We start from the raw sequence: 288,358 nt of genomic DNA, 5'->3' as shown, positions 1-288,358 counted from the left end.
CTGAAATCACCCACAAAGTACCATTGATACTAAATTTACCCACAAAGTACAAGGGATACTGAATTTACCCGCAAGGTACCATAGATACTGAATTTACCCACAAGGTATCATGGATACTGAATTTACCCACAAGGTTCCATGGATACTGAATTTGCCCACAAGTTACCACGGAAACTAAATTTAACTACAGGGTATCATGGATACTGAATTTACCCACAACCTGCCAAGAATACTGAATTTACCCACAAGGTACCATGAATACTGAATTTACCCACAAGGTACCATGGAAACTAAATTTAGCCACATGGCATCATAGATACTGAATTTAGCCACAAGCTACCATGGATACTGAATTTTCCCTCAAGGTACCATGGAAACTAAATTTAGCCACAGGGTATCATGGATACTAAATTTACCCACAAAGTACCATGGATACTGAATTTACCCACAAGGTATCAGGGATACTGAATTTGTCCACAAGGTACCATGAAAAATTATTTTAGCCACAGTGTATCATGGACACTGGATTTAGCCACAAGGTTCCATGCATACTGAATTTACCCACAAGGTACAATAGATACTGAAATCACCCACAAAGTACCATTGATACTAAATTTACCCACAAAGTACCAGGGATACTGAATTTACCCGCAAGGTACCATAGATACTGAATTTACCCACAAGGTATCATGGATACTGAAATTACCCACAAGGTTCCATACATACTGAATTTAGGCACAAGGTGCAACGGATACTGAATTTAGCCACAAGGTACCATGCATACTGAATTTACCCACAAGGTACCATGGAAACTAAATTTAGCCACATGGCATCATAGATACTGAATTTAGCCACAAGCTACCATGGATACTGAAATCACCCACAAAGTACCAAGAATACTGAATTTACCCACAAGGTACCATGGATACTGAATTTACCCACAAGGTATCATGTATACTGAATTTACCCACAAGGTACCATGGATACTGAATTTGCCCACAATGTACCATGGAAACTAAATTTAGCCACAGGGTAAAATAGATACTGAATTTACCCACAAGCTACCATGGATACTGAAATCACCCACAAAGTACCAAGAATAATGAATTTACCCACAAGGTACCATGGATACTGAATTTACCCACAAGGTACCATGGATACTGAATTTACCCACAAGGTATCATGTATACTGAATTTACCCACAAGGTACCATGGATACTAAATTTACCCACAAGGTATCATGCATACTGAATTTACCCACAAGTTACCATAGATACTGAATTTACCCACAAGGTACCATGGATACTAAAATCACCCACAAAGTACCATGGATACTAAATGTACCCACAAAGTATCATGGATACTGAATTTACCCGCAAGGTATCATGGATACTGAATTGAGCCACAAGGTACCATGGATACTGACTTTGCCCACAAGGTACCATGGAAACTAAATTTAGCCACAGGGTATCATGGATACTGAATTGTCTCACAAGTTACCACGGAAACTAAATTTAGCCACAGGGTATCATGGATACTGAATTTTCTCATGAGTTACCATGAATACTGAATTTACCACTAGGTACCATGGATACTGAATTTGCCCACAACGTACCATGGAAACTAAATTTAGCCACAGTGTATCATGCATACTGAATTTAGCCACAAGGTTCCATGCATACTGAATTTAGCCACAAGGTACCATGGATACTGAAGGTAGCCACAAGGTATCATGCATACTGAATTTACCCACAAGTTACCATGGATACAGAATTTACCCACAAGGTACAATGGATACTGAAATCACCCACAAAGTACCATGGACACTAAATTTACCCACAAAGTACCATGGATACTGAATTTACCCACAAGGTATCATGTATACTGAATTTACCCACAAGGTACCATGGATACTGAATTTGCCCACAAGATACCATGGAAACTAAATTTAGCCACAGGGTATCATAGAAAATGAATTTACCCACAAGCTACCATGGATACTGAAATCACCCACAAAGTACCAAGAATACTGAATTTACCCACAAGGTATCATGTATACTGAATTTACCCACAAGGTACCATGGATACTGAATTTGCGCACAAGGTACCATGGATACTAAAATCACCCACAAAGTACCATGGATACTACATTTACCCACAAAGTATCATGGATATTGAATTTGCCCACAAGGTACCATGGAAACTAAATTTAACTACAGGGTATCATGGATACTGAATTTACCCACAACCTGCCAAGAATACTGAATTTACCCACAAGGTACCATGGATACTGAATTTACCCACAAGGTATCATGCATACTGAAATTACCCACAAGTTACCATAGATACTGAATTTACCCTCAAGGTACCATGGATACTAAAATCACCCACAAAGTACCATGGATACTACATTTACCCACAAAGTATCATGGATACTGAATTTACCCACAAGGTATCATGGATACTGAATTTAGCCACAAGGTACCTTGGATACTGAATTTGCCCACAAGGTACCATGGAAACTAAATTTAGCCACAGGTTATCATGGATACTGAATTGTCGGACAAGTTACCATGGATACTGAACTTGCCCACAATGTACCATGGAAACTAAATTTAGCCAAAGTGTATCATGGATAGTGAATTTACCCACAAGGTTCCATGCATACTGATTTTAGCGAAAAGGAACCATGGATACTGAATTTGCCCACAAGGTACCATGGAAACTAAATTTAGCCACAGGGTGTCATGGATACTGAATTTTCTCATGAGTTACCATGAATACTGAATTTACCACAAGGTACCATGGATACTGAATTTGCCCACAACGTACCATGGAAACTAAATTTAGCCACAGTGTATCATGGATACTGAATTTAGCCACAAGGTTCCATGCATACTGAATTTAGCCACAAGGTACCATGGATACTGAATGTAGCCACAAGGTATCATGCATACTGAATTTACCCACAAGTTACCATGGATACTGAATTTACCCACAATGTACAATGGATACTAAATTTACCCACAAAGTACCATGGATACTGAATTTACCCACAAGGTACCATAGATACTGAATTTACCCACAAGGTATCATGGATACTGAAATTACCCACAAGCTACCATGGATACTGAATTTACCCACAATGTATCATGGATACTGAATTTACCCACAAGGTTCCATGCACACTGAATTTAGGCACAAGGTACAAAGGATACTGAATTTAGCCACAAGGTACCATGGATACTGAATTTACCCACAAGGTATCATGGATACTGAATTTACCCACAAGGTTCCATGCACACTGAATTTAGGCACAAGGTACAACGGATACTGAATTTAGCCACAAGGTACCATGAATACTGAATTTACCCAGAAGGTACCATGGATACTGAAATCACCCACAAAGTACCAAGAATACTGCAATTACCCGCAAGGTACCATGGATAATGAATTTACCCACAAGGTATCATGTATACTGAATTTACCCACAAGGTACAATGGATACTGAATTTGCCCACAAGTTACCATAGAAACTAAATTTAACTACAGGGTATCATGGATACTGAATTTACCCACAAGCTGCCAAGAATACTGAATTTACCCACAAGGTACCATGGATACTGAATTTACCCACAAGGTATCATGGATACTGAATTTACCCACAGGTTATCATGGATACTGAATTGTCGGACAAGTTACCATGGATACTGAATTTGCCCACAAGGTACCATGGAAACTAAATTTAGCCAAAGGGTATCATGGATACTGAATTTACCCACAAGGTTCCATGCATACTGATTTTAGCCAAAAGGTACCATGGATACTGAATTTGCCCACAAGGTACCATGGAAACTAAATTTAGCCACAGGGTGTCATGGATACTGAATTTTCTCATGAGTTACCATGAATACTGAATTTACCACAAGGTACCATGGATACTGAATTTGCCCACAACGTTCCATTGAAACTAAATTTAGCCACAGTGTATCATGGATACTGAATTTAGCCACAAGGTTCCATGCATACTGAATTTAGCCACAAGGTACCATGGATACTGAATGTAGCCACAAGGTATCATGCATACTGAATTTACCCACAAGTTCCCATGGATACTGAATTTACCCACAAGGTACAATGGATACTGAAATCACCCACAAATTACCATGGATACTAAATTTACCCACAAAGTACCATGGATACTGAATTTACCCACAAGGTACCATAGATACTGAATTTACCCACAAGGTATCATGGAAACTGAAATTACCCACAAGCTACCATGGATACTGAATTTACCCACAAAGTACCATGGATACTGAATTTACCCACAAGGTACCATGGATACTGAATTTGCCGACAAGGTACCTTGGAAACTAAATTTAGCCACAGGGTATCATGGATACTGAATTTACCCACAAGCTGCAAAGAATACTGAATTTACCCACAAGGTACTATAGATACTGAATTTACCCACAAGGAATCATGCATACTGAATTTACCCACAAGGTACCATGGATACTAGATTTGCCGACAAGGTACCATGGAAACTAAATTTAGCCACAGGGTATCATGGATACTGAATTGTCTCACAAGTTACCACGGAAACTAAATTTAGCCACAGGGTATCATGGATACTGAATTTTCTCATGAGTTACCATGAATACTGAATTTACCACAAGGTACCATGGATATTGAATTTGCCCACAAGGTACCATGGAAACTAAATTTAACTACAGGGTATCATGGATACTGAATTTACCCACAACCTGCCAAGAATACTGAATTTACCCACAAGGTACCATGGATACTGAATTTACCCACAAGGTATCATGCATACTGAATTTACCCACAAGTTACCATAGATACTGAATTTACCCTCAAGGTACCATGGATACTAAAATCACCCACAAAGTACCATGGATACTACATTTACCCACAAAGTATCATGGATACTGAATTTACCCACAAGGTATCATGGATACTGAATTTAGCCACAAGGTACCTTGGATACTGAATTTGCCCACAAAGTACCATGGAAACTAAATTTAGCCACAGGTTATCATGGATACTGAATTGTCGGACAAGTTACCATGGATACTGAACTTGCCCACAATGTACCATGGAAACTAAATTTAGCCAAAGTGTATCATGGATAGTGAATTTACCCACAAGGTTCCATGCATACTGATTTTAGCCAAAAGGAACCATGGATACTGAATTTGCCCACAAGGTACCATGGAAACTAAATTTAGCCACAGGGTGTCATGGATACTGAATTTTCTCATGAGTTACCATGAATACTGAATTTACCACAAGGTACCATGGATACTGAATTTGCCCACAACGTACCATGGAAACTAAATTTAGCCACAGTGTATCATGGATACTGAATTTAGCCACAAGGTTCCATGCATACTGAATTTAGCCACAAGGTACCATGGATACTGAATGTAGCCACAAGGTATCATGCATACTGAATTTACCCACAAGTTACCATGGATACTGAATTTACCCACAATGTACAATGGATACTAAATTTACCCACAAAGTTCCATGGATACTGAATTTACCCACAAGGTACCATAGATACTGAATTTACCCACAAGGTATCATGGATACTGAAATTACCCACAAGCTACCATGGATACTGAATTTACCCACAAGGTATCATGGAAACTGAATTTACCCACAAGGTTCCATGCACACTGAATTTAGGCACAAGGTACAAAGGATACTGAATTTAGCCACAAGGTACCATGGATACTGAATTTACCCACAAGGTATCATGGATACTGAATTTACCCACAAGGTTCCATGCACACTGAATTTAGGCACAAGGTACAACGGATACTGAATTTAGCCACAAGGTACCATGAATACTGAATTTACCCACAAGGTACCATGGATACTGAAATCACCCACAAAGTACCAAGAATACTGCATTTACGCGCAAGGTACCATGGATAATGAATTTACCCACAAGGTATCATGTATACTGAATTTACCCACAAGGTACCATGGATACTGAATTTGCCCTCAAGTTACCATAGAAACTAAATTTAACTACAGGGTATCATGGATACTGAATTTACCCACAAGCTGCCAAGAATACTGAATTTACCCACAAGGTACCATGGATACTGAATTTACCCACAAGGTATCATGGATACTGAATTTACCCACAAGGTTCCAGGCACACTGAATTTAGGCACAAGGTACAACGGATACTGAATTTAGCCACAAGGTACCATGAATACTGAATTTACCCACAAGTTACCATGGATACTGAAATCACCCACAAAGTACCAAGAATACTGCATTTACGCGCAAGGTACCATGGATAATGAATTTACCCACAAGGTATCATGTATACTGAATTTACCCACAAGGTACCATGGATACTGAATTTGCCCACAAGTTACCACGGAAACTAAATTTAACTACAGGGTATCATGGATACTGAATTTACCCACAACCTGCCAAGAATACTGAATTTACCCACAAGGTACCATGGATACTGAATTTACCCACAAGGTATCATGCATACTGAAGTTACCCACAAGTTACCATAGATACTGAATTTACCCACAAGGTACCATGGATACTAAAATCACCCACAAAGTACCATGGATACTACATTTACCCACAAAGTATCATGGATACTGAATTTACCCACAAGGTATCATGGATACTGAATTTAGCCACAAGGTACCTTGGATACTGAATTTGCCCACAAGGTACCATGGAAACTAAATTTAGCCACAGGTTATTATGGATACTGAATTGTCGGACAAGTTACCATGGATACTGAACTTGCCCACAATGTACCATGGAAACTAAATTTAGCCAAAGTGTATCATGGATAGTGAATTTACCCACAAGGTTCCATGCATACTGATTTTAGCCAAAAGGAACCATGGATACTGAATTTGCCCACAAGGTACCATGGAAACTAAATTTAGCCACAGGGTGTCATGGATACTGAATTTTCTCATGAGTTACCATGAATACTGAATTTACCACAAGGTACCATGGATACTGAATTTGCCCACAACGTACCATGGAAACTAAATTTAGCCACAGTGTATCATGGATACTGAATTTAGCCACAAGGTTCCATGCATACTGAATTTAGCCACAAGGTACCATGGATACTGAATGTAGCCACAAGGTATCATGCATACTGAATTTACCCACAAGTTACCATGGATACTGAATTTACCCACAATATACCATGGATACTAAATTTACCCACAAAGTACCATGGATACTGAATTTACCCACAAGGTACCATAGATACTGAATTTACCCACAAGGTATCATGGATACTGAAATTACCCACAAGCTACCATGGATACTGAATTTACCCACAAGGTATCATGGATACTGAATTTACCCACAAGGTTCCATGCACACTGAATTTAGGCACAAGGTACAAAGGATACTGAATTTAGCCACAAGGTACCATGGATACTGAATTTACCCACAAGGTATCATGGATACTGAATTTACCCACAAGGTTCCATGCACACTGAATTTAGGCACAAGGTACAACGGATACTGAATTTAGCCACAAGGTACCATGAATACTGAATTTACCCACAAGGTATCATGTATACTGAATTTACCCACAAGGTACCATGGATACTGAATTTGCCCACAAGTTACCATAGAAACTAAATTTAACTACAGGGTATCATGGATACTGAATTTACCCACAAGCTGCCAAGAATACTGAATTTACCCACAAGGTACCATGGATACTGAATTTACCCACAAGGTATCATGGATACTGAATTTACCCACAAGGTTCCAGGCACACTGAATTTAGGCACAAGGTACAACGGATACTGAATTTAGCCACAAGGTACCAAGAATACTGAATTTACCCACAAGGTACCATGGATACTGAAATCACCCACAAAGTACCAAGAATACTGCATTTACCCGCAAGGTACCATGGATAATGAATTTACCCACAAGGTATCATGTATACTGAATTTACCCACAAGGTACCATGGATACTGAATTTGCCCACAAGTTACCACGGAAACCAAATTTAACTACAGGGTATCATGGATACTGAATTTACCCACAAGCTGCCAAGAATACTGAATTTAGACACAAGGTACCATGGATACTGAATTTACCCACAAGGTATCATGCATACTGAATTTATCCACAAGTTACCATAGATACTGAATTTACCCACAAGGTACCATGGATACTAAAATCACCCACAAAGTACTATGGATACTACATTTACCCACAAGGTACCATGGAAACTAAATTTAGCCACAGGTTATCATGGATACTGAATTGTCGGACAAGTTACCATGGATACTGAATTTGCCCACAAGGTACCATGGAAACTAAATTTAGCCAAAGGGTATCATGGATACTGAATTTACCCACAAGGTTCCGTGCATACTGATTTTAGCCAAAAGGTACCATGGATACTGAATTTGCCCACAAGGTACCATGGAAACTAAATTTAGCCACAGGGTGTCATGGATACTGAATTTTCTCATGAGTTACCATGAATACTGAATTTACCACAAGGTGCCATGAATACTGAATTTACCCACAACGTACCATGGAAACTAAATTTAGCCACAGTGTATCATGGATACTGAATTTAGCCACAAGGTTCCATGCATACTGAATTTAGCCACAAGGTACCATGGATACTGAATGTAGCCACAAGGTATCATGCATACTGAATTTACCCACAAGTTACCATGGATACTGAATTTACCCACAAGGTACAATGGATACTGAAATCACCCACAACGTACCATGGATACTAAATTTACCCACAAAGTACCATGGATACTGAATTTACCAAACAACGTACCATAGATACTGAATTTACCCACAAGGTATCATGGATACTGAAATTACCCACAAGCTACCATGGATACTGAATTTACCCACAAAGTACCATGGATACTGAATTTACCCACAAGGTACCATGGATACTGAATTTGCCGACAAGGTACCATGGAAACTAAATTTAGCCACAGGGTATCATGGATACTGAATTTACCCACAAGCTGCAAAGAATACTGAATTTACCCACAAGGTACCATAGATACTGAATTTACCCACACGGAATCATGCATACTGAATTTACCCACAAGTTACCATAGATACTGAATTTACCCACAAGGTACCATGGATACTAAAATCACCCACAAAGTACCATAGATACTAAATTTACCCACAAGGTACCATGGATACTAAAATCACCCACAAAGTACCATAGATACTAAATTTACCCACAAAGTATCATGGATACTGAATTTACCCACAAGGTATCATGGATACTGAATTTAGCCACAAGGTACCATGGATACTGAATTTGCCCACAAGGTACCATGGAAACTAAATTTAGCCACAGGGTGTCATGGATACTGAATTGTCTCACAAGTTACCACGGAAACTAAATTTAGCCCCAGGGTATCATGGATACTGAATTTTCTCATGAGTTACCATGAATACTGAATTTACCACAAGGTACCATGGATACTGAATTTGCCCACAACGTACCATGGAAACTAAATTTAGCCACAGTGTATCATGGATACTGAATTTAGCCACAAGGTTCCATGCATACTGAATTTAGCCACAAGGTACCATGGATACTGAATGTAGCCACAAGGTATCATGCATACTGAATTTACCCACAAGTTACCATGGATACTGAATTTACCCACAAGGTACAATGGATACTGAAATCACCCACAAAGTACCATGGATACTAAATTTACCCACAAAGTACCATGGATACTGAATTTACCCACAAGGTATCATGTATACTGAATTTACCCACAAGGTGCCATGGATACTGAATTTGCCCACAACGTACCATGGAAACTAAATTTAGCCACAGGGTATCATAGATACTGAATTTACCCACAAGCTAGCATGGATACTGATATCACCCACAAAGTACCAAGAATACTGAATTTACCCACAAGGTATCATGTATACTGAATTTACCCACAAGGTTCCATGGATATTGAATTTGCCCACAAGGTACCATGGAAACTAAATTTAACTACAGGTTATCATGGATACTGAATTTACCCACAAGCTGCCAAGAATACTGAATTTACCCACAAGGTACCATGGATACTGAATTTACCCACAAGGTATCATGCATACTGAATTTACCCACAAGTTACCATAGATACTGAATTTACCCACAAGGTACCATGGATACTAAAATCACCCACAAAGAACCATGGATACTACATTTACCCACAAAGTATCACGGATACTGAATTTACCCACAAGGTATCATGCATACTGAATTTAGCCACAAGGTACCATGGATACTGAATTTGCCCACAAGGTACCATGGAAACTAAATTTAGCCACAGGTTATCATGGATACTGAATTGTCGGACAAGTTACCATGGATACTGAACTTGCCCACAAGGTACCATGGAAACTAAATTTAGCCAATGTGTATCATGGATACTGAATTTACCCACAAGGTTCCATGCATACTGATTTTAGCCAAAAGGAACCATGGATACTGAATTTGCCCACAAGGTACCATGGAAACTAAATTTAGCCACAGGGTGTCATGGATACTGAATTTTCTCATGAGTTACCATGAATACTGAATTTACCACAAGGTACCATGAATACTGAATTTACCCACAACGTACCATGGAAACTAAATTTAGCCACAGTGTATCATGGATACTGAATTTAGCCACAAGGTTCCATGCATACTGAATTTAGCCACAAGGTACCATGGATACTGAATGTAGCCACAAGGTATCATGCATACTGAATTTACCCACAAGTTACCATGGATACTGAATTTACCCACAAGGTACAATGGATACTGAAATCACCCACAAAGTACCATGGATACTAAATTTACCCACAAAGTACCATGGATACTGAATTTACCAAACAACGTACCATAGATACTGAAATTACCCACAAGGTATCATGGATACTGAAATTACCCACAAGCTACCATGGATACTGAATTTACCCACAAAGTACCATGGATACTGAATTTACCCACAAGGTACCATGGATACTGAATTTGCCGACAAGGTACCATGGAAACTAAATTTAGCCACAGGGTATCATGGATACTGAATTTACCCACAAGCTGCAAAGAATACTGAATTTACCCACAAGGTACCATAGATACTGAATTTACCCACAAGGAATCATGCATACTGAATTTACCCACAAGTTACCATAGATACTGAATTTACCCACAAGGTACCATGGATACTAAAATCACCCACAAAGTACCATAGATACTAAATTTACCCACAAGGTACCATGGATACTAAAATCACCCACAAAGTACCATAGATACTAAATTTACCCACAAAGTATCATGGATACTGAATTTACCCACAAGGTATCATGGATACTGAATTTAGCCACAAGGTACCATGGATACTGAATTTGCCCACAAGGTACCATGGAAACTAAATTTAGCCACAGGGTATCATGGATACTGAATTTAGCCACAGGGTGTCATGGATACTGAATTGTCTCACAAGTTACCACGGAAACTAAATTTAGCCCCAGGGTATCATGGATACTGAATTTTCTCATGAGTTACCATGAATACTGAATTTACCACAAGGTACCATGGATACTGAATTTGCCCACAACGTACCATGGAAACTAAATTTAGCCACAGTGTATCATGGATACTGAATTTAGCCACAAGGTTCCATGCATACTGAATTTAGCCACAAGGTACCATGGATACTGAATGTAGCCACAAGGTATCATGCATACTGAATTTACCCACAAGTTACCATGGATACTGAATTTACCCACAAGGTACAATGGATACTGAAATCACCCACAAAGTACCATGGATACTAAATTTACCCACAAAGTACCATGGATACTGAATTTACCCACAAGGTATCATGTATACTGAATTTACCCACAAGGTGCCATGGATACTGAATTTGCCCACAACGTACCATGGAAACTAAATTTAGCCACAGGGTATCATAGATACTGAATTTACCCACAAGCTACCATGGATACTGATATCACCCACAAAGTACCAAGAATACTGAATTTACCCACAAGGTATCATGTATACTGAATTTACCCACAAGGTTCCATGGATATTGAATTTGCCCACAAGGTACCATGGAAACTAAATTTAACTACAGGTTATCATGGATACTGAATTTACCCACAAGCTGCCAAGAATACTGAATTTACCCACAAGGTACCATGGATACTGAATTTACCCACAAGGTATCATGCATACTGAATTTACCCACAAGTTACCATAGATACTGAATTTACCCACAAGGTACCATGGATACTAAAATCACCCACAAAGAACCATGGATACTACATTTACCCACAAAGTATCATGGATACTGAATTTACCCACAAGGTATCATGCATACTGAATTTAGCCACAAGGTACCATGGATACTGAATTTGCCCACAAGGTACCATGGAAACTAAATTTAGCCACAGGTTATCATGGATACTGAATTGTCGGACAAGTTACCATGGATACTGAACTTGCCCACAAGGTACCATGGAAACTAAATTTAGCCAATGTGTATCATGGATACTGAATTTACCCACAAGGTTCCATGCATACTGATTTTAGCCAAAAGGAACCATGGATACTGAATTTGCCCACAAGGTACCATGGAAACTAAATTTAGCCACAGGGTGTCATGGATACTGAATTTTCTCATGAGTTACCATGAATACTGAATTTACCACAAGGTACCATGAATACTGAATTTACCCACAACGTACCATGGAAACTAAATTTAGCCACAGTGTATCATGGATACTGAATTTAGCCACAAGGTTCCATGCATACTGAATTTAGCCACAAGGTACCATGGATACTGAATGTAGCCACAAGGTATCATGCATACTGAATTTACCCACAAGTTACCATGGATACTGAATTTACCCACAAGGTACAATGGATACTGAAATCACCCACAAAGTACCATGGATACTAAATTTACCCACAAAGTACCATGGATACTGAATTTACCAAACAACGTACCATAGATACTGAAATTACCCACAAGGTATCATGGATACTGAAATTACCCACAAGCTACCATGGATACTGAATTTACCCACAAAGTACCATGGATACTGAATTTACCCACAAGGTACCATGGATACTGAATTTGCCGACAAGGTACCATGGAAACTAAATTTAGCCACAGGGTATCATGGATACTGAATTTACCCACAAGCTGCAAAGAATACTGAATTTACCCACAAGGTACCATAGATACTGAATTTACCCACAAGGAATCATGCATACTGAATTTACCCACAAGTTACCATAGATACTGAATTTACCCACAAGGTACCATGGATACTAAAATCACCCACAAAGTACCATAGATACTAAATTTACCCACAAGGTACCATGGATACTAAAATCACCCACAAAGTACCATAGATACTAAATTTACCCACAAAGTATCATGGATACTGAATTTACCCACAAGGTATCATGGATACTGAATTTAGCCACAAGGTACCATGGATACTGAATTTGCCCACAAGGTACCATGGAAACTAAATTTAGCCACAGGGTATCATGGATACTGAATTGTCTCACAAGTTACCACGGAAACTAAATTTAGCCACAGGGTATCATGGATACTGAATTTTCTCATGAGTTACCATGAATACTGAATTTACCACAAGGTACCATGGATACTGAATTTGCCCACAACGTACCATGGAAACTAAATTTAGCCACAGTGTATCATGGATACTGAATTTAGCCACAAGGTTCCATGCATACTGAATTTAGCCACAAGGTACCATGGATACTGAATGTAGCCACAAGGTATCATGCATACTGAATTTACCCACAAGTTACCATGGATACTGAATTTACCCACAAGGTACAATGGATACTGAAATCACCCACAAAGTACCATGGATACTAAATTTACCCACAAAGTACCATGGATACTGAATTTACCCACAAGGTATCATGTATACTGAATTTACCCACAAGGTGCCATGGATACTGAATTTGCCCACAACGTACCATGGAAACTAAATTTAGCCACAGGGTATCATAGATACTGAATTTACCCACAAGCTACCATGGATACTGATATCACCCACAAAGTACCAAGAATACTGAATTTACCCACAAGGTATCATGTATACTGAATTTACCCACAAGGTACCATGGATATTGAATTTGCCCACAAGGTACCATGGAAACTAAATTTAACTACAGGTTATCATGGATACTGAATTTACCCACAAGCTGCCAAGAATACTGAATTTACCCACAAGGTACCATGGATACTGAATTTACCCACAAGGTATCATGCATACTGAATTTACCCACAAGTTACCATAGATACTGAATTTACCCACAAGGTACCATGGATACTAAAATCACCCACAAAGAACCATGGATATTACATTTACCCACAAAGTATCATGGATACTGAATTTACCCACAAGGTATCATGCATACTGAATTTAGCCACAAGGTACCATGGATACTGAATTTGCCCACAAGGTACCATGGAAACTAAATTTAGCCAAAGTGTATCATGGATACTGAATTTACCCACAAGGTTCCATGCATACTGATTTTAGCCAAAAGGAACCATGGATACTGAATTTGCCCACAAGGTACCATGGAAACTAAATTTAGCCACAGGGTGTCATGGATACTGAATTTTCTCATGAGTTACCATGAATACTGAATTTACCACAAGGTACCATGGATACTGAATTTGCCCACAACGTACCATGGAAACTAAATTTAGCCACAGTGTATCATGGATACTGAATTTAGCCACAAGGTTCCATGCATACTGAATTTAGCCACAAGGTACCATGGATACTGAATTTACCCACAAGGTACAATGGATACTGAAATCACCCACAAAGTACCATGGATACTAAATTTACCCACAAAGTACCATGGATACTGAATTTACCCACAAGGTACCATAGATACTGAATTTACCCACAAGGTATCATGGATACTGAAATTACCCACAAGCTACCATGGATACTGAATTTACCCACAAAGTACCATGGATACTGAATTTACCCACAAGGTACCATGGATACTGAATTTGCCGACAAGGTACCATGGAAACTAAATTTAGCCACAGGGTATCATGGATACTGAATTTACCCACAAGCTGCAAAGAATACTGAATTTACCCACAAGGTACCATATATACTGAATTTACCCACAAGGAATCATGCATACTGAATTTACCCACAATTTACCATAGATACTGATTTTACCCACAAGGTACCATGGATACTAAATCACCCACAAAGTACCATGGATACTAAATTTACCCACAAAGTATCATGGATACTGAATTTACCCACAAGGTATCATGGATACTGAATTTAGCCACAAGGTACCATGGATACTGAATATTCCCACAAGGTACCATGGAAACTAAATTTAGCCACAGGTTATCATGGATACTGAATTGTCGGACAAGTTACCATGGATACTGAATTTGCCCACAAGGTACCATGGAAACTAAATTTAGCCAAAGGGTATCATGGATACTGAATTTACCCACAAGGTTCCGTGCACACTGATTTTAGCCAAAAGGTACCATGGATACTGAATTTGCCCACAAGGTACCATGGAAACTAAATTTTGCCACAGGGTGTCATGGATACTGAATTTTCTCATGAGTTACCATGAATACTGAATTTACCACAAGGTACCATGAATACTGAATTTACCCACAACGTACCATGGAAACTAAATTTAGCCACAGTGTATCATGGATACTGAATTTAGCCACAAGGTTCCATGCATACTGAATTTAGCCACAAGGTACCATGGATACTGAATGTAGCCACAAGGTATCATGCATACTGAATTTACCCACAAGCTGCAAAGAATACTGAATTTACCCACAAGGTACCATAGATACTGAATTTACCCACAAGGAATCATGCATACTGAATTTACCCACAATTTACCATAGATACTGAATTTACCACAAGGTACCATGGATACTGAATTTGCCCACAACGTACCATGGAAACTAAATTTAGCCACAGTGTATCATGGATACTGAATTTAGCCACAAGGTTCCATGCATACTGAATTTAGCCACAAGGTACCATGGATACTGAATGTAGCCACAAGGTATCATGCATACTGAATTTACCCACAAGTTACCATGGATACTGAATTTACCCACAAGGTACAATGGATACTGAAATCACCCACAAAGTACCATGGATACTAAATTTACCCACAAAGTACCATGGATACTGAATTTACCCACAAGGTATCATGTATACTGAATTTACCCACAAGGTGCCATGGATACTGAATTTGCCCACAACGTACCATGGAAACTAAATTTAGCCACAGGGTATCATAGATACTGAATTTACCCACAAGCTACCATGGATACTGAAATCACCCACAAAGTACCAAGAATACTGAATTTACCCACAAGGTATCATGTATACTGAATTTACCCACAAGGTACCATGGATATTGAATTTGCCCACAAGATACCATGGAAACTAAATTTAACTACAGGTTATCATGGATACTGAATTTACCCACAAGCTGCCAAGAATACTGAATTTACCCGCAAGGTACCATGGATACTGAATTTACCCACAAGGTATCATGCATACTGAATTTACCCACAAGGTACCATGGATACTAAAATCACCCACAAAGTACCATGGATACTACATTTACCCACAAAGTATCATGGATACTGAATTTACCCACAAGGTATCATGCATACTGAATTTAGCCACAAGGTACCATGGATACTGAATTTGCCCACAAGGTACCATGGAAACTAAATTTAGCCACAGGTTATCATGGATACTGAATTGTCGGATAAGTTACCATGGATACTGAACTTGCCCACAAGGTACCATGGAAACTAAATTTAGCCAAAGTGTATTATGGATACTGAATTTACCCACAAGGTTCCATGCATACTGATTTTAGCCAAAAGGAACCATGGATACTGAATTTGCCCACAAGGTACCATGGAAACTAAATTTAGCCACAGGGTGTCATGGATACTGAATTTTCTCATGAGTTACCATGAATACTGAATTTACCACAAGGTACCATGGATACTGAATTTGCCCACAACGTACCATGGAAACTAAATTTAGCCACAGTGTATCATGGATACTGAATTTAGCCACAAGGTTCCATGCATACTGAATTTAGCCACAAGGTACCATGGATACTGAATGTAGCCACAAGGTATCATGCATACTGAATTTACCCACAACTTACCATGGATACTGAATTTACCCACAAGGTACAATGGATACTGAAATCACCCACAAAGTACCATGGATACTAAATTTACCCACAAAGTACCATGGATACTGAATTTACCCACAAGGTACCATAGATACTGAATTTACCCACAAGGTATCATGGATACTGAAATTACCCACAAGCTACCATGGATTCTGAATTTACCCACAAAGTACCATGGATACTGAATTTACCCACAAGGTACCATGGATACTGAATTTGCCGACAAGGTACCATGAAAACTAAATTTAGCCACAGGGTATCATGGATACTGAATTTACCCACAAGCTGCAAAGAATACTGAATTTACCCACAAGGTACCATAGATACTGAATTTACCCACAAGGAATCTGCATACTGAATTTACCCACAATTTACCATAGATACTGAATTTACCCACAAGGTACCTTGGATACTAAATCACCCACAAAGTACCATGGATACTAAATTTACCCACAAAGTATCATGGATACTGAATTTACCCACAAGGTATCATGGATACTGAATTTAGCCACAAGGTACCATGGATACTGAATTTTCCCACAAGGTACCATGGAAACTAAATTTAGCCACAGGTTATCATGGATACTGAATTGTCGGACAAGTTACCATGGATACTGAATTTGCCCACAAGGTACCATGGAAACTAAATTTAGCCAAAGGGTATCATGGATACTGAATTTACCCACAAGGTTCCGTGCATACTGATTTTAGCCAAAAGGTACCATGGATACTGAATTTGCCCACAAGGTACCATGGAAACTAAATTTAGCCACAGGGTGTCATGGATACTGAATTTTCTCATGAGTTACCATGAATACTGAATTTACCACAAGGTACCATGAATACTGAATTTACCCACAACGTACCATGGAAACTAAATTTAGCCACAGTGTATCATGGATACTGAATTTAGCCACAAGGTTCCATGCATACTGAATTTAGCCACAAGGTACCATGGATACTGAATGTAGCCACAAGGTATCATGCATACTGAATTTACCCACAAGTTACCATGGATACTGAATTTACCCACAAGGTACAATGGATACTGAAATCACCCACAAAGTACCATGGATACTAAATTTACCCACAAAGTACCATGGATACTGAATTTGCCGACAAGGTACCATGGAAACTAAATTTAGCCACAGGGTATCATGGATACTGAATTTACCCACAAGCTGCAAAGAATACTGAATTTACCCACAAGGTACCATAGATACTGAATTTACCCACAAGGAATCATGCATACTGAATTTACCCACAATTTACCATAGATACTGAATGTACCACAAGGTACCATGGATACTGAATTTGCCCACAACGTACCATGGAAACTAAATTTAGCCACAGTGTATCATGGATACTGAATTTAGCCACAAGGTTCCATGCATACTGAATTTAGCCACAAGGTACCATGGATACTGAATGTAGCCACAAGGTATCATGCATACTGAATTTACCCACAAGTTACCATGGATACTGAATTTACCCACAAGGTACAATGGATACTGAAATCACCCACAATGTACCATGGATACTAAATTTACCCACAAAGTACCATGGATACTGAATTTACCCACAAGGTATCATGTATACTGAATTTACCCACAAGGTGCCATGGATACTGAATTTGCCCACAACGTACCATGGAAACTAAATTTAGCCACAGGGTATCATAGATACTAAATTTACCCACAAGCTACCATGGATACTGAAATCACCCACAAAGTACCAAGAATACTGAATTTACCCACAAGGTATCATGTATACTGAATTTACCCACAAGGTACCATGGATATTGAATTTGCCCACAAGATACCATGGAAACTAAATTTAACTACAGGTTATCATGGATACTGAATTTACCCACAAGCTGCCAAGAATACTGAATTTACCCACAAGGTACCATGGATACTGAATTTACCCACAAGGTATCATGCATACTGAATTTACCCACAAGGTACCATGGATACTAAAATCACCCACAAAGTACCATGGATACTACATTTACCCACAAAGTATCATGGATACTGAATTTACTCACAAGGTATCATGCATACTGAATTTAGCCACAAGGTACCATGGATACTGAATTTGCCCACAAGGTACCATGGAAACTAAATTTAGCCACAGGTTATCATGGATACTGAAATGTCGGACAAGTTACCATGGATACTGAACTTGCCCACAAGGTACCATGGAAACTAAATTTAGCCAAAGTGTATCATGGATACTGAATTTACCCACAAGGTTCCATGCATACTGATTTTAGCCAAAAGGAACCATGGATACTGAATTTGCCCACAAGGTACCATGGAAACTAAATTTAGCCACAGGGTATCATGGATACTGAATTTTCTCATGAGTTACCATGAATACTGAATTTACCACAAGGTACCATGGATACTGAATTTGCCCACAACCTACCATGGAAACTAAATTTAGCCACAGTGTATCATGGATACTGAATTTAGCCACAAGGTTCCATGCATACTGAATTTAGCCACAAGGTACCATGGATACTGAATGTAGCCACAAGGTATCATGCATACTGAATTTACCCACAAGTTACCATGGATACTGAATTTACCCACAAGGTACAATGGATACTGAAATCACCCACAAAGTACCATGGATACTAAATTTACCCACAAAATACCATGGATACTGAATTTACCCACAAGGTACCATAGATACTGAATTTACCCACAAGGTATCATGGATACTGAAATTACCCACAAGCTACCATGGATACTGAATTTACCCACAAAGTACCATGGATACTGAATTTACCCACAAGGTACCATGGATACTGAATTTGCCGACAAGGTACCATGGAAACTAAATTTAGCCACAGGGTATCATGGATACTGAATTTACCCACAAGCTGCAAAGAATACTGAATTTACCCACAAGGTACCATCGATACTGAATTTACCCACAAGGAATCATGCATACTGAATTTACCCACAATTTACCATAGATACTGAATTTACCCACAAGGTACCATGGATACTAAATCACCCACAAAGTACCATGGATACTAAATTTACCCACAAAGTATCATGGATACTGAATTTACCCACAAGGTATCATGTAAACTGAATTTACCCACAAGGTACCATGGATATTGAATTTGCCCACAAGGTACCATGGAAACTAAATTTAACTACAGGTTATCATGGATACTGAATTTACCCACAAGCTGCCAAGAATACTGAATTTACCCACAAGGTACCATGGATACTGAATTTACCCACAAGGTATCATGCATACTGAATTTACCCACAAGTTTCCATAGATACTGAATTTACCCACAAGGTACCATGGATACTAAAATCACCCACAAAGAACCATGGATACTACATTTACCCACAAAGTATCATGGATACTGAATTTACCCACAAGGTATCATGCATACTGAATTTAGCCACAAGGTACCATGGATACTGAATTTGCCCACAAGGTACCATGGAAACTAAATTTAGCCACAGGTTATCATGGATACTGAATTGTCGGATAAGTTACCATGGATACTGAACTTGCCCACAAGGTACCATGGAAACTAAATTTAGCCAAAGTGTATCATGGATACTGAATTTACCCACAAGGTTCCATGCATACTGATTTTAGCCAAAAGGAACCATGGATACTGAATTTGCCCACAAGGTACCATGGAAACTAAATTTAGCCACAGTGTATCATGGATACTGAATTTAGCCACAAGGTTCCATGCATACTGAATTTAGCCACAAGGTACCATGGATACTGAATGTAGCCACAAGGTATCATGCATACTGAATTTACCCACAAGTTACCATGGATACTGAATTTACCCACAAGGTACAATGGATACTGAAATCACCCACAAAGTACCATGGATACTAAATTTACCCACAAAGTACCATGGATACTGAATTTACCCACAAGGTACCATAGATACTGAATTTACCCACAAGGTATCATGGATACTGAAATTACCCACAAGCTACCATGGATACTGAATTTACCCACAAAGTACCATGGATACTGAATTTACCCACAAGGTACCATGGATACTGAATTTGCCGACAAGGTACCATGGAAACTAAATTTAGCCACAGGGTATCATGGATACTGAATTTACCCACAAGCTGCAAAGAATACTGAATTTACCCACAAGGTACCATAGATACTGAATTTACCCACAAGGTACCATGGATACTAAATCACCCACAAAGTACCATGGATACTAAATTTACCCACAAAGTATCATGGATACTGAAATTACCCACAAGGTATCATGGATACTGAATTTAGCCACAAGGTACCATGGATACTGAATTTTCCCACAAGGTACCATGGAAACTAAATTTAGCCACAGGTTATCATGGATACTGAATTGTCGGACAAGTTACCATGGATACTGAATTTGCCCACAAGGTACCATGGAAACTAAATTTAGCCAAAGGGTATCATGGATAATGAATTTGCCCACAAGGTACCATGGAAACTAAATTTAGCCACAGGGTGTCATGGATACTGAATTTTCTCATGAGTTACCATGAATACTGAATTTACCACAAGGTACCATGAATACTGAATTTTCTCATGAGTTACCATGAATACTGAATTTACCACAAGGTACCATGAATACTGAATTTACCCACAACGTACCATGGAAACTAAATTTAGCCACAGTGTATCATGGATACTGAATTTAGCCACAAGGTTCCATGCATACTGAATTTAGCCACAAGGTCCCATGGATACTGAATGTAGCCACAAGGTATCATGCATACTGAATTTACCCACAAGTTACCATGGATACTGAATTTACCCACAAGGTACAATGGATACTGAAATCACCCACAAAGTACCATGGATACTAAATTTACCCACAAAGTACCATGGATACTGAATTTGCCGACAAGGTACCATGGAAACTAAATTTAGCCACAGGGTATCATGGATACTGAATTTACCCACAAGCTGCAAAGAATACTGAATTTACCCACAAGGTACCATAGATACTGAATTTACCCACAAGGAATCATGCATACTGAATTTACCCACAATTTACCATAGATACTGAATTTACCACAAGGTACCATGGATACTGAATTTGCCCACAACGTACCATGGAAACTAAATTTAGCCACAGTGTATCATGGATACTGAATTTAGCCACAAGGTTCCATGCATACTGAATTTAGCCACAAGGTACCATGGATACTGAATGTAGCCACAAGGTATCATGCATACTGAATTTACCCACAAGTTACCATGGATACTGAATTTACCCACAAGGTACAATGGATACTGAAATCACCCACAAAGTACCATGGATACTAAATTTACCCACAAAGTACCATGGATACTGAATTTACCCACAAGGTATCATGTATACTGAATTTACCCACAAGGTGCCATGGATACTGAATTTGCCCACAACGTACCATGGAAACTAAATTTAGCCACAGGGTATCATAGATACTGAATTTACCCACAAGCTACCATGGATACTGAAATCACCCACAAAGTACCAAGAATACTGAATTTACCCACAAGGTATCATGTATACTGAATTTACCCACAAGGTACCATGGATATTGAATTTGCCCACAAGATACCATGGAAACTAAATTTAACTACAGGTTATCATGGATACTGAATTTACCCACAAGCTGCCAAGAATACTGAATTTACCCACAAGGTACCATGGATACTGTATTTACCCACAAGGTATCATGCATACTGAATTTACCCACAAGGTACCATGGATACTAAAATCACCCACAAAGTACCATGGATACTACATTTACCCACAAAGTATCATGGATACTGAATTTACCCACAAGGTATCATGCATACTGAATTTAGCCACAAGGTACCATGGATACTGAATTTGCCCACAAGGTACCATGGAAACTAAATTTAGCCACAGGTTATCATGGATACTGAATTGTCGGACAAGTTACCATGGATACTGAACTTGCCCACAAGGTACCATGGAAACTAAATTTAGCCAAAGTGTTTCATGGATACTGAATTTACCCACAAGGTTCCATGCATACTGATTTTAGCCAAAAGGAACCATGGATACTGAATTTGCCCACAAGGTACCATGGAAACTAAATTTAGCCACAGGGTATCATGGATACTGAATTTTCTCATGAGTTACCATGAATACTGAATTTACCACAAGGTACCATGGATACTGAATTTGCCCACAACCTACCATGGAAACTAAATTTAGCCACAGTGTATCATGGATACTGAATTTAGCCACAAGGTTCCATGCATAGTGAATTTAGCCACAAGGTACCATGGATACTGAATGTAGCCACAAGGAATCATGCATACTGAATTTACCCACAAGTTACCATCGATACTGAATTTACCCACAAGGTACCATGGATACTGAAATCACCCACAAAGTACCATGGATACTAAATTTACCCACAAAGTATCATGGATACTGAATTTACCCACAAGGTATCATGGATACTGAATTTAGCCACAAGGTACCATGGATACTGAATTTCCCCACAAGGTACCATGGAAACTAAATTTAGCCACAGGGTATCATGGATACTGAATTGTCTCACAAGTTACCACGGAAACTAAATTTAGCCACAGGGTATCATGGATACTGAATTTTCTCATGAGTTACCATGAATACTGAATTTACCACAAGGTACCATGGATACTGAATTTGCCCACAACGTACCATGGAAACTAAATTTTACCACAGTGTATCATGGATACTGAATTTAGCCACAAGGTTCCATGCATACTGAATTTAGCCACAAGGTACCATGGATACTGAATGTAGCCACAAGGTATCATGCATACTGAATTTACCCACAAGTTACCATGGATACTGAATTTACCCACAAGGTACAATGGATACTGAAATCACCCACAAAGTACCATGGATACTAAATTTACCCACAAAGTACCATGGATACTGAATTTACCCACAAGGTATCATGTATACTGAATTTACCCACAAGGTACCATGGATACTGAATTTGCCCACAAGGTACCATGGAAACTAAATTTAGCCACAGGGTATCATAGATACTGAATTTACCCACAAGCTACCATGGATACTGAAATCACCCACAAAGTACCAAGAATACTGAATTTACCCACATGGTATCATGTATACTGAATTTACCCACAAGGTACCATGGATATTGAATTTGCACACAAGGTACCATGGAAACTAAATTTAACTACAGGGTATCATGGATACTGAATTTACCCACAAGCTGCCATGAATACTGAATTTACCCACAAGGTACCATGGATACTGAATTTACCCACAAGGTATCATGCATACTGAATTTACCCACAAGTTACCCTAGATACTGAATTTACCCACAAGGTACCATGGATACTAAAATCACCCACAAAGTACCATGGATACTACATTTACCCACAAAGTATCATGGATACTGAATTTACCCACAAGGTATCATGGATACTGAATTTGCCCACAAGGTACCATGGAAACTAAATTTAGCCACAGGTTATCATGGATACTGAATTGTCGGACAAGTTACCATGGATACTGAACTTGCCCACAAGGTACCATGGAAACTAAATTTAACCACATTGTATCATTGATACTGAATTTAGCCACAAGGTTCCATGCATACTGAATCTAGCCACAAGGTACCATGGATACTGAATGTAGCCACAAGGTATCATGCATACTGAAATTACCCACAAGCTACCATGGATACTGAATTTACCCACAAGGTTCCATGCATGCTGATTTTAACCAAAAGGTACCATGGATACTGAAATTGCCCACAAGGTACCACGGAAACTAAATTTAGCCACAGGGTGTCATGGATACTGAATTTACCCACAAGCTGCCATGAATACTGAATTTACCACAAGGTACCATTGATACTGAATTTGCCCACAAGGTACCATGGAAACTAAATTTAGCCACAGGGTATCATAGATACTGAATTTACCCACAAGCTACCATGGATACTGAAATCACCCACAAAGTAACAAGAATACTGAATTTACCCACAAGGTATCATGTATACTGAATTTACCCACAAGGTACCATGGATATTGAATTTGCCCACAAGATACCATGGAAACTAAATTTAACTACAGGTTATCATGGATACTGAATTTACCCACAAGCTGCCAAGAATACTGAATTTACCCACAAGGTACCATGGATACTGAATTTACCCACAAGGTATCATGCATACTGAATTTACCCACAAGGTACCATGGATACTAAAATCACCCACAAAGTACCATGGATACTACATTTACCCACAAAGTATCATGGATACTGAATTTACCCACAAGGTATCATGCATACTGAATTTAGCCACAAGGTACCATGGATACTGAATTTGCCCACAAGGTACCATGGAAACTAAATTTAGCCACAGGTTATCATGGATACTGAATTGTCGGACAAGTTACCATGGATACTGAACTTGCCCACAAGGTACCATGGAAACTAAATTTAGCCACAGGGTATCATGGATACTGAATTTTCTCATGAGTTACCATGAATACTGAATTTACCACAAGGTACCATGGATACTGAATTTGCCCACAACCTACCATGGAAACTAAATTTACCCACAGTGTATCATGGATACTGAATTTAGCCACAAGGTTCCATGCATACTGAATTTAGCCACAAGGTACCATGGATACTGAATGTAGCCACAAGGTATCATGCATACTGAATTTACCCACAAGTTACCATGGATACTGAATTTACCCACAAGGTACAATGGATACTGAAATCACCCACAAAGTACCATGGATACTAAATTTACCCACAAGGTACCATAGATACTGAATTTACCCACAAGGTATCATGGATACTGAAATTACCCACAAGGTACCATGGATACTGAATTTACCCACAAAGTACCATGGATACTGAATTTACCCACAAGGTACCATGGATACTGAATTTGCCGACAAGGTACCATGGAAACTAAATTTAGCCACAGGGTATCATGGATACTGAATTTACCCACAAGCTGCAAAGAATACTGAATTTACCCACAAGGTACCATCGATACTGAATTTACCCACAAGGAATCATGCATACTGAATTTACCCACAATTTACCATAGATACTGAATTTACCCACAAGGTACCATGGATACTAAATCACCCACAAAGTACCATGGATACTAAATTTACCCACAAAGTATCATGGATACTGAATTTACCCACAAGGTATCATGGATACTGAATTTAGCCACAAGGTACCATGGATACTGAATTTTCCCACAAGGTACCATGGAAACTAAATTTAGCCACAGCATATCATGGATACTGAATTGTCGGACAAGTTACCATGGATACTGAATTTGCCCACAAGGTACCATGGAAACTAAATTTAGCCAAAGGGTATCATGGATACTGAATTTACCCACAAGGTTGCATGCATACTGATTTTAGCCAAAAGGTACCATGGATACTGAATTTGCCCACAAGGTACCATGGAAACTAAATTTAGCCACAGGGTGTCATGGATACTGAATTTTCTCATGAGTTACCATGAATACTGAATTTACCACAAGGTACCATGGATACTGAATTTGCCCACAACGTACCATGGAAACTAAATTTAGCCACAGTGTATCATGGATACTGAATTTAGCCACAAGGTTCCATGCATACTGAATTTAGCCACAAGGTACCATGGATACTGAATGTAGCCACAAGGTATCATGCATACTGAATTTACCCACTAGTTACCATGGATACTGAATTTACCCACAAGTTACAATGGATACTGAAATCACCAACAAAGTACCATGGATACTAAATTTACCCACAAAGTACCATGGATACTGAATTTACCCACAAGGTACCATAGAGACTGAATTTACCCACAAGGTATCATGGATACTGAAATTACCCACAAGCTACCATGGATACTGAATTTACCCACAAAGTACCATGGATACTGAATTTACCCACAAGGTACCATGGATACTGAATTTGCCGACAAGGTACCATGGAAACTAAATTTAGCCACAGGGTATCATGGATACTGAATTTACCCACAAGCTGCAAAGAATACTGAATTTACCCACAAGGTACCATAGATAATGAATTTACCCACAAGGAATCATGCATACTGAATTTACCCACAAGTTACCATCGATACTGAATTTACCCACAAGGTACCATGGATACTGAAATCACCCACAAAGTACCATGGATACTAAATTTACCCACAAAGTATCATGGATACTGAATTTACCCACAAGGTATCATGGATACTGAATTTAGCCACAAGGTACCATGGATACTGAATTTGCCCACAAGGTACCATGGAAACTAAATTTAGCCACAGGGTATCATGGATACTGAATTGTCTCACAAGTTACCACGGAAACTAAATTTAGCCACAGGGTATCATGGATACTGAATTTTCTCATGAGTTACCATGAATACTGAATTTACCACAAGGTACCATGGATACTGAATTTGCCCACAACGTACCATGGAAACTAAATTTTACCACAGTGTATCATGGATACTGAATTTAGCCACAAGGTTCCATGCATACTGAATTTAGCCACAAGGTACCATGGATACTGAATGTAGCCACAAGGTATCATGCATACTGAATTTACCCACAAGTTACCATGGATACTGAATTTACCCACAAGGTACAATGGATACTGAAATCACCCACAAAGTACCATGGATACTAAATTTACCCACAAAGTACCATGGATACTGAATTTACCCACAAGGTACCATGTATACTGAATTTACCCACAAGGTACCATGGATACTGAATTTGCGCACAAGGTACCATGGAAACTAAATTTAGCCACAGGGTATCATAGATACTGAATTTACCCACAAGCTACCATGGATACTGAAATCACCCACAAAGTACCAAGAATACTGAATTTACCCACAAGGTATCATGTATAATGAATTTACCCACAAGGTACCATGGATATTGAATTTGCACACAAGGTACCATGGAAACTAAATTTAACTACAGGGTATCATGGATACTGAATTTACCCACAAGCTGCCATGAATACTGAATTTACCAACAAGGTACCAAGGATACTGAATTTACCCACAAGGTATCATGCATACTGAATTTACCCACAAGTTACCATAGATACTGAATTTACCCACAAGGTACCATGGATACTAAAATCACCCACAAAGTACCATGGATACTACATTTACCCACAAAGTATCATGGATACTGAATTTACCCACAAGGTATCATGGATACTGAATTTAGCCACAAGGTACCATGGATACTGAATTTGCCCACAAGGTACCATGGAAACTAAATTTAGCCACAGGTTATCATGGATACTGAATTGTCGGACAAGTTACCATGGATACTGAACTTGCCCACAAGGTACCATGGAAACTAAATTTAGCCACAAGGTACCATGGAAACTAAATTTAACCACATTGTATCATTGATACTGAATTTAGCCACAAGGTTCCATGCATACTGAATCTAGCCACAAGGTACCATGGATACTGAATGTAGCCACAAGGTATCATGCATACTGAAATTACCCACAAGCTACCATGGATACTGAATTTACCCACAAGGTTCCATGCATACTGATTTTAACCAAAAGGTACCATGGATACTGAAATTGCCCACAAGGTACCACGGAAACTAAATTTAGCCACAGGGTGTCATGGATACAGAATTTACCCACAAGCTGCCATGAATACTGAATTTACCACAAGGTACCATTGATACTGAATTTGCCCACAAGGTACCATGGAAACTAAATTTAACCACATTGTATCATTGATACTGAATTTAGCCACAAGGTTCCATGCATACTGAATCTAGCCACAAGGTACCATAGATAATGAATGTAGCCACAAGGTATTATGCATACTGAATTTACCCACAAGTTACCATGGATACTGAATTTACGCACAAGGTACAATGGATACTGAAATCACCCACAAAGTACCATTGATACTAAATTTACCCACAAAGTACCATGGATACTGAATTTACCCACAAGGTATCATGTATACTGAATTTATCCACAAGGTACCATGGATACTGAATTTGCCCACAAGGTACCATGGAAACTAAATTTAGCCACAGGGTATCATAGATACTGAATTTACCCACAAGGTACCATGGATACTGAATTTACCCACAAGGTATCATGGATACTGAATTTACCCACAAGGTTCCATGCACACTGAATTTAGGCACAAGGTACAACGGATACTGAATTTAGCCACAAGGTACCATGAATACTGAATTTACCCACAAGGTACCATGGATACTGAAATCACCCACAAAGTACCAAGAATACTGCATTTACCCACAAGGTATCATGTTTACTGAATTTACCCACAAGGTACCATGGATACTGAATTTGCACACAAGTTACTATGGAAACTAAATTTAGCCACAGGGTATCATGGATACTGAATGTTCTCACAAGCTACTATGGATACTGAATTCACCCACAAGGTACCATGAATACTGAATTTGCCCACAAGGTACCATGGAAACTAAATTTAGCCACAGGGTATCATAGATACTGAATTTACCCACAAGCTACCATGGATACTGAAATCACCCACGAAGTACCAAGAATACTGAATTTACCCACAAGGTACCATGGATACTGAATTTACCCACAAGGTATCATGCATACTGAATTTACCCACAAGTTACCATGGATACTGAATTTTCCCACAAGGTACAATGGATACTGAAATCACCCACAAAGCAACATGGATACTAAATTTACCCACAAAGTACCATGGAAACAGAATTTACCCACAAGGTATCAGGGATTCTGAAATCACCCACAAAGTACCATGGATACTGAATTCACCCGCAAGGTACCATAGATACTGAATTTACCCACAAGGTATCATGGATACTGAATTTACCCACAAGGTATCATGCATACTGAATTTACCCACAAGGTATCATGGATAATGAATTTACCCACAAGCTACCATGGATACTGAATTTACCCACAAAGTACCATGGATACTAAATTTACCCACAAAGTACCATGGATACTGAATTTACCCACAAGGTATCATGGATACTGAATTTACCCACAAGCTGCCAAGAATACTGAATTTACCCACAAGGTACCATGGATACTGAATTTACCCACAAGATACCATGGATACTGAATTTGCCCACAAGGTACCATGGAAACTAAATTTAGCCACAGGGTATCATAGATACTGAATTTACCCACAAGCTACCATGGATACTGAAATCACCCACAAAGTACCAAGAATACTGAATTTACCCACAAGGTATCATGTATACTGAATTTACCCACAAGGTACCATGGATATTGAATTTGCACACAAGGTACCATGGAAACTAAATTTAACTACAGGGTATCATGGATACTGAATTTACCCACAAGCTGCCATGAATACTGAATTTACCCACAAGGTACCATGGATACTGAATTTACCCACAAGGTATCATGCATACTGAATTTACCCACAAGGTATCATGCATACTGAATTTACCCACAAGGTATCATGGATAATGAATTTACCCACAAGCTACCATGGATACTGAATTTACCCACAAAGTACCATGAATACTAAATTTACCCACAAAGTACCATGGATACTGAATTTACCCACAAGGTATCATGGATACTGAATTTACCCACAAGCTGCCAAGAATACTGAATTTACCCACAAGGTACCATGGATACTGAATTTGCCGACAAGGTACCATGGAAACTAAATTTAGCCACAGGGTATCATGGATACTGAATTTACCCACAAGCTGCAAAGAATACTGAATTTACCTACAAGGTACCATAGATACTGAATTTACCCACAAGGAATCATGCATACTGAATTTACCCACAAGTTACCATAGATACTGAATTTGCCCTCAAGGTACCATTGATACCAAATCACCCACAAAGTACCATGGATACTAAATTTACCCACAAAGTATCATGGATACTGAATTTAGCCACAAGGTATCATGTATACTGAATTTGTCCACAAGGTACCATGGAAACTAAATTTAACCACATTGTATCATTGATACTGAATTTAGCCACAAGGTTCCATGCATACTGAATCTAGCCACAAGGTACCATAGATACTGAATGTAGCCACAAGGTATTATGCATACTGAATTTACCCACAAGTTACCATGGATACTGAATTTACGCACAAGGTACAATGGATACTGAAATCACCCACAAAGTACCATTGATACTTAATTTACCCACAAAGTACCATGGATACTGAATTTACCCACAAGGTATCATGTATACTGAATTTATCCACAAGGTACCATGGATACTGAATTTGCCCACAAGGTACCATGGAATCTAAATTTAGCCACAGGGTATCATAGATACTGAATTTACCCACAAGGTACCATGGATACTGAATTTACCCACAAGGTATCAAGGATACTGAATTTACCCACAAGGTTCCATGCACACTGAATTTAGGCACAAGGTACAACGGATACTGAATTTAGCCACAAGGTACCATGAATACTGAATTTACCCACAAGGTACCATGGATACTGAAATCACCCACAAAGTACCAAGAATACTGCATTTACCCACAAGGTATCATGTATACTGAATTTACCCACAAGGTACCATGGATACTGAATTTGCACACAAGTTACTATGGAAACTAAATTTAGCCACAGGGTATCATGGATACTGAATGTTCTCACAAGCTACTATGGATACTGAATTCACCCACAAGGTACCATGAATACTGAATTTGCCCACAAGGTACCATGGAAACTAAATTTAGCCACAGGGTATCATAGATACTGAATTTACCCACAAGCTACCATGGATACTGAAATCACCCACGAAGTACCAAGAATACTGAATTTACCCACAAGGTACCATGGATACTGAATTTACCCACAAGGTATCATGCATACTGAATTTACCCACAAGTTACCATGGATACTGAATTTTCCCACAAGGTACAATGGATACTGAATTCACCCACAAAGTAACATGGATACTAAATTTACCCACAAAGTACCATGGAAACAGAATTTACCCACAAGGTATCAGGGATACTAAAATCACCCACAAAGTACCATGGATACTGAATTCACCCGCAAGGTACCATAGATACTGAATTTACCCACAAGGTATCATGGATACTGAATTTACCCACAAGGTATCATGCATACTGAATTTACCCACAAGGTATCATGGATAATGAATTTACCCACAAGCTACCATGGATACTGAATTTACCCACAAAGTACCATGGATACTAACTTTAACCACAAAGTACCATGGATACTGAGTTTACCCACAAGGTATCATGGATACTGAATTTACCCACAAGCTGCCAAGAATACTGAATTTACCCACAAGGTACCATGGATACTGAATTTACCCACAAGCTATCATGCATACGGAATTTACCCACAAGTTACCATGGATACTGAAATCACCCACACAGTACCAAGAATACTGAATTTACCACACAAAGTACCATGGATAGTGAATTTACCCACAAGGTATCATGTATACTGAATTTGTCCACAAGGTACCATGGAAACTAAATTTAGCCACAGTGTATTATGGACACTGAATTTAGCCACAAGGTTCCATGCATGCTGAATTTACCCACAAGGTACAATGGATACTGAAATCACCCACAACGTACCATTGATACTAAATTTACCCACAAAGTACAAGGGATACTGAATTTACCCGCAAGGTACCATAGATACTGAATTTACCCACAAGGTATCATGGATACTGAATTTACCCACAAGGTTCCATACATACTGAATATAGGCACAAGTTACAACGGATACTGAATTTAGCCACAAGGTACCATGAATACTGAATTTACCCACAAGGTACCATGGAAACTAAATTTAGCCACATGGCATCATAGATACTGAATTTAGCCACAAGATACCATGGATACTGAATTTTCCCTCAAGGTACTATGGAAACTAAATTTAGCCACAGGGTATCATGGATACTAAATTTACCCACAAAGTACCATGGATACTGAATTTACCCACAAGGTATCAGGGATACTGAAATCACCCACAAAGTACCATGGATACTGAATTCACCCGCAAGGTACCATAGATACTGAATTTACCCACAAGGTATCATGGATACTGAATTTACCCACAAGGTATCATGTATACTGAATTTACCCACAAGGTACCATGGATACTGAATTTGCCCTCAAGGTACCATGGAAACTAAATTTAGCCACAGGGTATCATGGATACTAAATTTACCCACAAAGTACCATGGATACTGAATTTACCCACAAGGTATCAGGGATACTGAAATCACCCACAAAGTACCATGGATACTGAATTCACCCGCAAGGTACCATAGATACTGAATTTACCCACAAGGTATCATGGATACTGAATTTACCCACAAGGTATCATGCATACTGAATTTACCCACAAGGTATCATAGATAATGAATTTACCCACAAGCTACCCTGGATACTGAATTTACCCACAAAGTACCATGGATACTAAATTTACCCAGAAAGTACCATGGATACTGAATTTACCCACAAGGTATCATGGATACTGAATTTACCCACAAGCTGCCAAGAATACTGAATTTACCCACAAGGTACCATGGATACTGAATGTACCCACACGGTATCATGCATACTGAATTTACCAACAAGTTACCATGGATACTGAAATCACCCACACAGTACCAAGATTACTGAATTTACCCACAAAGTACCATGGATAGTGAATTTACCCACAAGGTATCATGTATACTGAATTTAGCCACAAGGTTCCATGCATACTGAATTTGCACACAAGGTATCATGGATACTGAATTTACCCACAAGGTATCATGCATACTGAATTTACCCACAAGTTACCATGGATACTGAAATCACCCACACAGTACCAAGAGTACTGAATTTACTCACAAAGTACCATGGATACTGAATTTACCCACAAGGTACCATGGATACTGAATTTGCCGACAAGGTACCATGGAAACTAAATTTAGCCACAGGGTATCATGGATACTGAATTTACCCACAAGCTGCAAAGAATACTGAATTTACCTACAAGGTACCATAGATACTGAATTTACCCACAAGGAATCATGCATACTGAATTTACCCACAAGTTACCATAGATACTGAATTTACCCACAAGGTACCATGGATACTAAATCACCCACAAAGTACCATGGATACTAAATTTACCCACAAAGTATCATGGATACTGAATTTACCCACAAGGTATCATGGATACTGAATTTAGCCACAAGGTACCATGGATACTGAATTTTCCCACAAGGTACCATGGAAACTAAATTTAGCCACAGGATATCATGGATACTGAATAGCCTCACAAGTTACCATGAATACTGAATTTGCCCACAAGGTACCATGGAAACTAAATTTAGCCACAGGGTATCATGGATACTGAATTTACCCACAAGGTTCCATGCATACTGATTTTAACCAAAAGGTACCATGGATACTGAAATTGCCCACAAGGTACCACGGAAACTAAATTTAGCCACAGGGTATCATAGATACTGAATTTACCCACAAGGTACCATGGATACTGAATTTACCCACAAGGTATCAAGGATACTGAATTTACCCACAAGGTTCCATGCACACTGAATTTAGGCACAAGGTACAACGGATACTGAATTTAGCCACAAGGTACCATGAATACTGAATTTACCCACAAGGTACCATGGATACTGAAATCACCCACAAAGTACCAAGAATACTGCATTTACCCACAAGGTATCATGTATACTGAATTTACCCACAAGGTACCATGGATACTGAATTTGCACACAAGTTACTATGGAAACTAAATTTAGCCACAGGGTATCATGGATACTGAATGTTCTCACAAGCTACTATGGATACTGAATTCACCCACAAGGTACCATGAATACTGAATTTGCCCACAAGGTACCATGGAAACTAAATTTAGCCACAGGGTATCATAGATACTGAATTTACCCACAAGCTACCATGGATACTGAAATCACCCACGAAGTACCAAGAATACTGAATTTACCCACAAGGTACCATGGATACTGAATTTACCCACAAGGTATCATGCATACTGAATTTACCCACAAGTTACCATGGATACTGAATTTTCCCACAAGGTACAATGGATACTGAATTCACCCACAAAGTAACATGGATACTAAATTTACCCACAAAGTACCATGGAAACAGAATTTACCCACAAGGTATCAGGGATACTAAAATCACCCACAAAGTACCATGGATACTGAATTCACCCGCAAGGTACCATAGATACTGAATTTACCCACAAGGTATCATGGATACTGAATTTACCCACAAGGTATCATGCATACTGAATTTACCCACAAGGTATCATGGATAATGAATTTACCCACAAGCTACCATGGATACTGAATTTACCCACAAAGTACCATGGATACTAACTTTAACCACAAAGTACCATGGATACTGAGTTTACCCACAAGGTATCATGGATACTGAATTTACCCACAAGCTGCCAATAATACTGAATTTACCCACAAGGTACCATGGATACTGAATTTACCCACAAGCTATCATGCATACGGAATTTACCCACAAGTTACCATGGATACTGAAATCACCCACACAGTACCAAGAATACTGAATTTACCACACAAAGTACCATGGATAGTGAATTTACCCACAAGGTATCATGTATACTGAATTTGTCCACAAGGTACCATGGAAACTAAATTTAGCCACAGTGTATTATGGACACTGAATTTAGCCACAAGGTTCCATGCATGCTGAATTTACCCACAAGGTACAATGGATACTGAAATCACCCACAACGTACCATTGATACTAAATTTACCCACAAAGTACAAGGGATACTGAATTTACCCGCAAGGTACCATAGATACTGAATTTACCCACAAGGTATCATGGATACTGAATTTACCCACAAGGTTCCATACATACTGAATATAGGCACAAGTTACAACGGATACTGAATTTAGCCACAAGGTACCATGAATACTGAATTTACCCACAAGGTACCATGGAAACTAAATTTAGCCACATGGCATCATAGATACTGAATTTAGCCACAAGATACCATGGATACTGAATTTTCCCTCAAGGTACTATGGAAACTAAATTTAGCCACAGGGTATCATGGATACTAAATTTACCCACAAAGTACCATGGATACTGAATTTACCCACAAGGTATCAGGGATACTGAAATCACCCACAAAGTACCATGGATACTGAATTCACCCGCAAGGTACCATAGATACTGAATTTACCCACAAGGTATCATGGATACTGAATTTACCCACAAGGTATCATGTATACTGAATTTACCCACAAGGTACCATGGATACTGAATTTGCCCTCAAGGTACCATGGAAACTAAATTTAGCCACAGGGTATCATGGATACTAAATTTACCCACAAAGTACCATGGATACTGAATTTACCCACAAGGTATCAGGGATACTGAAATCACCCACAAAGTACCATGGATACTGAATTCACCCGCAAGGTACCATAGATACTGAATTTACCCACAAGGTATCATGGATACTGAATTTACCCACAAGGTATCATGCATACTGAATTTACCCACAAGGTATCATGGATAATGAATTTACCCACAAGCTACCCTGGATACTGAATTTACCCACAAAGTACCATGGATACTAAATTTACCCAGAAAGTACCATGGATACTGAATTTACCCACAAGGTATCATGGATACTGAATTTACCCACAAGCTGCCAAGAATACTGAATTTACCCACAAGGTACCATGGATACTGAATGTACCCACACGGTATCATGCATACTGAATTTACCAACAAGTTACCATGGATACTGAAATCACCCACACAGTACCAAGATTACTGAATTTACCCACAAAGTACCATGGATAGTGAATTTACCCACAAGGTATCATGTATACTGAATTTAGCCACAAGGTTCCATGCATACTGAATTTGCACACAAGGTATCATGGATACTGAATTTACCCACAAGGTATCATGCATACTGAATTTACCCACAAGTTACCATGGATACTGAAATCACCCACACAGTACCAAGAGTACTGAATTTACTCACAAAGTACCATGGATACTGAATTTACCCACAAGGTACCATGGATACTGAATTTGCCGACAAGGTACCATGGAAACTAAATTTAGCCACAGGGTATCATGGATACTGAATTTACCCACAAGCTGCAAAGAATACTGAATTTACCTACAAGGTACCATAGATACTGAATTTACCCACAAGGAATCATGCATACTGAATTTACCCACAAGTTACCATAGATACTGAATTTACCCACAAGGTACCATGGATACTAAATCACCCACAAAGTACCATGGATACTAAATTTACCCACAAAGTATCATGGATACTGAATTTACCCACAAGGTATCATGGATACTGAATTTAGCCACAAGGTACCATGGATACTGAATTTTCCCACAAGGTACCATGGAAACTAAATTTAGCCACAGGATATCATGGATACTGAATAGCCTCACAAGTTACCATGAATACTGAATTTGCCCACAAGGTACCATGGAAACTAAATTTAGCCACAGGGTATCATGGATACTGAATTTACCCACAAGGTTCCATGCATACTGATTTTAACCAAAAGGTACCATGGATACTGAAATTGCCCACAAGGTACCACGGAAACTAAATTTAGCCACAGGGTGTCATGGATACTGAATTTTCTCATGAGTTACCATGAATACAGAATTTACCACAAGGTACCATGGATACTGAATTTGCCCACAAGGTACCATGGAAACTAAATTTAACCACATTGTATCATTGATACTGAATTTAGCCACAAGGTTCCATGCATACTGAATCTAGCCACAACGTACCATAGATACTGAATGTAGCCACAATGTATTATGCATACTGAATTTACCCACAAGGTATCATGGATAATGAATTTACCCACAAGCTACCATGGATACTGAATTTACCCACAAAGTACCATGGATACTAACTTTACCCACAAAGTACCATGGATACTGAGTTTACCCACAAGGTATCATGGATACTGAATTTACCCACAAGCTGCCAAGAATACTGAATTTACCCACAAGGTACCATGGATACTGAATTTACCCACAAGCTATCATGCATACTGAATTTACCCACAAGTTACCATGAATACTGAAATCACCCACACAGTACCAAGAATACTGAATTTACCACACAAAGTACCATGGATAGTGAATTTACCCACAAGGTATCATGTATACTGAATTTATCCACAAGGTACCATGGATACTGAATTTGTCCACAAGGTACCATGGAAACTAAATTTAGCCACAGTGTATTATGGACATTGAATTTAGCCACAAGGTTCCATGCATACTGAATTTACCCACAAGGTACAATGGATACTGAAATCACCCACAAAGTACCATTGATACTAAATTTACCCACAAAGTACAAGGGATACTGAATTTACCCGCAAGGTACCATAGATACTGAATTTACCCACAAGGTATCATGGATACTGAATTTACCCACAAGGTTCCATACATACTGAATTTAGGCACAAGTTACCATGAATACTGAATTTACCCACAAAGTACCATGGAAACTAAATTTAGCCACATGGCATCATAGATACTGAATTTAGCCACAAGATACCATGGATACTGAATTTTCCCTCAAGGTACCATGGAAACTAAATTTAGCCACAGGGTATCATGGATACTAAATTTACCCACAAAGTACCATGGATACTGAATTTACCCACAAGGTATCAGGGATACTGAAATCACCCACAAAGTACCATGGATACTGAATTCACCCGCAAGGTACCATAGATACTGAATTTACCCACAAGGTATCATGGATACTGAATTTACCCACAAGGTATCATGTATACTGAATTTACCCACAAGGTACCATGGATACTGAATTTGCCCTCAAGGTACCATGGAAACTAAATTTAGCCACAGGGTATCATGGATACTAAATTTACCCACAAAGTACCATGGATACTGAATTTACCCACAAGGTATCAGGGATACTGAAATCACCCACAAAGTACCATGGATACTGAATTCACCCGCAAGGTACCATAGATACTGAATTTACCCACAAGGTATCATGGATACTGAATTTACCCACAAGGTATCATGCATACTGAATTTACCCACAAGGTATCATGGATAATGAATTTACCCACAAGCTACCCTGGATACTGAATTTACCCACAAAGTACCATGGATACTAAATTTACCCAGAAAGTACCATGGATACTGAATTTACCCACAAGGTACCATGGATACTGAATGTACCCACACGGTATCATGCATACTGAATTTACCAACAAGTTACCATGGATACTGAAATCACTCACACAGTACCAAGATTACTGAATTTACCCACAAAGTACCATGGATAGTGAATTTACCCACAAGGTATCATGTATACTGAATTTAGCCACAAGGTTCCATGCATACTGAATTTGCACACAAGTTACCATGGAAACTAAATTTAGCCACAGGGTATCATGGATACTGAATGTTCTCACAAGCTACTATGGATACTGAATTCACCCACAAGGTACCATGAATACTGAATTTGCCCACAAGGTACCATGGAAACTAAATTTAGCCACAGGGTATCATAGATACTGAATTTACCCACATTCTACCTTGGATACTGAAATCATCCACGAAGTACCAAGAATACTGAATTTACCCACAAGGTACCATGGATACTGAATTTACCCACAAGGTATCATGCATACTGAATTTACCCACAAGTTACCATGGATACTGAATTTTCCCACAAGGTACAATGGATACTGAATTCACCCACAAAGTAACATGGATACTAAATTTACCCACAAAGTACCATGGAAACAGAATTTACCCACAAGGTATCAGGGATAATAAAATCACTCACAAAGTACCGTGGATACTGAATTCACCCACAAGGTACCATAGATACTGTATTTACCCACAAGGTATCATGGATACTGAATTACCCACAAGCTATCATGCATACTGAATTTACCCACAAGTTACCATGGATACTGAAATCACCCACACAGTACCAAGAATACTGAATTTACCACACAAAGTACCATGGATAGTGAATTTACCCACAAGGTATCATGTATACTGAATTTATCCACAAGGTACCATGGATACTGAATTTGTCCACAAGGTACCATGGAATCTTTAGCCACAGTGTATTATGGACACTGAATTTAGCCACAAGGTTCCATGCATACTGAATTTACCCACAAGGTACAATGGATACTGAAATCACCCACAAAGTACCATTGATACTAAATTTACCCACAAAGTACAAGGGATACTGAATTTACCCGCAATGTACCATAGATACTGAATTTAACCACAAGGTATCATGGATACTGAATTTACCCACAAGGTTCCATACATACTGAATTTAGGCACAAGTTACAACGGATACTGAATTTAGCTACAAGGTACCATGAATATTGAATTTACCCACTAGGTACCATGAAAACTAAATTTAGCCACATGGCATCATAGATACTGAATTTAGCCACAAGATACCATGGATACTGAATTTTCCCTCAAGGTACCATGGAAACTAAATTTAGCCACAGGGTATCATGGATACTAAATTTACACACAAAGTACCATGGATACTGAATTTACCCACAAGGTATCAGGGATACTGAAATCACCCACAAAGTACCATGGATACTGAACTCACCCGCAAGGTACCATAGATACTGAATTTACCCACAAGGTATCATGGATACTGAATTTACCCACAAGGTATCATGCATACTGAATTTACCCACAAGGTATCATGGATAATGAATTTACCCACAAGCTACCCTGGATACTGAATTTACCCACAAAGTACCATGGATACTAAATTTACCCAGAAAGTATCATGGATACTGAATTTACACACAAGGTATCATGGATACTGAATTTACCCACAAGCTGCCAAGAATACTGAATTTACCCACAAGGTACCATGGATACTGAATGTACCCACACGGTATCATGCATACTGAATTTACCAACAAGTTACCATGGATACTGAAATCACCCACACAGTACCAAGATTACTGAATTTACCCACAAAGTACCATGGATAGTGAATTTACCCACAAGGTATCATGTATACTGAATTTAGCCACAAGGTTCCATGCATACTGAATTTACCCACAAGGTACAATGGATACTGAAATCACCCACAAAGTACCATTGATACTAAATTCACCCACAAAGTACCAGGGATACTGAATTTACCCGCAAGGTACCATAGATACTGAATTTACCCACAAGGTATCATGGATGCTGAATTTACCCACAAGGTTCCATACATACTGAATTTAGGCACAAGGTACAACGGATACTGAATTTAGCCACAAGGTACCATGAATACTGAATTTACACACAAGGTACCATGGAAACTAAATTTAGCCACATGGCATCATAGATACTGAATTTAGCCACAAGCTACCATGGATACTGAAATCACCCACAAAGTACCAAGAATACTGAATTTACCCACAAGGTACCATGGATACTGAATTTACCCACAAGGTATCATGTATACTGAATTTACCCACAAGGTACCATGGATACTGAATTTGCCCACAATGTACCATGGAAACTAAATTTAGCCACAGGGTATCATTGATACTGAATTTACCCACAAGCTACCATGGATACTGAAATCACCCACAAAGTACCAAGAATAATGAATTTACCCACAAGGTACCATGGATACTGAATTTACCCACAAGGTACCATGGATACTGAATTTACCCACAAGGTATCATGTATACTGAATTTACCCACAAGGTACCATGGATACTGAATTTGCTGGCAAGGTACCATGGAAACTAAATTTAGCCACAGGGTATCATGGATACTGAATTTACCCACAAGCTGCAAAGAATACTGAATTTACCCACAACGTACCATGGATACTGAATTTACCCACAAGGTATCATGCATACTGGATTTACCCACAAGTTACCATAGATACTGAATTTACCCACAAGGTACCATGGATACTAAAATCACCCACAAAGTACCATGGATACTAAATTTACCCACAAAGTATCATGGATACTGAATTTACCCACAAGGTATCATGGATACTGAATTTAGCCACAAGGTACCATGGATACTGAATTTGCCCACAAGGTACCATGGAAACTAAATTTAGCCACAGGGTATCATGGATACTGAATTGTCTCACAAGTTACCACGGAAACTAAATTTAGCCACAGGGTATCATGGATACTGAATTTTCTAATGAGTTACCATGAATACTGAATTTACCACAAGGTACCATGGATACTGAATTTGCCCACAACGTACCATGGAAACTAAATTTAGCCACAGGGTATAATAGATACTGAATTTACCCACAAGCTACCATGGATACTGAAATCACCCACAAAGTACCAAGAATACTGAATTTGCCCACAAGGTACCATGGAAACTAAATTTAACTACAGGGTATCATGGATACTGAATTTACCCACAAGCTGCCAAGAATACTGAATTTACCCACAAGGTACCATGGATACTAAAATCACCCACAAAGTACCATGGATACTACATTTACCCACAAAGAATCATGGATACTGAATTTACCCACAAGGTATCATGGATACTGAATTTAACCACAAGGTACCATGGATACTGAATTTGCCCACAAGGTACCATGGAAACTAAATTTAGCCACAGGTTATCATGGATACTGAATTGTCGGACAAGTTACCATGGATACTGAATTTGCCCACAAGGTACCATGGAAACTAAATTTAGCCAAAGGGTATCATGGATACTGAATTTACCCACAAGGTTCCATGCATACTGATTTTAGCCAAAAGGTACCATGGATACTGAATTTGCCCACAAGGTACCATGGAAACTAAATTTAGCCACAGGGTGTCATGGATACTGATTTTTCTCATGAGTTACCATGAATACTGAATTTACCACAAGGTACCATGGATACTGAATTTGCCCACAACGTACCATGGAAACTAAATTTAGCCACATGGCATCATAGATACTGAATTTAGCCACAAGCTACCATGGATACTGAAATCACCCACAAAGTACCAAGAATACTGAATTTACCCACAAGGTACCATGGATACTGAATTTACCCACAAGGTATCATGTATACTGAATTTACCCACAAGGTACCATGGATACTGAATTTGCCCACAATGTACCATGGAAACTAAATTTAGCCACAGGGTATCATTGATACTGAATTTACCCACAAGCTACCATGGATACTGAAATCACCCAAAAAGTACCAAGAATAATGAATTTACCCACAAGGTACCATGGATACTGAATTTACCCACAAGGTATCATGGATACTGAATTTACCCACAAGGTATCATGTATACTGAATTTACCCACAAGGTACCATGGATACTGAATTTGCTGGCAAGGTACCATGGAAACTAAATTTAGCCACAGGGTATCATGGATACTGAATTTACCCACAAGCTGCAAAGAATACTGAATTTACCCACAACGTACCATTGATACTGAATTTACCCACAAGGTATCATGCATACTGGATTTACCCACAAGTTACCATAGATAGTGAATTTACCCACAAGGTACCATGGATACTAAAATCACCCACAAAGTACCATGGATACTAAATTTACCCACAAAGTATCATGGATACTGAATTTACCCACAAGGTATCATGGATACTGAATTTAGCCACAAGGTACCATGGATACTGAATTTGCCCACAAGGTACCATGGAAACTAAATTTAGCCACAGGGTATCATGGATACTGAATTGTCTCACAAGTTACCACGGAAACTAAATTTAGCCACAGGGTATCATGGATACTGAATTTTCTAATGAGTTACCATGAATACTGAATTTACCACAAGGTACCATGGATACTGAATTTGCCCACAACGTACCATGGAAACTAAATTTAGCCACAGGGTATAATAGATACTGAATTTACCCACAAGCTACCATAGATACTGAAATCACCCACAAAATACCAAGAATACTGAATTTACCCACAAGGTATCATGTATACTGAATTTACCCACAAGGTACTATGGATACTGAATTTGCCCACAAGGTACCATGGAAACTAAATTTAACTACAGGGCATCATGGATACTGAATTTACCCACAAGCTGCCAAGAATACTGAATTTACCCACAAGGTACCATGGATACTGAATTTACCCACAAGGTATCATGCATACTGAATTTACCCACAAGTTACCATAGATACTGAATTTACCCACAAGGTACCATGGATACTAAAATCACCCACAAAGTACCATGGATACTACATTTACCCACAAAGTATCATGGATACTGAATTTACCCACAAGGTATCATGGATACTGAATTTAGCCACAAGGTACCATGGATACTGAATTTGCCCACAAGGTACCATGGAAACTAAATTTAGCCACAGGTTATCATGGATACTGAATTGTCGGACAAGTTACCATGGATACTGAATTTGCCCACAAGGTACCATGGAAACTAAATTTAGCCAAAGGGTATCATGGATACTGAATTTACCCACAAGGTTCCATGCATACTGATTTTAGCCAAAAGGTACCATGGATACTGAATTTGCCCACAAGGTACCATGGAAACTAAATTTAGCCACAGGGTGTCATGGATACTGAATTTTCTCATGAGTTACCATGAATACTGAATTTACCACAAGGTACCATGGATACTGAATTTGCCCACAACGTACCATGGAAACTAAATTTAGCCACAGTGTATCATGGATACTGAATTTAGCCACAAGGTTCCATGCATACTGAATTTAGCCACAAGGTACCATGGATACTGAATGTAGCCACAAGGTATCATGTATACTGAATTTACCCACAAGTTACCATGGATACTGAATTTACCCAAAAGGTACAATGGATACTGAAATCACCCACAAAGTACCATGGATACTAAATTTACCCACAAAGTACCATGGATACTGAATTTACCAACAAGGTACCGTAGATACTGAATTTACCCACAAGGTATCATGGATACTGAAATTACCCACAAGCTACCATGGATACTGAATTTACCCACAAAGTACCATGGATACTGAATTTACCCACAAGGTACCATGGATACTGAATTTGCCGACAAGGTACCATGGAAACTAAATTTAGCCACAGGGTATCATGGATACTGAATTTACCCACAAGCTGCAAAGAATACTGAATTTACCCACAAGGTACCATAGATACTGAATTTACCAACAAGGAATCATGCATACTGAATTTACCCACAAGTTACCATAGATACTGAATTTACCCACAAGGTACAATGGATACTAAAATCACCCACAAAGTACCATGGATACTAAATTTACCCACAAGGTATCATGTATACTGAATTTACCCACAAGGTACCATGGATACTGAATTTGCCCACAAGGTACCATGGAAACTAAATTTAACTACAGGGCATCATGGATACTGAATTTACCCACAAGCTGCCAAGAATACTGAATTTACCCACAAGGTACCATGGATACTGAATTTACCCACAAGGTATCATGCATACTGAATTTACCCACAAGTTACCATAGATACTGAATTTACCCACAAGGTACCATGGATACTAAAATCACCCACAAAGTACCATGGATACTACATTTACCCACAAAGTATCATGGATACTGAATTTACCCACAAGGTATCATGGATACTGAATTTAGCCACAAGGTACCATGGATACTGAATTTGCCCACAAGGTACCATGGAAACTAAATTTAGCCACAGGTTATCATGGATACTGAATTGTCGGACAAGTTACCATGGATACTGAATTTGCCCACAAGGTACCATGGAAACTAAATTTAGCCAAAGGGTATCATGGATACTGAATTTACCCACAAGGTTCCATGCATACTGATTTTAGCCAAAAGGTACCATGGATACTGAATTTGCCCACAAGGTACCATGGAAACTAAATTTAGCCACAGGGTGTCATGGATACTGAATTTTCTCATGAGTTACCATGAATACTGAATTTACCACAAGGTACCATGGATACTGAATTTGCCCACAACGTACCATGGAAACTAAATTTAGCCACAGTGTATCATGGATACTGAATTTAGCCACAAGGTTCCATGCATACTGAATTTAGCCACAAGGTACCATGGATACTGAATGTAGCCACAAGGTATCATGTATACTGAATTTACCCACAAGTTACCATGGATACTGAATTTACCCAAAAGGTACAATGGATACTGAAATCACCCACAAAGTACCATGGATACTAAATTTACCCACAAAGTACCATGGATACTGAATTTACCAACAAGGTACCGTAGATACTGAATTTACCCACAAGGTATCATGGATACTGAAATTACCCACAAGCTACCATGGATACTGAATTTACCCACAAAGTACCATGGATACTGAATTTCCCACAAGGTACCATGGATACTGAATTTGCCGACAAGGTACCATGGAAACTAAATTTAGCCACAGGGTATCATGGATACTGAATTTACCCACAAGCTGCAAAGAATACTGAATTTACCCACAAGGTACCATAGATACTGAATTTACCAACAAGGAATCATGCATACTGAATTTACCCACAAGTTACCATAGATACTGAATTTACCCACAAGGTACAATGGATACTAAAATCACCCACAAAGTACCATGGATACTAAATTTACCCACAAAGTATCATGGATACTGAATTTACCCACAAGGTATCATGGATACTGAATTTAGCCACAAGGTACCATGGATACTGAATTTTCCCACAAGGTACCATGGAAACTAAATTTAGCCACAGGGTATCATGGATACTGAATTGTCTCACAAGTTACCATGAATACTGAATTTGCCCACAAGGTACCATGGAAACTAAATTTAGCCACAGGGTATCATGGATACTGAATTTACCCACAAGGTTCCATGCATACTGATTTTAACCAAAAGGTACCATGGTTACTGAAATTGCCCACAAGGTACCACGGAAACTAAATTTAGCCACAGGGTGTCATGGATACTGAATTTTCTCATGAGTAACCACGAATACTGAATTTACCGCAAGGTACCATGGATACTGAATTTGCCCACAAGGTACCATGGAAACTAAATTTAACCACATTGTATCATGGATACTGAATTTAGCCACAAGGTTCCATGCATACTGAATCTAGCCACAAGGTACCATAGATACTGAATGTAGCCACAAGGTATTATGCATACTGAATTTACCCACAAGATACCATGGATACTGAATTTACGCACAAGGTACAATGGATACTGAAATCACCCACAAAGTACCATTGATACTAAATTTACCCACAAAGTACCATGGATACTGAATTTACCCACAAGGTATCATGTATACTGAATTTACCCACAAGGTACCATGGATACTGAATTTGCCCACAAGGTACCATGGAAACTAAATTTAGCCACAGGGTATCATAGATACTGAATTTACCTACAAGCTACCATGGATACTGAAATCACCCACAAAGTACCAAGAATACTGAATTTACCCACAAGGTACCATGGATACTGAATTTGCCCACAAGGTACCATGGATACTGAATTTACCCACAAGGTATCATGTATACTGAATTTACCCACAAGGTACCATGGATACTGAATTTGCCCACAAGGTACCATGGAAACTAAATTTAGCCACAGGGTATCATGGATACTGAATTTACCCACAAGCTGCCTAGAATACTGAATTTACCCACAAGGTACCATGGATACTGAATTTACCCACAAGGTATCATGCATACTGAATTTACCCACAAGTTACCATAGATACTGAAGTTACCCACAAGGTACCATGGATACTAAAATCACCCACAAAATACCATGGATACTAAATTTACCCACAAAGTACCATGGATACTGAATTTACCCACAAGGTATCATGGATACTGAATTTAGCCACAAGGTACCATGGATACTGAATTTGCCCGCAAGGTACCATGGAAACTAAATTTAGCCACAGGGTATCATGGATACTGAATTGTCTGACAAGTTACCATGGATACTGAATTTGCCCACAAGGTACCATGGAAACTAAATTTAGCCACAGGGTATCATGGATACTGAATTTACCCACAAGGTTCCATGCATACTGATTTTAGCTAAAAGGTACCATGGATACTGAATTTGCCCACAAGGTACCATGGAAACTAAATGTTGCCACAGGGTATCATGGATACTGAATTTTCTCATGAGTTACCATGAATACTGAATTTACCAAAAGGTACCATGGATACTGAATTTGCCCACAACTTACTATGGAAACTAAATTTAGGCACAGTGTATCATGGATACTGAATTTAGCCACAAGGTTCCATGCATACTGAATTTAGCCACAAGGTAGCATGGATACTGAATGTAGCCACAAGGTATCATGCATACTGAATTTACCCACAAGTTATCATGGATACTGAATTTACCCACACGGTACAATGGATACTGAAATCACCCACAAAGTACCATGGATACTAAATTTACCCACAAAGTACCATGGATACTGAAATTAGCCACAAGGTTCCATGCATACTGAATTTAGGCACAAGGTACCATGGATACTGAATGTAGCCACAAGGTATCATGCATACTGAATTTACCCGCAAGTTACCATGGATACTGAATTTACCCACAAGGTACCATATATACTGAATTTACCCACAAGGTATCATGGATACTGAAATTACCCACAAGCTACATGGATAATGAATTTACCCACAAAGTACCATGGATACTAAATTTACCCACAAAGGACCATGGATACTGAATTTACCCACAAGGTACATTGGATACTGAAATCACCCACAAGCTGCCAAGAATACTGAATTTACCTACAAGGTATCAGGGATACTGAAATCACCCACAAAGTACCATGGATACTGAATTCACCCGCAAGGTACCATATATACTGAATTTAACCACAAAGTACCATGGATACTGAATTTACCCACAAGGTATCATGGATACTGAATTTACCCACAAGCTGCCAAGAACACTGAATTTACCCACAAGGTACCATGGATACTGAATTTATCCACAAGTTACCATGGATACTGAATTTACCCACAAGGTACAATGGATACTGAAATCACCCACAAAGTACCATCGATACTAAATTTACCCACAAAGTACCAGGGATACTGAATTTACCCACAAGGTATCATAGATACTGAATTTACCCACAAGGTATCATGCATACTGAATTTACCCACAAGGTTCAATGCATACTGAATTTAGGCACAAGGTACAACGGATACTGAATTTAGCCACAAGGTACCATGAATACTGAATTTGCCCACAAGGTACCATGGAAACTAAATTTAGCCACAGGGTATCATGGATACTGAATGTTCTCACAAGCTACTATGGATACTGAATTCACCCACAAGGTACCATGAATACTGAATTTGCCCACAAGGTACATGGAAACTAAATTTAGCCACAGGGTATCATTGATACTGAATTTACCTACAAGCTACCATGGATACTGAAATCACCCACAAAGAACCAAGAATACTGAATTTACCCACAAGGTATCATGGATACTGAAATTACCCACAAGCTACCATGGATACTGAATTTACCCACAAAGTACCATGGATACTAAACTTACCCACAAAGTACCATGGATACTGAATTTACCCACAAGCTGCCAAGAATACTGAATTTACCAACAAGGTACCATGGATACTGAATTTACCCACAAGGTATCATGGATACTAAATGTACCCACAAAGTACCATGGATACTGAATTTACCCACAAGCTGCCAAGAATACTGAATTTACCAACAAGGTACCATGGATACTGAATTTACCCACAAGGTATCATGCATACTGAATTTACCCACAAGTTACCATGGATACTGAATTTACCCACAAGGTACAATGGATACTGAAATCACCCACAAAGTACCATCGATACTAAATTTACCCACAACGTATCAGGGATACTGAATTTACCCGCAAGGTACCATAGATACTGAATTTACCCGCAAGGTATAATGGATACTGAAATTACCCACAAGCTACCATGGATAATGAATTTACCCACAAAGTACCATGGATACTAAATTTACCCACAAAGTACCATGGACACTGAATTTACCCACAAGGTACATTGGATACTGAAATCACCCACAAGCTGCCAAGAATACTGAATTTACCCACAAGGTATCAGATATACTGAAATCACCCACAAAGTACCATGGATACTTAATTTACCCACAAGGTACCATGGAAACTAAATGTTGCCACAGGGTATCATGGATACTGAATTTTCTCATGAGTTACCATGAATACTGAATTTACCACAAGGTACCATGGATACTGAATTTGCCCACAACTTACTATGGAAACCAAATTTAGGCACAGTGAATCATGGATACTGAATTTAGCCACAAGGTTCCATGCATACTGAATTTAGCCACAAGGTAGCATGGATACTGAATGTAGCCACAAGGTATCATGCATACTGAATTTACCCACAAGTTACCATGGATACTGAATTTACCCACACGGTACAATGGATACTGAAATCACCCACAAAGTACCATGGATACTAAATTTACCCACAAAGTACCATGGATACTGAATTTAGCCACAAGGTTCCATGCATACTGAATTTAGCCACAAGGTACCATGGATACTGAATGTAGCCACAAGGTATCATGCATACTGAATTTACCCGTAAGTTACCATGGATACTGAATTTACCCACAAGGTACCATATATACTGAATTTACCCACAGGTATCATGGATACTGAAATTACCCACAAGCTACCATGGATAATGAATTTACCCACAAAGTACCATGGATACTAAATTTACCCACAAAGGACCATGGACACTGAATTTACCCACAATGTACATTGGATACTGAAATCACCCACAAGCTGCCAAGAATACTGAATTTACCTACAAGGTATCAGGGATACTGAAATCACCCACAAAGTACCATGGATACTGAATTCACCCGCAAGGTACCATATATACTGAATTTACCCACAAAGTACCATGGATACTGAATTTACCCACAAGGTATCAAGGATACTGAATTTACCCACAAGCTGCCAAGAACACTGAATTTACCCACAAGGTACCATGGATACTGAATTTACCCACAAGTTACCACGGATACTGAATTTACCCACAAGGTACAATGGATACTGAAATCACCCACAAAGTACCATCGATACTAAATTTACCCACAAAGTACCAGGGATACTGAATTTACCCACAAGGTACCATAGATACTGAATTTACCCACAAGGTATCATGCATACTGAATTTACCCACCAGGTTCCATGCATACTGAATTTAGGCACAAGGTACAACGGATACTGAATTTAGCCACAAGCTACCATGAATACTGAATTTACCCACAAGGTACCATGGAAACTAAATTTAGCCACATGGCATCATAGATACTGAATTTAGCCACAAGCTACCATGGATACTGAAATCACCCACAAAGTACCAAGAATACTGAATTTACCCATAAGATACTATGGATGCTGAATTTACCCACAAGGTATCATGTATACTGAATTTACCCACAAGGTACCATGGATACTGAATTTGCCCACAAGGTACCATGGAAACTAAATTTAGCCACAGGGTATCATGGATACTGAATGTTCTCACAAGCTACTATGGATACTGAATTCACCCACAAGGTACCATGAATACTGAATTTGCCCACAAGGTACATGGAAACTAAATTTAGCCACAGGGTATCATTGATACTGAATTTACCCACAAGGTACAATGGATACTAAAATCACCCACAAAGTACCATGGATACTAAATTTACCCACAAAGTATCATGGATACTGAATTTACCCACAAGGTATCATGGATACTGAATTTAGCCACAAGGTACCATGGATACTGAATTTTCCCACAAGGTACCATGGAAACTAAATTTAGCCACAGGGTATCATGGATACTGAATTGTCTCACAAGTTACCATGAATACTGAATTTGCCCACAAGGTACCATGGAAACTAAATTTAGCCACAGGGTATCATGGATACTGAATTTACCCACAAGGTTCCATGCATACTGATTTTAACCAAAAGGTACCATGGATACTGAATTTGCCCACAAGGTACCATGGAAACTAAATATAACCACATTGTATCATGGATACTGAATTTAGCCACAAGGTTCCATGCATACTGAATCTAGCCACAAGGTACCATAGATACTGAATGTAGCCACAAGGTATTATGCATACTGAATTTACCCACAAGATACCATGGATACTGAATTTACGCACAAGGAACAATGGATACTGAAATCACCCACAAAGTACCATTGATACTAAATTTACCCACAAAGTACCATGGATACTGAATTTACCCACAAGGTATCATGTATACTGAATTTACCCACAAGGTACCATGGATACTGAATTTGCCCACAAGGTACCATGGAAACTAAATTTAGCCACAGGGTATCATAGATACTGAATTTACCTACAAGCTACCATGGATACTGAAATCACCCACAAAGTACCAAGAATACTGAATTTACCCACAAGGTACCATGGATACTGAATTTACCCACAAGGTACCATGGATACTGAATTTACCCACAAGGTATCATGTATACTGAATTTACCCACAAGGTACCATGGATACTGAATTTGCCCACAAGGTACCATGGAAACTAAATTTAGCCACAGGGTATCATGGATACTGAATTTACCCACAAGCTGCCAAGAATACTGAATTAACCCACAAGGTACCATGGATACTGAATTTACCCACAAGGTATCATGCATACTGAATTTACCCACAAGTTACCATAGATACTGAAGTTACCCACAAGGTACCATGGATACTAAAATCACCCACAAAATACCATGGATACTAAATTTACCCACAAAGTACCATGGATACTGAATTTACCCACAAGGTATCATGGATACTGAATTTAGCCACAAGGTACCATGGATACTGAATTTGCCCACAAGGTACCATGGAAACTAAATTTAGCCACAGGGTATCATCGATACTGAATTGTCTGACAAGTTACCATGGATACTGAATTTGCCCACAAGGTACCATGGAAACTAAATTTAGCCACAGGGTATCATGGATACTGAATTTACCCACAAGGTTCCATGCATACTGATTTTAGCTAAAAGATACCATGGATACTGAATTTGCCCACAAGGTACCATGGAAACTAAATGTTGCCACAGGGTATCATGGATACTGAATTTTCTCATGAGTTACCATGAATACTGAATTTACCACAAGGTACCATGGATACTGAATTTGCCCACAACTTACTATGGAAACTAAATTTAGGCACAGTGTATCATGGATACTGAATTTAGCCACAAAGTTCCATGCATACTGAATTTAGCCACAAGGTAGCATGGATACTGAATGTAGCCACAAGGTATCATGCATACTGAATTTACCCACAAGTTACCATGGATACTGAATTTACCCACACGGTACAATGGATACTGAAATCACCCACAAGCTGCCAAGAATACTGAATTTACCTACAAGGTATCAGGGATACTGAAATCACCCACAAAGTACCATGGATACTGAATTCACCCGCAAGGTACCATATATACTGAATTTAACCACAAAGTACCATGGATACTGAATTTAACCACAAGGTATCATGGATACTGAATTTACCCACAAGCTGCCAAGAACACTGAATTTACCCACAAGGTACCATGGATACTGAATTTAACCACAAGTTACCATGGATACTGAATTTACCCACAAGGTACAATGGATACTGAAATCACCCACAAAGTACCATTGATACTAAATTTACCCACAAAGTACCAGGGATACTGAATTTACCCACAAGGTACCATAGATACTGAATTTACCCACAAGGTATCATGCATACTGAATTTACCCACAAGGTTCCATGCATACTGAATTTAGGCACAAGGTACAACGGATACTGAATTTAGCCACAAGCTACCATGAATACTGAATTTACCCACAAGGTACCATGGAAACTAAATTTAGCCACATGGCATCATAGATACTGAATTTAGCCACAAGCTACCATGGATACTGAAATCACCCACAAAGTACCAAGAATACTGAATTTACCCATAAGATACTATGGATGCTGAATTTACCCACAAGGTATCATGTATACTGAATTTACCCACAAGGTACCATGGATACTGAATTTGCCCACAAGGTACCATGGAAACTAAATTTAGCCACAGGGTATCATGGATACAGAATGTTCTCACAAGCTACTATGGATACTGAATTCACCCACAAGGTACCATGAATACTGAATTTGCCCACAAGGTACATGGAAACTAAATTTAGCCACAGGGTATCATTGATACTGAATTTACCTACAAGCTACCATGGATACTGAATTTACCCACAAAGTACCATGGATACTAAATTTACCCACAAAGTACCATGGATACTGAATTCACCCACAAGGTACCATGAATACTAAATTTGCCCACAAGGTACATGGAAACTAAATTTAGCCACAGGGTATCATTGATACTGAATTTACACACAAGCTACCATGGATACTGAAATCACCCACAAAGAACCAAGAATACTGAATTTACCCACAAGGTATCATGGATACTGAAATTACCCACAAGCTACCATGGATACTGAATTTACCCACAAAGTACCATGGATACTAAATTTACCCACAAAGTACCATGGATACTGAATTTACCCACAAGCTGCCAAGAATACTGAATTTACCAACAAGGTACCATGGATACTGAATTTACCCACAAGGTATCATGCATACTGAATTTACCCACAAGTTACCATGGATACTGAATTTACCCACAAGGTACAATGGATACTGAAATCACCCACAAAGTACCATCGATACTAAATTTACCCACAACGTATCAGGGATACTGAATTTACCCGCAAGGTACCATAGATACTGAATTTACCCACAAGGTATCATGGATACTGAAATTACCCACAAGCTACCATGGATAATGAATTTACCCACAAAGTACCATGGATACTAAATTTACCCACAAAGTACCATGGATACTGAATTTACCCACAAGGTACATTGGATACTGAAATCACCCACAAGCTGCCAAGAATACTGAATTTACCCACAAGGTATCAGGTATACTGAAATCACCCACAAAGTACCATGGATACTTAATTTACCCACAAGGTATCATGGATTCTGAATTTACCCACAAGCTGCCATGGATACTGAATTTACCCACAAGGTATCATGCATACTGAATTTACCCACAAGTTACCATGGATACTGAATTTACCCACAAGGTACAATGGATACTGAAATCACCCACAAAGTACCATCGATACTAAATTTACCCACAAAGTATCAGGGATACTGAATTTACCCGAAAGGTACCATAGATACTGAATTTACCCTCAAGGTATCGTGGATACTGAATTTACCCACAAGGTTCCATGCATACTGAATTTACCCACAAGGTACCATGGAAACTAAATTTAGCCACATGGCATCATAGATACTGAATTTAGCCACAAGCTACCATGGATACTGAAATCAGCCACAAAGTACCAAGAATACTGAATTTACCCACAAGGTACTATGGATACTGAATTTACCCACAAGGTATCATGTATACTGAATTTACCCACAAGGTACCATGGATACTGAATTTGCCCACAAGGTACCATGGAAACTAAATTTAGCCACAGGGTATCATGGATACTGAATGTTCTCACAAGCTACTATGGACACTGAATTCACCCACAAGGTACCATGAATACTGAATTTGCCCACAAGGTACATGGAAACTAAATTTAGCCACAGGGTATCATTGATACTGAATTTACCCACAAGCTACCATGGATACTGAAATCACCCACAAAGAACCAAGAATACTGAATTTACCCACAAGGTACCATGGATACTGAATTTACCCACAAGGTACCATGGATACTGAATTTACCCACAAGGTATCATGTATACTGAATTTACCCACAAGGTTACATGGATACTGAATTTGCCCAAAAGGTACCATGGATACTGAATTTACCCACAAGGTATAATGCATACTGAATTTACCCACAAGTTACCATGGATACTGAATTTAACCACAAGGTACAATGGATACTGAAATCACCCACAAAGTACCATCGATACTAAATTTACCCACAAAGTACCATGGATACTGAATTTACCCACAAGGTACCATAGATACTGAATTTACCCACATGGTATCATGGATACTAAAATTACCCACAAGCTACCATGGATACTGAATTTACCCACAAAGTACCATGGATACTAAATTTACCCACTAAGTACCATGGATACTGAATTTACCCACAAGGTATCATGGATACTGAATTTACCCACAAGCTGCCAAGAATACTGAATTTACCCACAAGGTACCATGGATACTGAATTTACCCACAAAGTATCATGCATACTGAATTTACCCACAAGTTACCATAGATACTGAATTTACCCGCAAGGTACCATGGAAACTAAATTTAGCCACAGGGTATCTTGGATACTGAATTTACCCACAAGGTTCCATGCATACTGATTTTAACCAAAATGTACCATGGATACTGAATTTGCCCACAAGGTACCATGGAAACTAAATTTAGCCACAGGGTGTCATGGATATTGAATTTTCTCATGAGTTACCATGAATACTGAATTTACCACAAGGTACCATAGATACTGAATTTGCCCACAACGTACCATGGAAACTAAATTTAGCCACAGTGTATCATGGATACTGAATTTAGCCACAAGGTACCATGGATACTGAATGTAGCCACAAGGTACAATGGATACTGAATTTACGCACAAGATACCATGGAAACTAAATTTAGCCACATATTATCATAGATACTGAATTTACCCACAAGCTACCATGGATACTGAAATCACCCACAAAGTACCAAGAATACTGAATTTACCCACAAGGTACCATGGATACTGAATTTACCCACAAGGTATCATGGATACTGAATTTACCCAAAAGGTTCCATGCATACTGAATTTAGGCACAAGGTACAATGGATACTGAATTTAGCCACAAGGTACCATGGATACTGAATTTACCTTCAACCTATCATGTATACTGAATTTACCCACAAGGTACCATGGACACTGAATTTTCCCTCAAGGTACCATAGAAACAAAATTTTGCCACAGTGTATCATGGATACTGAATGTTCTGACAAGCTACTATGGATACTGAATTCACACACAAGGTACCATGAATACTGAATTTGCCCACAAGGTACCACGGAAAATAAATTTAGCCACAGGTTATCATAGATACTGAATTTACCCACAAGCTACCATGGATACTGAAATCACCCACAAGATATCATGCATACTGAATTTACCCACAAGTTACCATGGACACTGAAATTACACACAAGCTAACATGGATACTGAATTTACCCACAAAGTACCATGGATACTAAATTTACCCACAAAGTACCATGGATACTGAATTTACCCACAAGGTATCATGGATACTGAATTTACCCACAAGCTGCCAAGAATACTGAATTTACCCACAAGGTACCATGGATACTGAATTTACCCACAAGGTATCATGCATACTGAATTTACCCACAAGTTACCATGGATACTGAATTTACCCACAAGGTACAATGGATACTGAAATCACCCTCAAAGTACCATCGATACTAAATTTACCCACAAAGTATCAGAGATACTGAATTTACCCGCAAGGTACCATAGATACTGAATTTACCCACAAGGTATCGTGGATACTGAATTTACCCACAAGGTTCCATGCATACTGAATTTAGGCACAAGGTACAACGGATACTGAATTTAGCCTCAAGCTACCATGAATACTGAATTTACCCACAAGGTACCATGGAAACTAAATTTAGCCACATGGCATCATAGATACTGAATTTAGCCACAAGCTATCATGGATACTGAAATCAGCCACAAAGTACCAAGAATACTGAATTTACCCACAAGGTACCATGGATACTGAATTTAGCCACAGGGTATCATAGATACTGAATTTACCCACAAGGTATCATGCATACTGAATTTACCCACAAGGTATCATGCATACTGAATTTACCCACAAGTTACCATGGATACTGAATTTACCCACAAGGTACAATGGATACTGAAATCACCCACAATGTACCATCGATACTAAATTTACCCACAAAGTACCATGGATACTGAATTTACCCGCAAGGTACCATAGATGCTGAATTTACCCACAAGGTATCATGGATACTGAATTTACTCCCAAGGTTCAATGGATACTGAAATCACCCACAAAGTACCATGGATACTAAATTTACCCACAAAGTACCATGGATACTGAATTTACCCACAAGGTATCAGGGATACTGAAATCATCCACAAAGTACCATGGATTCTGAATTCACCCGCAAGGTACCATAGATACTGAATTTACCCACAAAGTACCATGGATACTGAATTTACCCACAAGGTATCATGCATACTGAATTTACCCACAAGTTACCATGGATACTGAATTTACCCACAAGGTACAATGGATACTGAAATCTCCCACAATGTACCATCGATACTAAATTTACCCACAAAGTACCATGGATACTGAATTTACCCGCAAGGTACCATAGATGCTGAATTTACCCACAAGGTATCATGGATACTGAATTTACCCACAAAGTATCAGGGATACTGAAATCACTAACAAAGTACCATGGATACTGAATTCACCCGCAAGGTACCCTAGATACTGAATTTACCCACAAGGTATCATGGATACTGAATTTACCCACAAGCTACCATGGATACTGAATTTACCCACAAAGTACCATGGATACTAAATTTACCTACAAAGTACCATGGATACTGAATTTACCCACAAGGTATCATGGATACTGAATTTACCCACAAGCTGCCAAGAATACTGAATTTACCCACAAGGTTCCATGCATACTGAATTTAGGCACAAGGTACAACGGATACTGAATTTAGCCACAAGCTACCATGAATACTGAATTTACCCACAAGGTACCATGGAAACTAAATTTAGCCACATGGCATCATAGATACTGAATTTAGCCACAAGCTACCATGGATACTGAAATCACCCACAAAGTACCAAGAATACTGAATATACCCACAAGGTACTATGGATACTGAATTTACCCACAAAGTATAATGTATACTGAATTTACCCACAAGGTACCATGGATACTGAATTTGCCCACAAGGTACCATGGAAACTAAATTTAGCCACAGGGTATCATGGATACTGAATGTTCTCACAAGCTACTATGGATACTGAATTCACCCACAAGGTACCATGAATACTGAATTTGCCCACAAGGTACATGGAAACTAAATTTAGCCACAGGGTATCATTGATACTGAATTTACCCACAAGCTACCATGATACTGAAATCACCCGCAAAGTACCAAGAATACTTAATTTACCCAAAAGGTACCATGGATACTGAATTTACCCACAAGGTACCATGGATACTGAATTTACCCACAAGGTATCATGTATACTGAATTTACCCACAAGGTAACATGGATACTGAATTTGCCCACAAGGTACCATGGAAACTAAATTTAGCCACAGGGTATCATGGATACCGAATGTTCTCACAAGCTACTATGGACACTGAATTCACCCACAAGGTACCATGAATACTGAATTTGCCCACAAGGTACATGGAAACTAAATTTAGCCACAGGGTATCATAGATACTGAATTTACACACAAGCTACCATGGATGCTGAAATCACCCACAAAGTACCAAGAATACTGAATTTACCCACAAGGTACCATGGATACTGAATTTACCCACAAGGTTTAATGCATACTGAATTTACCCACAAGTTACCATGGATACTGAATTTAACCACAAAGTACAATGGATACTGAAATCACCCACAAAGTACCATCGATACTAAATTTACCCACAAAGTACCATGGATACTGAATTTACCCGCTAGGTACCATGGACACTGAATTTACCCACATGGTATCATGGATACTGAATTTACCCACAAGCTACCATGGATACTGAATTTACCCACAAAGTACCATGGATACTAAATTTACCCACAAAGTACCATGGATACTGAATTTACCCACAAAGTATCATGCATACTCAATTTACCCACAAGTTACCATAGATACTGAATTTACCCACAAGGTACCATGGAAACTAAATTTAGCCACAGGGTATCATGGATACTGAATTTACCCACAAGGTTCCATGCATACTGATTTTAACCAAAATGTACCATGGATACTGAATTTGCCCACAAGGTACCATGGAAACTAAATTTAGCCACAGGGTGTCATGGATATTGAATTTTCTCATGAGTTACCATGAATACTGAATTTACCACAAGGTACCATGGATACTGAATTTGCCCACAACGTACCACGGAAACTAAATTTAGCCACAGTGTATCATGGATACTGAATTTAGCCACAAGGTACCATGGATACTGAATTTACGCACAAGATACCATGGAAACTAAATTTAGCCACATATTATCATAGATACTGAATTTACCCACAAGCTACCATGGATACTGAAATCACCCACAAAGTACCAAGAATACTGAATTTACCCACAAGGTACCATGGATACTGAATTTACCTTCAACTTATCATGTATACTGAATTTACCCACAAGGTACCATGGATACTGAATTTTCCCACAAGGTACCATAGAAACTAAATTTAGCCACAGTGTATCATGGATACTGAATGTTCTGACAAGCTACTATGAATACTGAATTCACACACAAGGTACCATGAATACTGAATTTGCCCACAAGGTTCCATGGATACTGAATTTACCCACAAGATATCATGCATACTGAATTTAATCACAAGTTACCATGGATACTGAATTTACTCCCAATGTACAATGGATACTGAAATCACCCACAAAGTACCATGGATATTAAATTTACCCACAAAGTACCATGATACTGAATTTACCACAAGGCATCAGGGATACTGAAATCACCCACAAAGTACCATGGATACTGAATTCACCCGCAAGGTACCATAGATACTGAATGTACCCACAAAGTACCACGGATACTGAATTTACCCACAAGCTGCCAAGAATACAGAATTTACCCACAAGCTGCCAAGAATACTGAATTTACCCACAAGGTACCATGGATACTGAATTTACCCACAAGGTATCATGCATACTGAATTTACCCACAAGTTACCATGGATACTGAATTTACCCACAAGGTACAATGGATACTGAAATCACCCACAAAGTACCATCGATACTAAATTTACCCACAAAGTACCATGGATACTGAATTTACCCGCAAGGTACCATAGATACTGAATTTACTCACAAGGTATCATGGATACTGAATTTACCCACAAAGTATCAGGGATACTGAAATCACCAACAAAGTACCATGGACACTGAATTCACCCGCAAGGTACCATAGATACTGAATTTACCCACAAGGTAACATGGATACTGAATTTTCCCACAAGCTACCATGGATACTGAATTTACCCACAAAGTACCATGGATACTAAATTTACCTACAAAGTACCATGGATACTGAAATCACCCAAAAAGTACCAAGAATACTGAATTTACCCACAAGGTACCATGGATACTGAATTTACCTTCAACTTATCATGAATACTGAATTTACCCACAAGGTACCATGGATACTGAATTTTCCCACAAGGTACCATAGAAACTAAATTTAGCCACAGTGTATCATGGATACTGAATGTTCTGACAAGCTACTATGGATACTGAATTCACACACAAGGTACCATGAATACTGAATTTGCCCACAAGGTACCATGGAAACTAAATTTAGCCACAGAGTATCATAGATACTTAATTTACCCACAAGCTACCATGGATACTGAAATCACCCACAAAGTACCAAGAACACTGAATTTACCCACAAGGTACCATGGATACTGAATTTACCCACAAGATATCATGCATACTGAATTTACCCACAAGTTACCATGGATACTGAATTTACTCCCAAGGTACAATGGATACTGAAATCACCCACAAAATACCATGGATATTAAATTTACCCACAAAGTACCATGGATACTGAATTTACCACAAGGTATCAGGGACACTGAAATCACCCACAAGCTGCCAAGAATACTGAATTTACCCACAAGCTGACATGAATACTGAATTTGCCCACAAGGTACCATGGAAACTAAATTTAGCCACAGAGTATCATAGATACTTAATTTACCCACAAGCTACCATGGATACTGAAATCACCCACAAAGTACCAAGAATACTGAATTTACCCACAAGGTACCATGGATACTGAATTTACCCACAAGATATCATGCATACTGAATTTACCCACAAGTTACCATGGATACTGAATTTACTCCCAAGGTACAATGGATACTGAAATCACCCACAAAATACCATGGATATTAAATTTACCCACAAAGTACCATGGATACTGAATTTACCACAAGGTATCAGGGACACTGAAATCACCCACAAGCTGCCAAGAATACTGAATTTACCCACAAGCTGCCAAGAATACTGAATTTACCCACAAGGTACCATGGATACTGAATTTACCCACATGGTATCATGCATACTGAAATCACCCACAAAGTACCATCGATACTAAATTTACCCACAAAGTACCATGGATACTGAATTTACCCGCAAGGTACCATAGATACTGAATTTTCCCACAAGGTATCATGGATACTGAATTTACCCACAAAGTATCAGGGATACTGAAATCACCAACAAAGTACCATGGATACTCAATTCACCCGCAAGGTACCATAGATACTGAATTTACCCACAAGGTATCATGGATACTGAATTTACCCACAAGCTACCATGGATACTGAATTTACCCAAAAAGTACCATGGATACTAAATTTACCTGCAAAGTACCATGGATACTGAATTTACCCACAAGGTATCAGGGACACTGAAATCACCCACAAGCTGCCAAGAATACTGAATTTACCCACAAGGTTCCATGCATACTGAATTTAGGCACAAGGTACAACGGATACTGAATTTAGCCACAAGCTACCATGAATACTGAATTTACCCACAAGCTACCATGGAAACTAAATTTAGCCACATAGCATCATAGATACTAAATTTAGCCACAAGCTACCATGGATACTGAAATCACCCACAAAGTACCAAGAATACTGAATTTACCCACAAGGTACTATGGATACTGAATTTACCCACAAGGTATCATGTATACTGAATTTACCCACAAGGTACCATGGATACTGAATTTGCCCACAAGGTACCATGGAAACTAAATTTAGCCACAGGGTATCATGGATACTGAATGTTCTCACAAGCTACTATGGATACTGAATTCACCCACAAGGTACCAAGAATACTGAATTTGCCCACAAGGTACATGGAAACTAAATTTAGCCACAGGGTATCATTGATACTGAATTTGCCCACAAGCTACCATGGATACTGAAATCACCCACAAAGTACCAAGAATACTTAATTTACCCACAAGATACCATGGATACTGAATTTACCCACAAGGTACCATGGATACTGAATTTACCCACAAGGTATCATGTATACTGAATTTACCCACAAGGTAACATGGATACTGAATTTGCCCACAAGGTACCATGGAAACTAAATTTAGCCACAGGGTATCATGGATACCGAATGCTCTCACAAGCTACTATGGACACTGAATTCACCCACAAGGTACCATGAATACTGAATTTGCCCACAAGGTACATGGAAACTAAATTTAGCCACAGGGTATCATAGATACTGAATTTACACACAAGCTAAAATGGATGCTGAAATCACCCACAAAGTACCAAGAACACTGAATTTACCCACAAGGTACCATGGATACTGAATTTACCCACAAGGTATAATGCATACTGAATTTACCCACAAGTTACCATGGATACTGAATTTAACCACAAGGTACAATGGATACAGAAATCACCCACAAAGTACCATCGATACTAAATGTACCCACAAAGTACCATGGATACTGAATTTACCCGCAAGGTACCATAGATACTGAATTTACCCACATGGTATCATGGATACTGAATTTACCCACAAGCTACCATGGATACTGAATTTACCCACAAAGAACCATGGATACTAAATTTACCCACAAAGTACCATGGATACTGAATTTACCCACAAGGTATCATGGATACTGAATTTACCCACAAGCTGCCAAGAATACTGAATTTACCCACAAGGTACCATGGATACTGAATTTACCCACAAAGTATCATGCATACTGAATTTACCCACAAGTTACCATAGATACTGAATTTACCAACAAGGTACCATGGAAACTAAATTTAGCCACAGGGTATCATGGATACTGAATTTACCCACAAGGTTCCATGCATACTGATTTTAACCAAAATGTACCATGGATACTGAATGTGCCCACAAGGTACCATGGAAACTAAATTTTGCCACAGGGTGTCATTGATATTGAATTTTCTCATGAGTTACCATGAATACTGAATTCACCACAAGGTACCATGGATACTGAATTTGCCCACAACGTACCATGGAAACTAAATTTAGCCACAGTGTATCATGGATACTGAATTTAGCCACAAGGTACCATGGATACTGAATGTAGCCACAAGGTACCATGGATATTGAATTTACGCACAAGATACCATGGAAACTAAATTTAGCCACATATTATCATATATACTGAATTTACCCACAAGGTACCATGGATACTGAATTTACCCACAAGGTATCATGGATACTGAATTTACCCACAAGGTTCCATGCATACTGAATTTAGGCACAAGGTACAACGGATACTGAATTTAGCCACAAGGTACCATGAATACTGAATTTACCTACAAGATACCATGGAAACTAAATTTAGCCATATGGCATCATAGATACTGAATTTAGCCACAAGCTACCATGGATACTGAAATCACCCACAAAGTACCAAGAATACTGAATTTACCCACAAGGTACCATGGATACTGAATTTGCCTTCAGCTTATCATGTATACTGAATTTACCCACAAGGTACCATGGATACTGAATTTTCCCACAAGGTACCATAGAAACTAAATTTAGCCACAGTGTATCATGGATACTGAATGTTCTGACAAGCTACTATGGATACTGAATTCACCCACAAGGTACCATGAATACTGAATTTGCCCACAAGGTACCATGGAAACTAAATTTAGCCACAGTGTATCATAGATACTGGATTTACCCACAAGCTACCATGGATACTGAAATCACCCACAAAGTATCAAGAATACTGAATTTACCCACAAGTTACCATGGATACTGAATTTATTCCCAAGGTAAATGGATACTGAAATCACCCACAAAGTACCATGGATACTAAATTTACCCACAAAGTACCATGGATACTGAATTTACCCACAAGGTATCAGGGATACTGAAATCACCCACAAAGTACCATGGATACTGAATTCACCCGCAAGGTACCATAGATACTGAATTTACCCACAAAGTACCATGGATACTGAATTTACCCACAAGCTGCCAAGAATACAGAATTTACCCACAAGCTGCCAAGAATACTGAATTTACCCACAAGGTACCATGGATACTGAATTTACCCACAAGGTATCATGCATACTGAATTTACCCACAAGTTACCATGGATACTGAATTTACCCACAAGGTACAATGGATACTGAAATCACCCACAAAGTACCATCGATACTAAATTTACCCACAAAGTACCATGGATACTGAATTTACCCGCAAGGTACCATAGATACTGAATTTACCCACAAGGTATCATGGATACTGAATTTACCCACAAAGTATCAGGGATACTGAAATCACCAACAAAGTACCATGGATACTGAATTCACCCGCAAGGTACCATAGATACTGAATATACCCACAAGCTACCATGGATACTGAATTTACCCACAAAGTACCATGGATACTAAATTTACCTACAAAGTACCATGGATACTGAATTTACCCACAAGGAATCATGGATACTGAATTTACCCACAAGCTGCCAAGAATACTGAATTTACCCACAAGATACCATGGATACTGAATTTACCCACAAGGTATCATGCATACTGAATTTACCCACAAGTTACCATGGATACTGAATTTACCCGCAAGGTACCATAGATACTGAATTTACCCACATGGTATCAAGGATACTGAATTTACCCACAAGCTACCATGGATACTGAATTTACCCACAAAGTACCATGGATACTAAATTTACCCACAAAGTACCATGGATACTGAATTTACCGACAAGGTATCATGGATACTGAATTTACCCACAAGCTGCCAAGAATACTGAATTTACCCACAAGGTACCATGGATACTGAATTTACCCACAAGGTATCATGCATACTGAATTTACCCACAAGTTACCATAGATACTGAATTTACCCACAAGGTACCATGGATACTGAATTTACCCATAAGGTACCATGGATACTGAATTTACCCTCAAGGTATCATGGTTACTGAATTTACCAACAAGGTTCCATGGATATTGAATTTACCCACAAGGTACCATGGATACTGAATTTGCTCACAAGGTACAATGGATACTGAATTTACCCACAAGGTATCATAGATACTGAATTTACCTACAAGGTAGCATGAAAACTAAATTTACCCACAAGGTAGCATGAATACTAAATTTACCCACAAGGTACCTTGGATGCTGAATTTACCCACAAGGTACTATGGATACTGAATTTACCCACAAAGTATCATGGTTACTGAATTTACCAACAAGGTTCCATGTATATTGAATTTACCCACAAGATACCATGGATACTGAATGTGCCCACAAGGTACCATGGAAACTAAATTTTGCCACAGGGTGTCATTGATATTGAATTTTCTCATGAGTTACCATGAATACTGAATTCACCACAAGGTACCATGGATACTGAATTTGCCCACAACGTACCATGGAAACTAAATTTAGCCACAGTGTATCATGGATACTGAATTTAGCCACAAGGTACCATGGATACTGAATGTAGCCACAAGGTACCATGGATATTGAATTTACGCACAAGATACCATGGAAACTAAATTTAGCCACATATTATCATATATACTGAATTTACCCACAAGGTACCATGGATACTGAATTTACCCACAAGGTATCATGGATACTGAATTTACCCACAAGGTTCCATGCATACTGAATTTAGGCACAAGGTACAACGGATACTGAATTTAGCCACAAGGTACCATGAATACTGAATTTACCTACAAGATACCATGGAAACTAAATTTAGCCATATGGCATCATAGATACTGAATTTAGCCACAAGCTACCATGGATACTGAAATCACCCACAAAGTACCAAGAATACTGAATTTACCCACAAGGTACCATGGATACTGAATTTGCCTTCAGCTTATCATGTATACTGAATTTACCCACAAGGTACCATGGATACTGAATTTTCCCACAAGGTACCATAGAAACTAAATTTAGCCACAGTGTATCATGGATACTGAATGTTCTGACAAGCTACTATGGATACTGAATTCACCCACAAGGTACCATGAATACTGAATTTGCCCACAAGGTACCATGGAAACTAAATTTAGCCACAGTGTATCATAGATACTGGATTTACCCACAAGCTACCATGGATACTGAAATCACCCACAAAGTATCAAGAATACTGAATTTACCCACAAGGTACCATGGATACTGAATTTACCCACAAGATATCATGCATACTGAATTTACCCACAAGTTACCATGGATACTGAATTTATTCCCAAGGTAAATGGATACTGAAATCACCCACAAAGTACCATGGATACTAAATTTACCCACAAAGTACCATGGATACTGAATTTACCCACAAGGTATCAGGGATACTGAAATCACCCACAAAGTACCATGGATACTGAATTCACCCGCAAGGTACCATAGATACTGAATTTACCCACAAAGTACCATGGATACTGAATTTACCCACAAGCTGCCAAGAATACAGAATTTACCCACAAGCTGCCAAGAATACTGAATTTACCCACAAGGTACCATGGATACTGAATTTACCCACAAGGTATCATGCATACTGAATTTACCCACAAGTTACCATGGATACTGAATTTACCCACAAGGTACAATGGATACTGAAATCACCCACAAAGTACCATCGATACTAAATTTACCCACAAAGTACCATGGATACTGAATTTACCCGCAAGGTACCATAGATACTGAATTTACCCACAAGGTATCATGGATACTGAATTTACCCACAAAGTATCAGGGATACTGAAATCACCAACAAAGTACCATGGATACTGAATTCACCCGCAAGGTACCATAGATACTGAATATACCCACAAGCTACCATGGATACTGAATTTACCCACAAAGTACCATGGATACTAAATTTACCTACAAAGTACCATGGATACTGAATTTACCCACAAGGAATCATGGATACTGAATTTACCCACAAGCTGCCAAGAATACTGAATTTACCCACAAGATACCATGGATACTGAATTTACCCACAAGGTATCATGCATACTGAATTTACCCACAAGTTACCATGGATACTGAATTTACCCGCAAGGTACCATAGATACTGAATTTACCCACATGGTATCAAGGATACTGAATTTACCCACAAGCTACCATGGATACTGAATTTACCCACAAAGTACCATGGATACTAAATTTACCCACAAAGTACCATGGATACTGAATTTACCGACAAGGTATCATGGATACTGAATTTACCCACAAGCTGCCAAGAATACTGAATTTACCCACAAGGTACCATGGATACTGAATTTACCCACAAGGTATCATGCATACTGAATTTACCCACAAGTTACCATAGATACTGAATTTACCCACAAGGTACCATGGATACTGAATTTACCCATAAGGTACCATGGATACTGAATTTACCCTCAAGGTATCATGGTTACTGAATTTACCAACAAGGTTCCATGGATATTGAATTTACCCACAAGGTACCATGGATACTGAATTTGCTCACAAGGTACAATGGATACTGAATTTACCCACAAGGTATCATAGATACTGAATTTACCCACAAGGTAGCATGAAAACTAAATTTACCCACAAGGTAGCATGAATACTAAATTTACCCACAAGGTACCTTGGATGCTGAATTTACCCACAAGGTACTATGGATACTGAATTTACCCACAAAGTATCATGGTTACTGAATTTACCAACAAGGTTCCATGTATATTGAATTTACCCACAAGATACCATGGATACTGAATTTGCTCACAAGGTACAATGGATACTGAATTTACCCACAAGGTATCATAGATACTGAATTTACCCACAAGGTAGCATGAAAACTAAATTTACCCACAAGGTAGCATGAATACTAAATTTACCCACAAGGTACCTTGGATGCTGAATTTAACCACAAGGTACTATGGATACTGAATTTACCCACAAAGTATCATGGATACTGAATTTACCCACAAGGTACCATGGATACTGGATTTACCCACAAGGTACCATGTATACTGAAAATAGTCACAGGCTACGTTGGATACCGAATTCAGTGACAAGGTATCTTGTATACTAAATTTACCCATAAAGTACCATGGATAATGAACTTGCCAACTGTAATGTATCCACACAAGAAACACAGGATCAAGGCAGTAACAGGTTTATTTTGGTTACGGAGCTTACAAACATGGCGGGCATCTCAAGGCGCAGACGACACTCGTTAAGGGGGCGTCTCAAATGACTAACTATGATAAGGTCAAGGGTCATCTCACAAGTACAATGAAAAGTGAATATACTACACTTCCCCTTCCTTAAGCTTTTGAATACATACAAATGCTAGTTGTGTGCATAAGAGTTCTGCAATTTGCCTTCAATAAAACTTCAAAAGTTACAACAATATAAATAACAATTAACCTAACTAGAGGGGAGAGGTTTTCCAGCACAAATCACCTTTGCTCGTGAATCTTCAGCATTCACCTTCCCTGCTCTGAAATACAAAATTAAGGTTGCTCAAACATTTTTTTTTTTTTTTTTTTGTAACTTCAAAGTAAGAACACATTACTAACTGTAATAAACAATTTACAAATCTAAACGTTCTGGTGCTCTTTTAATTCGAGTTGAACGTCGTAACTCAACAGGTTTTGGTGTACTAGGTAAATTTCCTAAATCTGATGATTTCGGAATTATGCTATCAGGGATTTTGGGTACACCAATCTGTGTAGTAGTTGGAATAAACGGAATATCACTACTGACTATTTCACTATCACTATCTGAATCTAACTTGGTATCAGCACTAAGATCTAACACTGACTTTCTGAGATGATCTGCATGGCGTCTTATTGTGTATCCATCAAGTAATTTAATTATAAAAGAAGAACCTTCATTTCCAATGACTATGCCATTTAACCAACGTACACCAGATCTAAAATTATAAGCAAATACGGTATCTCCAATAGAGAATTCTCTCCCTTTCGAGTGTGTATCATGCCATAATTTCTGAGTTGTCTGTGCACGTCGCACTTTCGCTGCTTCATCAGGTTGAAGTAGGTCAAGGTGAGTTTTCAACTTTCTTCTACACAGTAATATGTCTGGCGACTTTCCTGTCGTGGAATGTGGTGTAGTCCGGTATTTGAGTAAAAATCGTGATACTCTGGATGAAATACTCCCCTTATTCAACTTCTTCATCCCTTCCTTGAATGTTTGTACAGATCGCTCTGCCAAACCATTGGATCCAGGATGGTATGGTGCGGAAGTTATGTGTTTAACTCCATTCGCTCGCATGAATGTCTTAAACTCATGGCTGACAAACTGTGGACCATTATCGGATATGGCTGTAGATGGTAATCCATGCTGTGCAAACACAATACGTAGTTTCTCTATTTATTGTAGCTTCAGCTGTCGTGGATTTCATCGGAAATACTTCCATCCATTTTGAATATGCACAGGTGATGATTAGAAACATTTGATGAAGAAACGGTCCTGCGTAATCAATATGTATGCGATCCCATGGTCCTTTTGGGTATTCCCATGGATGCATTGGTATAGGTGCGGGCAATTTCGCATTAACTTGGCAAGTACTGCATTTGCGAACAGTAGTCTCTATTTCATCATTTAGATATGGCCACCATACATAATTTCGAGCGAATGCTTTCATGTGAACTATCCCTGGGTGCGATTCGTGCAACATTTCTAGTATACGCGATCGTCCTTGTGGCGGCACAATGACTTTACTGCCCCATAGAACTATGTCATCTTGAACACTCAATTCGGATTTACGATCGAAGTATGGTTTGAGTTCTGGCTCAACGGATTTCTCGTACACTGTATTTGGCCAACCGTTAGTAATGAATCTACGAACTCGTGATAATACTGGATCACGATCTGTCCATCGTTTGATATCCTCTGACGTTACAGGTGATGTGTCTAGGAATTCCATCAGTAACACGGTATCAGTAGGTATAGGAATGTTGCACGGTTGATCTTGCAGTGGTAATCGACTCATCGCGTCGGCATGACCCATTCTTTTGCCTGGCTTATACGTAAACTTATTGTCATAAGCGGATAATGTGAGATTCCATCGTTGGACTCGCGATGATGCCATTGTTGGGACACCTTTTGCTTCATTAAACAAGGTTTGTAACGGTTTGTGATCATTGAAAATTTCAAAATGTCTGCCGAACAAGTAAGAATGAAACTTCTTCACTCCAAATATTACCGCTAGTCCCTCTTTCTCTAGCTGAGAATAATTCTTCTCGGCGGGTGCTAATGTGCGTGATGCGAAGCTAATCGGTTTCTCAGAACCATCTGGCATTACGTGAGAGAGAACAGCACTGACTCCGTAGGGTGACGCATCACATGCAAGTATCAATTCTTTCGTTGGGTCGTAGTGAACAAGTACTTTCGAAGAATTTAACAATCTCTTAGATTCGTTAAATGATTTATCTTGCTTCACTCCCCAGTGCCATTTAGTATTCTTGTTCAGAAGTATATGCAGTGGTGCTAACACGGTTGATTGGTTGGATACGAAACGACCGTAGTAGTTAAGAAGTCCCAGGTACGATTTTAATTCAGTTATGTTACGCGGAACAGGAGCATCCATCAACGCACAAACTTTAGTTTCCAGTAGATGTAGGCCCACTGCATCGATACGGTATCCGAGATACTCTACTTCTTTCGCTTGGAAAACACATTTCTCTTTTCGAGCACGAATTCCAGCTTCAGACAATTTATTCAATACTGACTCTAAATTGTGTAAGTATTCAGCTTCTGTCTCTCCTGTGATCAGAATGTCATCAATAAATACACATACATGCGGAATTCCTTGTAGGAGACTATCCATACACTTTTGCCAAATCGCTGGAGCTGATGATACTCCGAACGGTAGGCGATTATATCTGAAAAGTCCACGGTGTGTATTTATTGTTGTGAACTCCTTAGATTTATCATCTAGTGGCAGTTGTAAGTAGGCATTACTTAAATCAAGCTTAGTGAAAGTCTGTCCACCACTCAGGGTTGCATAAAGGTCTTCGATTCGTGGAATCGGATAGGAGTCGAGTTTCGCAACTTGATTTATGGATAGTTTGTAATCTCCACAAATACGTATTTGACCGTTACCTTTCAATACAGGTACAATGGGTGCAGCCCAATCAGAAAACTCAACAGGTTCGATTACACCTTCCTGTTGAAGTCGCATCAATTCAGATTCTATCTTATCCTTCATCGCATATGGTACAGGACGTGGTTTAAAGAACTTCGGCTGGGCATTAAGGTCAACATAGATTTTCCCTGTCACTTTCTTGACAGTACCTAACCCATCCTGAAATACATTTGAATACTGTTTTATCAGTGATTCATGAGCCATAGCTACTTTAACATGACAAATTTCTGCCCATCTTAACCTAAAGACTTTTAACCAATCACGACCTACTAAATCAGGACCACTACCTTCTACAATTACAATAGGTACATTTGCTATCTGATTATCATATTTAACATCTACATTAAGAGTTCCTACAACTTTTATCTGTTCACCAGTATATGTACGTAATACTGCGTGTGCATTCTGAACAATTGGAATATTAGCCAATATAGTGTCATAAGTCCCTTTACTCATCAATGAAACAGATGCACCAGTGTCTATTTGCATTTTGACACACTGATTATTAATTATAAAATCTGCCTCTATGGGGCGTACTTTCTCATGTCCTGAACTAACATTAAACATTGTATAGGAAGTGTCATTAATTTCTGAGTCTTCTTCCACTATGTTAGTGACATGTTGATCATTTCGTTTCACTGTTGGTCTACCTATTTGCTTCTTACTTCTACATGCTTTGGAGATGTGCCCTATTTTCCTACATTCATAGCACTCAGCATCTTTGTAGCGGCAAACATCAGGCGAATGATTCTTCCCTAAACATCTGAAACACAGCTGTGAATTTCCAGCTTGACTACCTCTACGAGTTTGACTATTGTTGCCATGGTTACCACTTCCACCAGATTTTCTATACTGCCTTCTATTTCTCTGTGGGTGGGTTTCTTGTACTTTATGGACTTTCTCTTCCCTCCCATCCTCGTCGCCAATTGTAATGTATCCACACAAGAAACACAGGATCAAGGCAGTAACAGGTTTATTTTGGTTACGGAGCTTACAAACATGGCGGGCATCTCAAGGCGCAGACGACACTCGTTAAGGGGGCGTCTCAAATGACTAACTATGATAAGGTCAAGGGTCATCTCACAAGTACAATGAAAAGTGAATATACTACACCAACAACGTATTATGGATACTGAATTTACCCACAAGGTACCATGGATACGGAATTTACCCACAAGGTACCATGGATACGGAATTTAGCCACAAGGTACCGTGGCTACCGAATTGAGCCACAAGGTAACTTGGATACCGAATTCAGCCACATGTCTACCCTGGATACTGAATTCAGCCACATGTTACCCTGGATATATACTGAATTCAGCCACATGTTACCCTGGATATATACTGAATTCAGTCACATGTTACCCTGGATACTAAATTCAGCCACACGTTACCCTGGATACTGAATTGTGATAACTTCGTATCTATATTTAGTACGCTAGATGTTCTTTTGCTGGTGGTCACATGACAACCTTTGAGTTTGTAATGGCGGCAAAGCTTGCCAAGTTGTAGTCTGCAGTTCCACAGAATAAAACTGAGTTAACATGTTAATTGCCGTTTTTCCTGTGTGGATCTTTGCGGTGGTGGATAGGCAAACACTCGGTTACTACATAAATGGCGACGAGGATAACAGGAATGACCTTAAGGTGAAAAATCGAAATTTGTTTTCCACGGACGGTTGTTGTACTGCAGACTGTGTGTCAAAAAGGCCAAGCTGTGTGCTTCGTAAATTTGATGGTTACTGCATTTTCTGTGTGAAATACTACAACAGGAGGTATCGGACTTCGTGACCTTATAACTACAACTCTGTGTGAGTTAAAATAGTAAGTGAGTATCTAAGAATTATTCACGTGAACTTCCGTTGCTAAAACGATATACCTAATTACGTATTCATAATGGCGCTAATCGGAAACGTTAGCGAATTCGACCCAGAACTTGAGTCATGGAAGGAATACAGTGAAAGATTGGAACATTATTTCGTAGCTAACAAAATAGTAGAGCCAGATGTGAAGAGATCTGTGTTAATTGCCATAATAGGTCCTAAGGCGTACAAACTTTTGCGAAATTTGTGCAAACCAAAAGAACCAGGCAAGTTATCGTTCACTGAGTTGTGCGAGCTGTTAACCAAGCATCACGACCCGAAACCGTCAGAAACTGTTGCACGACTGAAATTTCACAAACGCAACCGACAAAATGGTGAAAGTATAGCTGATTATGTGGCTTCCTTGAAATCGTTAACAGAACACTGTAATTTTAACTCTCTGTCTGAAGAACCACAGGATCATATGCTACGTGATCAATTAATAGTTGGTATTAATGATGAGCGCATACAATCTAAACTGCTGTCCATTGAGCCAAAAACAGGAGAAATTTTGTCATTCAAAAGAGTTTATGAATTGGCAATAGCTGCAGAATGCGCAAAGAAAGATGTATCCGATATGAAGGACTCCCCTACCATACATAAAACCTATACAACGATAGCAAAACCATGTTGGAGGTGCGATGGTAATCACCAACCATACAACTGTACCTATAAGGACAAGACTTGCTACAATTGTCAACAGAAAGGACATATTTCGCGTAAGTGCAGGAATGAAAAGCGTCCAAATCAACAAGCAGACACTACAAAAACATTTCGTGGGAGAGGTCGTGGACGAAGCTATACTTGCAGCAGGAAACAAGTCAAGTCAACAACTAAAAGTGGTAGTACTCACCAAGTTGAAAACATTGACAATGAGGTTTTGGAGGGAAATGATTTTGATGAAGATGACTATTATAGTTTTAATGAGATCAATTTTTGTGAAGGAAATCTCAATAGAGCTAATCTGGGTAGAGTTGATCCTTTTATGTGTAAAATGAATATTGAAGGTCAATCAGTTGATTTAGAAATTGATACAGGTGCAAGCTTTACTTTGTTAAATGCACAGGAATTTAAAAAATTATGTAGATTTAACCCAGAATTAAGGCAGGGGTTGCAGAAAGTTGATGTAATTTTGAAGACTTACACTGGTGAAACACTGGATGTCGATGGTGTCGTTAAGGTGGAGGTTGATTATAATGGTCAACATTTCACATTACCGGTGATTGTTGTATCAGGTACAGGGCAGAATTTGCTAGGTAGAAATTTTGCTTGAAATTATTCAGTTAGACTGGAAAAAATTGGTACACCAAGTCAAGGTAGAGTCTAGTGATCATGATAGTTACTTGCATAGAGTAAAACAGAAGTATAATGATGTTTTTACACCAGGTTTGGGTAGTTATAATGGAGATAGTGCCAAGATTTATGTAAAGAGTGATGTGAAACCTAAATTTTTTAAGGCACGTCCCTTAGCTTTTGCGCTGAGAGAAGCCACTGATTCAGAGTTAGACAGGCTTGTAGAGAATGGTACTCTCACACCAGTACAGAATTCTGAGTGGGCAACACCTATTGTGGTAGTGTCAAAACCATATGGGGGTGTTTGCATTTGTGGGGATTATAAAGTTACTATTAATCCTGTAGCTGAATCTGACACATTCCCAATACCCAAGATTGATAGCTTACTTGCAAATTTGGCTGGTGGTAAAACCTTTACAAAATTGGATTTGAGTAATGCATATCAGCAAATGCTGCTGGAAGATGACTCCAAGAAATATTGTGTCATCAACACTCATCGTGGTTTGTTCATGTATAATAGAGTTCCTTATGGAGTGAAAATGGCTCCAACGACATATGTATAATTTGTTAAGAGATATACCACATGTTACTGTATATATAGATGATATACTCATTACAGGTGTCTCTGATCAAGAGCACAAAGAAAACCTTGAGAAAGTTTTGAAAAGATTGCATGATAAGGGTCTTAAGATTAAGTTTGATAAATGTTATTTTTTTAAACCAAGTGTAACCTATTTGGGTCATGAGATAGACTCAACGGGTATCCATCCTTCTAAGGATAAGGTTAGGGCTTTTGTGGATGCACCAAGACCAACCGACGTCCACACATTGAAGTCTTTCTTAGGTGGAATCAATTTTTATGGGAAATTCCTCAAGAATTTGTCCTCAGTGTTGGCGCCCTTATATAAATTACTACGTAAGGGTGTGTCATGGCATTGGTCGCAGCCACAAGAGCAATCATTTAAAAACGCTAAGAAATTACTGATTTCAAGTGGTGTTCTTGTACACTATGACCCATATAAACATATTGTATTGTCATGTGATGCTTCGCCTTATGGCATTGGTGCGGTTTTAGCACATAGAAATGATGATGGTTCTGAGCATCCTATTGCTTTTGCCTCTAGAACCTTGAATGATGCTGAGAAAAACTATGCTGAGATTGATAGAGAGAGTTTAGCTATCATGTTTGGAGTTAAACATTTTCATAATTATGTTTTTGGATTACATTTTACATTGGTCACTGACCATAAGCCTTTAGTTTCATTGTTTCATGAACACAAAGCCTTGCCTAGTATGGCCAGTGCTAGAGTGCAGCATTGGGCAATTGCTCTTGCAGCGTACGATTATGATTTGGAATTCCGTAGAGGTCTAGATAATGGTAATGCTGATGCATTGAGTAGGTTACCATTGCCTAATAAACCAAAATCTGTACCAGTACCTACAGATACAATTTTATTGCTAGAGCACTTGTCAGGCCAACCCATTAGCGCTGATCATATTAGAAAATGGACAGCTAGTGATCCACTTCATTCCAGAGTGCTGTCATTTGTTAAAAGGGGTTGGTCAAATGAATTTAAATCACAAGAGTTGAAACCATTTTATGTACGTAGACATGAGCTCGGTGTACAGGAAGGTTGCATATTGTGGGGTAATAGAGTGATTATTCCACCTGCTGGACAGCAGGGAATTTTAACTGAATTGCATGAGGCACATGCAGGCATCTCTGTAATGAAAGCTATAGCTAGATCATACGTTTGGTGGCCTCACATGGATCGTGATATTGAGAAAGCAGTTGAGAATTGTGAAATTTGTCAAATTCATAGAAGTAAACCTAGTAAGGCTCCATTGCATTCCTGGCCTTATGCAGAAAAACCTTGGGAAAGGGTGCACATCGACTATGCAGGACCATTTTTAGGCAAAATGTTTTTGATTGTAATTGATGCATACTCAAAATGGTTGGAAGTGAAAGTCATGAATATTTCTACATCTACAGCAACTATTGCTGAATTGAAAGAGATATTTTGCACTCACGGCCTACCAGATATATTAGTTAGCGATAATGGTAGCCAATTCACAAGTGATGAATTCCAAAAATTCATGCTGTATAATGGTATTAAGCATGTGACCTGTGCACCATTTCATCCAAGTTCTAACGGTTTAGCCGAACGAGCAGTTCAGACTTTCAAAAATGGAGTGAAAAAAATGAAACAGGGAGACATTAAAACTAGAGTATTAAGATTTGTATTTAGATATCGTAGTTCTCCACATTGTGTAACTGGTGCTACACCAGCTAAGTTGTCTATGAATAGGGAACTGCGCATCCATTTGTCACTTGTTCACCCTGATTTTAGATCAAAGGTAATATCAAAACAGGCAACACAGAAATTGTATCATGACAAACATGTAAAATCACGAGTTTTTGATATTCATGATAATGTGCTAGCACTAAACTATAGTGGTAGAGGGAATAGATGGTTGCCAGGTGTTATTGTCGAAATTACTGGTCCTGTATCATACAAAATTCAATTGGGCAATGATAGAATTGTTAGAAGACATGTAGACCAGATTAGAATTAGGAAATTTGATAGTACTGTTAGTGAGACTAGGGTAAATGAGGAGTTACCAGAGATTCCAATTGTTAGTAAACAAGTTACTCCTTCATTAAGTATTCCAGTTTCTAACGAGGACTTAAATCCCAGTGTTGTTCTTGATACAAGTCCTAGTAACATTACTGATTGTAATCCTTGCCCAGATCACTCAATTATTCAGAATCCTCCAGATACCACTCCTAAAGATACAGTTAAACCAAAGATTTCTAGCCCAGGTGTTATTACTACTAGGTCTGGATGCATTGCCCACAAACCAGATAAGTTGAACTTGTAATTCTGAGTTTATTAGTGTTTTGACTTTCCTCATTGTAAGCCATTTTAGGGGGAAGGGATGTGATAACTTCGTATCTATATTTAGTACGCTAGATGTTCTTTTGTTAGTGGTCACATGACCACATTTGAGTTTGTAATGGCGGAAAAGCTTGCCAAGTTGTAGTCTGCAGTTCCACAGAATAAAACTGCGTTAACGTGTTAATTGCCGTTTTTCCTGTGTGAATCTTTGCGGTGATGGATAGGCAAACACTCGGTTACTACATGAATTCAGTCACATGTTACCCTGGATTCTGTATTCAGCCACATGTTACCCTTGATACTAAATTCAGTCACATGTTACCCTGGATACTGAATTCAGTCACATGTTACCCTGGATACTGAATTCAGTCACAAGTTACCCTGGATACTGAATTCAGTCACATGTTACCCTTGATACTAAATTCAGCCACATGTTACCTTGGATACTGAATTCAGTCACATGTTACCCTGGATTCTGAATTCAGCCACATGTTACCCTGGATACTCAATTCAGTCACAGGTCACCTTGAATACTGAATTGCTTCGTAGGATTTTGTATTAATAATAATGATGTGATGCGGTCTTTGATAAGCCAAAACAAACAACGTCAGTCACATAAATGATTATTGATTAAACGATGAACGGTTTCAAATATGTTTTCTGGTCATAAATGTATCCATGGTAACAAATAACATAAGTTAGAGCGATATAAGAATTATTAGTTGTCTGTAAATCGTACATCTACTTGTAAGGGCGCCCTCAACTGTTTAGAGATGGATAAACACACATAAATGGCCATGTAGCAATGTGAGTGAACTAGTTTAAATGTTTAACCATTGCACTTGAGAACATTTTCAGCATACATGACAACCCGCACTGCATTAAGGATACTTATGGCTGGGGTTGTTTATATACTCGTTTTTGATTCAAAATATACATTACACACAACACGTAAAAAAAACATGTGATGTAATCACCTTAATATTAACAGTATTTGGTAATTGACATGACATCAGCAGAGTCTTAATCACAATCCTATGTACTTATCTATGGCTTTTCTATGTTGAACATAATATATAGATGACAACATTTCAGTTATAAACAACACGTGTTCATATTTTTTGTTAAATTTATGTGGTTTATACTTTATATATAGTTTATTCAATATCATTGAATGAAATCATTGGAACTGGTAAGCAAAATTTTCCCCTTGAACCGATAAATCCTTTACACTTCGAAAACAATTCGGAGTGGCCTGAAAAGTCAGCAAGTATGAATAATGTTTATATTAAACATTCACCGAGTACATTAAAACGTGGTGTTATAAGGCTATATTGAAAAAATGACAGTGTAAACATTTGTAGATACACGTGTACATAACAAGACTCTCCACGATTTCAAACGGTCAATTGATATGTTTCAAGACAAAATGTTTCTCACCAATAGGAATTCTTTTTATTTGATGAGCATAATACACGTAACATACACATACACTGGAATTGATGTATACCAAAATGCTCACCTAAATCAGAACTATTGTCAATCAAGCGAGGTCAGAGGTCACATTACACTACTACGCGCGATGGATTATGGGTACATTAACATAAACACAGTAATGTATAAACGATAAAATTGTCTGATATGTCACAACGAACCATACAAAAAGGTACCCACAACTATAGTGTTTATTTTTCAGTAAGCGGAAGAAACAGAGTGAAATCAGGCTATTTGGCTTGCGAAATTGTTTTCATTTCATGCTTGGATTATTCTGAATGCAGCGGAGACCACTTTGTATGAATGGTTGTATGAATGATAACTCTGTTCTGTTTAACTCTGTTCAAAAGGATCTTTTGAAAAAATACCATTAGTTATTGGTACACTTACTGAGACGGACAAAGAGCAACATATAACGAAGGTGAACTCGGATAATATATAGATTTGGGGTCAGACTCGGAGTCATGACATTCCATGTAAATCACATTCAACGAACAATGAATTACCCACAAGCTTGCAATATCGTAATAGTTTGAAAAAATCCGTCTAAATAGAGCAGTGTTCAGCCATATCCTTAACATACATACTCACTGGAATAGGGGTATTTCAGGTATAGCCTTGTCTGTAACATATACACCCACTGAATTGGATGTATTCTATTCCTTAGCCACGTCCTTAACATAACCACTCACTAGAATTGGGGTATCCCAGTGGTCAGCTTTGCCCATGGCATATGCACCCACTGAATTGGATGTATTCTATTCCTTAGCCACGTCCTTAACATAACCACTCACTAGAATTGGGGTATCCCAGTGGTCAGCTTTGCCCATGGCATATGCACCCACTGAATTGGATGTATTATATTCCTTAGCCACGTCCTTAACATAACCACTCACTAGAATTGGGGTATCCCAGTGGTCAGCTTTGCCCATGGCATATACACCCACTGAATTGGATGTATTCTATTCCTTAGCCACGTCCTTAACATAACCACTCACTAGAATTGGGGTATCCCAGTGGTCAGCTTTGCCCATGGCATATACATCCAATGAGATTGAATCTAAGTGGACTTATCTCGTGCAAATTGAACCGATTTACTACTTCGTTGGTAAAGTTCACGTATAAGTGCCATTTATACGTCAAATTTGAACTTAACATAAATTCATATGTATATCACGTTTTAATTATAATATAGCCGTCATTTATTATTTTCTGAAACTGTTTTTACACCGGTTTATCTAACCGGATGAGAAACCGGATGAAGTATTCAAGAATATTGTTTTTCAAAATATATAATCAATGACACAAAATATCTGTCCATCGAACTGGAATTGGCATTATTCACAGTAATTCGGACAAATAAAATACAAATCACAAAAAAATATTTGTATTAAAATCGATATTGAAATACGAAGTGTTTAATCTACACTTATTTTTTTGAACGAGCCGGATATACCACCTAGAGCATCAACTCCCTGGGTAGACCCACCAAGTATGTCGTTGGCTTCAGGGATGCCAAACTGATTCCGATATTCAAATTCAGCGTCACACTTCATCAGATTCTTGAACCATTCCATCCAGTCAAAATCCATGAACTGTCCACCGAACTCTGGAGGAAGAATAGACGATGGCACATGCTCATGCAGGGTGCCGTACTCCTGACCATGAAAGTGATGCTGAAGGACGATAAATACAACGCAAGTCAAGAAACACCGTATGCACAGTAGGAGTGAACACAAATATCGTCTTATATTATCAGTGCAAATCTATCTATATATAGTGTGCAGTGCCAATATAACTGAATATATGATATATAAAAAATAATATTTTGGAAGACATTTATTTCGCCTTGTTTGAGTTTGTCAACAATCGATACATGTTGTGAAAGATAATATTGATAAATAATCATACATTCGGCTCCCATAATATGGATGATTTCCATAGTAGATACATCATTCATAGAGGGATGGTTGATCACCCATAAAAAGATGTCATTCGTAGTTCCATGGTAAGGACAGCATAAACAACATAAATGGCACCCATAGCAGGAACGGCTACCGGCAGCTGAAATGACTTCCATAGCAGGTACCGTACCAATGGCAGAAACGGCTCTCTTAGCAAGAACAGCGCCCATTGCATATATGACAACAGATAGCAGGACAACACCCATAGCAGGAGTATCACTCATAGAAGATACTACTGTCATGGCAGTGAAGGCTCCCAAAGCAGGAATATCACTCATAGAAGATACTGCTGTCATGACAGTGAAGGCTCCCAAAGCAGGAATATCACTCATAGAAGATACTGCTGTCATGACAGTGAAGGCTCCCATAGCAGGAATATCACTCATAGAAGATACAGCTGTCATGACAGTGAAGGCTCCCAAAGCAGGAATATCACTCATAGAAGATACTGCTGTCATGACAGTGAAGGCTCCCAAAGCAGGAATATCACTCATAGAAGATACTGCTGTCATGACAGTGAAGGCTCCCATAGCAGGAATATCACTCATAGAAGATACTGCTGTCATGACAGTGAAGGCTCCCAAAGCAGGAATATCACTCATAAAAGATACAGCTGTCATGACAGTGAAAGCTCCCATAGCAGGAATATCACTCATAGAAGATACTGCTGTCATGACAGTGAAGGCTCCCAAAGCAGGAACATCACTCATAGAAGATACTGCTGTCATAACAGTGAAGGCTCCCAAAGCAGGAGTATCACTCATAGAAGATACAGCTGTCATGACAGTGAAGGCTCCCATAGCAGGAATATCACTCATAGAAGATACTGCTGTCATGACAGTGAAGGCTCCCATAGCAGGAATATCACTCATAGAAGATACTGCTGTCATGACAGTGAAGGCTCCCAAAGCAGGAATATCACTCATAGAAGATACTGCTGTCATGACAGCGAAGGCTCCCAAAGCAGGAATATCACTCATAGAAGATACTGCTGTCATGACAGTGAAGGCTCCCAAAGCAGGAATATCACTCATAGAAGATACTGCTGTCACGACAGTGAAGGCTCCTAAAGCAGGAATATCACTCATAGAAGATACTGCTGTCATGACAGTGAAGGCTCCCAAAGCAGGAATATCACTCATAGAAGATACTGATGTCATGACAGTGAAGGCTCCCAAAGCAGGAATATCACTCATAAAAGATACTGCTGTCATGACAGTGAAGGCTCCCATAGCAGGATCGGTTATCACATATAGCGGGAATGTTTGCCCTAGCAAAGTTGCTGGTCTGGGTAAGACAGCTCCCATTGCAACCAAAGACAAACAGTATCACTTACCCTTTCAATCAACTTTGCTGACATGAATGGCTTAAATATTAAAAACAAGGTGTCCATTATCTCGGGCTGCCTTATAATGTGATTTGCTTTGAATCTCATGGGATTGGAGTTCTGAATTGAGGAAACAAACAAACAATATATTTAATTATTCATATGAAATGTACCATTGTCTTCATCCATCCATACAAACAAATAACATAAACCCACCACAATTCTTAAATATTTAATATCACGTGACTAACCATCATGCAATCCATCTGTTTTTTGGCCTGTGTTGGTCCCATTTTTAAAATATGTCTCATTGTCAACCCTTCGTAGTCACCTACAAACACAACACCGTTCACTTGGACTTCTTCGTCCTCGATTATTTTTTCCATCGCAATCGAAAATGCAGCCGTAATCAAGTCTGGATCATATCTGTCAGGGTCCCATTTACCTGATGAAATAAAATGGGCATGTTACTGTGAAGTTAGCAACTATTGTTATTGTGATCATAAGGAATCATACTTTAATATTTGAAGTAAATAGGAAAGATATGAATATTTCAGGCAAATAAAAAGGCACGTGACAATCCTGTCGTAACTGTACAGAGAAATAGCGTATTCCCGAAGTTTACCTCGAACACTATCTTTTATTGCAATGATCAAACGACGCAAAACACACACATCAACAAATAAATGTATTATTGACTGAGATAGATTTACTTCATTGAACGCATACATCACTGGGACGAGTCACCTTTGAATGTGTGTCACCAGTAATCAGTCAAGTAGAAACAGTCAAATTTTTATCAGATTATGACTACTACTTTCTCAATTATTGCAAGATATTTTCACCCCGGGGGATCACTATATATATGCCGTTACTACCCCATGAGCATTCCAAATTTAGCAGGGAAAGGGGGTGTTTTTCACCTTCTAAAGCCGGCCCGCGCGGGAGGCAAATAGACTCCCTTTACAATTCTAATGTCTGCAATAGGCCCCCAGAAATAAACTCACAGGGTTGCTGCACCCGCTGTAGGCCCTCTCTTGCAACAACCACTTCCATACACCGCTCTACTGTATCCATAGCTTGTTTTAGTTGATCACACAGGACATATGTCGTTCGCACTAAGGAAAGATTTCATACTGATGAATTAGGTGACTAGGTTTGATGAAGTTTGGAATAGAATTAGTAAAGTTATTGTGCACACATTAACAATTATCAACAACAACGACAAACATTTTTCCCTTAATATACCTTTTTTCTTTCATCTTGGATGATACGGCTAGGATAATAATAATGTTTTCGTAGCACTTATTAGTTCATTGAAACAAAGAAAAACTCGAATGTACACAGACTGCTTGACTTGGTATGTGGGAAATTTAGACTACAATTAGACAAGTAAGTATTTGCAATTTCACATAGTATTTATGTGTTGGAGACGATACGCCCAATTCAGCTGCTGTATCGTGACCTTTAATAAAGGAATTGTAAGTGCATTGCCATCATTATGATAGTGTGATAGGTATTTTTGATGGTTAAAAACCATTCACTTAGGTAACCGGGATTCGGTCGTTTCCACGCTAGGCTAACAAAAGACACACACAAGCTTCGTTCATGTTCCCAAAACGATTCTCTGCCAAGTCCCTGGTTTTCACCCGAGACAGCATTAAATCCATCTTTTTTTCTTGTCACCCCTTAACCAATTACAATCAGTATAAGAGACTCCAAGGCCTTGCCTTCCAACAAACAACCAATCACATGAAAGTTTTACACATCATAATCAATTAATTACTCGTCAAGCTGTCTAGAGAAAACATTGTCAACACTAACTAATATTGATGGGGTAATAATCTCGCACTAACATTCCACAAAGATACTACCTTAGTTAAAATCGCAAACAACATTGGTTTAGAATTACAGCTACTGTCTTGTATCTTAAAAACTGCAGAGTCATAAGATGTTTTTGGTTGATTTCGACCAGCTCGCCATCTGGTCTTGTCATTAACCTTTATCAGTATATGTCATGGCAACCACTGTCAAACTGACTGAAATATAAATCATGATAATAGCACTTCATGTGCCAATGTCATGTGATCATTTGACTCATACTCACTTATTGAAAAAACAATCACTGCTCTTCCACTTTTATCTTTAGCTGGTAACATAGCCTCTATTTCTTGTTCATATATTTGCCTGTACGCCGATGGTCGATAGTTGCTGTACAACTCCGGGTATTTTCGGCGAACTTCGTAATAATGCACGAGCATCTTAAAGGCGCGATCGACATCAAATTTCTTACATCGGAGGAAACGTACAAGGAAGGCGTCTTCGGGGGGTAGCTTGATTTCGGGTCGTTCCTTTTTAAATCTGGCTCTCAATTCGTCAATTTTCGCGTTCCTAGTACTGGGGTCTTCATTCAGCTCTCGTTTTGCCTTTTCCTGCATTGTGGCACTGAGTTTACACACGTAGGGTTGTCGCGGTAAATCCGTCATTATTGCTCTACAAGTACAGAGACGACGATGTGATCAACAGGTAGGAATAGGTATCGATATCTTCCTTATTGAAAGTTTTGCAAAACGCGTTGGCGGTAAGTCTTAAAGGGCATGCGCACACATTACGTAGTACAAGTAAAGCCTATACTATTATCGTATTTTGCCACACGTGTCTTTGTCTCACAATGACACAAGTGGCGTTCTAGACTCTGTCCCAGCTTCTTGTCGTTGCGCTATTGTGACTCTGCTACGGGAGTTCGTTGAGGGCAATATAACAGACAGCAGCGAAAGCTATTCACGCGCGAGACGGTACGACTTGGAATCAAGTACCATGCAAACAAACAAACAAACAAACACACTCACTGGAGTGAGTGTATGATAAACACTAATAACATTGAAACCAGATTGAAAAATCTAGCAATACGGTAATATTAAGAAAAAAACAAATCTTCGAAATTAAATGTACATATACATCCATCATGGTTGAAAGTTAAACATTACTCTGGCTGGCCTCGTCACCAATAATATATCAATATAGATTATTACCACCATAAATCCAAATGAAATAGTCGATGTCTTTAAACAACAAATGGATTTTTCCGCCTGCAAATTCAATACAGGAACCACAAAGTTATACCTATTATCATCACAGCACGATACAAGACTGTAACAACATTTATCACAGTGTAAGACCAAACCAATAAAGAAAAAGACAGCTACTACTAAGGTCTACAACGCTTTGTAAACTCTATTTACAAATACTGTAAAGAGTATAGACTAGACATAAATATCTCGAAATCGAAAAACAATTATCAATAAATATGGTAAAATCCTAAACAAACTTAAATTTAATATTAATGAAAAATAATTGAAAAGGGTATCCTCCTATACTTACCTTGGAATTAACATACATAAAACTTGAAAGTTAACTAAATCATATACCCATAGAAACCGATCTTAAAATCTTTAACTGTTTAGTCAATCCAGTCATAGCCTATTCCAGTGCATTCTGGGCAGAGACATTATAATGCATGACTACTTTTTTCAAAAACTTTACGTAACCCATGGCAAAACTACATATTGAATTCTGTAAATATTTAGTGAAAGTAGATACGCCAATGAAAGTATAAAGTGATACCAAAATGATGGAATATCGTTATAACATCAAGGACACATATCCGTATAAGTCAAATATCAAAAATTTGGTCTCAAGTGTCAAACACCTAATTAAATTATATCTTAACATTGACGACAACTAGAAACAGCAATGTTACAAGACAAAATTAATACACTCAACTGAATAACATTACAGGGAAAAAGGATTTTCGAAAATACAAATAAACAATCGATGCATAATGATAATCAAATCAAAAATCATAAAAACAAGTTAACACGCACAAGAAGATGTAAGGTGACCGCTTAATTGGAGCTTATCTGACGATAATTACAAATCCCGATCAACACGCTGCTCTGACAAAATTGACAATACGTGCCAACATCCTAAACATTGAAGTAGGTCGCTATTCAAATATTGATAGTGACAAATAATGCCATGTTTGCCATAGAAATAAACTAGAGAATAAAATATGTTTTCCTTTAAACTGTAAATTATACAAAAATGAAATAGAAACTTCCATAACAGACTGTGGCCTAGAAGCTAATATCAGATTAATTTGTGACATCGTTTTTTAAAACTATGATAGAACTAGCAAGTTTAATCTATAAATGTTTCGAAACAAAAAAGACAAAAGTTACCAGCTTCCTGAAAATACAAAATAATCAATATTTTGATAATGCACAGTTTTTTGTATAGTTTAATTGTCGAATATTTCTGATTCAATTGATTTTCTATGTAACTTTATTACGATTTCAATAAAGATGTTCATTCATAAATACTTTATTGGAAAAGTACACTTCTATGCGTGATACACTTAAATTCTGCATTTGCCAGTGTAATTGTTTACGTCCTAACATGTTATGACAATTTTGAACTGTGTAGTGATTGTTCCATAGTTAATAGACCCGATTCTGACCACTTACCAATAACATTTACACTGAAAACTCTAACCCAAAATGAGAACGAATCCTCAGTTGAGGGCAGTATTTTTACTAGATATAATTGGAATGTATCAAAAAAGGATCAATTCCACACATTTTGGAAAGGAGAAACTGCAAAGCTCTTGGTAGAAAGATTTCACACTTTAGCAAATATGGGAAATACTATTGAAGCTGCTAATATTTTATCTGATTTGTTATTTAACGCGGATGATGGCATGAAACGTAAATGTAAATTGCCACAGACTATAAGAAAGTTTGATAAGAAAAGTAATTGGTTCGACGATTACTGCAAATATATGAAGCAACAGACCAGAAAAGCCCTAAATCAGTTTCGAAATTGTAGATCTGTTGTTAATCTTGAAAACTATATTACTCACAGAAATAATTATCGTATATTGCTAAGGGACAAAAAGATATTATTTAACAATCTCAAAAAACGTGAAGTTTACATCTCTGAAAACAATCAGAATACAAAGGAATTTTGGAATTTATTAAATAGTAAGAAAAGTGGCTCATCTACAAAAATCCAACCAAGCGCATGGCATGTTTATTTTTCTCAACTCTTTGCGAGTACAGATTTGAATTATGGGAATGAAAGTAACATGTTTTTAGAAGAAGTTCAAGACTATCTTAATAATTTATTAATTTTGCCAGAGTCAAATGCAGTTATTGACTACTATCAGATTTTAGATCAAGCCATTACAATTGTGGAATTGGAACATGCCCTTAGTCGGTTAAATGCAAATAAGACAGCTGGTATTGATGGTTTATTGCCGGAAATATTTAAGCATATTCCTATGATATTTAAACAATTACTTGTTAAACTTTTCAATACAATACTTAATACTGGTATATTCCCTCCACAATGGGTGCATGGTTTAATTATTCCTGTCTATGAGAAGGGTGAAAGAGATTCAGTTAATAACTATAGAGGTATTACATTATTGCCTTCGATTACAACAGTTTTCAGTGATATTATATATAATCGTCTGCTTAATTGGGTGAACTTGCACTATCCTACAGTGGAAGAACAGGCTGGTTTCCGTAAAAATTATTCATCAGTTGACAATCTATTCGTTTTATCGACCATTATTGATCGTTATTTGTAATTAGGAAGTAAATTATACTGGGCATTTATAGGTTTTGAAAAGACATTTGATAGGATTAACAACACCTTACTCTTTTATAAACTAACAAAATCGGGAATGGGTGGCAAACTATTTAAAGTATTGAAGTCCATGTACCAAGATATCAGGGCATGTGTTCGCTCCCCAGTAGGTATTTCTGAATTGTTCAAATGTGAAGTAGGAGTCCAACAAGGCAGTGATTTATCGCCACTCCTTTTCTCTCTCTTTGTAAATGATCTTGGCGAATCAATACAACATAGCCACGCCGGGGTTTATATAACGCCTATAAAATTATTGTATTTGTTATTTGCAGACGATTTGACAGTTTTTAGCTCTTCCATTATGGGTTTACAACGTCTTCTGAATAATTTGGATCTATATGCAAATAAATGGAGACTAAAAGTTAATATTGATAAATCTAAAGTGATGGTATTTAGGCGTGGGGGCAGATTGAAATCAACTGAGCAATGGTGGATTTCAGGACATAAACTAGAAGCCGTTTCTTATTATAATTATTTGGGTATAGTATTGTCGAGTTCTGGGCTTTGGAACTATGCCCAGTCTAGTTTGGCCAAAAAAGCGTCAGGATCGTTGTTTGCGATTAAGAAAAGTATTTCGCAATTTGACGGTATTGATGTAAATATTGCATTTAAAATCTTTGATGTTAAAATCCTACCAATTTTAATGTACGCTAGTGAAGTCTGGGGCTTTCACAATGGCAATCAAGTTGAAATTATACAAAACAAATTCTGTCGATTTATATTGAAAGTCTATCATAATGCACCAAATTTGGCTATAAGGGGGAGTTAGGTAGGTTTACTATTAAAACGTTTAGACTTATTAGGATTATTAAGTACTGGCTTCGCATTTTATCATTACCCCGACACAGACTGGTATATTTATGTTACATGTTTCAGTACCATGAAGCAGAAAGGGGTAAAAAGTGTTGGGCCCTGAATTTAAAAATGTTACTTCTTTCTTATGGCCTGGGTGAGGCATGGTACAACCAAGGGGTGGGGAACTCTGAATACTTTGTTAAGCTTTTCAAACCGGATGTGAGACCTCGCACAAACAAATATCTATTGTTCTACAAAATATATAACCATTGACACCAAACATCGATCTATCAAACTGGAATTGGCATTATTCACAATAAATCAAGTCACAAAAGCAATGTGAAATACGATGTGTTTAATCTACACTTATTTTTTTGAATGAGCCGGCTATACCGCCTACGGCATCCACTCCCTGGGTGGCTCCACCAAGTATATCGTTGGCTTCGGGGATGCCAAACTGATTCCGATATTCAAATTCAGCGTCACATTTCATCAGATCATTGTGCCATTCCATCCAGTCAAAATCCATAAACTGTCCACCAAAATCGGGGGGAAGAATAGACGATGGCACATGCTCGTGCAGGGTACCATACTCCTCACCATGAAAGTGATACTAAATAAAAAAAACAGCAATATGACTTGAGACAGCGGATTGAAAGTAGAAATGGACACATATATAATGTTTATATTATTAGTCCACATTTATTTATATATAGTGTTCGGTACAAAGATCTTCTTTGTATATATGATATATAAAACAACATTTTTGTGATATTTTTCATTGTTATTAGATCATTCGAGCTTGTCATTACACCAGTACTTGCTGCGAAAGATGAGATAAAAGAAGAGTATGGCAAAAATCTATATATTCTATGATTTTCAAATTCGTTCACTTCCGGGCTACGAGTTCAGTGATGAGGGAGTCATCTTCTGGAAATGAAATGTTTCCCATAGCAGGGACGGTAACCATAGCAGGGACGGTACCCATAGCAGGGACGACACCCATAGCAGGGACGGTAACCATAGCAGGGAAGACACTCATAGCAGGGACGGTACCCATAGCAGGGAAGATACCCATAGCAGGGACGGTACCCATAGCAGGGAAGATACCCATAGCAGGCACAGTACCCATAGCAGGAATGGTACCCATAGCAGGAACGGTACCCATAGCATGGACGGTACCCATAGCAGGGAAGATACCCATAGCATGGACAGTACCCATAGCAGGAACGGTACCCATAGCATGGACAACACCCATAGCAGGGACGGTAACCATAGCAGGGACGGTACCAATAGCATGGACGGTACCCATAGCAGGGAAGATACCCATAGCAGAGACGGTACCCATACCAGGGACGACACCCATAGCAGGGATGGTACCAATAGCAGGGACGACACCCATAACAGGGAAGATACCCATAGCAGGGACGGTACCCATAGCAGGGAAGATACCCATAGCAGGGACAGTACCTATAGCAGGGAAGATACCCATAGCAGGGACGGTACCCATAGCAGGGACGGTACCCATAGCAGGAACGGTACCAATAGCAGGGACGACACCCATAGCAGGGAAGATACCAATAGCAGGGACGGTACCCATAGCAGGGAAGATACCCATAGCAGGGACGGTACCCATAGCAGGGAAGATACCCATAGCAGGGACGGTACCCATAGCAGGGAAGATACCCATAGCAGGGACGGCACCCATAGCAGGGACGGTACCCATAGCAGGAACGGTACCCATAGCATGGACGGTAACCATAGAAGATACGGTACCCATAGCAGCGACGGTACCCATAGCAGGGATGGTACCCATAGCAGATACGGCATCTAGTGCAGGGCACCAATCATAGGAACGGCACCCTTAGCGAGAATGGCGCCCATAGTAAGGTCGACACCAATACAGAAACTGCACCCATAACAGGGGCGGCATTTTTTTCTGGGACGGCAACAATAATAGGAACGACACACTTTATTTACTTGTATTTACAAATTATGTACTGATTATGTTTTTTAGGACATTAACCATGGTTATTTGCATTTGAATATTAATGTAATTGTTGCTTTAATTATTTATGATCAAATATTGTGATTTACATTACGAATATTACTTAAGATTATTCTGTATTAAATATAGTGCGTTCATGTTTGTTACCGGTGTGCGTGTTATATCCCAATGTTCTACCCTGACATTACTGTGTATGATCATATATCAATATCAATATATCTATACATTATTTATATTGTGTATTTTGGGGTAAAGAACCCAACCAAAAGGTCGGTGACGGTACTTTATTTTGGCCATTGTATTACGTTTGGCGATTCTACCACACCATAGTACTTCACCATATAATTTACCTTGTCACAGGTACCATCTAGTTAAAATGGATAAATACCAGTTATATACTGCCGAGGTTGTCTTCAACATAATGATACGTGAACACGGCATAATAGGCCCACTCAACTTAGGATCTCCTTGGTGAATAATCAAAACACGAGTCTAACTACAGAGGGCGTGCTGCATAGACTGTGATAGCAATGAAATGTGCCGTTAACATCTCCCTTAGGACCAAATATACGATTAGAATCTGTAATACAGGGACAACTATTATCCTCAGAGACTTGGAAAACTACTAGGGAAAATGTAGAACTACTAGTAATCTCCTCGTTGTTCAGTAAGATATGTGTACATTATGTTTCAATCCTATTACGCAAGTGCTAGTACGATCTCCATTACAATGGGAACCCCTACAATTAATATAATCCAGACTCGAAAATGGCATAGCAGAGAAGGTTCCCATATTAGAAACAGCGTCCGTAGCAGGAACAACATCCATAGCAGGGATGGCTCCTATAGTGGAGATGGCACCCATAGGAGGGCGGCTACCATAGCCGGGCGGTACCCTTAGATGTCTCTCATAGCAGCGATGGCACTCAAAGCAGGAACGACTCCCATAGTGGGGACTGTACCCACAGCAGGGATGGTTTCCATAGAAGGGGCGGCACTCTTGACAGGGATGGGACCGATAAAATAGATGTCTTCCTTAGCAGTGACGTTCAGGGACTGCACCAAAAACAGGGGTGGCACTCCACGAAGCAGGAATGGCTCCCACATTAGGGACAGCACCCTCGACAGGGATGGCGTTCATAGTAGGAACATCGCCCATAGCCGAAATGGCTCTTATATTAGGAACAACACCCATACCAGAAATAACTCCCATAGCAGGGACAGTGCCATTAATAGGGTTTGGCTGGGCGGCCGCCACTGACAGCAGGGGCGTCCCCCATAAGTAATGTCCCCAATAGCAGGGACAGCTCCCTTAACATAGATTGTACGTATAGTGAAGGATATAGGTCCTATGGCAGTGGAAGTCCCTGTAAATACAATTTACACACAATATCACTTACCCTTTTAAGTAACTTTGCCGACATGAGTGGTTTAAACATCGATAACAATATGTCCAGTATCTGAGGCTGCCTTATAATGTGAATTGCTTTGAATCTCATGGGGTTGCAGTACTGAATTGAGACCAAAAAAATAATATTCTCTATGAAATATATATAAATTGTGTTGTCCATGCAGATATCATGTATGCGTCACGAATAACAATTTTGCAATATCACGTGACTCACCATCATGCAATCCATCTGTTTTTTGGCCTGGGCTGGTCCCATTTTTAAAATATGTCTCATTGTCAAACCCTCGTAGTCACCTACAAACACAACACCGTTCACTTGGACTTCTTCGTCCTCGATTATTTTTTCCATCACAATTAAAATTGCAGCCGTAATCAAGTCTGGATCATATCTGTCAGGGTCCCATTTACCTGATGACATAAAATGAACATGTTATGAAATTAGTAATTATTGCTATGACCATAAGTAATGTCAGTTATTGTGAGTATCAAAATAAATGTCACGTGACAACTCTATCGTAACTGTTCAAATAGAGAAATAGCAATGCACTGCCAGATTAACTTAGACTTGCATACAATCCTTTGTTCATTTTTTCAATAAATATTACATTGGGATAGTGTATAAATGTCAAAATCCGAATTACCAAGAAAGAAACTCGGCTTTCGCCACTTTTACACTCCCATAACATAATATTTTGTTGAAAAAAAAATGATTAGCTTAATACGTTCACTGGCTATTTGCGCATGTCCACTGACTGGCGTGGTACGTTCACTGGCTATCTGCGCATGTCCACTGACTGGCGTGGTACGTTCACTGGCTATCTGCGCATGTCCACTGACTGGCTTGGTACGTTCACTGGCTATTTGTGCATGTCCACTGATAGGCTTAATACGTTCACTGGCTATCTGCGCATGTCCACTGACTGACTTGGTACGTTCATTGGCTATCTGCGCATGTCCACTGACTGGCGTGGTACGTTCATTGGCTATCTGCGCATGTCCACTGACTGGCTTGGTACGTTCACTGGCTATTTGAGCATGTCCACTGATAGGCCTAATACGTTCACTGGCTATCTGCGCATGTCCACTGACTGACTTGGCACGTTCATTGGCTATCTGCGCATGTCCACTGACTGGCGTGGTACGTTCATTGGCTATCTGCGCATGTCCACTGACTGGCGTGGTACGTTCATTGGCTATCTGCGCATGTCCACTGACTGGCGTGGTACGTTCATTGGCTATCTGCGCATGTCCACTGACTGGCGTGGTACGTTCATTGGCTATCTGCGCATGTCCACTGACTGGCGTGGTACGTTCATTGGCTATCTGCGCATGTCCACTGACTGGCATGGTACGTTCACTGGCTATTTGAGCATGTCCACTGATAGGCCTAATACGTTCACTGGCTAGCTGCGCATGTCCACTGATTGGCGTGGTACGTTCATTGGCTATCTGCGCATGTCCACTGACTGACTTGGCACGTTCATTGGCTATCTGCGCATGTCCACTGACTGGCGTGGTACGTTCATTGGCTATCTGCGCATGTCCACTGACTGGCATGGTACGTTCACTGGCTATTTGAGCATGTCCACTGATTGGCCTAATACGTTCACTGGCTATCTGCGCATGTCCACTGACAGGCGTGGTACGTTCACTGGCTATCTGTGCATGTCCACTGACTGGCTTGGTACGTTCACTGGCTATCTGCGCATGTCCACTGATAGGCATAATACGTTCACTGGCTATCTGCGCATGTCCACTGACTGACTTGGTACGTTCATTGGCTATCTGCGCATGTCCACTGACTGGCTTGGTACGTTCACTGGCTATTTGCGCATGTCCACTGACTGGCGTGGTACGTTCATTGGCTATCTGCGCATGTCCACTGACTGGCGTGGAACGTTCATTGGCTTATCTGCGCATGTCCACTGACTGGCTTGGTACGTTCACTGGCTATTTGCGCATGTCCACTGACTGGCGTGGTACGTTCATTGGCTATCTGCGCATGTCCACTGACTGGCGTGGTACGTTCACTGGCTATCTGCGCATGTCCACTGACTGGCGTGGTACGTTCACTGGCTATCTGTGCATGTCCACTGACTGGCTTGGTACATTCATTGGCTATCTGCGCATGTCCACTGACTGGCGTGGTACGTTCATTGGCTATCTGCGCATGTCCACTGACTGGCGTGGAATGTTCATTGGCTATCTGCGCATGTCCACTGACTGACATGGTACGTTCACTGGCTATTTGAGCATGTCCACTGATAGGCCTACTACGTTCACTGGCTATCTGCGCATGTCCACTGACTGGCGTGGTACGTTCACTAGCTATCTGCGCATGTCCACTAATTGGCTTGGTACGTTCACTGGCTATCTGCACATGTCCACTGATTGGCTTGGTACGTTCATTGGCTATCTGCAAATGTCCACTGACTGGCGTGGTACGTTCACTGGCTATTGCGCATGTCCACTGACTGGCATGGTACATTCATTGTCTATCTGCGCATGTCAACTGATTGGCGTGGTACGTTCATTGGCTATTTGCGCATGTCCACTGACTGGCGTGGTACGTTCACTGGCTATCTGCGCATGTCCACTGACTGACTTGGTACGTTCATTGGCTATCTGCGCATGTCCACTGACTGGCGTGGTACGTTCATTGGCTATCTGCGCATGTCCACTGACTGGCTTGGTACGTTCACTGGCTATTTGCGCATGTCCACTGACTGGCGTGGTACGTTCATTGGCTATCTGCGCATGTCCACTGACTGGCGTGGAACGTTCATTGGCTTATCTGCGCATGTCCACTGACTGGCTTGGTACGTTCACTGGCTATTTGCGCATGTCCACTGACTGGCGTGGTACGTTCATTGGCTATCTGCGCATGTCCACTAACTGGCGTGGTACGTTCACTGGCTATCTGCGCATGTCCACTGACTGGCGTGGTACGTTCACTGGCTATCTGTGCATGTCCACTGACTGGCTTGGTACGTTCATTGGCTATCTGCGCATGTCCACTGACTGGCGTGGTACGTTCATTGGGTATCTGCGCATGTCCACTGACTGGCGTGGAATGTTCATTGGCTATCTGCGCATGTCCACTGACTGACATGGTACGTTCACTGGCTATTTGAGCATGTCCACTGATAGGCCTACTACGTTCACTGGCTATCTGCGCATGTCCACTGACTGGCGTGGTACGTTCACTAGCTATCTGCGCATGTCCACTAATTGGCTTGGTACGTTCACTGGCTATCTGCACATGTCCACTGATTGGCTTGGTACGTTCATTGGCTATCTGCAAATGTCCACTGACTGGCGTGGTACGTTCACTGGCTATTGCGCATGTCCACTGACTGGCATGGTACATTCATTGTCTATCTGCGCATGTCAACTGATTGGCGTGGTACGTTCATTGGCTATTTGCGCATGTCCACTGACTGGCGTGGTACGTTCACTGGCTATCTGCGCATGTCCACTGACTGACTTGGTACGTTCATTGGCTATCTGCGCATGTCCACTGACTGGCGTGGTACGTTCATTGGCTATCTGCGAATGTCCACTGATTGGCTTGGTACGTTCATTGGCTATCTGCAAATGTCCACTGACTGGCGTGGTACGTTCACTGGCTATTGCGCATGTCCACTGACTGGCGTGGTACATTCATTGTCTATCTGCGCATGTCAACTGATTGGCGTGGTACGTTCATTGGCTATTTGCGCATGTCCACTGACTGGCGTGGTACGTTCACTGGCTATCTGCGCATGTCCACTGACTGACTTGGTACGTTCATTGGCTATCTGCGCATGTCCACTGACTGGCGTGGTACGTTCATTGGCTATCTGTGAATGTCCACTGACTGGCGTGGTACGTTCACTGGCTATTGCGCATGTCCACTGACTGGCGTGGTACGTTCCCTGGCTATCTGCGCATGTCCACTGACTGACTTGATACGTTCATTGGCTATCTGCGCATGTCCACTGACTGGCGTGGTACGTTCATTGGCTATCTGCGCATCTCTACTGACTGGCATGGTACGTTCACTGGCTATTGCGCATGTCCACTGACTGGTGTGGTACAGTCACTGTTTATCCGCGCATGTCCACTGACTGGTGTGGTACATTCACTAGCTATCTGCGCATGTTCACTGACTGGCGTGGTACGTTCACTAGCTATCTGCGCATGTCCACTGACTGGCTTGGTACGTTCACTGGCTATCTACGCATGTCCACTGACTGGCTTGGTACGTTCACTGGCTATCTGCGTATGTGCACTGACTGGCTTGGTACGTTCACTGGCTATTTGCACATGTCCACTGATAGACTTAATACGTTCACTGGCTATCTGCGCATGTCCACTGACTGGCGTGGTACATTCCTTGGCTATTTGCGCATGTCACTAATTGGCTTGGTTAGTTCACTGGCAATCTGTGCATGTCCACTGGTTGGCTTGGTACGTTCATTGGCTATCTGCGCATGTCCACTGACTGTCGTGGTACGTTCACTGGCTATTGCGCATGTCCACTGACTGGCATGGTACGTTCACTGGCTATCTAAGCATGTCCACTGACTGGCGTGGTACGTCCACTTGCTATCTACGTATGTCCACTAACTGGCGTGGTACGTCCACTGGATATCTGCGCATGTCCACTGATTAGCTTGGTACGTTCATTGGCTATCTGCGCATGTCCACTGACTGGCGTGGTACGTTCATTGGCTATCTGCGCATGTCCACTGACTGGCGTGGAATGTTCATTGGCTATCTGCGCATGTCCACTGACTGACATGGTACGTTCAATGGCTATTTGAGCATGTCCACTGATAGGCCTACTACGTTCACTGGCTATCTGCGCATGTCCACTGACTGGCGTGGTATGTTCACTAGCTATCTGCGCATGTCCACTAATTGGCTTGGTACGTTCACTGGCTATCTGCACATGTCCACTGATTGGCTTGGTATGTTCATTGGCTATCTGCAAATGTCCACTGACTGGCGTGGTACGTTCACTGGCTATTGCGCATGTCCACTGACTGGCATGGTACATTCATTGTCTATCTGCGCATGTCAACTGATTGGCGTGGTACGTTCATTGGCTATTTGCGCATGTCCACTGACTGGCGTGGTACGTTCACTGGCTATCTGCGCATGTCCACTGACTGACTTGGTACGTTCATTGGCTATCTGCGCATGTCCACTGACTGGCGTGGTACGTTCATTGGCTATCTGCGAATGTCCACTGATTGGCTTGGTACGTTCATTGGCTATCTGCAAATGTCCACTGACTGGCGTGGTACGTTCACTGGCTATTGCGCATGTCCACTGACTGGCGTGGTACATTCATTGTCTATCTGCGCATGTCAACTGATTGGCGTGGTACGTTCATTGGCTATTTGCGCATGTCCACTGACTGGCGTGGTACGTTCACTGGCTATCTGCGCATGTCCACTGACTGACTTGGTACGTTCATTGGCTATCTGCGCATGTCCACTGACTGGCGTGGTACGTTCATTGGCTATCTGTGAATGTCCACTGACTGGCGTGGTACGTTCACTGGCTATTGCGCATGTCCACTGACTGGCGTGGTACGTTCACTGGCTATCTGCGCATGTCCACTGACTGACTTGATACGTTCATTGGCTATCTGCGCATGTCCACTGACTGGCGTGGTACGTTCATTGGCTATCTGCGCATCTCTACTGACTGGCATGGTACGTTCACTGGCTATTGCGCATGTCCACTGACTGGTGTGGTACAGTCACTGTTTATCCGCGCATGTCCACTGACTGGTGTGGTACGTTCACTAGCTATCTGCGCATGTTCACTGACTGGCGTGGTACGTTCACTAGCTATCTGCGCATGTCCACTGACTGGCTTGGTACGTTCACTGGCTATCTACGCATGTCCACTGACTGGCTTGGTACGTTCACTGGCTATCTGCGTATGTGCACTGACTGGCTTGGTACGTTCACTGGCTATTTGCACATGTCCACTGATAGACTTAATACGTTCACTGGCTATCTGCGCATGTCCACTGACTGGCGTGGTACATTCCTTGGCTATTTGCGCATGTCACTAATTGGCTTGGTTAGTTCACTGGCAATCTGCGCATGTCCACTGGTTGGCTTGGTACGTTCATTGGCTATCTGCGCATGTCCACTGACTGTCGTGGTACGTTCACTGGCTATTGCGCATGTCCACTGACTGGCGTGGTACGTTCACTGGCTATCTAAGCATGTCCACTGACTGGCGTGATACGTTCACTTGCTATATGCGCATGTGCACTAATTGGCTTAGTACGTTTACTATTGCACATGCGCATTAGTGTTTGTGTGGCATACATACAGTGACAGTCACCCAGAACACTGTACTTAGCGTAGTGAATAATGTACAAAGCGATATAAGATGTTTATCATCGATTGTGTTCATTGTTATGGTAATTATATTTTTTCAGTAGCGTGTGCCCCTAGTTTAAAACGTTCTGTTGAGAAGCCAGCTCGAATCGTTGTCATGGTAAATTCAGACTACAATGACAAAAGTACGTTTTGCAATTTATTTCAAAATAAGTTGTTTTTGTGTTTTGATTTTTGAAGTTCAGCAAATAATGGGTATACACCTGATGAGTTGACTCGGACCTCGTATGACCTTTCACCTAATTGCCATCAAAGTCATCGTTACTGTTTTATTGAACTCACGTTTGCTGTCGCGTTATGATTTCTGATTATATGAAATCTTATTGAAATGTTAGAACTGACACACTTGATTTACAGCCCAAGATATCACACGCACTCCATGTGCCGATGTCACGTGATCATTTGACTCATACTCACTTATTGAAAAAACAATCACTGCTCTTCCACTTTTATCTTTAGCTGGTAACATAGCCTCTATTTCTTGTTCATATATTTGCCTGTACGCCGATGGTCGATAGTTGCTGTACAACTCCGGGTATTTTCGGCGAACTTCGTAATAATGCACGAGCATCTTAAAGGCGCGATCGACATCAAATTTCTTACATCGGAGGAAACGTACAAGGAAGGCGTCTTCGGGGGGTAGCTTGATTTCGGGTCGTTCCTTTTTAAATCTGGCTCTCAATTCGTCAATTTTCGCGTTCCTAGTACTGGGGTCTTCATTCAGCTCTCGTTTTGCCTTTTCCTGCATTGTGGCACTGAGTTTACACACGTAAGGTTGTCGCGGTAAATCCGTCATTATTGCTCTACAAGTACAGAGACGATTTGATCATCAGGAGTAAATAGGTAACGATGTCACGAAATGGGTTCAGTGTCATAGGAAGCTGTAAAGCGCATGCGCTCACATTAAGTAAAGTAAGGGTATTGTTACCATATAGTTTGCGGAGAAACATAGGTGGCGCCCTTTATATGCCGTTGACCTTGTGTCAGTCATGGTTTCACAAGTATGTCGCAGTTCATTACCACACGCACAAGACCAAAAATAGGTACATCCTGGCCAAAGTATCATTCAATATTGAACCGATGGGCGAAACTGCAGGCAAGACAAAGTTTGTCAGATATATTGGTGCTAATGAATATGCCTTTGCTCTATGAGACTTAATATTCCAAACAGAATCCTGGACAATAACTAGAAACATTAACGTCGATATTTCATCGTCGATATTAATGAACATTTATAAGCCGCGAATCTATTTAGCATATGTGAAACAAGCAAGCATATTGTGTGGTCAAAAATGAAAGAATGTTTCAACAATAATATAACAACAATCTACGTTGCCGTAACTCGAAGTTACGTTAACTCGCTGTTAATTAAATTCGAGTTACTGAATGTGGACATTAAACAACAACAAATTGTATGTTGTCCGTAACTTGAACTTCAGTTAACTGTTAATTACATTTTGAGTTACTAACTCGAAATTTGAATAACTGTTAATTAAAGTTCAAGTTACAAAATTTGAAAGTTAAACAAAACAAAAAATATATGTTGCCCGTAACTCGAAGTTTGATTAACTGCTTTTTAAAGTTAAAGTTACTGAATGTGGACGTTCAACAAAAAACAAAATCTATGTTGCCTGTAACTCGAAGTTATGTTAATTGTTAATTGAACATCGAGTTACAATTTAGGCGTGGTTTCACAAAAGTTGGCGTGGTTTCATAAATATGGGCGTGGTCATTTCTGTAACTCGATGTTTGTAACAGTGCGCACACTCTAGGACACATTCTCATGACTTGTTGAATACGCAAGTATTTGATGTGGAGATTGTTGTCGAACATCAAGCGACTTGCTTTGCCGAATTACACCGTAATCTCGTTGTAACAGAGTCTTTGGAGTGGGATTAATTTGTTATAGTAAATTGTTCACTATAACAAAGCACATATTACATTGGGTTTGTTATGAGCTTGAGACATGCAATTTATAAATTTTATGTAAAGCTGTTCATTATAACGAGGGTACGGTGTATTGACTCAACATATATCTAAATCAAGTTTTCTGGCATATGTTAATTATACTTCAAGAAATAGGTATATCTAATTATTCGAAGAGCAATTCAGAGCTCAATTATAAAAGAAAAATACTTAAAACAGTATTCAAAATCGACAACGTATAATATTATGATGAGTAAATTTGCATATTTTCATGTGTTTTAAATAACAAATCATACACAGTCAAGTATTAAAATTAAAGTTTAGAACATGTTTAGATGCTCACTAATCAAAACCTTGGCAACAGAATATCCATTTACCACTACCAAATAAACCATGATTATAGCTTCGTTGTCAAATATTTTCTTGCTGTTACAAAAATATGAAGTTATTTACGATGTGCGGCGTTCTGTCTGAGTGCATACTTTGAGGTATCCTCGTAATAACCTTATTATTATACATCTTTTCCTTCTAATGATACATACGTTTAAAGACACCTAAGGTTGAACTGAACAAATGTCGGTCTAGACAAAACAATTACAGATACGTTATAACCAAGTGGAAGCATTAACCTTGACTCAAAAACAAAATAGTAACTTTGGGGCACAAACAAAGTAGAATGCGAAATATCTGCAGCGTACGAGAAAAACTGTATTTTAGGAGACGGTTCGGCAACAGACGACTATGCAAAAACACAACTTATTACGTAGAACAGAGCAGCAACGTTTAGTGATGACGGGAAAAAAAACTACTGAAAAACATACATTTGCTTTGTCTTTAAATAGACTTATATTTGACCTTCGGTAAAAGGCGCGGAAATTAATCCCATGTGGGATTGGTCAGTAACTATCAGTAGCCTTGGACATGATTGGTCCGAATTAACTAATTATGATTGGCTAAAGAAATCACTATCAGAATCCGTATGTGAAGTCTAGCTCTAGCACATAATTTTTAGGATTTATGTTTCCGATAATATCCGAAGGATTTATTGTTCGTTGAGCAACGGCCATAAATTCAGGTTTTGGAAGTTTCCATGGCAATGGTATGGCACTTTGAAAAGAAGAAAAACCAAATGGTAGCTTTTGGTCTGTCAAGTTCCAACGTAATCGGTCCAGCCAACATCACAGAAGAGCTTATACGTGTTGCATGTGAACAGACAGACAGACAGACAGACAGACAGACAGACAGACAGACAGACAGACAGACAGACAGGCAGACAGACATGTACAGACGGTGGACGGATGTAACGATTATCAGGGCAATCCTAGCCCAGGGAGCGGATCGCCATGACACCAAGAACTACGATTACCTACTGAAATTGCCTATTTTTGTTATCACTTCTAACAGCTTACTTCTTCATATGAGTAATAATAATAATCTTGTTATGATACACTTGCCCATTTTTTCCCACCATAACCTTTCTTCTCTCGTTGTCTCGTTCCGGTAGTACTCCTTACAAACCGGTGGAATATATTTGTCTGTATGCTGATGGCCCACAGTTACTGTATAACTCAGGCCCGTAGCCACCACTTTTGAATAGGGGGTAATATCGGTTTTAAATTCAATTCGTTTACTTTGTGTTACGTTGGTAAGATATTTCACATAACATCTTTAAACTATTTTACCATTTTAGAGAAGGGGTCCTGAGCCATTCCTCACCTATAGACAAACACATCCACACCATTGATCCACTACGGCAAAATGTTGTACACAAAAAAGACAAGACTGTACTTACCTTAGGATTATTGTCTGAGTATTTTAAGGTAGAAGGATACTTACGATTTTTTTTCGCTCTTCGCAGATGTTAGCGCACATAAAAGTGACACGACTTCGTGTCGAAATCTGTCTACAATTATTCATTTTAGTATTAGTTAATTTTGTATTATGTAATTTTATTTTTGTACAGGACCTCAGCCCATCGTACAAAATGTAATGGTTAAAAAAGTACATAGCACGTTTTAAACACAATACAACATCCATATAAACATATGGTAATAATAAGTTAAGCTGAATTCATATTCATCTTGTCGCTTGATAACTTTTGAAAGATATAGAGCTATTTGATATATGGTGTGGCAGTTTGTGTAGAGACGAAGTAAGCCCAGACTATCAGTATTTGCATAATTGCATAGGGTTATTGACAAAAGATCAGCCCTTAGATCATTATAAAATGGACATATAAAAACAAAATGAATTTCATTTTCTACCATGCTAAATTCGAACGGATCACTGCAAAAACTAAAAAAAATATTGATCTAACTGTATTTTTGTGTGTCTGCCTAATTCAACATTATGTTTATGGCCAAAACAGCGAAAACTCGTCAGTATATATTTTAGTCTATAATTGCTTGCCAATAAATCTCCCAGGTTATAATACCACTTTGATTTTTCCAAAAGTACACAGCCTGGATGATTGTGAAATTGAGGCATGCCACTATTTTTTTTTCTTTGAGTAAATATCCCTAAGAAATTTGCAGTATCTCCAACTTGTTTTTCAAACCAGACAATGCCGAAACCATATTTGAAGAGGGGATTTGTATGTGGGTTTCCCAAGCAAGTCTGTCGGTCTTGTCTAATCGTTTAAGCATGATATAACATGTTTTGGGGTTTCAGTAATTTTAACCAATATGAGATACAACGTTTGAAATAACCACAGCACAATGGCAGCCTTCCACATTGTCTAACATCGCTACATGGTTTGTACAACTATTAACACTAAATAGATATCTGCAAAATGTTATCTGTACCCTCTCTTACGTACCCCCATATTGCTACCATAAGAAATAGTTGGCACAATGATTGCATCAAACAAATTAAATGCACTAACCAATGGCATACTACAAAGTTTCTTACAGTATGTAAATGTATTTGGTTCACTGTAAATCTGTGTTTAGAGGGCGGTAAAATAATATGCATACAGTGGCAGTTTAGCAGCGGTCTCAAGAGACTTCATTGACTACAACTCAATCAATCAATCAAATATTTTATTTTTCCTAATAATGTACACTTGTAGTTTACAAAACAACTTCTTTTATGAACCCACTAAAAATATAATAGATTTTCTGAGACATCAAAAAAAAAACGTGTAAAAAAAATATGTTTGCAATTTAACTTTGCATAGTTTCAGTGCTGAAGCAACACTGTGGGGTAAATTTTTGGCTGCAAGGAGCTCTTCGACCTATACAACTCGTGATGATAAATCTTCGGCATTTTTTTAATGATATGACCAACCCGTAGCTGTACACTATTGTCCAATAACAGAGGCTACACGTACTAATACAATAAGTTAACTACATTTGGCTGATACACTTGAAACAAAACAGTAGATATGCCATCATAAACTTGAAGAATACAAAACTAATGAACCAAACTAGGAAAGTACAGTGTCGTGTTGTCGTGTCAATTCCGTTCGATCCCCACACTTTACTAACTGAGCGAACATTAGCACAAGACAAACTGCCCTATCCTCGGGGGCGGACATCCGGACATTTTCTACCGCTTGGCAACCCTCGCGGTGAAAACAAAGACCAAAAACTCGCAGAAAATGGTACTTTGCGAAGGTTGTTGAGAGTCCCCTGAACATTGTAACAAGATTAGCCCTACGTGTGTAACATATATGCATTTGGTTGTTCAGGATTACTTCAAAGTTGAGTTTGTGTTGTTTTCTCGAATTTTCACCGGCTCCACCAGCGTTCCACAGCAGCGCGCACAAAGCCCTTAGAAATACGTGGTACAGTGATGCGCGTCTTAGCAACGTAGAACGTCTGTGACGTAACTCCGCTCCCGAGGATTCAGGACCACCACATCATTCAGAAAGTGACTACCATTACATTATTGTTTCAATGTTGTTTTAATATTTAACATCAGGTGTTTGAACGCGATCTTCATTACACCATCGCGGAAAACCCGAATAAAAGCCTGCCTATTTATAACAACCTGTTTTGGTTGGCTGCTGTTGAGCCGAGGCGGCATAACTTCACGATTGACATTTAAAAAGCTCGTTGCTACCTAAATGCTCATTACTATGCATTACTCATTGCATTACTCTGACAGTTACGTCACGGGGTCAAGTGATTTAAACAATGATAATTATTTTAATTAATACTGTTTGTTTTATTATGTTCTAATCTACGGTCATAAATATGTTTACTTCCAAAATTTAGGGGGTTCGACCGAAACCCCCCCCCCCCGAAAAAAAAAACTACGGGCCTGTAACTCCGGGTATTTTCGGCGAACTTCGTAATAGTGCACAATCATCTTAAAAGTTTGATCAACATCATATTTCTTATTGCGGAGGAAACGTCAATGAAAGCATCCTCGGGTGGTAGCTTGATTTCAGGTCGCTTCTTTTTAAATTTGGTTCTCACTTATTCTATTTTTGCATTCCTGGTGTCAAGTTCTTCGTTCAACTCTCGTTTTGCTTTTTCTAGTGTTTCAGGGCGTAGCGTACAAACGTAAGTTCGACGTTCGTTGAGATCCATTTGGGTGAGAATCACTCGATATGCTGCCGGAAACACTGATACGTTCATCAGTTGTCATATAAAGGTCACCGCCACAGCGGCACATTTGCCATGCGCATGCATATTCTACGACTTACGCAGTGCCCTTTAAAACGGCCATAGCAATATGGCACTACATGTAGTATCCAGAACAGTTTATCCGACAGATCCAGATTTAGGAACAATGGCATAACACTTGTATCTGACTCGTAAATATTAATATTGTTTGATATAGAATGTGTTTATAAAATATTTATAACAACTGAAGTATTGAATCTTGTACCAGTACACAGTAATATTACGTGTAACACTACGTTGTTGTCACAAGATGCAATATAGTAACTGAACTATGACCTCAGGCTGATCTCATTATTATGTGTTATACAGCTAGTGCGCATGTGCGTATGTGCGCTAACATGACTGGGATGAGCACTGAAAAATAAACACAGAGGTTGTTATAGAGACCCAAATGTGACGTTGTTATTTGTACAGAGAAAACTGTGAACATGGTGTCAGAGGAGCTAGCCTGGAGTGAACCAGCAACTGAAGAAACAGTCACATTTGAATGAATGTTCTAGTGTATTAGTTCATATTGCCACCATTATTACTGCTACCCTCTGTAATGCCACCCAGTTTCTATGGCGCATCGACTGAAATACTATTTAGGTGTTATTGTTTACCCTGATTTGATTGTCGCTTGAAACGTCATACGTATATGTTTTTAGACTATTGTAAACGCATTAATTATTCACTGTGTTTTAATTTCGCTATTTTCGCTGATAATTAAAATCCGCTAATAAACATGTGAACATGAAAAGTAACAATAAATCCCATTGTTTCCTTGACAAATTTGCGAACTTAAAATTCGATGAATATGCTCATAACATTAAAATAGTGAAATTAAATGAAAGTGAAAATAAATGGTTTTACAGTATATACCTTTTTTATTTGTTTTAACTGCAAAGATGTTCATCATTCTGATGTGTTGAAAGGTAGTTCCTAACCATTTTAAATGCATAAATCTGTGTTTGACAATACATATGATTTTGTTATGTCTCTGTCTCTGAAACATTACATTTGTACGACATCTGCTTATCTGTGCTGTGTGTTTGCATATATAATCTACATGCAATACATCCTAGCTATTGTTTAGTAAATCACCGAATTACTGGACAATATTCCACAAATACATTTTGTAAAAATGATATCTGCTAACTGGGGTGCAATGTAACCTGCTTCTAATTTCCAGTGCACCCATTCAATTACTTTACAATAATATTGTTTGGGGTCTTTTGTAAACGAGTAGTTGTACAATAAACACGAAACTGTAAAGTATTCTTGTATATGTTATCAAGTTGAGATATTGCAATTTAAACCATATCAAGCATATGCATATAATAAAACCGCCTATCTTGTGGTATTTGGAAATTTCGTGATTTTCTTCCAGGGATTGACAGTTTTCCCTTGAAAATGTTTTTGGCGTATAGCGAGATGTACTGTAAAGCATGTATTTTTAGCTAGCATATCATTTTAGCTAATTTAGCTAATCTGTAGTTTCGTCTATTCAAGATGTCAGTAATTTAAAATAAAGTATATTCTCACAATGAGATAGTTGACACTTTAGCTAAATTAAGATTCTGATAATTCATGCATGGAGTAGAATTCGCTAAAATGGCATGTAGATATTTAAACATGTTTTACAGTATTTCACTTTGCAACCTAGACAAATACAGAATTCACTGCCGAGGTTAAACTAAAGTGATATAAAGAAAATTGCAGCAGATCAAGTTATATTCAAGTTCATAAAGGATTATTCAGATATTTTGAGGGAGGGAACATAGCAGGAAAAGTACTATCTAAAATCCAAACGTAAACTTGTTGTACATCCGCCAAAATACATACCTTCATTTTATAGTATCCTAGCAACTATCATCAATTTTAAAAGGTGAAGGATGAACTGGACTGATTGACTAAGCAAGATATAATAGCACCAATAACAGAGCCAAGTATAGTGTTTAGCGTTTTTCATTAGTTACACATCCCGCATATTTATTGTTTCTGGTGAATATCGCTATAGACAATGTCAAACGAGTGCAGGGGAACATTCACAGTCGATGATAAGCTTTGTAATACGAGTTTGATGCAGAGATACAGAAAGCGTATTAGCTGAACCTCAGAAAATTGAGGGACTGTGCCTCATACTAGTGTAGGTAGTATCATGATCATTAGATTTGTAAATTATCGTTTTTACCGAAAATGAACGAAGTGTGTTAACCATAAAGAGCTAACATTTAACATAATTCAGCAGAAATGTGCCGCAACAGATTTTTACATTTGAACTAAATATTTAAAAAACGACTGTGTACTGTAGGTATGTTCGTCTCAAAAACATAATGCTGCGTATGTTAACGGTTTAGTTATTAAGCTCTGATAAACTGGTTGTTATTTTTAATTACACAGCATCGTATACCCTTGTTTGTGCACGGTGTTACCATTAATTCTGTTGATGAAATTCCAGGAGAGTTGACAGACTCAACACAACAATTGTTGTATATCCCGCATTTTGTGCATGCTACAAAACCTACTTGCTAGCAGTACGAAATCTGTCCGCGGTCATGCTGAAAGTAGTCCGGTACCATATATAGAGCATGTGTGTTAGTGAATTTATGAAATGCATATCACCCCGGTGTGACGTCACACCTAGGCAATAACGAACCTACGTATATATCATTATGAAATAGTATAACGTGCAATATTTCGGTCTTGTTGATTTCCAGTAGCATGGGTGCACTAAATATATATGCGATAATCAATAAATACGTTGACCGTGGACTATATTGATAGATTTAGGATTAATACGCGTGTAACATGAGGATAATCTGTGTAAATCGAGTGAAGTGATCAATAGGTGTCAACGATTATAGAGGGCGCACCAGATGTGACAGCTCGGGGTCGTCAGTTCAATCACACTTTTAGGGATGATTACGTCGTACAGTGAAGGGCACACAGCTGGGACTTTGATTACAAGCATATTTATAAAAATGTGTAAACATTGTCTACGCCCATTATGCGCGCGCTTGCGTTCACGTGAAATGAGGCGCTTGCTGAATGGATAATGTTGAACTAACTTTTAATACTGGTTACAACTATCGATAATGTCACATTTCTATTTCTGGATTGGTCAATTTGAATTCTAACATTCGTATTTTGTTTATAAGAATGTTTATTTATAAAACGTTCGTAACTACCCCAGCTTCCTGTCCTTAACGGTATAATACTGTATATTTACATATACTCATTTGAAAAATCCCACGATGCAATACGTTGAATCAAAGCACCAAGTTTGTGTTTTAATAATTACCTTGATGCTGAGAACAGTGGTGTCATCAACTATTCACTGTATTATGATGTCTTAAACTGGCATAAATCAGAATGGCTGAAAGGGGTTATTCGTCTAGTAATAATACCTCCCACAGCAGTTTTTTTATGACAAAAGACCGCGTCATGTTGTCTATATAAACGTACTGTATTACAGCGCGTGTTGGTGGCATGACGCCACGAGGTCAGTGCGATGATGCGTATAATCCTACCATTCGTGGCTGGTTTTATTGTTTGAATAAAACAATCTACCATTCGCGTTGTGTTCAGTTCGTAGTGATGCAGATTGACTGGGTACACTCACAGATACCTAGGATGGACAATTTGAATTTCGATAATTATGTACGCAGACGGACATTACATAGAGGCCTCTGGTATGGCTCGATGTTTATCGCATCTATGATGGTGGTTCGCATCGTGGATGAACCGACAATCGCTCAAATGCGAAGGAATGAAAATGGCGGTGACGTAAATGCTTTGGACTGGAGTTGGTTAGACACGTCGATTCAAGCTGTTGGGAGAAGTCTTCACGTTGGTGGAACTACGAAAACTATTAGGGAGTACCTTGAAAAGAGGATGTCTGTGTCATGTTATATTCCGACAACACCCGTGTTCAACACAGGAACGTTAATGAAACCGTCCGTTCGTCAAGAGAAGCAGTGCGAACAGAGGTTACCATCGGCCGTGATTGCTGGCGTAAAAAAGTGCGGCTCAGGCCCGTTATTTAAATTCCTGAAAATACACCCAGAAATCGTCGGTCCCCCTGGTGACTTGAAGTACTTTGATGGTTTGCATAATCTCTCTGATACTAAATGGTATATTGATAGAATGCCGTATTCAACCAAGAAACAAGTCGTCCTAGATAAGGAGGTAACTGCTTTTCAATCACCCCATCATGCTCCACAATATATTCGTGAAATTCTTACCCCTAATGTGAAAATAATATTCATTCTCTGTGACCCTGTCGAGAGAATGTTATCTGAATACTTCGACGTGTGGGCTCAACGAGACGAACAGACTCAATCAGGACAGAGTACTAAAAACCTCGCCACAAGGTTCCAAGATTCTGTACTGGAACGGACGCAAATAAAAAATACGGAGGAGCGTAACAACTTCTTAGACAAGAGTAATTATATACAACACGTGATACGCTGGCTGGAACCGTTCTCATCAACTAATCTACATTTTGTTGACGGTGAACTCTTTAAAACCGACCCGGGATCCGAGCTACAGAAAATTGAGCAATTTCTCGGTATAAAGCTATTTTTCGAGACGGATAATTTTTACTACGATCCGGACAGAGGGTATTCGTGTATGAAATACCCCCATCCATTCTGTTTCTCTACACGACCCCAGCACCCACCTCTGGACGAATGGGTTGAGGAAAGAATGTGTGAGTTTTACAAACCATTTAATGAAGGTTTGGCGATAATGTTGAATAGACGTTTTGCGTGGATGGATTACTGCTAATAATTACTGCCGACGATTTAAGAACACGAATTTACGGTCTACTTAAAATTTCGGTTATTTCAGATAGGCCATTAGAAACTATGTGAAGACGATATCCGACTGTAATGTCGTGCCCTTCACTCAAGTTTAGAGATTGTTTCCCAGGATGGTGATGCTGCTTTGTTCTCCTTTACATATGCGTACGTGTGTTTTCACCTCTCTCTATATATATTGTTTGTCACTGTCCTGGCAGGATTTGGTTTTTGATTAGTCCCCGTACTGGCCCTCCCAAATGTATTACCTCTTTCTGAGTTTCTAATGGTCCTACTCCATTGTTTTGAGATACTGCCCACGGGCAGCTGACGTGTGTGCTCTTAAGTTGTTATATAAATCCCCTTCTTCCTAAACTCCTATACACATACGCCATATGACAGTGCGTACCGTATACGCGGGCCACACAATTTATACCCAAACACACTACGCTTTACCTGCTTTACATTCGACATCTCATTTACGTTTTTAATGGAATGCAATTTGATAACTACATAAGTTGTACAATTTAGACGGACACAAATAACTAATCACGATGTACAATCACGGTATTCTAATTAATTCGTGCGTACATCGGTAATATGAAATATACCATTATGTGTGAAATATGATTAATATTGATCTATTTGATCTACGTCTATTTTTTCTCATCCATGGTTTTGATATGGATGATTACACATGGCGTATAATATAGGTATCACACCATTATTATGCCGCAGTGTCAACCTGTAAGTTTATTATTATTAGTAAGTTAGTTGGTTTGGTAAACTATGTTAGCTGTGGACGAATAATGAATGACGACTGTTCAAGGAATTCAAGACTTGATTTTCTGTTATACAAAAAAAAATATGTGAGACCGTTTGCATGTATACATTGTGTAGATATAGAAGCAACTAAATCGTCAACCAAGTTCTGACCTTTTTTCAACTAATAAGTTAATTTTATATATATATATATATCATATAATGTACTTGGAAGTGTTTTGTGATAGTATTTTGAATAAATGGACTGAAGCATGGTAACACCGTGTGCATTTAATCAGTAGGGCAACAGCTGGAGCCGCACAGAACCAGTGGATAAACCATGTTATACTAGTATTTACTTTACAGAGACGAGCTTGTGAACGTGCCATAATTTTAAAAGACTGGCCAGTTATGATGGAAATAAAACAGCGAAATGATGAATTACGTCAGGGTATTCATGATCAATTTATTTTACTGTGAAGGGGAGAATCGGTAGATAGAAAAGATCACACTTGTATTCATATAGTGTCAGTGCCACGTGACTCAATACATTATTCTACTTCACTATTAATCTAATATGACATAGCATAACACGATTGTTTCGTCATATAGCGGGTGTTGGGGTAGCAGGGTACGGGGGTATCAGTACCTGCTCAGTCTGTATCAATATCAGAACGACAAATATAATTGTCCTTCTTTAGAAATTCAAAATTATCACCCGTAATTTTATTCTGTGATCGGCATATTGAGAATATAACTAAGAAAGGAGTTAGCTGTCAGCTCAGATTAGGATATCATGTGTTTGTAATAATTTACATATCTATATACTAAGCAATCATGTGTTTGTAATAATTTACATATCTATATACTAAGCAATCATGTGTATATCTAGCACACATGGCGATGTTTACAATGAGGTATATGGTAACCGGCTTTTTAAATAGTGCCATGCTGTCAGATACATCGTGTATTGAGCCGACTACTGCTACGTATAATTAGCCGACAGTTTTGCACGTGTCATTTGTAACGCATAAAAATGATTTGCATACTATGTTAGCTACGCAATAAAATCAAACTAGATTAATATATTTACACACGATTCATATACGATTCATTTGTTATAACATTTTTGACCAACACCCTTAGTAAAACGTTCAGAGTTATTTCAGAACATGATGTTCCGATGCTGTTAGATGTACATATTGTACGACTTCATGTGTGGTTAGTCACGTGGTTAAAACGTTACATGCATCAGAGAGGTAAGTGCTCAATCTAATAAAAATAGTTTGGTAGTTTTTTTTTTGTGATTATATTGGTAAGGGTCATTCCCGTAAATATATTAGAATAACACAATCGAACACAATTTATACTTAATAATCTGAATAATGTGTATTAATAATTATTTTAACGACACGCACACGAGGTTATTATTCACCATACAATTGCTTGTACGACGTAACCACGGTTTAGTTTATATTTATAATAGATATATAACGGTAAATATCCAGCATTATTCATTTTACATAATTACAAGCACAAGCTGCAAGAATAGCAGTCATATTTGTGGATACTAGTTTCATTTACACGCAATACATTGACGTGATGGTGGATATTATCTGAACACTTCGTTCGTGACACATAACAGACAGACCGGCTTTACATGTAATATTCTTATACTCAGTGAATAAATATAGTTTACATGTGTCAAAGGTCATTGTGCATCATCTATTTGCTACTATTAACGAACCATGTGCTGTGAAATATGGTTCTACTTCATAAGTGCTTACAGGTCTTACAATTGTTACGTCACAGCATATACGTTACGTCACAGCATAGACATCAAGCAAACATGTAATTCTATCTAACGAATAAGAGGATTCATATGTACGTAATCCGGGGGCAGCCTGACAAGGTCGCGTGGGTTGCGCCCTTCGCGGTGTTCCAAACCCAACATTATTAGGGTCTGATAGAAGTCCCGTTTAATACATTTAAATGTGCTGATGGGGGCAGAAAAATTCAATATAATAGCAATGCGATTCAAACATTCAATAAATTAGTTTCGATTGCCCGGGCGTATGCCATAGTTGCAACGTTACTCAACGCACTCGCGATGGAGAGGGTTCGATTTCACAACCGTTCGTCCGCAAGACTGTTTGCATCAGTTTTTCTTAAGTTGAATATACTGGTAGATGCTTGTATGTTGTCCCCCTGAAATAGTTACGCACCAAAGGGATATAAATGATATTTTGTTCATATTTTCAGTGTATGAATATAAAACACGTTTCTATATTTTATGAAAAATTATTGAAGTACATTCACGTCAATTCAACTCCTTCCTCGGGTATGGTCGCTAAGTAACCATGGGACTATAAACGTCATACGCTATTCATGATGTCATGGCTCAACGTAAATCACATGTTTTTGTATTGAATGCCCATTGTAACAGTAGATCAGGACACATCTGTGCTAATATCATAACTTATAGCAATATTTTGAATGATTAATTCGAAAACAGTGTTGTACAACAAGTGTCGTTTAAGGCAGTTATGTCAATCTGCAAACGAATCTCACATTCAGTAACGCCAATTATCTATTAGTTATGTCATGCGAGTTTTTCAACGGATCGGTAAATTCCAGAATATTATATGAGTGTAATGTAAATAAATGAGATTTCTGCATACAAGGAATGTAATGAGACTGGATATATCTGTTATGTGCATTTGTTGGGTTAAAGATCACCATCGGAAGGAATAGATATAGGAAGAATTAATCGAATCCCTTATGACAGCTGGTGACGAGAAGGTACACATACTAATAAATTGTCTTTTTCAAGTTGTTTATGATGTTGTTTTATGATCGATGATAGTATCATCCCAAACGCGACAAGAACTCGCTGATGAGAGCTTAAAAACACATATATTGATTTTATAAAACCCACAGTTTTAGTAGTGGTAAAATAAAATAAAAATACACAAGAAAAAATGCAGCACGCATATTTCTTAGTGAAAAATGTTACACACAGAGGAAATAAAAAAAGAATAGCATATGATTTGTATACTTTCACTGACATCACCCAGAGTTATTTTGCATGGTATTTACAATAAAATGAAAGAAAATTATGTGGCGTCCCTCATAATGAGACTTGGGGGACGAATAAGTTTCCATGGCAATACTGTAAAATACTTAGTTACTCGTTGGATTTTCACTTATTTCGTAAGGGTTACATGCACTAAATTATTGTCTTATTTTACAAACCATTCATTTTTTTTAGTAATTATGGCTCTCTTTTTTTCGCCGACTTTTCTTCTTAGAATGTGATGTTGTGAATCATCTTTATTGACTTTCATACTGATGACAGAATAAAGGGTTGCTTGCTGGACAGACAGTCTGGTTTGATGAGGTTTGAGGGCGCAATTGATTATTTGTTTGAACCACCAAGGATATACATATATTCCCCGAATTGACGGCGTAGAATACTATATTAAGATTGCTAAGTCACTAACTATGATCTACATTATCACACCCTAAAAGCAAGCAAAAAAGTTCACGCTAAAAAATAAATTGTTGGCAGAAAGTGTACATATACATTGACAAGTGAGTAAAATCGCAAATGGAGTGGCGAAAAAGTGAAGATTCGCCAAACATTGCATTTTAAACCAGTAGTGTTTTTTTATTCGACGCCCGTCGATGATGACGTAATTATTACGTCAGTAACGCGAATTTAACTAACCCTGTAACAAGCCACTACATAATGTCGATCAATCTAGAATACTATTTTTATTATGGATAATTAGTTTCCCTCGCTCGCTTAATATTGACATTGTTATATATAATTGCTGGATGTACAAAGTAACCACTAATTCAAGTTTATCACACATGGTACGACGCTGAATGTGTATTATAAGTTAATTTCGTCATCACTGTCAGATAAAAGCAATTGTTCTGTGAGTCGAGCATCTGAAAGATTTCCTTCATCAGATTCGTCAGATTCTCTGTCTTGTAGCAAACTTTCTTTACTTTCTTTAAAGCTTTCTAAAGACGAATGGGAATTGTGAGAAGTGGCAACGGTATGACTGTCTGAGTTTGACGATAAAAGTTCGCTTGTAATGTCTCCAGAACTTGCACTACTCATTTGCCTTTCCTGAAAATGATCGAGATTTTCACTATCGCTGCTTGCGTCAAAAAAGTCATCACTGTCGCCTGGGCCGCTCTTGACACTTGCATCAGCATCCATCTTATCGTTGTTCGGCTTTTGTCCGATATCCTCAACGTCCCCCGTCAGCTCGGATGTTGTATCCTCGTTTGAAGACGAGCTGGAATGTTCTGTATCCTCTTCCGTAACAAAGTCCACTCTACCACGTGCTTGAGAAACTATATTTGAATTACTGCCACTATCACACTGGCTTTCGTTAAAAACGGAACAATTACTTGTGCCATCGTTAGAGTTGTGTTCGTTAACGGAGTCGTTAACAGATAGAGTAACGTCATCACCGTCACCACGGTTGCTTCCAGTACCGAAGTTCTCTAAACTTCTTGTTAAATTTTCCATAGAACGTGCCAGTGCGTACTCATATGTTGGGGGTGGGGTCATTGCCTCTTCATCCACGGAATTTCCCGCTATTACATTTGCGTCTACTCGATTTAAATCAAGAAGAGGAACACCGGCCTCAGGCGGGGTTGCATTCGGACCATTTTGTTGCCACGACGACTGCGTAAACAGTGCGGAGTACGTCGGCGGTGGTGTTCTTGGCTCGTCGTTATTGGTTGTCGGAAGAGGTCCATCAATGTCACTTTGTATACAGGCATCGCCCCTGTAAGAATAGTTAGTATTCAATTTAAATATTGACGCGGAAATCACCGTCCGACACGTTTGTATCTAAATGCAAAACAAATGGCAGCCATAAAAGTCTTGAATGCATGTGCGTTCAGCCCAGGGATTACATTGCCATTTGTTGTTAATTACAGCACAATGAGGTAGTTTGACAATTGCATAAAGATACCGTTTGTATTTTTAATTAAAAGGCGGCAGTCGTCGCGGCATGCATGTGCAAGATATATGGGTCTCATATAAACAAAGATGGTGACTTTGACTATTGCGCAGATCAACGAGTACACACTGAGACGTTACCAAGCTTTAATTAGGTATTTTTAGATGATTTGAAGGCATCGAATGAGTCACCGGTGGTAAATAGTGCAAGTCGCACCCAGGTCAAACCTCATACTTGTGATTCCCATTAGAAGAGCGCATTGGATTATGGGAAAATCAACATAAATGTCGCACATACGCAGCGCGACGACCACCGCCCTTTAAATTAGCGAAGATAAAATTGTGTTTAACACACACAATGACTCAAAATTCAGAGACAATGTAGCCGATGATTCTTATAATCATGATTGACGTCATTTCTCTGAATGCAAGAACTCACACTAATCACCGCCCGGTGATATTAAACACTCGCCACCAGTACAGCCTGAGTTTGACAACGGTTTCTTCATTGAGTTGAACAGGCTGTAACTTTGATAAGACTCCAATTATTGCTCAGCAAATACACAAATACATCAAATTTTGCAAGCTGCTTAATATGCTGAACTGTGAAGATGAATCTATACTCGCTGTGTATCGTAGTTTACCTTTCGAGATCACTGTCTGTCGAAGAATTGCCTTGGTTATTGTCTTGTCCTGTTTGAGTTCTTTGGACCAACTTTATGATACAAATAAAACACACGATGAGGATAATAAAAACACCAACCCCAGTACCAGAGAAGATACCAAATCTTAAATCTGAAATGAAAATCTAAAAATGAAATCTGGATATAAAACTCAATATACTTAACCATACTACCCCAGTTCGGAAATTAACTACCCCAAGCCGGGGGAGGGGGGACGGGACAAGCGCCGTCAATGACAGGTTAAAAGTTTATTACCATGAAATCCTCGGAAGATTGTAGGGACAAAGTCAACGGGAGTAAAGTAGGTATGACTTCGTAATCTAAAATTATTTCCGGTGATATCTGTGTATTTTACTAGACTCAGTCATACCATTAGATATATAGATTATCGAATGAAACTCATTGGGTAGAATACAAGGAGGAGGGTGATCCACCAGAATTCAATTCTAAACCAATTAATGATATCGCAAATCACCAATTAAAGCAAAAAAGGGGGAAATAATCGTACTTAGCATAAAATAATTAATCATAAAATAGCACTGAGTCAATCTACTGACTGCCAAAAGCTGGTCTTCTCGCCACTCACGAGGGTACGTTGATTTGCAAGAAATGGGACTGAAACAAAATCATAGGTTCTAACACTTAAACCGTGTTTAATGTTCTTCATGTAATTATGTGTTCGTATGCAAGAGATGTTTCCACACAAAAGCAACCAATTCGGTCGAATTTTGTTGGCGGTTGGCTTAATATTACCTTACCTCCAATGGATCGTTTGACAATTTAAAGTGTGTCTCGAAAAAATAAATTAAATGATCTCGCAAAAAATGTTATGTTCCCTGAAATATATCCCCGCAGTGAAATGATTGTTGACCGACAACATTGCGTAAAAAATGTATGCGTGTGCGTGTTCAAGACCTTTTTGTTATGTATGATGAAATTGTTTTTGCGTATCTGTTAATCGATTTAATTAGTTGATTACGAGTGAATGACTGTGTTATGTCTGTCTGTGCGAGGTTCCGGACGGAATTGACTCAGTGATTTAGAACTAATTACGAGATAACCGTCGCTATTCGGACTACTATTTCTGACAGTTAGTATTCGTAGTTATTAATGTAGAGAACGATTAATCAAAAGATATGACGTATTCAGTACTTAGTGTGATTGGCTGTATGATTGAAAGGTTACGCCCTAGAGTCTTGTTACTGCTTTGTAATTGGTTAAGGTTTTGAAAATGAATAAAGAGTTGTTTTAGTTGGTCTTGGCGAGTACACCACGACAGAAGCAGTGCAGTCTTGGAGAGTCTTGGGGCGAGTCTTGACGCAGTCTAGAGGCAGTCTTGGATCAGCTTTGCGATAGTCTTGGGGACTTTTCCCCAGGGCGCTGTGTCTTATAGAGTGCTCGACTGTCCGACTAAGACGAGAGTTGAAACGTATTTCGCTGTGTGTGTCTTATTTGACTGTAAAGTTTAAGTGACTTCCCCGATCCCGTACCTCAAGGGGACGAGATATAGAGACAGAGACGAGGTTCCCCCCTGGCACGCGTGGAGAACCCTAGAGGAGAATATTTCCCCCCTGATACGTATGAGTCGCGTATATATTCGTATATATTGTGTGACTTTAGGGGTAAAACCTGTACATGCACATATGCATCATTGAGATCTAGTGGCACCAAGAAATCATCCTGGTGTATGTAGCGTCATACATAGGCTGAAGATAAAGGGTCGAACAAAGTCAGTCCCATCCACATTGTCACACATTTTCTCATTATAAATACAATTCATAATAACTACACCACGCCTACTCCGTTGATAGAGGGCGCACTGCACTATTCAGCTGTTAAGACGTGAAGGCCCCGTAGCAGCATGGAGCCATGGAGCTCAGAAAGTATGTGTAATGCATAAATTGTTTGATATATAAATTGCTTGTAATGCGGCCACCAAGTCAATCATGAAGGACAGCGCCCTCAGTGAAATACTGGTACTTTCTTTTTACTCTTTTGATCTGGGAATCCGCAATATTATGCATTAGCATTCTGACAATAGTGTCTGTGAGTTTTGACCACACAATTTCCAAGATCTCAAAGCTTAATGCTAGTGCTGATCTCAGGAAGTACTAAACTTCCACCCGACTCCATGACAGTGTCAGCCCAAGAAAAGAGACCGAGTAACCAACTAGTCTTGTTATCAACTGTATTTTAAAAAAAAACATGTCGCTTGTCACAGGTCTAAGATTTGAAATGCCTACCCATTAGATTAATTGCAGTGAATTGGCAGTGTTGAGTCAGTTCACATAGTTTTATAATGTGTAGCAATTATATGTCTTAAACATATTTGGTAAGCATGTTACTCACAAAGAGCGACTGCAGCGACTGATGATGAGAACGATGTCTTGAATATTATTTTATGTACAGCCCTAAACTATCTGCGTGAAAATCACAATGTGGGAGTCAACAAACCCAAGTGTATAAACCCAAGTCAACAAACCCAAGTGTATAAACCCGAGTCAACAAACCCAAGTGTATAAACCCAAGTCAACAAACCCAAGTGTATTAACCCGAGTCAACAAACCCAAGTGTATAAACCCGAGTCAACAAACCCAAGTGTATAAACCCAAGTCAACAAACTCAAGTGTATAAACCCAAGTCAACAAACCCAAGTGTATAAACCCAAGTCAACAAACCCAAGTGTATAAACCCGAGTCAACAAACCCAAGTGTATAAACCCGAGTCAACAAACCCAAGTGTATAAACCCAAGTCAACAAACCCAAGTGTATAAACCCAAGTCAACAAACCCAAGTGTATAAACCCGAGTCAACAAACCCAAGTCTATAAACCCGAGTCAACAAACCCAAGTGTATAAACCCAAGTCAACAAACCCAAGTGTATAAACCCGAGTCAATAAACCCAAGTGTATAAACCCGAGTCAACAAACCCAAGTGTATAAACCCGAGTCAACAAACCCAAGTGTATAAACCCGAGTCAACAAACCCAAGTGTATAAACCCAAGTCAACAAACCCAAGTGTATAAACCCAAGTCAACAAACCCAAGTGTATAAACCCAAGTCAACAAACCCAAGTGTATAAACCCAAGTCAACAAACCCAAGTGTATAAATCCAAGTCAACAAACCCAAGTGTATAAACCCAAGTCAACAAACCCAAGTGAATAAACCCAAGTCAACAAACCCAAGTGTATAAACCCGAGTCAACAAACCCAAGTGTATAAACCCGAGTCAACAAACCCAAGTGTATAAACCCAAGTCAACAAACCCAAGTGTATAAACCCAAGTCAATAAACCCAAGTGTATAAACCCGAGTCAACAAACCCAAGTGTATAAACCCAAGTCAACAAACCCAAGTGTATAAACCCAAGTCAACAAACCCAAGTGTATAAACCCAAGTCAACAAACCCAAGTGTATAAACCCAGAGCGCCAGAAAGATGCGCACATCTAGTTTAGTGATATGAGAGAATTCGCTGATGTAGCCAACTTCATAAATTTAACCACACAGCGACATCTTTGTCAGAATGCGTTAGTTTATCATCATACATCTGCTGAGTTTACTAGGAAATACTAGGAAAGATGATAACATTGACACTAGTAAACAAGGCGAGTGTAGTTGTGAAGAATGACCGGGCAGAGAAAGAACAGTTACACAAATAGCAAATTCCAACATCCATAAGTTTGATGTCACTATTCAAGGCATCAAATGCATCGGAACAGTGCTCCTGACTCGGCATGGCTTCGAGTCAATTAGTTCCTAACTGTGTTGTGTTAATATTTATTATGATAATTAGCTTGTTACACGTCAAAACGCAGTACACTGCTTACACTTAATCTTAATCTTAACTTAAAGTGTGGTAGATGTAAGTATCAGCAACACGTTGTTATTACTGATCATGTCAAAAGTGGACATTTATTAGAAATTCCTCACTGGGCAATCTAATATCAAATTCACCCTAGACGAACATTAAATTGTGTTAATTGTCCTATTTAACTGTAGATTGTGCGTTAAAGTTAACAAGTATGATGAATTATCCCAAGAATTACGAAACAATAGGCGAGTTTGTATAGTATGTCCACAAAATGTACCACGTTTATGACGGCTATGATTTACAGTTGACGTGTAGAGAGGTAACTATAATTACAGTTTCCAAAGCTGTCAATGTCAGAATGTTTGATGGATCAAAACATTCCAAAAATGAACACACAATACCGCTGCAACGTGACGTGGCGACACATTTTAATCAAATTGTAATCCTGATTGATTGGATTAGTATATTCACAAATTATTTCATTGTCGTCTGTAATCCATACAAATAAAATAATTAATTTTAATAAAAAGCGTTTTATGATAATCTGCAATATGAAGTCAAAATTGAATCAGGTAATATCATAACATATCATAGGAAATAAACGAAAATTGCCAAAAACAAACATTTCGTTTTAAGTACGAATATGAGTATACCGATATAAACCATGCACCAATGGAGAACTGGGTCGTTGTTGCAGACCGAAATGCAGACCAGGAACCACATTCGGCATGACATTTTACTTCAAGATCAAAATCACAAAATAGGTTTGGGAATCAGAACGGGATATTACGAATCACGACATGTGCGATTACTTCAATTAAATCCTCTCAAAAAAGAAATAGATTGAATTTCTAATAAACATTATAGTAAATAATCCGATTGCAAGATTTTGTATTATTGAAGGTAGGGATTTGGCAATACATTTAAAACAGTGATTGTGATTTTAAAAATAATTTTCACGAAAAAACCAACATTTCTGTCATGCTAATAAATATTTATAAATTTCATGCCATTTGTACCAGGCCAATCAACGACCACCGACTAAGACTGAATTGTTCAATTTAATAATATTATTCAAAAAGAAATGTTTTTTTGTGTGTGTCAGTACATTGAACGACAGAAGCCTGCTGACGGTATACACTATTTTATAAATATGTATATATGTTTTATAAATCCAATCCAATAGTAATGACAGTTAGTTCAACATCACCCAATAAGCAAACACTTCACTATGAATAATTGAATGGCAGTTGTTACGTCACTCGGGGGAACATTATGAGCGTAGACAGTGTTAAACTCATGTTAAGCAAATCACTATTTTTTTTTAAATTTTAATGAAAGCTAATGATCGGCATTCACTAAATTGTAAAAATGCGTTCATAAACTTTCTTTTCTTCACTGTAGCACATGGATTCATACATGGCTTCATATCTGAGGTGTATGTTCAATGAATATATTACCCTGTAATAAATCAATTATTATTGAATACTACTAACCATCCGAGTCTTCGCTGTCGTATGGAGACGTATATGGCACGAATGGATTTGCTTTGGTGGGCCATATCGGCTTGGCAATGTTTGTTGTATACGAGGCGGGAAAAGAAGTGGTATTGTACTCTGTTACTCGAGGCTCCGTAGAACTCGCATTGATCGATTTGTAACCAGTAGAATTGTATATGTTCGTCGTCGTCGTCGTTGTTGTTGTTGTGATATTCATAATTGTCTCGATACGAAACAAGTATCCTGTAACAAGTATGAGCGATAGTATTAATTGAACAGTATATATGTTTTACAGAAACAACCAACAAGTGAATTTTCATATATTAAATAAAATATCATAAAATGTTCTCATTTGTGTGTATGTAGGTGTACTTAATTTAAAAAGTATATACACTAGTATTAGAGTATCACCATAGCCAGTAATATTACATTACGTCATATACACTAGAATTACAGTAACACCATAGCCAGTAATATTACATTACGTCATATACACTAGAATTACAGTAACATCATAGCCAGTAATATTACATTACGTCATATACACTAGAATCACAGTATTACCATAGCCAGTAATATTACATTACGTCATATACACTAGAATTACAGTAACACCATAGCCAGTAATATTACATTACGTCATATACACTAGAATTACAGTAACACCATAGCCAGTAATATTACATTACGTCATATACACTAGAATTACAGCATCACCATAGCCAGTAATATTACATTACGTCATATACACTAGAATTACAGTAACACAATAGCCAGTAATATTACATTACGTCATATACACTAGAATTACAGTAACACCATAGCCAGTAATATTACATTACGTCATATACACTAGAATTACAGTAACACCATAGCCAGTAATATTACATTACGTCATATACACTAGAATTACAGTATCACCATAGCCAGTAATATTACATTACGTCATATACACTAGAATTACAGTATCACCATAGCCAGTAATATTACATTACGTCATATACACTGGAATTACAGTAACACCATAACCAATAATATTACATTACGTCATATACACTAGAATTACAGTATCACCATAGCCAGTAATATTACATTACGTCATATACACTAGAATTACAGTAACACCATAGCCAGTAATATTACATTACGTCATATACACTAGAATTACAGTATCACCATAGCCAGTAATATTACATTACGTCATATACACTAGAATTACAGTATCACCATAGCCAGTAATATTACATTACGTCATATACACTAGAATTACAGTAACACCATAGCCAGTAATATTACATTACGTCATCATATACACTAGAATTACAGTAACACCATAGCCAGTAATATTACATTACGTCATATACACTAGAATTACAGTATCACCATAGCCAGTAATATTACATTACGTCATATACACTAGAATTACAGTAACACCATAGCCAGTAATATTACATTACGTCATATACACTAGAATTACAGTAACACCATAGCCAGTAATATTACATTACGTCATATACACTAGAATTACAGTAACACCATAGCCAGTAATATTACATTACGTCATATACACTAGAATTACAGTATCACCATAGCCAGTAATATTACATTACGTCATATACACTAGAATTACAGTAACACCATAGCCAGTAATATTACATTACGTCATATACACTAGAATTACAGTAACACCATAGCCAGTAATATTACATTACGTCATATACACTAGAATTACAGTAACACCATAGCCAGTAATATTACATTACGTCATATACACTAGAATTACAGTATCACCATAGCCAGTAATATTACATTACGTCATATACACTAGAATTACAGTAACACCATAGCCAGTAATATTACATTACGTCATATACACTAGAATTACAGTATCATCATAGCCAGTAATATTACATTACGTCATATACACTAGAATTACAGTAACACCATAGTCAGTAATATTACATTACGTCATATACACTAGAATTACAGTAACACCATAGCCAGTAATATAACATTACGTCATATACACTAGAATTACAGTAACACCATAGCCAGTAATATTACATTACGTCATATACACTAGAATTACAGCATCACCATCACCATTTCATTAGATGAGGGGATACTAAATTTAATTAGATGCGGGAATACTAAATTTCATGGCCAGTAATACCACATTATACAATTACTAAATTTCAATGTATAATGTAATATTACTGGCCATGAAATTTAGTATTCCCGCATCTAATGAAATTTAGTATCCCCTCATCTAATGAAATTGAATATCCCCGCATCTAACGAAATTGTATAATGTAATATTACTGGCCATAAAATAGAGTATTCCCGCATCTAATGAAATTTAATATCCCCGCATCTAATGAAATTGTATAATGTGATATTACTGGCCATACAATTCAGTATCCCCGCATCTAATGAAATTGTGTAATGTGATTTTACTGGCCATAAAATATAGTAATCCCGCATCTAATGAAATTTAGTATCTCCGCATCTAATGAAATTTAGTATCCCCGCATCTAATGAAATTTAGTATCCCCGCATCTAATGAAATTTAGTATTCCAGCATTTAATGAAATTGTATAATGTGATATTACTGGCCATACAATTCAGTATCCCCGCATCTAATGAAATTGTATAATGTGATTTTACTGGCCATAAAATATAGTAATCCCGCATCTAATGAAATTTAGTATCTCCGCATCTAATGAAATTTAGTATCCCCGCATCTAATGAAATTTAGTATCCCCGCATCTAATGAAATTTAGTATACCAGCATTTAATGAAATTGTATAATGTGATATTACTGGCCATACAATTCAGTATCCCCGCATCTAATGAAATTGTATAATGTGATTTTACTGGCCATAAAATATAGTATCCCCGCATCTAATGAAATTTAGTATCTCCGCATCTAATGAAATTTAGTATCCCCGCATCTAATGAAATTTAGTATTCCAGCATTTAATGAAATTGTATAATGTGATATTAATCATGGTTATAACATTCAGTATCCCCGCATCTAATGAAATTGTATAATGTGATATTACTGGCCATAAAATTCAGTATCCCCGCATCTAATGAAATTGTATAATGTGATTTTACTGGCCATAAAATATAGTAATCCCGCATCTAATGAAATTTAGTATCTCCGCATCTAATGAAATTTAGTATCCCCGCATCTAATGAAATTTAATATCCCCGCATCTAATGAAATTGTATAATGTGATATTACTGGCCATACAATTCAGTATCCCCGCATCTAATGAAATTGTATAATGTGATTTTACTGGCCATAAAATATAGTAATCCCGCATCTAATGAAATTTAGTATCTCCGCATCTAATGAAATTTAGTATCCCCGCATCTAATGAAATTTAATATCCCCGCATCTAATGAAATTGTATAATGTGATTTTACTGGCCATAAAATATAGTAATCCCGCATCTAATGAAATTTAGTATCTCCGCATCTAATGAAATTTAGTATCCCCGCATCTAATGAAATTTAGTATTCCAGCATTTAATGAAATTGTATAATGTGATATTAATCATGGTTATAACATTCAGTATCCCCGCATCTAATGAAATTGTATAATGTGATATTACTGGCCATAAAATTCAGTATCCCCGCATCTAATGAAATTTAGTACCACCACATCCAATGAGATTACAGTACCCCATTGCAATTGAACTACAGTTGTTGTCATAATGTTGCCATAACGATTGAAACGATTTCAAAATCAAAACGGTTCAAGCTGCCACAAGTCAACGTATTCGTGTTATGACTGATACAATTGTAACAGTATGACGTGTCGCCAATCAAATGATAACTAGCTAATTATAGTTCTAGGCAGTTTTCAATGAAAGAAACTGTTACAAAATCATGTTGTCGATTTCACGTTCCACCGCGTGCCCTCTAGACGGAGTGGCATCGGTTGTATGTCAGATTTCATTGATTGTAGAAACTTTGACATGGAAGAGCCGACTAAAAATGATTGTTGTAAAAACATCGAGATCCACTGACACACATTGTCTGTGGCCGATTGTTCGTGACTTATTAATAACGTTCATGTAGACAATGCTAGTGTGTCTAGTACTCGAGTGCAACACGGAGAGAACCAAACTTTAATTATGTTGCCAGAATTATTGGATTTACATAGATGACAATGATATTACACTGATCATATGAGTATATGAGTGTCTGTTGTGTCTACCCTGAGTTTAACTTTAATATCTGTTGTAGTTATCGAGCAAAGCCACCGAGATTCAATCACTGAGGAACGAGTTTCGATCACAGATGGTTGTGTTCAGCGTAGCCTAATCGATGCTATTTGCGTATCAATACTCCGTCCTTACGACGCGACGTTTCACGAAATGGATTTCCGACGTAAATGGCACGCATGTCAAACCGTGGTTGTCTCCTGTATAGTGCATTAATCGATATAACATACAAATTATGTTATGGCACGTAGACGGCCAAACAGACCTGTCACAGAGTTCAAATATTGGTTTACTGGTTTCTCATTCGGCGGCAGGTCAAAACAACCTGATAAAATTGGATCAGCCATAACATAAAAACGCAATGGTTCGTATTGATTTGTTGCAGGTTAAACACTTTTTATTATATTATGTAGTGGGTTTACAATTGTTCTCTCCATAATTAATAATCCCAGCTCTTCAAACAACGTGTAGCCATGCCCTTACTTATATATATATATATATATATATATATATATATATATATATATGTTATGCCTAGTTATTAAACAACTATAAAACGAAATTAATAATTAACAGATGTTTAAAAGCATTAGGCGTGTCTCCAGAAAAAAATTGTCGGCGATTTAAGTAGTTGTCTGAATAAAACAAAATGTCGTTATTACCATTTTTTGTCGTTTCCATAATTGACACGGCCACGTTAGTAACCCAGAGTCGCTTGGTTTTACACGTGGTCATCAATGAGTAACTTGGACCGAGTTGTATAAACACGACATCACGTAGTCGCAATTGAAGCGCACCTGTCACATTGATATGTGCAACTAATAGTAGATATATTATCGTATCAACTATACCGTTCAATAATTGTTGACTACAAGTGCAGTGACCTTTGTTTTAAGAGAATTAAGAGGGAATATTAGTGCTCTTACTTACCATTCAAATGTCAATGGGCATCGTTAATTGCATACATTTTGTTTTGTCTAAAGCTGTAAACTTCTAAATTAAATTAAATATACTGCAAATCATTATATATAGTTCAGCTACAATCATCTCGTCCATCGGAAGTATATCACGGTTAACTATCCACCCACGAGCGCTCATACTATGCCATAAACGTTGCAATATATGCAGATCTTATCTTCAGAGGTCGTAGAACAAGGTTCAAAGGTGATACTATCCCTCAAGGTACTCACTGATCACGAGGTTGTTACATGATTCACTGGATTCAACAAAAGCATATAAATAGTATTGTCGCATTTCCACTATTTGCCTGGATTTTCGATACACGTAGAGACAATTACAATATATGGTATATGGTGGCCTTTCGTTTATTATATTGTATCATGCTTTAATGAACTTTCAGGGCAAAGTGTCAAATTTCAAATGATGAAATCGGTGCCCGAGTTTTTTAAAACACCAATATTTTGATGTTTCATTTATTACAATAAAACAAATATTGAAACTTTTGAAATTAATGCCTACTGAGGTGCATCTGTTAGCCATTCATTTAATTGATCTCCATCAAACAGTAGACTTATAAAATGTCTTTTTAGCAGGTGTTTCCATGAGCCATAATAAAAAACACTCGTTGAAAACCAAAATAAATACTTTAATATAATATTCATACACATCGAATTTTTTCACTATATGTCACTGAGCTAAATTTTGAGTTATTGACAAATAGCGTTCTTTACCTCATATTTGTAATTCATTTCTTCATCTTTGTGACATAGTATATCAAATATGTGAAAAATGTGTAGCGTTCTACCTAACAAATGTGTAGCGTTCTACCTAACAAATGTGTAGCGTTCTACCTAACAAATGTGTAGCGTTCTACCTAACAAATGTGTAGCGTTCTACCTAACAAATGTGTAGCGTTCTACCTAACAAATGTGTAGCGTTCTACCTAACAAATGTGTAGCGTTCTACCTAACAAATGTGTAGCGTTCTACCTAACAAATGTGTAGCGTTCTACCTAACAAATGTGTAGCGTTCTACCTAACAAATGTGTAGCGTTCTACCTAACAAATGTGTAGCGTTCTACCTAACAAATGTGTAGCGTTCTACCTAACAAATGTGTAGCGTTCTACCTAACAAATGTGTAGCGTTCTACCTAACAAATGTGTAGCGTTCTACCTAACAAATGTGTAGCGTTCTACCTAACAAATGTGTAGCGTTCTACCTAACAAATGTGTAGCCTACCTAACAAATGTGTAGCGTTCTACCTAACAAATGTGTAGCCTACCTAACAAATGTGTAGCGTTCTACCTAACAAATGTGTAGCGTTCTACCTAACAAATGTGTAGCGTTCTACCTAACAAATGTGTAGCGTTCTACCTAACAAATGTGTAGCGTTCTACCTAACAAATGTGTAGCGTTCTACCTAACAAATGTGTAGCGTTCTACCTAACAAATGTGTAGCGTTCTACCTAACAAATGTAAACTTTTTTGGTCTTGAACAAATGATGAATACTGTCAGACTATGCATGACTATACATGAATGTGTAGTTTAAAATACAAGTTTATTTTTCCATACGACAATCGAATATTATTAAATCTATAATCACTTGAAAAAACTGGTACAATTTATGTTGTAGTCCCACGGTGAAATCAGGAAACATGCAAATTCGATAAACCAATTTAGCAGTTTTCAAAGAGAGCGCCACCATTTTAAACTTTTAAATGACACCATTCGAACTAATTGCTGTATTGACTATAGGTAACGTTGATTCTTTCTTTTATTATAAGAGACACTGAGTAGTAAGCCAAGCTGCACCAGATGACTTAACGTTACTATAGAAACTATTCAAGCATGATTGGTGTGTAGTTACACAAATGTTGGCTGGATTTGTCAAATCAATAGCTTATCCACTATTTGAGGGTCAAAGGTCACTTCAAGTTGGTAATAGAAATTGGGATTTTAATGGTTGAACCTACATATACATTTCCATTTATGAACTTAAATGTTTCCTCAAATAATCAGCATAAAAAAATAAAACAACAATAATCAGCACCTTTAGAAACGTATAGCGCCATCTGTTGACCCAACTTGAGCATGCGCTCAACAGTTGTATTCCTTCATAACTGATTGATCTAAACATATCTGTAACCATGGTATTTGAAACAGTGGAATCGACGATATGGATTAATGGACATTAATTGAGAGGCAAAACAAGTATCGTGACTCTCGTGCTTTGCGAGATCTAGGTGGTCATGTAAGGTCTGTAGAGGGAGATATAGTTTATTCATTGTGCAGTAATACGGTATGTAGATAAAATAATTCACTAAATCTGTATATTTCAAATCTATAATAATTAAAAATATAATAAAATACATTTTTCTATTTAAAAAAGTCACACAATTCTTCCAAAATGCTGCCCATTAACACATTTATTGCACACCTCTAAGCATTCAGTCATTTATTTTGATAACACGTTGAATGTAACAAATTAAAGGTTTGCATAAAATTACAGATTCCTGAGTAAAAACAAATTTAACTAGGTTTGTAAACGTGGAATGATTGACATCACACAATTAAAATCACGATTAGAAAATTCTTGAAAAGTTTTGCATGTGCCATGATGTTTATTCGCAACAATCAATAAACAGATAAAACCTAGATTTATAAATCATACAATTTTGTCGTAATCCCCTTGATCTTCCGACTGACAGGCAGTTGCTATGTCCATATTACTCTCATCTTCTCGTGTGAGATTATCTGTTAGCAATCCATCTGATGTCACCATGCCAGTTACACCAAGATTGGAAGATGCTTCACGATTTGTAATCGTTTCTTGGTTAGTTTCATCGTTTGCTACAAAACATAGGTTTTCTATTTGCGCGAGTTCAGACTCGCCAATATTGTCAAAGATACAGTCACCATGTTGGCGACTCTCATTATCATCTACAAATTCACTGACATCTTGTTGGCTTGCATTTACAGATAATCCACTGTCTGCATTTGAGTCAACATCGTCATTTAGTTGCTCTGGATGTTCAAGTGCGAATTCATAAGATGGTGGTGGCCCATCCACTTCAACCTCACCACCACCACCACCACCACCACTACCACCACCACTATCTAGTACAGTCATTTCAAAAGCTTCATTTTCATAAATTTCCGAGTAAAGGGGTGGTTCTTCCGAGTAAGGAGGGGGTACTGGAACAGTTGCAGGAGTAGTTGTAGTTGTAGTTAGTCTAGTTCTCCTTGTCATAGTAGGACTCTCTGGAGTACGGCGTCTGAAAGTGCACAATGATCAGAACATTGAACCATTTATTGTAAAAAAAAAAGCTACAAGTAATAATGAAAATGTTCAGCTCAAAGTTTTTAAATTAGTAATGTGAGAATGTTATGGAATGTACCACATGACATTTTACCTGAGATATATATTAACATATCAATCCAAAAATTGCCTCACTCAACCCAAGGTTCCAACAATCACATCCCTAAGCATGTTGCCCTACTCAACCCAAGGGTCTAACAATCCCTTACCCCACTCAACCCAGCACAAGGTTCCAAAAATCCCATCCCTAAGCTTGTTACCCTATTCAACCAAGGGTTTCAACAATCCCATCCCCAAGCTTGTTACCATACTCAACCCAAGGTTCCAAAAATCACACCCTTAAGCTTGTTATCCTACATAACAATATCATCTCTAAGCAAGCAAATAACACCGAATGAACGGCTAGGTAAATTCTACGTCAAATTATAGTAAACACGTACTGCGTGCGTGACTCGAACCGGCGCTCGCGTACGGCACCAAATCGCCTAGCTTCACGCCACTACACGTCTTCCCCTCGGCCACCGGGCATCTCCAAACGCGTGGCCAGAATGCGGCAAAGGCCTTCAGATCTGGCTACGCAGTACGTATTTACTATAATTTGACGTAGTCTTTACCTTGCCGTTTATTCGGTGTTATTTGCATACTTTATTTCCTATGTCAACAGCAACTATGAGTTTAAAATTATTTCTCAGTACTTATTCACTGTTATTATGCTGCACAATTACTTTCACCATCCTAGTACAGCCAGGTCTGAAGGTCTTTGCCGCATTCTGGTCACGCTATGTGGCGCGAATCGCGTGGACGGGTTTCATGTTCTCTGCACGTAATAAGCTCAGTTATTAAGCATCCTTTTTGGGGGATGCCCGTTGGCCGAGGGGAAGACGTGCAATGGCGTGAAGCTAGGCGATTTGGTGCCGTACGCGAGCGCCGGATCGAGTCACGCACGCAGTACGTGTTTACTATAATTTGACGTAGTATTTACCTTGCCGTTTATTCGGTGTTAATTGCTTACTTTACTTCCTATGTCAACAGAAACTATGAGTTTAAAATTATTTTATCCCTAAGCATGTTACCCTACTCAACCCAAGGTTCCAAAAATCCCATCTCTAAGCATGTTACCCTACTCAACCCAAGGTTCCAACAATCCCATCTCTAAGCATGTTACCCTACTCAACCCAAGGTTCCAACAATCCCTTACCCTACTCAACTCAACCCAAGGTTCCAACAATCCCATCTCTAAGCTGGTTACCATACTCAACCCAAGGTTCCAACAATCACATCTATAGGCACGTTACCCTAGTCAACCCAAGATTCCAACAATCCCATCTCTAAGCATGTTACCCTACTCAACCCAAGGTTCCAACAATCCCATCTCTAAGCATGTTACCATACTCAACCCAAAGTTTCAACAATCCCATCTCTAGGCACGTTACCCTACTCAACCCAAGGTTCCAACAATCCTATCTCTAAGCATGTTACCCTACTCAACCCAAGGTTTCAACAATCACTTACCCTACTCAACTCAACCCAAGGTTCCAACAATCCCATCTCTAAGTTTGTTACCATACTCAACCCAAAGTTCCAACAATCCCATCTCTAAGCATGTTACTATACTCAACTCAAAGTTTCAACAATCCCATCTCTAGGCACGTTACTCTACTCAACCCAAGGTTCCAACAATCCCATCTCTAAGCATGTTACCCTACTCAACCCAAGGTTCCAAAAATCCTATCCTTACGCTTATTACCAAGGTTCAAACAATCATATCCCTAAGCTTGTTACCATACTCAACCCAAGGTTCAAACAATCATATCCCTAAGCTGGTTACCCTACTCAACCCAAGGTTCAAACAATCATATCCCTAAGCTTGTTACCCTACTCAACCCAAGGTTCCAACAATCCCATCCCTAAGCTTGTTACCACAGTTCAAACAATCCCATCTCTAAGCATGTTACACTACTCAACCCAAGGTTCCAACAATCCCTTACCCTACTCAACTCAACCCAACCCAAGGTTCCAACAATCCCGTCTCTAAGCATGTTACCATACCCAACCCAAGGTTTCAACAATCCCATCTCTAGGCACGTTACCCTACTCAACCCAAAGCTTCAACAATCCCATCTCTAAGCATGTTACCAAGGTTTAAACAATCATATCCCTAAGCTTGTTACTCTACTCAACCCAAGGTTCCAACAATCCCATCTCTAAGCTTGTTACTCTACTCAACCCAAGGTTCCAACAATCCCTTACCCTACTCAACTCAACCCAAGGTTCCAACAATCCCATCTCTAAGCATGTTACCCTACTCAAACCAAGGTTCCAACAATCCCATCTCTAAGCATGTTACCATACTCAACCCAAAGTTTCAACAATCCCATCTCTAGGCACGTTACCCTACTCAACCCAAGGTTCCAACAATCCCATCTCTAAGCATGTTACCCTACTCAACCCAAGGTTTCAACAATCCCTTACCCTACTCAACTCAACCCAAGGTTCCAACAATCCCATCTCTAAGTTTGTTACCATACTCAACCCAAAGTTCCAACAATCCCATCTCTAAGCATGTTACTATACTCAACTCAAAGTTTCAACAATCCCATCTCTAGGCACGTTACTCTACTCAACCCAAGGTTCCAACAATCCCATCTCTAAGCATGTTACCCTACTCAACCCAAGGTTCCAAAAATCCCATCTCTAAGCATGTTACTATACTCAACTCAAAATTTCAACAATCCCATCTCTAGACACGTTACCCTACTCAACCCAAGGTTCCAACAATCCCATCTCTAAGCATGTTACCCTACTCAACCCAAAGTTCCAACAATCCCTTACCCTACTCAACTCAACCCAAGGGTCCAAAAATCCCATCTCTAAGCATGTTACCATACTCAACCCAAGGTTTCAACAATCCCATCTCTAGGCACGTTACCTTACTCAACCCAAGGTTTCAACAATCCCATTCCTAAGCATGTTACCAAGGTTCAAACAATCATATCCCTAAGCTTGTTACCCTACTCAACCCAAAGGTTTCAACAATCCCATCTCTAAGCATGTTACCCTACTCAACCCAAGGTATCAACAATCCCATCTCTAAGCATGTTACCCTACTCAAACCAAGGTTTCAACAATCCCATTCCTAATCATGTTATTATACTCAACCCAAGGTTCCAACAATCTCATCCCTTAGCACTTTACCCTACTCAACCCAAGGCTTCAACAATACCGTCCCCAAGCTTGTTACCATACTCAACCCAAGGTTCCAACAATCCCTTCCCTAAGTTTGTTACCCTACTCAACTCAAGGTTCCAACAATCCCATCTTTAAGCATGATACCCTACTCAACCCAAGGTTTCAACAATCTCATCTTTAAGCATGTTACCATACTCAACCCAAGGTTCCAAAAATCCCATCTCTAGGCACGTTACCTTACTCAACCCAAGGTTTCAACAATCCCATTCCTCAGCATGTTACCAAGGTTCAAACAATCATATTCCCTAAGCACGTTACCCTACTCAACCCAAGGTTCAAACAATCATATTCCCTAAGCACGTTACCCTACTCAACCCAAGGTTCAAACAATCATATCACTAAGCTTGTTACCCTACTCAACCCAAAGGTTTCAACAATCCCATTCCTAAGCATGTTACCAAGGTTCAAACAATCATATTCCCTAAGCACGTTACCCTACTCAACCCAAGGTTCAAACAATCATATCCCTAAGCTTGTTACACTACTCAACCCAAAGGTTTCAACAATCCCATCTCTAAGCATGTTACCCTACTCAACCCAAGGTATCAACAATCCCATCTCTAAGCATGTTATCCTACTCAAACCAAGGTTTCAACAATCCCATTCCTAATCATGTTATTATACTCAACCCAAGGTTCCAACAATCTCATCCCTTAGCACTTTACCCTACTCAACCCAAGGCTTCAACAATACCGTCCCCAAGCTTGTTACCATACTCAACCCAAGGTTCCAACAATCCCTTCCCTAAGCTTGTTACCATACTCAACTCAAGGTTCCAACAATCCCACCTTTAAGCATGATACCCTACTCAACCCAAGGTTTCAACAATCTCATCTCTAAGCATGTTACTATACTCAACCCAAGGTTCCAAAAATCCCATCTCTAAGCATGTTACCATACTCAACCCAAGGTTTCAACAATCCCATCTCTAGGCACGTTACCTTACTCAACCCAATGTTTCAACAATCCCATTCCTAAGCTTGTTACCAAGGTTCAAGCAATCATATTCCCTAAGCACGTTACCCTACTCAACCCAAAGTTCAAACAATCATATCCCTAAGCTTGTTACACTACTCAACCCAAAGGTTCCAACAATCCCATCTCTAAGCATGTTACCCTACTCAAACCAAGGTTTCAAGAATCCCATTCCTAATCATGTTATTATACTCAACCCAAGGTTCCAACAATCTCATCCCTTAGCACTTTACCCTACTCAACCCAAGGCATCAACAATACCGTCCCCAAGCGTGTTACCCTACTCAACCCAAAATTCAAACAATCATATCCCTAAGCTTGTTACTCTACTCTACCTAAAGGTTTCAACAACCCCATCTCTAAGCACGTTACCCTACTCAACCCAAGGTTTCAACAATCTCATCTCTAAGCATGTTACCCTACTCAACCCAAGGTTCCAGCAATCCCATCCCTAAGCACCTTACCCTACTCAACCCAAGGTTCCAGCAATCCCATCCTTAAGCACCTTACCCTACTCAACCCAAGGTTCCAGCAATCCCATCCCTAAGCACCTTACCCTACTCAACCCAAGGTTCCAGCAATCCCATCCCTAAGCACCTTACCCTACTCAACCCAAGGTTCCAGCAATCCCGTCCCCAAGCTTGTTACCATACTCAACCCAATGTTTCAACAATCCCGTCCCCAAGCTTGTTACCATACTCAACCCAAGGTTCCAACAATCCTATAGCTAAAATGTCTTTCAACCTGCAACTAGCCATATCTCTGTTAATGGGCGATCCCCCAAGATTTGTACAGTCACACTTTTATGATATAAACTATGGATATAGTCGGTTCTATTTATCATTTTACTTCCCTAATAATATGCAAATTATATATTGTTTTTTAAAGCAGCAAATTTGTATTGAGAGCACTGTTCTATTCGTTCAAGTGCATATAAATATCATACCGTTCATCCTAGTATGATAGTGAATAATGATATGTGACGCTTGTGTGGCATTAACTATTATACTCTACTTAGCACCTTTATACTTTGGAATAAAATTAAAATATTATTATATATGAATATAACATCAACATCAGATGATTTTCATTAATTCAACTTGCTGTGAGCAAAATATGTGCAATACAGACAACTTGTTAATAATGTGAAACAATTGCTTCTGAGTTTGTTATGTAGCTGCTGGGTGCATACATGATGAACACAATACCATACGACGCAGTGTAAAATTTCAGTGAGATTGCATGTCATTGATATAGGTAGACGGAAACTGTGACGACCAGCATGAATGCAAATCACGAGAATAATGAACCTGCAACAGAAATGAAAATGTATTGAGTGTGAAATAAACACATACATAAGTAAGTAACAAATTCTTACGAATTTTGGGATTTTGTGCATTTGTCGTATGCCCACACAAATATGATAACCGCAATCAGAAAGATGAGAAGGATAAGTAAGGTAACCAGCCAGACATACTGCGGCCCTGGAAAGTGAATAATAATAAAATAGAATAATAACCACGACACAACGTTTAACCTGTATCAAGTATAAACAGCAATTAAGGTACAGGTCCTTGACTTTACAGAACAGTAAAAATATCGGATCTAAACTGAAAAAAATGGTCTGCAATAGCACATCATCGAAGTTCTATTTATTATGTGTTTAGAAATATTCTGGTCTTAAATGAATACGAATTTGCCTAGAATATCAATAATAAGGTATTTTTGTTTATGTCACACGCAACGTAATATTACCGTAATTGGTATAGTACAGGTGTGATGGTTCAAATACCAAAATGGCAACAGTAACAGAAAGACTTCCCTGGCGGCGATGATAAAATACGAACACGGAGCCAACAGATGAGGTTTCAACTGGTACTGGTATTATTATACTCTGCAAACATCAAGTACAATAACGCGGTAAAACTCCACTACTCCAATGACTAGATACTTAAACTCCAATACAATTCAACGAGATCTCCGATCCGAACTCAGTGCTGAACAACTCCTCTATATATACCCCCACTGTCTATAAATAGACCATTACATCAGCATACATAATGAGTCTGGAACTTACTACAAATTTCTAGAATGTTCCATTACCTTCTATTGCTTCCTAGAATGTTTTATTACCTATTCAACCAATTTCTAAAAAAAATCTAGAATATTCCACCCAGACACAGTACGGTTCTAGAACATTCTAAGTGACCCGGAAGTGGTAAATAAGTCGTATGCGACAGTATAGTTGATTTGTCACCGAGTAATAGATTCCAAAATCAATAGAAGCAAGAGTTGTTTTCGCTTTCAAACTCTTTGAATGAAAATATGGTAATCTTATCTATATTCTGGGAATAAATAGCATTCCAACCATTCGCCATTGGACCGCTAGTCACCCACTGGCAGTCATTCTGGTGAATACTTGTGAACCATAAGAGGTATACACTGTGCATAATTGTGAATTTCATGGTGCTCGTCTATTTGTTGAATTAAAATATTGTGATACAGACGCCATGCAGAAATAATTACTTAGTATATGGTCACGATGTTCGTTATTTGTAATTTATAGATAAGTTTAAAACGGTGCACAGTTCTGCAAACTGAGATGTATAATTGTATATAGACTGGCACAGTCGTGGAAATTTCACTGTTTTATATGATAAATCCTTAGAACAAGTTTGTACAAACTCTCGAGTTTACGCGAAATGTGGTAATTTCTCATCGAACCAAGATAAGAAAGAATTGTAAATTGTCACGGCTGGGTCAGTCTAGATGTATAGTACATATATAGTTAACGTAATACATATATACCTTTACAGTTCCACTCATCGCTGCCATCACGACAATGTTCATATTCATCGCATTCTAAATATGCAGCAATGCACCATTCGTCTCGTTTACAATTAAAGTCGTTTATACCGCAGACTGAAAAAAGTGAACACATCATCGTAACTTTTGAAAAATTGTATCAGCGAACACAAATGTAATACTTATTTAACCAGTACAAGTATGACCAACAGTACAGTTGATCATAATAACGAAGTATGGGGGTCTAGGTTTCTTCTATACAGAACCTCGGTGATAGGCAAATAATAATAATCTTTCTGTTTATTTCGATAATGCGAAATGACTCATTTGTTGTAATAAACAAATGTAACGAATGCAAACACAAATATTGTCAATACAGTGTACACCCAAGTATGTAACGAATGCAAACACAAATATTGTCAATACAGTGTACACCCAAGTATGTAACGAATGCAAACACAAATATTGTCAATACAGTGTACACCCAAGTATGTAACGAAAAAATATCATTGTAAAACTGACAACAACGATTAGAACAAGTGTGTAGTTGTTCGTTAATTGTACCGCAGACAGAAGGGTTTAACACTACCATGTCGATTTCAGACACGGGTAGGCTTATGACTTACATTCTATTGTCCTGGCGTAAGCAGCGTACACTATTTTGAAACCTTCATAATTCCCTCCATCTTCGTGGAAATGCGTGTAAAAATAAATATCTAATGCGCCATCAGACGACTGGAAATTACCACTGCTACCCGAACATAGTGTTGCATAAGTTAGCCCGGTTACTGGATCATAGATGACAAGCGAATCATCGTATTCTGGGTCACAGTCGTCTGTAATTAAAGAAATATTATAACAACAATGTATTATAGAAATATTGACCCGAGCGAAGGTCGATATACAGATATACAAGGCGAAGCATATAGCGACCGAAGCTATTATACCAAATACAGCGCGCGCACAACCAAAACAGAGCCAGCACATACCCAGCAAATTACACTGGGTCACGCGGACCTAAATATAACAAAAATAGTAATACTACTTTTTTAGATCAATCATAACTGCTCAAGCGCAATACCCTAATTTTACGTCTTTGACCTCCGAGAAGTCAATACACAAATATATTGACCACCAAATGCGCGAATCTGATTGGCTGATAGGGCTCTGAGGTATAATAATATATTATATTAACCGAATCGGAACGCAACACACTCAACTGATTTGTAAAATAATATAAACTGCCAGGAACAACGCACGTGTCACTTACCGGACAACGACGGTCTGAGGTCAAGTGACTCGATGTCAATGTGAATCATTTCATTGAGTTGTGGGTCACTCTGTATTCTCATTACACATAAGTTGTCTTCATTTGGGTAATTTTCATCGTCATCATAACCAGAATGTGACACAATTAACCCACCTCTGTCAGTAACAATTCTACGAATATCATTACAAACTACAATAAATGAAATAAAATACAAGTGTATTTTGAGTCAGATATCCAGGTATATATTTCAAATACTAGGTTTTTATATTTTATCTACTGGGCTGTTATATTCAAATCAGTTTGCTGATATCTTTCACATACTATGTTTTTATATGCTATCTACTGGGCTGTTATATTCAAATCAATTTGCTGATATCTTTCACATATTAGGTTTTTATATGCTATCTACTGGGCTGTTATATTCAAATCAGTTTGCTGAAATCTTTCACATACTATATTTTTATATGCTATCCACTGGGCTGTTATATTCAAATCAGTTTGCTGATATCTTTTACATACTAGGTTATTATATTCTATCTACTGGGCTGTTATATTCAAATCAGTTTGCTGATATCTTTCACATACTAGGTTATTATATTCTATCTACTGGGCTGTTATATTCAAATCAGTTTGCTGATATCTTTCACATACTAGGTTATTATATGCTATCTACTGGGTTGTTATATTCAAATCAGTTTGCTGATATCTTTCACATACTAGGTTATTATATTCTATCTACTGGGCTGTTATATTCAAATCAGTTTGCTGATATCTTTCACATACTAGGTTATTATATTCTATCTACTGGGCTGTTATATTCAAATCAGTTTGCTGATATCTTTCACATACTAGGTTATTATATTCTATCTACTGGACTGTTATATTCAAATCAGTTTGCTGATATCTTTCACATACTAGGTTTTTATATGCTATCTACTGGGCTGTTATATTCAAATTAGTTTGCTGATATCTTTCACATACTAGGTTATTATATGCTATCCACTGGGCTGTTATATTCAAATCAGTTTGCTGATATCTTTCACATACTAGGTTATTATATTCTATCTACTGGGCTGTTATATTCAAATCAGTTTGCTGATATCTTTCACATACTATGTTTTTATATTCTACTTACTGGGCTGTTATATTCAAATCAGTTTGCTGATATCTGTAACATACTAGGTTATTATATCCTATATACTGGTCTGTTATATTCAAATCAGTTTGCTGATATCTTTCACATACTAGGGTATTATATTCTATCTACTTGGCTGTTATATTCAAATCAGTTTGCTGATATCTTTCACATACTAGGGTATTATATTCTATCTACTGGGCTGTTATATTCAAATCACTTTGCAGATATCTTTCACATACTAGGTTATTATATTCTATCTACTGGGCTGTTATATTCAAATCAGTTTGCTGATATCTGTCGAATACTAGGTTATTATATTCTATCTACTGGGCTGTTATATTCAAATCAGTTTGCTGATATCTGTCACATACTAGGTTTTTATATTCTATCTACTGGGCTGTTATATTCAAATCAGTTTGCTGTTATCTGTCACATACAAGGTTTTTATATGCTATCTACTGGGCTGTTATATTCAAATCAGTTTGCTGATATCTTTCACATACTAGGGTATTATATTCTATCTACTGGGCTGTTATATTCAAATCACTTTGCAGATATCTTTCACAAACTAGGTTATTATATTCTATCTACTGGGCTGTTATATTCAAATCAGTTTGCTGATATCTGTCACATACTAGGTTTTTATATTCTATCTACTGGCCTGTTATATTCAAATCAGTTTGCTGATATCTGTCACATACTAGGGTATTATATTCTATCTACTGGGCTGTTATATTCAAATCAGTTTGCTGATATCTGTCGAATACTAGGTTTTTATATTCTATCTACTGGGCTGTTATATTCAAATCAGTTTGCTGATATCTTTCACATACAAGGGTATTATATTCTATCTACTGGGCTGTTATATTCAAATCACTTTGCAGATATCTTTCAAATACTAGGTTATTATATTCTATCTACTGGGCTGTTATATTCAAATCAGTTTGCTGATATCTGTCACATACTAGGTTTTTATATTCTATCTACTTGGCTGTTATATTCAAATCAGTTTGCTGATATCTGTCACATACTAGGTTTTTATATTCTATCTACTCGGCTGTTATATTCAAATCAGTTTGCTGATATCTGTCACATACTAGGTTTTTATATTCTATCTACTTGGCTGTTATATTCAAATCAGTTTGCTGATATCTGTCACATACTAGGTTTTTATATTCTATCTACTTGGCTGTTATATTCAAATCAGTTTGCTGATATCTGTCACATACTAGGTTTTTATATTCTATCTACTTGGCTGTTATATTCAAATCAGTTTGCTGATATCTGTCACATACTAGGGTATTATATTCTATCTACTGGGCTGTTATATTCAAATCACTTTGCAGATATCTTTCAAATACTAGGTTTTTATATTCTATCTACTGGGCTGTTATATTCAAATCAGTTTGCTGATATCTGTCACATACTATGTTTTTATATGTTATCTACTGGGCTGTTATATTCAAATCAGTTTGCTGATATTTGTCACATACTATGTTTTTATATGTTATCTACTGGCGTGTTATATTCAAATCAGTTTGCTGATATCTTTCACATACTAGGTTATTATATTCTATCTACTTGGCTGTTATATTCAAATCAGTTTGCTGATATCTGTCACATACTGGGTTTTCATATTCTATCCACTGGGCTGTTATATTCAAATCAGTTTGCTGATATCTTTCACATACTGGGTTTTTATATTCAATCCACTGGGCTGTTATATTCAAATCAATTTGCTGATATCTTTCACATATTAGGTTATTATATGCTAACTACTGGGCTGTTATATTCAAATCAGTTTGCTGATATCTGTCACATACTGGGTTTTTATATTCTATAAACTGGTCTGTTATATTCAAATCAGTTTGCTGATATCTGTCACATACTAGGTTATTATATTCTATCCACTGGGCTGTTATATTCAAATCAATTTGCTGATATCTTTCACATACTAGGTTATTATATGCTATCTACTGGGTTGTTATATTCAAATCAGTTTGCTGATATCTGTCACATACTAGGTTATTATATGCTATCCACTGGGCTGTTATATTCAAACCAGTTTGCTGATATCTGTCAAATACTAGGTTTTTATATTCTATCTACTGGGCTGTTATATTCAAATCAGTTTGCTGATATCTGTCACATACTAGGTTATTATATGCTATCCACTGGGCTGTTATATTCAAACCAGTTTGCTGATATCTGTCGAATACTAGGTTTTTATATTCTATCTACTGGCCTGTTATATTCAAATCAGTTTGCTGATATCTTTCACATACTAGGTTATTATATGCTATCTACTGGGCTGTTATATTCAAATCAGTTTGCTAATATCTTTCACATACTAGGTTATTATATGCTATCTACTGAGTTGTTATATTCAAATCAGTTTGCTGATATCTTTCACATACTAGGGTATTATATGCTATCTACTGGGCTGTTATATTCAAATCACTTTGCTGATATTTTTCACATACTGGCTTTTCATATTATATCCACTGGGCTGTTATATTCAAATCAGTTTGCTGATATCTTTCACATACTAGGTTATTATATGCTATCTACTGGGTTGTTATATTCAAATTAGTTTGCTGATATCTGTAACATACTAGGTTATTATATGCTATCTACAGGGCTGTTATATTCAAATCAGTTTGCTGATATCTTTCACATACTAGGGTATTATATGCTATCCACTGGGCTGTTATATTCAAATCAGTTTGCTGATATCTTTCACATATCTTTCACATACTAGGTTTTTATATTGACATGCATGACTGTACATGGATAGCCAGCATATTTTGTTTTTGTTTCAATATATACATTCAATCTTCACTCTACGTAATTATAGTAACCGAATAATGTACATTACTCGATATTGTCGTCTGCTCTATCTCCTTTGATTCGTTGACTTCCCAAAATTGTGCGTAGAAACCAGTGAATTGATCCAAATTATTCGACGTGAATGTAACTTTGGCCCAGTTGCTGGAAGTAGTGCGTACTAGTGTTGGTGGTGGGTAGCCAGTGCCATTGTTGAAACTCCCACAGTATATACCGACCAATCGTAATGCAAATATACCGTCTTCATCGTCTTCGATAACCACGGAATCGGACTTACAGTCACTGTCTGCTTCGAGCTCAAACGCAGTGAATACCAGCTGTGTTAAGAGAGGTTTGATTTTAGTCTCAAAAGATGGTACGTACATTGCTTTCTATTTTATAAAATATGTAAGTATAGTTAACTTTTTTGTTTACTACCCTCCACAAATATGCTCTATGCTAGTAAAGGTAATACATTATACGGGACCCTTGCATTGCAATATATCATGACTTACGTGCAAGTTCTTTTAATTATTGCCTTTCCATTGATATTTATATCAAACATAATCGATATGGTATTTCACAGTGAAGTAGAATAAAGAATGAAGAAAAAAATTAAAATTTGCACCTCGCATTGGACACATGTAATTTTATTCAAAGCTTATTTTTTGTTTAATTCTACCGTGACGTCATCACCCGTGTAATAAGGTGTATATTCATTTAATAATACAACATTTTTTTTACCACGTAGAGACCGGTGTTAATTGCCTTATTATAAGTTATGGTTTATACCGAAGAAATATACAATAATAAACAAAACGTAATAACCAATTAATAAAAACACATAGTCCTCAATATTTTGGAATTGGTGAAAATATTATCCAACTTTAACTATATACCTGTTTTCCCGTTTTATCAGAATCGTTTGAAACAAAACAAAAACAAACTTGGCTTGAATCACCCAGTAAGTAATATTTCTAAGTAAACCCTTTAATTAGATACATGGAGTTATTTCACCTCAATATTGTGGTCTTCAGGAGCTTGAATATAATATATGCAATTCGACTTTGGTGGGTAGAGACCCGGATGATAAGGAGAACCGAATCCATCGAAGCGTGTTTCTGGTAAATTGTATACTCCGCCACATTGGCCTGTGATCGGCGTGGGATATACAGTTACTGAAATGAACATATTTCATACAATCTCAAAATAATATTGACATGTAAAATTGTTAGGAACAATACCATGGTGAAGTTATCATGTTTTATGTATATATCCATTGTGTGGCTTGTTTGTTTATTTATGTGTTACTATGCACCAAATAAACACTAATTTAAACAAAATAACGTAGAAATTGATCAATTTCAGCCATTTTCCAAACATACTGCTGATGATGACGTAGCTTTATTTACCGAGATCCCGCGTTATGCGTAAGTTGAACGTAAAACCAAAATAAAGATCACAGCCGCGTACGAACTCCGTGAATTTCGATACGAGCTTTTTATCATCGCTGCACAAAGCAGATTTGCATACAAAAAGTGTATTATTCTTGTAGTTGCCTCGGCGTTAGATTATACAATAAATGACTATAAATGACTTTATAAATTGGCAAGGTTTTTGTGTCCTATGGCTGTTAGATGCGGAAAATTCAAATCGTTCTAGCCAGAAATATTATTCCCCAGAAAACTAAATTGTGAGGATTGTGGGACATTTATTTGAGTGAAATCAGTATTTAACGTTTCTTTCCCAGATAGATACGTAAACTTGACGTTGTTTTTCTCGTATTTAGTTTATTGTGTGCAAAATTTCACTTCAGTAACGTTACCCGCAACGTAGTGCCCAGTAAAATTGTAATGTATTTTCGTTTCTACAGAAATTAGACATTGATTCATAGTTACAGGTGAAACAACTGCCGAAAAATAGCCAGGCGAAGATTAAAAAATAGTGCATTTATCATATTATATAAATGCACCACATAATACGATAAATGCACCGCATAGTATAATAAATGTACTACATAACATGGTAAATGCACCACATAATATGATAAATGTACCACATAGTATGATAAATGCACTACATAACACGGTAAATGCACCACATAATACGATAAATGCACCACATAATATGATAAATGCACCACATAGTATGATAAATGCACCACGTAGTATAATAAATGCACTACATAACATGGTAAATGCACCACATAATACGATAAATGCACCACATAATATGATAAATGCACCACATAGTATAATAAATGCACTACATATCATGGTAAATGCACCACATAATACGATAAATGCACCACATAATATGATAAATGCACCACAAAATACGATAAATGCACTACATAATATGATAAATGCACTATATAACATGGCAAATGCACCACATAATATGATAAATGCACTACATAACATAGTAAATGCACCACATAATATGATAAATGCACCACATATTATGATAAATGCACCGCATAATATGATAAATGCACCACATAATATGATAAATGCACCACATAATATGTAAATGCACCACATAATACGATAAATGCACCACATAATATGACAAATGCGCCACATAATATGATAAATGAACTACATAACATGGTAAATACACCACATAATATGGTAAATGCATCACAAAACATGATAAATGCACCACATACCATGGTAAATGCACCACATAATATGTAAATTCACCACATAATACGATAAATGCACCACATAATATGACAAATGCGCCACATAATATGATAAATGAACTACGTAACATGGTAAATGCACCACATAATATGGTAAATGCATCACATAATATGATAAATGCACCACACAATACGATAAATGCACTGTATATAATAAATGCATCACAAAACATGATAAATGGACCACAAAACATGATAAATGCACCACATAACATGGTAAATGCACCACATAATAGGATAAATGCACTACATACCATGGTAAATGCACCACATAAAATGGTAAATGCACCACATAATATGATAAACGCACCACATAATACAATAAATGCACAACATAATACGATAAATGCACCACATAATACAATAAATGCACAACATAATATGATAAATGCACCACATAATATGATAAATGCGCTATATAATATGATAAATGTACAACATTACATGGCAAATGCGCCACATAATATGATAAATGCACCACAAAATACGATAAATGCACTACATAATATGATAAATGCACTATATAACATCGCAAATGCACTACGTAATGCCGTTATATTTTCTTTCAACTTACCACCAGATATGGGTATATATTCCGACATTTTGTATAAAGCCTTAAATCCCCTGTTACGTGTTGTCAGCTCATCAGATGACTTGAATTCCATGTAAAGTCCATCTGTCTCACCAGTCAAAATAACTGGGGGTGGTTGCCTACCGATACCACCACAGTAAACACCAAATAAATCACTTGATTCAGAAGTACCGTGTCTTATTTCCAAGTAGTCGTGCAAGCAAGTTCCTCCACCAAGGTCAAATACTTCAAAGTCCACCTGCAATAGACGCATACCTCAGTCAGCAGGCGTACAACTGATAAGAAAATAAGTGTGATATTTATTTTATGGGTTCTGCCATCTTGAATACGGCATAGCAACTAAATAAAAAATAAAGTATCTTGTTTAGTGTTAAGATGGGGTATTCAAGATGGCGGCCTCACACAGTAAATATCCATCATAACCTCTTGCAAAAAGGAAGCAGTATGACGAGTTATAATAGTATACAGAGATTCATAGTACACTATGGAAGATCACTGTACAATATGGATGATCTATTTGTAATATAGAGGATCATAGTACGATATGGATGATCTATTTGTAATATAGAGGATCATAGTACGATATGGATGATCTATTTGTTATGTAGAGGATCATAGTATAATATGGATGATCTATTTGTAATATAGGGGATCATAGTATGAGTATGAAATGGATCATATATGTATAATATAGAGAATCATAGTATAATATGGATGATCTATGCATAATATAGAGGATCATAGTATAATGTGGATGATCTATTTGTAATAGGAGATCATAGAATGAGTATGACATGGATGATCTATGTATAATATAGTGGATCATAGTATGATATGGATGATCTATGTATAATATAGAGGATCATGGTATAATATGAATGATCTATTTGTAATATAGAGAATCATAGTACGATATGGATGATCTATTTGTAATATAGAGGATCATAGTATGATATGGATGATCTATGTATAATATAGAAGATCATAGTATAATATGGATGATCTATTTGTAATGTAGAGGATCATAGTAGGATATGGATGATCTAGTTGTAATATAGAGGATCATAGTACAATATGAATGATCTGTGTAAAATATAGAAGATCATAGTATAATATGGATGATCTATTTGTAATATAGAGGATCATAGTACGATATGGATGATCTATTTGTTATATAGAGGATCATAGTACGATATGGATGATCTGTTTGTTATATAGAGGATCATAGTATGATATGAATTGTCTATGTATAATATAGAGGATCATAGTATAATATGAATTGTCTATGTATAATACAGAGGATCATAGTATAATATGAATGGTCTATATATAATATAGAGGATCATAGTATAATATCAATGGTCTATGTATAATATAAAGGATCATAGTATAATATGAATGATCCATGTATAATATAGAGGATCATAGTATAATATGAATTGTCTATGTATAATATAGAGGATCATAGTATAATATGAATGGTCTATGTATAATATAGAGGATCATAGTATAATATGAATTGTCTATGTATAATATAGAGGATCATAGTATAATATGAATTGTCTATGTATAATACAGAGGATCATAGTATAATATGAATGGTCTATATAATAATATAGAGGATCATAGTATAATATGAATTGTCTATGTATAATATAGAGGATCATAGTATGATATGGATGATCTATGTATAATATAGAGGATCATAGTATGATATGGATTATATATGTATAATATAGAGGATCATAGTATATTATGAATTGTCTATGTATAATATAGAGGATCATAGTATAATATGAATGGTCTATGTATAATATAGAGGACCATAGTATAATATGAATGATCTATGTATAATATAAAGGATCATAGTATGATATGAATTATCTATGTATAATATAGAAGATCATAGTATAATATGAATTGTCTATGTATAATATAGAGGATCATAGTACGATATGGATGATCTATTTGTTATATAGAGGATCATAGTAAACCCATTTTCCATAGTATGATACATAAGATTCTAGTACTTACCGTAATGTACTTCATTTTAGGAATGACGATGTTTATTACATAGATGCATGTATAACCCCCGTTTTTTCTTGGGTAATAGTTTGGGAATAAAGGTGAGTAAATAACACCCTGCTGTTCAGTGAAGTTATTTCCACAGTCCGTGCTGATCGGTGATATTGGTATGTATGGGGTGGCCGTCGATGGTATTATAGTTGTATTACCCGGTGTGGGAAATGCTGACAAAAAATAAATGGCACTGATGAATTTAATCTTACATAAATGTACATCCACCGTTTTATTTGAAATGTTTTTTTCTACAAATCAAAGCTTACGGATTTATAAATTGCAAACAAGGATTTCAAGATATGTGTGTATTATTATATTTTTTCATACAAGTAATCAAAGTCACATTGTTTATATTCTACATACTAGAGACTAGACATATGGCCCGAATCTCCAACAATATACTTGAGTTGTGAAATCGTTAGATATTGAAAATTTACCACTAGTATATATATTGGATCTTTTCTACTAATAAAAATACGCAATCACGGATTGCCAATAGCCAATGCATGGTAAAGATGATACCCCAGTAAATTTGGAAATTCTCTAAATGTAACATTGAGTTTTGTAAAGATTGAAATTTGTCTTCTTTGATAACAAGTGTCGATGATTGCATGAAGTATTTGCAACTATTGACACTCAGGTTGATCAGTTGAAGCGAAGGGGTCGTCACATGCGCACGCGCAAGAATTGTGTTCCAAGCGACGATAACAACACTCGCTAGCACCGCGAAGGCTCATGGGTAGACGCTTGTTTGTGAACGACATGCTATGGCTGCCTGGCGCATGCGCAGGTAACGACTCCTTCGCTTTAAACGCTAGTGTTGTTTTTGCGCACGAAAGGCACCTTTTGCGAAGACGTCACGTACTTGATCTGTAATTAAATCGATTGATATTGATTTTCCAATTATGCACGATATGATTGAATTAGGGAATTCTAACATGTTCTTGTTGAGATATTGATTTTATCACAATTGTCCGTAATACCTCGTAGTTCAAAGTGCGATGAGCAATATGGTCGACTAGACCATTCTGTATCTGGTCTATAAATAGACTTTATTACACCCTCTCGTATTAGTATGAAATCGAGCCAGGTACTAGCTAGATTAAGGCTTGTACAGTACTCAGGAAACATTCTAGTAAATCAGCTTAATGTTGCCTCAAGTAAAAGATATTATCTAACTACGTGTATATTATAGAGTTATTGTTATTTGAAAAGTCTGATCAGAGGCATCGATAACATCGATAAGAAGTCTCATAACAAGCACAATGTTTATTGACATTTTGTTTAAACGTGTAAACAAAATCATTTAAAAAAGTTGTCCGATGAATCATTTGGTATTCATAAGTAAGAAAAGAAAAAAATACTCATTAAACACGTTACTCAAACAGTAAAAAAATTCTGTTATTCCAGAAACTTACGCATGGCAACACATGAATAAACTTTTGTTTGATAATTTATAGTTGGGTATGTTATTTTCACTATGCTTCTGTTTGCATAGCATTTGTAATTATCAGTCATTAAAAGAAAAAGTTTGAATATATGTTTTGTAATTCAATAGTTAAGTTGAGACACCAAAACAAAAGCCTGTCAAACAGAAGTATCTGTCGCATACCTGTTGACGATGAAAATGGCTGAGTAGTGATATTTTTTGTTGGGATACTGAATTCAGTAGTGCCATTATGCGTTGTCGTCATCATGGTACTCTCACTTGTGTTTCCAATATCACTCGGCCATGGCGACAAACGTACTTGGTGACTGCTGGATGCAAAGATTACAATGACGCACAGACAAGATAAAAAATGGTAGCCACACATCATAATGATCATTCTATGTAAAGAGAATAGACAGGTCACGTGATCAGTTTATAATGCGTACAGTATAACTTGAAACGTAGGTGGATTCTAAACGTATTAATAGAAACCTAAACGGTACTTTCAATATGTATAAAATTGTGATCAAAACTTTGAACTAAGCTAAGCTAACAAATTATACATTGGTGTTAGAAAGTTCAAGTTCACTAATCCCTTTTTATCCATTGCTCTATATTCGTTGACATTGTCAGATATCTGTAAATCAGACACATTTGCTCGATGCATCAAGTATATAGAGGTGTATTATCACAATGTGTTACCCCTGTAATTTAATTATTTAGTCTACCTCAATGATGATCAGAAAGTACGCGTAAAAGTAGTCGACCTTGTTGTAAAGACATATAATAATTATAGGTAGAACTAAAATGTCGCGTATAACATGTTTTGTTGATGGAAAGTAATTATGTTCTAGATATGAAAAAACATCTACTGGAACATTGGTAGTTGTTTGTGTTTCTCTTTTAATTTTTTTAATAGAAATATTTCCATCATGGTATTGTTTATTTTATGCTACAGAATTGTTAAGCAATGCAGGCATTCATAACATAGTTATCTGTAGAATATACATAATCCAAGTGTTGTGTTGTATTATCACGTTAAAGCACGGATACCGCTTGAACCATAAACACTTATTGTTTTCAAACGATGTATATTCTATAAACAATAGGTCGTATGCATTTCAAAACCAAATATACATTTGATAGTGATCAACGAACTGCTCGGCTGGGATTATAATTTTGTATGTATTGAAATTAACAAATGGCGCCTTGGGATAATATGAGATTATTACGAGGATACCTCAAAGTATGCACGAAGACAGTACAGCTGGAGTATCGACGGTGTACTGTCTGAGTGCATACTTTGGGGTATCCTCATAATAACCTCATTATTATACATCTTTTTCTTCCAAGGATACATCAAAAGGTTTAGAACAGAATCAGCGAACTTCTTTGTGTGCAGTCCGGTCAAACCCTGGTGACAGCCATGTTTTTTTTTATTATTAGAGGACGCTTACGCGCCTTATGGTAAGATGGAAATACCCCGTGAAATACCACAAAATGACGGCACGCAGTAACTTATGGCGTCACGGTGACAGATGTATATTAATGAAGTTTAATTTAATTTGACGCAAATTATATACAAGTATATGTGCATCATGGTTACTATCATAAACGTTTCTAGTTACTCTGATTGACAATATCAAATATTGATTTAACGTGACGGTTCTCAGTGTTTATATGTTTGCTGACTGTTTACTCAAATCGGTTATGCCTGTACATTTTTGTATATTATATCAACAACTTACACGAATGAATAGATTCTAATAACGCGCTTACTTCCCTATATGAACGTACATTGAACTTAGAACACATACATATATACATATTGCCCACACTATTGAATAACATACCTTTATAGACGCCGTGTACTTATACTTGTCTAAACCATATTTTCTCTGGGCAATACTTTGTAGTAGAATAACAATAAAATCAATGTGTACGGAAATATCTAAGGAATCTAAAGTTTTAAGAAAGTCGTTGGATTAAAATCATAGCACGAATAAACACGCGTAAGGCGTACTGTTATGCGATGTCAGTGCCAGTTACCGGGTGCCCGTAGTGTCGTCGCTGACTCGCCTAATCTGTTTAAATGAGAGAATCAATAACATATTGGTACCGTTCGCTCTATGACCCAATGCACGATCTGTTGCTGTACTTTGTACTCGTATAACATATACACCCCGACGTCACGTGACATGTTTCTGTAGCACTTCTGCCTAAGACGACCATGTTATCTGTTATACTCGGTTTAAGCGCGGGGGGGGGGCTTTACAATATTTACGTCATTAACGCACTATGGGGGATATATGTGTGAGTAACAATCCGCTAAATGTGGGAGGGGGGCTATACCCTCCTATATACTAGTACTCTCCCATTGAATGCAAACAAATCAGCCTCGCCAAAGTAGATTTATACATATTTATTTACAGATAAGAATAAACATATCAGGAATTATAGAAAACAGCAACCATGCTGCAGTGGTAACATACATACGAAATACATATCGTCACTTCTCATGGATGACGTCATAATATGTCGCAATATCAAAGAAAATCGCCGTATCTGTAGTGTGTGTCAATAAGTGTGACGTACGAGGTGACGTATCGAATGGGGGCGTATTGTTTAGTAGTAGGACGAGTTAATTGAATAGCAGTCCTATCCATCTTTAATGGGAAGGTTGCACCAAAAACATAGATTACATAATTTAGTAACAGTTAAACGCTTATTGAGCAAAACCTAATAAATATTTCAAAACGCTCACAGGTGTAAATTACATGCTAGTTGACATATTTCTTCCTAGATATTGTCGATTCATCTGCGATGGCTGGAGTGGTTACCAGCGATCGTACATACGTACGTTATAACTCAAAAAAATAAACTCTAAAAAGATTGAAATTTGATGTGAGTGATGGTCATACAATTTTGGTGGTATCAAGATATAAATTACAGGCCTTGTGAATATATTACCCGCCCCAGGGCGTTGAACACTCATCATCCTGAAACTTGGTGCGTATTGGTCTCACCTTTCCGTTCCGACGAAGACAAAATTTGTAAATCGCATGCTGATTTGCTAACCTGTATCCCCGACCTTTAACCCCAACCCTACCTATACTCTATTATTCAAACATGCACTACTCAAAGCTACGCTACTCCCTCCCTCCCTCCCTCCCTCTCTCTCCCTCTCTCCCTCTCTCCCTCTCTCCCTCTCTCCCTCTCTCTCTCTCTCTCTCTCTCTCTCTCTCTCTCTCTCTCTCTCCCTCCCTCCCTCCCTCCCTCCCTCCCTCTCTCCCTCTCTCCCTCTCTCTCTCTTCTCTCTCTCTCTCTCTCTCTCTCTCTCTCTCTCTCTCTCTCTCTCTCTCTCTCTCTCTCTCTCTCTCTCTCTCTCTCTCTCTCTCTCTCTCTCTCTCTCTCTCTCTCTCTCTCTCTCTCTCTAAGACAGAATCAAGTTGATAGGACATGTGTTAAGACGAGTTAATGCGGTGTTATGGTAATGTATTTAATAAGATAGTCATCAATTTACTATTTTTATAATCTCACATAAATAATGTATTACCTCCGTATCCTGTTACACATACTATTATCATCCAGCCAAGAGCTACAGCCCATACTGGTCGGCTTAATGACATAGACCATTGATTACCATAGATTACACTTAATCCTGTATCAAAGGCTACACAACAACCAATAATCACATAACACTGCAATTATAAATCTCATAGTATAAATCTATACAAATGTGTTTTATGGATCTAACAGTTTTCTTGAATATATTTCCCCGGGATTAACCACAAGAATATATGCAATGACTGCAAATTTAATCGACAACTTCAACCACGTGACTAAGCGCACAGCGTCAATCAATTTTTTAAAATGCACCAAGTTTGTCAAAGGATCATGAACTTTATGCATGAGCATAATTCTTTCATTGATTCAGTCAAAATTACTGATTTTGGATAAGAATATGGAAGATAAGCAAATTATCATTTGCAATTGAAGAAGGAAACGATGACATAATGATCATTTCACATATGAAGTACAGATAGCACAGTAAGCGTTCCATTGTGAGTGAAGGGATCTAAAGATACAATCATCGTTACATTTGTAAGTGTGAAGGAGCGTAATTTTCTATACAATGAGAATTACGTTGGTAAGTGAAAGGAAATACAAATGACCAAGTTAGTGTCCCGGCAAGTTAAAAAGGGGGGGTGTAAAGTTGACACAATGAGCATAACGTTGGTGAATGATAAAAATTTAAAAGAAGTAAAGATAGCAATGCTGCATTAGTAATGACGTAATATGACATTTAATTCTGTAACACAAGGAAGTATAAATAGCACTGTTACGTTGGTAAGTGAGTTGAGGCAGGAATTACATGTTGGTATGTGAAGGAAGAAAATACTAACACTGTTACATTTGTATTAAAGTGAAAGCAGAAAATTATGACACAGTTACGTTGATATTTGAAGGAATGTCATAATATATAATGTGTCTTACTGTATGCAGTTTGAACCGTCTCCCCTCCAGTCTGAGAAGAATAAAACCCGTTACCATGCCAACTATATATACTGACCATCGAGTGTAAGGTTTACAATACACTACGTCTGTCCCGTCTACTGTATCGATATTATCGTTATATCGACTAAATAGATACGTGTGAAGTAAATGTTATTTTAATTAGCTTTCGTTACAGCCATTTAGATTGTGAAAGTGGGAACACATAAAAACATTCATGTAATAATATATAAGTAAATATTCATTCAATTAAACTACAATCAGATCACATTGACAGCAGTTTCTTTGTTGACACACACAATCTTACTCGTGTAAAAACGGTGAAGGTGTTTAGCAGAAGTATGTGGCTGCGAATGCCACAATGCACCAACAACCTATGCACAGTGACGTCATCAAAACAAGTCCCCATTTCCATGACCTGTAAGTTGGAAATAAGTTGAGTAATTAATATAAATAACTGAATTACTTCCAAGTATACACACATGCTTGAATTAAAGACTAAGATATTTAAATGAGAGTGATAAACATAAATACCTGTGAAGTATTATCAATATTGGAGGGCTGAGCCAGTAAAATTGCATGTCATTATACAAATACCACACCCATCCGAGGCACTGATTAAAAGAGCTAAGTTATATTATTATTCTATTACCATTCGTATCGAAACACATTTGAAAAAGTAATATACACATAACCTATTGTTTGCTCGCACAGTGGGTATCAGTGTTGACAATGTGATACTTACGTGACATGAATGAATACAAGTTGTTGATGTAAAGCACATTCATCCACCAATAGTCTTTACGATTTTGTGTGGTCGTTTCATACCATATTTGGTAAAATGGCCCGTCTAATATGTGCAGAGTGAGGTATGTATAGAATAGCATAACAAACACCAATACCCACGTCAATCTCCAATAACAGTGAATATAATACAACAGCCAATTAATTAGGCCATTAGTTGTAGCCATCGTTTTAAGTGTTAGGTATGTTACCAGTAGACCGCTAACAATAAACACAATTATAAATACAATATTAAAATAATGAAAGCGACAAGGTACATGTGATCCGCATTCAATGCGACTTAGGGTTTACGGTGGTGTCACGTTGCTTTAACAAATGCTTTTACTAAATATTCGGTAAATTGGTAACGTCATAGAACGCCCATTCAGCTTAGCTCGTTCACAACGTATGCTGCTGCAATTCAACATCACACTGGTCTAAAAGAAAGCTACGGGATTGTACGTGGAAGATACATACAGTTAGGATGAACCATTGCAGACATACAGTTAGGATGAACCATTGCAGACATAAACATTCAGTACCCAACAATAAAATAGTATTCCTCTCATGACGAATACGACGAATTAACGGTTAGTGATAACAAAGTAGGAATACCAACATCATTAAACAAAAGGAAATTGTATCTGAAATCAGATCTGCCATGGTCAACTGCAATAACTGAGATATTCGAATGTAATGGCCAACACTATATTGTGTTAGTCATATTCCCACTGGCTTAAAGAGATAATAACATGATTTAAAAAAAACACTATCATGTGACCAAGCAATCTCGAGTAAAACTATTTCCGAAAATACGACAGTATATAAGTAGCGAATTTAGAATGTTTTAAGATTATTGGCCAATTATGTAGTCCCAATTGTGTTCAGTCCAATGGATTAGCAGAAATAAGTTAGACAGTATGTCCAAACTTTGCTTGATAAAACTAAACAATCCTTGTATTAATATTTGCTGACCATCGACTATCCTATCACTGGCTGTAACTAATTAACACTAAACCTATGCAAAGAACATACACGCCTCCCCCACTAAAACACGTGCGTCTGTTTGTAAGCTACAACTTCGTATCTTAGAAAGAAAAAAGAATCCACACTAAACGTTCCATTCCATATCACTTGAAATGCAAAGCCCTGAGTGGAGGTGAAGAAATAACGAAGATTTTCTGTAAAGAATTAAATATAATAAAATTAACGAAACCGACACAAATCTTCAAAAAATGAATCCACAACCAAGACTGCATATATACATATATTTATATTCATGACTGAGTTATAGTGTGCGTAACTGTGTGACGTAATCATAAATGGCCACTTAAAAATATGCTAATTAGATGCCAACGCAGTGTGGAACTTTGATCGGATATACCACTGATGCTTTCAACCATTCAGGACAGCTCTATGACAATTGTAGACCACTAGGCTTTAGTTACATCAAGATAATGGTCACGTGATACTACATGAGATTACATAAATCATCACACATACCTACCTACAGTAAACATCACATTTTGCACGTGACCTATGAACACCAATAGAAACCTGGGTACACGTATTCCCTGTAGACACGGTAAGTATGAAGACACAGTGTTTGTTGACAGAATCTGACGACCATTTTCCAAGATGGAACAAGCCACGAACAAATTGTGCATGTATCCTAAAAAGAATAATTAGTTAATAATGGATGAGTTTCACAATTATTGAGACACCAACATATGTTTTTATATATTCAAATATTCGGAAAGCTAAAGTATGTCTTTACAAGAAATAAAATGAATATAAATCTTTACAATTACCCAAATGGCTGTGTTTGGTATTGCACAATGTATGTTTGTTTTACAGTACCAACATTTAGTAATTGGAGGGACACAACGTCATATTGTTATATACCTAACAACTCCTATGGTGACCAAAAACAAATACATATATATTGACATACCTCTTTCGTTTGATGAGTTCCTTTTCTCGCTGTATATTTGGGCATGGTCTTTATTTAGACATCTCGTACGATTATATCATAGCTTGTACCAGCTAACACCAGGGCACCAAATATGAAGCAAATGCATCTTTGAAAAAACAAACAAACAATACTTTCCATTTTGTTTGTCGCAGCGTATAGCTAGACCAGAAAAATTATATTATACTATCAGGCAATCTGATAGTACGAGGTCACGGACTGCCAAGACGCTGCAGTTTCATTAAGGAGACATGTGCTTTCATGAACTTCGATTGACTTTCAGAACGTAATTTCACTTTTAAATTTATTCGAAGTAGTCTTATATATCATACTATACAGATAATTACGGACTTATTTATATTAAAAACATTAAGATGATAAACTTGACAACGTACATGGTCGCTATTGCGCCCGTGTCCAGGTCGTAGTTCTTGTTGCAGAACGATTCAGCGAACATAGACAGTGCACGAGGAAGACGTTGGGTTGCTGTAAGAATCAGAAGGTCTTCCTGCCCGACCCTTAGGAGTCTCCCAAAGCAGCCTTAACTCTTGGGCGAGTGTGTATGAGTTCACTTTGATTTATATATTGTCATAGATAAATAACCACGCATTGTTGAAAAATAATGTACATGTATGATGTCACCTAATATTGACCACTTTTTCATATGTCGACATTGCGGTCAACCATTGAGATTGATTTTGAAAGTCCAAATTTCTAATTGATTGATGGAAGTCGTTCACGTACAACCCCTGGTTGGACTACTTGTGCCGTAGGCACTGACCACGAGCAGATTTATACTGTTGTCGTTGCACAATCATCAAGCAAAATTTATTTATGATGATTATATTGGACGGGTCATATCGATAGAGTAGTTGTGAAATATATTTCATTAGGACATATTTGAATAAAACTAGCTTATGCATATTCATTCCATTAGTTTGTACACATGCATATGTCACCTTAGATCATGTTCTCATTACAGGACCTGTTTAACAGATACTCTATTCATGTTCTTATTACATGACCTGTTTAACACATACTCTATTCATGTTCTCATTACAGGACCTGTTTAACACATACTCTATTCATGTTCTCATTACAGGACCTGTTTAACACATACTCTATTCATGTTCTCATTACAGGACCTGTTTAACACATACTCTATTCATGTTCTCATTACAGGACCTGTTTAACACATACTCTATTCATGTTCTCATTACAGGACCTGTTTAACACATACTCTATTCATGTTCTCATTACAGGACCTGTTTAACACATACTCTATTCATGTTCTCATCACATGACCTGTTTAACACATACTCTATTCATGTTCTCATTACAGGACCTGTTTAACACATACTCTATTCATGTTCTCATTACAGGACCTGTTTAACACATACTCTATTCATGTTCTCATTACAGGACCTGTTTAACACATACTCTATTCATGTTCTCATTACACGACCTGTTTAACACATACTCTATTCATGTTCTCATTACAGGACCTGTTTAACACATACTCTATTCATGTTCTCATTACAGGACATGTTTAACACATACTCTATTCATGTTCTCATTACAGGACCTGTTTAACACATACTCTATTCATGTTCTCATTACAAGACCTGTTTAACACATATTCTATTCATGTTCTCATTACAGGACCTGTTTAACACATACTCTATTCATGTTCTCATTACAGGACCTGTTTAACACATACTCTATTCATGTTCTCATTACAGGACCTGTTTAACACATACTCTATTCTCTCTATTCATCCATGTTTGTTCTATTAGTAAGTGAATGCAGTGTTTTGCCCCCATCAAGGCTCCATACATTACTTATAGTTTAAAGAGCGTATTTATAACGCACATTGTATAAAATGTCAGGGTTTAGACAACTCATAGTGTGTTTTTCTGTTTTCTAAATAAATTACCCTTGTAGAATTCCCTGTAGAACGGAATGGAATATTCTCCATATCAATGACCTTTATCAAGTGTCATATTTACTCAATACATAGTGTCCCCCGATCTTGCTTTATTTAGTTTTACACACATAGACTTACAACGTTATCATTATAACAAGCAAAGTTTTAGCAATTTTCATATCAATAAACTCCTAACACGGTCAAGGGCGCTGCATATTATTGCCCTGGTTAGTTTGCCATATAGTGAGTCACACTTATCAGACATCTCAGCTCCCAAAGAAGCTTACAATCCTGTATTTAGTAATACATACATACACAGACTTACAAATCCAGTCAAGTAATTGGAAATTAAAAGTAAATCTATTACTTAAAGAAAAGATTCTCGGCACATACTTTTAAACTACTTAGAAATGTGTGATATTGGTTGTATACCTGTCATTAACATCTGAACATTGGACTTATAATTGAAATTATGAAATAATTAAACCAATTCAGTGAGATGAACTGAGAAGTTTAGTAGAAAATACTTTACCTAAATCAGAATTCAGTTTATATGTTTTAATACAATTAAATTTCAAATAGACGACAGTGTAAAGCCCGGAATTATATGACTATTACACACATCGAACCAATGAGTCAAGTATCCAACATTTTGTAAAAGGAGTGATTTGTGTTAGTCAAATAGTATATAATATTATATAATAGCAGATGCTGAAAATCTCGATAAGGGAACCAATTTATCTAGACTTGTATTAGCAGTATTAAAACATTTCAGTCATCTGACTGATTTCCGTCATTTTAAGGAAGAAATTATTGGATACTTGAACTTCATAAAACACCAAGCAAATCAGGATTGTTTGATCATTTAATTTGTCTATCTAAAACATTATAATAAATTTGGGCTTCAGAAATAAGACGGCTGTAACTGCTGTAATGAGAAGATACTTGCAAGATTCACAGTGCATTACATATGTAGTCTTTCATAATATCTACGTTCTACAATTGTGTCAGTTCTACAATATCAATCCATGGTCCCAAACAGTCTGTCATGGTTTTCCTGTCAACACGAGGTACGGTTTGCAACTGAGCAGGCACTGTACTACTTGCGTATCTGGTGAGCCTAGCAAGCATCTCCAGCACTATATCTTCTCTTTCCAAAGACAAATCTGTAGTTTCGGTAGGATCTTCATCCAAATTATATAATCGAACCATACGTTTTCTGTCGAAGTCTGTATCAATGATCGATTTCACGGGTGGGTTTATTTCCGGTGGCTGAAACCATCTGTTGTCACCTGTAGAATGTAATTAACCAGATCAAATTTTACTTTTACAATCAATCAAAATTCCAAAGGCACTGACAGATTTGTTAGACAATGTGTTAAACGGGAGTAGTTGATACTGTATACAATGTCCATTGACGAGATTGAGAAAGATACAATCAAACTAGACTAAGTGCTACATGACATTACTATACACACCGCTACATCTCAACAGAACAGATTCGCCCGAGCTTATACATGTATATCAATATCAATATATTTAACAAAGCTGGCAAGGATTAAATAAATGTAACTTAGTAATGATATAGTGATTATAATTGGAAAAAATATCAAGCTGAATATCAAGGGCTTTATTTATATGTTAATATATTATGACAGAAAGGACTACCTACCGTCGTTTTGTCCAGTCAGTAATTTCCACTTCCCCATTTTGAGAGCAGCCAGAGTTGTTATGTCAAAATCATTAGTTCCATATATGCCAGTTCTATACTTGCTTACGGCTTTCCTTGTTGTGTCAAGAGCAATTAACACGTCTTCGCGCGGTGATTTCGCTAGTCCCCTGGATCATCAATGAACAACAACAAAAAGATAACAGGGAAAATGAAATTCCTTCACCGCAATGTTCTACAACTATGTAAATACTTCACTTTAAATAAACAACAATTGTGCGAACTATTTAGATTTGAACTTCCCTAGTAAACAGAAAAACACAAGTGGAGATAATGGCTAATTTGCATAACCATTCACTCAGTAAGAAGTTTGCTAATGCTAATAATTAAAATGGCTTAACAGCCCCAAATTTAAACCTATTATTGTTTTGTAAAAAGTTAAATATAGTGCATAATATGGAGATCCCGTCATTACTTTTTTCACTGTTTCTTTTCGATTATTTATGTACAGCCTTGCTAAATCTTGCTAAGCATTCAAAAGAGAGAATGTTTGTATCTGTTTTCTATATTTTAAAATCGTCTTTTGAGTATGTTCCACTATTCACAATGCTGCCAAATTTTAACAGTCTATAGCCGAGACTGTTTGGATAATAAAAGGCAAAGAAAAATTCACTCCCAAGTGCCCACGAACCTGCATCTATACCTTAAAACTAACTTTCTTGACATTGTTCATTCTTCAATTGATTACAGTCGAGTGCTAACTAAACATGATAAAAATACTGTCATATAATCAAGAGAAAGGTAAAGTACATGGGTGACAAACAATGCTAAGTCCAGGTCTGGAGGTATACTCCAAAATAAAAGGGACAATGCAGTTCACGGACTGTACTCAAATTTAAATCACTGCAGATATTCTATGATCAATTTATATGATCAATTTGTATCTAATTGAGAGACAATTGGAACAAGAGTATACAACGTTGTGCGCTCAGATTTTAAAATAAGAACCAATACATTTTATGCAAAAATTGAACAGGCAATGCGAGAATATAAACAGAAATAAGAATTCTTAACTTACATCATTAGACATATGCTGATGGAATACAACTGTATTTGAACTACAGATACGACGGCGTACTGTCCAAGTGCATACTTTGAGGTATCCTCGTAATAACCTTATTATTTTATATTATTATCTTTTCCTTCCAAGGATACATCATGGAAATGCCGAAATCCAAAATGTTCAGAACAGAATAAACGAAATTCTTTGTGTGTGGAGTCCGGTAAAACCCTGGTGGCAGCCATGTTTGTTTTTATTATCAGAGGACGCTTACGGGAGTAATAAGTCCATATTTGGAATTCGCATTTCCTAATATGGTAGGATGAAAATACCCCGTAAAATACCGCAAAATTGCGGCACGCTGTAACTTGTGGCGTTAAGGTGACAGATGTATAATAATAGTGTATATGTTGTGTTATTTGTAAATAATACATTCATACCTTATCACGCCCCACTGACTAACACCATATAATAACTCCTCTGTGTGAATATTACCGCCACTTATATCTACTAATGTAGGAAACCAATCAGTGATATGCATCAATTCATTGTTGTCAGTGCCACGTGCGTTGGTCGGTAGTATTTCACTGTAAACGAATCCAAGGGCTCTAACGCCACCTTCCCAGTTTGAAGCTTTCCATCCTCTCAAAGGCCAGTTGTTTCCACTGTATAATGGATCACCGCCATTATCTATTAGAATAATAATAATAATAATAATAATAATAATAATAATAATAATAATAATAATAATAATAATATGGGGTTATTACAAGGTATGCACAAAGACAGTACAGCGGTTATATCGGCCGACGCGCAGCGGTGGTCGATGCGACGGTGTACTCTCTGAGTGCATACCTTGAGGTATCCTCGTGATAACCTTATTATTATACATCTTTTCCTTCCATGCGTAATCATCCCATATTTGGAATTTAGCATAATAATAATAATAATAATAATTATATTAGTTACAATATTGTAATTAGTTACAATATTGTAAACATTACCAGATGTGAAAACAATTATACTGTTTTTCAACATGTCTTTATTTTCCAATGTCTCGATGATATTTGCTATTGCTTCATCCACACATGACACCATCCCTGCATATATTCTTCTGTCTGTGTCATCTATGGTTGGTATATATTCCTTTTCGTAGACAGATGGAACTTGTAGCGGCTCATGGACCGCCGAAAATGACATGAAAAGGAACAGCGGCTGCGAGAGAAGGTGACAGTTATAAGATTTCTGCTTAAATAAAACATTCGTTAAACAGAACGTTATAGCAACGTACATTGCATTGAACTACACTGCATTGTATTTATCCTGGTTATCTACCCACTTCTGAATCAGGTATGCTTGTCATAAGTGTGGATGTTATGCTTGATACAGCAAGCACAATTAACTAAACATATTGTGTCTCAACAATCTATGCTTCATCTAACCTGAACTTGAAAATAATGTTTTTTATTTGAATTAACTCTGTCTGCATTAATAAACTTAGATTTACCTTATTTGTATCATGGTTGTCGATAATAGTCGTCCCCTCGTTCCCATACATGATTGTTGAATAATTACCATAATATTTGTCTGCTACACACAAATCGTTCCGTCTCAGATCCGATATGTCATGCACCATGTGGGTATAGTGATCTTCTTTTGAGTCGACAAATCCTAGAACACATTAAATATTGCACGATGAAGTTATACACTGAATAAAATGTTATTTAAAACAACACAATACCTAATACATGACATAGTGCGATAACTTCTGTAGAGAAGGAATACACTCAATAAGTAATGACTGGTGTTTCTAAAATAGTAAGCATATTCACACTACATATAAATATAGCCCCTGCGAGAAAGTTGGACAGCGACTGAATCTATCAGATGTTATGTTTGATTTGTCTGCTTGTCCGCTTCATCAGAGTGTTTAACGAGAAATTAAATGAATCGGGAAATCAACTGAAATACACATTGACAAGGCAGGATCAAATCTATGCAATGTTATTTTCAAACACGTTTCGGGTTAATGCAAATAGTATGAATATATTCGCTAGCTTTTGTTACAAACATAAAGTGACAGCTCTAAAATAACGCTGTCATTCTTCAGATTGTATTCAATTTTTCATTATATATAGAAAGTATCAATTTGATTAAAATAAGATCCTGGTTTTGGCTTTTTTAAATTAAATTGTTAAAAATATACCGAATCACAAGTACGTAACACAAAACATGAAACAAATACAAAATAATTAAAAAAATTAGTAAAAGTAAAATAAATATATAAAATAAAATACACGCCGTACAATACGGCATCAGATTTTAATCAGATTGAGGAAGTATAGTATATGCTCACCGAAAAACGTGTCAAATCCTCTATTGTGTGGGAGAAATTCTTTTGAATAAAATCCACAATTCCATTTTCCAACGAGATGAGTTGAATACCCAGCTTCTTTTAATTTATTTGCAATAGTTGTTTCATTCAAAGGTAAACCACGTGGGTAGCCCATGATTACACCATGCTGTAAGCCAATGTCAATCTAGAAATTAGCAAAAAATAAACAAATATTGTAATGGTTTTTTAAAACATATAAACATTTACCAGTATTTTAATTACAAACATTCACAGTTGCAGCAAATAATAATGTGTTTAAACTACTGGTATGAGGTAATTCTGAGCTAGAATTGCCAGATTCGATCGGTATTATGCACAAATAGAGGCTAAATGTAATAAGCGCCTTGATAGAAGAATAAAAATATTGGACAGGTAAATAGTGGGAAAATAACCAACACTATCTCTGCTTGTCCGCTCGGAGTATCAAACGATCTGCGCAATACTTTATCCCAGCACTTCTCGATGCATACATCAACATGTTTAAATATGTCTTCCGAAACATACACATTTTATAAAACACAGCTACCAAAGTATTTTGAAAATGTCATAGCGTCTATCAATGTTATTCAATAATACATTGTGGCTTCAGTATCCTTGGGAAACGTAACAACTAGAGAAACTATTTTTCAATCTTATATAACTATGGGAAGAGGACTCTGGTTCTACTTAAAATAGCATTACACATATACCCCGGATGTTCTCATTATATTACAATGTGGCAACTTTTCTAAATGTTGACATAATATGTTGTCCTTACACAAAATATCATATAACTGGTACTGTTACAATGACAATGTGAAATTTAGATTTTTGCGGAATTAAAAACAATAATAATTCAACATGTATCTCCTACACAAGAAAAACATCTATTCGAAAATCAGTCCAAGTCACGTCAGTACTAAATAATTCGAGGCAATCGAGAATAAATAAGGATAGTTTTATTTTACATTTATTAAATTGACAATATGACTTGTACTGCATTCTGATTGTTAAAGTGAAAGTTTTCGTTTTATAAAAAGCAGTACTGTGCACGCGTATCAAAATACTCGACAGAAAAGGTAAATTCGAGGCACATGCAAACTTACAGGTATAATTTAGCGCATGCAGCAAATGGAAACATTGTATATACGCTAGAGTTATTAGTTTGCCTATTCAATTATACAATATAAATGAGAGTACGAAGCGCATATATTAACCACACTCACTCAATGTACCATTTTTAATTATGTTAACGATATCGATTACTTCTGGTCACGAAATTTATTCAATTCCCGAATTTTATTTCCGATCAAACCGCGTACCAAAGGGTTGCATGTCCTTAGATGTCAATATTGGCTTGACAGGCAAGGTACAACACGTGTCTTGTTTTTGTGTTCTAAATTTAACTGCGCATCAACATGTAACGTAAATTATCAGAAAGATACTATATACGGTATGTGTGTATTCATTAGCCACGACCAAGGTCGTAAAAACACAGCATTGCGTGCATTGAAAAGCGTGAAAACAAAGATCATTAGAGAACAGAGAGAACAGCTCGTGTAACTTTAGCATTGTTAAAAATATATGAATAATACCTTTTAACCTGTCAATACAGTGTAAACGCAGTAATTTTAACAGAAATTATTTCAGCTATTCGATGTTGCGTGGATGTTCACTAGATTTTAAATTCATTGGTTTGTAAATTAAAATATTCTAAGTTTCTAGTTACTTTCGTTGAAAATAAAATCAAAGGAATAGTATAGTCTATTATTATAATAGTAGTAAACATTTATATTCATCACCACTGTGCAGATACAAAAATCATAATACTATGGCTTAAATTTTATACGCTTTTCCAAGTCTGTAAACTTATTAACCCTAATCACATATTCACGACGTTATTGGTGCGGTTTACTGATGAAATTTAATAATCCTCGCATATATTAACGACGTAAACGGAAATATGTTGTTCAAAATAACGATTCTATGATAGGCAGAATATACATGTACACACAAACTGACCAATGCAATATACTTTCCATGCAATACATTGAACACAGTGCGTATCGGGTACGACGCGAATGAGAACAACTTACCACGTGTCTGCCAGACATCAACATATTTCGCGATGGAACGCAGAGATTAGCAGCATAATAGTTATTTAATTTCACACCATTATTTGCAAGCCGATCAATTGTAGGAGTTTTTATGTATAAATTATGATAACCGACATCATTCCACCCTAAATCATCAACCACAATAAATATAATATGTGCTTGATCAGAACTTAGACCATCAATTAGCAAACAACTTGAAGAAAATACGACTAAAAGCACGGAAATGTGTGATATACACATGACTGAATATAAATCAACATCGCTTAGATGCTCAACAGTAATACATTATGTGTATTACATGGCAATGCCTAATAACTCATTCTTTAGAAATATGTTCATGCAGATTTGGATAATCCATAGAGAATAGAATATATGACATTGTCACAATGTGGTGACAGCTGCTTTCTCATTAATGTGTATTTCTCATAGGGCCAGGCATCATGTGTGCGGAATCAAAACACAATTAAACAACTTTTAACTGATTTTCAGATTTAATAAAATTTGATTTAGCTTAAGGTAGCATGACTATTATTTGCATACTTGTTTTCATCTTCTAATTGTGACTAAATGGCTACAAAAAGACCAAGGAAAGTACATTTTCTAGGAATCGCCAGATTTCAAGCTTTTCAAAAGTGTGTGTGCTTTATAGTTTCTATAATATTTATTTTTGAGAAATGTTGGGTTTAAAATGGGAATTAATAAATCCTGCAATTGGACATCGAGTATACATTCTTTCAATGTATTGCGATTCTGGACTTTGAATACATATAACTTTACATGTTCAAATATTCTACTCTAAGAAGCCTGGTAAACAAGGGACCAACGAGAATCATTACAAACAATTTTCCCCATCAAACAAATGTGAAAGGCAACTGTAAAGCGAACAATTATAATCATTTTTCTGCGTAATCTGGAGTTGTTGACTGACTTTGTAGGGTCACCTCAAAGGGTAGACTGTATGGTACATATACAACAATTGATTTTCAACTGCAACCTTAGGGAGGCATTATATGTAATAATAGGTGTGCTTAAGCCAGTACTTAAGATAGGCTTAATGTTAATTACGAACAAGTCATTTTAAAAGGTGAAGTTTATGTTTGTGATTTCAGAATTTACACTGCTGGTCACATTGGTGTTGAATTTGAAAAGAATTACACAAATCAATTACGCATCTAAACATAAAAGTAGAATCAAGATAGCAGTTGTTAAAAATTCTTCAGTAAGCAATCCAATCTGCCGGAGATACTTAACATTTACAATAAACTTAAGAAGAAAACATCTGATTATTGACAAATATTTTATTTGTTGTTCTTATTGAATTATTTTATTACAATATTTGTGGAGAAGCTGAATCAAGTAACAATTATCAATATTATGCCTCCATGTATAAGATAGTAGTGGCATGTGAATATTATTAAGACTTATTATTCAATTTTATTATGAGTTGATATGTGTAATACAACACATGTATATGCGCATTTATTCAAAAAAACCTTCACCTCAGTCAGTACAGTACACAAAAGGAATTGTATTCATGAATATTTTGTTCCTAATATATGTTATCTGGATTATACTGCTGAGATTTGACATATAACGTACAAGTAGAATGCTACTCAAAAGTTACAATATTTGTACATATTTGATATATCATGTTACAAGGGTCAAGAAAATGGGGGTCATCATACTTCGTTCGAAGAAAAATGAAGAATGTACAAAATGGGATGAAAATATCATGTTTTGTCTGATTTGGGGAATTTTACCATCGTTTCCCATGGCAAGGATAATAGTATATCTCAATATCTTGGAATTTTCATAGTGATATATGGTGAAAAAAAACAGTTATATAGTATCTTACATTTTATGCTTATTATTTTACATTTTTTCTAAAAAAAAAACAGATTGACAGTGAAGTGAAAAAGTTCACATACTAATAATAAAATGATAAATTGTAGACGAAATGTGACATGAATTATTGCCATTTGCTCACATGTAAAAATCTCACAAGTAGCATTCTACCATGAAGTACTGTACATCTGTAAGATGGCAACATTAATGGCATACAAAATGTGCATACAATCATTTCCACAGGAATTGCAAACAAGTTATTAAGGACATAGAAAATCATCTGCTTATAATTATTGTTGATACATGTATATGCAAGATACATGAAGGATAGCCATGCAAACAAGGCTGATATGGAAGGAAACAAAACCAAACTACAGTTTTGGCGATCCCGCTGTTATCTGACTTTCGATGCCACACTCATCAACTCCTCTCAGAATCTTGAAAAATCCTGAAATATATAATAATAAATTTGAAATTAAATTTTGTTTTAAAGAAGTCATTGTCCAGGTTTTAGTGACTGGGTGAAATATAAACAATGAAAAAAGTATATTATAATTAAATGATAGAAGAGTATTCAGTATAATTATGTGTTACCCAACTTTTTTGAACAAAGTATGTCAAAGAAATAGTAAAAGCAACATGGTCACCAGTCAGCCATTTTGAATCAAATCACAAAGCAAACTTGTATGTATCAAAAAAGCATGTGTGGTGTTCCTATCAAGTTCAAATAAATATGGCCTAGACATGCCAGAGAAATGGTTGATGCCATGTGCAAAGTTCAAGTTTTTAATGATGAAAATCACTGTCAGGTGGTTAAAATTGATCAAAATCCGAAAACAACCCATTAATCTATAAAAGCATATCTAGGAAAAAGGTAGAACAATTATAGTGTTCTCCCCAGACTCCATGACAAGCACCTTGCTTAATTTGCATAACAATTTATCTAATTTGAATAATTATGTTTGCCTAATAATTAGTTTCCCCAACAAATATTGATACAATAATTACAATAGAGAGATAATTTTATATCTCGTATATTTTATATCATTTTACTTATTATATTTTATGTGTGTATCAAGTCAAATAAAGTTTGAAATAGAACAGCAAAAAAAATGGAAATACCTATAGCCAGTCAGTAAATATATCGTTTATCCATGGAGATAACTGGTTCATCATTATTGTGTGTGTACAACAAGAACAGTCAGTTTTAGTGCCCATGTCACTGTCAGTTCATATGACGTGGGGGGGAAAACATTTTTTGGTTAAATTTGTAAAGTCTGTGAGATTGCGAGTTATCAAAATATGATGAAATTAATAAATCAATAATGACAACATTTTATTTTCTACAATGGCACTTCAATACTAAAGTCTGCGATTGTTTATTGACCTTATACCTCTTGCTTAACGATACGATCACCGTAACATTGTCAGCTGATGTTGCGATCATTGCTATCTGACTTTTGGGTGACAAAATACACAAATAAATAATGTTTATAAATGATTCATAGACGATTATTTTAGAAACTAAATCACAATCGCCAATGATATGTTGTTTTTAAACATTGCAGAAACACATGCACTCTGCACCGTCATCTTTGTTACCTCGAACAGGATTCCGCTAGAAACCTCTTCTACCGCTTGAAGCATTGTCTAAAATCTCAAAGTGCCTGCACGCAAAATATGCAAATTAGTTAATGATATGCTAATGAGATGCACGCAAATTCCAAACTGCAACAATGTATCAAGTTTTTACTTTAAATCATGGAGCTAAAAATGTTTAAATCAAGGACAATTTTCAGTGATATTCAATAAATATATACTCAAGATACAAACCATTCAATAAATACTATATAACATACAAACACACACACACACACACACACACACACACACACACACACACACATGGTAGCAGTATAACTCTTTTTGGAGGATGTGGTGGCCCTGAAAAGGGCCATTTGGTTTGTATGTGAAGAACCACAGAGATTTGCTTAAAATCCAAGGAACTAGTCGTCATCCTCATCTTCATTGTCACTATAAAATATCTTGGCGATCTCTTCTCCGATTGCCTCGTCTACCTCGAGATCTTTGTACTCCTCGTTGTCCTCACTGCCAAGTGCGTTAGATATGCCAGTCTTCTTGAATGAATTGATGACAGTTTGGGGCGGAACTTTGTTCCACGATGAGACGACCCACTCAAGTACCGTCTTCTTAGCAAGGGCCTTTCTTTTACCAGCCGGTGTGAACAGTGCTTTGCCCGTCTTCATCCATTCATTCCTCCTGGAATCACTGCAATGTCCATGTTCCAAGAATACAATTCCTCTTTGACAGCGAGTGTGAGCTGTACGCTGCAGGAGTCCCATATGAGAAGCCGCCGAGAGTCATCGTTCCGTCCCGGAAATGTGTGGTACTTTTCACTTTACGTTCTCCACTGTCTAATCGCATAGCACTGCATTTACCCATGTACAGTTGCTCCTTTGATCAGATCCATTGACGAACTTGCTTCTCGTTGATACCGAAATGTTGGCCGTTTTCGGTTGTTTTTCGTCTAAATAGACATAGCCACAACTTTCAATTTGAAAGCAGTGTCATTATGCAGGTTTCAACTGGTACTGGTATTATTATACTCTGCAAACATCAAGTATAATAACGCGGTAAAACTTCACTACTCCAATGACTGGATACTTAAACTCCAATACAATTCAACGAGATCTCCGATCTGAACTCAGTGCTGAACAACTCCCCTATATATACATGTACCCCCACTGTCTATAAATAGACCATTACATCAGCATACATAAGGAGTCTGGAATTTACTACAAATTTCTAGAATGTTCCATTACCTTCTATTGCCTTCTACAATGTCCTATTACCTATTCAACCAACTTCTAAAAATTCTACCCAGACACAGTACGGTTCTAGAACATTCTCAGTCACACGGAAGTGGTAAACGTCGTATGCGACACTATGCTCAGGATTATATTGACATTTCCACCAATCATGAAGCTCTCAGTATTAGCACTTGTACTCATGGTCACAATTTGAACACTTTATTTATGTCGCCTATGATAATAATAATAATAACTTTATTACGCCGTATTGTGAAATTACATCTCAATTTTAGCTAATTGTAATAAAAGTATAAGAAAAAGAATTAACTAAATCACATAAAAAAGACACAACTACTACTAGGTACAGTACTAATAGTGATTAAGAGAAGAAAATTTTCATTGTGCTTGGAAGTTAGCATGTAAAGTATAAGATGATTTAAGATAGGTAATAACATGTTTAATGAGATTTATTTCTGATGTATTCGTGATATACTTAAATTTTTCAATATTACTGGCAGACTGGAAATTGTTCAGTGAAGACCATATATAGTTTCTCACGATCTGTATTATAGAGTTTACAGGATGTAATGAAATGTATTTCATCTTCTAAGTATGTTACACATCCTGCAAACTCTGTTGTCAACTGGTGTATTTGGTCTCTTGTAACGTCCTAGCTCTATTTCTAATTTGTGGTTGCTAAGTCTCAGTTTAGACATAAGCTTAATTTCCTCTCTCTTATTCAACAAGTATAAATAAGGTGATGTGCTAATGTCATCTTTCAATAAAGAATATGTTCTCATTTTTGAATCTGGTCTTTTGATGTGCCATGAATTTAAATAATGATCTTTGGCCAACTGATAAAAAGTTTGTTTTTGTACAGACTGAATGTTAATTTTGTAAATTTTACTAATCATAATTAGACTAGCTAGCTATGAATTTTTATAGCAGTTTTGTTGCAGTTCCTTAAAGTGCCTGTGAAATGGCTGCTATTTTCACGCCTACAATTATCCATTGATACATAAATATGATTAATTTTTATGTTTCTAAGCATAAATAATTTTTTTAAGTGAAAAAATATGTTTTAAACTCAGTCTACGGAAACTTTATTTTTGTGTATTTTAAAACGAGGCTTCTCATTAGCTTCTCATTTGCATAACGAAATTCCCCTTGTGACGTCAGAAGGGGAAGTCGCTGGGCAGCTTGCATTGTCGATACGTGTAAATAAGGCAAATTTCTTGTGCTGTTTTCTCGTCTTTGACTAAATTGCCACTTATGTACTTGTTCGTCGAGGAAGAATGGACCATAATGAACACATAGTATCAAGTTTGTTGCATGGGGTTGAGTCAGATGCGAAATATGTCCGGTCTGGTGTAGCTAGTCACTGTGGTCGTCACCGGAGCACGTTTGTACACTGTCGCTGGATTCCGGCATTGGACAAAATCAAATTTGACGGCTGAATCGTCTTGTTATTTAGCAGGTTACTAGACACTGTTGATTTATAAAATAGAGAAATAATTTAAACAAGCAGCCTATCGGCTGAGATAGCTCCGCTGTTAGAAATGCACATTTCAATTAAAGAACTGAAGACATCATCAGAAAATGAACAATATGTATAGTATCAAAGCAATCGGACTTACAGTTTTTAACAAGAAGTCGGAAATATCACTTTTTACCAAAAATTACAAAAATATTCACCAAAATTAGAGAATTGAAGACATCATCACAAAATGAACAAATCTGAGAGAGGTCCACATGTAGTACCTATATATGTAATATCAAAGCAATTGCACTTGCGGTTTTTAACAAGAAGTCGAAAATATCACTTTTTACCAAAAATGACAAAAATATTCACCAAAATTAGAGAATTGAAGATATCAACATGAAATGAACAAACCTAAGAGAGGTCTACCCAAGGTACATATACACCAAGTATCAAAGCATTCAGGCTTGTAGTTTTCAAGAAGACGTCGAAAAAGTAAAACATTGACACGGACAACGACGACGGACAATCACTCATATGATAAGCTCCGCTCGACAAAGTCGACAGCGGAGCTAAAAAAACGACAAAACACAGCTACTAAATAAATGACTGTTGCGTTGTAATGGGTGAACACGTCGGGTCATGAAGGGGACAAGTGCGTGAATGGCGGCGTTTAATTGGATAACAAAAATAATTGAGAGCGACTCACATACAGACAAATTCAGAGTGGATTTGGCGTGATTTTCATGATTATGACATCATATTAAAAAAATACATTAACAGCTCAAGCCCGGATTCTTATTCCGTAAATTATTACGTCGATCAAGTTGCAAGTAAAGGCAACAAACGTGTGAATTCGACATTCAACACCAATAACCGAACAATTCAGACACTTTTAGCCTGCGAAAATGAAAACAGCCTGAGGGCTGCGTAATTTCCCGTTTGTCCGACGCTTCGTTTTCGTGTCATTATCAAAATTACTGCTACCTTTTACATAACACGGGTGGTCTCTATAAAGCGATAATCGGGATCGTAAAAAAAATCAAATCATTTGAAACACATACTCTGAAATCCGTCTCAGTGATCATGGGCTGGTCCGGAATCTATTTGTTCGAAAACGTTTTGTATTGTCGGCGTTTCTCGTTAAAACCTAGTTGTTTTGTCATGGACAAGGACAGTTTTTCAAAAAAAAAGAATCTGAGGTGAAGTGGACACTGCATATGACGCTGTTAGGAGGAAGTCCACCCCAACCTTTTCTCATTATTTTCACGGTTTTCGTCCACCGATTTTGCACCCTCGGATCCATTGGAAACGTGTAAATACTTACACTATGACTATACGCATTACTGCAACCGCCCACAAAACAACGTTTAACCATCATAAATGTTTGTTGTGAAAACAACTTTTAAAAATTCGCTCTCTCAAAAATAAAATAAAATAGACAAAAGAAACGCCTATTAAAAAATGTATATCGTTTAAAAGTACAGTTGTACGTTGAATTACACAGTGATATAAAAGTACGGCCCAGGGGAATGGCTTCCTCCCATATTTTTGCATTTGGTGGCGCACTTTCGGCGAGAGTCGGAAATCCGAAAACAGTCGACCGTTTCAGGATAGGTGGGCGTGGCTACAGCACGGGAAATATCTCAAATTTACTTGGATACAAGTAATCATTTTCAGCAAAAAAATCAATAATTGCCCATTTCAGTGGAGCACAGATCTAAAATGGGAAGCGTGTGGGTGGGCATTGCACAGGCACTTTAATAGCATGGTATGTAAAGCTGATAAGTCCATTGTTCAAAATATTTTGATAATATTTGATTGCCTGGTAATGGATTCTTGCAATTAAGGGTAATCTACCCATTTGCATCCTACAACCGATCACACTTGTTTTATTGTTGACACACAGAGTCTGACGACAGAAATTTAAGTGAAACTTCTCTGTGTCAGTCTTGTCCCATTTACCAGTCTCTAAAACACCCCAAACTTCAGATCCATACAATAAAATTGGTAATTGCAATGAGTCAAACAGTTTGAATTTCAACTTAATATTGTTATTTTTTCACTGTAGATGTTACCAATTGAATATTTGGTTTTCCTTGCCTTATCAGTAAGTCTCTGCATAGTTTTGTGGAGTGAACCATTAGTGTTAAAGGTAATGCCCAAGTATGTGAATTGATTGTTTTTTTCAAGAATTGTGTCACCATATTTAAGAGCAATGTTATCAGATCTGTGGCCATATTTTGTGAAGAATATGACTTTGGATTTGTCTGTATTTACTTTCAATCCCAACTTATTAGTATAGTCATGTAGATGATTAATGGAAGACTGGAGTCCCTCTTTAGATGTTGAAGTGATAACTATATCATCAGCAAAGAGGAGGCTGGATATTGTTAGTCCATCTAGTACTGGTTGATCAATGGCTGTACTGTCTAATAGTTCAACTAAGTCATTAATAAATAAACTAAAGAGAGTAGGACTAAGTGGACAGCCTTGCTTTACTCCGTTATCAGTCTGAAATGCTGGTGTCATCTTGTCATCCAGTTCAACGTAGAATTTAATGTTATTGTACATACTTTTGATGATGTTATAGAGACGGCCATTAATGCAGTTGGCTTGCAATTTATACAGTAGTCCTGATCTCCAAACTGTATCAAAACATTTTTTCAGGTCAATGAAAGAGCAATAAAGTGGCTTATTCATTGAGTGGTATTTTTTGACCATGGTATGCAGTGTTAAGATATGGTCTGTTCTATGTTTTTTCCTGAAACCAGCTTGGTTCTTGTGAATAATATCATTATCATGTAGATACTGGTTTATTCTGTCATTTAGAATCATGCTGAAGATTTTTCCTATTGCACTGTTATTAGTTATTTGGATTTAGTGAATCATCTTTTTTGTGAACTGGTGTAATGGCATTAATGTTCCATATTTCGGGGTATTCTCCTTTCTCCATTACATGGTTGTATAATTTATGAAGGGCTGCAATAATATGTGGACTACTGAATTTAAGCATTTCAGCTGGTATGCCATCATAACCAGGTGATTTCCCTGTTTTTAGCCTCTTCAGAGTTGTCTTAATTTCAGACATAGAAATCTCTTTATTAATGCTGGAATTGAGATTGTCCAGATTTTCAAAATTGGTCAATACCTGGTGTATCTCAGCTTGTCTATTCTCTGGTATATTGGAATTATTACTGATAGACTGGAAATGATGTATCCACTTGTCATAGGGGATATCTGAAACTGGACTTGTACTTCTTGATTTGGTATATGTCTTGAGTAAATTCCAGAATTGTGTCTATGTGTCCGTCGCGTGTCTATTTCACACTCGTTCAATCAGGCGTCTATCACCCAAAGAAAACAGACATTGCATACACAATACATACACTCATTTATTGTATACACAGGAACTGAGGCAGCCCCAGGACGGTGAACACATGTGGACACGGGAAGCACTGCACACAATAATTGACAAGTCTCAAAAAGCCAATGCGGCTTCTATTACAGGGTTTTGCAAGTTTCAATTGTTGTTAATTTTGACTTGATACATTGTAGCAAAGTCGGGGTGCGGCTTCTATTAAAATTGTGGCTTCTATTACGAATTTTACGGTACCTGACAGGGATATGCAAGCATCTTGACACAGGGAATTCACCAACATTATCAATAGAGACAAAATTAGAATATGTAATCCACACATACCTTGGTCTCCCCAGTCTTCATTCCAAGAGTTGGCAACAAGCCAATAATCATGTCCATCTTCATTTCCCCATCCTAGTATCTTAATAGCATGACCACCAAGTGCTTCACCAGTCTCATGTTGATATACACCTTGTAACATAATTCAAGATAATGCATACTTAGGCATTCCGTAATGACAAGCTAATATGAAACGTGTTACAAAGTGATGTGGCATTGACCATTTCTTTGAATTACGTTTATTTCAACAATATTTCAGAATGATGTATCATATCCATTTGCCACCCTCGTATCATTGAACTACAATGCCATGGCGATGAACATGATGCACATATGATTAGGATGCTGTCAAGCTTGCTACGGTCAAAAATAAAAAAAATATTCACTGCACGTCATTCACACTTTCACTTGCATAAATGCTGCTACTGATACGTGGCAATAGTAAAGATAATAAATTTGAGACGATGCATCACTGTTACGATATCCAACCCCAGCCACATGTAACACAAAATAAAACTGCTATATGCCGACTAGTGTACATTTCCTAATGTGCACAAGGCCAGTTAGACAAGGAAAGTATTGAAACTTGTATTATCTAAAATAAATATGTTTAGTCATTTGTTCATCTACTGTTAGCGTGACTGTGGAGGCTAGATTTAGTAGTGACGTTAAAATAATTAATTTTAGAGAAAACAATAATTGTCATGAGTTAGCTGTGAACCAGCGTGTGGGCACACAGTTACGGCATGAATTTGCCACTGTTAAAAAGCCAAGAAAAAGCCAGTAAATTAATTCGTACTGAGTCACATGTTACATTATTGATTCGTCATCGGAAACTCTAAAGATCGCCTGATCAGAGTCTCATTTTTGTTCTATTTACCGTCACATGCTGCGCTATGTCTGGAATACACTCTTTATCACCAAGTAACAGTAAACAATACCATGGAAGGTACTAATGGAAGGTACTAATGGAAGGAGCCACGACACCTCTCAGGTGGCCACTTAAACTTCTTAACAGGCTTATTTTCTTTTGCCAATTTTTTTAATGTGACCATAAAATATATGCGCATTATGAAACTACGGTCATTATACATGCGCATTGGGTTTTGTTTAGTTGTGAAAGGTCAAAATACCTATTTCACAACCGGAAATTCAACAGATTGACTTCACGTATTTCACATGTTTTAATTATTAGCAACTGTAACAAGAACAAGATTTTGAGTGTCTACAACAAAAATTCATCAAAGTTCGCCAAGATCCTCGGAAACAACAGCATTCAAACTAGACGTCATTTTCAGTATTGTACATGCGAGGTTAGTCTATCGCTTCCGAACATGCTTTGAATATTACCGAATGCTCGAGACTAGCGTAACCCATTGTACAAAGGTGCTGAGATCTAACGAGAACCAATGTTTGTGAACAAACATTGACAAACGATCATGGGGTGAAGCTAAAACAATAGCGTCATGGCTCCTTCAGTTAGTACCTTCCATGACAATACTAAACACAGTATACATATCATTAAGGTAGAGATGCAGGTTCGTGGGCATTTTTCGTGATTTTTTTTTTTTTTTGCTTTTTCTCACCCAGACAGTCTTGGCTAGATAGTGTTAAAATTTCGAAGCATTGTCATTGTTGGAACATACTCAAATATCAATTTTAAATTATAGGAAACCGAGGCACGCATATGTGATTAAAAGTCCCGAAAGTTTGTTTGCGTTGCTCTTTGATTGACAAGTCACTGTTGATGTTATATGCAAATGATTGCTGGCCCGGCCCAGTTACGGAGCAGCCGGTGTGCGACTTCCTGTCCTGGCTCTCTGTTTACTTACCTCAAGCGCGATCAACTCGCAAACTTCAAAAAGCAGACAAGGCGTAGACACTTCCAGCATGCAAGCGGAATGAAACAAAACATACACTTGTAACTGATAAGTAAACTTTTCACCCTTAAATAAATTGGTTCATTTATTTTCATGTAGGAGGTAGCGTCGATAGGGCGATTTAATTTTCGCGCAAAACAGGGCCACAATTTTTCTTGTTTTCTTGGTGCATAGATTTCAAGCTTTTTCGCATTGTGGGCGAAACTAAAAAAATTTTCCACAAATTTTTACTCCAACGGCATTTTAAAACTGAAGTAAACATTTTTCGTTTCGATGTAATGATTATCGTGCTGAAAGAATTGTGATGCAATTGACAAACAACACTGCTGTTGCTGTCATCGATAACTAACTTTTCAGTGCCAAAATACACAAAACATAACATGCTCGGTTGATTAAAAATAAAAAAAATACCCTGGAAATTACCGAAAAATCGGCAATGAGATGCTGTTTTTAAACACCGCGGAAAAATCATGCACTCTGTGATGCCATCTTGGTTACCTTAATCGGAAACGCCCTTGTCAGCTAGCATGCACCGGTAGCGATGTCGCAAACTACGTTGTATGGTCGTGATCGGCGACCTCTGGTACTAAGGAACTCTATGAATGAGGTATTTCCAGAGGTCAGAGTTCGTTTAATTTGCATCGACCTGTCTCGTCTGTAGTTGAATGAAACCTGCATCGATTTACAATAGTTCCCTTTCCAATGTGACTTTATTTCGAATTTGTTTCACCGGCGTTTGCGAATAGTCGTTGTGTAGTAAAATATTAGGGCCCTTTTCAACCTGGTCGTCTAACTTCGCACGGTCCACGGAAACTGCGTCATACAAAGTATTTTTTAAAGGTTTGAGGGAAGGTAAATTTAGACTCAACCCACCCAATGGCGATCGCTATGTTTATATAACTGTATGAATAAGTCATCGGCTTTACGTAATCCATTGTGTCCCTCCCTCAGTGGAAATGATAACACGACGCCATGACAGTTTTCACGCTAGGTTGAGACTTCGTGGACGAATTTTTGTCCGTTTCCCTCGAATTGTAAATGTTTTTATTTTATTTTTTTTTACCTGACGATTTAATATCGGCAAATTACGATGTATGGTGTATTTCTATGAGTTTCTGTTACACATATGAAGCGAATGATTTGTTTTAAAACTTTTTTTTTTACAAAATGGCGATTATCTCAGTTTCATTTTTTACTCCAAATTTCAACTTTAAAACTATTTAACTTTTAGACGGTTCATTTGTTTTCGATGAAATTTTCAGGGGTCATTATTTTAACCCAAAATCAACACCACCTAATATGGTATCATAGTACATTATTGTAAACCATAAAACTCAAAAGTTTAAATAAAACTCTTTCAAATGATATATAACTTGATTGGTAAAAAGTATATTTTACTCATGTAATTAGAGGCAATTAGAAATATAGTCTCCCAACCTGCATCTCTACCTTAAATCATGACTAGAGGGTATTTCTGGCTCGTACTCTCTGTGGCAACTTTTTAAATTTCCGAACACGATTTTCATTGCCTTCGCCGATCCACTATGTGAAAATGAGAAAAGCAATAGGAACTTTGTAAATGTTTTTTGAGATTAGATGACGCAATCTGTTTCAGTAGTCCAACATCACGGGACATTGATTGACAGCAGTTAATTATTCAAGCTTAGTAGCACGTCCCTTTTTTTCGATTCATGTTTTTTACTTTTATGCACCAAAATCTCAACTCCTACACTATTTATTGTCATAAATACTATATATAATTACTGCTGTGATATTCATAGTCACATACATCCATTTCGGCACAACATAATCGATCTTGGCTGGAGCTGTTTACTACAGCATGACTTTCAAGGAAACAATCTCTATTGTTCAGAAGCACATTGATAGTATGCCGGGCCTTTAAAAAAGTGGTCAATAGAGCATATCAAAGTGGCATGTTAAATAATTGTGTTGGGTCAAGTCTTCACATTACCAAATCATTCAGTTGATAGACAGTTATATCAGAATATTTTAATTGAGTATAGCTTTTGGTAAAACACACCACACCATTTTATTATAGGCAGATTAGGGCAACAATCACAGTGTTCACACAATTATTGAATTGAATTTTTTTCACTTTTTTCTTTTATTTGGACTGTTCTCAGCAACATGACTACACTTTGTTCAAAGTAAAGTAAAGTTTTTACATAGTAATTTCCAGACAGAGTAAAAACACAGTAAATAAGTAAATACAAACATGGGTTTCCAATAATCACTAGAATCAACAAATTATATAAACAAATTCAATATTTACCACTCTTGTAGCTAGGAAAATCAGCATACACTGTGAAAGCGCCCTCTACAGGTCCATATTTCTGAATCTCAGCCATAATCTGTTGTGGATCAGAGCCAACAGCGTAAGATGTAGAACCTAAATTAAGAAAATTAACATTCGCATAATCAGCATCAGTGAGATTGGAACATAGGTTGTAAATTACATTTGAATCCAATAATTTAAAAGCACAATATACATTAACAATTTTGGGAATAATTAAGTTACTGTAAAATATTTTATTTTCACTTGGAAGTTATTTTTGCTATTATCATTGAAAGGGTGAATAAGGGTGAATATACAATTTTTCCTATACTATACACAGTACTCATCAAAATTGGGTGTAACTAAATGTCATACAAAACAGCATAATTCAAGCTAAATAAAGCATTTCACGGTAATGTTTTATTTTTTGTATTCACAGGAAAACAACTGAACTTCTAATATGGTTTTAAGCAAAAAAAGATGCATTCATTTTGTATTGTTGAAAATCAATGAGTGAATGCCAGCAGTAAACTCAAATGACCCCCTCATACATCTTCGCCAGCCAAGGACCATTTATTCAGCCGAAGCCTCAACATTAACCCTTGGCAAATTTCACCACGATTTACTGCATGTTGCATGCCCTAAAGCGATTATATGATTCACTCGGGCTCATTCGTATTACCCAATCAGAACTCACGATAGAAACAACAAGGTTTGAACAAATATTTAGACATTCCAGTCTTCATTCACTTGCCCACAAACAATTTTCAACATTGGAATAAAACATTTTGGAAACGTGTCAACGAATATAGACCTTCTGTTCTTGACTCCCGTTGAATCAGCGCAAAGGCTACACACTGCCATTGTATTAATCTGTGATAACCCCAGACATTCACATTCACGATACAGCAACGCTGATTGGTGACGCCAGCTCCTTGGCGTGCCCAATCAAATGACTCAATTTCACTGCAGCGAAATACAGTTTTTCCTAACATGATCACGCATGGAGTATGAAATTGATACGGTAAGCAGCTTAATTTACATTGCTAGTTATATGTGATATGATGATCACTAAAAAGAAAATTCCTGAAAATTGTCCTCTCTTGAAATTAAAGCAGTTCAAAGTATCTATAATATTATATTTTAGGTTAAAATTAGTTTTGAAATGTATGTATTTGGTTTAACACTTACCATATTGTTTGTCCTGAGGATAAGTCTGATTGTATCCTGACTCGCATTCTTTTTTACACTTGGGTGTGGGTCCAATATCTCCACAGGGGTCATACTTGCCACTTACATGGTGGTCACAATGTGGTAGACTATAAGGTTGACATCCTTCATTGGTTCCATACTGACCACCAGTCACCAATCCTTTGCTGACCCAGAATGACCAAGCAGCAGATGGGAATCCACCATTACATCTACAATAAAACATAACATGAATGTCACAGTCCCCGTTATTTAATTATAAAATACTCATAGAAAAATAATACATGGAACATCTGCAACCAAAATATGTCTCATACATGCTCAAGAAACTGCATTCATAAATCTGTGTAAACCTTGTTGTACCTTTAATAACAACTTGACTTCTTTGTTAATTCAGGTCTTTGTATATTACCAGGACCTGGGTTTGTTTTTAGTATCACTACTATAATTCCCATTAAAATGTAGCCCTGACACCCCTCTACATTTTCTACAGGGATTAGTAATGGTATGACCCATCTGTCACTGATTCAGATCATGGATGTACTAAGAAAGGATGAACCACTGACCAATTTTCTTTGATCTATCTGTTTTGCCGCTGATTATTTTGAAGTAATAAATAAACATTGATGTTTACTTCTAATTACGCTTAAGATCGTAATCGCGTAGCTGGGTGATCCCTAAATCTGTTTGCACTGTGCGTTCGGCAGTTCTCGGAGTCGGTCGGCACATCCGGGTCACGTGCCATTTCCGCCTAAGCAAAGATGGCGTCGCATGTAGTGGAGCACATTACCGCTGAAGAAAATGATAGTTTTGATTATAGTGAAATTGAGGCGTTAGAAGAATTTATTCTGAGTGAGGATTCGTTTTGTTTATGTGGAGGTTCGGAAACGAATGAGATGATTTGTTGTGATTCTGGAAATTGCGAGTTTGGGTGGTTTCATTTTGCCTGTGTCGATCACAGGCGCTCGGAACGTTTCCTGGATAATAAAAAATGACCTAAAGTGGGATCGGCATAGTTATAGTCAGTCGCCGGTAAATTTCCCTACTACTCATATAATAACACAAGGTAGGAAAGCGTTGACACCATGGCATCGAAACTTCCCGAAAATAACACGATTTTCCAAATTATATTTCGATCCGCTTCACAAAACTCAAGCATGATATCAGTTGAAACTATCAATCGACTTACATTACCTTTATTCGAACTAAAACGGGTTAAATCCTGTGAAAATCGAAACACCAGAGCAATATGAATCAACCCGTCTACGCGGATATTTTGAAGCAGAGGCTCGTGCATGCGCAGCTCCAAACATGCGCAGTTCCATATACATATACGCGCGTACTGCGCCGTCTCACAATTTGAATATCTAGGCCCAGTACATATTCACAGATGATACCGATGTACATGTACCTGTTGATGCCGAGAAATAAAGATGTCTGATACAAATTCATTCGCAGCAACTTGGTAAGCATGTCATCAATAATATCAAACACATTGCATTTGTTCATCAGTGTTCATAATCTTTATTTGTGTTTCAGTTTTACTCTGATGAGACAAAATAAAAAAAAAAAGAAATTGGAAATTGGAAATACAAGTAACTTATTATAATATAAAATCAAAATAAAATTAAACAAGCACGCTTCAATATAAAATGTTTGCTTATAACATATTACATAATACATTTCTTGAGAACACTGGTTCATTTGGAAAATTATAAACTAATTATAAAAATTACAAAAGAAATATCCATGAATCGTCAATAATGCAGCATGTAGAAGTGAATATCACAAAGACAATACATACTAACATTTGCAGAAAATAATTTCAGGAAGTTAGCCTACTGTGAACAAAAAATAAAGTCATACAGGCATTAACTTTTATATTTTCTGCTGAAGATAAATTTTGTGAGAAAAAACATTACAAAGGCCAATTTCTACAAATTCAAGATTCAAAACAATAATAAGCAGTACAGTACACTTATTTTTTTTTATTTCATCTTCTATTCACAATCAATTATATTTTATAAAGCCATACTTGTACATTTTTCTTCACCCTTTTTTCCATATTTTATTCTATTAAAGAAATAATTTCTAAATTTTGATACAACTTTAAAAACAGGTACATCGGTATCATCTGTGAATATGTACTGGGCCTAGATATTCAAATTGTGAGACGGCGCGTATATGTGTTTGGAACTGCGCATGCTCGGGCCTTTGCTTCAAAATATCCGCGTAGACGGGTTGATTCATATTGCTCTGGTTTTTCGATTTTCACAGGATTTAACCCGTTTTAGTTCGAATAAAGGTAATGTAAGTCTATCGATAGTTTCAACCGATATCATGCTTGAGTTTTGTGAAGCGGATCGAAATATAATTTGGAAAATCGTGTTATTTTCGGGAAGTTTCGATGTCATGGTGTCAACGCTTTCCTACCTTGTGTTATTATATGAGTAGTAGGGGAATTTACCGGCGACTGACTATAACTATGCCGATCCCACTTTAGGTCATTTTTTATTATCCAGGAAACGTTCCGAGCGCCTGTGGTGTCGATCTCACACCAGCGACCATACCAACAGGCAAATGGTACTGTAAAGAGTGTTCTTCAGGTATTTAATTGAAATTTTGTACATTGTCGACTAAAACTGTTACTTCGTTGTGAAATATTTTAAACCATCTCCAGTGTTGATTGTGTTATAGTAATTTCTATAAATTTTATATTTGTTCTCTTCAGGTTGTAAGGCGAAATTTTCCCAGCGAAAACCCAGTAATAACGGCAGTGTCCGTAGGAAAAGCAGTAACGGTAATGTATTGAATATTTATCAGCCTTTTCTCATTTTTTTACATGACCCATAGATTGTTTTCATATACACATAAAACCGGAATTTGGAAACTTCTTTACCCATTTTATTTTTTGAAACCTATAAAAGCTAGGACCAGGTTTATAAACATGTAACTTTTTTTTTCAGTGACCACTAGTCAAGCACTTCCTGAATACACCTTGGAGAATGCTATTTCTGATCACAGAAAAATTCTGTCTAATGCTGTAGATGATGTTTTATCAGATCCAATGCTTCAACTGAATGAAGACATGGAAGAAGATATAGTAAAGGTGTTAACAACTATGAAAGACACTTCCTGTGAAGCTAATGATCTTGGTGTTGCATTGATTAAAGAACTTTGGCAGAGTGCTGAGTCTGTCAAGGCATCTAATTTATCGCTAGACATTATGTGTACTACATTTCACTCTCTCAGCCTTGGTAGTAAAATTCCATTGATATTTGATAATTACCTAGAGTCACGCAACTTGTGTATACCATCAAGACCAAAACTGTTTTTGTCTCAATTTTTATTAGATTCTCTGTTAAAATGTTTATTGCAAGCGAAACTTGGCAAAGCTTGTACAGAAGTTACCACTGATGTAGATTTAAGTATCACTAAAGAAGAACAGCAAGTACTTCGGTATATTGCAGGTTATGTGCCATTTCATTTACAGAAATTCTATTCCAAGTTTAATAGCAACTTTGCACAAGCTTGCCTAGATGCTATTCAGGATTGGAAAAGTAGGGACAGTTGTGTAGACTCTGCATTGTACCAGGAAATTGATAGATTTGGTCAACCGTGGTGGATTGTACTCAGTAAATGAAAATTTTTACCTTTTTATCAGGTGTATAGAGAACGAGGCAAGGAAAAACCTGAAGATTGATAAAATGCAATCATATAGGGATGTTAATCTAAAACAGAATCTTGTTTCTGCATTATATAAATCAGCTAGCATTGCAGATGGTTGGAATTTTGTCTCGAATCATATTGAAAATTGCCACGTTGCCAACTCATTATTTGGTAGAATTATAGATTCATATGCAAGTATTCGATGTAGGTCATATGCTAATGTTTATATGTATTTACGAAAGCTGCAAGACCAGAAGGTTTCAAAAAAAGGGGAAAAAAGTTTAAGGAAACAATTGTGCAAATGAGGTGGCTGTTTTTAAAAATGATGGATTGACGTGCAATTTTGAAGGAAAGATTTTAAGGCGGCATTCCCAACTTCTTTTCAGAACATATGACAACTGTATATTTAGACTTTTTGGTATTAATAAAATATTTATTGCCATAATATTCATGAGTATCAATATGTCCATGCATGAAGAGAGCTCAGGGGCCTATATGGTAAATACATCACTGACAGATAGCATTCTTGAACATGAATATAAAACATTTATAGGGCATCAACTGTCAAAACACCATTCACATGACAACACAGAAATAACAAAATTAATTTTTACTAAGATGCTAATTTACATTTTTTATTTGAAAAAATTAACCTTGTATATCCACTAATCATGTGGTTAAAACTGTAATACCATGCCTTGTTTTAATGACCAGCCCCCCCCCAAAAAAACAACTTTTGCAAGTGGAAAAAGGCGTTTCCGCTGGGTATATATACAACAATAAATTTACAATTATTGAAGGTGGATCTCAACACTGATCGTGTGGTCAAATATAAATACTGTATCCCCCCTTTTTTTAAACTAACAAAATATTTGAACCCCTATTAAGCACAACATTGTAATTAATCACAGCAATGGTGTTGCCTGAAGTCTCTTCCTTGGTCTTCTTTGAAGAGGTGTATCAGACAGCTGTTGGTTCCCTACATCCTGTAAAATACAGTTACTTCTGATGGTTGTTTGTACTTGTTGGGAGCCGGCAACATAGAGCGATAAGGCATTTCTTCCAAATTCTTCAACTGATGGATTGTCATTGCGACCAACACAGGAGCGATGTCTGCTGAAATACTCCTCCAGTGGATCCTGGGAAAATGTTTCACTTAGGATGAATTTTACACCAGTCTCCTGAAGTAACTCTTTAGTTAGCACAACAAAAGACTTCACTGCAATAGCATAAATACAAAATTATGAAAATCAAGTTCTAAAACACACAATTCAGTGTTTTCTCAAAGAAAACATGGTTAGTGAGAAAGTTTGATTAGTCACTCAAACTTGTTCAAATTTCATTCTGGCTTTAAGTGAGAAAATTCCAAAAAAGTACAGAAGCATTTGCTTTTATAGAAAATTTCTTTGAGAAATTTGACAGCCACTAAGCAAGTAGAGCCCTGGTGGGATCATTTATTATCCCATGATAAATGCTTTCATTTTATTGAACACGGAGCAGAGACTAAAGCATCAGTTTTAACTCACTTGTTATTATTCTCAATCCCTCAAGAGTTTCTCGGCTGAGACACATTTTTCGCCTTTCATTTAGTGATAAATTCTCAGTACTTAGACATTCCTCTTCCCATTCCCTTAAAAATTCAAGGAATTCATTTTCCAACCACTGTTGGATAAAGAATATAAAAAGAAAATAAATGATCAGAACATGAATATTATATTGAGTACTGGGCTTTCTGAAATTACAACTGTAATTAAAAAAATCCTTCTCATTCAAAATTTACTTGTGAGTCCATATTATACAAAAAACAATTGTAAATTCTTAAGAGCTTGCTTTGAATGGGACCAATTACAGCTGTACATACCTGAAATCTCCAATCTCCTATGTCTTTGTAAGGTGCTAGGACTGATTTTCTATTTCTGACATCTTGTCCACATCTTGAAACATTGAGACAATCAAAAAATCTGTCTATCATGAAAACAAATTTCTCAGTAGACTTTGTATCATGTCGTCCTCTTGCTTTGAATGCATTAACCACACTGGAACTTAGAACCTATTTAGTACAGGATAAGTATTACACATGTATCATATATTTTTTTATTTTGATTTACAATATTTAACACACGAGTGGCTATATTCCTAACACACCACAAGAAAATACAGACTTCTCAGCAAGGTGAATGGCCTTCACATTTTGTAACAAAAATTTTCTGCAGCAACAGTTTTGGATGTGGGATTTACTTAATTTTCATTGTGCAAATGTACTTACTTGTGCTGCCAATTTCACTTTCATTCTTAATGAAGGGGATAAATGTAAATGTTCATATGTAATCTTGGAAAGTTTTCTCAATGATGCCACTCCACTCACATTACCAACACCTATGTCATCTTCCACCAGATCAACTAGCTGCTTCCAGGAAATGCTTTGTTTATTGTACTGCATGGAAGAACAAATTATATACTGTAAAATTACTAATTTTTACTGGATTTAAATTTCAATGATTTGGCATTTTTAGACATATTCAGTGGGTTTTAAATTCACTGTTTTATCATTTAGATAATCTGTTCTATGCTCAATTTTACATATTCACTGGGTTTAATTGAACGCATTTTCCAGTCAGCGAAATAAGCAAAATTAAAACCTAGTGAATAATTAACCCTTGTACAGTATCATAAAAGAATTGCTAAGGTTAATAGCACACAAAAATAAAATACCAGTCACTTATCCCTTAAATAATAATTTTAAATTAATGTGAAAAAAAACTCTGATTTTACTCACATGTAAATTCCTGGTTTTGTTATGCCAGCCTGAATTTTCCCAATTATTACGTGTGGTTTTAACCAGGTGTGGAACGTCACATATAAAATATATATTTCTATCTTGGCTATATCTGTTCACGGTAGAGTGGACTACAGTGGTTTCTTCGTTATTGGTTTTATGGATTCTATAAAACTTTCTGTTCGGGGTGGCACCATCTGACACGAAAGCACGCACTTTAAATCCAGCGTATTCCAGGAAAGCAACACCTTTCCACAACACAGCATATAATTTGTTGCTTGTGAACCCAACGCATGGGAACCATCCAAACACTTCTTTTAAAGATGTGCAAATACCTCGCATCATCAATACCATAATGTGAGTTGCTAGTGGTGTTGAAAGTGCCTTGTTAACTGGACTGTCCTCCTTTATTTGCTGCAGGAGATCTTCAATTTCATTGTTGATGTTGCCACAGTCTGTGTAACCAATTAAATTGCCAGTGTTCTTTGAATATACTAAACCAGACTTGATTTTAATTTCATCAAATATTATCGAAATATTTTTTTCATAATCCTCTATCCCAGCAAAATTATGGTCTTTTTTTATTCTCTTGATGATTTCAGCATTAAATCCACTTTTGACCTGTGTGAAATGGGTGTAGTCCTTGAGAGTTGTCTCGTGTGGTAGTATGAGAAATCTGGAACCTCTAATCATACGATATGCAGAAGGCGATTTTGAATGGAGTGCTATACACCATTTTATCAGTGCTGGGTGCCATCCTCGACCTGACTTTGCAGTGCTTGCTGCTTTTTTCTGTTGTTCCCACAATAAAAATTGGGGACTGTCCTTTCCAAAGGTGGACGCTATTTCGCTGGTATTCTCCTCTAAAACAGTTTCTAAAGAATTTGATAAACTGTCGTTGAGTAGTTTACCGTCTTTTTCAATGACTTCTTCCAATCTGTCTTCCAGTCTCTTAACTTTACGTTTCAGTTGCATGTTTTCTTTCACTAGATTCTTGGTCTTTTCTTGTAACTGGTCATGGCTTAAATAACTATTTCTGGTTTTTGATGACACACCAGGAATGAAAGATTTCTGAGAACTCCTCATTGCTGCCAGGTCAGATTTGTACATTCGACAAACTCTGCACAATGTTTTACCCTTTTCATCAACCAAGAGTTCACACGATTTAGTCCTCACAGTAGATTGGGGGAAAAAACCTACTTCTTCATACCCCTTCACATTGCCTTGGTGCGTACTAAAAATAGCTGGTGCATTTGGTGATTTTTTTCGGCAGACATCATCAAATCCTTGAATACCACTGCATACCACTGCTTGCTGTAAGGTGTCAAACAGGAGTTTTGCTGACTTTTCATCTAGAAATTCAGAAATTCCTTCCAGCAATGGGCATTTACTTGCAGTTCTGCCATTGATCAGCAAAGACCAAAGGCCCTTGCAGTCCACTTCTAGCCTAACCTTGATGCAATTACTGTTGTTCCCCAATTTCAGACAACAAATACTGTTGCCAGCTTCAGTCACCAAATATCCAGCTTCTTTTCCAAAATTTGAAATGACTCTGAAAATTGCAATGTCATTACCTTGGTCAGTGCATTTAAAACACAAGTCACAATCCTTATCATGTGCTTGAAACTCAGCTCGGACAATATTGAGTGATGATTTCAGCTTTTTGCTTGTTTTTTGTTTGTGTCTCTGTATTTTTTGGTAACAAATATGGCACACAAATGAAGGGAATACGTCTTCATCTTCATTCTCAACACTGAGTGAAAAGAACTTCTGCAGCAATTTTGAAATATCATATTTAGATTTTGGCTTTAATCTCAGTTTGCTGTCTGGTATAGCTCTAGATAGACCGCATAGACGACAATGTTCATGCAGTTTCTCTTTGTGATAATTCATTGCAGTATGCTGTAAAACAGAAATATAGATAATGATTAAAAAAATTAAACATAAACTATAAAAACTACAATATGGTGTCTTGAACAAGTATGAACCATGGATGTAAGTACATCCATGTATGAACCTACCGGGTAGAAAACAAAATACTAGTAACTATATAATAATAATACATCCAGCATGCCTGGATAAATTTGAGTTACCTTAAATATAAACAATCAACTGCGTATAAAAAGTACTGAATCAAGGCATGTAATGTTCTCTCTGTTTGAAAGCAACAAAAAACAAAAATTAGGCAAAATTTCCCAAAGATAGGTGGACGAAAAATCAATACAATGTATAATGGGCAAAATATTAGAAACATCAAATATAATATAGTATATTTTCTTTAAATTACATCTATTACCAAAAACATGATAATAATAAGCTACAACCCTTAACAGCATTTCTACCCCCCCCCCACACACACACCCCTGAATTTATTTCAAGGTAATGTAGTAAAATATTAGAATTGTAATTAAATAGAATCATCTAAAAGATTGCCATGATCATAATACTTGGAAGGCATGAAGTTACAAATACATGAAGTTTGCAAGCTTTGTAAAAAAACATGCATAGGGAATATTTACCATTTCCGATTAATTTTAGAAGTAAAACAATTGAAACCATTGTCATGTCGATTGTGAAAATAAAAACAAAACCCGCTTAATAATATTTCCTCTATAATGCATGGGGCTACTACGATGTGACACCCTTAATTCGTCAAGAGTCGGGTGAAAAGTGAAAACAGATTACCAAAAAAGTAGCAAGTTGATGGCGTGTTTTCAACCTGCTATCTTGTGCTATCACTAACGTCGACCACGGTAAAAAACAGAAAAGATAAAAACTCAGATCTGATATTAAACTCGTTTGTCGCAAATTTTAGGAAAGTTGAAATATCATACGATAAAAAATCAAAGCAAAAATTTCAAAAACCACGAAGAAAGCACTGTTACTCACCCGATCGTCAACAAACTTCTGGCAAGCTGATTTATTTCCGGTGTTTGAAAGGTCATCTGTCACGTGGGCGAAACTGCGCATGCGTGTTGGTCGCTGTTTTTTAATGCGCATTGAAATTGTAAACGGTATGAAATATTACATTTTTCACGCGATGTACACACCCCTTTTAATGATGGCAAGACTCATCTAATTACTTTGATCTGGTTTTATCATGTTTTATCTGAATGCTTATTGGTAAGACAAAGGTTTGAAGAGGATTTTAACGCATTATAACACCAAAAGTAAACTTTCTCGAGTGCCTTTTTAATCCTCTTAACTAAGTGGTTCATCCTTTCTTAGTTCATCCATGTTCAGATCAAGGTCATGACCAGGTCATGACTTCACTAAAAACCCTAGTAAAGGGGAAAATGGGTAAAAGTAATGGGTTGGCTAATACCAAGGACCACCTTGAAAAATCTAACAGGTGTGTAAAGCCAACGACTGGACAAACTGATGAAAATATTTTCTTGCTACAAACTTTATGGTGAAACAAAATTTCAATTCATATTTGTTTAAGGCAAAACAGAATGCAGGAAAAGTTATGACATACTACAATTGATGTGAAGTCAGATACTCACCCTGCACCGCATTCAAACCCACAGCATGTAAGCAAATCTTCTGCAGATACATGTACATTTGTATCACCACCAGACGCAATACAGTAACGGTCACTCATAGCTTCAACTGCACCAAACGCCTTAAATGGAAGAATAAACATCGTATTAAATATAGTCAAAGTGGCAAAGTCATAATATCATGTTGTGGTCAAAACAGTTAGCATAGGAAAGATGGTCAATGGTAGTATGATGGGCATACTAGTAAAACTACAAAGAATATTACATACAATTTTAATTCAAAAGACGGACACCACTTTTTTTAATGACATACATTGCTATAGACCATTTTGCAAGCGATACATTTTTGTGCATCTTGCATGACAGTAAAAAAGCCCAACATTTTGTAGCAGTGCAAAATTCTCCAGAGTCCTACAGAATAAAGTGAAAGTGACTCTTGCAAAATTTTGTCTCAAGGAATAGCACTGGAAGTATATTCAACACACTTATTGAACACTTACCCAGCAAGATCCACACGATGCTTGGTCTCGTACTTCTTTAATTGTAGGACAATTTGGCCACTGTGTTCTAGCATCAAATGTGTCTGGCAAAAACACAATGGGATGAACTCTGACTGGTAGCTTCTGTTTGGGATCTTCTTTCAATGAACCACACAAACCTTTCACGTAATCTGGCTTGACATGCTCAAAGTTCACTCCGGCCTTTTTAAAAAAAAAACAAATGCAATGTAAGCAATAGCCTGATGCCTATGACTAGAAAAACAAATGGCATACCATTAATTAAGACAAATCGTATCATCAAATCAGTATTTTCAATATTATTTTAGAAGTGTTAGAAAAATAATATTATGATTGTGGGACAAAAACAAATTGACATAAATGTACATTTAAAGCAAACCTAAATGCGGCCTTAATTTATAGTTGTGTATATTCTAGACTGTATTCAAAATAATATTGCAGTGGTTTAATTTTGTTTTAATTATAACTAGCTTGGATAGACATTTGAAGTGCATGCAATTAAACACCATGAAGGCCATTCATGGAGGGGAATAAATAACGAACGAACATATTTAACATCCAGATACTTTTCAAAGCTATGACCGTTTTAGTATCTGATCGCATTCGTATACGCCATTGTACATAGCCGTTCATGCTGTCAAGCATTGTGTACTACTAGTATAAACTCAACTTTTATATGCACAATGTGCTTTTTAGAACTCAAGTTAGAGCATTATGCGTTTGAACCACAGTATTCTGAGAGTGGAAGCCCAATTGCGTTAAAGTACCGTACTTCCCCAATCGTAAGCCCCTCCCGAGTATGAAGCCCATCCCTCTATTTTTACTAGGTATTTATCATGGAGGTATAAACCTCCATGGTATTTATCGAGTTGAGGGCATTCACGATTATAAGCCACGAGTATTTTTACTGGGCCTCAACGATATTATTTAAAATATGCGTGTAAAAAGTGTGTTTCATTTCATAATAATAGTGATTGGCATGGTTGTTTGGTTCATGCTTTTATGAGAAAACTCGCATTAATTTCAGAGTGCATGGAAAAAGTACACAATGTGGTTCGCATTCTTTCTATTCTGTCATTTACTCAGGATGAACCCCAGTTGCAATACTGGAGTGATTCATATTAAGAATGCTGTACACCTTTTTTTGCTTTGAAACCAAAAATTCTACTTTTTTGTATTTTTCAATGCTGGACTACAAGGAGCAAACACTCAGTAGGAAAAAAAGTGAAAAGGATGTTTTTATAGAGCGTAAAAATCAATTTTTGTTAATTAAAAACAAAATTACATGTCATTGTTTTGAAAGCTATGTTTTAATTAATCAGCCAAAGACATAATAGACAAATAATTTGCATAATAGTCACCACCCATAGCAAATATAAACAGTCTCTTGCATTCAGTACAAGCTCAGACTAGTAATACAAGTATTAGTAGTCCGAGGTACAAGTTACACGCATTCCATCTACGCATTCCATCATTGAATTTCTCGCTCTTCAAGCAGTCGACTATGAAACCGTCTTGGGGTCGACTATGACAGTGACGAAAGAAAACGAATGCAAGGAAATTTGGAGAAGAACGTCGACAGTATGTAAAGCGATTATTATGAAAATTTAATCATGGAAGGTACCTTCCATGATTTAATTGATCAGACCATGGAGGTATAAACAGAAGGTAGAAAATTTGAGCACATGGCAGACTTAGTTTTCGTGACTAAATTACGTGTCATGGACTCCGACCACAATGAGTCGGAAGTGAAACACTTGGGCCCGGACTTGGCTACACGTAGAGCACGAGACAAGCAGCTATAAAAACGTGTGTGTGAGCATCCTTGTTTTACCTGGTTTTTTTTCTTTATCTTATCTTTATCTTTATTATTCTCAATAAATAATTTGACGGATTCAATGAAGTTAGATTTGTTATACATGATATAGAAAGTGAACTGAATGTAAGATACCAGCAGTAGTCCCCGCCAGCGGTTGTTCCAGTACTATGTATTACGCATTGAAGATGGAAAAAGAATCATCACACTATTTTTGTCACAACAGTTTTGGGAACTAAAAAACGGAAAACACAATTTATGGTGAACAGGTTATTTTACAAATCAACAAAATAATAACGGAGCAAACAAACTGAAAATTCACCGCCCGATCGACAGACAACTTTAAACCTAAGCGATCGCATCTCCCGATTCAGTTCAGCACTCGCTGTGACTTCTCTCCCTCTCATTGCCATTTAAATCAGATAATACAGATCTTCGTCGAGACATCTCATGTAGTAAAACAAAAATCTTGGAAAGAAAACTACATGTCGTTGACTCTGGTGGTGCGTTCAGCCACGATTATTGGTTCAGCAGCTGAGCAAGAGAATGACCTTCCATGGAGGGCAATGTATGGTAATGAGTCTTCCAGAAAAGGAGTGTCTCCTCCCACAACGTATTAATGAATATGTAAATCATGACGTCATTTTGGCGCGGCTTTGTCACGCCGTGAAACAGTGTTTCCTATTGGATTCGGGAGCATAATTTCGTACTGTATAACCAATTGCGACCACGCATATCAACACATCTGCATGATTATGACAGACAGATACCATGACTATTCGTTATGAGTTTGTTTTGATCCATGGGACAAACGGATTTTGAGTTAGCCGACGATACGTTGCTGCTAAGTTGTTTTTGCCGTTTTCTCGGTTAAACAAAACAACGATTCACGGCAACTGCAGGCCTTTGATCTCGAGTTTTAGTGGATGCATTATACTAATTTTTCGCACAGACACTCTTCGATATGTTCCCTCTCAAGCCGCGCTGGGATTTTTCTATTTTCCTATTTGTTTCGAAATTACGTTATAATTTCTGAATACCGGAAAGAACCAGATCAGATTGTTTTTTCAAGATAGCTAAATTATTATTTCTTCTCCAACTATCATGTAGATATACATCTCAATTAACGCGGAATGGTGGTGAGCGTCATCTGAAAAACTGTTTTGTTGCCAATGTTCCACTAAATTCGTTTATTCATTGGTTCAATTATTTTTTTACCGAAAATGGCTTTCTGTGTTTACACAGAGATCACATGATTATACACGTCCATACACAAACTATCTTGTCGATTTCATATCCAGTGTGAAATAAGCTTTCCATCAATATATAGCTTTGTATGGTTCAGTAAATATTTTATATGAAAATATCAGTTTAGAAAATCAATACCAAAAACGTGTACAGCATCCTTAAGTAGCTTTCGAAAAGCCAAAAATGTGATCGTTAAGTCGTGTACCTGGTTATTGGGCATGGTTTACTTTGAGACTATCATGAAAGGCCTAGGGTTTGAAGGATGTGACATGTTGGTGACCGTGAAAGGTGTTTAAATTCTTCCTCCACACTTAGTCTACCCACGGTTACTATTAACCGTCGTTTACTTTTCGGAAATTGCGAATCGCCAGTTTTTGGAGAAAAAATCATTGTTTTTCGTTGCAATCAGTGCTACAGCTCGCATTTAACGTTGCGGTAATTCACTTCCGCATTGCGTTAAAAAATCATCGTCAATAATCGGAAAATTTCATCATTACGACACATCATTTTGATTGGTTAATGAAAGACATGACCTGTTTGGTCAAAGGAAGTTGTTTCAGGTCAAATCGTGCTGAAAGACCACATGGTGAAAAATTGCTTCGCGTTGAGAGTTTGCATACGATCGAAAACATACCAAAACGCAATCTAATTAAAATCTGATGTAGTGTACGGGCTTTAATTATTTTGGCTATAAACTTATTTTAATTTTATTTTTTATTACTTTTGTTATTACTGCCTTTTATTTTATTATTTTACTGTGATTTTGATTTTGTGATTTTTTTTTAATTCCGCCCTACATACATCTGACCCAATGCCTATGTAACGAGATTTCAACGAGACCCACTATCGACGATTTTAGTCAACAAATCACAGACCTCCTTCTATAGCGCACATGATGATGTCACCGGGCAGAGTCAAGTGGCAAACACACTCGAATAAAATGGCGGATTATACCGACGTTAGCGACCGAGAAAAACATTCCTTTTCGGTAAGTTTATCATTGTCAAATGCAACGAAAGTCATTTTTATGTTTATATTGTGGCTCAAATGGTTCGAGTTTAGATCGTTATTTTGCGTAGTTATTCTGGGAGTGACGATTTTGTTTCCACCGGTTCGACCGAACACTGGTGTCTTTTTCCAGTCGTTTGCCCTGGAGATGGGTGATGTTTTGTTGACGATCGGGCCAAAATCATCTACGGTATTGAAGCAGTAGTTGTAAATATTCATCAAAATGTATCAACATTTTGTACATTATACAATAACTCTTTATTAAAGTAATTGAGCTGATTTGGACTGGAATAAAATAATTTTTATATAGAACACATCGCAATTGATCAGGAAATATTTTTTTGCTTCAATTTTCTTCGTCGATGCCGTGGGCCGGTGACCGTTATACAATTTAAAATCAGTTTGCATTGTTAATCAGATGTATGTAGGGCGGAATTAAAAAAAAAATCATCTTTTCTGAGTTGGTCCTCGAGTATAAGCTCATCCCTTACTTTTCCCTTACGTGTTCATGCCTCCGGGCTTTAGATCAGGGAAGTACAGTATACTGTGAAGATTCAGACCGGGGATTCAGATCAGTACAGTGTGAGTGATGAGATTATCTCGTCGACGATACCCCTTGTTCGGATGATAGTTTTATTTCAAATTATACGGAAATCTGTGAACAATTTGCTTGGTGTTCCTGTGACACTTGTCCCATGATTTGCCAGTGCAGCCCCATGAATACATGGACGAAAATGTTTCCACCACCACCCTACGAACTCAAGATTGCAAACTCCATCATCCAGACTTTCAAATTATTTGCACGCACAGTGCAGTACAAGAAACAGCATTTATTAGACAGACAAAAAAAAATAAAAAATGCCTGTCTCGATCAATCGCACATCCATAATGTTTGTATGTTGATACGCTTGTAAATAATATGAACGTAAAAGTCGAAACGACCTAGACTAGAAGTCAATTCACCAGTCCAGCAAACTATGGCTTCCTAAGTTGCTTATATTTAATCAGATACTATTTTGTCATCATGCTTTGTTACCTTTCCTGTTTATACCTCGTGAGGGCGTTTTTTTATGGCAAGATGGCGCAAACGGAAGTCCTTCGCAGGTTTATGGTTTCTCATATTTTTACATTATCATAAGTCTGAAGATAATTTTTTTTTATTTTTTTTTTCAGATTTATAATCAATAAACATAACTTGATAAATACAAACACCAAAGTAGACTCTATTTAGTTCCCCTTTAAGGTGATACCACTGTATGGAATGGTCACATAGTGTATTTAAGGTGATACCACTGTATGGAATGGTCACATAGTGTATTTAAGGTGATACATGTACCACTGTATGGAATGGTCACATAGTGTATTTAAGGTGATACCACTGTATGGAATGGTCACATAGTGTATTTAAGGTGATACCACTGTATGGAATGGTCACATAGTGTATTTAAAGTGATACCACTGTATGGAATGGTCACATAGTGTATTCAAAGTGATACCACTGTATGGAATGGTCACATAGTGTATTTAAAGTGATACCACTGTATGGAATGGTCACATAGTGTATTTAAGGTGAAACCACTGTATGGAATGGTCACATAATGTATTTAAAGTGATACCACTGTATGGAATGGTCACATAGTATATTTAAAGTGATACCACTGTATGGAATGGTCACATAGTGTATTTAAAGTGATACCACTGTATGGAATGGTCACATAGTGTATTTAAGGTGATACCACTGTATGGAATGGTCACATAGTGTATTTAAAGTGATACCACTGTATGGAATGGTCACATAGTGTATTTAAAGTGATACCACTGTATGGAATGGTCACATAGTGTATTTAAAGTGATACCACTGTGTGGAATGGTCACATAGTGTATTTAAAGTGATACCACTGTATGGAATGGTCACATAGTGTATTTAAAGTGATACCACTGTATGGAATGGTCACATAGTGTATTTAAGGTGATACATGTACCACTGTATGGAATGGTCACAGTGTATTTAAGGTGATACCACTGTATGGAATGGTCACAGTGTATTTAAAGTGATACCACTGTATGGAATGGTCACATAGTGTATTTAAGGTGATACCACTGTATGGAATGGTCACATAGTGTATTTAAAGTGATACATGTACCACTGTATGGAATGGTCACATAGTGTATTTAAAGTGATACCACTGTATGGAATGGTCACATAGTGTATTTAAGGTGATACCACTGTATGGAATGGTCACATAGTGTATTTAAGGTGATACCACTGTATGGAATGGTCACATAGTGTATTTAAAGTGATACCACTGTATGGAATGGTCACATAGTGTATTTAAGGTGATACCACTGTATGGAATGGTCACATAGTGTATTTAAGGTGATACCACTGTATGGAATGGTCACATAGTGTATTTAAAGTGATACCACTGTATGGAATGGTCACATAGTGTATTTAAAGTGATACCACTGTACGAATGGTCACATACATGTAGTGTATTTAAGGTGATACATGTACCACTGTATGGAATGGTCACATAGTGTATTTAAAGTGATACATGTACCACTGTATGGAATGGTCACATAGTGTATTTAAAGTGATACCACTGTATGGAATGGTCACATAGTGTATTTAAAGTGATACCACTGTATGGAATGGTCACATAGTGTATTTAAAGTGATACCACTGTATGGAATGGTCACATAGTGTATTTAAGGTGATACCACTGAATGGAATGGTCACATAGTGTATTTAAGGTGATACCACTGTATGGAATGGTCACATAGTGTATTTAAGGTGATACCACTGTATGGAATGGTCACATAGTGTATTTAAGGTGATACCACTGTATGGAATGGTCACATAGTGTATTTAAGGTGATACCACTGTATGGAATGGTCACAGTGTATTTAAGGTGATACATGTACCACTGTATGGAATGGTCACATAGTGTATTTAAAGTGATACCACTGTATGGAATGGTCACATAGTGTATTTAAGGTGATACCACTGTATGGAATGGTCACATAGTGTATTTAAGGTGATACATGTACCACTGTATGGAATGGTCACATAGTGTATTTAAAGTGATACCACTGTATGGAATGGTCACATAGTGTATTTAAAGTGATACCACTGTATGGAATGGTCACATAGTGTATTTAAAGTGATACCACTGTATGGAATGGTCACATAGTGTATTTAAAGTGACACCACTGTATGGAATGGTCACATAGTGTATTTAAGGTGATACCACTGAATGGAATGGTCACATAGTGTATTTAAGGTGATACCACTGTATGGAATGGTCACATAGTGTACTTAAGGTGATACCACTGTATGGAATGGTCACATAGTGTATTTAAGGTGATACCACTGTATGGAATGGTCACATAGTGTATTTAAGGTGATACCACTGTATGGAATGGTCACATAGTGTATTTAAGGTGATACATGTACCACTGTATGGAATGGTCACATAGTGTATTTAAAGTGATACCACTGTATGGAATGGTCACATAGTGTATTTAAAGTGATACCACTGTATGGAATGGTCACATAGTGTATTTAAGGTGATACCACTGTATGGAATGGTCACATAGTGTATTTAAAGTGATACCACTGTATGGAATGGTCACATAGTATATTTAAGGTGATACATGTACCACTGTATGGAATGGTCACATAGTGTATTTAAAGTGATACCACTGTATGGAATGGTCACAGTGTATTTAAGGTGATACCACTGTATGGAATGGTCACATAGTGTATTTAAGGTGATACCACTGTATGGAATGGTCACATAGTGTATTTAAGGTGATACCACTGTATGGAATGGTCACATAGTGTATTTAAAGTGATACCACTGTATGGAATGGTCACATAGTGTATTTAAGGTGATACCACTGTATGGAATGGTCACATAGTGTATTTAAAGTGATACATGTACTACTGTATGGAATGGTCACATAGTGTATTTAAGGTGATACCACTGTATGGAATGGTCACATAGTGTATTTAAAGTGATACCACTGTATGGAATGGTCACATAGTCTATTTAAAGTGATACCACTGTATGGAATGGTCACATAGTGTATTTAAGGTGATACATGTACCACTGTATGGAATGGTCACATAGTGTATTTAAGGTGATACATGTACCACTGTATGGAATGGTCACAGTGTATTTAAAGTGATACCACTGTATGGAATGGTCACATAGTGTATTTAAAGTGATACCACTGTATGGAATGGTCACATAGTGTATTTAAGGTGATACCACTGTATGGAATGGTCACATAGTGTATTTAAAGTGATACCACTGTATGGAATGGTCACATAGTGTATTTAAAGTGATACATGTACCACTGTATGGAATGGTCACATAGTGTATTTAAGGTGATACCACTGTATGGAATGGTCACATAGTGTATTTAAGGTGATACCACTGTATGGAATGGTCACATAGTGTATTTAAGGTGATACCACTGTATGGAATGGTCACATAGTGTATTTAAGGTGATACCACTGTATGGAATGGTCACATAGTGTATTTAAAGTGATACCACTGTATGGAATGGTCACATAGTGTATTTAAAGTGATACCACTGTATGGAATGGTCACATAGTGTATTTAAGGTGATACATGTACCACTGTATGGAATGGTCACATAGTGTATTTAAGGTGATACCACTGTATGGAATGGTCACATAGTGTATTTAAAATGATACCACTGTATGGAATGGTCACATAGTGTATTTAAGGTGATACATGTACCATTGTATGGAATGGTCACATAGTGTATTTAAGGTGATACCACTGTATGGAATTGGTCACATAGTGTATTTAAGGTGATACCACTGTATGGAATGGTCACATAGTGTATTTAAGGTGATACCACTGTATGGAATGGTCACATAGTGTATTTAAGGTGATACATGTACCACTGTATGGAATGGTCACATAGTGTATTTAAAGTGATACCACTGTATGGAATGGTCACATAGTGTATTTAAGGTGATACATGTACCACTGTATGGAATGGTCACATAGTGTATTTAAAGTGATACCACTGTATGGAATGGTCACATAGTGTATTTAAAGTGATACCACTGTATGGAATGGTCACATAGTGTATTTAAGGTGATACATGTACCACTGTATGGAATGGTCACATAGTGTATTTAAAGTGATACCACTGTATGGAATGGTCACATAGTGTATTTAAAGTGATACCACTGTATGGAATGGTCACATAGTGTATTTAAAGTGATACCACTGTATGGAATGGTCACATAGTGTATTTAAAGTGACACCACTGTATGGAATGGTCACATAGTGTATTTAAGGTGATACCACTGAATGGAATGGTCACATAGTGTATTTAAGGTGATACCACTGTATGGAATGGTCACATAGTGTACTTAAGGTGATACCACTGTATGGAATGGTCACATAGTGTATTTAAGGTGATACCACTGTATGGAATGGTCACATAGTGTATTTAAGGTGATACCACTGTATGGAATGGTCACATAGTGTATTTAAGGTGATACATGTACCACTGTATGGAATGGTCACATAGTGTATTTAAAGTGATACCACTGTATGGAATGGTCACATAGTGTATTTAAAGTGATACCACTGTATGGAATGGTCACATAGTGTATTTAAGGTGATACCACTGTATGGAATGGTCACATAGTGTATTTAAAGTGATACCACTGTATGGAATGGTCACATAGTATATTTAAGGTGATACATGTACCACTGTATGGAATGGTCACATAGTGTATTTAAAGTGATACCACTGTATGGAATGGTCACAGTGTATTTAAGGTGATACCACTGTATGGAATGGTCACATAGTGTATTTAAGGTGATACCACTGTATGGAATGGTCACATAGTGTATTTAAGGTGATACCACTGTATGGAATGGTCACATAGTGTATTTAAAGTGATACCACTGTATGGAATGGTCACATAGTGTATTTAAGGTGATACCACTGTATGGAATGGACACATAGTGTATTTAAAGTGATACATGTACTACTGTATGGAATGGTCACATAGTGTATTTAAGGTGATACCACTGTATGGAATGGTCACATAGTGTATTTAAAGTGATACCACTGTATGGAATGGTCACATAGTCTATTTAAAGTGATACCACTGTATGGAATGGTCACATAGTGTATTTAAGGTGATACATGTACCACTGTATGGAATGGTCACATAGTGTATTTAAGGTGATACATGTACCACTGTATGGAATGGTCACATAGTGTATTTAAAGTGATACCACTGTATGGAATGGTCACATAGTGTATTTAAAGTGATACCACTGTATGGAATGGTCACATAGTGTATTTAAGGTGATACCACTGTATGGAATGGTCACATAGTGTATTTAAAGTGATACCACTGTATGGAATGGTCACATAGTGTATTTAAAGTGATACATGTACCACTGTATGGAATGGTCACATAGTGTATTTAAGGTGATACCACTGTATGGAATGGTCACATAGTGTATTTAAGGTGATACCACTGTATGGAATGGTCACATAGTGTATTTAAGGTGATACCACTGTATGGAATGGTCACATAGTGTATTTAAGGTGATACCACTGTATGGAATGGTCACATAGTGTATTTAAAGTGATACCACTGTATGGAATGGTCACATAGTGTATTTAAAGTGATACCACTGTATGGAATGGTCACATAGTGTATTTAAGGTGATACATGTACCACTGTATGGAATGGTCACATAGTGTATTTAAGGTGATACCACTGTATGGAATGGTCACATAGTGTATTTAAAATGATACCACTGTATGGAATGGTCACATAGTGTATTTAAGGTGATACATGTACCATTGTATGGAATGGTCACATAGTGTATTTAAGGTGATACCACTGTATGGAATTGGTCACATAGTGTATTTAAGGTGATACCACTGTATGGAATGGTCACATAGTGTATTTAAGGTGATACATGTACCACTGTATGGAATGGTCACATAGTGTATTTAAAGTGATACCACTGTATGGAATGGTCACATAGTGTATTTAAGGTGATACATGTACCACTGTATGGAATGGTCACATAGTGTATTTAAAGTGATACCACTGTATGGAATGGTCACATAGTGTATTTAAAGTGATACCACTGTATGGAATGGTCACAGTGTATTTAAGGTGATACCACTGTATGGAATGGTCACATAGTGTATTTAAAGTGAAAACACTGTATGGAATGGTCACATAGTGTATTTAAAGTGATACCACTGTATGGAATGGTCACATAGTGTATTTAAGGTGATACCACTGTATGGAATGGTCACATAGTGTATTTAAGGTGATACCACTGTATGGAATGGTCACATAGTGTATTTAAGGTGATACCACTGTATGGAATGGTCACATAGTGTATTTAAGGTGATACCACTGTATGGAATGGTCACATAGTGTATTTAAAGTGATACCACTGTATGGAATGGTCACATAGTGTATTTAAAGTGATACCACTGTATGGAATGGTCACATAGTGTATTTAAAGTGATACCACTGTATGGAATGGTCACATAGTGTATTTAAAGTGATACCACTGTATGGAATGGTCACATAGTGTATTTAAAGTGATACCACTGTATGGAATGGTCACATAGTGTATTTAAAGTGATACCACTGTATGGAATGGTCACATAGTGTATTTAAGGTGATATCACTGTATGGAATGGTCACATAGTGTATTAAAGGTGATACCACTGTATGGAATGGTCACATAGTGTATTTAAGGTGATACCACTGTATGGAATGGTCACATAGCGTATTTAAGGTGATACCACTGTATGGAATGGTCACATAGTGTATTTAAGGTGATACCACTGTATGGAATGGTCACATAGTGTATTTAAGGTGATACCACTGTATGGAATGGTCACATAGTGTATTTAAGGTGATACCACTGTATGGAATGGTCACATAGTGTATTTAAGGTGATACCACTGTATGGAATGGTCACATAGTGTATTTAAAGTGATACCACTGTATGGAATGGTCACATAGTGTATTTAAAGTGATGCATGTACCACTGTATGGAATGGTCACATAGTGTATTTAAAGTGATACATGTACCACTGTATGGAATGGTCACATAGTGTATTTAAGGTGATACCACTGTATGGAATGGTCACATAGTGTATTTAAAGTGATACCACTGTATGGAATGGTCACATAGTGTATTTAAAGTGATACATGTACCACTGTATGGAATGGTCACATAGTGTATTTAAGGTGATACCACTGTATGGAATGGTCACATAGTGTATTTAAGGTGATACCACTGTATGGAATGGTCACATAGTGTATTTAAAGTGATACCACTGTATGGAATGGTCACATAGTGTATTTAAGGTGATACCACTGTATGGAATGGTCACATAGTGTATTTAAGGTGTTACCACTGTATGGAATGGTCACATAGTGTATTTAAAGTGATACCACTGTATGGAAAGGTCACATAGTGTATTTAAAGTGATACCACTGTATGGAATGGTCACATAGTATATTTAAAGTGATACCACTGTATGGAATGGTCACATAGTGTATTTAAGGTGAAACCACTGTATGGAATGGCCACATAGTGTATTTAAAGTGATACCACTGTATGGAATGGTCACATAGTGTATTTAAAGTGATACCACTGTATGGAATGGTCACATAGTGTATTTAAAGTGATACCACTGTATGGAATGGTCACATAGTGTATTTAAGGTGATACCACTGTATGGAATGGTCACATAGTGTATTTAAAGTGATACCACTGTATGGAATGGTCACATAGTGTATTTAAAGAGATACCACTGTATGGAATGGTCACATAGTTTATTTAAAGTGATACCACTGTGTGGAATGGTCACATAGTGTATTTAAAGTGATACCACTGTATGGAATGGTCACATAGTGTATTTAAAGTGATACCACTGTATGGAATGGTCACATAGTGTATTTAAGGTGATACATGTACCACTGTATGGAATGGTCACATAGTGTATTTAAGGTGATACCACTGTATGGAATGGTCACAGTGTATTTAAAGTGATACCACTGTATGGAATGGTCACATAGTGTATTTAAGGTGATACCACTGTATGGAATGGTCACATAATGTATTTAAAGTGATACATGTACCACTGTATGGAATGGTCACATAGTGTATTTAAAGTGATACCACTGTATGGAATGGTCACATAGTGTATTTAAGGTGATACCACTGTATGGAATGGTCACATAGTGTATTTAAGGTGATACCACTGTATGGAATGGTCACATAGTGTATTTAAGGTGATACCACTGTATGGAATGGTCACATAGTGTATTTAATGTGATACCACTGTATGGAATGGTCACATAGTGTATTTAAGGTGATACCGCTGTAAGGAATGGTCACATAGTGTATTTAAGGTGATACCACTGTATGGAATGGTCACATAGTGTATTTAAAGTGATACCACTGTATGGAATGGTCACATAGTGTATTTAAAGTGATACCACTGTATGGAATGGTCACATACATGTAGTGTATTTAAGGTGATACATGTACCACTGTATGGAATGGTCACATAGTGTATTTAAAGTGATACATGTACCACTGTATGGAATGGTCACATAGTGTATTTAAAGTGATACCACTGTATGGAATGGTCACATAGTGTATTTAAAGTGATACCACTGTATGGAATGGTCACATAGTGTATTTAAAGTGATACCACTGTATGGAATGGTCACATAGTGTATTTAAAGTGATACCACTGTATGGAATGGTCACATAGTGTATTTAAGGTGATACCACTGAATGGAATGGTCACATAGTGTATTTAAGGTGATACCACTGTATGGAATGGTCACATAGTGTATTTAAGGTGATACCACTGTATGGAATGGTCACATAGTGTATTTAAGGTGATACCACTGTATGGAATGGTCACATTGTGTATTTAAGGTGATACCACTGTATGGAATGGTCACATAGTGTATTTAAGGTGATACATGTACCACTGTATGGAATGGTCACATAGTGTATTTAAAGTGATACCACTGTATGGAATGGTCACATAGTGTATTTAAGGTGATACCACTGTATGGAATGGTCACATAGTGTATTTAAGGTGATACATGTACCACTGTATGGAATGGTCACATAGTGTATTTAAAGTGATACCACTGTATGGAATGGTCACATAGTGTATTTAAAGTGATACCACTGTATGGAATGGTCACATAGTGTATTTAAAGTAATACCACTGTATGGAATGGTCACATAGTGTATTTAAGGTGATACCACTGAATGGAATGGTCACATAGTGTATTTAAGGTGATACCACTGTATGGAATGGTCACATAGTGTATTTAAAGTGATACCACTGTATGGAATGGTCACATAGTGTATTTAAAGAGATACCACTGTATGGAATGGTCACATAGTTTATTTAAAGTGATACCACTGTGTGGAATGGTCACATAGTGTATTTAAAGTGATACCACTGTATGGAATGGTCACATAGTGTATTTAAAGTGATACCACTGTATGGAATGGTCACATAGTGTATTTAAGGTGATACATGTACCACTGTATGGAATGGTCACATAGTGTATTTAAGGTGATACCACTGTATGGAATGGTCACAGTGTATTTAAAGTGATACCACTGTATGGAATGGTCACATAGTGTATTTAAGGTGATACCACTGTATGGAATGGTCACATAATGTATTTAAAGTGATACATGTACCACTGTATGGAATGGTCACATAGTGTATTTAAAGTGATACCACTGTATGGAATGGTCACATAGTGTATTTAAGGTGATACCACTGTATGGAATGGTCACATAGTGTATTTAAGGTGATACCACTGTATGGAATGGTCACATAGTGTATTTAAGGTGATACCACTGTATGGAATGGTCACATAGTGTATTTAATGTGATACCACTGTATGGAATGGTCACATAGTGTATTTAAGGTGATACCGCTGTAAGGAATGGTCACATAGTGTATTTAAGGTGATACCACTGTATGGAATGGTCACATAGTGTATTTAAAGTGATACCACTGTATGGAATGGTCACATAGTGTATTTAAAGTGATACCACTGTATGGAATGGTCACATACATGTAGTGTATTTAAGGTGATACATGTACCACTGTATGGAATGGTCACATAGTGTATTTAAAGTGATACATGTACCACTGTATGGAATGGTCACATAGTGTATTTAAAGTGATACCACTGTATGGAATGGTCACATAGTGTATTTAAAGTGATACCACTGTATGGAATGGTCACATAGTGTATTTAAAGTGATACCACTGTATGGAATGGTCACATAGTGTATTTAAAGTGATACCACTGTATGGAATGGTCACATAGTGTATTTAAGGTGATACCACTGAATGGAATGGTCACATAGTGTATTTAAGGTGATACCACTGTATGGAATGGTCACATAGTGTATTTAAGGTGATACCACTGTATGGAATGGTCACATAGTGTATTTAAGGTGATACCACTGTATGGAATGGTCACATTGTGTATTTAAGGTGATACCACTGTATGGAATGGTCACATAGTGTATTTAAGGTGATACATGTACCACTGTATGGAATGGTCACATAGTGTATTTAAAGTGATACCACTGTATGGAATGGTCACATAGTGTATTTAAGGTGATACCACTGTATGGAATGGTCACATAGTGTATTTAAGGTGATACATGTACCACTGTATGGAATGGTCACATAGTGTATTTAAAGTGATACCACTGTATGGAATGGTCACATAGTGTATTTAAAGTGATACCACTGTATGGAATGGTCACATAGTGTATTTAAAGTAATACCACTGTATGGAATGGTCACATAGTGTATTTAAGGTGATACCACTGAATGGAATGGTCACATAGTGTATTTAAGGTGATACCACTGTATGGAATGGTCACATAGTGTATTTAAAGTGATACCACTGTATGGAATGGTCACATAGTGTATTTAAAGTGATACCACTGTATGGAATGGTCACATAGTGTATTTAAAGTGATACCACTGTATGGAATGGTCACATAGTGTATTTAAAGTGATACCACTGTATGGAATGGTCACATAGTGTATTTAAGGTGATACCACTGAATGGAATGGTCACATAGTGTATTTAAGGTGATACCACTGTATGGAATGGTCACATAGTGTATTTAAGGTGATACCACTGTATGGAATGGTCACATAGTGTATTTAAGGTGATACCACTGTATGGAATGGTCACATAGTGTATTTAAGGTGATACCACTGTATGGAATGGTCACATAGTGTATTTAAGGTGATACATGTACCACTGTATGGAATGGTCACATAGTGTATTTAAAGTGATACCACTGTATGGAATGGTCACATAGTGTATTTAAGGTGATACCACTGTATGGAATGGTCACATAGTGTATTTAAAGTGATACCACTGTATGGAATGGTCACATAGTGTATTTAAGGTGATACATGTACCACTGTATGGAATGGTCACATAGTGTATTTAAAGTGATACCACTGTATGGAATGGTCACATAGTGTATTTAAGGTGATACCACTGTATGGAATGGTCACATAGTGTATTTAAAGTGATAACACTGTATGGAATGGTCACAGTGTATTTAAGGTGATACCACTGTATGGAATGGTCACATAGTGTATTTAAGGTGATACCACTGTATGGAATGGTCACATAGTGTATTTAAAGTGATACCACTGTATGGAATGGTCACATAGTGTATTTAAGGTGATACCACTGTATGGAATGGTCACATAGTGTATTTAAGGTGATACATACCACTGTATGGAATGGTCACATAGTGTATTTAAAGTGATACCACTGTATGGAATGGTCACATAGTGTATTTAAGGTGATACCACTGTATGGAATGGTCACATAGTGTATTTAAAGTGATACATGTACTACTGTATGGAATGGTCACATAGTGTATTTAAGGTGATACCACTGTATGGAATGGTCACATAGTGTATTTAAAGTGATACCACTGTATGGAATGGTCACATAGTGTATTTAAAGTGATACCACTGTATGGAATGGTCACATAGTGTATTTAAGGTGATACCACTGTATGGAATTGGTCACATAGTGTATTTAAGGTGATACCACTGTATGGAATGGTCACATAGTGTATTTAAGGTGATACCACTGTATGGAATGGTCACATAGTGTATTTAAGGTGATACATGTACCACTGTATGGAATGGTCACATAGTGTATTTAAAGTGATACCACTGTATGGAATGGTCACATAGTGTATTTAAAGTGATACCACTGTATGGAATGGTCACAGTGTATTTAAGGTGATACCACTGTATGGAATGGTCACATAGTGTATTTAAAGTGATACCACTGTATGGAATGGTCACATAGTGTATTTAAGGTGATACCACTGTATGGAATGGTCACATAGTGTATTTAAGGTGATACCACTGTATGGAATGGTCACATAGTGTATTTAAGGTGATACATGTACCACTGTATGGAATGGTCACATAGTGTATTTAAAGTGATACCACTGTATGGAATGGTCACAGTGTATTTAAGGTGATACCACTGTATGGAATGGTCACATAGTGTATTTAAAGTGATACCACTGTATGGAATGGTCACATAGTGTATTTAAGGTGATACCACTGTATGGAATGGTCACATAGTGTATTTAAGGTGATACCACTGTATGGAATGGTCACATAGTGTATTTAAGGTGATACATGTACCACTGTATGGAATGGTCACATAGTGTATTTAAGGTGATACCACTGTATGGAATGGTCACATAGTGTATTTAAGGTGATACCACTGTATGGAATGGTCACATAGTGTATTTAAAGTGATACCACTGTATGGAATGGTCACATAGTGTATTTAAAGTGATACCACTGTATGGAATGGTCACATAGTGTATTTAAAGTGATACCACTGTATGGAATGGTCACATAGTGTATTTAAAGTGATACCACTGTATGGAATGGTCACATAGTGTATTTGAAGTGATACCACTGTATGGAATGGTCACATAGGGTATTTAAAGTGATACATGTACCACTGTATGGAATGGTCACATAGTGTATTTAAGGTGATACCACTGTATGGAATGGTCACATAGTGTATTTAAGGTGATACCACTGTATGGAATGGTCACATAGTGTATTTAAAGTGATACCACTGTATGGAATGGTCACATAGTGTATTTAAGGTGATACATGTACCACTGTATGGAATGGTCACATAGTGTATTTAAAGTGATACCACTGTATGGAATGGTCACATAGTGTATTTAAAGTGATACCACTGTATGGAATGGTCACATAGTGTATTTAAAGTGATACCACTGTATGGAATGGTCACATAGTGTATTTAAGGTGATACCACTGTATGGAATGGTCACATAGTGTATTTAAGGTGATACCACTGTATGGAATGGTCACATAGTGTATTAAAGGTGATACCACTGTATGGAATGGTCACATAGTGTATTTAAGGTGATACCACTGAATGGAATGGTCACATAGCGTATTTAAGGTGATACCACTGTATGGAATGGTCACATAGTGTATTTAAGGTGATACCACTGTATGGAATGGTCACATAGTGTATTTAAGGTGATACCACTGTATGGAATGGTCACATAGTGTATTTAAGGTGATACCACTGTATGGAATGGTCACATAGTGTATTTAAGGTGATACCACTGTATGGAATGGTCACATAGTGTATTTAAAGTGATACCACTGTATGGAATGGTCACATAGTGTATTTAAAGTGATACATGTACCACTGTATGGAATGGTCACATAGTGTATTTAAAGTGATACATGTACCACTGTATGGAATGGTCACATAGTGTATTTAAGGTGATACCACTGTATGGAATGGTCACATAGTGTATTTAAAGTGATACCACTGTATGGAATGGTCACATAGTGTATTTAAAGTGATACATGTACCACTGTATGGAATGGTCACATAGTGTATTTAAGGTGATACCACTGTATGGAATGGTCACATAGTGTATTTAAGGTGATACCACTGTATGGAATGGTCACATAGTGTATTTAAAGTGATACCACTGTATGGAATGGTCACATAGTGTATTTAAGGTGATACATGTACCACTGTATGGAATGGTCACATAGTGTATTTAAAGTGATACCACTGTATGGAATGGTCACATAGTGTATTTAAAGTGATACCACTGTATGGAATGGTCACATAGTGTATTTAAAGTGATACCACTGTATGGAATGGTCACATAGTGTATTTAAAGTGATACCACTGTATGGAATGGTCACATAGTGTATTTAAAGTGATACCACTGTATGGAATGGTCACATAGTGTATTTAAAGTGATACCACTGTATGGAATGGTCACATAGTGTATTTAAAGTGATACCACTGTATGGAATGGTCACATAGTGTATTTAAAGTGATACCACTGTATGGAATGGTCACATAGTGTATTTAAAGTGATACCACTGTATGGAATGGTCACATAGTGTATTTAAAGTGATACCACTGTATGGAATGGTCACACAGTGTATTTAAGGTGATACCACTGTATGGAATGGTCACATAGTGTATTTAAGGTGATACCACTGTATGGAATGGTCACATAGTGTATTTAAAGTAATACATGTACCACTGTATGGAATGGTCACATAGTGTATTTAAAGTGATACCACTGTATGGAATGGTCACATAGTGTATTTAAGGTGATACATGTACCACTGTATGGAATGGTCACATAGTGTATTTAAGGTGATACCACTGTATGGAATGGTCACATAGTGTATTGAAAGTGATACCACTGTATGGAATGGTCACATAGTGTATTTAAAGTGATACCACTGTATGGAATGGTCACATAGTGTATTTAAAGTGATACCACTGTATGGCATGGTCACACAGTGTATTTAAGGTGATACATGTACCACTGTATGGAATGGTCACATAGTGTATTTAAGGTGATACCACTGTATGGAATGGTCACATAGTGTATTTAAGGTGATACCACTGTATGGAATGGTCACATAGTGTATTTAAAGTGATACCACTGTATGGAATGGTCACATAGTGTATTTAAGGTGATACATGTACCACTGTATGGAATGGTCACATAGTGTATTTAAAGTGATACCACTGTATGGAATGGTCACATAGTGTATTTAAAGTGATACCACTGTATGGAATGGTCACATAGTGTATTTAAAGTGATACCACTGTATGGAATGGTCACATAGTGTATTTAAGGTGATACATGTACCACTGTATGGAATGGTCACATAGTGTATTTAAAGTGATACCACTGTATGGAATGGTCACATAGTGTATTTAAAGTGATACCACTGTATGGAATGGTCACATAGTGTATTTAAGGTGATATCACTGCATGGAATGGTCACATAGTGTATTTAAGGTGATACATGTACCACTGTATGGAATGGTCACATAGTGTATTTAAGGTGATACCACTGTATGGAATGGTCACATAGTGTATTTAAAGTGATACCACTGTATGGAATGGTCACATAGTGTATTTAAGGTGATACCACTGTATGGAATGGTCACATAGTGTATTTAAGGTGATACCACTGTATGGAATTGTCACATAGTGTATTTAAAGTGATATATGTACCACTGTATGGAATGGTCACATAGTGTATTTAAGGTGATACCACTGTATGGAATGGTCACATAGTGTATTTAAAGTGATACCACTGTATGGAATGGTCACATAGTGTATTTAAAGTGATACCACTGTATGGAATGGTCACATAGTGTATTTAAGGTGATACCACTGTATGGAATGGTCACAGTGTATTTAAGGTGATACCACTGTATGGAATGGTCACATAGTGTATTTAAAGTGATACCACTGTATGGAATGGTCACATAGTGTATTTAAGGTGATACCACTGCATGGAATGGTCACATAGTGTATTTAAGGTGATACATGTACCACTGTATGGAATGGTCACATAGTGTATTTAAGGTGATACCACTGTATGGAATGGTCACATAGTGTATTTAAGGTGATACCACTGTATGGAATGGTCACATAGTGTATTTAAGGTGATACCACTGTATGGAATGGTCACATAGTGTATTTAAAGTGATACCACTGTATGGAATGGTCACATAGTGTATTTAAAGTGATACCACTGTATGGAATGGTCACATAGTGTATTTAAGGTGATACCACTGCATGGAATGGTCACATAGTGTATTTAAGGTGATACATGTACCACTGTATGGAATGGTCACATAGTGTATTTAAGGTGATACCACTGTATGGAATGGTCACATAGTGTATTTAAAGTGATACCACTGTATGGAATGGTCACATAGTGTATTTAAGGTGATACCACTGTATGGAATGGTCACATAGTGTATTTAAGGTGATACCACTGTATGGAATGGTCACATAGTGTATTTAAAGTGATATATGTACCACTGTATGGAATGGTCACATAGTGTATTTAAGGTGATACCACTGTATGGAATGGTCACATAGTGTATTTAAAGTGATACCACTGTATGGAATGGTCACATAGTGTATTTAAAGTGATACCACTGTATGGAATGGTCACATAGTGTATTTAAGGTGATACCACTGTATGGAATGGTCACATAGTGTATTTAAAGTGATATATGTACCACTGTATGGAATGGTCACATAGTGTATTTAAGGTGATACCACTGTATGGAATGGTCACATAGTGTATTTAAAGTGATACCACTGTATGGAATGGTCACATAGTATATTTAAAGTGATACCACTGTATGGAATGGTCACATAGTGTATTTAAGGTGATACCACTGTATGGAATGGTCACATAGTGTATTTAAGGTGATACCACTGTATGGAATGGTCACATAGTGTATTTAAAGTGATATATGTACCACTGTATGGAATGGTCACATAGTGTATTTAAGGTGATACCACTGTATGGAATGGTCACATAGTGTATTTAAAGTGATACCACTGTATGGAATGGTCACATAGTGTATTTAAAGTGATACCACTGTATGGAATGGTCACATAGTGTATTTAAGGTGATACCACTGTATGGAATGGTCACATAGTGTATTTAAAGTGATATATGTACCACTGTATGGAATGGTCACATAGTGTATTTAAGGTGATACCACTGTATGGAATGGTCACATAGTGTATTTAAAGTGATACCACTGTATGGAATGGTCACATAGTGTATTTAAAGTGATACCACTGTATGGAATGGTCACATAGTGTATTTAAGGTGATACCACTGTATGGAATGGTCACATAGTGTATTTAAAGTGATACCACTGTATGGAATGGTCACATAGTGTATTTAAAGTGATACCACTGTATGGAATGGTCACATAGTGTATTTAAAGTGATACCACTGTATGGAATGGTCACATAGTGTATTTAAGGTGATACCACTGTATGGAATGGTCACATAGTGTATTTAAAGTGATACCACTGTATGGAATGGTCACATAGTGTATTTAAGGTGATACCACTGTATGGAATGGTCACATAGTGTATTTAAGGTGATACATGTACCACTGTATGGAATGATCACATAGTGTATTTAAGGTGATACCACTGTATGGAATGGTCACATAGTGTATTTAAAGTGATACCACTGTATGGAATGGTCACATAGTGTATTTAAAGTGATACATGTACCACTGTATGGAATGGTCACATAGTGTACATGTATTTAAGGTGATACCACTGTATGGAATGGTCACATAGTGTATTTAAAGTGATACCACTGTATGGAATGGTCACATAGTGTATTTAAGGTGATACCACTGTATGGAATGGTCACATAGTGTATTTAAGGTGATACCACTGTATGGAATGGTCACATAGTGTATTTAAGGTGATACCACTGTATGGAATGGTCACATAGTGTATTTAAGGTGATACCACTGTATGGAATGGTCACATAGTGTATTTAAAGTGATACCACTGTATGGAATGGTCACATAGTGTATTTAAAGTGATACCACTGTATGGAATGGTCACATAGTGTATTTAAGGTGATACCACTGTATGGAATGGTCACATAGTGTATTTAAAGTGATACCACTGTATGGAATGGTCACATAGTGTATTTAAGGTGATACCACTGTATGGAATGGTCACATAGTGTATTTAAGGTGATACCACTGTATGGAATGGTCACATAGTGTATTTAAGGTGATACCACTGTATGGAATGGTCACATAGTGTATTTAAGGTGATACATGTACCACTGTATGGAATGGTCACATAGTGTATTTAAAGTGATACCACTGTATGGAATGGTCACATAGTGTATTTAAAGTGATACCACTGTATGGAATGGTCACATAGTGTATTTAAGGTGATACCACTGTATGGAATGGTCACATAGTGTATTTAAGGTGATACCACTGTATGGAATGGTCACATAGTGTATTTAAAGTGATATATGTACCACTGTATGGAATGGTCACATAGTGTATTTAAGGTGATACCACTGTATGGAATGGTCACATAGTGTATTTAAAGTGATACCACTGTATGGAATGGTCACATAGTGTATTTAAAGTGATACCACTGTATGGAATGGTCACATAGTGTATTTAAGGTGATACCACTGTATGGAATGGTCACATAGTGTATTTAAAGTGATATATGTACCACTGTATGGAATGGTCACATAGTGTATTTAAGGTGATACCACTGTATGGAATGGTCACATAGTGTATTTAAAGTGATACCACTGTATGGAATGGTCACATAGTATATTTAAAGTGATACCACTGTATGGAATGGTCACATAGTGTATTTAAGGTGATACCACTGTATGGAATGGTCACATAGTGTATTTAAGGTGATACCACTGTATGGAATGGTCACATAGTGTATTTAAAGTGATATATGTACCACTGTATGGAATGGTCACATAGTGTATTTAAGGTGATACCACTGTATGGAATGGTCACATAGTGTATTTAAAGTGATACCACTGTATGGAATGGTCACATAGTGTATTTAAAGTGATACCACTGTATGGAATGGTCACATAGTGTATTTAAGGTGATACCACTGTATGGAATGGTCACATAGTGTATTTAAAGTGATATATGTACCACTGTATGGAATGGTCACATAGTGTATTTAAGGTGATACCACTGTATGGAATGGTCACATAGTGTATTTAAAGTGATACCACTGTATGGAATGGTCACATAGTGTATTTAAAGTGATACCACTGTATGGAATGGTCACATAGTGTATTTAAGGTGATACCACTGTATGGAATGGTCACATAGTGTATTTAAAGTGATACCACTGTATGGAATGGTCACATAGTGTATTTAAAGTGATACCACTGTATGGAATGGTCACATAGTGTATTTAAAGTGATACCACTGTATGGAATGGTCACATAGTGTATTTAAGGTGATACCACTGTATGGAATGGTCACATAGTGTATTTAAAGTGATACCACTGTATGGAATGGTCACATAGTGTATTTAAGGTGATACCACTGTATGGAATGGTCACATAGTGTATTTAAGGTGATACATGTACCACTGTATGGAATGATCACATAGTGTATTTAAGGTGATACCACTGTATGGAATGGTCACATAGTGTATTTAAAGTGATACCACTGTATGGAATGGTCACATAGTGTATTTAAAGTGATACATGTACCACTGTATGGAATGGTCACATAGTGTACATGTATTTAAGGTGATACCACTGTATGGAATGGTCACATAGTGTATTTAAAGTGATACCACTGTATGGAATGGTCACATAGTGTATTTAAGGTGATACCACTGTATGGAATGGTCACATAGTGTATTTAAGGTGATACCACTGTATGGAATGGTCACATAGTGTATTTAAGGTGATACCACTGTATGGAATGGTCACATAGTGTATTTAAGGTGATACCACTGTATGGAATGGTCACATAGTGTATTTAAAGTGATACCACTGTATGGAATGGTCACATAGTGTATTTAAAGTGATACCACTGTATGGAATGGTCACATAGTGTATTTAAGGTGATACCACTGTATGGAATGGTCACATAGTGTATTTAAAGTGATACCACTGTATGGAATGGTCACATAGTGTATTTAAGGTGATACCACTGTATGGAATGGTCACATAGTGTATTTAAGGTGATACCACTGTATGGAATGGTCACATAGTGTATTTAAGGTGATACCACTGTATGGAATGGTCACATAGTGTATTTAAGGTGATACCACTGTATGGAATGGTCACATAGTGTATTTAAAGTGATACCACTGTATGGAATGGTCACATAGTGTATTTAAAGTGATACCACTGTATGGAATGGTCACATAGTGTATTTAAGGTGATACCACTGTATGGAATGGTCACATAGTGTATTTAAAGTGATACCACTGTATGGAATGGTCACATAGTGTATTTAAGGTGATACCACTGTATGGAATGGTCACATAGTGTATTTAAGGTGATACCACTGTATGGAATGGTCACATAGTGTATTTAAAGTGATATCACTGTATGGAATGGTCACATAGTGTATTTAAAGTGATACCACTGTATGGAATGGTCACATAGTGTATTTAAGGTGATACCACTGTATGGAATGGTCACATAGTGTATTTAAAGTGATACCACTGTATGGAATGGTCACATAGTGTATTTAAAGTGATACCACTGTATGGAATGGTCACATAGTGTATTTAAAGTGATACATGTACCACTGTATGGAATGGTCACATAGTGTATTTAAGGTGATACCACTGTATGGAATGGTCACATAGTGTATTTAAGGTGATACCACTGTATGGAATGGTCACATAGTGTATTTAAGGTGATACCACTGTATGGAATGGTCACATAGTGTATTTAAAGTGATACCACTGTATGGAATGGTCACATAGTGTATTTAAGGTGATACCACTGTATGGAATGGTCACATAGTGTATTTAAAGTGATACCACTGTATGGAATGGTCACATAGTGTATTTAAAGTGATACCACTGTATGGAATGGTCACATAGTGTATTTAAGGTGATACCACTGTATGGAATGGTCACATAGTGTATTTAAAGTGATACCACTGTATGGAATGGTCACATAGTGTATTTAAGGTGATACCACTGTATGGAATGGTCACATAGTGTATTTAAGGTGATACCACTGTATGGAATGGTCACATAGTGTATTTAAGGTGATACCACTGTATGGAATGGTCACATAGTGTATTTAAGGTGATACCACTGTATGGAATGGTCACATAGTGTATTTAAAGTGATACCACTGTATGGAACGGTCACATAGTGTATTTAAAGTGATACCACTGTATGGAATGGTCACATAGTGTATTTAAGGTGATACCACTGTATGGAATGGTCACATAGTGTATTTAAAGTGATACCACTGTATGGAATGGTCACATAGTGTATTTAAGGTGATACCACTGTATGGAATGGTCACATAGTGTATTTAAGGTGATACCACTGTATGGAATGGTCACATAGTGTATTTAAAGTGATACCACTGTATGGAATGGTCACATAGTGTATTTAAAGTGATACATGTACCACTGTATGGAATGGTCACATAGTGTATTTAAGGTGATACCACTGTATGGAATGGTCACATAGTGTATTTAAAGTGATACCACTGTATGGAATGGTCACATAGTGTATTTAAGGTGATACCACTGTATGGAATGGTCACATAGTGTATTTAAGGTGATACATGTACCACTGTATGGAATGGTCACATAGTGTATTTAAGGTGATACCACTGTATGGAATGGTCACATAGTGTATTTAAAGTGATACCACTGTATGGAATGGTCACATAGTGTATTTAAGGTGATACCACTGTATGGAATGGTCACATAGTGTATTTAAGGTGATACCACTGTATGGAATGGTCACATAGTGTATTTAAAGTGATATATGTACCACTGTATGGAATGGTCACATAGTGTATTTAAGGTGATACCACTGTATGGAATGGTCACATAGTGTATTTAAAGTGATACCACTGTATGGAATGGTCACATAGTGTATTTAAAGTGATACCACTGTATGGAATGGTCACATAGTGTATTTAAGGTGATACCACTGTATGGAATGGTCACATAGTGTATTTAAGGTGATACCACTGTATGGAATGGTCACATAGTGTATTTAAAGTGATACCACTGTATGGAATGGTCACATAGTGTATTTAAGGTGATACCACTGCATGGAATGGTCACATAGTGTATTTAAGGTGATACATGTACCACTGTATGGAATGGTCACATAGTGTATTTAAGGTGATACCACTGTATGGAATGGTCACATAGTGTATTTAAGGTGATACCACTGTATGGAATGGTCACATAGTGTATTTAAAGTGATACCACTGTATGGAATGGTCACATAGTGTATTTAAAGTGATACCACTGTATGGAATGGTCACATAGTGTATTTAAGGTGATACCACTGCATGGAATGGTCACATAGTGTATTTAAGGTGATACATGTACCACTGTATGGAATGGTCACATAGTGTATTTAAGGTGATACCACTGTATGGAATGGTCACATAGTGTATTTAAAGTGATACCACTGTATGGAATGGTCACATAGTGTATTTAAGGTGATACCACTGTATGGAATGGTCACATAGTGTATTTAAGGTGATACCACTGTATGGAATGGTCACATAGTGTATTTAAGGTAGAGATGCAGTTTATTTGTGAATTTTAATCAAAAATAGTTTTTTTTGTTTTTTATATAGATTTTTATCTAAAGAACATTCTGTGAAAATTTGACCAATGAATTCTTATTGGAACACCATTAAAATTGTTGTTTATTTTCTGGTTAAAAATAAAAAAACACTCACACGTGGCAATGTTTATGTTCAATTGCCTAATTTGCATGAGTAAGCAAATAACAGGACCTTTGATTGACAATATGCATATCGAGATTGTACGGGTCATAGTTCATTCAATTCACGCGCATGTGCAATTATTCTCGAATCAGTTATCGTTCGCTAGCAAACCAAACATTATATTTCCTCAGCGGTTTTTCCTAATTTTTATCATTACATTATGCGTGGTGTGAAAAGAAAGAGAGGTAGAAAGAAGATTCAGATGATTTCTATGTCGGAAGAGGCAAAAGCTACACTGAAGGCATCAGCCCGCCGAACGAAAAACAAAATCGATGTGAGCGTCCAAACGTGACTTTCCCTGAAGGCGTGAATCCGAGTTTCTGATTGACTGAGAGATTTTATTTTTAAATAATTGTTCTCAAAAAATAAACTGAGCATGTGAAGAATAATTTAACATTGTTCACAGTGATAACAGCTCATTGTCGAAACGGAGCTTACCCATTCACGCTAGTCACAATAAACATCATACTCTTGAATAGGCGTCAATGACTACGGTAAAACTTAGACTCTATATTAGGCATCAGGAATGATTGAAATGTCCGAAAATGACGCCAAAATACACCTTAAAAGTCCTATTTTTTTGTCTAAATCCCATCCCGAATTTACGGCAAAATCTGGTCCCTCAAATATGGGACACGTGAGCTTTGATTCTAACCGGATATATTGCACTGGGTCGGGGAGATACAAACTTTCGTGTATCTTTTGTCCAATGCTAGGTGCTAGGTGATGCGAGACAGCTTTGTTTGCAACCGGACGAACTCCGTTTAATTCAATGAAGCAAACAACTGACAATGCTAAAATAAATTGCAGAGGTACGCTAAAATTAATTGAAAACAAAGCAAATAATTTCAATGAAAAATAAATCACAGAGAGAGGTAACTTGATACATTAACAACTCCTTTGACGCGCTGACCGCTTCTCCGCGTCTGATGTTTTGTTTTTCTTGTCATAATACTTACTGATTGATGATTTTGTTTTGATTTTTGAGTTCTTTAGCCTGCAACTCGGCCACGACCTTTGCTTTTTCCCGTGAAAAATGGGGAAGTTTACGTCAATTTGACGGACATTCCATTTTTTTTAAACTAACGAGCACACTGTTTAGCACTCCTATTTTTTCATTTGCTGATTTCTATTCAGAAAAATTCGACCGCTCGAAAATGCACCTTAATTTTGCACTCATGTCATGTCAGATTTCCAACACAAATTATTTAAAACCGCTCGAAATTTTAAAACTTTTACGTTAGGAGCTGGAGCTCTCTCCTTGCAGCGACCGTCGCCGGTAGTACAACAGCATGTTTTGTACTAGTACATACATCCGTGCGCTGATTGTCTGCGACTGTCTTAGAAAATCCCTGAATAAGGCGTTACCAAAATCGGAAAAAATAAAAAAATTGCCTCCTTAAAAAACGAACATAATTCAAATATTTCTTTTAACAAATATGTTGCAGTGGGAAAATGGGATTGGAAACGCTGAACAAAACTTCTGTGCTTCGCGTTTCGATTCTAGGATTACGCGATTATTCATTATTGTGCGTTCGCTTCATGGAGTTGGTTCTAAATACTACATAAAAATCATCAAGGATAATTAATTTAATATCCCACTTTGTACTCTTCACGGTAAACCATAGGCTCTGAAATACTCGTAGATTTTTTATTGAAAATACATCGAAGAGAAGCCATGATGTTTTGATCGTGATAAAAAGTCACCTTCCTAGGACCGCCCCCTGTTCAATTATTCATGAGATGACGTCATGTTTACTGGGCATTGACACGTGTTTTTACCGACCCCATCAAAACACTGGTATGAATGACGTGTTTCTGATTTATATATTCAAGAGCAGTTGTTCTGGTCCAACAATTTTACATAAAATGTCTATGTCTATACGTTAACTTTCAATTTCAATAGTCTAGAAAGTATGACAAAGTATGACAAAGCAGTAATTCCCGGTTTAACGCGCAAATATGCAAATTAGCCTTTTTCTCGTCTTCTATTTTTGGTGAATTCTTGGGTTTTAAATTAAAATAGCTGATAGACGCTTTGGCCATTTGCCTCGAAATTTTCACACATTATTGACAAGGTGTTCCCCCTTCAAAATGCGTCCGGACAGTTTATTACGGCGAGTGGAACAAAAATAACAAGTCCGCAATTAACATGGATATATAAATTATGCAAAAATAGAAAAGAGTGAACTTTGAGGTCATGCTGTGCGACTTTGAAAGCCGTTAGAAAGATGAGTGGACGCATTTGAATTAGTAGTATACCTAGGTATCCAGTGATGTAATTTTACCCACAAACGGACTTGAAGTTTTTGAGCTATTTTTTTTTAAACCACTTTTGTCCAAAAAAGCATATTTTTGACCCAAAATCAAAAACGCATTCTGGATATTTAAAATAAAGACAAGTTTTACAAAGTTTGTATAATAAGCTTTCAGAAAATATATAACATGCTGGATATATAATACCATCTTCATTGTCTAATTACTCAATTAAAAAGCAAGCCAAATAAACTGCATCTCTACCTTAAAGTGATATATGTACCACTGTATGGAATGGTCACATAGTGTATTTAAGGTGATACCACTGTATGGAATGGTCACATAGTGTATTTAAAGTGATACCACTGTATGGAATGGTCACATAGTGTATTTAAAGTGATACCACTGTATGGAATGGTCACATAGTGTATTTAAGGTGATACCACTGTATGGAATGGTCACATAGTGTATTTAATGTGATACCACTGTATGGAATGGTCACATAGTGTATTTAAAGTGATACCACTGTATGGAATGGTCACATAGTGTATTTAAAGTGATACCACTGTATGGAATGGTCACATAGTGTATTTAAGGTGATACCACTGTATGGAATGGTCACATAGTGTATTTAAAGTGATACCACTGTATGGAATGGTCACATAGTGTATTTAAGGTGATACCACTGTATGGAATGGTCACATAGTGTATTTAAGGTGATACATGTACCACTGTATGGAATGATCACATAGTGTATTTAAGGTGATACCACTGTATGGAATGGTCACATAGTGTATTTAAACTGATACCACTGTATGGAATGGTCACATAGTGTATTTAAAGTGATACATGTACCACTGTATGGAATGGTCACTTAGTGTACATGTATTTAAGGTGATACCACTGTATGGAATGGTCACATAGTGTATTTAAAGTGATACCACTGTATGGAATGGTCACATAGTGTATTTAAGGTGATACCACTGTATGGAATGGTCACATAGTGTATTTAAAGTGATACCACTGTATGGAATGGTCACATAGTGTATTTAAGGTGATACCACTGTATGGAATGGTCACATAGTGTATTTAAGGTGATACCACTGTATGGAATGGTCACATAGTGTATTTAAGGTGATATCACTGTATGGAATGGTCACATAGTGTATTTAAAGTGATACCACTGTATGGAATGGTCACATAGTGTATTTAAAGTGATACCACTGTATGGAATGGTCACATAGTGTATTTAAGGTGATACCACTGTATGGAATGGTCACATAGTGTATTTAAAGTGATACCACTGTATGGAATGGTCACATAGTGTATTTAAGGTGATACCACTGTATGGAATGGTCACATAGTGTATTTAAGGTGATACCACTGTATGGAATGGTCACATAGTGTATTTAAGGTGATACCACTGTATGGAATGGTCACATAGTGTATTTAAGGTGATACCACTGTATGGAATGGTCACATAGTGTATTTAAAGTGATACCACTGTATGGAATGGTCACATAGTGTATTTAAAGTGATACCACTGTATGGAATGGTCACATAGTGTATTTAAGGTGATACCACTGTATGGAATGGTCACATAGTGTATTTAAAGTGATACCACTGTATGGAATGGTCACATAGTGTATTTAAGGTGATACCACTGTATGGAATGGTCACATAGTGTATTTAAGGTGATACCACTGTATGGAATGGTCACATAGTGTATTTAAAGTGATACCACTGTATGGAATGGTCACATAGTGTATTTAAAGTGATACCACTGTATGGAATGGTCACATAGTGTATTTAAGGTGATACCACTGTATGGAATGGTCACATAGTGTATTTAAAGTGATACCACTGTATGGAATGGTCACATAGTGTATTTAAAGTGATACCACTGTATGGAATGGTCACATAGTGTATTTAAAGTGATACATGTACCACTGTATGGAATGGTCACATAGTGTATTTAAGGTGATACCACTGTATGGAATGGTCACATAGTGTATTTAAAGTGATACCACTGTATGGAATGGTCACATAGTGTATTTAAGGTGATACCACTGTATGGAATGGTCACATATTGTATTTAAAGTGATACCACTGTATGGAATGGTCACATAGTGTATTTAAAGTGATACATGTACCACTGTATGGAATGGTCACATAGTGTACATGTATTTAAGGTGATACCACTGTATGGAATGGTCACATAGTGTATTTAAAGTGATACCACTGTATGGAATGGTCACATAGTGTATTTAAGGTGATACCACTGTATGGAATGGTCACATAGTGTATTTAAAGTGATACCACTGTATGGAATGGTCACATAGTGTATTTAAGGTGATACCACTGTATGGAATGGTCACATAGTGTATTTAAGGTGATACCACTGTATGGAATGGTCACATAGTGTATTTAAGGTGATATCACTGTATGGAATGGTCACATAGTGTATTTAAAGTGATACCACTGTATGGAATGGTCACATAGTGTATTTAAAGTGATACCACTGTATGGAATGGTCACATAGTGTATTTAAGGTGATACCACTGTATGGAATGGTCACATAGTGTATTTAAAGTGATACCACTGTATGGAATGGTCACATAGTGTATTTAAGGTGATACCACTGTATGGAATGGTCACATAGTGTATTTAAGGTGATACCACTGTATGGAATGGTCACATAGTGTATTTAAGGTGATACCACTGTATGGAATGGTCACATAGTGTATTTAAGTTGATACCACTGTATGGAATGGTCACATAGTGTATTTAAAGTGATACCACTGTATGGAATGGTCACATAGTGTATTTAAAGTGATACCACTGTATGGAATGGTCACATAGTGTATTTAAGGTGATACCACTGTATGGAATGGTCACATAGTGTATTTAAAGTGATACCACTGTATGGAATGGTCACATAGTGTATTTAAGGTGATACCACTGTATGGAATGGTCACATAGTGTATTTAAGGTGATACCACTGTATGGAATGGTCACATAGTGTATTTAAAGTGATACCACTGTATGGAATGGTCACATAGTGTATTTAAAGTGATACCACTGTATGGAATGGTCACATAGTGTATTTAAGGTGATACCACTGTATGGAATGGTCACATAGTGTATTTAAAGTGATACCACTGTATGGAATGGTCACATAGTGTATTTAAAGTGATACCACTGTATGGAATGGTCACATAGTGTATTTAAAGTGATACATGTACCACTGTATGGAATGGTCACATAGTGTATTTAAGGTGATACCACTGTATGGAATGGTCACATAGTGTATTTAAAGTGATACCACTGTATGGAATGGTCACATAGTGTATTTAAGGTGATACCACTGTATGGAATGGTCACATAGTGTATTTAAAGTGATACCACTGTATGGAATGGTCACATAGTGTATTTAAAGTGATACATGTACCACTGTATGGAATGGTCACATAGTGTACATGTATTTAAGGTGATACCACTGTATGGAATGGTCACATAGTGTATTTAAAGTGATACCACTGTATGGAATGGTCACATAGTGTATTTAAGGTGATACCACTGTATGGAATGGTCACATAGTGTATTTAAAGTGATACCACTGTATGGAATGGTCACATAGTGTATTTAAGGTGATACCACTGTATGGAATGGTCACATAGTGTATTTAAGGTGATACCACTGTATGGAATGGTCACATAGTGTATTTAAAGTGATACCACTGTATGGAATGGTCACATAGTGTATTTAAAGTGATACCACTGTATGGAATGGTCACATAGTGTATTTAAGGTGATACCACTGTATGGAATGGTCACATAGTGTATTTAAAGTGATACCACTGTATGGAATGGTCACATAGTGTATTTAAGGTGATACCACTGTATGGAATGGTCACATAGTGTATTTAAAGTGATACCACTGTATGGAATGGTCACATAGTGTATTTAAAGTGATACCACTGTATGGAATGGTCACATAGTGTATTTAAGGTGATACCACTGTATGGAATGGTCACATAGTGTATTTAAAGTGATACCACTGTATGGAATGGTCACATAGTGTATTTAAGGTGATACCACTGTATGGAATGGTCACATAGTGTATTTAAGGTGATACCACTGTATGGAATGGTCACATAGTGTATTTAAAGTGATACCACTGTATGGAATGGTCACATAGTGTATTTAAAGTGATACATGTACCACTGTATGGAATTGTCACATAGTGTATTTAAGGTGATACCACTGTATGGAATGGTCACATAGTGTATTTAAAGTGATACCACTGTATGGAATGGTCACATAGTGTATTTAAGGTGATACCACTGTATGGAATGGTCACATAGTGTATTTAAGGTGATACCACTGTATGGAATGGTCACATAGTGTATTTAAAGTGATACACGTACCACTGTATGGAATGGTCACATAGTGTATTTAAAGTGATACCACTGTATGGAATGGTCACATAGTGTATTTAAGGTGATACCACTGTATGGAATGGTCACATAGTGTATTTAAGGTGATACCACTGTATGGAATGGTCACATAGTGTATTTAAGGTGATACCACTGTATGGAATGGTCACATAGTGTATTTAAAGTGATACCACTGTATGGAATGGTCACATAGTGTATTTAAGGTGATACCACTGTATGGAATGGTCACATAGTGTATTTAAAGTGATACCACTGTATGGAATGGTCACATAGTGTATTTAAGGTGATACCACTGTATGGAATGGTCACATAGTGTATTTAAAGTGATACCACTGTATGGAATGGTCACATAGTGTATTTAAGGTGATACCACTGTATGGAATGGTCACATAGTGTATTTAAGGTGATACATGTACCACTGTATGGAATGGTCACATAGTGTATTTAAAATGATACCACTGTATGGAATGGTCACATAGTGTATTTCACACTAAAGTTAAGATTTATATTTTATAACAATATCTATATAATGAGTATACCTTCCAAGTTGTATTCAGCTTATTGATAAAATCAATGAGATCCAAAGATAATGCCTCATGGTTTGGTTTAATCTTAGCTTGACTGATGCACACCAAGGCACATAGAAACACCAGAACTGAATTCATCTGCAGAAACAATAACAGAGTATCAATTAATAACTTTACATTAGAAATTCCTAAGAATATACAGAACAATGTTTTGGTATGAAGCTGTGTTGTTTGTACCAACAATTAGAGTGTCTGGCTGCACATGCATGGAACCCTTTTAGGTTGGGTAGGTATGTCACGCTGAAAATCCATGGTTGGATTCATGATACATGTATCATTCAGGTTGGGCTAACTTTAGCAATGATAAAGTACTTAGACACAAATTTAGATTCAAATATAGTGGGTGGGGAAGGTGTTATATAATAAGTTTTTATCATGAATTGTATCACAAATCTAGAAATGCTACGGGATAAGAAAAAGGATTTCAAGATAAAGTTTACTTTTTCCTTTATTGAATTACGCATGCAGTAAGTATACTGTGAAAAACCTCTTGATCAAAAGTTTGGGAAATGCTTGATAATTGATAAAAGTAACTGATACTTGTATATGCGCCATTTTCAAACAATTAAGTCTATTAAGTTCCATGAAATACTTCATCAATAAATACTTAGTGATAAATTGGTGTCAAATTAAATAATTTAAGCATATCCACACATTGATTGTGTTTGATTACACATGTAAGACCAATGTAATGTCATACTTATGACTGTAATGTTTCAAATACGATTTTATAGTTTGCACTGTCGTCAAACTTATTTTTTATATTTGATTCCAGTATTTACCATGCATAGTGATAACAAATAAAAAGTTCAGGTCACACAGAACAAATATTTATTATCCAAACACTATTAATAAAAACAAAATAATGTAATTGCCAAACACTTCCATCTGTGACTTGTTTTAATGACAAGCATTCCTACAGTCAGCACCCACAAAAATGATCATACTATTCTGTCTCTGGTTGTATGTACAACACAATGTACTTAGACAATCACCATGATTTGGCAATAAAAAAATGTAATGGTAGCAAGTTTTAATAACAGAGCTTCTTTATACAAACAAAAGAAGTGTGTTAACTTCCTTACGATAAGCACAAGATTTTGTTTTCAATGTAAACTACGTTAGCACATAAGCTATTGTCAACTCTATGATTAATTAATTGTAAACTACGTTAGCACATAAACTATTGTCAACTCTATGATTAATTAATTGTAAACTACGTTAGCACATAAACTATTGTCAACTCTATGATTAATTAATTGTAAACTACGTTAGCACATAAACTTTTGTCAATTCTATGATACATAAACTATTGTCAACTCTATGATTAATTAATTGTAAACTACGTTAGCACATAAACTATTGTCAACTCTATGATTAATTAATTGTAAACTACGTTAGCACATAAACCATTGTCAACTCTATGATTAATTAATTGTAAACTATGTTAGCACATAAACTATTGTCAACTCTATGATTAATTAATTGTAAACTACGTTAGCACATAAGCTATTGTCAACTCTATGATTAATTAATTGTAAACTATGTTAGCACATAAACTATTGTCAACTCTATGATTAATTAATTGTAAACTACGTTAGCACATAAGCTATTGTCAACTCTATGATTAATTAATTGTAAACTACATTAGCACATAAACTATTGTCAACTCTATGATTAATTAATTGTAAATTACGTTAGCACATAAGCTATTGTCAACTCTATGATTAATTAATTGTAAACTACGTTAGCACATAAACTATTGTCAACTCTATGATTAATTAATTGTAAACTACGTTAGCACATAAGCTATTGTCAACTCTATGATTAATTAATTGTAAACTACGTTAGCACATAAACTATTGTCAACTCTATGATTAATTAATTGTAAACTACGTTAGCACATAAACTATTGTCAACTCTATGTTTAATTAATTGTAAACTACGTTAGCACATAAACTATTGTCAACTCTATGTTTAATTAATTGTAAACTACAATAGCACATAAGCTATTGTCAACTCTATGATTAATTAATTGTAAACTATGTTAGCACATAAACTATTGTCAACTCTATGATTAATTAATTGTAAACTACGTTAGCACATAAACTATTGTCAACTCTATGATTAATTAATTGTAAATTACGTTAGCACATAAGCTATTGTCAACTCTATGATTAATTAATTGTAAACTACATTAGCACATAAACTATTGTCAACTCTATGTTTAATTAATTGTAAACTACGTTAGCACATAAGCTATTGTCAACTCTATGTTTAATTAATTGTAAACTGCGTAAGCACATAAACTATTGTCAACTCTATGATTAATTAATTGTAAACTATGTTAGCACATAAACTATTGTCAACTCTATGATTAATTAATTGTAAATTACGTTAGCACATAAGCTATTGTCAACTCTATGATTAATTAATTGTAAACTACGTTAGCACATAAACTATTGTCAACTCTATGTTTAATTAATTGTAAACTACGTTAGCACATAAACTAATGTCAACTCTATGTTTAATTAATTGTAAACTACGTTAGCACATAAACTATTGTCAACTCTATGTTTAATTAATTGTAAACTACGTTAGCACATAAACTTTTGTCAACTCTATGATTAATTAATTGTAAACTACGTTAGCACATAAACTATTGTCAACTCTATGTTTAATTAATTGTAAACTACGTTAGCACATAAACTATTGTCAACTCTATGATTAATTAATTGTAAACTACGTTAGCACATAAACTTTTGTCAATTCTATGATACATAAACTATTGTCAACTCTATGATTAATTAATTGTAAACTACGTTAGCACATAAACTATTGTCAACTCTATGTTTAATTAATTGCAAAAATGAATAAAATTTGCCTAATCTTACCATAGACAGTAAACTGTATATATACTGTGGAATACTTTATTTTCGCTGGATTTAATTTTCGCTGAAAAGGTTTTTTGGGCGTTTTGCTTGGAATTTATTTTCACTGATTTTTGATGAGATTAATGTAAAATATAGGAAAAATGTATATTTGCTGGATTTTATTTTCACTGAATCATCCCTTCAGCGAAAATAAATTCCAAGCGAAAATAAAGTATTCTACAGTATATTGAATTTGTGAGTTTGACCTTTCACCTTTACATTAATCAACCGGTTGAAAACCGGGCCAAAAAATCGACAGGCAACCCCAACACATCAAGGGCGCCTTTTGATACAAAAATTGCTTAGATCTTGAAACAATTTACGAAAATCTGGAAATTATGAGTCAACAAGATCGGCTCGACCGTGACAATGGGGGTCAAAACGAACATGCCCGTATACTCCAACAATGTGGGAGTAACCCCTGCCTCCCTTCCGGTAGGGTCATTCCAGTTTTTATCCACACCCCTCTACGGATGGATATTAAGGTTATGACACCCTATGGATTCAAATCCACTATTTAGGTGTCAGATTTTTGTTAACTAACACACCCCCTGGAAATTACTGATTTGACGTATACGGATGGGTATGTGAAAAAATTATACCCCTCGGATACACACAAAAACAGGACCCCCTCGGGAAAAAAAGCTGTTTGACTTGCAAGTGGCCTACTTGGGTCTTCTAATTATAAAAAAGAAATTGGTGAATTGGGATGGTATGTTGCGAAGAGCAGTGCAGTTGGAAGGAGTCAATGATTTTTTTGGAAGGGGGGTCTGCACCACTAGAGTGATGTCATAATATTATGACGTCACCTTGAGGGATGTGTGTGTCCCACATTGTTTTGTGCACCTGATTTGCAAATTGGTCCGAAAATTAGTTGAATGACTTTTGTCATTGGTGTTGATTTTTTTTTATTGTGATATGTCTCGACTAATTGCAATGTAGAAGTAGGTTCAACTGAATGGTCAGGTAATTTGCAGACTGAATCACAAATCATGTGTATGAAGCAATATGGCGCTCAGTGTAAATGCAAAAATATACATCTAGAGTGCATATATACATGTAGAGTGTTGTATACCGGATAACAACATTTTTTTATTGCTCATAATTTGCTTTATACATAAAAGCAAGCAAGGTCTAATGACTATTGGTAAAACTTTAATACACAGGTTTACTGCTTTGGATTTAATGTCACAAAAACATTAATTTAAAGTTGTATATATTATGTTTTATATTTAGTTGAAAGCCCTTTGTAAATAGGTTAATTTGACCCCCTTAACTAAATCCAAAAACAAAATCCAGGACAACATCTATGGGTTTTGCCTGAAAAATGGCCAAGTTATTTAAGTTAGGAAAACAACTTAAATCCCATGATCCAACAGTGAGTAACTTACCAACATTGGCCTGTGGAGTCTGGCTGCACATTAAAAGCGTAAACTAAGCGAAACTTAGCGAAAAAGTATTGTGATAACAGTAGAACCTGCCAGCAGTACAAAATTTAATAGTTTATTTACAATGTTGAATTGAGACTCCCTAACTCAAACCAACTGTTTTCAGGCATTATAATGTACATGTATGCTGTATAGTAAAACATATTTCTGAAAAGAGGAAATGATCAATTTTCAACAAAAATTAAAACATAATACAACTTTAAAACCTAAATGTTCATATGTCAAAAGTTTGATAACTATAATTGTGAACAGTCCTCAATATTTTTGCCCTGAAATATTGAACCATTTTGGTGTGACAAAAGTTAACCAATTAATACATAATGTATGTATTTATGTATTGTCAACTTCAGCTAAGGGTAGGCATGGGTAGACACACTATGGACGCATACGTAGATGACAACTCTCTCACTTTAAATGTCAGTGCATGAACTCTGGAGGTCATTGCCCATTGTCGCATGTAATTCAAACATGTGGTTATCAGTTGAAATGTACATGAATAATGTAATCGAAGTGCGCTGCCCAGAGTTTATTATATTATAGTAAAATTTAAACATTGCGCATGATATGGTATGTTATTGTATGGTTTAAATTGCATATTCACTTCATTTCGAATAAAATAATTCACAATAGGAACATCAATGAAGTATTTAAAATATTTTCCCGACATTCGGTAGACACCTGACTACTATCTTTTTCAATGATTTAAATGCGCACATGTGTAAGTTTGCGTAATTATTACGAATGCAACATTATCAAGTCGGTAATATTGAGATACTCACAGACCCAATACTCCGGGTCAGTACCCTAACAATTGTAAAAATAACTTGAGTTTGCGTAATTATTATGAAAGCAATTACAATGTTGAAATATTCAGAGCCGATACAATATTGTAAACAAAATTGCGTAATTAGAAAAGCCAGTACAGAGTTGTGTACAAGTTGCGTAATTACAGTACCGTCGGATATCATAACAATTTTACAAGAACGACACACGAGGCAAGAACGAAAAGGGTTGCTAAGGTAACGTGCCAAACTTTGGTCAACATACACTTGATGTCAGCATCGCAGCGCAGCAAGTTTCGCAAAGAAGTACTTGAATTCAATTGCGCCCAAAAATTATGTCGCTGATCACTCAGTTGTCGCGGCATATGTTGTACACAATTTTGACTTCGGCTTTTTTTTCTAAATGCATGTTCTTGTTCACGTAAAATGCGACCTCTCACCAATGTATTAAAACACTTTGAATTTATACTTTGTGTGATTAAACATTAAACTTTCTAAACATTATCTGAGACCATGCATGATGTATATTCACAAAATCATATTTTATATTATGTACGACTTTCATTCCAAGGCTCAAGCAAATAAAACAAATGTTCTTCTGCCAACTATTATAGACTAGTTTCCAAGCTTTTGACTAAGCCAAATTTATTTAATTTTCCATTGGAAATTTTTGTGATCTTTGTAATTTCCCAGTCCTTTGTGTTCATTCATGGTCTTGACAATAAATGTGAATTGCCGTGCGAGCCTACCATACATGACCGTGTATGTAAGGGTGCCTCTACAGGGTAGTTGCCTGTGGAAAAGGTGAGATGCAGTTTTGTATATATGCCACTTGCACGTACGCCCAAATCAGACTTGTGCATGGCATTCTAATGATAACCTGCGCACAAACCAGACTTACGCGTGTGAATAAAATAGAGTTGGAATAATGGGAATGAACGTGAAGCTTTCTAATTATGCCAGCCAGTAAAATACAGAGATTTCAAATATTATAAATAAAATGTATACAAGTGTTGTAATGTCCGATGTAATAGCCACATGTCGAGTTGAGTTTATTTTAATTTATAATGTTACATGTAACTATTCCAGTTCATGGATGCCAATGAAATTTGAGAACAACTGAAATGTACAAGCAAGTCAGACTCTTTTAAATGAATGTATCAAGTATACACATGAATTATTTGCCCCAACACATTGGTTTATTCTTTATTCTAAGTTGCGACTGATATGTTTGTGTGGGCTTGATCGGCACAGTCGCAGTGTGACAGGTCAAATGTATTCACATTCTAATTAGCCTTGTAATTTACTTTGCGCATGCGCAGTGGTGCTCAACTTGACATCCAGTCAGTTGGTCACTGAGATTTGCGGCGTGAACATCGCTTTGAAACCACTGAGGGACGACAACCCGTGCAGTACTTCCCCCATCTACTTTCCACGTTTATGAATTCACTTTCGGTAAGAGGATAGCTAATATTTCAAACGTATTTTGTAGCAAATTTAGTGTAAACATTGTATATTTTGTTAACTAGCAAAACACGAGTAGGAGCGTGTACGCCACCGTGTACCCATTGTTTGCACGGAACAACGTTGAAAGCCCATTACACTTGTTCATAGTGGTAATTAGTTATTTGGGATACATAAACTTATTATGAATTGTTCATTTTTCTTATTGTATTTGCGTAATATTTATGTAATATTTATGTATATATTTGTGGAATTGTAGTTTTTTCTAAATGAGAACTGTCCGAGTTTGTGGCACTGTTTAAATGTGCGAATTGTAAGGATTTAAGTTTAGCAGTTATCACGACTCGTTTATTTGTTCTAAATTATTGTAGGTGTGTTTGCGTGTAAAAAGAAACTATGTAATCACATAGGGCGTTACTGAATTGTACTGGTTGGGGTGAGTTTATATACGCTACTCTAGTGCAATATTATTTCTTTGACTCGCATTATATGTTATTTATTTATATTCATGAAAAAAGGAAGTCTCTATGCGTCGACTTAAGTCTATTGAGAGGCATGATTCAGTTTATTGTGTATTTCGTACATTCAGTACTTACATAGTAGCTAAACTATTCTATTTTGATATCATGGTTTCTACTTGGAATTATGATCTCCATACCTCCAATGACATTGTATTAATCTTGACTATTTATTGTATTTATATAGGTTTCAGTCGTGTTAACTTTCATAGTTGCTCATATTGGAAATTAAAAGAACGCATGGTGACTTCACATCTGCCTGGTGTCATATTTTCTGCGTTACATTTGGCGTAGTCGGCAGGAATTCCAATCAACAACCCCAACCATGGAGCGACGTCAAGGAGATACTGTGAGTACATGTTCAAGAAAGTGAGAATATGGTCCAAGTGTTGAAGTTTGCCCAGTGAAGACGAATTTGTGGCAAAGAAGGCATTAAATGTATATCTGACTGAGTTAGCGTTAAGCTAGCATTTTAAAAATGTTTATGATATAGTATATATTTTTGTATTGGGTGATATATATTTATATGTGTATACGCTGTATATTCATCAGTGCCAATTTGTTTAATGTTGTGCGTATTGTAAAGTTTATTTTTGCGTTGACTATTTTGATGTAATATGGCGGCAGAGGAGAAAATCCACGAGCTGGAACAACAGGTAGAGGCTCTTAAGCTTGCTGTCAGTAAGCAGGAGGGTGAAGCTGCTGCTGCAGTTTCAGATGCCAAATTAGCGCACGATGAAATTCGGCGTCTGGTTGACAAAGAAAGTCGGTCAGCGGAAAATGAAGAATATAGCAGTCAAAGTTCTGGTGAACGTATGGTTTATTTGACCCAAGCAAGACGACTTGACCGATTTAGAGGTAGGCCAGAGAAACCCATGGATTTGGCTATTGATGAATGGATTGAAGATGCCTAAGCCATACTTGCTACCAGGAAACTTGACGGGAGGGAAAAAGCTGCCTTTATTATTGAACACTTAGCAGGAGAAGCTCGCCGTGAAGTGCTTGGTAGGGGAGAAGCGGTGAAGGATGATCCTGAAAAGATCTTTGCAGTATTGGTCAGAGTATTTGGAGATGGCGATAGCCTACCTCAGTTACAGCAACGTTTCTTTACATATAGACAAGGGGAAAGGGAAGATTTGGTTTCATGCTCTCTCAAGCTGGTTGATTTATATGATCGAATGGTAAAACTAGATTCTTCTCTTAAAGCTGTCAGAGAAAGTCAGCTTAAAAGTCGTTTGGCTGAAGCTGTTCGTGACGGAAATGTTTCTATGGAGCTGAGGCGTTTAACTAGTGATCATCCAGATTACACATTCTTTGAGGCCCAGGACCACATCATGAAATTGATGGGGTATGGAAGCAAGACGTCCAAAGTTAAATCAGATGCTACCCTTCACGAAGTATCTATGGATAGTGAACTGAAGGACACCGTGAAGAAATTGAGTGAGCAGATGGCTGCCCAACAAGAGCAAATAGAGTCTCTGCTAAAGCTTGTGCAGCCTGGTGTAAGGGAGCAGCCACCTTACCAGAATAAACCGAAATCTGGATGCTGGTACTGTAATGCACCAGACCATTTTCGCCGGGATTGTCCTAAAAAACGTGGTGCACAGGGCGACAGTTCAAAATTGTCCTCTAAAGGAGTCCATGATTTAAACAAGTAGTGCCTACTGCCGAGAGCCATGTGGTGGGTGGATGTGAAACGGAAGGCTCAGTAATACACAAAGTTGTGGGACATTGTCCAGAGCTTACTGTGAAGTTGGGACAGACAGAAATCGGGAGTTTGTTGGATACTGGTGCTCAGGTGTCTACAGTTACAGAAGACTTCTTCAAGGAGCACTTCGCTCATGAAGGACAGTTAATAGATGTAACATCCTTCATCCGCATATCTGGTTCCCAAGGTTTGGAAGTACCCTATTTAGGTTATGTTGAGCTTCCACTATCAGTATTTGGACAAACATTCCACAATTTAGGATTCTTGGTTGTCAGTGATCCTGTCAATACACCCATTGCAGAGCACAAAAGGATGATTCCTGGTGTACTTGGTTCTAATGTATTTCGTGACATAAGACAGAAATTAGTTAACAAATTTGGCAATAATTTCGTACCAATTTTAATGCAATCAGTAGACGAAGAAGAACGCAAACTTTTACATGTACTTGAACTTTATCAGTCAATAGCATTGAACCAAGAGACGAGAATGGTTGACACCGAGGGAATGTCTGTGAGAGTTGCTGGAAAGAAACCAATTTTAATTCCTGCTCGAACTCTTAAGGTTATTCAAGGGTCCGTGAGGCCAGCAAAGAGAGGGCAAACATATCATGCCTTACTTGAGAGAAATGTTGCTCGGGTTGCTAAATTACAGAATGGAGTTTCCATGGGAGCAGCGTATGTCTCTGTGAATGATAATGGAAGAGTACCAATTCAAGTTGCCAATTTTAGTGATACTGATGTGCATTTGTTACCCAGAACCCCGATTGGAGAACTAAAGTCAGCCACTGTGGAGCCCAGACTTCAATTTTATATCATAAATGAGAATGAAGTGGAAGTGAAAGATGTGTCTGCAGATAACCCTGCCTTGTCATTGGTGACTGATATTCTGGCAAGAATGGATCTTGGTAATTCTCTTGATGACGCCAGACAGAAAGAGCTGCACAAGGTGATAAGCAAGCACCGACACGTCTTTAGCCAAGATGAAAATGACATTGGTTATTGTGATGTGGTGAAACATAGAATAGTCACTATCGATGATAAACCAGTGAAAGTACCATATAGAAGAGTACCACCACACCAGTGGGGTGAAGTGAGGGATTACCTCCAAAAGTCATTGGAAAGAGGTGTAATCTGAGAGTCGTGTAGCCCTTATGCCTCACCAATAGTTCTAGTCAGAAAAAAAGATGGCAAGTTGAGATTATGCGTAGATTATCGTGCGCTTAACGCCAAAACTCGCAAGGATGCATATCCTTTGCCGAGAATTGAAGAAGCACTCGATGTTCTGAAGGGGGCAAAATATTTCTGCAGTTTAGATCTTGCCCATGGATACCACCAAATTCCTATGGCAGAAGAGGATGTGGAAAAAACAGCCTTCAGAACTGGGACAGGAGGTCATTACGAGTTTTTACGTATGCCGTTTGGCTTATGTAATGCAAGTGGCACGTTTATGAGGTTGATGGACAAAGCATTTGGGGACCTAAATTTTCAAACCCTTTTAGTCTATCTTGACGACATTTTAATATTTGGTGCAACTTTCGAAGAGACACTATTAAGACTGGACACTGTGCTTTCTCGCTTGGCTAGTCTAAACTTAAAAGTTAAACCTGAAAAATGTCAACTCTTTAGAGAAAAGGTGAGGTATTTAGGTCATGTGATATCAAGTGACGGCACCTCCCCTGATCCGGAGAAACTACGTGCTGTTCAGGAGTGGTCTCGCCCAGAGACGGAACGTGACCTTCGTGGGTATCTTGGCCTCTCCGGATATTATAGAAGGTTCATCAAGGGGTATGCAAAGATAGCCGCCCCACTACACAACTTGTTGAAAGGAGGGAAGAATGACATGAAGTATGGAAAGAAAAAATCCAAGGATTCGTCAATGAAAATCAAGCTGCTATGGGACGCTTCTTGTGAGGAGGCTTTTGTTGCAATTAAGAATGCCCTAACTAGTGCACCCGTACTAGGTTACCCAGACTTCCATAAACCCTTTGTAGTCGAAACAGATGCCAGTTTGAATGGCCTTGGTGCCATACTTTCTCAAAATCAAGAGAATGGAACTGTAGTCTTGGCGTATGCCAGTCGTAGCTTGAAGACGAATGAAAGAAATATGCAAAACTACTCCAGCATGAAGTTGGAACTTTTGGCATTAAAGTGGGCCATTACCCAGAAGTTTAGAGACATATTAGTTGGAGCAGAGTTCACGGTGTATACTGACAATAACCCACTAAGTTTTGATGGGGGTGGTGGATTGACGAACATTTCAACGACTGAGGGCAGTATTGCATTAGCTAACTAAATACGTAACAGATGTAGAATTCCGTGTTAAAATAGTTTTCAGGTGTGATCCTGATAGAAGTAAACACGGAAACAATAATGGAATACAAAACTGAGTACGAAGAAAGCCTATGTCGATACAGCACTCAAATGTATCCGTGATTGGATTATTCACTAGTGTGATGGTGCTGTTTCGGGTTCTATGTTGAACCCTTCATCAGTCGGAACAGTACTTGACCGAATCGTTCGATTAAATTAGCTTTCAGAATGTTCGACGTTATTACTTTCATTATACAATTTAGTTAAAATGGAAAGTAATTCTTCGTCGTTTGGTGTGTCATTTTTCATGAGTTTGTCAGTACGTAGACTAGAACTTGTGAGTTTATCTTTCAAGTTAATATTTCTACGAAATGCAATAAGGGGGGGATTTGGAAAAATGTTACACAGTAACAAATCATTCCGAATTAAATCCCAGTTTTTTAATAGGGCTCTTTTGAGCCTGTACCCTTGTATATATGGGTTGAACGTAGTTGTGAATATTGTTTGCCCTTCATTATAGGGCATTGATTCTCGTAAATGTGAGATACGATTGTCATGTTCATTAATTGAAGAGTATCTTTCGATATCGTTATTTGTGTAATCTCTTTCACGCAATTTTTCAATAAATAAATTACGTTTATGTAAGAAATCGTTTGCATTATTACATGTACGAGCATATCGAATAGTTTCGCCTTTAATAAAACCTTTGAATACTGATGTAGGGTGACAGGAATTACGTTTCAAATATTGAAACGTTTCCGTTGTCTTGGTGTGCGTTTTCATGTCTAGTATATTCAGATCAAGGAAGCGTTGTCCTTTATATAGGTCAAGGTACGTGACTTGTGTCATTGAGTATTCAAATGTGAGCTGGTATTTATCATGAAGCATATTAGCATCCTGAATAAATTTGTGTAATTCAGGTATGGTACCATTGAATACCATGAAAATGTCATCTCGAAAACGATACCATGTTTTGATATAACGAGCACCAAATAGTAAAATCTAATTTTCCAGTAGGTGGAATGTAATGTCGGCAATCTCAGGTGAAGACGGTGATCCCATGCTAACTCCACATGTTTGGGTATAATACTCATTATTAAACTCGAATGTATTTCTTTTCAGAATGATTTCAAGGAGTTTAATTATATATTCCCCAGGTAGTGGTTTCAAAGGACTGTCACTGTGATTGTAATTCGATTGCATTGCATTAGCGGTTGCTCGGATCGCTTCTTCATGAACAGTATTAGTATACATTGATACGACATCCAAGGTTACTAGGACGTTATTATCAGATACTTGTATATTTTCGATTAATAAAATCTGTAGTATCTTTGATATAAGTATGTTGTCTTTTGACGATTGGAATTAAAAAGTGGTCAATCAATTCTGATATTTTCTCTGTGGGACCAGAGCAACCACTGATTATCGGTCTACCAACAAATATACTGCCCTCTGGTGGTGGTTTGTGTACTTTAGGCAATAAATACCACCGGGGCGTTCTAACTGTGTAGTTAAATGGGTCTGTATATTTATACGTGTCGTAATCGATTAAATCCAGATTGTACATTTCTGTAACGAGCTCATGGACCGAATTAGACGTGACTATAGTATCGTTACCACCAATTTTAGTGTAGTATTGTTCGTTGTTTAATTGACGAAGGCTTTCATATATATAGTCAGTTGTATTCATGATTGCAATACCACGACCTTTGTCGAATGGTTTTATTACAATTGTGTTATCATGATGTAATCTATTTATTGCTGCTCTTTCGGCAGAATTCATGTTTTGTTTGGGTTTATTGGTAGTGATTTTGGATATCTCAACTTTAGTTGCCTCAATGTAATTTTCGAGGCTACTATTATTCGAGTCTGGTGGGTTCCATGTTGATTTCATTTTGAAAGGATGTTGTTGAGATTGTTTATTGCGCATTAAATATTTAATACGCATTCTCCTAGATAGCATAGACATGTCATTGAGCAGAGTGTGATAGGTTGGCTTAGGTGGGGTTGGTATAAATTTGAGTCCGTTGCCAAGGGCAATGATCTCTATTGGGGTCAGGATTCTACTCGAAAAATTCCGAATAAAACCTGAGACCAACCGAGCTTGATCAACCAACCGTTTATTTTTAGCCATTTTAGCATTGTATTTCTTTATTCGTTTGCATCTTGCAATGTGTTTCTTACGTGAGAAGTGTCTATTGCATTTTGTGTTATTGATTGTATGGACAGAATCCATAGTAATAACGGTAGTTCTCTTTTTGGAGGATGTGGTGGCCCTAAAAAGGGCCGTTTGGTTTGTGTGCCGAAGCACTAATTTATTCGAGGTTAGGAGTACGTTTCCTACCCTTTCGGGGGTCCTGTACTCTTTTCCTCATTTGTTTGAGGAATTGCCTCAATTTATTGACCGCCAGTGTATACTGACAATAACCCACTAAGTTACCTGCAAACGTCAGCTAAATTGGGCGCAACAGAAACTCGGTGGGCAGCCGAACTAGCACAATTCAATTTTGTAATCAAGTACCGATCAGGCAAGAGCAATAAGAGTGCTGATGCTTTGAGCAGAAAAAATGACCATGGCATTGAACCACAAACCGTGAGGTTTTAACAAGTTAGTGGTCATGTTATTCATAGTTGCATCCCGAGAGAATATGTATCCACACAGGTTCCAAGTGAACTTCAAACACAGATGTGTCAGTTGACATCAGACCTACTACTTGATGAAGTTTGTGTACGGTCACAAGTAATAGAGCCGGAGTCAACATCCACCTACCCTTCTATTTCGAAACATGATCTGTCAAAAATGCAGAGGGTAGACGAAGTGATTAGTAGGTTCCGTCATTATTGGGACAGTAAGCATCCCCCAACAACAAGACAGCTGATGCAAGAATCTAGATCGACTAGAAAACTACTTCGAAACTGGAAGAGGTGCAGGGAGGAAGACTGTGTTCTTTACCGTGTTGTGCATGATGCTGGTCAAGAGGTCAAACAGCTGATACTTCCAGAATCACTAAAGCCCCAACTATTTGTAGCCATTCATGACAGCGTTGGGCACCAAGCCACTGAAAAAACGGCAGCCCTCGCCAGAAGTCGATGCTATTGGCCAGGCATGCTGGCAGAAATTGCTGAATACTGTCAGAATTGTACTCGATGTATCCTGGCCAAAGCAGGTAGGAAAGTCCATCCTACTATGGGATCTTTAACGGCCAAGAAACCCTTAGAAGTTCTTGCAATGGATTTTACTGTACTTGAACCTGGTATTAATGGGATAGAAAATGTATTGGTATTAACAGATGTATTTACGAAATTCACCCAAGCAATTCCTACGCGTGACCAGAAAGCCAGTACAGTTGCTCATGTGTTAGTTCGAGATTGGTTCTTGAGGTTTGGAGTTCCACACAGAATCCACAGCGATCAAGGTCGCAATTTCGAAAGTAAAATTATACAGGCGTTGTGTGCACTTTATGGAATTGCGAAGAGTAGGACTACTCCCTACCATCCAGAGGGTAATGGCCAATGTGAAAGATTCAATAGGACATTACATGATAGACTCCGCACTCTTCCTCCAGAGAGAAAGCGTTGATGGCCTGAGTTGTTACCCGAAATCATTTACGCCTATAACTGTACTCCACATTCCTCAACTGGGTATTATCCACATCATTTGTTCTTTGGTAGAGAGCCTGTTCTCCCTGTTGACCATGTTCTTGGCACAGAAAACAGTGATGACATTGGAAATGGTCAAGTTGAGGATTGGATTTCCAAGCATCATGAACGATTGATGGGTGCATTTGAGAAAGCGTCCGAGAAAAGCGAGAAAGAAGTGTTGCGAAGGAAAGTTAGAAATGATAGAGATGCAAAAAACACTGATCTACCAATTGGCGCGAGAGTTTTTTTACGCAATAGAAGTGTTAAAGGTCGCAACAAAATACAAGACGCATGGAACTCTACACCCCATAAGGTGGTGAAGCAATTGGATACTGGAGGCAACACCTACATGTATGTGGTAGAACCACTAGATGGAGATGGACCAAGAAAAACCGTGCATAGAGGTGAACTTTTAGACTCCCGAAGCCTGGTGAAAGATGTACACACAAAAAGTGGTAATGAAAAACATGACGTAACAGATGAGTATGGTGATAATGTGAGTGAAGATTCGAGTGAGGATGAGTATGTATCGGAAAATCGGAGGTATCGAAAATACATTCTCACAGACGGACCGGAACAGGAAGTCAGCAGAAAACAAAAGATTTTTTCCTTAGCGTGGGGGGAATTTGGTTAGCGTGGGGGAAAACAGAGGTGTTAATCCGGTCATGGCAACGTTTGAGGGATCGTGACGTAGCTCCGACTGTGAGAATGTAATGATTACGCAGCCCACTCTCGCTGATCGTGATTTTGGGTTATTTTTTGCATTTTATTTGAGACGTTCGTTTTTGGATGATTCGAGACAAAATGTTCAGGGAAGTAACAAAATAACTGGCATTAGTTTGGAGAGGACTCTCTTGCCGAAAATAATCAAAATTGAAGTCGAATGGATTAGTTCCACAAACTTGTGCGATCAACTTGTCTTACAGCAAAGTGAAGTCTACGTGACCCGCCTGACCCAAATATTTAAATTAGCTATTTGTGAGAATTGAAAATAATCTGAACTGGTACCAATCAGAAAATGCCTTGTAACAGGCCTGGGCTTTCGTGAATGATTTCGTCTCTCCGATTGGTCACAGGAAATTATTTTTAATACATGTAATTGTTACTTTCTCGGTATCGTTTCGTATTTGGTTATATAGGGGTGGGGCTATAGTTTGACCCTGTTTGCGTGGACTGTGAAGTACGTGAATATCATTATAAGCTGGCTTGATTATGAAACAGGAAATATAAACCAAAGCTGTACTGTCAGACGTCTAGCGCAATTAAAACAATGCCCAAGTACCCAAGCTGTACAAATCTATAGAAAAACGTGTTTTTATTTATTGTTTTTGCCTTAAATACAAGTGATTGGGCATCATTTTTATCATTCGTTCCATGCTTCCTTTGCAAGTATGTCCTCTCCTGTCACTGCTGGTCAGATCAATTCTATCCGAAACTATTTTATATTGTCACCAAATCAACCACCACGCCAGCCACAGCCACGCAAGTTATTCCTAGTTTTCAAGAAAAAAGTTTGCCGTACCAAACTTGGTAAACAATTGTACAAGTGATTCGAGTGTTGGGTCAGACACTGAGAGTGCTACCAAATCCGACTTCAGGCATCGCTACGCATTGTCAGTGAAACGTGACTTCAGGCATTGCTACACATTGTCGATGAAACGTCGAATCGTCGTATTTATTTGACATTTGTTATTCCCATAACAGTATTTTTACAGAATAAATTAATTGCAATGATACATCATTAATAATTACTTGTCTGTTTTGGTTGTGTGTGTGTTTGCCTATCCCCTTCCCTATTTCACATTGAAAACTGGGTATTATCCACATCATTTGTTCTTTGGTAGAGAGCCTGTTCTCCCTGTTGACCATGTTCTTGGCACAGAAAACAGTGATGACATTGGAAATGGTCAAGTTGAGGATTGGATTTCCAAGCATCATGAACGATTGATGGGTGCATTTGAGAAAGCGTCCGAGAAAAGCGAGAAAGAAGTGTTGCGAAGGAAAGTTAGAAATGATAGAGATGCAAAAAACACTGATCTACCAATTGGCGCGAGAGTTTTTTTACGCAATAGAAGTGTTAAAGGTCGCAACAAAATACAAGACGCATGGAACTCTACACCCCATAAGGTGGTGAAGCGATTGGATTCTTACTTTTGTTGCTATAAACTGATGGAAACACTGTATTTCTAAGGATGCAATAAATTATCTTTATTATTATTACTGGAGGCAACACCTACATGTATGTGGTAGAACCACTAGATGGAGATGGACCAAGAAAAACCGTGCATAGAGGTGAACTTTTAGACTCCCGAAGCCTGGTGAAAGATGTACACACAAAAAGTGGTAATGAAAAACATGACGTAACAGATGAGTATGGTGATAATGTGAGTGAAGATTCGAGTGAGGATGAGTATGTATCGGAAAATCGGAGGTATCGAAAATACATTCTCACAGACGGACCGGAACAGGAAGTCAGCAGAAAACAAAAGATTTTTTCCTTAGCGTGGGGGGAATTTGGTTAGCGTGGGGGAAAACAGAGGTGTTAATCCGGTCATGGCAACGTTTGAGGGATCGTGACGTAGCTCCGACTGTGAGAATGTAATGATTACGCAGCCCACTCTCGCTGATCGTGATTTTGGGTTATTTTTTGCATTTTATTTGAGACGTTCGTTTTTGGATGATTCGAGACAAAATGTTCAGGGAAGTAACAAAATAACTGCATTAGTTTGGAGAGGACTCTCTTGCCGAAAATAATCAAAATTGAAGTCGAATGGATTAGTTCCACAAACTTGTGCGATCAACTTGTCTTACAGCAAAGTGAAGTCTACGTGACCCGCCTGACCCAAATATTTAAATTAGCTATTTGTGAGAATTGAAAATAATCTGAACTGGTACCAATCAGAAAATGCCTTGTAACAGGCCTGGGCTTTCGTGAATGATTTCGTCTCTCCGATTGGTCACAGGAAATTATTTTTAATACATGTAATTGTTACTTTCTCGGTATCGTTTCGTATTTGGTTATATAGGGGTGGGGCTATAGTTTGACCCTGTTTGCGTGGACTGTGAAGTACGTGAATATCATTATAAGCTGGCTTGATTATGAAACAGGAAATATAAACCAAAGCTGTACTGTCAGACGTCTAGCGCAATTAAAACAATGCCCAAGTACCCAAGCTGTACAAATCTATAGAAAAACGTGTTTTTATTTATTGTTTTTGCCTTAAATACAAGTGATTGGGCATCATTTTTATCATTCGTTCCATGCTTCCTTTGCTAGTATGTCCTCTCCTGTCACTGCTGGTCAGATCAATTCTATCCGAAACTATTTTATATTGTCACCAAATCAACCACCACGCCAGCCACAGCCACGCAAGTTATTCCTAGTTTTCAAGAAAAAAGTTTGCCGTACCAAACTTGGTAAACAATTGTACAAGTGATTCGAGTGTTGGGTCAGACACTGAGAGTGCTACCAAATCCGACTTCAGGCATCGCTACGCATTGTCAGTGAAACGTGACTTCAGGCATTGCTACACATTGTCGATGAAACGTCGAATCGTCGTATTTATTTGACATTTGTTATTCCCATAACAGTATTTTTACAGAATAAATTAATTGCAATGATACATCATTAATAATTACTTGTCTGTTTTGGTTGTGTGTGTGTTTGCCTATCCCCTTCCCTATTTCACATTGAAAAAGTTTGATGACCTTGGTTTAAGAGCCACTGGCTACAGGGTTGTCAACATGTTACCTCAAATAAGCACCACCCAGAAATGAAAGTGTTACAAAGTGGCTCTTATTTGAGGGTTTTTACAGTAGTACCTGAGATATCAGTGTGAAAGTTGGAAATTGGTTAATTATGCAAATTAGGTGATTAATATGCACAAATATTTACCAAAAACTAATTGGGTCTCTGCATAATTTTAGATTCATTGAAATGTGATGATTAGTACTTTAGATATCAGTAGAAAAGTGAAAATTAATTATGCAAATTAGGTAATTAATATGCACAATTATTTACCCTGAAACTAATCAGGTCTCTGCATAGTCCTAAAGGATCTATGTACCAAGTTTCATTGAAATGTAATGCTCACTACTTAAATCAAAAGCTGAAAATTAATTAATTATGCAAATTAGGTAATTACATGTACTGATATTACCATAAAAACTATCAGGTCTGTGCAGTGTCATATGACATCTATGTACCAAGTTTCATTGAAATGTGATGATTAGTACTTGAGATATCAGTGGAAAAACCGAAAATTGACTAATCATTATGCAAATTAGGTAATTAGTATCCACGGATTATTACCAAAAACTAATCAAAATTAGTTCAGAAAATCTATGTACCAAGTTTCATCAAAATCCAATGAGTGGTTGTTTAGATATCAGTGGAAAAGTCATGGAACCGCTAAAAAATAGATAATTATCATGCAAATTAGGTAATTAATATGCACGGATTTTTACCAAAAACTAATCAAATCTGCGCATATGTTCAGAGCATCTATGTACCAAGTTTCATCAAAATCCAATGAGTGGTTCTTTAGATATCAGTGGAACAGTCATAGAACAGCTAAAAAATAGCTAATTATCATGCAAATTAGGTAATTAACGAGCATGGATTTTTACCAAAACGTAATCAAATCTGCGCATTGGCCCAGAGCATCTATGCACCAAGTTTCATCAAAAACCGATGTATGGTTCTTGAGATAGCAGTGGCAGGCACGCACGCACACAAGCACACATGAGCACGCGCACACGCACACGCACACGCGCACGTACGCGCGCGCGCGCACGCACGCACGCACGCACGCACGCACGCACGCACGCACACACACACACACACACACACACACACACACAGACAGACAGACAGACAGACAGACAGACAGACAGACAGACACACAGACAGACAGACAGACAGACACAGACACAGACACAGACACAGACACACAGACACACACACAGACACACAGAGACACAGACACACACACACAGACAGACACACACACAGACACACAGAGACACAGACACACACACACAGACAGACACACACACAGACACACACACACACAGACACACACACACACAGACAAACAGACAGACACACTAACTGCAAAGACTCCCATTTGGGAGTCAAAAATATTCAAAAAATGAAACCTCTCGGAATTGAACCATCCGTAGGGGGTGGACAAAAACTGGAATGACCCTACCCAGTATTATGGCATGTACTCGTACACAACAAAAGCGGAGAGACCGACCGTTTCACCATGCATGTGCGGGTCTAGAAGTTGTAAAATAAGAACTAAGTTAACGAATGTAATGTTACCTTGACAACTGTGAATAATATCTATGGTTTTCTCACTTCTACTTCAAGAGAGTTACCAAGTGTTTTATTTCCTCGACGCTATTTGATCATGTGATGAATAGTCACGTGGTATGTCATGTGCTTGTAGCAATGTCAGAACGGCTGACCTGGCGCAGGTTGGTGCAGATGCAGGTTGTGGGCACTTGGGCGGTTTTTTTTTTGTTGTTGTTGTTGTTTTTTTGTTTTTTATTATCCAAACAGTCTTGACTAGATAGTGTTAATATTTCGGAGCATTGTGAATAGTGGAACATACTCAAAAACGATTTTAAAATATAGAAAACAGATACAAACATTCTCTCTTTTGAATGCCTAGCAAGATTTAGCAAGGCTGTACATAAATAATCGAAAAGAAGCATGGTGAAAACAATAAAAAAAACTATATGATCCATATCTTGACAACAGTCAAATAAATAAAAAAGATGTTTATTTTTGTCGTTGAATTACACATTTGCGTTCAACAGGTTATAAAGAGGGGAGGCAAGGGGGGTAGCTGGTACAGTTTTACGGGAAATAAAAATTGCTTATTACAATTTACAAGGAAAAAAAGACGTTTTTACAGTTTACACTGAAAATTGAATTTTGGAGTGAATTGTGTCATTTAGTCGTTTTACAGTTTCGAAAATGAAATTTCCCTTGATTATTCTTTACGACGTTTTTGTTTGGATGTAAATTCTTGTACGTACCGAGAAAAATGACCCATTTTTACAGTGTACGAAAAAAATATTTGATTGACTACGTTGTACGTCTAGCCTGTGATTACAGAATTACGGAACTTATTTTTTCAATTTACGTTGTACGAACAAAAAAATATTGTAATTACGTTGACCGAAAATAACCCTTGCCCCCCCCCCCTTTATAAATAACCTGTATAAGCTACTCTCATAAATAAACTGTATAAAATTTATGAAGAATTGAGCCTTTGGTAGAATATAATATATGCAAAAATAAATATTTTCACCTCTGTTGCCATGACAATCATTGTTATGGATGATTTGCACTGGCATGCTATGATCTGATCTGTTCACCGTTGTGAACGTAAACATAAGTTTTCGAAAACAGAAGATGTTTTAAAAAATGAAGCCAATGCTTTGTTAAAGCGCGGTAGTCGTCGCGCAGCGCGTGTTCGAATTTCATGTAAGTAAACAATGTATTTTACACGCGTCGTATACGTCGCTCTGAGTCCCATGTCGAACAGGACGCGGCACGATAACTGCCGCCCTTTAAAAGTGTAAGCTCACATGACAGTGTACAGGGGTGAGTTGAAAGGGTTGGCAGACAGGCGGCCATTCATTCCTAAAGCATTCATACATTCCGTAATCCAGCACGGTATATAATATAATAATATGTTGTTCACAATAAGGTCTAGGGACCAGACTGTGTTCTTCATACTCTATCATTCAATAATTATTGAGATGTGCTTTACATAGAGGTTGACATTTTCAATATATAGGTTCATTCAAAAAATGTGTTAGGCCCTCGTATTCGGCACGAAGTGTTAAATTACGTTTACGAATATGAGCACTCAGTGCCCAGTTTTCTGTCACTTTACATTTTTTTCAGGCAATGTTCGTTCCGTGTTTCCATCTACGGAAAGAGAGATTTCCTACTCATAGCGACGTATACAACGCGTACAATACATCGTTTGTTTACATGCATTTCAAGCATGAGCTGCGCGACGACCACCGCCTTAACTAAAGTAATCAACTAAGTTGAGTTCAAATTTGTGGTACAAATATTGTACACGAGTCAGTAAAAGGATACTTGCACATGTCAAAACAACTGAGCCTACATTTAACCTCACAATTCGAGTATGTGGGTGAGACACAGTGTTATGTCAAGTTTACATTTGTGTTACATCCATGTACAAATTAAAGCATCCGTTTTTTATCAGAGCAAATTCAGTATCTACATGCGTTCCCGCAAGTATCACAGCTAAGTATCGCGGTGGAATCGAAATTCTAGGTTCCAGTTCATAATAGGAGTACAGTGATATTTTCATGTTTTCATTGTTTGGAAGTTATCACATGGGAACATAGGAGTGTTACTCGATTTTGAAATGAGACGAGTTTCTTCAATCAGTTAAGGTAGCGAGAAGGGAAATTTTCGTTTTTTTCTTGATTTTTCAAAAATCGAAAAAACGTTTACTTCAGACATTGACACATTATCCCAGCTTTTCAAAATAGCAAAATTCGGGTAAGACGCTGCTCAAATTGATGTTTCAAATGCTAGCACAAATAACTACGGCTGCCGTTTCGCGGATATTTGCACAATGCGTATGTTTAGGACGGATTACGTGATAACATCTTATGTGCATACTCTGTTGTTGACGATTCTGATATAACGGGTGATAAGCTTCCTTTCGCAAACAATGCGTGTTTATCTAAGCTTCCATTGTCAGCGTTATTATCAGTCTAGACTTCGTTCGAGAAACACGCTCATAACTTTGCACAACATTCTTTTAAATCGCTTTTTTTATTTCGTTTTATTTTCTTATTCAATATTATATTTTACTAACCTATTTACTAACGCAATGCCGAGGAAAAGGAGAGCGAAGACGCCGATGACAGACGAGGCAAAGAAGATTCTGCAACTCAGTAGTGCGGGGTCTTATTATAACCAACCGCCCGAGTGGTTTGAATTCGACGATGAGGTTGAATTATCCGCCTCCACCCGAAAAATATTTAATTACGCTACTGATGACGACACCGATACATCCGACGACGACGAGGAAGCGAGTACGGGAAATCTGTTGCTCATCGATATCAGGCACATAAATAAGGCCAGCAGTACCGTTTCTGTGTGCAGCGGATGCAACGAGGGGCACATGCGTCTTGTCGAAGACACAACTTCTCGACACGGCTGGGGCAGCAATTTGTTCTTTCAATGTTCTAGCTGCAGCCGTCTGTCAGAAACTTTCCCAAGTTCCCCAAAAAACGGCCACATTTTCAACGTTAATCGACAGTCTGTCATTGCCGCCAGAGGGATAGGAAAGGGACGTCGTGCGCTGAGAAAATTCAGCAGTTACATGGGTTTGCCGTCTCCGATTTCTGGAACATGTTACAAAAAACACGTTGAAAGCATTTTAGAAATGGCAAGGGCAAAGCTTGAGGAAGAGTTTCAAGATGCCGCTGAAGAAATCCGGCAGCTGAAACTTGGTTTAGAGGAGGAAGAGGATTTAGAAAACCCAATAGATATAGCTGTCTCCGTAGATGGTTCGTGGAGTTCAAGAGGTTTCACGGCAAAAGGAGGACTCGTGACGGCAATATCTATAGACACGGGTAAGTGCATTATCGTCGTAATTTACGTACAAAATGCTTCATTACACATTGAAAACCAGTCCTTTGATGTTTCGCCTGTTTGTGTTGTGTGAGAAAAATGGAAATTATTTATAATCAATTTACCCAACATCAGACGAATGATCGCATGTTTCTCGAGACTTGGGTTGATTTAGTGCTCCGTGGAAACACTTTATTTAAGGTAGCGAGAAGGTTTTGTGACGTTTTTAAATAAAACGTTCTCTGTCTGTTGTCTTGTTCAGAACAGTAATTTAGGTTATTTGTTATTTAGGTTGTTTGTGTCGTAATTATTTTCTAATAATTATATTATTGTGTGTCATCGTTATGTTTGTGTTTTTTGTAGGAAAGGTCATTGATTCACATGTTATGGTGAATCATTGCAGTGAATGTGAGAAATGGGATGGTCCTAAATCGGGACCAGAGTACATGGAATGGTATCTAAACCACGAGCCCAAGTGTCAAGCGAATTACGAAGGATCTTCAAAACAGATGGAACCTTATGGAACTCAAACTATATTTGAGAGGTCCCTAGAAAAGTATAATTTCAGGTAAGAATTACAATGTACCATACGTGTTTTAGTTGACGTACCTCAGTGTCGTGAATTGTGAAAAAAACCTGTTATTTTGTTTTTAGGTATACAACATTTGTAGGTGACGGGGACAGCACCGCTTATCACTCTGTCAAAAACACGTATGACGACATCGAGGTGAGAAAAGAGGAATGTATAGGCCACGTTCAAAAACGAATGGGGACGAGACTTCGTAGGCTGGTGGAGAGGCATAAAGGTATGAACTACTAGTAATTATTTTATTTAAAATAAGATGGTGGTATAGGAGTAGTACTGTTTTTAAATTCATATCTGATACTTCACTATGATAACCAATAAGACGAATTGACTTAAATTTGCATATTTCTCTGTGGTTTGTTTGTGTTTTAGGGGAGAACTTTTCAGATGGAAAGGGCCTGACTGGTCGTGGGCGTTTGACGAAATCGGTTATAAATTCCATCCAAACATTTTACGGAATGGCTTTACGACATAACAAGGGTAAGAGCACGTCGTGAATTTAGTCACATGACTGCATTCCCGAAACAATGACAGCATATAATCACATCATACGTTCCCTACGATGTAATAATATTCAATCTTTGGGTTGTTTTTAAGGGAATGCAGAGGCGATGAGCGAAAACACCAAAGCAATACTTGCCCACTATAGCAGTACGTATGAATCACCAAGACATCAACACTGCCCTACGGGTGCCGAGTCATGGTGTAAATACCAATCAGACCTGGTAACCGGAAAGAACACTTATCGGCCAATAAAGCAACCATTCTCCAAAGCTGTCGTTGAAGTGCTTCAACCAGAAATTGACGCCTTGGCGAACGTGAATCTTCTCAAGGGCACTGAAATGTGTTTGACGCAAAACTCAAACGAGTCATTGCATCATATGATATGGAATATAGTTCCAAAGGAGCAGAACCACGGAGTGTCTAGTATTAACGTTGGCATTTGTATGGCAGTGGCACACTTTAACAGCGGCATGGAAAAGTTTAACTGTCGACTTTACGAAGCGCTCAACCTTCCAGTCTCCGAATTTAGTCGACATGTGTGGCGCTCTATGGACAAAGAACGAATACGCGACTGTGAGGCAAAATCTACCAGTTCGGCAAAACAACGCAGAAAGTTCAACAAATACAAACACCTTACGTTAACGATGTTTGCAGAAGTAAACAAACAGACATTCCGACAAGCTTCGTCGCTTGAAGGCGACAAGCAGGGTATCTTTGTCAGAAAATATGATTGCCACAAGCCTCCCCTTGTGACTACGTTGCCCATAGGTTGTTTTAATAACATGGACACGTACAGCGGGCAAAGCCAATATTTTATCTTCAAGTGCGAAAGATCGGTTGTTGCACTGCCGATATAGTTACGGCAACAAAGGGAGAAGAGGAGGTGTTGCTGTCCTATTTAAACACAAGTTTAAAAAACACATCAGTGTAGTTAAAGGCACTTGTAATAATTTTCTTTGGTGCAAAATCGACAAGTCTATATTAACAACAAGTAAACACTTGTTTATTGGATGTATCTATATCCCTCCAGAATACTTGTCAATTTATAGAAACAATGATTTAGACCTTTTCCAAAATTTAGAAAAAGACATAACTAAATTTTCCTCCTTGGGCGACATATTAATTGTAGGCGATTTCAATGCACGTGTTGGCCGCATGAATGATATAGTTGATGATGAAAATAATCAACATATACCAGTCCCCGTTGACTATGTAGATGACAATTTTAGAAAACGAAATAATACTGACGTTGATTCGAAATACAGCATAAATAAATTTGGACGAAACTTAATCAAACTTTGTTTTAACTGCAATCTCATTATTTTAAATGGCCGTACTGTCGGAGATTCAATGGGAAAGTTTACGTGTCATACACCACGTGGTAGTAGCGCCGTAGACTATGCACTAACTTCAAAACAGTTTTACGATAATATTCAATATTTTAAAATCCAAAACACTACCCATATTTCGGATCACTGCTCGTTTACGCTCTCAGTTAAAGTAAATAACTATAATACTAAAACTATCCAACAAGGAAACAATTATAATCTAGAGGCATTACCAGTTAAATATATCTGGACCCTGCTGGAAATAGTAACCTATTATCAGTTATGCATATAGCGGAACACAGAGAAATCAGTGAATTCCTGAATAAAGACTATAACTCTGAAAATCCCGCCGTTGCAGTTTCCGATTTTGTATCTCTAATCTCGTCTTTAGCAGACAAAAGCTTGAGAAAAATAAAATCAAAAAAGAAGAAAACATATGAAAAAGAAAAAAAGAAAAAAACATGGTTCGATCAAGAATGTTGGTTACTTCAAAAAGAAATCAAAAGTATTTCAAACCTTTTAAAAAATATCCCAGAGACCCATTTATTCGTGGAAAATTCTTCAAGGCGAAAAAAAGACTACAAGAAACTGATCAAAAGAAGAAAAAAAGAAACTGCAGCATCCCGGCTTTTTGAACTTGAAAACTCTGAAGGTGAGCCATCGAAATTTTGAAAAATGCTGCGCCAAATGGGTAAGGAAAATACGCATAACACTGATAACACAAATGACTCGGTAGCGCCTAACGAATGGTTATCCTATTTTAATAAATTACTAAATCCATCCTCTGAGTATAACATAAATAAAAGTGATTTAGACGATGAAATAAACTCTGAAATATATCGATTGGAACACCATTTAGATAATAACACTGAGCTTGACAGACCAATTCTAAAAAGCGAAATTATAAAAGCGATCAAACAGTTAAAAAATAACAAGACGTCAGCGGAAGATGGGATCTCGAATGAAATAATAAAAAATGGCCAACCTTATCTGTTAAACGCAGTACATAAATTGTTTAATATAATATATAACAAAAGCATATTTCCAGAATTATCCTGGAGTCCTGGTTTAATAGTTCCAATTTTTAAATCCGGTGCGAAATCAAACCCTGCAAACTATAGGGGCATAGCAATATCGAGCTGTCTCGGGAAACTTTTCTCAAGTATACTCAACGAAAGAATAACAGGATTTCTGGACAAAAACAACATTCTTTCTAATAACCAGTTTGGATTTGAAAAAGGCTCCCGCACAACCGATAACCTTGTCATTCTCAAAACAATAATCACAAAGTACCTGTACCATAGCGATCACACCAAAACAACAAAGGAGTGCATAACAATGAATCGCAAACTAAGAAACCAAACAAATTATACGCATGTTTTGTCGATCTAAGGAAAGCGTTTGACAGTGTCTGACATGAAGCCATGTTTCTAAAGCTACTAAAGTCTGGTATTACAGGCAAAATATAAATAATAAAATAATAAAAGACATGTATAGTAAAGTGAATTACAAAGTCAAAGTTGGTGGGGGGGGGGGGGCTGACAACATCTTTTACATCAAAAGTAGGAGTAAAACAAGATTGTAACCTGAGTCCTACACTATTCAACCTGTTTATTAACGACATTCCAAGAATCTTTGACTCACCGACATGTTACCCTCCCTCTTTAAAAAATAGTAAAATTAACAGTCTTCTATTTGCCGATGATATAGTGATTTTATCAGAAAATAAGACCAGCTTACAAAATTGTTTAGATAACTTATCCACCTACACAAAACATGGGAGACTATCAGTCAACACAGAAAAAACTAAAATTATGGTTTTCAACAAATCGAACAGTCTATTAGAAGATAACATATTTTTCTATGAAAGTAAAGAAATTGATATTGTTAAAAAAATCAATTATTTTAGTATCACTTTAAGCCCAAATGGGAAATTCAAAAAAGCCATAAAAAACTTAAAACGTAAAGGTCAAAAGGCCATGTTCTCTTTAATAGGGAAACTAGACCTATTCTGACATATGGCAGTGATATATGGGGCCATGAGAGTTCTTATATATCGGAAGTTGAAGATATCCATTTACATTTCTGCAGATTTATTCTAGGTATCAAGAGAAACACTCCCATAATGGCAATATACGGAGAATTGGGTGAATATCCGCTACATTTATTTATACAAAAACAAATGATCGAATACTACAACCACGCAATAAACTGGCCTAACGTACTAATTAAAGAAGCAGCAATACTAAACAAGCAAATGAATAGTAAATGGTATATCGCAATCGACAGAATAACAATAACTGCTGAAAACAAAAATTTACAAATACAATTGGAAAAACAATTTAAACAGTAGTGAATAATTATCGAGAGGGTAATAAATTGAGAACATACAGAAAATTTAAAAATTAATTTGAATTAAAAAACTATTTGATATCACTGAAAAATGTTGAACTAAGACAAACATTATGTAAATTTCGACTAAGCAACCACAATTTAAAAATAGAAACAGGACGACATACCAAACCAAAAACACCTGTAAAAGAAAGAGTATGTGAACTTTGCACAAAAAAACAAATAGAAGACGAACAACATTTCATCATGACTTGTCCATTTTATAATGACCAAAGAAAATTAATATTTGAGAAATGTAAGAAACATATTAATAATTTTGATAATTTTACAATTAATGAACAATTTGCACTGACAATGAGTTACAATTTTACCTCATTTCATATCACACTCGGACAATTCACTAAAACTGCCCTCGACTTAAGACAGCAACACCTCCAAAACCGTTAACCCTTAATGCATTAATGCATCATTATTGTTATTACTTTTTAACAATGGTTTCTTATTATTGCTGTAACTTTAAATCGGTCACTGATAGCATAGTGGTTGTCGCATCAGACTCAAGATCGGTAGACCCAAGTTCAAATCCTATCTTAGGCTGAACATCAAAAGGTCAACCCCGACCCTGGGTGAGTGTACCACAGATTCAATGGGAAGGCCAATTCCACTGGCCGAGATTCATTCACCTAACGAATGCGACTTTGGGGGAACCTTGGTTAAGGTCCACAGGCGCTTGTGTTTGACCGAGCCTGGTTGACAGCCCTGTCATGTAGTACCAAACATGAATATGACTTCTGTGGCAAAATGCACTATGTGTCAGCACTAGCACTTGCAATTTTCACATACAAAAAAATGTCAGGAAATATTTTAAAAAATCACACACTTTAAAATCAGTATTCAGCGCACTTTGCCGCTGCTATACATTGATCGGTTCACGTGTGATTACATTGCCAATATTCCGCATATACAATATGTGCTTCGTTATTTGTAGAAACCATGGTGTTACGGTGAGCTTCTGTTTATGAAATTTCGTGTCAGTGGAACGGCAAAATGATTGAATAATGTTCATGTAATAATTATTTCGAAGTATGGTAAAACTCAAACTGATTTACCATATTACCATTATTTTGTAATTACCTATGCTAAGGAGTTAAGTTTTTTGCCTACATGCGTTGTTCGTTTGTCTGTTGTAGACAGAATAACTAAAAACATCATAGATGGATTCTACTAACATTTTCAAATGTAATTGCCACGAACACAAAAACCGTTCTATTAGGCGTCAGCACATCTGCAATGGAACAGATATGAACCAATTGATTTATTAGCGTATGGTAAAATGTAGTTCTGGTTGCTATAGAAACAACAATTCCGAGAATGATTCTTTTTATTCATAGAAGATATATTCTCATACAATTTTCAAGTCTTTAAAACAATCAGCTAGATTTCGGTAGGAATGTGGATCGGGTTGCCATGGGAACAGCAATTTTATGTGTTTTCATTTATAACTACAACAGGCTATTGATTGATTCTCACTAAGTTTTAAAGGATGGTTTCCCTTGAAAACAAATGTCAGTTGATTAGATTTTGCCAAGAAAACAACAAAACGTTATATATGGATTTTCATGACAGTTTATTCCGAGAATGAGGGGTTGATTGAAATCTGGATCTAGTTGGCATGGAAACAAAAATGTTTTCAATGACTACAGTATTTAGTCAGATATTTAAAAAAAAAATAATGACAACAATTCTTGAGTGTTTACCTTCCCAGACAATTAATCTAGATCCAGTTGCTATGGCGATAATTTTGTAAAATGTTCTACGCCATTGCCGAGTAGTGTCGTTGTCTACACTCGATTTGTCTTTCTTTTCAAAAATAAATTACAAGTATATGTGCGAATGATGAATGTATTAGTGAGATTGTGTAATTTGCATCAATGACGGAGGTTTGCGCCCTCTTAGTTTGCTGCTGATTTTATTACGTACACATTAATTTTTGTTTACCAAAACTGTGAACTCATAAATAAAGTTTGAACTTAGATTGGGAAAAGCTGTATAATATATAATGAAATGCAAATATGACAACAGGGATTAAAAATAATAATAGACATGCTATTTTGACTGGTATCAAATGCATTAAATAAGTCTTTATTTTTAGACAATTTGTGTTCTGCAGTTACGGATTTAGTATACAGAGGTCATAAAATACTAAAGCAAGGTTTCTGGTAACAGATGGCGCTGTATTGCTACACAGAATCAATGAAGTGAGGTAGCATTGACGCGTCAATGTTGATACGACATTGTGTCTACCAGCCAATTGCGTTCAGGTGTCGTTGTACTGCCGATCGTTTGCAACGACTGTGAGCAGCGGCTTTCACTGCATATTACACTATTCTACGAGCGTAACCATGGACAGACGCATGTTTTACACAGTTCTTGTCACCTTGGTGATAGTGTGGAAAAGTACAATTGGTAATTGGTAAGTAGACTGTTGTATTAACAGCGTAACTGTGTTGACTGTTTTGCAGACAATCATCATAGTGAACGTGTGCGTATGCCGTAATATACCTTGTATTGATATTCGTTGTATTTATATACAAGGACTTCAAATATGCGAGTAAGCACTGCGATTTTCAACGCGTTTAGCAAATGTCAAATGTCGCTTTTGCTCGTCAGTACTCAATTGTGATGGCGATGCTGTGCGCGCACGCTGTTAAACATGTACAGTTTGCAAACTGAATGCTTGATTGTACGTTTTTCAATTGACATGAATACTTTTTATCGTGATAAAGCTAATTTAACGAGGCTTCACGGAGAACAACAACTGTTTAATATCAACTCAAAAGTGGTGTTAATTATGACATTATATAATTGTTTATATTTAAATAAAAAGCGAAACAAATTTCATCATTAAACCATCTTTAAAATAATACTTTCCTTTATTCATTGTCAAATAGGTTTTCATCAATAACATAAATTTTTATCTAGGGCTGCCTGTGTGCGTGTTGAGAGTAAACAAAACATATAAATAGGCGTCGTGTATAAGGAACGGGTATTTGTCGTTCAATGAAATCATATTGTACAATTAGATTAGTCATTTAATATCCCATCAAATAATTATTCTCGTGTAGAAAATATGATCTCATTACGTTAAATGCATTTCTTAAATTGAATAACTATATTTATAATCTAGTCGACGAAGCCTTCGCGTCTTTCGTCGTGATCTTCGGTTCCACTCAACGTAAATGGCCGGACACTACACACCTTGTGTGATTGAATGGGAGAGACTTCACGGATCGAAACTTGACAAATGTATTACGATAAGCTTTGAAACATGTGCCTATCAAACGACCAAGCTTTGGTACGAACTGTCATCCGACTTTTTATTTATTACTTGATTTATTAATTACTCTATAATTAGGTTCCATTATAAAGTCAGTATCATTAGGTCAATATTTAGAATAAGTTGATGGTACCCCCACTATCTTGTTCGCCAAATCTGATTGGTGGATGATATGCTACCTAATGCCCTCTTTTTACTGTTTAATAATTTCACTTTGACTAATTTGTTGTTCATCAGTTTGAATTTGGCATATTTAATTCCAGCGTGGAGATTAGTGCTGTTATATCTATGGGGGCAGAGATGAAAAGTATCTTCTGTACTCGGCTATTAAAAGGATTTGACACCAATTATGTCAGATCAAAATAGCAAAAAAGCCAGACTGTCAAAGTTGAAAAGTGACGCATCCTTCAGCGGTGATCGATATTATGGGCACGATCGAACAGTCATTTTTGAAACGTTAGAGAATTAAACTTTTAATAATTTACTAGGAACTCGACAAAATGATAAATTTTTCATTGAAACCGTACTTGTCCTGGAACCGATGTTACAAATGTCCCAAGGGTATTAGTTTCCATTCTAAAACGTCACTGAACATAAAAAAACAAATATCTTGAAATGTCCAGAATGCCTTCAACTCATTACGCCCACAGCCACAGTGAGGATAAATTAAAGGTATTTTCATTGTGACTGGGTTCCTGTTCCTACTTCAATTTAAATTAGAGCTGCCAGTCACTTGGTCGCTGTATAAATACCAAATACACATCCATCATTTCAATGTCATTCTGCATATGTTTTGTTTTCAATTAACGTACAGATGCAAGTTCGTGGGAATTCAAAACAAACACAAATATTTGTTTTTTTCGTATTTATTGGTACCATGCTGTTAACATGTCAGTGGTGTACAACAAACGGAATGCACTACAACAATATCACCGTATTAATAATGCAAACATGAACTGTTTTCGTTGCACAAATTGTGAGGTTGTACTTCATTCTCGATGACCTAATTTGATAACACTGTTGTATTATGAACTCTATGTAACTGGTTACAAATTTGGGTTACATTTAAAGAAAACATGCAATTGATTCCATTATTAAGTGCACATTCCCATCCGAGTCCTGTTATAGAGTAATAATTGGCAGTGTGAAGTTCTTTATTTCAATTAATATATATGTAGAAATATTGAATATGCGTTCAGTGGTACGCTAGAGAAAAAAGAAAGCGAGTCCGAAGTCGCTTAATGGCAAATAACATGCACAAACACGCTCATGAGATATTTTCCAGAGCCCGGGATTTCTCAACGTGAGTGATATCATGTTAACTTTGCGCATGCGTGGAATGTGGTACACATAGGTGTACGGTGCTCTCTCTGATGCTGCAGTCGTTGAATTGAATTGAAAAGTGTGTACTCTACACCCTCAGTTTTATCACTTGACCAGCGGCGAGCAGCCTTTCATCTACATTCACGAAATGGAAACCCGTCACAGGAAAACCAAGTACAAAACCGAAGGTACTGGTAAAATCACTGACTATGTGAATAATTCGAAAGATGGTGCAGCGACCACACCCCAGGCCACACCCCAGGCCACACCCAAAGGTAGTGACCCGACAAATGATTTTGAACAGTTTGTCAGAGCGGCTTTAACTAGCTTGAATACAACAGTTAAATCAATGGCATCAGAACAACGCGAACTGTTAGCGAGAATTGATAATATGGAAACCAAACAGATTAACTTTGAACAGTCGCTACAGTTTGAGGCCGATGAGGTGGATTGTTTGCGTATAAGGAATGCAGCCCGTGAAGTGCAGGTGAAAAGTCTCACAAATAAATTTGGTGAGGTTTCTGCCAGTGTTACTAGTCTAATGGAAAGCAAACTGAATACGGAACGCTATACGCGGACATTTAATTTACGATTTGGTGGTATAAAAGAAACCGGTCATGAAAACTGCATTGATATAGTGAATCGTGTAATTGCCGAAGATCTTCACCTCCCCGGAGTTGTCATCGAAAATGCACACCGTGTGGGGTTCGCGAACTCTACTAAGCCACGCCATATTTTGGCCAAATTCCTTTATCGTCCTCAACGATTCAGTGTGATCACTAAAGCAAAGGAGGCTCTGACTAATTCCGACATTTTTGTTACGGACGATTTATGTCGCGCTGACCTAGAAAGGAAAAGGAAGCTGAAACCTATTATGTCCCGGGCGTACGAAGACGATAAGCGTGTCCGATTTAAAAATGGTAAACTCTTCATTGACGGACAATTATACAAGACATAATGTGATAAAGTAACGAAACACTGCTGTAATTAAGGCTTGACATTCCTATCCAAGGGTTGAGTACTTTAAATACTACGCATCTGTGGGAGCACTATGTGGTGAGGTATTCAAATGTCTTTTGTTTGCGTTTGGGTATGGACGCCTACATTTGTATGTTTTTCGTCAGTTTGTGTTATTTGTGTTTTTTCCTTCTCTATTTGTTTTGTTTTTGCCAACAGTACCTATTTCTATTTATGCAAAGTTGTGGGCATTTTAGTGGCTTCAATATATTTTACTTGCCGCATAAATTATGACAATGGGTGATAACTTCAATTTCAAGATGCTTTCCCTCAATATAAGAGGGCTTAAGTCCAACAAAAAACGTAAATCTGTTTTTAAATATCTGCAGGGGTTATGGTTCTCTTTCGAAAATATTTTGACGTCAGTGTCAAGAACTCCGTTGTTGACAAAAGTGGTCGATTTATCTACGTGCATCGTGAAATTGGCGAAAGCCCCTTTCATTTTGTCAATATTTACTCCCCCAATTTGGAGGTCAATCAAATTAACTTCTTCACTGATATTTATAATATAATGAATGAATGTAATGTTACCAGCGAAGACAGAATTATTATTGGTGGGGATTTCAATGTGGTGCTGAATCCAAACATTGACAAAAAGGGGGGGGACTAAAGATGGAGCATGCGCTAAATTAAAAGTCATTATCAATGATTTTGAGCTGCCAGACATCTGGAGAGTTAAACATCCATTTGTTAGGAGATATAGCTGGAGAGGTGGCAGTCCGACCGTTCATAGCCGTTTAGATTATTGGCTTGCTTCTGAGGAGCTCCAAGATTTGGTTGGGACATCTGATATTCTTGCTGCAATTAAATCTGACCATTCCCCCATTACCTTTGCAATTAAAAGTTTGGATCACTGTAAAAGGGGTTGGGGGTACTGGAAAATGAACTCTTCTCTATTAAATGAAGAGGAGTATATTAACGCCTTGGAGCGGGAAAAAAATGGTTGGCGAGAAGAATTCTGGGATATCACGGATAAAAGAAAGAAATGGGAAATTATGAAATACAAAATTAGACAATTCAGTCAAAAGTATTCCAAAGAAAAGGCTAAACTTAGGAGAGAACGCGAATTAAATTTAGAGACAAAAGATCATGATGTAGAATTGTCACTTGATTCCTCAAATGACAGTAAGGTCAGTGAGGAAATCGTAACCAAAATGACTAATATTAAACAATAATTAGATGAAATTGAAAATTTTAAAATGAACGGATTAATGTTACGAGCACAAACTCAGTGGCATGAATACGGGGAAAAAAGTAACAAGTTCTTTTAGCAATTGGAAAAAAGAAATCACACGAAAAAGCATATAAGAAAACTTCGCAAAAATGACGATAGCACGATTACTGATCCAGGAGAAATTCTTAATGAAGCCCTGCATGTCCGATTCGTTAAATAACTTTATGTCTAATTATAAAATGCCCAAATTATCTTTATCGGACCGCGATCTATGCGAAGGCAAACTGTCCTTTCAGGAGTGTTTGTGTGCACTCAAAGAACTGCCAACTGGAACCTCTCCGGGCAATGATGGTATTACTGTTGAATTTTACTTAAAGTTTTGGTCTTGGTTTGGAGAGTTTGTAGTTGACAGTCTGAATGAAGCTCACGAAAAAGGAAAACTTGGTAATTCTCAGAAGCAAGCTGTAATAACTCTGATTGACAAGAAGGGAAAAGACCGTTTAAAGCTGTGCAATTGGCGCCCTATTTCGCTCTTAAATGTTGATTATAAAATCGGATCGAAGGCTCTGGCAAAACGGATATCCAAGGCTCTACCTCACATTATTCACGAGAACCAGACTGCCTACGTTCAGGGGCGTTATATTGGGGAAACGATTCGTACTATTGTGGACGTTTTAGACCACACCAAATATAATAACATTCCCGGCGTTCTTTTATGCATAGATTTCCAGAAGGCGTTTGATTTGATTAATTGGTCTTTTTTTAAATCTGGCGCTCGAGAAATTTAATTTTGGTCCATTCTTCATTCACTGGGTCAGATGTATATATAAAAACATTTCCAGTTGCATTATGAACAACATGGGTTAGCTCTGGTTATTTTAATATCAATAGAGGCACTAGACAAGGAGATCCATTATCGCCTTACCTATTTTTGGTCGTAGTCGAATTTATGGCGATTGCAATTAGAAATGACAATGACATTAAAGGTATTCATATTCACAATGATGTAATCAAATTGGAGCAATATGCGGATGATACCACTGCCCTCTTGCATGATCTAAATTCTGTCAAATCGTTAATTTCCGTTATAAAATGCTTTAGAAAAATGTCTGGTCTTAAAATTAATAATGACAAAACCGAAGCTATGTGGATTGGATCACTTCGTTACAGGAAAGATAAACCATTGGGTATTAAATGGCCTGACACGATACTAGGAATATACATCTCGTACGATGAAATGCGACCAAATGAATTGAATTTTCAAAAAAGAATCGTAGAAGCTGCCGGTTGTTTTAATATTTGGAGATCCAGAAACTTCATGCTTCTAGGAAGAATACAAATTACCAAAACTTATATTGTCTCTAAATTCATGTTTCCCGCCAATTTATTACATGTCCCAAACAATTATGTCAAACAAATGGAAAGCATTATTTTCCGTTTTATTTGGGCTAACAAAAACGAAAAGGTGCGTAGAGATATATTAAATCTGGATCTTGATGGGGTAGGTTTAAGAGCTCCGCACTTGCCAACTATGATTGCATCATCACAAATCATGAAACGACACTTAGTGTCTTACCAGGATTGTTCATATCTCCACAATTATATGCATAAATATGGTGGTTTACAACTATTTTTATTATGTAATTATGATGTTAAATATTATAATGACCTACCAATTTATTATACAGAAATGTTATTTTCCTGGTCACAAGCAAATTCCGGTAGCGAGTCTTGCTTTGTATGGAATAATAGAAATGTACTTATTAATAATAAGCCAATCTTCAACAGAAACATGATGCAAGCTGGAATATGGAATATGGTATTTCCAAGATCTGTTTTACAGTAACGGTGTTAGAGTTCCTTTTGAAATATGGGTACAAAGAGGAGTTAAATTTAATAATGTGTGTCTTTGGGTTGCATTGATCAATATAGCAAAACGAACAAAAATTCTGCAGGCTAATGATCGACAAAGTATCCAACTAACATCTATGCATTCAAATCAAATTTACTGGAAACTTCTGAAACAAAAATATTCTAATTCTGTTGGTAGAATCTGTAGCTATCTTGAAAATAAAAATATTACCTGGGATGAAATATTTCAGCTTCCACATGTCGTAGCAATATATTCAAACACGAAGATTTTTCAGTATAAAATTCTGCACAATTTTCTTGCTACCAATTATTAGTTACACAAATGGAAAATTAAAGATAGTGACAAGTGTAGTTTTTGCAATGTGCATAGTGAAACTGTTTTTCATATATTCTGTGATTGCACCCCTGTAAAATTGTTTTGGGCAGACTTTGTCGAATGGTGGAACAAAACTAGTAATATGCATCTACAGTTGACAAATGATATTATCATTACTGGATCCTCTAATCTTCAGAATATTTTGAATTACATTATAATCATTGCAAAACAATTTATATATGATTGTAGACAAGACGGAAAAGTATCCTCTTTCAGACTATTCATTTGTAAAATTAAAAAAGTGTTTAATTTAGAAAAACTTCTTGACAGATTCAATGACAAAAGTGTCCTATTCAGAAACCGATGGGGACCACTAACGCAATACTTAGCGTATTAGTTTATATTTTTATAAGTAGCTGTTGGCATACAACGTTGGCTGATTTTTTTTTTTTTTTTTTTTTTTGTACTCTATGTATATTTATTTGTTGAATTAAAAAAAAAAAATGTTAACTTTGCTGTTTAAATAATTCTTACATATTGGGTATAGCTGATTTATGCTTTCCAGACTATTGGCCCCAATTACTGCCGAGATATAGTATAATTGAACAGCACGTGGTACCGAACGACCAATTAGAACGTAAAGTATTATAATAATGACATATAGTGACATTACAATATATGAATGGTTAGTGAATGTCTTGCACTCGTGGCAGTTGGCATTGAGCAGTAACGCAGCTGGCGAACTGAAGATTGAAGAGGTTTTCTCACATTAGTGATATACGTATGGTAATGAAGGAGTATAATTTGGTGTTAGGGAATGTTCAGATGTTCGACCGCTACGGAAAATAAATACTTTAGACATTCATATACTGTTTCTAAGTACTATGTGACATTACGTTTATTTTGTTGTACACTATTTAAAATTATATTATGTTTGACATCACGCAAAATTTGATATTTCACAACATGTTAATTCCAATCTATTCACCGATAATATCTGAACATTATCATAGCCCAAATGTCATTTGATTTTGTCTCGGCGTGTATGATTGTTTGATATCACGTCCATCAGTGTTGTCATGACAACTGTTTAATTATTTAATTGTACCCGACTTTCATATTACTTTCGAGGTGTATTCAAACTTCAACCAAGTTCACAATCTTTAAGTGATCGACGTCTGTATTATGAAGTTAATAACAGTTTCGTAAATTACTCGTTAAGTTAAACACATTCACATTTTTAACAATTGGTGTTATTGGCTATAATTGTTATCTTGATATAACACTAATTATTAAACTAAAAGCTCAGAATATGTGGTACGTACTATAAATACAATAAGTGTATATTTATTCAACTCAATACAACCTCAATATAACATTCTGGTGCATGCAACATAATGCTGAATGTTATTTTATAATTATAAACAAATTATAAATAATTAAGCACATTTTCAAGATATTCTGATATGCATTTCAGAGATTGTTCATTTGCAATCTATCGTGGAGTGGCCAGACAATTCGTTAACTATAAAAAATGCAAGATAGACACCGAGAGACAAAAATTATGTAAGGTGTTGGTGCATTCACAGAACATAAAAAAAAATAATTAACTTTTTTATTCGCGCACATTCAGTTTGATTGAACAATAACAATGCTTTGAAAGGTGACTTAGTAATACAAATAGTTTCCCACCTTGTAAATATATTATATATGTACACACATTGTTGACACTATATACACCCGATATATTGCCACTGTTTTATATCACTTCAGGGTTATTTGCACGTTATATGGGTGAACTGAAATGAACCGATGTGAATGTCACTTCATTATTTATGCTTCATTAATTGATTAGCCATGTTATAATGGTGATTCATGTAACGTCATCTCTCTAGAGAATGCGAATAAATTTTACAATTCGGATATTATACTGAGGTTCAAAACTAGAAAAACCGATATATTCGTTGCCACGGTTTCCAGTGACAACATATCTCCGTGCACTAGTTTTCCTGTTTCATTGCACACTTCACTCTGTATTTTTGACTTGATCTCTTTCAAAATTATTGTTACATCTATGATGTTAATGTACACGTAAGAGGATTGTCCAATATTTTCAGACTCGGACATAACGTTTACAATTTGCATGCACACTCACACAAAAGCAGAATGGATTCTCTCAATTCAAGAAACAGAATGTTGTAAAACGACACGTTTCTTATCATTTATTATTCTACTAATTGACATAGATGGATGAAAGTTACACAAGGGGTATTAATTTAACTCGATCAAATAAACAGAAGCACTAAATTGTTGGTTGTACGACATGCAATAACAACCTAAAGTCTGCACAGGCGCAAAAGCTGATAACTGTTCTCGCCGCTACAACGACCAACAATGATTATATCAAGTCACAAAATTTGCGAATCTGATTGGATGATTAAGCGTTTGGTTATCGAATGCAAATTTATTAAAATGAAAAGCTCTGGAAGGGCACATACAATATTTATTTAAATTACCACGCGCACTGCAATGAATAGTTGAAGGAGCTGGTGTTTGTTAGTTGGTTGTTTCTCTTTACTCATATTTAACACAGCATATTTTTCACATAAATACAGCGTGATCATACGCGGGTTATGCATGTCTTCTTGCAATGCTTTATCTAGTATATGCATACATATACTCAGGTCAAAAACAAACTATCGCGTGTATTCAAGTTGGTTTTTCACATTATGAAACTATTGTCTCTGTAAACTCATTTAATCAATTAAATTACAAATTGTACGCCAGCTGAGCTTAACATATGTGCATACATTGACAATGCGACGTTTTACCAAAAGATGCTTAATAATTGAGTATACTAGATTGTCATTTGATATCAAGATCAATTGCTATAATTGCCTTCAACAATTACAGGATTGCAATGTTTTTTACCATTTTTAAAATTTGTTTTAATTTTCTTTGGAATTTCATTTTTTAATTTCAAATTTTACCTCCCAACCAAGCGATTAATGCATGCAATATAAAACACTTGTGGCAGTTTTCATTGAATAGTAACGCAGCTGGTGAACCGAAGATCACATTAGTGATATACGCATGGCAATGAAGAAGATTAATTTGGTGTTAGACAATGTTCGGATGACGTCACCAAACATGGGATTGATCGACCCCTACAGTAAATAAATACTTGAGACATTCATCTATTATCTCTATGTGACATTACGTTTATTCCGTTGTACACTATTTAAAATTATATTATGTTTGACATCACGCATAATTTGATATTTCACAATATGTTAATTCCAATCTATTCACCGATTATATCTGAACATTATCATAGCCCAAATGTCATTTGATTTTGTTTCAGCGTGTATGATTGTTTGATATTACGTTATCAGAGTGTTGTCATGGCGACTGATATATTCACGGCCATTAATTGTACCTGACTTTCATATTACTTTCGAGGTGTATTCAAACTTCAACCAAGTTCACAATCATTCTGCCAATCCTTCTTCAAGAGATTGACATCGGTATTAGAAAGTTAATAACAGTCTTGTAAATTACTCATTGAACATATTCTATATTAATTATTGGTATTATTTGCTATCGTTGTTGTATCCTGATATAACACTTGATTATTCCTGTAATTAAACTAAAAGCTCAGAATACGTGGTACGTATTATCAATACAAATAAGTGTATATTTATTCAACTCAATACAACCTTGAACGCCACATTAACAATCTGGTGCATATATCAACATGCAACACAATGCTGAATGTTATTTTATAATCTATAATAAACAAATTAAATAATTAAGCACATTTTTAAGTTATTCTGATATGCTCGTTCATTTGCTATCAATCGTGGGGTTTGCCGGAGATTCTACCAACAAATTCCTGATTTCAAAATGGTATTATACTTGATTCACCAATCAATCTTAAGTTTGCTTTTGCCTATATTCAGTTTGATTGAACAGCCTGTTGAATTGCTCTCTTTACGACATAACAATGATTTCAAAAGTGACTCGGCAATATAAATATAGTTTCCCACCTTTTAAATATATTATATATTTACATACATTGTTGACACTATAGACACCCGATATATTGCCACGTGACCTAATGTGTCAGGATACGGGTTATTTGCATGTTATATGGGTGAACTGAAATGAACCGATGTGAATGTCACTTCATTATTTATGCATCATTGATTGTTTATCATGTTATAATGGTGATTCATGTAACGTCATCTCTCTAGAGAATGCGAATAAATTTTACAATTCGGATATTATACTGAGGTTCAAAACTAGAAAAACCGATATATTCGTTGCCACGGTTTCCAGTGACAACATATCTCCGTGCACTAGTTTTCCTGTTTCATTGCACACTTCACTCTGTATTTTTGACTTGATCTCTTTCAAAATTATTGTTACATCTATGATGTTAATGTACACGTAAGAGGATTGTCCAATATTTTCAGACTCGGACATAACGTTTACAATTTGCATGCACACTCACACAAAAGCAGAATGGATTCTCTCAATTCAAGAAACAGAATGTTGTAAAACGACACGTTTCTTATCATTTATTATTCTACTAATTGACATAGATGGATGAAAGTTACACAAGGGGTATTAGTTTAACTCGATCAAATAAACAGAAGCACTAAATTGTTGGTTGTACGACATGCAATAACAACCTAAAGTCTGCACAGGCGCAAAAGCTGATAACTGTTCTCGCCGCTACAACGACCAACAATGATTATATCGAGTCACAAAATTTGCGAATCTGATTGGATGATTAGGCGTTTGGTTATCGAATGCAAATTTATTAAAATGAAAAGCTCTGGAAGGGCACATACAATATTTATTTAAATTACCACGCGCACTGCAATGAATAGTTGAAGGAGCTGGTGTTTGTTAGTTGGTTGTTTCTCTTTACACATATTTAACACAGTCTATTTTGCACATAAATACAGCGTGACCATATGCGGGTTATGCATGACTTCTTGCAATGCTTTATCTAGTATATGCATACATATACTCAGGTCAAAAACAAACTATCGCGTGTATTCAAGTAAACTCATTTAATCAATTAAATTACAAATTGTACGCCAGCTGAGCTTAACATATGTGCATACATTGACAATGCGACGTTTTACCAAAAGATGCTTAATAATTGAGTATACTAGATTGTCATTTTATATCAACATCTATTGCTAAATTTGCCTTCAACAATTACAGGATTGCAATGTTTTTTACAATTATTTAAATTTGCTTTAAGTTTTTTTTTTTTTTTTGGAATTTCATATCATTTAAATTTTAAATTTTACCACCAACCAAACAATACAATCATGGAATATATAACACGACACAAAAGTAAGTAAACCATATACGTACTGGCAAGTACAAACAACAGTCAGTTTGTGTTTGGTCATGGGCACCAAAATAAAGAATTGAATTCATTGTTAAAATTGTTATTACTAAGTCAAATTCAACCATATTAAGGACATGTCATTACCATATCGTCGAGTTGAACTTTTCATCATTTTCAAATACCATTGATATTAACATTCTTCAGAGATATCTTCGATACATTGTAAGAACTATTTGAATGATACTTTTGCTTAAAACAAGAAGGGATGTTATATCCTGGCCTTATTATGTATACAGCGCCCTCAATAGGCTAGTCTACAAATATACCCATGATGCATTGTTCTTCTCATCATGGCTGCCTACATGAAATAAATACTGTCCAGGTTAGTTAATCACAATCAAGCCATCCTGTCTTCTATATAATATTGGTGAATATATAACATGGTGGCAGCGGTAAACTGATATGTTAAGACTCTCAACAATATATTATTAACGATTTTGAAGTCAAACAACTGTCAATTTGGAAGCCATAAAGATGACACTACAAGCTCCATTGCCAGCACCTCAGATGGACTGGGAAGCACCCGATATAGTGATAGCCTTTGCTCGATTCCGACAAAAATGCGAATTAACATTCAAAAGTGCACTGAATGATGCCACTGATGAAGAAAAGGCTAGCTATCTATTGTTATGGGCAGGAGAGAAAGGCTTTGATATGTACAACATCTGGAATTTTGATGATGCAGATGACAGGAAGAAGCCTGTCAAAATTTTGGAAAAAATTGTGCAGCATCTTGAACCCAAGTCTAACCACCGCATACATAGGTACCAGTTTCAGGACATGAGACAAGAACCAGAAGAAACAGTGGACAACTTCATGTCAAAATTAAAGAATGTTGCAGCCAAATGCAAATTCGAATCTGACAAAGACATGGAAGAAAGGTTAGTAGATCAACTAACATGGGGTTCATGTCATCCAGATGTTCAAAAGAAATTGATTGGGCGAGATGAGAAGCTTACACTCAAAGATGCGATAGATGTAGCCCGCAGTTTTGAGGCAACAAACAAACAAATGAGATTGCTTGCAAGTAACCAGGACTATTCCTCACCAAATAAATCTGTGAATACAATCAAAAAGTATAGCAAGCCACAAAGCTACAAGCCACAACAACAGACAAAAATATGTAACAATTGTGGGAAAACGCATGACATTTCTGCACGGAAAAATTGTCCTGCGTATGGATCTCAGTGTCACAAGTGTGGAAAAATGAACCACTGGCAATCAGTATGTAAATCATCAAAGAAAATACAAAATCGTCCACCAACACAACGTCGTAATAGACAGCAGATACATGATATGGGGTACAACACAGATATGACAGAAGAAGAAACCCTGACAATAGGAACTATTCATGCAGATGACAACCGAGAGGAAGTGTATACAATACTGCAAATTGAACGTGCTGAACTGACACAGAAAATAAACCTGAAATGCAAAGTTGACACAGGCGCCCAGAGCAATGTACTCCCATTGCGTCTATTTCGTAATATCTTTCCAGATAAAATAGATAGTAAAGGTAACCCCAAACCAAACGCATTACAAGGAACAAACATGATCCTATCCTAACAGTTGGGAACAATAACAATCCCTTGTCAACACAGAGGAAGGAAAATTAACTGTATTTTCTATGTGACAGATGCAACAGGTCCTGCCATCCTAGGCCTAAAAGCATGCAGAGCACTTAACCTAATTTCATTACATTGTGCTATAGAAAGTAAACATACAACGAATGCAGCAAAACAAACTGCATATCAAACGGAACAGAAGAGCCCCAACTACATTGATAGTGACATACCTCTAAAAGATCGTCCCCCGATACGAGACAAGGAACATCTACTACAGATGTATCCAGACTGCTTCGATGATGTAGTCGGATGTTTTGAAAACTATACCTACCACATTACTTTAGACCCAAAAGTACCACCTGTAGTACATGCAGCTCGTCGAATACCAATAGAGCTCAGAGACAGACTCAAAACAGAACTGAGATGGAAAACAAAAATATAATTACCAAAGTTAACCAACCTACTGATTGGGTCAATTCGCTTGTCATTCGAGAGAAAGAAAATGGCAGATTACGACTGTGCTTGGATCCCAAAGACTTGAACACTGCAATCAAGCGGGAACACCACCTTACACCAACACTTGAAGAAATCACACATAAGCTGACTGGTACAAAATTGTTCAGTAAACTCGATGCTCGGAACGGATATTGGAATGTTAAACTAGATGAAGAGTCATCAGTACTAACAACATTCAACACTCCATTTGGTCGGTACAGATTTCTACGAATGCCATTTGGACTCCGCATGAGTCAAGACGTTTTCCAGTTCAAAGTTGACAAAGCATATCGCAACTGCAAAGGAGCCATAGGCATAGCAGATGACATACAAGTATACGGTTCAAATGAAACAGACCATGACTTACATCTACATGAAGCTATGGAAGACACCAGACGGGCAGGCATAAAACTAAACAGAGATAAATGTCACATAAAAAGCAGAGAATGCAATTTCTATGGTATGCTATACACCGCTGAAGGAGTTAAACCAAGTCCAGACAAAGTCAGAGCCATAGAAATGATGCAGCCTCCAAATGACAAGAAAGAACTGCGAACATTTCTTGGTCTTGTTACATACATGGGTCCATTCATACCCAAGCTGTCAGACCACACAGCATCACTGAGAGAACTCATCAAAGACAACTCAGAATTCGTTTGGACGCCAACACACACAAAGAGTTTCGACAAAATAAAGAGCCTTATCAGCGCCGAGATAACACTCGCATACTATAACCAAAAGAAACCAGTCATTCTTGAAGTTGACGCTTCATCCAAGGGCATATGAGCAGTGCGACTACAAGACAACAGACCAATCGCCTTCGCATCTAAAGCACTGACACCAGCCGAAACCCGATACGCAAATATCGAACGCGAACTACTTGCTGTAATATATGGATGTGAAAAGTTTCACACCTATCTATATGGGCGACCCTTCTGTGTCGAGAGTGATCACCGTCCACTTGAGCAGATTCACAGGAAAACTTAACCAAATCACCACCACGACTACAGCGAATGTTACTACGCTTACAACCATATGATTTTGACATCAGATATAAACCCGGAAAACAAATGCTTCTGGCTGATGCACTATCGGAAGATATGGAAGTGAAGATTCACCACCTGGTAAGCATCACACCAGTAAAGCTATCAATGATCCGAGAAGAAACAAGCAAAGACCCAACCCTTCAGTTATTGATACAACAAATCATATAAGGTTGGCCAGACAGCATCAAGAAAGTACTATCAGTTCTACGACCATACTGGTCAGTACGTGACGACATATCCATTGAGGATGGCACAGTTCTGACAGGTAGCAGAATACTCATTCCCACAGCATTGAGAGATGACATCTTACAACAAATACACAAAGGTCATCTTGGAATGGAGAAATGCAAACTGAGAGCAAAATCCAGTGTCTACTGGCCAGGAATCTACAAGGACATAGACAATCTTGTCGCAAATTGCACCTCGTGTCAGAAATTTCACAACTTGCAGCAGAAAGAGCCAATAATTCCTACAGAAGCCCCACCAAGTCCGTGGCACACTGTTGGAGCTGATTTATTCTACACCAATAACACTTGGTATCTCATTATCGCAAACTATTACTCAAAATTCCCATTCATACGAAAACTAGAAAACCTTCGAGCAAGTACAATAATCCGACTAACTAAGGTATTATTTGCAGAACAAGGCATACCAGAATCCTTTATCTGTGACAACGGTTCACAATTCACGTCAAGAGACTTTAGAAATCTAGCTAATCAGTATGGTTTTGAAATTATAACCTCTTCACCATACTACTCAAAGGGCCATGGATTCATTGAGCGCCACATCCAAACAGTGGAGAAAATACTCAACAAATGCAAAGAATCGGGAGATGATCCAAACTTAGCTTTATTATCACTACGCACTACACCACTAAAATCCAACGTACCCTCACCTGCAGAATTACTGAATGGCAGAATCTACAAAACTACATTACCAAATAAAATCCATCCAACACGAAATCAGGAAGATATATGCCACTATCTCACCTCACAACAAGAAATACAAACCCACCACTACAATCAGCATGCCAGACAACTGCCTGAGCTGTTCGTCGGACAACAAGTTCATGTCCAGAGTCCCATCAATAAGACATGGTCTCCAGCAAAGATAATAAACACAGCTAACACACCAAGGTCATATGAGGTAGAGACGGGAAGCCAGTTTCGCAGAAACAGAGTCCACATACGCCAACAGCAGTCAAATGTTCACCTGACGCCTAAGAAACAAATATTAACACCATTAGACTGTAAACAAGCATTGCTTGCAAATAAAACCACTCAACAATCATTGCCTAATAGGGAACCATCTAAATCAACAAGATCTAGGAGTAATATACAGATGCCATCACGATTCATAGACTTTGTTTCTAAATAATGTTCGAACTGAACCTTGTTAACTTTTACAGTTTCGCTTGAGTGTTAATATTAATTAGTTACTTATTCAAGTTCATTGAATTCATTGTTAAAATTGTGATTACTAAGTCAAATTCAACCATATTAAGGACATGTATTACCATATCGTCGAGTTGAACTTTTCATCATTTTCAAATACCATTGATATTAACATTCTTCAGAGATATCTTCGATACATTGTAAGAACTATTTGAATGATACTTTTGCTTAAAACAAGAAGGGATGTTATATCCTGGCCTTATTATGTATACATCGCCCTCAATAGGCTAGTCTACAAATATACCCATGATGCATTGTTCTTCTCATCATGGTTGCCTACATAAAATAAATACTGTCCAGGTTAATTAATCACAATCAAGCCACCCTGTCTTCTATATAATATTGGTGAACATATAACAGACACCCCAAAAAATGTTTCAGCCTAACGATTTTTATTCCTTTTTTTCTATCTGCAAAGTCCAAATTACTAACCGCTTCGCGCTAATGTAATTCATGCACTCTGACCAAAAGTATTGTGCTATATTCGATAACGACACGTTTCCTTTATTAAACACACGGCCAGTAAAATGGGGCACGTGACCAAAAGAGTGTAATTTGTTACATAATTAATTAATTACACCTAATTAATGTGAGACCCTCTATGATTACAATGTGCTTTGTTTTAGTGGCATGTCAGGAAATCTGGCTATGCTGGAGAACTTGAAAACCAACTATAGCAAGGAGATTCGACCATATGAAGGCGGTAAGTACGGGAAAATTTAAGCAAACATAGTCAGTTGGGTCACATGTTCGATATTTATGTTGTTTATTGCCGCACTGACACACGTTGGTATTGCATTTCCACACACTGGTGTGAGTATGTAATATTACATGAATATTACACGTTTTACATGAATAATTAGGCAGGCCCCTTACTGTGATAGATTTCTGATATATTATGAGTTTAACATTCGTCACCCTGAAATGGTTGTAAATTATTTGTGTACAAAGTCACGTTACAAGTAGTGTACCCTAGTGCAATATATTTATTATTATACATCTGTCACCGTAACGCCATGAGTTGCAGCGTGTCGTAATTTTGCGGTATTTTACGGGGTATTTCCATCCTACCATATCCTCGGGGCGGACATCCTTGGAAGGAAAAGATGTATAATAATGAGGTTATTACGAGGATATCTCAAAGTATGCACTCAGACAGTACACTGCCCCATCGACCTCCGCTGCACGTCGGTCGATACTCCAGCTGTATTGTCTTTGTGCATACTTTGAGGTATCCTCGTAATAACCTCATATTAACACATGTCCGTGGTTTTCGAGTATTAGTAAATGAAAACGCAGAAAACAAGTAATGCACAAATTCATCTTGAAATGTGTCGTAAATTTTGAAAAAAAATCGCAATTTACTTCATTTACTGATGACATAAAGCATAGATGGTGCACATCATTCACGGTATTGTGTTTCAATGTGCATATCTCTCGTTGATATATATTCACACTAAACATGGCGGATATGCATAATAAACATCAGTCTGTGTGTGCTCGAACATGACGCGAAGATACGGCCCATGACGTCACGAGTGATATATACTGTGGAATACTTTATTTTTGCTGGAATTAATTTTCGCTGAAAAGGCTTTTTGAGCGTTTTGCTTGGAATTTATTTTCACTGATTTTTGATGAGTTTGAAATATAGGAAAAAAAAGTATATTCGCTGGATTTTATTTTCACGGAGTCATCCCTTCAGCGAAAATAGCGAAAATAAAGTATTCTTCAGTATATCAGATGACGACCGAACAGTGATATCGGATGATAATAAACAATATTACAATCGATTATACCTATAAATATGAATGTTTTTCTGTTCTGTGTCCGTGTCATTATTTTTACAGAGAAGACTTTGGAAGTAAAATGTGCATTGTCTATATCAACGTTTAGCACCGTAGATGCATCTAGTATGGTAGGTTTATTTATTTTTTTATTGCATTTTTTATGACACTTTGGGAGGAGGGATAGCCTAAATTAAATATGGAAATGTCATGTATTGTTTACACATAACGCATCATTCATTAACATAATAGACATAACGCTATAGATGCTGGTATCCTTTTATACATAACATTTGCTGCTTGAACGACTTTGCACGACTTTATGTTCATTGTAATATGATATTTTATATTGAGTATTTTAATTAATTTTGTTCCCAGTAGTAGGTTGTCCGACTCAACCGAGCATATCAAACTAATAATTATATTTTGTTAGTATTGCATGCACATGTCGATTACACATAATACATTTCGTAATATTACACCGTTTCAATAACGGTAACTGTTATTATACTAATTCGGTTGTTGTACTATGCAGAGTGTGTCATAGTTTCTAATAAATTTATATGTTGTTTTTATGTCACACATAACTATACCATACGAAGTTTCGAGGTAGAAGCCTAGTCATAATTTTTGAAAAATAAATCGGATGACAATGATCATTAGTTTATTATGTACAATCATGAAGCTAATGTCCCATGGTACAATGAAATAGCATTAATTTGTGTATTACAGTTATGCTTTTTGAGAAACCTGTCCTAATATTGCTATTTTTAGAACAATTCCATAGAACAAAATGTTAAAGAAAAATTGCATTTCTTGACACTTTTTAAAACCCAGATTTTTTAAATACTCAGAACAACAAAAGTACTCCATCATTAACAATATATTATTTGTTCAACCTATGTCACCAGGCTAGATTTTGAGATATTACATACTATCTCTGCCATAGGAACCTGTGATAAAAGTGTTATAATAGTGCCAAATTGGTGACTTTACTCTAAAAGATAACCATCAATTTCTCGAAAAAAAGGCTGGTGACCCCCAACTTATTTTAGGTCAATATCCTTATATTGCCTTGGAGTACAATGTATTGCAAAATGAATACATTCTGTGATCTTTAATTTATGAGTAGGCTTCTACCTTAAAGATGAAAATTTATGTTAATACGTTCGTGGCAACATTGCTCACAGAAGGCCTAGTATTCCACTCATTACACTGTGATGGGAGTTCGTTTCGCTCAGTTCTCGTTGTACCTGCTCTGAATTATTAGTATTATCATATTGATAGGATTATGCTGTGACGTTTTATTTGCGACAAGTCTGGCGTGATCCTCGTTTGCAGTCCAACGCGGAGGGCGCTCTAATTTTCCAGTCCGAGGCTGTTGAGCAAATCTGGACCCCGTTGATTATATTCCCGGGTGAAAAGGACGGGAAACTGCACGACCTCGCTGATGAGAATCAGTATCTACAAATATGGCCGAATGGTACAGTTGTTTTAACAATGAGGTAATGATCAGTGATACCAAATGATATTTTTATAATTAGAGAGCCAACATTAGAGACTAAATTTCTACATGGATAACGCAAAATTATTTCAGTTTGTCAATCTCCATGCAGAATTTGTGTTGCTTGCCCTACTTCACTGTACATGTCTATCCATTGAATGTTTTTGAGCTACTACTATCACTGTGACTGTGAATGTGTTTGTGTCACAAAGGGTGGTTACCTCCTTTCGTGTACATATGATTGCTTGATAACCTGGCAGGTGTTATGGGTAAGTACGATCAAGGTATGTGAGGTTGGAGGATTTATTTCGGCTGTATATGTTTCTATTGTGGAGGATTTGGCTGAGAGTGGAATACGCATGTGCGTTCTGAATTTAACGGAGAAATGCGTATATTTTCAAATGTTTGCATGTTCATGAAAAAACAAAACTGGATACTTTGTATAACTTCGCGAACGGAATAACAAAATAACAACTCTTTTGGGGATAAAGTGTGGCTTGTTCAGAAATAAGTCACCGTTTATCTAAAAAGTCTATCAATCTATCAAAAAAGTAGAGTGACGGAATTTTTATTTAAAAAAAGGGATGTTCTCAATTTCGCACAACAATCGTATGTGCTACTAATACCAGCCACTTGCCCCCGTGTGTATATTATGCTACCTATTTAACTAAGCTTTATCTAGAATATTTATTGGCAATTACTTGTATACGTCTGGTTAATATTGGTTGTATGTTGCGTGGGAAAATAAGGTGTAACTTTATGTATGATATGATATAATAGATGTAACAGAATATGTTATGCATCTAATCCCAAACTAATATTTCCTTATTAATATATCTATGAATCTCATGACCCTTGGCCATTATGTTTCTTCTTTTCTTACAGACTGACTTTGACACTCATTTGTCACATGAAAACTGACAATTTCCCCATGGATAAACAGGAATGCCCACTCTCTTTGCAAAGCTGTGAGTATTATAACCTGAATACTGATTGTTTCCTCGTGGATAAACACTCATTTAACAAAGTTGTGGGTATTATAACCTGAATACTGATTGTTTCCTCGTGGATAAACACTCATTTAACATATGTACTGCAGTTTATTTTGATTCGTTCCTGAAATCAAAATCGGTATTTCCACAACCCATATGCAAATGAGGTCTGAGAGCAAACAAAGTAGTCCCTTCAGGAGTACAGTTTTTCGGAATAAACAATATTTAGAAGTACGATATTTTCCCCTTGGGGTACATGAATATACTTGCCGAGTGAAATGAAATTTGAACAACAGTAATGGTACTTTTAGACAGTCACTTATTTTGGCCCAAACTAATTTGCATATCACCCATGCAATAATGTTTTCGGTATGTTCACGGTCAATATGCAAATGAACATGGTATTTTCATTGGCTACCGAACTATTTTTACTTTGTAAACACATTTTCGTCTGCTATTTTTATCCAGTTCAAATTGTCCAACAAAATTTTTGGCATGTCAGGTCTACATCACATGGAATACTACGATTGGGAGAACTTAATGTATATTGACCACCTGGAAACTGAGTTTTATAAACCTTGAAGGGCTCTCAGAAGATCCACCAGCAGTAAAATCAGCGATTACTATGCAGCCGCAACCATCAACACCGAGATACCAGGTTTCTGCTGGTGACGTTGCGGCGTTACTCAGTTCCAAATAAAAATTACCAACGCCAAAAGAGCAACATTTTAACCGGTAATCAAGACTCAGTCAATCCACGACCAGCAAGCAACATCACACACGAAGTTGTAGCGTGCAGCTAAGCGACAACCGCTGTCGACAAAAGTCATCCCGTCTGTGGAGTACCGCAGTTGCACGGCATGTTTGCCAATGCACAGTTCTGTGGCGGAACTTTTAACTTCAACATAAACTGTGTATCATAGTCGTCCAGTTCAAGTTCTGGTTCTGCCGTGGTCCCAACTAAACGTCAACGAGTTATTTATTCGGACAGTGACTCAGATTAGACGTCTGATTATTTTAATTTCAAACAAACAATGACTCGCGTTCTCCGGGCGCGTTCTACACTGACACGGGCTGCTAGGGCGTAACACTTACATTGGAACATATTAATGGGCAATGGGGTTCCCCGACCTAAATTCCATCCCGGTTTGCATGTTCTTTCTTTAATACGAAATAATCAAGTATGGAACATATGTAATAATAACAGAACCCCACACCCTCCCCGTGGCTTTCGTTGCGTATGGAAGTTATTTTCACTCGAGATGCGGTGTATTCTGCTGTACTTTCACGAGCGAAGCGAGTGAAAGTACGGCCGCAGGATACACCGCATCACTCGTGAAAATAACTTCCATACGCAACGAAAGCCACGGGGAGGGTGTGGGATTCTGTCATATTATAACCTGAATACTGATTGTTTCCTCGTGGATAAACACTCATTTAACAAAGCTGTTAGTATTATAACCTGAACATTGGGAGGTTTCCCATAAATAAACAAGAATGCCCACTCACTTTACTTACGTAATATAACTATGGTTTTATATAACTGTCAGTTTTTCCATACATTAACAGAAATGCAAATTGCATACATGATTGTTACATTCAGTAGTTATTTTAACAAGACCGTCTTCTCTGAACGTCTTCTCTGAACGTCTTCGCTGAATGTCTTCTCTGAACGTCTTCTCTGAACGTCTTCTCTGAACGTCTTCGCTGAATGTCTTCTCTGAACGTCTTCGCTAACCACGACCTGTGCATTCAGCCATCGTCTCACAACTATCCATTCATAGAACTGTATTGTCCTTCTCGGCGATTCAACGTCCCGCCATGCATGTATTTTACTACGATTCGATATCATTTATTCGTTTTACTGATTTCAAAAATATGGTTGAACTATTTTTGAAGTTCAAAGAGCAGTAAGTATTTAAAATTTAACTTTGAATGCATGTGTATGTGATTTGTTTTAGTGTCTTATCCTGCAACGGAGCTGGAACTTATATGGGATCGTGTGATTATGAGAAAAGATATTCATGTACCCTCGTTTACATTGGGTGTCCCTGTAACGGAGTCATGTGAGAGTGAAGAGTTCAATCTAGGTACGTAAATATGGTATTAGACGCACTACCAGTTAAGTAGACTTCTCTTCAAGTTGTTTGTTTGTTTGTTTTTTGTGATTTAATCAATAAAATACAATATTATGTGAGTGTATAAATAGCGAATGCCGAGTTTCCGCGAAGCAAACAATATACTAGTAGTACAGAAGATAATATTTGGTAGTCGTAGTCCTAAATAACTATTAAAAATAGCTAGACGTTTCTAGCAGTGGCTCTTTATCGATAGCTTAGAAGAAAATGGTAGTACTAGTAGTACATGTACATGAGTGTGCAACGTTACAGTGATCGTTATCGTTTGTAAACACTTTATTATGACTTTGCGTCTACCTTCACAGTTGAAATGTCGTGTCTGAATGTCGTTTTCCCACTAAAAAGATACATCACTCAATTTCTGCTGCAAATTTACCTGACAAGTACGCTGGTAGTTTTCTTGTCGTGGATATCATTCTGGATCAACTCTCGTTCTGAGCCGGCTCGAATTACACTTGGTATGACGTCGGTGTTGACATTAAGTACCGAGATCACTGGTGTCCAGGCAGCCATGGCAGTTTCATCTAACGCTTCCGTAAGTTGCTTCATGTTCCAATTGTTCTTCATAGACTGTATCTACAAGCACTGGAAGAACAATTGTATTATTTTTCAAATGAATTTCGTTTGTAGGCCATTGACGTGTGGTTGGCTATGTGTCTCATATTTGTATTCGCTGTCTTGATTGAATTTGCTGTGCTGAATCATGGAAACACAAAGCTGGCACGTATGTCACGTGTAAATTGCCCACAGCAGCCAAAGGTAAGAAGTCAATAGACAGCTAGTGCAAACCAGACTTTCAACACCCATACACTCAAAAAATAAAACATACACTAAAATAAATAATGTCTTTCTGTTGGAAAAGCTCTGCCTAACCTCGCTATGGCAAAGTTGTCCTCCATGGAAATGTATAAAGCTATAACGCTGCGTGACTTGGGCCCAATTTACACAACTACTGCCTACTGTTTTCGCACAGAAATTTAACTTATATATAGTTAGTTGTTTTTGCGCTCAATATTTTTTTCTTTAAACAAATTGTCAAACAATATGAAACACATAAAAATCCAAATGTACGTCTATTACGTCTAACCCATGTCTACCCCATTTCCCATGGACGTGCTTTCTGTCTTAGTCTGTCTATTTTAGCTGTTCATATTAGGTAATTTTTAGTTGCCGTCTGTCTTCCATCCCGCGTTCTCATCTGTCAACAATTGCGGGAAAATATTTCCTGACATTGTCAGTAATCCAATATTTTTAGCGAATGGTTTTGTGATTTTAATAGAAAATTACATTTTCGACTTCTTTTTAAAACACTTCGTGATGATATAATTAATTCTCGAATTTTAACGGTTTTCTTTTTGTCATTTTTGGTGAAAATGCATTATTTGAACTTTTAAAAACCGTTATTCAATTGAAAATATTTGCCTTTTTTAGTCTTTATAACTCAGGGGATCCCTGTAACGATTCAAGTATTACTGAAAGCTTTTTGGACAATAATGATATTCCAATGCTCAATCAGAAAACTCGAGAGATTTGTCAGGAGGAAATTACTGTTCAGGAGGGGCTCAATGCACTAAATAGCATGAACAAAAATAGAACTCCAGCAATGATGGTCTGACCGTTGAATGTTATCTAGTTTTTTGGCCTTTATTATGACCCTATGTAGTTAAATCACTAAATTGTGCAACAATTAAAGGGAATATGTCTAACAGTCAGTCACAGGGGGTAATTACACTTATAGAAAAGGCAGGCAAGGATAAAAGACATATAGGTAATTGGAGGCCAATAACATTACTTAATGTTGATTATAAGATTGCTGCTAGATGCATTGCTAAACGCCTAGAACATACTCTGGATAAATTAATCAATGAAGGTCAAACAGCATTTATTAAGAATAGGTCAATTAGTGACTGTGTTCGTGTCATTGAGGGAATTATGGAATACATAAAAAAATTATAATAAAAATAGGGTGCTCTTAGCTATTGATTTCCAAAAAGCCTTTGATAGCCTTGAATGGCATTTCATGTTCAGTTGTCTACGTAAATTCAACTTTGGCCCCTCTTTGTTAGGTTGGGTACATGCCTTTCATTCAAATCCATCTAGTTGTGTTACGAATAGAGGTCAGTCAACATGTTATTTTTACTTTTCTGGGGGAGTCAGACAGGGGTTCATCTATCACCCGTATTGTTCATTCTATCATTAGAAACGCTTTTGAAAAAGCTGCAATATGATAATGGAATCAGGGGGATTAATATTGGTGGTTTTGAAATAAAACATTCTGCGTATGCTGTTTTATGTCAGACCTTCGAACTGCTGAGAACCTCCTCACTCTTCTTCACCAATTCTTACTTTTGTCAGGTTTAAAAATTAATTATTATAAGACTGAAGCAATGTGGCTAGGAAATTGGAGGCAACGGAAAAAATACCCCGTTTGGAGTAAAATGGCCTATGTCACCTATCAGGGTTGTGGGTGTTTACTTTCTTACTACTCTACAGATGCATATCTAATTCCTCCAATTAATTTGCGGCTTTTTCAAAGTAAGATTGGTATAATTTTCAATTGCATTAACTGCGATTCATTTTATAAATCAATCTTTTAGCGCCATTACAGACGCCTTTTGTGTGTTTAAATGTCTTATTTTAGTACGTTTTCTCGTTTTTGTGTGTAGTTTATGGCCTGTGTACCTGAAATAAAGAAATAATAACAATAAAAGTCTTGAAACCATTAAAAACTTCTAGAATATGCGAAACCTCACATTAATTAGTAAAATACAAATCATTAAATCTGTTTTTATACCCAAATTAACTGGGTTAAAAGGTATTTGTCATCATATTTTCATCCATGGAAACGGTTTCTAGATCATTATTTAAAACTACTGTGGGGGGGGGAACAACTAATTTGTAGATACTTTCTCAATGATTGCACTACATATTACATTACCACCGTTTTATTGTACAGAGATTATATGGAATAATACAAACATTCTTATTCAAAATAAAAGTATATTTTATTCAGATTTACTGGATCTAGGAATTGTTTATATAGCTGATATCTTTAAGTTTAAAAAATTGGAATGACTTAAATAAACCGCATTAAGTTTTACGATGGCAGGGTCTCATTGACTTAATTACTATGCCTTGGAAGGCATGAGAAGCTTACGTCACGTGCATACTCCGTTGAGACAATATCGTCGGCTTATTAACTTCTTTTGTGACCTTTCATTTTATTCTTCAACCAGAGTTGATGAAATCACTACTTATATTCTCATCAATGATTAGATGAACATATGTGTTAAAACACTTATAATAGAATGTAAACAAAGCCAAGGTCGTTTGTTTACCTAATATATGATGTGTATGTAACTTTACATTCCCTTATCATTGCACGGCTCTGCTGAAACGAGCTTTTTCGACCATCAGGCCGTTTTTTTACTAGTTTGCTGCTTTCTAGTTTTGATGATGTTTGTTTTTATTTTGACTCTCTATTTTTTCGCATTTTCCTCTTCCTCGTAGGAAAACAATAAACCTGTGAGTGGCGTTGTGGTAGAGATGGAAATAGAGGAGAGTCAAGAGAAAGACAAGCAGCAAACATACGTGGGATATCGAGCAGGTCGGACACAGAGATTTAAAAGATTCTTCCGTGTTGAAGAGCCAGATGATCTTGATCGAATTTCACGCGTTATGTTTCCCACACTATTTGTCATATTTACTGCTATTTACTGGGCAAGCTACCTAATGGAATCATGAGTTTTACAATCACGATTCAGATGTAATGTTATCATGCGATATGCCATGCCAACTTATTAGAGATATCTTAGCAGTGGCAGGTGCATTTAGCATTAATATTCATTTAATAACTATACCATCTTTAGACAACACGAGTATGTGGTTTATTTGAATATATCTTGGATGCAGTCATACTGTATCAATCACTAGTACTGTATCAATCACTAGTACTGTATCAATCACTAACAACACAACCATTGTTCAGTTCTGTAGGTCCAGCACTCTGTAATACTGTTTTTCGATTCATTGTCGTTTTGATTGACATTGATATTTGATTGACTATATGACTACTCACATCACTAACACGATATTTTTAAGTCAAACACTCTGTAATACTGTTTTTCGATTCATTGTCGTTTTGATTGACATTGATATTTGATTGACTATATGACTACTCACATCACTAACACGATATTTTTAAGTCAAACACGTCACATAACAACAGCATGAATTCATAAATGACACAGAGCATCAGGAAAGATCTGCCATTGTGGCAAGCAGTTATAAATAATTATAGTAATTGGAATTAATCTGTCGTCGTTCTATTGTATGTGTGTTCGAGCAGTCTAATTATTGTACAATCAATCGATGTCAATGCATGTGTTAGATTATTAAAATAACATATGTATTACGTAACCCTCTGTATTATACATCCGTCACCGTAACGCCATAAGTTACAGCGTGCCGTAATGTTGCGGTATTATGGGGTATAAGGAAATGCGAATTCCAAATATGGAATTATTACGCGCATAAACGTCTTTAATAATAAAAACAAACATGGCTGCCATCAGGGCTGATCGGACTCCACGCACAGAAGTTCGCTCATTAGGTTCTAAACTTTTGAATTTCGTCATTTCGTGGAAGGAAAAGATGTATAATAATAAAATAATAGTAATACGCCGCGCATCGACCTCTGCTGCGCGTGGGTCGATACTTAAGCTGTACTGCCTTCGTGCATACTTTGAGGTATTCTCGTAATAACCTCGTAGTATTATGATTATATCGTAAATCATCGGTTGACTGATGTAAACAATGCAATAGCTCCATTCTTACACTTATATGTTGCCATAATTACGTATATAATACAATCAACATTGTTTTAATTATATATAATATAATAAATTTGATTAATTTAACGATTTGAAAAAACAATTTTGAGTAGGCTAACTTTATGTACTTCAAAAATGACTTATTCAGTGATTTACCGATTGTTACATTTTGATGGCAGTGTTTTATGTTTTGTTAAATAACACCTGATATACTGTAAAATGACTAATTTTCACTGGGTTTAAATTTCACTGATTTAGCATTTCAGGCATATTCAGTGGGTTTTAAATTCACAGTTTTTACATTTAGATAATGTGTTCTATGCTAAATTTTACATATTCACTGGGTTTTAATTTAGCGCATTTTCCAGTCAGCGAAATAAGCTAAATTAAATCCCAGTGAATAGTTAACCCTTTTACAGTAGTAATAATGTAATTTGATCGGCGGAGCAGTAAACGTCTGGGCTGTGTATTTGTGTCGATCTCGATTATTTTTGTTATCCAATTAAACGCCGCTTTTAACGCACTTGCCCTCACCGTGACCCGACGCGTTCACCTATTTCAACAAAATGTCGATTTATTTCCACGCGCCTGTCATTTATTTAGGACCTGTGATTTGTCATTTTTTTAATTATTTTATAGTGATCACTATAGTCTAATGTTAGAATGTCAAAATATGTTCTCTTTTATTTTAATTTTGAAAGTTTTACTCAGACGATCGATGAAATAAAACAGTGTAGTGACGTGCCTAGTAACCTGCTAAGTAACGAGATAATTCCGACGTCGAATTCTATTTTGTCCAGCAACAGTGTACAAACGTGCGCCGGTGTCGGTGACGATCACGGTGACCAGCTACACCAGAACGGACATATTTCGCATCTAACTCAACCCCATGCAACAAAAATTGATACTATGTGTTCATTATGGTCCATTCTTCCTCGACGAACAAGTACATAAGTGACAATATAGTCAAAGACGAGAAAACTGCACAAGAAATTTGCCTTATTTACACGTATCTGCAATGCAAGCTGCCAAGCGACTTCCCCTTCTGACGTCACAAGGGGAATTTCTGTATGCAAATGGAAGCTAATGAGGAGCCTCGTTTTAAAATACACAAAAATAAAGTTGCCGTAGACTGACTTTAAAACACATTATTTCACTTAAAAAAATAATTCATGCTTAGAAACATAAAAATTAATAATATTTATGTATCAATTGATAATTTTAGGCGTGAAAATAGCAG

At 37.2% G+C, this 288,358-nt stretch overlaps 7 protein-coding genes and 2 long non-coding RNA genes across 10 annotated transcripts; 4 read left to right on the top strand and 5 right to left on the bottom strand.

The window, feature by feature from the left end:
• Window positions 1-81,951: 81,951 nt before the first annotated feature.
• Window positions 81,952-86,726, bottom strand: LOC100373384 (alpha-tocopherol transfer protein-like). Of its 2 annotated transcripts, XM_002739916.4 has the most exons (5): window positions 86,172-86,668; window positions 85,072-85,182; window positions 84,316-84,509; window positions 84,074-84,184; window positions 81,952-82,449 (listed from the first exon to the last, which is right to left on the bottom strand). In XM_002739916.4, exons 1-5 carry the CDS (start codon window positions 86,548-86,550, stop codon window positions 82,192-82,194), a joined length of 1,053 nt encoding a protein of 350 aa, XP_002739962.1. In that variant the 5' UTR covers window positions 86,551-86,668; the 3' UTR covers window positions 81,952-82,191. The 2 variants fall into 2 exon arrangements, with proteins under 2 accessions (XP_002739962.1, XP_077869746.1); XM_078013620.2 differs by lacking the exon at window positions 85,072-85,182 and having other exon boundaries at window positions 86,172-86,726.
• Window positions 86,727-90,911: 4,185 nt separating this feature from the next.
• Window positions 90,912-101,287, bottom strand: LOC100373235 (alpha-tocopherol transfer protein-like). The gene is made up of 4 exons (XM_002739915.4): window positions 100,818-101,287; window positions 94,205-94,398; window positions 93,980-94,090; window positions 90,912-91,184 (listed from the first exon to the last, which is right to left on the bottom strand). Exons 1-4 carry the CDS (start codon window positions 101,194-101,196, stop codon window positions 90,927-90,929), a joined length of 942 nt encoding a protein of 313 aa, XP_002739961.1. The 5' UTR covers window positions 101,197-101,287; the 3' UTR covers window positions 90,912-90,926.
• A 9,375-nt stretch (window positions 101,288-110,662) lies between these two features.
• Window positions 110,663-111,730, top strand: LOC102801262 (heparan sulfate glucosamine 3-O-sulfotransferase 1-like). The gene has a single exon (XM_006823004.2). It carries the CDS (start codon window positions 110,663-110,665, stop codon window positions 111,728-111,730), a length of 1,068 nt encoding a protein of 355 aa, XP_006823067.2.
• A 49,385-nt stretch (window positions 111,731-161,115) lies between these two features.
• On the bottom strand, window positions 161,116-165,513 carry LOC100373229 (arylsulfatase B-like). The gene is made up of 6 exons (XM_006820691.3): window positions 165,354-165,513; window positions 164,505-164,668; window positions 164,002-164,212; window positions 163,438-163,687; window positions 161,941-162,107; window positions 161,116-161,560 (listed from the first exon to the last, which is right to left on the bottom strand). The coding sequence occupies exons 1-6, from the start codon at window positions 165,505-165,507 to the stop codon at window positions 161,265-161,267; spliced, it is 1,242 nt and encodes a 413-aa protein (XP_006820754.3). The 5' UTR covers window positions 165,508-165,513; the 3' UTR covers window positions 161,116-161,264.
• A 3,258-nt stretch (window positions 165,514-168,771) lies between these two features.
• Window positions 168,772-248,833, bottom strand: LOC100373078 (cathepsin B-like). The gene is made up of 8 exons (XM_085508165.1): window positions 248,748-248,833; window positions 228,567-228,692; window positions 193,178-193,378; window positions 192,681-192,799; window positions 182,712-182,941; window positions 181,518-181,634; window positions 177,348-177,476; window positions 168,772-169,781 (listed from the first exon to the last, which is right to left on the bottom strand). The coding sequence occupies exons 2-8, from the start codon at window positions 228,690-228,692 to the stop codon at window positions 169,705-169,707; spliced, it is 999 nt and encodes a 332-aa protein (XP_085364291.1). The 5' UTR covers window positions 248,748-248,833; the 3' UTR covers window positions 168,772-169,704.
• On the top strand, window positions 183,491-186,843 carry LOC146734690 (uncharacterized). The gene is made up of 4 exons (XM_085508166.1): window positions 183,491-183,581; window positions 185,252-185,335; window positions 185,461-185,529; window positions 185,696-186,843. The coding sequence occupies exons 1-4, from the start codon at window positions 183,491-183,493 to the stop codon at window positions 186,370-186,372; spliced, it is 921 nt and encodes a 306-aa protein (XP_085364292.1). The 3' UTR covers window positions 186,373-186,843.
• Window positions 190,528-192,108, bottom strand: LOC146734689 (uncharacterized). The gene is made up of 3 exons (XR_014931639.1): window positions 192,064-192,108; window positions 191,268-191,328; window positions 190,528-191,076 (listed from the first exon to the last, which is right to left on the bottom strand). It is a non-coding gene; the product is annotated as an uncharacterized LOC146734689 (long non-coding RNA).
• Window positions 235,141-236,238, top strand: LOC144344409 (uncharacterized). Its single transcript, XR_014931574.1, has 3 exons — window positions 235,141-235,232; window positions 235,613-235,677; window positions 235,947-236,238. It is a non-coding gene; the product is annotated as an uncharacterized LOC144344409 (long non-coding RNA).
• Window positions 248,834-259,151: 10,318 nt separating the features above from the next.
• Window positions 259,152-286,705, top strand: LOC102803555 (glycine receptor subunit alpha-2-like). Its single transcript, XM_006823604.3, has 9 exons — window positions 259,152-259,305; window positions 276,492-276,568; window positions 277,716-277,783; window positions 278,940-279,157; window positions 280,042-280,124; window positions 282,110-282,238; window positions 282,592-282,821; window positions 282,917-283,045; window positions 285,797-286,705. The coding sequence occupies exons 1-9, from the start codon at window positions 259,235-259,237 to the stop codon at window positions 286,028-286,030; spliced, it is 1,239 nt and encodes a 412-aa protein (XP_006823667.3). The 5' UTR covers window positions 259,152-259,234; the 3' UTR covers window positions 286,031-286,705.
• Window positions 286,706-288,358: the final 1,653 nt, after the last annotated feature.

This window comes from Saccoglossus kowalevskii, chromosome 14, assembly GCF_978046115.1.
Source record: "Saccoglossus kowalevskii chromosome 14, keSacKowa6.1, whole genome shotgun sequence".
Lineage (NCBI taxonomy): Eukaryota > Metazoa > Hemichordata > Enteropneusta > Harrimaniidae > Saccoglossus > Saccoglossus kowalevskii.
This window is presented reverse-complemented; position numbering and strand designations above follow the sequence as displayed.

What these genes read in the sequence shown, in the direction of transcription:
- LOC102803555 (XM_006823604.3), top strand. Translation starts at nt 259,235, where the DNA reads ATGGACAGACGCATGTTTTACACAGTTCTTGTCACCTTGGTGATAGTG. An exon ending in CCGTAGATGCATCTAGTATG is followed by an intron (nt 277,784 to 278,939) that starts GTAGGTTTATTT and finishes TCATATTGATAG; the next exon opens with GATTATGCTGTGACGTTTTA. An exon ending in CCCACTCTCTTTGCAAAGCT is followed by an intron (nt 280,125 to 282,109) that starts GTGAGTATTATA and finishes GATTTGTTTTAG; the next exon opens with TGTCTTATCCTGCAACGGAG.
- LOC100373078 (XM_085508165.1), bottom strand. Translation starts at nt 228,692, where the DNA reads ATGAATTCAGTTCTGGTGTTTCTATGTGCCTTGGTGTGCATCAGTCAA. An exon ending in CATCGTGTGGATCTTGCTGG is followed by an intron (nt 192,800 to 193,177) that starts GTAAGTGTTCAA and finishes CTTCCATTTAAG; the next exon opens with GCGTTTGGTGCAGTTGAAGC. An exon ending in TTTTCCTAGCTACAAGAGTG is followed by an intron (nt 177,477 to 181,517) that starts GTAAATATTGAA and finishes TTATGTTACAAG; the next exon opens with GTGTATATCAACATGAGACT.
- LOC146734690 (XM_085508166.1), top strand. Translation starts at nt 183,491, where the DNA reads ATGGCGTCGCATGTAGTGGAGCACATTACCGCTGAAGAAAATGATAGT. An exon ending in CTGTAAAGAGTGTTCTTCAG is followed by an intron (nt 185,336 to 185,460) that starts GTATTTAATTGA and finishes TGTTCTCTTCAG; the next exon opens with GTTGTAAGGCGAAATTTTCC. An exon ending in CCGTAGGAAAAGCAGTAACG is followed by an intron (nt 185,530 to 185,695) that starts GTAATGTATTGA and finishes TTTTTTTTTCAG; the next exon opens with TGACCACTAGTCAAGCACTT.
- LOC100373229 (XM_006820691.3), bottom strand. Translation starts at nt 165,507, where the DNA reads ATGGGCTACCCACGTGGTTTACCTTTGAATGAAACAACTATTGCAAAT. An exon ending in AGGATTTGACACGTTTTTCG is followed by an intron (nt 164,669 to 165,353) that starts GTGAGCATATAC and finishes AATGTGTTCTAG; the next exon opens with GATTTGTCGACTCAAAAGAA. An exon ending in TATAATTGTTTTCACATCTG is followed by an intron (nt 163,688 to 164,001) that starts GTAATGTTTACA and finishes TTATTCTAATAG; the next exon opens with ATAATGGCGGTGATCCATTA.
- LOC102801262 (XM_006823004.2), top strand. Translation starts at nt 110,663, where the DNA reads ATGGTGGTTCGCATCGTGGATGAACCGACAATCGCTCAAATGCGAAGG.
- LOC100373384 (XM_002739916.4), bottom strand. Translation starts at nt 86,550, where the DNA reads ATGACGGATTTACCGCGACAACCCTACGTGTGTAAACTCAGTGCCACA. An exon ending in AGTGATTGTTTTTTCAATAA is followed by an intron (nt 85,183 to 86,171) that starts GTGAGTATGAGT and finishes ATCTTTCCTTAG; the next exon opens with TGCGAACGACATATGTCCTG. An exon ending in AACAGATGGATTGCATGATG is followed by an intron (nt 84,185 to 84,315) that starts GTTAGTCACGTG and finishes TCCTCAATTCAG; the next exon opens with AACTCCAATCCCATGAGATT.
- LOC100373235 (XM_002739915.4), bottom strand. Translation starts at nt 101,196, where the DNA reads ATGACGGATTTACCGCGACAACCTTACGTGTGTAAACTCAGTGCCACA. An exon ending in AGTGATTGTTTTTTCAATAA is followed by an intron (nt 94,399 to 100,817) that starts GTGAGTATGAGT and finishes TTATGTCATCAG; the next exon opens with GTAAATGGGACCCTGACAGA. An exon ending in AACAGATGGATTGCATGATG is followed by an intron (nt 94,091 to 94,204) that starts GTGAGTCACGTG and finishes GTCTCAATTCAG; the next exon opens with TACTGCAACCCCATGAGATT.